General features: G+C 39.5%; 6 protein-coding genes and 1 long non-coding RNA gene across 9 annotated transcripts; 1 reads left to right on the forward strand and 6 right to left on the reverse strand.

The window, feature by feature from the left end:
- Positions 1 to 2285: 2285 nt before the first annotated feature.
- Positions 2286 to 28077, reverse strand: CIP2A (cellular inhibitor of PP2A). 2 transcript variants are annotated; one of them, XM_059465825.1, is made up of 20 exons: positions 27913 to 28077; positions 26778 to 26925; positions 24999 to 25111; positions 23032 to 23126; positions 22316 to 22412; positions 21263 to 21385; positions 20969 to 21111; positions 20183 to 20258; positions 18877 to 19104; positions 18257 to 18416; positions 17291 to 17432; positions 16407 to 16506; positions 15440 to 15558; positions 12778 to 12970; positions 10491 to 10565; positions 10297 to 10407; positions 9379 to 9575; positions 5566 to 5648; positions 4930 to 5069; positions 2286 to 3881 (listed from the first exon to the last, which is right to left on the reverse strand). In XM_059465825.1, the coding sequence occupies exons 1-20, from the start codon at positions 28075 to 28077 to the stop codon at positions 3711 to 3713; spliced, it is 2679 nt and encodes an 892-aa protein (XP_059321808.1). In that variant the 3' UTR covers positions 2286 to 3710. The 2 variants fall into 2 exon arrangements, with proteins under 2 accessions (XP_059321808.1, XP_059321809.1); XM_059465826.1 differs by lacking the exon at positions 27913 to 28077 and adding an exon at positions 23808 to 23917 and having other exon boundaries at positions 26778 to 26841.
- Positions 28078 to 30744: 2667 nt separating this feature from the next.
- SH2D1B (SH2 domain containing 1B) lies at positions 30745 to 39994 on the reverse strand. The gene is made up of 4 exons (XM_059466878.1): positions 39810 to 39994; positions 36529 to 36592; positions 34079 to 34247; positions 30745 to 30947 (listed from the first exon to the last, which is right to left on the reverse strand). Exons 1-4 carry the CDS (start codon positions 39941 to 39943, stop codon positions 30907 to 30909), a joined length of 408 nt encoding a protein of 135 aa, XP_059322861.1. The 5' UTR covers positions 39944 to 39994; the 3' UTR covers positions 30745 to 30906.
- Positions 39995 to 95417: 55423 nt separating this feature from the next.
- Positions 95418 to 109268, forward strand: LOC132069929 (T-cell receptor-associated transmembrane adapter 1). Of its 2 annotated transcripts, XM_059466433.1 has the most exons (7): positions 95462 to 95522; positions 100205 to 100231; positions 100762 to 100872; positions 103042 to 103078; positions 104429 to 104490; positions 105871 to 105929; positions 107053 to 109268. In XM_059466433.1, exons 3-7 carry the CDS (start codon positions 100770 to 100772, stop codon positions 107311 to 107313), a joined length of 522 nt encoding a protein of 173 aa, XP_059322416.1. In that variant the 5' UTR covers positions 95462 to 95522; positions 100205 to 100231; positions 100762 to 100769; the 3' UTR covers positions 107314 to 109268. The 2 variants fall into 2 exon arrangements, with proteins under 2 accessions (XP_059322414.1, XP_059322416.1); XM_059466431.1 differs by lacking the exon at positions 100205 to 100231 and having other exon boundaries at positions 95418 to 95522.
- Positions 109269 to 118920: 9652 nt separating this feature from the next.
- Positions 118921 to 134802, reverse strand: LOC132087563 (uncharacterized). Its single transcript, XM_059493920.1, has 12 exons — positions 134795 to 134802; positions 133970 to 134024; positions 131509 to 131646; positions 130898 to 130937; positions 128323 to 128381; positions 127064 to 127162; positions 126253 to 126313; positions 123797 to 125361; positions 123242 to 123305; positions 123001 to 123088; positions 122784 to 122904; positions 118921 to 120924 (listed from the first exon to the last, which is right to left on the reverse strand). The coding sequence occupies exons 1-12, from the start codon at positions 134800 to 134802 to the stop codon at positions 120898 to 120900; spliced, it is 2325 nt and encodes a 774-aa protein (XP_059349903.1). The 3' UTR covers positions 118921 to 120897.
- A 3574-nt stretch (positions 134803 to 138376) lies between these two features.
- On the reverse strand, positions 138377 to 161877 carry LOC132069972 (Holliday junction recognition protein-like). The gene is made up of 15 exons (XM_059466486.1): positions 161742 to 161877; positions 160832 to 160898; positions 158999 to 159060; positions 158035 to 158062; positions 155759 to 155805; positions 155143 to 155182; positions 152568 to 152626; positions 151313 to 151411; positions 150501 to 150561; positions 146877 to 146938; positions 143634 to 143680; positions 143016 to 143055; positions 140441 to 140499; positions 139187 to 139285; positions 138377 to 138437 (listed from the first exon to the last, which is right to left on the reverse strand). Exons 1-13 carry the CDS (start codon positions 161823 to 161825, stop codon positions 140479 to 140481), a joined length of 717 nt encoding a protein of 238 aa, XP_059322469.1. The 5' UTR covers positions 161826 to 161877; the 3' UTR covers positions 138377 to 138437; positions 139187 to 139285; positions 140441 to 140478.
- Positions 161878 to 179654: 17777 nt separating this feature from the next.
- GUCA1C (guanylate cyclase activator 1C) lies at positions 179655 to 216979 on the reverse strand. Its single transcript, XM_059466434.1, has 4 exons — positions 216776 to 216979; positions 185642 to 185791; positions 182886 to 182973; positions 179655 to 179827 (listed from the first exon to the last, which is right to left on the reverse strand). The coding sequence occupies exons 1-4, from the start codon at positions 216977 to 216979 to the stop codon at positions 179697 to 179699; spliced, it is 573 nt and encodes a 190-aa protein (XP_059322417.1). The 3' UTR covers positions 179655 to 179696.
- Positions 216980 to 238755: 21776 nt separating this feature from the next.
- LOC132070150 (uncharacterized) lies at positions 238756 to 244159 on the reverse strand. Its single transcript, XR_009417891.1, has 3 exons — positions 244054 to 244159; positions 243818 to 243959; positions 238756 to 240323 (listed from the first exon to the last, which is right to left on the reverse strand). It is a non-coding gene; the product is annotated as an uncharacterized LOC132070150 (long non-coding RNA).
- Between the last annotated feature and the right edge of the window lie 44199 nt (positions 244160 to 288358).

Genomic DNA, 288358 nt, shown 5'->3' on the forward strand with positions numbered 1-288358 from the left:
AACCTTCTGCTCAGAAGATACTGGTAGGGGAATGCAGCATGCAATGTTGTGCTTACACACTTCTCCTGGGACAGTGGGGCAAACACCACAAAAGTTTTAATAGTTAAGCACCAAGAATTTGCATATTTCCATTTCCAAAGACATCCTCTGTAACCAAGCCAAATCTAATGTTGGCAAAGTGTAAAGTGGCTGCAATTGTTTGCTCAACACCCAACACCCAAAAATAATGGGTCAGGAAGACTGACTATACACTGGGAGCAACATGTCACATAAGGGATCCCATAACTTAGTTCCCATTTTTAGACAAAAAGCTAATGGCCATAAAAAAATCCCAACCCAAACCGAACTCCACCTTCTGCACTCAGACTCCACTGAAAGCTCAATTCAAAAGTCATGTGGTCAGTCATGCAGACATAAGAGGAAACACAGAGAGGTTCAAGTGTAACGCTGAGCATGAAACCCATACAAGGACCCAGCTGGCTCCTAGTAACTGCCCTGTACAGGAATCATCCACAAGACAAAATCTTCCAGCTAACCAGCAGCTCTGCAGCCAAGAGCATGAAGCAGTCTCAGGTCAAAGAACAACGTGTCAGAAGGGACACGAGGTTGTTCCTTAGGAAAGTTTTCACGTACTGCAACAATGAGAACCTCAGGCACAGGAGATTCAAACAGAGGCTGGGCATAAAAATGAGACTTACATTACCTTGTTACATCTGCTCTGCCATGGATGCCCTCTTGGATACAGTTGAGCATAACAACCCAGACTGTCATTCAGGAGGCGGGGAAGCACTTGGCCCTTGTTGTCAGGTGGGGTCTGGGACTCCCAGGATATTTACATCAACAGCTATACAGCTTCCAGTGTGGCATCACTCAGCCTATTTACCCCTCATTTCTCTGCACTCCCAGGAAAGGATCCAATTTAGATTGGACTGGGGTAGAGAGAAAAGGATGTGTCACTGGGGACATAAAGCTAGCAGACTGTTCCCAATTTCAGCACTCTGCAGCAGGGAAATTGGTGAGGGAGATGGAAAGGAAGCATGCTTCAGTGAACAAATCTGAAGATTTCAAAAGTTACCAGATGGGAACGCATGGAGGATTTTATTTATATATAAACCAACTCTGCAAGGTTGAAAGCATTTTTTTGAGAAATAAGTACTGGCCTAAAAATACCTCATCTTTGGCTGCTAACAATAAACTCTAAGAAAAAGGAGCAGAGAACCTCTTCTTACATCTTCACAAGAATGTTGAACCAAACCTATAAAGCTGAGTGTCATAATTTCAGTGGAGTCTCTCCCATTTTTTGCCTTCACTTATTCCAGAAAACTGCACTGCTAGATAATTCTAGACATGTCAGGACATGTTTGAATCCAGAAAACTCTAACCATAGCAGAGAGCTGGCATAAATCCTGACCAGCAGCTATCACTTTCAGCACTGCTGAACCTGTAGCATAAGTGGTTTCTAAATTTCTTTATTCTGAATTTTATGTTTTGTTTACACCATCACTAAATAAATCCTACTGATCACCATGAGCACTAAGTACTTCCTAAAAAATCTGTCCAAGATCACAGCAGCTGTTCATTAGATTGCTTTTTTAAGCAGGCCTTCTTACCAGCCCTTTATATTTAGGATCACTTTCTACTTCCTACAGCAAGGTCATGCTTTCAGTTTGTAAAGCTCCGGATTCCTACTGTTTGTGCAGGATATTAACTTCATCCTGCAGTTAAGAAAACTCCAGCTGAAGTTTCACAAGGTTGGGAGGAAAAGGTTTTTTGCCTACATGACATGTAGACATGCTGGCATGTGCCAGCACAAAGACCTCAGCACAGATATTCTGGCCACACTACTACCACAAAGCTCTGCCTTGTTTGTAACAGAGATAAGTATGGGGTGAGGGTGACAATGAAAGCTGGGAATCGGTTCAGGTGAAGCTTCCCATTCCATCTTCCATGTAGGATGAGGATGATCAATTGGACTTAATTCAAAAGTAAGAGTAGCATTCTACAGACTATTTTATCCCAGAGGTGGAAAAGACTCTACTACTAATAGATCCAAACAGCACAAAGGAGGCTTCCTAATTTCAATAAAAGAGATTTAGATTTCACCGGGGAAAAGCAAATGGTAGGCACTGTCAGTTGGAATGAGTGGTGAAAGAGAGGTGAAGAGATGGAGAATAAGGGGAAAATGAAAGCCTAAAATAAACCACTAGCAGGGAAATAGAAAAAGATCAAAGGATGCAGAATCTAGACTAAAGAGGAGTACTAAAATGAAGACAACACACAATAGGTGATGAATTGAAGAGCATCAACTCCAAACCCTTTATTGTGTCATTATTCCCAGTAAGTACACCAAAAGTGAAATAGACAGCACAGAAAACACATAGTACAGAAAAATAAATATACATTTAAGGGTATTTTTAGGCATGAATGAAATAATGTACAAAGCCATACAGAATCACATGTTAAATGGAAAACTTTCTCCAGATAACGTAGAATAAAAGGCAGCTACTTTCAGATAAGAAGTACTGGAGCCCCCTATATTGAGATGTTAAGGTACTCAGAACTAAGACAGCACAAAAGTCTCTGCTTGTAGAACATGCAATTGACAACCTGACGTGACTCAGATAATTAAAAATTGACTCTTGTGGAGCTATTTTTTGTGCTGGTGCCAGCTACTCCCTGCACTAAATAAGAGAGCCTGTGGGGAAAGGGAAAAACAGTCCAATAGTGTGGTGGATAAGGCACATAACATGAATATGAAAACAGCACTGGGAACTTTATTACATAACTATTTTGATTACAGAACTGGTAATATCATGATGCCTAACAGCAAAATCCCTTACACAGGTATTTCTTTGCATGAATGAAGTATAAAAATCTCCAGGATTTTTTTTTTTTTACAGTAAAGAGTAACATATTATCTTTTTAAAATAAAATTTTAAACAGATACCAATTTATTTGGTAGTTCCATTAGCCACTATTCATTACCATTTGGAAAAACACTACCACAAAAGAACACAGAAATGCTGTCAAAATATCTTGATGTGTTTGTGCATTTATTTTCTATGCAACCCAGAGTTCAGCTATACTTGGCTTAGAATAGCATACTGAAACAATATATTTTTCCAGTGGGGAGGAAAAAAATCAATATTGATATACTCTGGATTCTGTCACATAAATGCTAAAGATTAATTTGCCATTTTCTGCAGACACGTATCTTATTGCCATCTTACTCTGGTGAGCAGCTTGATGTCTTCTCCCTCCCATTCCACCATTTGACAAAGTCAAACTGGCATTTATCAATTTAGTTATTAACATGCTTGGCATTCCCTACTAGAATTTGTTTACTCAAGCACTTTCTGGTAGAAAAGGAGGAAAAAAATCCAAACAACAAAAGCTTCCCAACATTCACTTACCCCTTCCCCATGACCAAAACATTTAAAGGGAAAGCACCAATGTCTGCAAATTTACTTTGACACTAAAAGTTTTTAACCCATTACACTGACAGTTACTTTCCAAACTGACTTTGCAAAACTCCAACAAAACCCCTTAATTCAGCAGCTCTGATAACATTTTTTTGTTGCTGACCTTTCTAGGCAATAACTGCATTATGCAAAAAGGCAACCAAACTGCATGTGCTGTGTACAAAGCTGGCAGTCTCCCCTATAATTTAGCTCACTTAAGAGAGTTTGTAAAGCACAGGAAACAGAGCCCTACAAACTGAGGTTCACTGTTTCTACACTTTGCTTGCCATCACTTAGTTTGTGAATTGCTGCAATCACGCTGGCATGTATGTCCAGTTTTTCCTTCTGCAGATTTATGAGCACTTCTTTTTCTGCCAAGCATCCTTCTAACTGGGATTTTTGGACTTCCAGAGAAGATGCCTGCAGAAACAAACAAAATATTATAGCTTCCTCTATTACCAATGGAAAAACACATAATACAGTGAAAGCTGAGTGGCCTGATGGTGAACTTAGGTAAGTATTTAAAAAGCAGTTTTAAAACGACAAGCTTGTTTCAGAAATCTCCCTCAGCTGGTGCTCATGAGTGATTACAGCTACTGCCACACTGCAAAATGTTGGATACCATGGGAAAGCACCAAATCCTTCGTTATCATCGTGCTACCATCTACATTTCATTTCAAGCACCACAACAGTAAATATTTACTGAGAACAAAAGAAATATTTGCTATATACTGGATAACATTGCCTGAAGAGATTAAGCTTTTGCTTCCAGGAAATGAAAACACAGTAAATTTGGTAGTCAGACTGCACACTTTGCATTTGCTGATCAGTTTGCATGTAAAATGAATCTCTGCTTTGTGATTTTAGAGGGAGTCTTACTTGCAGTCAAGTAAGGCTGCACTGAAGCTGGGGGGATTAGTTTTGTGGGTTTTTTTTCTTTTGTTTTTTTCTGTTAACTTTATCTTGTTGACTTGGTACAGCCAAAGTAATCTCTCTTTTGAAAAAAAGACACCCTTTCTTGGAGATAAAAATGGTTTTTTACTAGAATTTCAATGATCAAAAGAACCCCAGGTGCATTTTGGTGCATACATATGTACCTTAATTCAATGTGAGGAAGGGAGGGAGAGCAAGCTGACCTACATTTTCAGTAGTCAAAACTACTGGAGAGGAATTCATTACATTTTGTTATTTAACATTATGCCACAGGCTTGGTGGGTTTTTTTCCCTTCCCAACAACATTATGTACTCACATGCCATGCCACAAAGAGTCTCATTAGAACTTGATCCTGACTTAAAACTCAAGGGGTATGCAATTGAAGTCGAGAGAATTTGTTCTTGTCCACTACTACATCAGCTACTCTAGGGTCTTTAGGTACTTAGCTACCAAAGTACTGATTGACCAACTCTATCAATTAAACAGATACCTAAAACTCCAGTCTCAGGAATGCAGGCACAAGTAATCCCTTACCTTGACACTCAGTTCTTCCCTTGCTTGCTGTGTTTCACTTAGTTCCTTTCTAAGAATATCAATAGTTTGTTCCATATCTGTTTTTTCTTTCTGCTGAGTTTTTATTTTTTCTTCCAAAACGTTTATATTCTGTTGCAAGGCTTAAGAGAATGAACAAATTAGAAGATCAGATATCAAACTTAGAAAACAGATCCTGCATTGGACAGGGAAACAAGGGGCTTTTTTATTAATTTTTTTTTTAGACTCAACACGGCTGCTAATTGAATTGCTGAGTAGTGCCACCTACTGATGGATTTTAGAGGTTGCTTCAAGTCATTTGCAGAGAGTTAAATTAAGCTCTTCTAATTTGCATTTCATACAGAAAATAGTTTTAATGGACATGTTGCAAGAAGATCCTGAAGGGACACAGGATGCAGAGATTCAGTCAAGTCTGGGAAATCAACTTCATGCATCCTTTCTAAAAGATTACAATTTGTATTTGTTTCATTTAACTATTAAATTATGTATCTGTGCCCAACTTTTAAGGTTTACAAGTTGCGCATTAAGATACAGCAGCTCATCTAGAGCCTATAATAACAATATCTAGTTAATTCAGTTATTTCTCTAGCTTCAGTGACCTTTAGGTAGGTGACTTACTTGCTATTGTGCCATCTCTCTCCTGCAGCTGTTGCTGTAATTCATTTCTGCGATGTTCACTTTCTACTAACTGTGCAGCATTCCTAAAAGTGCAGAGAAATAAATTTTAATGATTAAAATGAGATATGCCACCATTTCCCTGTCCTAAGAAACTAAAATGATTTTTGTATTATTTCCTGTTACTGTCAAGAGCTTCATCCATCCTATGAATGTGCATGGTGTGAGCAGAGATAGATCTTATTTCCTTCCTGCCACCATAACCCAGTCACTGGCCTTCTCTGATCATGGTAGGAGCTACTGAAAAGGCTGATACTGAGACTACAAAGGCCAGAAACTGATGCCTTTGATCACAGCCACAAATAATTCAAAATACTGTGGCAGAACTAAAATTGGCATTCAATGCAAGTAAAAATTCCCTGCCATTAGTGATTAAGGATGCTGGGGTTTTAGCTCTTACTATGCTCCTGAAGAGACAATGCAATTAGTAAAACCTGTTTCAGGTATTATCCCTGTATCTACACAGAAAAAATACCATTCTGAACATCTCCTGGATTGTCATACAACACTCAAAAGTGACCATACCATAAGACAGTGACAAAGCTTTTGTACAGGCCTGCCTCAGCTCTCACTAGTTTGGGTAATCCTCCATTTCCACACTCATTTAATCCAGAGGTACTGGCATCTACCAGCAGTACAGCTCTGACAGGAGCACTTGACACTCTCTGAAGCTAATCTACCTTTTCCATTACCAGCCAGACTAATTTCTAAGGCATATTCTACTTGCCACTTGCCTTGCCTAGATGGCATCTGCTGTCACTTTTGTTCACTTGTTTATCCACTTTCTATCTACCAGTTTCTAAGCTGCAGCCTCTAGCAAGAGGGAGGAAAATATACTTCCTGTGTCTCCATTTCTGTGGCAGTTCAAGAGTATCTATATAATAAACTGCTCCTCCAGACTGGCATTAACAAGGGTCAGTTTCATCAGAGTGCCTCCTCAGTTACCCTGAGCTGTATATTGCACCATTCCATGTAAGTAGCCAAATTTGTTCAGGAGCAAACTAATGTATCAGTATGAAAATTTTCCATCTGAATCAGAACTCAAGGCAGTGATCTGGACTGCTCTCATTACTGACAAGCCAAGAGCCTGGAAGGGCGAAGTGAACTTTCCCAACAGCATTTTATTTCTCAGCTGAATACAAGGCCTGCCTATAAAAATATTTTAAATACATCTTCTGAAAATTATGTATTAAATAAAATCTGTCAAGAGCCTATATTCCCTTAGTTACACTGGTGAAAGGTACAGCAGACCTCTATCTTAAGCCATCAAAAATGAAAAATTAACATTACTCTTCAAGAAGACATAGGTAATACTAGTTTTATAGTTGAAAAAGATGTTTTATACCAGAGGCAGAATACCACCCATTGTGACTTCTAGGGTAACTTTCAAATGTGTTCATTTAGTAGGGTTGGTTGTTTTGGTTTTATTTTTTTTTCCAACTTGACAATAAGTATGAGAAAACATACAGACTAAAAGAAAATACAAGGACATTTTTGCATGATAAAAGTAAGAATTCAACAACAACCAAAATAACACCTCCATGCTCTCCCAAGGGCACCTAAGAATTGGGTCATCATCTTTCTCCTCATACTACTGCTGAAGTCTGTCAATATTCCCTCACCAACTACTCCAACCAATTAAGGAGCAAATAAAATAAACCTAAGTCATTACCTACAGATTCTCATCAAAAATAAATGTATAAACCAACCCTGAAGCATCTTTGGCTAACTTTACTTCTCAGATGTTACTTAAAGCACAGTTGAAAAACTGAGACTAAAGTGCTATTTAGTTTTACTGCTCCACTTGCTTTAAAAAGACCGAACGGATCTGCTGCTTGAATGATTCATTTAGTTTCATCATTGCTTCCACTTGTTTATTTAGTGAACTGCATGTAATCTGTAGATCTTTATATTGCCTTTCAGTTGTTTCATACTTACAAATGAAATGTAATTGCTTTTGAAGAAAGCTTTTACTTTAATAGTTTGCCAAATAAAAATATTTGATGTAATCTATGCAATCATCCCACTCAAGTGACAAGCAAGGTGTTTTTTGGAAGGGGGGTGTTCAGCTGAGTGTTTTTTGGTGACAGCCGGCTGTTAGTGTGTTAGATGTTTTGGGTTTGTTCTTTTTAAATCAACATACCTAGAATCATAGAATCATTTAGGTTAGAAAGGACCCTTTAGATCATTACTCCAGCACTGCCAAGTCCACCACTAAACCATGCCCCTAAATGCCCCATCTATATAGCTTTGATACCCCAGGGATGATGACTCAGCCACTTCCCTGGGCGGCCTGTTCCAATGCTTGACTTGGAAGAAGAAAACAGATAAACAAACAAACCAGCCAAGCATCAGAGGATCTCTCACATATCCTGAAGTATTAATGATCAGGAAGCAATCTCCTTCCAGCAGAAAACTTTTAGGAATTGACAAAACTATAAATACCTTCAGAAATTTGCAAAGAGCTAATCTATAACAGTTTGTCTATGTCAGTCATCTTTTAAGGGACCCTATGATCTTCTATAATCTTGTCTTGTGATACTAAAAACTGAACATACTGAAGACAATGCAGTGTGTAATTAATACAGGCTTATGAGGCAGATTTCATGCTCTAAGCAAACATTTTCCTACCTTCCTACTGAAAGGCAAATTCTATCCCCTGGTGTCAGTTAATTGATTGCTTTCAAGAAACAGCATATATGAAGTATGAAGGCTGTTTTACAAAGTAAGTTTTTGCTTTAGAAACACATTGTAAGGATTAGAAAGTTTTGTTCCTAGTGTGGAGAATTTAAACCTGTTAGATCCTAGACAGAGGCTGGTTTATTTCCCATGAATTAGACAATGCATGTTCACAAAGTGTGTGACTACCTACAATTCAAGCAAAAATGGAGGCACTTCCACAATGACCATACTAGACACTTATTCAAAAATCTAGTAATGAAAAAAAGTTTTACAATTGGCAGCAATATGCTTTCAAAATGGTCTAATAATGCTTGCTCCCGTTATTAAACAAGAAACTTGATCTCAGTGTTATCAGTTTCTTTGCCTTGCTGACACCTAGTGTCAGTTCATGAGTTGAGAAGTCAAAGCTCTCTTAAGCCTTTATTCTTCCAAAGCACGTTCTAATTCAAAATATTTTCTATCTTTATGTTCTTTGCATGTCTCACACATTCTTTTTAGCTTAAGATCCCAAAGAAATAATGCTTATAAGTAATTCAGGACACACAATGCGTCTCCTTCCTCCATACCTCAGTTTTACCTAATGTAAGTCAAATTTGGTAGAGATTTGACCTACAACACCAAGTCCTACATTATCCAAACACACTGATATTGGCTGTTTCTCCAGAACTCTTGCAAGAGAGAGAGAGCTTGTAAGATCAAAGAGAGATATGGAGAGCATGGTGTAATGCTAACAGGAACTAAGCATTGTTAGTTATGTGTCTTAGAGAACAATGCTCTCTTTTTATACAAAGCTTGTGCTATTTCCTGAACTGAACCTTCAGCACCTACAATTCAGTTCTCATTCTACTGAAAGCTGAATGTTAATACATTAATAAATTTAGGTATGTAAATGTAACATAAGTTTGAGTTCCTGAAAGACCTTATTGACAAGCACACAGAAGAAAAAATAATGACCTTTCCATTTAAGAACATGACACAGCATGTAATGTTGCTCTTCTAATGTGCCTAGCACAGTAAAGGACATCAGAACTCTTTTCAAATTAAATATTTGTTTAGAGATCCTACATGTCTTACCTCTGAAGGAGATCAAGAGTGGATTTTTTTAGTCTTTCATGTTCTTCAGCAACTGCCTGCAATTTCCTGTTGTGCTGAAAGAGCTGCTCAATATCAGTCTGTGCTCTTTCATATTCTACCTGTTGAGCCTTCAACAAATCGTTAAGCTCTTCATTTTTTCGTTCTGCATCCTTCAGCATTGCAGCAAGAGTTCTTGCCTTTGAGTGGAAAGACATCCCCAAATAAAAAGAAAGAAAAAGTCACATACATTAAAGGGAATTAATTCTGTTTTTCCAGTTGTATTAGGCATGTTTGAGGCCATAGATCTAACACCAAAACGTCACCATCTACATTAAGAGAATAAATTCCCTCACCTAATATTAACTACAAATTAATTGGTTCGCTAAATTCCTTTAGCTGCATTTATAGACAATCTGAGGGAAGAACAAAGTAAAAGCTGTGGATTTAGTAACCACTAGCACAATCTTTAATGTAACCTTTAAAGAATAGAAATTATTCTCATTTTTCAATGTGCAGCCCAAATACAGACCCCACAAAAGCAAGCTTGATTTGAAAGTTCATCTCTGACCAGTGAGTCAAAGGCACAAACAGGAAACAGTTTTTTACATACCAGCAAATTCGATAGAGAATTCTAGTAAGTGGGTTTATTACTTTTTAATATTGATGAATTATTACTAATGGCTAGCAAATTATATCAAGCAGAGTAGGGTGGTTTTGTTGATGTCCTGTAAGGGAAATGACATTAAAGAAAACTGTGCCAAAGAACAGGCCAGAGGAAAACAGGATTTTCATGATGAAATTTAGGACTGCCTTAACTTGCAAGCACAGCTTACAGGTAAGCAGTATAGTTTTCACATGTGATCACAGTTAAACCCAGATAATCATTACTCAGTCCCACCTTGAAGCTCCTTTACTAACCTCAGACTCAGCCTGGGTTCTCTGACACCGGTACTGAGCCATCAGCCTCTCAGCCTGAGCCAGAGCTACTGCCTTTACTTCCAGTAGATCCTGCAGCCTCATTTCTTTAGACTGCATATAAAGAGAACATTTCTCATTAACATTTTCTGAAAGCACCAACTGCAGCATCCCCATGCACATTAGGCTGTACTCACTGCTAATGCCAACAGCTTCTGCTCGTAGACATCCATTATGTCAGATATCCTCACATCAGCCAAGGGCTCCTTCATCTGTGGAAATGTTTTCCAGTCACTGATAGTGGAAATTTCAATTTACTTACACAGGTAATGTGCCACTAAAGAGCTCAGTAGTTTTGTGAACTCCCCCTGCCACTAGACTTTCTGAATTCACATTTTTGTGTCTGAGGCTATCTACTCAAATATATCCACCTCACCCTTGAGGAAAGTTTGTGAGCAATTGAACTGGTTAGGCTTAATAGGACTCATCTGCAGAACACTATCAGTCCAGAACTATAAAAAGGTAAAATCACCATTCTAAAATCATTCCCCTTGGTTCAATCTTTGCTGAAGAATTAGCAGGCCCCTCACAGGACACCTAAAATAATCTGCCCTAAGATTAACAGCACAAAATGCATATGGTTAAAACTCCTTGTTTATACTCTGCTGCTTTCTCAACATACATATTAGGAGAAAAGGCCCAGGAAAGTTTTTCTAGGATACTGGAAAGGATACTATTGAAGACCTAGAAAGCCTACTCTGTTAATCCAGTGACTTACTAGAGGAAATGCACCATAGATGGCACAACAAGAGCTAAGTGTTTATTAAAGTATATGCCTGAGTCAAGTGAAAATGCTACTTAGATTTCAGGGTATTTTCTCTTAGGCAGTGCTGCTATAACACCCGTTCTGAGCAGCTGTTCACAGATGCTGATGCACAACCAAGTGCAAACTATGCCAGCTGTTCATACATTGAACACCTAAGAAAAGCCTGCAGCATCCTGAACCACTATGTATGAATGCTTTTTGCAAATTAACAGGAGACCCTGTGCAGTTCCAGTTCTCAGCTCATTTTTCTGTCCCTAAAGTATGAAACAAGTAGTTTATTTTCCTACTTGCAAACTTAAAATATCTAAAGGAGATAGAAATGACTCCAAGAAAAGCTCTAAGAACGAAATTCCCTTTGTTCTCTCTGAACAGTGATACTATGAAAAGTGTTTTCTCAATTATGTTTTTACAAGCATTTGAGCTTCACACAATACACAGAGCTCAAGTACTGGATATTTTAGAGTGAATGTGTATATTGCTTTTGAATTACTAATTAGAAGGTCTAAGAAAAGAATAACTCAACAATTCCTAAACAACTTTCACCCTAAAAAAAATTGAAGCAGGTTTACAATCTGTCACATTACTGTGAAGCTGCTGCATTAGTGCTGTGTAGGCACCTGTGCTTGCTTTGATTTCCACTAACATGAACACAGCAATGCACCCACAGACTGTCATGCAGTCCTGAAAAGAACGATCAACGGGAGCATCCAGTGGCAGAGCAAAAAGTAAGCCAAGGAAGACTCACCTGACCCTTTTCACTGTTATTCTGGCACCTCTCTGAGATGGTAGCTCTCTGCTAGCTAATGGTACCTCTCTGAGTTTCACTTTTATCAGTTACAACAAAGAGAGAAAAGTTGCAAAGCTAAGGCTGGAGGCAATACCACTCATACAGATATCAAGCTGTTAGCAAGAAACTTTCAATTTCTTTATCCAATTTGCATACTGTTCTTTTAAGCCAAAATAGAATCAATAATCCATCTCCCAGTCTAAAGCAGCTACAAAGCAGCTAACTTGCTTTGAACAGAAAAGGGAAAGAGGAGATAGATTCAGTATCTGCCAGGATGCCCCACAAAGCAGCACATGGCACGTGGTTCCTGGTTGGGTGTTTCATTCACAATGCAAGTTGCTGCAGAGGGAAGTAAAACCTGCCTTCTGAAATAATAACAGCACCTTTCCAAGAAGGCCACAAAAGCTGAGCTGCAAATGCTGGAGTCAGCTACAGCCAACAAAAGGAGAATGTCAGTATGCTTGTTTAGGCACACGAGAGATGCACCACGCTTTTCTAAAGTAGCACAGCATCTCTATAGCAGGCTATTTCTTGGGAAGCAGAGAGAGGAGGTTCCTTGTATGTATCCCTGCAAGTCTGAGCAGTTGGACTGTACTTGGCTCCTGTCTCTGCATCTGACAGCTAAGATGACTGTGGGCACACCCTCTGGAGAGGGCCCTCAGTAAGGAGCCCTACCTTCAGGTGTAGCTCAATATAGCATCTCTGAATTCTGCTCAGGAGCTCAGTAAAAAGAGCCCACTCCAAACAGACAGGAATCTAAACCAAACTTAACTGTTCCACATAGAGTAGTCTGACACTTGGATTTTCATTTCTGTCCCTTCCAGTAAAAAAAGTGTCAAATGTTTCACAAGGGTATGTAAATTCTACTAACCTCTAGTCCAGAATGAAGTTTTTGTATTAATTCCTCAATATTTGAAGCTTTGGAGTCATTACTTGAAGGATAGGATGAAGAACACCTCACTGAAGTAGTGCCGGTCACAGGTGCCTGCATTTGGATTCTCTTTGCTCTGTGCTGCATTTCTTGCTGTCTGTAGGCATTATTTGCTACAATGCTTTCACCCAGCCTGTATAAACATGAGGCTGTTAATGACACAACCTGCTACAAATAGCATTGCAAGGACTGAAGATGAGATGTACAGCCACATTTGCATTACCACACCTCACAAAGATGTGTGTTGGGCATGTGCTCAAACTGGCCAGAGGTACAGGAAAAAGGGGGGAAAAATGTATCATGGCTAACTTTTAAAGACAAATACAGAATCTCATCAGAAAGGGTACAGTGCTCAGCTCTTTTTGAGCAACAGATCATATCTCTTATGCACCTGAGAAACAGGTTATTTCACCTGTTATTATTCAAATTAACTGGGCCACTGTTTGTATCAAAGAACATGGAGAAAGCATTAGTAAGAATTTTTATTTGGCATAAAAATAAGATTAAATCAAGAAAAGGCAGAGTGCAACCAATAAACCTCAGTTTTTCCTTGTCTGCCATCTTATTTTACAATATTATATTGCATACAACACATTTAATTTAGTAACTTTTAACCAAAATTTAAGTATGCAGATAAAAGTGCAATCTGTTTAAATTTGTACAGGGAAGAGAACTCAAAAGCTTAGAAAAAAACCACCTATATTTAGGCGTCTGTATGTAATTTGTGGCTGGTATTTTCAAGGCAGGTACCAATAACATGTTTCAAACAAGAATGATAAATCAAGAGCTGATTCTAGAGGCACCAGTTATAAATTTTTTGCTCTTGATAAATTCCTTAATTACTAAGCTATCCCAGCCACTTCACTGAAGTGCTGTCTCAATTGCTTCCTAAGCGAGCGTAGCTTATTTTTAACTTGCATTTATAGACATGTTATTTGGCTGTTCCATTGTACAATTCCAGACATATTTGATTTTATAGATCCTTCTTCTTTCAGCCAGACTATTCATTACTGGCTACTATAAAAATATTTCTTATATCCACAAACCCATATAATTATGGAATAATTAAGATTGAAAGAGACCCATCTGCACACCACCTAGTTCAACTCTCCAGCTCTTAGCAGGCTGCCCAGGTCTATGCCTTGTAATTTTGACTCTCTCAAAGGATGAAGACTCCAACTTCTTTGGGCAACATTTTTCAGTTTGACCTCACCTTTCAGTAATTTGGTCTCTTTTCTGATATTTAAAGAGATCTAAAAGGTTTTCTTATATTTCAGTTTGTGCCTACATATATCCTGTCAGTGGATACCACTGAGAAGCCTGGCTCTGTCTCTTTTGTTCCTTTCTATCAGCCATTTCAACACACTGGTAAGAAGCCTGCAAGTCTTCCCAAAAGTAAGCAAGCTCAGCTCTTGCAGTCTCACCTTGTGTAATACATGCTCATCCCTCAAACTCCTCGCTAGACTCACTCTAGGGTGTCTGTATCTCTCTTGCACTGGAGAGCCCAGGCCTAGACACAACACTACAGGTGTGGCCTCACCACAGCAGAGCAGAGGGGAATGCCCTCCTCTGCCCTGTCATCAGGACTCTTCAAGTGCACTTCAGGGCGCTACTGATCATCTTTGCTATTCTTGAAGACAGAAGTTACATTTGTTTTCTTCTAGTCTTAGGAACCTGTCCCAGTCACCATGAATTTTCCAAGGCATTCTGGAGTGGCCTTGGAATGACAACATTCCCTAAGCACTCAAGGGCACATCCTGTCAGGTCTTCTGGACTTCTGTATGCTCAGTTAGTTTAGATGTCCAATAAGCTGACCCTGTGCTGCCCAGAGTATGTCTTGCTTCCTCTAGGCTTTCCCATTGCTCTCAGGGACATTGCTGTGCCTTTGGGAATCCTTATCAGTGAAGACCAAACAAGGCATTCAGTATGTCAACTTTTTCCATGTCCTTTGTCAACAGGCCCCCTGTTTCACTCAGCAGAAAGGCATACATTTTCATGCCTGGCTTTTGCTGCTGATGTAATGGTTTTTCTTGCTACCTTGATATCTGTCAGGTTTGACGCCAGGTTGTGATACAATTTGAAATATTTTTTGTGTACTTTATTACATCTCTGGAAATAAGAACTTCACCAGATTTTCTCAATAATTTTTCCATTGTTTAAACCACCTTATTAAAATACTACCTGAACTGCCATCTGCCTGTGTCTTAGCCTAATCTGTTCTTTCATGGAAGATACTGCAAAAGGGTGAGTAAAGCTTTAGGAACTGAAGAATGACACATCTGACAGAGTTCATTAGAGAGAAATCAGACAGTCAGATGAACCCTAAGTTCCAAGCACAGATTTCAGAGATATGAGCACAGGGACAGGAGTCAATTGCTCCTCTCCTCTGCTCTCTGACATCAAATGAACACCATGAGCATTGTGATGGCTTCCTCTGGCCTCTGCAGGATCACTGTGGTCTCATAAGTGCACATAAAGCAAAAACAAGACAATTTTTCTAAAGTTTCTGTGTCTGATAAGCTGAAAATAGTACTCCAAAAAGCATGAATATCACTAAACTCAAAAATGTCAAATGTAACCAGAGTATCACAAAAATGCTTACGCTAGGGCAGGAAAATCCGGTAAGGGTGCAACCTCAAACAGTATTTTAAGCCCCACTTGGACCCGCTCTCCATGGTCTGATGTTAAAGCAAATGTCAAAGGTGTAATCAAGCGCTGATCCTAAAAATAAATTTGTTTGGTCAAAACAAGACACAGCAGACAACAACAAAAAACCCCACAAAACACAAACTACCAAAGCATCACAAGGCCCATGAACACAGAAATGCTTTATTCAAAACTTAAGTTACCTTCTTGAAGGTTGCCCTTCTAAGTTTCTGAGCCTGAAGTCCACAAAAGACATGTGATTTTAAAAGTAGTCTATACTTCTGAGTACTTGAAATCACATTTTACATTAAAGGCAACTCAACAGGTAAAGAGGCTATTTAATTCCTGCAAGTTTTCAAGTGCTTGACACTCAACATAAAAGGTCACTAGCAGAAGTTATAAGGATTAATTGTGGACTGTAAAACTCATGTTACCCATTAAATTATACAATTCCTATTCCAGAAGCAAGAAGTGTTTGACTCTCTGGACTGCTTTTCCATCTTTAAAGTAATAAATTAAGGTATCATCTGACCAGAAACTCTTTTGGCCATGCAAAGCTCCAAATTAGATGTACATATTTAATAGTAACCAAACCCAAAAGTGATTGTATCGCTGTGGTAATTGTTTTCTAGTTTGCTACCTTTAAACTGCAGTCATAATGCAGTCTCAAAAGGAGCAAGCAGCTAAAATATGATTTCATATGCATTACCAAAACAAATGATGAGAGTAAAAGTAAACTACTTTAGAAGTTATTTTAGAAGAATAGTGACACAACCTTTAGGAATTGTGCATAAGGGACTGTACTTTCCTAGAAGCTTTACCACTTCAGAGACAACCATGCAAAACATTTATAACTAAAACTACTGTAGTGCAGTGACACTTTATTTCACAGATACATTTCATAAAACATTTTAAAATCATACCTGTAACATTTTGTAGAAGCTGACCCTCATATCAGGTACATCCTGCTGCAATCTGCTCATAAGATCAAGTGTTTTCAAAATAATATCAGTAGCAAGTTTGCTTTTAAACATCCAAGTAGAAAAGCAAATTGGGTGGAAAAAAAAAAGGTGAGATATGTCAATCAGCACTGACAAATCCAGTCAGTTTAAAAAAACCCTAATAAATACCTTCACAAAGAAAATAAATATATCTAGCAAGGCAATGATGCTAGAACCAAAGAGATCATACTGAGTTCCCTGGATGTGTGCCTGAGCTTCTCCAGCATGTCAAGGACAGCAACAGTGAAGACCAAACACACCAATTCCAGTTGAAAGTGAGGAGGGTTTAATTATAGGTCCAATTATATTTCACTGGGTTTTGGCCAGTGAAACTGGCTATAAGTTATAGCTATAGCTAAGCTATAAGTTATAGCTAATTTATAGCTATATTCACTTTTAGCTATAACAACATTGAGCTGAAAGAAATGTGCATTTAATTTTCAGTGCAACAATTGAAAATTGTTGCCCCCCATAGCCAATTTTGGAACTCTGATCGCATAAAATCAAAATGAGAAATCACATGCCATGAGCAGTTCTAGTAAGCTTTCACTTGGATCAGCCTGAACTACTGCATGGGGTTTAAGGTCATCATTCCACATAAGTGGATCTCCAGCTTATGCCAAAAACATTATCTGAATAAACTGACCAGCAAGATTACTTTTTAGTCCACAAAATACCAAGTTTAATTTAATACCAATATTGATTTAAATGGTACTTTCAACTACTACATTCTTTCCATTGCAACAATATCACAACTCTCACTCTAGTCATGTCTAATTAGATTTTAGATAAATATGTGTGCTCACCACATTTTAGAGTCCACCAATTTTGTCCCAAAGCCAGTATCAATCCCACAATAAGGAAACTGGTGTTCTATCAGACATGTGCATTGGCTGGCAGTCAGCACCTTCGAGACATGCATTTTCAGTGTGTCATCTCTGCAGAGCAGTAGGCAGAGTTAAGAATAAATTCAATACACCTATGCCTAGGTATTGGCACCAAAAGGCAATATTTTATAATAAGGCTAGGGCAAAAAAGCTAGGGCATCAAAGCACAAAAGCCTCTAAAAATGCTTGTATTACCCAACAACATAAAGCAATTAATTCATGCCTATTTTTTCAGTTAATACATACACTTATTGGAAACAGAGAGTGAAGGCAAACCTTAATAACATAAAGAAGCATAGTCAACAAAAGGCAGGGACCAGTCCCTAATACAAGACTCAGTTACCTAGAAGTGAGCCAGCAGAGACTTCTCCACAGAACTCAGCTTAAATGCAGGACTACACCCTGCAGTCATGTCCCCCTTACTAAACTTACTGTGGACACTGAGGACTCAGTGAGGAGTGTAAAACTGTATAATTCCATGTTATTTTTTGTAGTTTCTCTTATCTAAGTTTGTATCATATTTGGCTGGGAGTTGCACTTGTCTTAGATAGGCAACAATACTATATGGATCAAGAAGATGGCTGCCCAAATTTCCCCACAATTTCAATGGAAAACACTCATATTTGTTTTTGATCTGCAAATGGCTTCTGTTCTGTTGAACAGCCACAACATTTTATCCTGCACCACTGTATTACAAAATAATTTCACAGCAATTAGAAAGCTACTTTAGATCTTGCAAGATGACACTCCTAAGTAAAATTAGGGCAGATATTGTCATTATAAGCTATTAAAGTGACCCAAGGTGAACATGGCTTTTAATATCTTAGAGCACATCATGGTGGAGGAATAATAAATCAGTTGCCAAGAAGCACATTAAAAGGATATTTGTGAGGACATTAATAGCCTTGACCATTCTTTCACATTTTTTCTTCACTAATAGCTCATCCACAATCTGTTCTGGCATCTGAAGATGATCAAGAAGAACAGGTAGCAAAAGATCCATAAAGTGTTCAGCTGATTTACCATTCTTATTGTTGGTAACATCCTGTAGTAAAGACATTTTATGTCAATATTGAAAAGTACAACACAAGGAAGCCAAGCTTACTCTAGCCCTTCCTGCACCAGTCTGTTCCTGCTTTCCCAGCCTCTTGCTATTTCAGGTGTAAGATGGCTGACCAGTACCATACTGGGGAGGAAGTTTACAGGGAAACATTTCTGTAAGTCCTAGAAAGGAACTCTGATAGTGTTCTACCTACCTCATGACTTCATAAACTGCCTTGCCTTCCACTTACAACACAGGCATATTTCTAAAATACTGCGTGTCTTTAAAAGAACAGTTGTTTTATGAAGTATGTTTCTTCCAACATAACTATTATACAATGAACTTTATTACAGGTATTTTTGTATGTGCTATTTTTCAAGTCAAACTATAACAGTTGCTTAAAAATAATTTAAAAATAAGAGCTACTAAGAAGCACTTTAAACTCAGTTATCAGTCTCGGTACCTCAAAAATCTCTTTGAGTAGTTGCAATGCTAGCCCTGAACAGTCTTCAGAGACTTCCAATGGTTGGTTTGACAAGTGCACCAATGCAACAGATGGTTCAAAACTCTTTGAGCTAGTCCCAAGTCTGGTGTTTGCAGAGACTGGCAAGCCAGCTGGTTCCAGTATCGCCTGCCGCAGGGTGTGACGCAGTTCTAGCACAGAGCAGAAGGCAAGCAGCAGCTCTAAGATCTGTGTGAAGTGAAGAAGAGTTCAAATACTTTTAAATCAAAAACTTATACAGAAACTGCAGCTCCCATAACACAAGTCTAAAGAGATACACAAGTTCTATGCAACTTCTTTTAGCACTTGAGTTTTTTGAGGAATAATTTCCTTTCTTTAAAGCCAAGTCAGCAGCAGAAACAGTTCACTGGACTGGTGAAGGCTTGTGACAGTATTCAGTGTATTGCATTCTTTTCTTCTGACATGACTGCTGGCTAGTGATACAGTAAAGTACAAACATGTACACACTCAGCATGAACAAAGCCATCAAAGAGAAAAACATTCTGAGACAGGAATGGATGCACATCCATTCTCTGAGCATGCACAAAGAGAAAACCACCCTGGAAAGTCCCATGTCAACATGCCTCTCTAAACTAAATAAACAGCAGCAAAACCACACAGAGAGAAATAGTAGCGTCTATTATTAACTAGGATGTGTAACACATTCATAGAAAAAAGCTCCAGATTTGTTTCACAGATATGTTTAGCCCCAACATTTTCACATTTCATATTTTAGCCTTTAGTGACAGATAGCCAATGTTTCATTTACATAAGGTGGTAGTGACACAAAGCTGAATGTAACAGTCCACTGCTTAAACAGAAGTGGCATCTGTTTGTTCAGCTAAGGCAAGAACACTTATTCCTACACATTTGGGATTAGCATCAGGGTTCCCTGATCACCAGCTGAAGTCTGAATAGTATTAATTCAAAGTTTAGAGAGCAAAGTGGGATATACTGCATTCCTGGTAGATGCCAAAATTTCTAATAGCCAAAGCACAAAAGGTGTTTATGTTGGCTTTTTGCCTCTACATCTGTTGCCTGAAAGCAGACACACAATCTGGCAAAACCCCAATATTACAAATTCAACCTGAGAGCCTTTTGAATAACTAGAAAATATAAACCTGGTGAATTCTCTAGGTCATTTAAGAGTCCTGAAGACAGTGTATTTCATGACCAACCCTTGTACACAAGGAACCTATTTATAATAACAGAAGAGAAACTAGTTTAGGAATGTAGCCTCAGCCTTTAACAGAAAAAGTATAAATACCTTAGATGATGAATCAGGATCCCTTCCATGAAGAAGATCTAATACTTGACCAAGGCAAGAGGTGAAGTGCTTGTACCTATAGCATGCATAGAGAGGAAAAAAATTATAAAACCAAAATTTCAGCACATTTAGACATTTACACCAAGTGATGAATGCAAGTGCCCTGTTCTCCTTCTTATCCCCAAACACTTCAAGTACGGTGATGGTTTTGATAATATAATTTCTATTTAAATTTTTGATAATTTAACAGCACAAGCATTAAAATATTTAAAGTTATTTATCACTAAGAATGAAAGCAAATTCCTTAAAATAAGCTATGATTTTTCAGCTATGTTTACTGCTTGATTTAGATTAATAATCAGCACCTAAATTCTGCTAGTGGAAAATTTGCAAAACTACTAGTCAAGCCCTCCACAGAACCATCTTCCCAAAAAAATTATTACTTCTTGTAACTTCAACTATATAACACTGTAAAAGACAGGATAGCTACTCATCCTGTTGTCTGACTACCAACACTGTCCAGATAAAACATTACAGAACAGAGTATTCAATGTTCCTTCAGCGACAATGAAAAAAACAGGTTTTAAGTCACAATTCTGTATCAAACTAGTAACCCAGCAACTCTTTACATTCAGATATAGCAGTTATAATTGTAATCAACTAGCAACATTCAAAAAGCATCTTGGGATTTTTTTCCCCCCTAGTGTTTGGTTTAGAATTCAAATAGCATACAGCAAAGAAACAAGTAGAGCTTAGGAAAAATACTTTCAGGAAATGGAGCCATACCTGGTAAGATAATCTGCAACTTTGGGGTTCTTCATAAGATCCATGAGTAAATCAACAGAATATTTTCTTGTTAGAGTATCTCCATTTACAACAATATTGAATATTAACTGAAATGTCTGATGGATATTTCGAGCGTGAAAGAGCTGGAAAGAAGGAGACAGTTATGTATAGGCACATACTTTGCTGGGGGTCTTGCTCATTAAAACTAGCTGGAATTAAGATTTTATTTGGGCAGTGTGACAATTGGTTTTATCTACAACTTAAGAATAGAAACAACTTCAAAGACACACTTACTTTTTCTCCTACTTCTTCATTTAGGGTAAGGCTTGATAACACCGAAAGCGCAAACACAACCATAGTCAAACTGCTGTGGGCCAAGAAACTTATTAAGGTACGATAGAAACTCTTCACATTATTCTACAGCCAAAAGGAAAAACAAAGATATTACAAACCCATCAAATTTACAGGTTTGACATATTTATACATAAGCCATATAAATAATGAATAATACAAAAAAATGTCAGTATGGTAACAGTTCTCTGGGAAAGCTATTTCATTGTTCTGCTGGCATTGATGTTAATGTTCTCCTTTCAACCTGTACAAGGAAAAATGAGAAAAAACACCCCAAAACAACAGAGAACCAACAAAGGAAGAAATTCCATCATTATTTTAAGGAAAGATGAGAAAGCAATTTTGCTAAAGCCCATAAGAGAAAATAATCACTGAAAATTGACTCCTATCCCTTCTCTGATTAATGATCCGACCTGATAATAGTTTCTCCCTTTTTTTAGCCCCGTCTCTTCCAAGGTAAACAGAACATTTGCTTTTATGTAGATTAATTTCTCTTTCTGAACTAAAAAATAAAATGTTTGCACTGATATATGAACAGAGAGGAACCAAGCAGTTCAGATATGTATATGTATTTGAGGGTTCAAGGACCCTGACATGAAGATCAGTGCTATTTTATTGATTTATCTTTTGAAGAGCAAATCTCCTTTTTGCTTATCAAAACTCCACCTATAATCTTTATGTTTTAGTGACATTTAGTTTTTCTATGGAAGAATGATCACATTTTCAATTCACTTTTCAGCTGCAGAGAACAGTTGCAAAAACCAAACACATAATACAAGCCAGGGCAACTATGCAGCAATGTACCAAAGGAAAGAGGATACCCAACTTCCTGTTCTGCTGGTTATTTCCTCCAGCATGGGAGAAACAACTGCCCTTCGGCAGAATAAGCAGAAAGTGTTAAAGTGCTGAAAGTGTTAAAGTACTAAGATACCTAGTAGAGTCAATTAACTCTTACCCTTAAGCTGGAGAATCATGACACAAAAGCAAAGCTCTTACCGAAGATTTTATCTGACTTTGAACAGACAAGTTGTGACGACAGAGGTTTGCCAGGAGTCCCAAACACGGTATTGTTAACTCATCTTCAGTGGATTGACTTAAAAGAAAAGCCGAAAAGATGTTTTCATTGAAACATCCTGAATTTAATTACAAGAAATTGTAGGGTGGGAGCTGGGAGAGCTGGATGGTTGGGGGACTTATATTTTGTTTTGTGTCTTGGCAAGAGCTTGTTTTTTAATGAGACACCATTTCACCATGCAAAGAAAAATTCAAACTGTAATCCATGCAGTGTGGACAGCTTTTAACTGAGTAGATCTGAAAAAAAACCCAAAGTATCAGAGATCACTGCTATCAGAGGTTGTTTATTACATATACTTATAAGTTTCATAGGATTTCTTACAAGAGCACTTGAATCAAATTTTTATTAATCTAACAGGTCTGCTCCTAGTGACAAGCATGAATTTCCTCCTGGCTTTTCTCTTTATTAGCTCCCTGCTCCCACAGGTGTGAAGGTGGGCTGAGGCCAATTAATATTCCATCACTCAAAGTCCCACAATCACTAGATTTGACAATCTGCAACAAGTACATGGTTTTCAAAGGAAAGTGATAACTTCAGAGCCCAGCTCACTCTGGAGACCAGGTTCTAATAGTCTTCAGAAAGTTCAGAAACTTAGCTTGCTGTTTCCCATTAGAAAAAACACTGAGTACACACTTACACATGATGCATTAGAAACAAAATTAATCCATCGATGTTGGCACTGGCACAAAAGATGGGAACGTTGTAGGTTAGTCTCTGCAGCAACTGAATACCCTGAGGAAACAGAAAGCTGTTCACATGCTTGTCCTACACCATCTCAGGAGAAATGTTACAAAAGATGAAACTGAAAGGACAAATATCAAACCAACACAATTAATTTTCAGACTCCAACATTAACATAACAATTACATAAGATGCTGCAAGCACAGTGTAATGTCCTAACATACTGATGTGCTTAGTAAAACCCCAAAAATATTATTAAGATTTTATCTTGACAGAGGAGTTACCTTTTCAGCCCATTTGATGCCTTAAGTTTTAGCTTTCATATTTTTCAGATTCAGTATTGCATTAGTATGTAACTCTGAGCCTTATACTAAATGTTAGTAAGTTCTCTTCTCAGGGTAGATAGACAAAACAATCCTTTTCCAGCTTGGGAACCAAGGACAACTGTTACCAGCTTCAGGCCCAAACAGTGAACTGAAGAGAGCAAACATGGAGGATGGGACTTCATAACCTGAAGCTGTAATTGCACAATTAACCCCAATGTGTAAACAGACCAAAACTTATAAAAGTGTGAAACCTTGTGACCATTTTGGGTCCATCTTGGTAGTCCTGACCAGGCTCTTGTACTGCCCAAGGTGTATCCTTTAAAGGCCTTTTAATAAATAACTTCTTTATTTTTTAGCTCTGTCAGCCTCTTAAGGCATCACATTCAATTCTCCACCTTTGCCTTACCAGCAAGTTCTCCATTCTGTCAGTGATAACCAGGCTTTGTCCTATTGAAAGGTCTAGAAGTCTCATCAAAATCCAAAAAAGCACTTTGCAAGCTCTTGTAGAAAGGATGCCTACAGGAAAACAGGTTTGTTCTAAAGACTGCCAGCTGATCTAAGGGTAGCAAAGTCCTTCTACAGCACTCTTCTGGCACATAACTGAAGTCAATACACTCAAACATGACAAAAATCACACCAGAGGTTAGCAGTTGAAACAAAACCTCAATATTAAGATATCTAAGAGCTTCAAGGTCTTAAGATTGGATCTATCTGGTGACTGCAAAATCTCTCCTATTGACTGGTGAGTCACTTGGATCCCTAGATCTTGTGGTACTCCCAGTGCTTTGAGAAATACACAAAACACAGGAATAGAGATCTTTACTGGATGCCTGACTTATTTTCCACACAACAAGAGCCACAGGACTACCAGTAAATTAATTTTCTGTTTTTCAGAAAGAGACAAGTGACAACAGGCAAACAGCAAGTACTTGTTGAAAGCTGAGAGGAAAACCTGTGCATATTTGAAAAAAAATAAATCAAACTTTAAGGACAGGTTAAAATTAGTGAGTTCAAACTGACAGTCAGACATTCACTTAAGCTTTGATTAGTACAGTGCCTGGCATTCACTGGCAGATAGCACTGACCAGAGAAAAGGAGGCCACATATGCTCTGCCAACCTCTCATAAAAACAAGCAGCCACAACTTTCCTTTCACTCCTTCACAGTTACCTGTCAAAGTACTGATTAGACAAAATGATCTCCAGGCTTGTTATGAAATGGCTTATGTCAGGAGAAACAGCCAAATACCTCAACTGGAAATCAATCTTCTGAGCTCTCAAGCAATGACTTCTTGAAATAATTTTTAAAAAGCAGCATTTTTTTTGGTTGGTTGTTATTTTTGCTTTGTGGGATTTCTTAGGGGCTCTTTGATTAGAGCAGGTGAGAAGCCCAGTAAGAGTAAAGAGAGTACAAAGAACTCTATAAATTGTAAAATTCCTGTCACACCCACCTCATACAGCAAATAAAGTACATAGCTAAGATCAACTTTCCCTTGACACATTATTTCCAACAGAGCTTTTGAAGGGTTATTATATGCATAAAGTATAATGTTCATTATGCAACAGTAGCCAAACATGATGAAGCAGTAGTTCCTTTACCTGTACTAAGACTGGGTCACTCAGATTAGTAGAACTTCGATGAACCACTCCTGCCAGCACGCTGGTCAGATTGTAGGTGTCCTGGAGAGCTTCTCTAGTCTCTGTGTCTGAAGCTGGAATTTGGAAATTATTAGCAAAAGAAACTGTCCTATTAGCTACCAGCTGAAGCAGAAGCCAATGTTTTTGAGCAGTTCTTCACCCATGTTTTAAAGGCAATTACAAACAAATGACAGCTCCCATGCTCTTGCCTCTCTACCTCACCTTTGGACATAGAGTTAATTATAACACTAATCCATTTCCTTAAGATGGTTGGACACTGAAAGAATAGTCTACTTCCTACCTACCAAGTTTCATTTCTGAGATCTTGAAACCTGCACTTCAAAGGCTTAGATCTTAATGAGCTCAGTTTCTTGCCTCATGCTATGGTAGAAAGGTAGACTCAAACTGATAACCTGATAGGGTTATCTAGCATTAGTTAAATAAATAAATAGAAGCCAGTTCTGCTTAGGCAATCCTCAAAGAGTTGTAGCAAAACAAGTAGAGCATTTGGAAGAGGACTTAATTCTTAAAATTTTCCAGAACCCTATAACAAATATAATTTCACAGTAATTGTTCCAAAAGGATAAAAGGAAGCTCAGAGAGGCTTAAACTCCATGAATCAGAGAAGATAAACAAGGGAGCGTCATAAAGGACTCAGATCTTGAATAACTACTCATATATGATGAGAAACTAAGCAATGATGGGATAATTTTTCCCTGTATATGTAGGTTGTGCTCTGAGCACAGAGGTCCCTGGATAATGAAGTCCCATTTCCATGAAATAGAGGGGAAAAAAAAAAAACCAAAATAAAAAAGGCATTTCAATACACAAGCAAAAGGCAGTAGAACCTCTTTGCTGTTGGGAAGCTTGATGCACATAGGCCAGGCTATTGGAGAGCCCACACTGGCAGCAAACACTCCAGTGGGAGTGGTAACCTGAGGTGATGACAGTTGAGGATTGTTGCAGACAGGTAAAAGATGTTATAAAAGAAAGGTCTTATAAAATATGGCTTAGGCCCTGCTACTCTAGCTAAAGCTAGCAGTAGCTTTTAAGTTCCCATGTGAAGAAATCCTAAGAATGAGAATTTGTTTGCATTACAACCTATTCTTAGAGAGAAAAACAAGTGGCACCTGCATAAACAATAGATTTGTCCCATGAGAATCCACCAAAGATATATGTAAACACCTGTAGATGGAGAGAGTCTTAACACCTACACACACAAGCACTTTCTAACCAATGAATTAAGGAGCAAGAAAACTACCAGCCAACCAGAGTTGAGCCCAAGGTCTGTGAAAACTGTGTAAAAATACTTATGAGAATAAATAATTGGCTTCTTCTGCATGAGGAAAGTGAGTGCCAACTGATTGTTATTACAACAGAGGATGTGACACCACTTCTTCCTATCCTTGCACACCCTAGCCACATTTCTCACTTGATTAAAAAAGTAGTCGTTTCCAGCTCCAAAAATAAAGGACAAGAGAATAATTTCTCACTCTACCCACTGGATAAATTCTCAGCATGATCATTGTCATTCAGAGGGATGACTTCAAATCATCTCACTGCAAAACTTCTTAATAGGTAGCTTAGCCAAGCACTCTACTACAATGAAAAATACTTCATCTTTCACACCTCATGCTTCTTCCAAGACATTAATCACCCACAACACAGACAGATAAGACAGCATCTGTCTTATCTTCCCTTGTCCAGACAAAAGATAAAAAGTTCAGATGCAGACCTTACCTAGCTGTGATAGCAAAGTAACCACAGACAAGACCAGAGAAGGGTTTATATTAGTGTCCTCCAGGAGCTCAACAAGGCAACTGAGACATTCACTTGGTAGAATCTGGTTTGAAGCAAAAAAACGGGTAAGCTTCAGTCCAGAGATAACCTGGAGATGAAAGGAGAAAAACCTTACTTACTCAACTGCAACAATGTAATTGACACAAAAGACGTTGCACAGCATTTTGTCCTACTTGACAAACTAAGAATGTAAGTGTCATTGTATTGGGACATTGATGTTCACGTGTGCTGGGGGGAAAAAAGAGGCAGAAATGGAAAGAAAATGGTTTTCCTTCCTTTATGCTTAGAAAGTACCAAGTTTATTTATTTTGAAAGAATAACCACGTCGCAATCAGCCTGCCTTCCAAAGGCTGGACAGGGAGCCAAAGGTGGCACTCCGCAGGGAGGATCTGCAGGGGCACTCAGGGCTGGCTTGGGAGGACTCGTGGCTGGAATGAAAAAATGGAACCTGAGCTAGCGGAACCCTTCATAAGAAGAGGCCAAAAATTATATACCTGTACACCAATACAGTCAGACACGATTTATATTTTGCATATGGGAGACACATAATGTTGCTTTTGTATATTCCCTCTGTATCTCCTTACAAGGGATACAGGGAAGAAAGCAAAGCGAGATACTAACTCTCACATAAACAATTAAAGCAATTAAAATAAAATAAATAGCAATTAAAATAAATCTGTACTTGAAAAAGTAACTTGGAGATTAATTCAAAGGCCACCACATAAGTTGTACACAAAGCTGTACCTGAAGATCAGGGAAATGAACTAGTCCACTTCCTTAGTAAAAACACGTCTAAATACGTAGCACGGAACTGGAAAATTCCAGATGCAAGACCAATTCGTCATTCACACGCTATTTTTTAAGCTGTGGAACGATTCATGCGGGCTACAATTTAAGGGATAAATAAAAAATTAAGTCCCCTGTAACCCACACTATCTGCTTGCCCTGGGTGCATATAGACTCACAATACACCTCTGTAAACACACAAACACACCATAAAACGTTATAACAACAGATACCACAGCACCCCCCACGCCCCGCTCCCTCCGCGCCCCGGCACGGGCGCCGCTCCCACCTCCAGGCTGCGCTGCAGGAGCGCGGCATTGTGCGCTGTCCTGGCGGCGCGGTACTCCGTGGCTGCGAGGAGCAGAGCCTTCATGCAGCTCGGGGGGTCCATGGCGGCCCGGCCCCTCAGACTCCCCACCCGGCCCTCACTCGCATTTCCCGCCGCCGCCGCCATCGTGACGCAGCGACCACTGAGCGCGAGCGGCCGCCGCGCGGCAGCACGGGAGACGTCGCCGCCGCCGCCATCTTGGTTAAGGGAGGCAGGGGCGGGCAGCAGCCACGGCTCGGGGCAGGTGGCGAGAGCCGGGGGAGGAGCCGCGGCATCCGGGGAATGCGGGCGCTTGGACCGGTGATAGCGGCTTTCGGGCTCACGTGCCGTCGGGGCGATCCAGAGGGATGCTTTTCCTAAGCGGAGCTCTGCGTGGTCGGGGGGAGCTGAGTCTTCCAGCCGCCCAGCCTCTGGAGGGCTGCCTCCGATTGAAGCCGCCGTCGCTTCCCACCTGACGCCCGCGACCCTGCCCTGTCTTCCTGCTGCCTTTCTAGTACCCATGATCCTTTCCTCTCCTATTCGGGAGGGCTTAAGCCTGGCCAGAAGCCAGCTTCCCCCTCCCGCGAGAGAGGCCAGGGAACCACAGGCGGGAGGGGGAAGTTTTAGCAGTGTCCTGGCGATGGTGGGGACCGAACGTGGGGCCCCGCGACCCTGCCTCTCGTCCCCCCTCACACAGCGACCCCCGCAGGCCGCTGCGGGCACAGCGCCCGCTCCCGCTCCCTGTGCTGCTACAGGAATCCTTTCCTCGTACTCCTTGCAGCTGGAGTGCCCCGGGACATCGGGATCGTGCCCTTCTTGGACCACGTTCTTTCTTCCTTACACCATGTGCTCGAAGTTCCATTGTACAAGAGGTACAAGAGGTTCCGCGCCCCACTACTCAATGCCCCGACATGGACAAACACCCACTCACCGACCCACCCTTTGGAAGTCGGCAGGTAGATGCTGCTGTGTGAAGCCTTTTGAACATATTTTCTCAACTCGTGCACTGATTATTTTCTGTCATATTAGGCCTGCACATATGTGTAGGAACGTCTGTATCGGCCTCTGTATTTTCCTATGCCGTTAATAGGACAAACATTGCCGTAAAGGACAGGGGAGCAATGTGAATGTAAGGTAAATGTCATTGTCTCATTTAACTCTTTTAAGTCCTTGATCCTTCTTGTGTCGCCTTTCACATGACTGCTGCAAGGGAACGCTGGGGAAGTGACTGGAGTGTGGGCCTGAAGTCACCCTCAGTCCTGGATTCTGCCCCAGGAGCTGCAGCCACCCGGACTGGTGGTGTAAGACTGAGTCCAAAACACCCTGACAAGCGCCACCTGAAAAGCACCACGGCCGGGCCCTTGTCCTCTGTTCAGCCATCAGAGTCACTCAGTAGGCACCATGAGGCACAGGCTGGGATTCCGTGTTGCTCAGCCTTTTCCCAAGGCTGAACATCAGTGTCACTGAGTGAGCACCTGGGGGACTGCTGAGACTGTCATTTCAGAAAAAGCACTACAGTGCTGTGCTTTGTTGAGGACTGTGCTGCTGGAGGTGGGGTGTCTCAGCACAGCAGCTCCTTAGTCTGCTACCTGTGATAACCAGCTATCAGACAGGCTGCAGGATTCTGCAAGTGAAGAGACACATTAGTTATGTGCTTCTACAGAACAAGGGCTCTGTCTATGTCCCTATTTATGTCCCATAGTACATTTTTCATGGATGACTACTTTCTTTTCAATTAATGAAGTTTTGGACATAGATTTTAGTATTTCTTGGCATTTCTGGGGTTAGTTAGTAGTCTATTTTTTTTTTCTCAACTCAATAGTAGTTGAGCCTGGAGCCAAAAACTGCAGCACTGTTAAATTCATAATTAATTCCAAAGCTCTGAAAGATCTAAAATTCTTTTGACAAATAATGGTGTGAGAGAAACATAATAGAAAAAAGATCTAACTAGTATTACCCATTAAAATACATAAATAATTTGTGCAGGGTCTTAAACATACAACAAATACAAATGTCTTCCTCACAGTCTCAAATGGTGAGCAAGTCTGTAGTAGTGGCTGGAAGGCTCAGGACATACATTCCAGTTTTGGCTGTGGCTGCTAGTTGCAGGCCACCTTCAGAACTATTTATTAACTATTTAAAATTGGGGTTAATATTAAAGCAAATTTTTGCATTAAAAACAAGTAAACAACAAAAGACATATACATAATACAGATCTAATGGAAGTAGAAAATCAAATGGAGTAAGTATTCCCATAAGTACAGAACCTATTAAAAAAAGGATGTGTTCATGCTGACATGTATGTACAACTTGTAATCCTCTTGTAATCTGCCAGAGCTGTTCCTCAACGTCAAAATATTTCAAAGCATTTTCCTCTGGTTGGTTATTTATTTTTTATAGCATGGATTTAACACAGCATTTTTGTCTTAATTTGCATTATTCAAGCTACTGACTACTAGTATTCCTTGACATTGCTGAAATACTATTCACTCCTCCAACCTCATCGGTAACATGAATTATGTGCAAAATAACAGATTTTGGGGGTTTTAAAGCATCTTAAAATGCTAATAGTTTTGTCATATATGATTTTTATCAGCACCTATCAATTCTGCCATAAATTACTGCTTTATGCCTATTCATTTAATATATTTATATTGCTGCCCTCTAGCAGAATGTTCACTCTAGCAGTCAACATCTTGGACAATTTGCAAGACACATACATGGACGCCTGCCCCCATACCTACGTGTGTGTGTTTGTGTCTGTAACAAAAATACTTCTTTTATTGCTGAGCAAACATGCATTATAGCTTGTACTGGATCTACTGGTTGAAGATACAGCTGCTCTGACAGTCTGCAAAAGGAGGAGGTAATTCCAGATGTAGAGCACAGGACACCCAGCTGGAAGATCTCAGCTGAGGCCCTGTGCCGGGGCATGTCCTGGAATGGCAGCTTCCGAAACCATCAGGTGCAGATCCTTCAGGGCAGGACATCAACATAATCAGCGCTGTCATCAGCTTCTGTGAAGTAATCAAACAAAAAAAGATGTCATTGCAAGGTGCTCTTCTGAAAGGCTGTGGGTGCAGCACAGCCTGTGCAGGGCAGGTAGCAGTAACTCAGTTTGGTTTCTCAGTGTGCTATTGCAGGGCCAACGTTTAGGCCCCCTGTCCTATGGACTGGATTCTCCAGGAAAAGGCAAAGCCTTTTCTGAGCCAGCAAGCACTGTTGTAAACAGTTGTATTCACATGATACCCCTTCTTCCTGAGAAACAGTCAAATGTCAGAAATCATCTGTTCCTGCTAAATCAAATCAGTCGCTGAGATATCTGTGACTCTCAAAATGCATCCCTTGTACTGTAAATAAATACCCAAGAGAAAAGTTCTCATCCCAACTAAAGGAGGAGAGCCTGAAAAATCCTGTTCTCTCTTACATTTTGTAAGATTGGTTACAGTTTTTGAGAAGCCAGGAAAAAGGCAGAAATTCAGTGCTTGGAACTCAAAGCTCCACTATGGAATCCTATTGCTCTTCAAACAGCTGCCCTCAGAAAAGCTGTTCCTAAGCTAGAAAACAAAGCTCAAATATCTCCAACCACCAGGATCATGTCCTCAGTGCCTTGAGGTGTTCCACTGGTTGTGCTGCAGTGCTCAGTCCCGCGTGCAGCAAAGCCAGCTGCTGGTGGCACGTGAGGGATGTGCTTGCTTTAGGGAGCACTGCTGTGCTTTGGGCAGTGCCTGTGTTTCGGAGAGCATGACATTTACATAAGCCCCTGCTGTGGACATGTAATAATGCAGCCTGAGAGGGAAGTTTGGAAGGCTGTATAAGTGAAATTTAAATCAAAATTTAATAAAAACAATTCCAAAGTAGCTTGATTATTTCTAAAAAGCCTTCATATTTATGGAAGCCTGCCTATATTTTGACATTGAAATATAAGGGTTTATTTTTCTCCCTGTGATTCCAGATGAGGACACTGTTCATCTTCAAGAAAAATTCCTATTGCAACACCAAAAATTTCTAAAAACATATCCATGTTACTGCAATATTTTCTGTCTCCCTGCAACAGCAATGATAAGAAACCATAACAACATTTTTAGAGCAAATGTGGCATATTTGCTGTGTGATACAGGTGACAAGGTAATGTTGATGACATGGGAAATGTGTCTCTGTGGCTTCCCCTCAGCAAGGTTGCTGGGGGTCAGGCCCCAAAATTGCAGCAGTGCACGCTGTGCTGGGGGAGCTTGGCCAGAGCAGTTGCACTGCCCTTATGTGTGAAACCCCAGCACAGAGGGGCTGTCTGTCAGAGTCTGAAATAGTTCATGCCTCAAACTTTGGTATAAAGTTCTGCTCATTATAACAAAAACTGTATAAAGAAGTTACAACCAAAGAAGCCTCCCTGAAGTTACCCAAACTACTGAGATTAGATAAAGGAAAACCCATTCTTCAATCACCTGAAACAAACAAGTAAACAAGGAAAAGAATGTGAGCCAAACCCAGCAGCCGTACTGAGAATCATCTCTGCCTTGCTTCAAGGTGGGGGAGGCCATAGCCGTCAGACCCCTTTTCTGGGAGGAGGTTTGTACAGATTTCTCCCCCAGCCGAGGTGGGGGGAGGAAGTTTTGGCGTGTTGTTTGCTGCTCAGGGGCAGTGAAACCATCCTCCCTTACACAAACTGGCTATGGAACCCCCAACCTTGGGAAGGCCACATCCATGGGGCATTCATGTGAGAGGCAGCTGAGAGAGTGCCTTAGTCCATCAAAGACTCCCTGAAGTGCCTCCCAGAGTCGTTCCTGAAGCCTTGCATCACAGGACTGCACGTGATGCAAAAAACCCAGAGTCTGTTGTAAGAGACAATGGCAAACTCTCCCTGCCCCAGGGAGGTGCCTGGGTTTTCCTACCTAGCCTGAGTGTATATTAAGCCACTGGATTCTGTGCATTCTGGGGAGACCTTCACCACCAAGAAGACCAGCTGAGAGGATCAAAGGAACATTGTTGGGATTCATGGAGTGGTGATATTTTCTGTCATTCTGTTTCTGCCTTCCCCACCTCTTTCTCCTTTCTCTTCTTTATACTCTCCTTTTTCTCTCTCTCCCTCTCATATTTACTATCAAATAAAACCCAAACTATTGTCACTGGCATATGGTCTCATTTGCACCTTAATTTGGGCAGAGGCATTTCTAATAACTTTAATAACTGGATCATAACACTGTCCCACACCACCATGCTGAGCTGCTGTTGGGCATGAGATGCAAATCACAGGGCAGGGTGGAGACTCCAAAGTTTTGTTTGCTTTATGATATCTGTACTTAGCAAAAGGATTTCCCTTACTCCTGTCTGGGGCTCTTGGCACACTCTGCCAGCGGTCATGGAACAGTCTCAGGGTTATTTTGCAGCCCATGGCCTGATGGATGCTGCAGCTCAGTGCTGTACAGCAGGAACATGAAGAATGGTGTGAGGGGTACTAGCAAGTTATCAACAGTATCTGCAGTCATGCTTCTCCAAACATGGGGCTGTACAACACAGTCTAAAGCTTTATGAGAACCTCTGTCTTTATTGTATCCATTAGCATAATTCTGTCAGGTAGAAGCATCATGCCCTCATCCTGCACCTGGGAGTCGTGAGCATAAATTAGCAGAAGAGCAATGAGAGGCTGAACTCTGGTTCCAAATCTGTGATCCTGAGCACAAGGCTATATGCTGATCCCTTAGTCATGTTTGAATACAAATCACAAGCTGGCTTGCTTGCCTGCCCATCTTAGAACTAACTGAGTAAGGGTTTGATATAAATATATCTTCAAACCTGGACAATGAAGGTAAATGACAGCCTCAACTCCCAAGTGCAAGGGCCTGGTATCTTGCCAGAAGCACATTGAGTAAAACTGGTTCTCAGTCTTCTCCAGCCTAAAAGCATCAACATCCATGAACGAGACAGCTGGAGGCAGCTTTTTTCATCATTGTGTATCTCTAGTGATTTTAATTTGTACATTTGTGAGGGTAAGTAACCTGTGAGCTAAGAATAACCATTTCAGTGAACATAAGAGAGAAGGGAGGATGTAAAACTTCTATCCATGCAAGACAATGTTTAGCAAGTATTCACCACAAACCTGTCAATGCTGTCATCTTTAAAAAACCCACAAAGGCAGAGCTAAGTTTCTCACCATCATAAACATTGTCCATTTCTGACTTGAACCTCTGGCTTCCTTGCAAGGCCTTCGGTTTCTTCACTGGGTAGCGGAGCTTTGTTATCAGTCCTTGATTTGGCTTTTCAAAAGCGTATATTAAGTCCTTTAATGTTTTGAAGGTCCTCTCTGGAACACCTTCAGAAGTCTGTAAGGAAAGGATAACAGAATGTGTTTGCAAGTTCCCTTCACATGGGGTTCCCTAAATTAAAAGAATGATAAGTTGTTTCTTATTTACGAAGAAGCTGTTTTGTAAACATGTTTGGTGACAGAATATTGCAGTGTCCTTAAAACACTAGGGAGACCTGTTTGGAACCATGGTTATGGCATTAAAAGTAACCTCCCTCACCATCTTTTTTTTTCCAAAAAGAACATCAGTTAAATTATTGGTGTAGATGTGTGCTGCAGCGATCCACTACAGCAGAGTGTTGAAAATTGACAGCATTACACACTGTACTCTGGTCTGAGAGCAAAAGTTAGGGATAACATATTTAGTTCTCACTTAAAATGATGCCTTTAAATAACTAGGTGACAAACAGAACTCAAACTTTTACAAAATATCAGCATTGGGAAGCCCAGATCATGTGCAAAAAACTGTTCTTTAGGTGTGGGTTCATCTGACAGGACTGAACTGCTCCTGCAGCTCAGCCCTGCGTGGATCTGTGCATGGACTTTACAGTGCTGTGTCTTCAGGGCAGTGACAGACAGTGAGCAGCCTACTAGTAGTCATTAAAAGAGAACGGGGCTTTCTCTTAATCTGTTAGCTAACAAAGAAACATGTATTTATTTTCTATAGTTTTCTGCATCCTTCATCTTTCATTCAGCCCTGGATGGACTGGGTGCCAATGCCTGTGTGTACTGGGTCTGGCTGGGATGAGTTAACTTCCTTCATAGCAGCCTACAAAGAGCTGTGCTCTGAATTTGTAACTGAAACAGTGCTGATAACACAGCCACCACGTTTTGGCTGTTGCTGAACAGTGCTTGTGCAGTACTAAGGATGTGTTTCTTGCACTTGGTTCCCCTGGGGAGTAGGCTGGGGGTGTGCAAGATGCTGGCTGTCCTATCTCACTCCATCTGACACTGTACTCAGCAATAAAAGCATAGGGAAAGGGAGGACGTTTGTGGTTATGTGTGTGCTGAGGCCTCACTTTCCAGGAGCTCACTAAATATCTGCCCCCTGATGGGAAGGAGTTGCTAAACTTCTTTGCTTTGCTTGTGTGCACAACTTTGCTTTACCTGTTTACCTATTACACTGTATTTTATCCAGGCCAGGATTTTCCTCACTATTGCTCTTTGTGTTCTCTTCCCCCAATCCTGTCCTACTAAGGAGAGAGGGAGTGAGCAGCTGTAGGGGTGCTTAGCTGGTTGGGGCCAGCCTGCTGCACTCTAGAAAGCTCATGTCTGAATCTGGCATTAAAAAAAACCCCAAACAACCTCTCTTCCACATCAATACATTATTTTAGTCAATTATCTTAGTGAGGCAAAATAACCTGATTTAAAATTTTTAAGAACTGAATTCTTCTTTCACACTATTGGCAAAAATTTATAAGGAAGAATGGGTTTGAAAAGTCTAAAAATATCTGAGTTACCTGCTGACAAGAATGACAGCATAACCCCAGTAGAGTGGATAAGGTCCAAAACAAAATATTTTTTGTCAGTAAACCATTCTTCATTATGGGAAATTTGGTCTTTCATGCAGAGGCAAAGCCACTAATAAGCCATAAATTACCAGCATATGAGAGCTTGGCGTGTTCTTTATGAAGTGATTTCCTCATACCACTTAAATGCTGCTTAATATTGGCAATCCTCTTGGCTGTGCTAGTACAAGCAGGGGAGTGAGCCAGCTTTTAAGTGTCCTTTCACATTTCCTGGGGATTTGGTTGATGCACTTGTTTTACTTGAATAAGCAGCATAATTTGTCATTGTCACTTCAGATGCCTCACAATCACACAGAATTATAGATTCTTTAAATCAAAAAGATCATTGCAATATCCCAGATCCTTATGAAATGCTGCATGCACTAGCAGTGCTTTCAAGTAGAAAAAGGTAAATAGGAACAGGAGAAAGTAAGAAACAGGAGAAAGTAAGAAAAGTTCATCAGTGCTATCAAAAAGAAATGGACAAATGAGAAAACAGCTGGTTAATAAATAATAGAGCCACTTAGATTATAACTAAATTCTACAAACACAAGAGCTACTTTTTGAGGTCATCTACAATAAGAATTGAGTAGAGAGCAAACTTGGAAATATTTTCTATAGTATTGTGTTTATGGGTTTTTTTTTAATCTATGATCATAGACTAAAATGATAATAGATTAACACTATCATAGATCATTGATCATAAATGAATCTAAGATATTTTAATATATGGGTTTTTTTAAATCTATGCTCCTTAATGCAATCTTTAGAGATGCAATGAGAGTTACTCACCTGTATTCTAAAATATCCTTGGTCTTCTCTGAAGATACGGTAAGTGTAGATGAGGCCCTCAAAGCTGTGAAAAAACATTGTGTATGTAATACATCACATTAACAAAGTGGACATATCTGTAAACAGTATTAAAGACATGAGAAGTGCAGTAAAATTGAATGAGGCAGAGACAGGAAAGCAAAAGAGAAGAGATCTTAGAGATTACAAAATGAGTGAAGGTTTAATATATTGAAATACAAGACTACTCTGACCAGGAGTTTCAAAGAATGTATGAACTAAGCCTAACACAGGCCTTTAACAATCATAATTTCATTTCACAAACAGCACTTCTTCTCATCTCTCTCTTATCTTCCTCACTTTTCTAACCTTCATTTTGTATTTCTGTCACAGGAAGGCTGTTGAATTCTTGGAGAGATGTAGGCAGAAAATGGCCTCCAGTCACTAGCACCCAGAAAATGATGGTATGGCTCCTACTTCTGAGAATAATGTTATTCCTTTGCATTTCCCAAGGTTTTAGTCATTGTTATTTTTTATAATAAGCATGTGTTTGAACACTGAGGCTACTGATGTCTTTGGATATATTTTGTCAACAGAAATAAAAGCTTTATCAGATACCACAGTAGCAGCAATTCAGGAGGTGGACTGGAGATCGTGACTGTGATCAAAAAAGGTAGCAGAATTGGAAGAAAATATACATCACAAACAAGTGAGGAGGTTGGGGAGAGGTGGGAGCAGCATCTGAAAACAAGTTTTTTTAACTTGTGTGCCAGTTCATCAGGAGGACTTCCGCTGTGGCTATGTGAAGTGAATTGTCATGAGAAGGAGAATCTTGGGGCAGAAACCTGGCTCAGGGCACTTGCACAAAAGTGAAGGGTAACTGAAAATAAACTACTTTGTTCTGCAAAAAAAGTTACTATGAACTGAAATTAGAATAAGGCTTTCAGTTATAATACGTTTAATTTAATTCAAAAAGTGGTATCACGGGGATGCATATTTTGGTTTTTGTCTTCTTGAGATACCTGTGGAAATATACATGTTCCTTGCTGAAAAGTACTTTTACAAATGTGAGTGCTTACAGAGACAGAGAAGTGACAAAAAGAAATACCAGGAACTGATCATTTTTGAAACTTGTTCCTTTCTGATCAAATATTAAAATGTTTCTGCCTGGATATTATTCAGGTACTTTAATTCTTACTAAATGAACATGAAAATACCATAAAAATGGAAAGTTCTGCCTCCTCATTAACTACTAAATGCTTACCAAGAGCAAGTAAAGGGTAAAAATAAACAAAATGTTTGGTCTGGAAGAAAGGCGAGGTGAGAGGGAAAATGGCATGTTGAACAGTAAGGAGAACAGTAGCAAAACCAGTAGGTCTGAACTGAAGTGCTGTCAGAGACCTGGGATAATTCTAGATGAAAGAGACAGTGTGCTGTGGAGGAAGAGCCATGCACCTTGCCCAGTTAGAGAGATGAATTTGAACTGGTCACACCATTCTGCCTCCCAGCTCCTCCACGGGAATGCACTCCCCCCCATATCCCAGCAGAAAAGGACAAGAAAGTTTGTTTGCTGTAGCAAGTGGATCAATGTCTCTGCCCACAGATCAGGTAATTTGAGAAGGGCTTATCAGTTTGCACATAAACCATGTTAGGTGCTAAACAAGGCGTTGAGATGCAATGCTAATTCAAAAGTTGCTTTTGAACATCACTAAGAGTTTCAGTGTTGGTTGCCCCCAGTTTTAGGGCAGTTTGCCTAGTGAGCCACTGCCAGGCAGCCCAGTTTCTGGGGCAGTTCTCAGCCAGGGCACTAATACTATTCCATGTGCTGTCTGAACACGAGCCTTGCTCTGACCTGTGCAAGCCACCATCTGTGTACTACTGCTGCCACTCTCACAGCTTAACTGTGGCATTTGTTCATGTCAGGATTATAGGCAAATCCACTAAACACTTAAGTTTTTATCAGCTTTTAACACTAAAACCCACAAAAGCAAATTGGAAGGCATGATTTTTCACGTGCCTACGCAGAATATTGTGGCAGGCAGATATGACAGGCCAAAGTGTGTCTGCAAGACATCACAAGACAAATCTGCTTTGCCCTTAAAAAAAAAAAAGATTAAAGGAAAAGCAACTGTGTTGGTGTGGCCTAACCCAGGTTCTAACATTGTCATTCTTCCTCTGTGTCAGGTTCCCCATTTGTCCCTTGTGACAAGGTATACATGTGCCTTCGCTCCCACCTCCTTGCCCTCCCCTCAGCCCCTGCATTGTCTCATTCCACACCATACTGAAAGCAGGTTCCTGTAGCTGCCTTGCTGAGGGCTCTGTTTGTCCCCAACTTGCTATTTCTCTTCAACTCGTTCTGTTATTTTGAAGATCTGCTTTCTTCTACCTGCCAACCCAGTAGTACTCCATTTCTCTCTCTCCTTTTCTCCCCTTTCCATTGATTTGTTTCACAACAAATTCATTTTTAGTGATTGATAAAAATATCTTCTCATATTTGTTCATTAATTAGATGTTAAAAGGTTTTCATGTCACATTCAAACGTATCTGCAATAAGAGTGCAAAACCTCATAGGTTCAACAAAGACCTAGATTCTAGTTTTTAAACTTTGAATGCATTATGAACAGATCAATTATATATGAAAAGAGTAAAAAGGGAAATAAAAGTGCTATTCCTAACAGAAAAAGAAAATAATAAAATTTTAATTGTAGTAATTAAAGCTTTGGACTAGAAGTAGCAGTTTTCTATGCCCATCTTGTCTGTGGATTTGTCATATAAATTCAGACAGAACTTTGTAATTTTCAGCCTCAGCCTATGTTCTTACATCAGATAAAATTCCTTTGAAACACAAGACTGAGTTTTTATCAGACAGAAAGTCTACAAAGAAGGAAGTGTTTTGTAACATGCCATGAGACTTTTCAGTGTCTCAACAGTGCTAAAATGCTGTTTACTCATCATTACAGAGGCAGTTACTTTGAGTAAGGATCTTAGCATATTTTGGCAGGCTGAGTTATTTTCTCTGGGCTGCCCTTATTGTCTGCAGAGAGAGACCAGCATCACCAGACTACAGTTCATTTATCAACTGTTACATAAAATAGCTTTTTGGAAATGCCTCCCCCTTATGTGTCACTATAAAGGAAACCTAAAACAACCAGCACTACCTGAATACACAGACATGCTCCCTTGGAGTCTGTTAATATCAGGGAAGAACTATTAATTTTAGAGAAGATGATTGTTGTCTTTGGATCCAACTGAAAGCTCATAAACATCAGTATTAGAGTACTTACAAAACACAGAGACACAAGGCTCCTTCCACACTCTCACTCTCCCGTATTAAATAGCTGCCATTCTTTTTCTTCTTGCTCAGCAACTCTTCACAGGTTCTTCTTGTTATTTTTCCATGAAAAAATGGGAATTCCATGGACCAAAGAAAACAATGTGTCCTGCCTTTCAAAGCAATTCTAGAGCAAGTCAGAAGCCTAGCATGAGAAGAAACCTTATTCCAAAGGCAGCTTCCTGTGGATGTCTGAAGTTGGAGGTGCCAAGGACACACAGGAGTTCATGTGTGTTGTTTACTGAACTGTCCCCAGTGAGGTGGGTTAGCTCTGCAGCTTGACAGCTCATGAGCTCTGTGGAGGCAGGAAAAGGTTGGTCTACACTGGTCACAGTCCACATCAAAAAGTAAGACACTTTTGTCACATTATACCAACAGATTTTTGGGTTATGTATCACACCTCTAGACTATGAAATACTAAGTTGACACTGAGGTATAGTTACATTTTTAAGTTAACTTTTATGTTTAAAGTGCCTCAAAGCCCAGCAAATAGGGTCCTATGCTTCAGGAATAATTCAGGACTGTATAGGAGGATAAAATTATGTAAAAGTACTCTTGTCTTTTTTTCAGGTGATTTTGAGAAGAGAAAATAAGTATTTGTGATATTTTAATCAGCATCAGTCATGAAGCCATAGGATGTGCCAGAAAAAATTTGGCAATTCTCTGTTCATGCAGAGGTTTAAACAAATTTCATCAAAATCAGCTGTAGAAGGACACAAGGTGTTTAATGGAGGAACAGTGTAAGATGCAGGGACTGCTGTCATCTTGATCACAGTGAAAAAAAACCTGTGAAAAAAACAAGGTAAATACTGGTGGAACACTGTAAGGAAAATCAACCATGTTTTACATGCAGCTGTTACATTAGTGTTTTTTCTCTGACAACTTTGTACACACAAAAATCTTATATTAACATTTGTGTGTTTAACTGCAAGTTGATCATGCGTCACACTAAGACCATTTCCAGATGGTATCTTAGTTATTTCAGGAATAAAGTACCTCTAAAAAGGTACTGTTTTGTCTCAAAGAAATGTAGAAACCTAAGAAAAAAAGATATCTCAAGAGAGAAACCGAGAAATGGCAAGTCCAAGGTGATGCTGTTGCTGAGGTCTGTCCTGCAGTGACCACAAGTTACTGATAAAACAAATCCTGATCACCAAGGGGACGAAGTTGTTTATGTAGTTAGATCCTCCAGTTTCAGCTGTCTGCAGACAGCTGTATTTGGAATAAGTCTTATTTTATCCTCCAATGGGATGGGGATAGTGATATTGGGAGGGAAATATCCCAGTCTTCTAAGCATCCTTAAGAACAAACATCCTTATGTGACAAAGATTCTCCTTCTTATCAAATGCATTGGTATTTTCCTCAGGTTAAAACTGTTTGTGGCCTTTTTTTCTACACATTGTATAAATAAACATTTTCCGTGAGGTATTGTGAGGTGAATGGCTTTTCCAGAAGCCCAGCTCTGCAAATGAAGAGCAGCAACTGCTCAGCACTGTCCTGCTTCAGGCAGGTACTCTGCTTGCATTGAAAGGAAGGTAGATAGGAAACAACTGCAAATTCCTCTTTCAAGAACATAATAAAGAGACGTTCTTCACAATTTTCCCTGAAGGTCTCATTACCTAGGTGTAAAAATATAAGACAGTAGTTTTGGTAGATCTTGCAGCTCTGAATGTAGAATTTACCTAAAGTGAAACAGCAACCACATGCTACCTGCTGTCAGCTTAGCAGAGTGTTTGTCTGATTTAAAAAATCCTAAGGAGGAGAAATGGGGCTGGGGTCTCCTTCCAGCAGTAGTTGCCAGCTGCTGTCCCAATCACCTTCCTCCTCAGTCAGTCTCCACAGCTCCCTGAGAGCATTCAGGCATTAACATTGTCCTTTTACCTCACCTCACCCGTCTGCAATACTCAAATGGACCTGAGAATAGGATTGAATACTTGATTTAAAAGCAGAAATCATTGAAATGCACTAGAGAAAGAGATCTGGGAGGGAAAAAGGAGAGAGACTGTAAATATGGTCTGGTCAGTCACTAAATATATGTGACTAAATATATGTCACTAAAATATATGTGTGGGTGTGGGGTTGTGTGTGTGTTTGAGGGCTAATCCAGAGCAAAACCACGCAAATATACAACAAATATAAAACAAATATACAACAAACATACAACAAATATACAACAGGACTTGCAGATCCCAGCCTGGGACACGTGTTGATGGATGCTGTGTAACAACTGGCAGGTGGGGGATTTCCTGGTCAGTCACCACAGAGCTGCACCGTGAGGCTCACCACAACTTGTACCACACAGCACTGAATCTTTACAGTGCATGTAGGGCTCACATAACAATATATTTCCATGGGCCTAATGTAACCTAATGTAAACTCTGAGCAAACATTTCCTAACACAAACATTTCCAGCTTAACAAATCTCGCAAGTATTTTTGGCTTACACAAACCTGCATACCCTGCCTCCTCAGTCAAGTCTGAAGAGTGGTAAGAAATATGACTTGATGATCTTAAGTCTGATATAATGTATGATAAGAGACTTGGGGAGCTGAAATGGCAGTGATGCCCCAAGGCAGTGGGGCTTGGGTGGCAGAGGCAATTGCACCAGGCTGAGCCTCTGGGAATCTTAGCTACACCAAACCAAGCAATAGCTCTCGGTAATCTGTGCTGAAAGTTATTTTACTCCATTCCAAAACAAAATAGGGTTTTTTTTTTTATTTCGCATCCACTTAAGGAGATTTCACAGTTCCTAGGATAGCCTCTTGCAGTGACTGTCCTTTCAGATGGCAGAGAACAGGGGGAAAACAAAGTTCTTTTTCCTGAGAGTCTGTCTCTTGGCCTGCTTCTACCATAGCATGGGAAACAAACAGAGTTTCACTTCCTAAAAATCTTCTGTATATCAAAACAAGCACATCCTTCAGTCAATCTTGCACTTTCTGAAGTTATTGCAATCACTTCTGAAGGAAGTCTTTTTCCATAAGCCGCCTTTTCTTGCGATTGTTCTCTTTACTTTTCTCTGACACCACTTTGGCTACTACTTCTATAAAATTTGATGCCTATAAGTAAGCAAGTCTTTTGATTAGAATAGCAGGATAGTTAGCCACTCTTTCCTTCACAAATAGGTGCTAGAGAAACAAGACGTGCAACATTTTGGCAGCAGTGCCAAGCCCTTGTTGACGGTTTAGGTCATTGGTTTTTTGCCATTCAGCTGCCTGGACAAATTTTCTTTTTTTTTCCTCCTGTTATTGTAAAACATAGCAAGGCTATTTCATAGTGACCCCTCATATTAACAAGCACAGTTGGAGCTCTGGTTCTGCAGTGTCTCCTGGCTGCAGCTCCAGCACAGGAAAGCTCTTGACAGTGTCTTCTGTAAGAACAGGAAATCTGGGGAGAAGCTAGGCTGCGTGGCAACAGTGAGGGTGAGACCTTCAGCGAATCATCAGGCACAGTGTGGGATATCGGGGCTAAATAAAAGCTGTGGTCAAAAGCAAAACTAGTGTGCTTAAACTGTTGTGAGTAAAGCAGGGAGCTGAAGGTCATTTGTTATCTAGCCAGAAAGAAAAAACAGCCACAACATAAGAAAACTGAAAGTAAGTTGAGTTCTAGCTAAATCTCCTGAAATATGAGCTCTTGTTGATTTGGGTCTGCAGTCCCAGTCCTGTGGCTTACTCTATGAACAGAACCAATAATGTTTTTGCAAGAAGAACTGTTACAGCAAAAAATTACATTTAATTTCAATTTACAGCTTTAGCATGATATCTACATCAGGCTGTACTTTTGCAATTTACTGTGCCTGGACACAAAGGGATTTTTTAGCAGCATCTGTTGATGGCAAGATTTACTTGATACTGAAAGAAAAATCATTATGATGTAAATTTAAGAAGAAAATTGAACTAGTGTGTCTGTTACTTAGAGATTGCTGCTACAGCTGTCTGTGGAGCCCCAAGGCATCAGAGCTCTCCCATTAGCTTTCTAACAAAATATAAACCTAGGAGGAAAAACCTGTTTTATAACTCTCTTAACATACTGCCCATTTTTTAAAATACAAGTAAAGAGAAAATGGTAGTTCAGAATGAAGGTGGTAGTCCAAAATGAACTGAGAATGATAGTTCAAACTTGTCTGTGCTAAAATTTGAATTAAAAAGTTACAGAGCCAAACAATTAAAAAAAGGTTTATAAGACACATGAATATATGTAAGTAGTGGGTTTTGGTCTTAAAAATTATCTAGAATGTTGCTTAAATGTTTACTTAAAGGATAGAGACATAAAACAATAATTTCCTTCTCACTGGCAACCACATTGTCAGGGTTCAGAGTGATCCATATAATCTCCCTGAGATTATAATAGCTGCAATGTTTGTATTTAAGTGTTATGATATGCCTCTGAGGCTCTTGTTAATAGATCCCTTGGAGTGAATTAGAGTGAAACAATACTGAATGTCCAGTTTATATATGAGGCATACTTATTTTAAAACAATTTAATTGCAGCAGAAAGAAGGAATGTAGCTGTTTATTTTCTACAAAAGTATAAAAATATACCCTGAAAATTCAGCTTCTAAGACATCATTCATTGGTCTCAAATATCACATAAATCAATTAATGAAATGCAGTAAGAAGTTAGCTCACATCATAATGCCCCCAAAGTACTGCCTTCCTGTAAAGAAATGTGCAAATAAAGCTGTAGGAAGTGACAAACCTCACTTACACATAATCACATTTCTGTACTTCCTTTACATACTCCATCACATATAACTGCACTATAAAAGTTTTAGCTTTTGTCTTAATATTTGACAAGACTCCATCCAGGGTGTTTATCTGTCCTTCACATTTAGAGTCATATTAACAGTGCCATCATTTTCACCTTGTGAATTTTCTCTTATTAGTAGCTCTTTTTACCATTACTAATATGGTAACACTTATTTCCCACCCCATCCCCCATAGCAGTGAGGCACTGAATAATGTAAAGAAAAGCAGGATGACAACACACAAACTTAAGAGGGCTCTTGCATTGTTTTCTAAACCACTGGGGTGCCAGCATTTAACTTTTATCCCACAACTACCAAACTTCCTTCACATAACCCTCTTCCTTTCCTGATGGTCTGGGCAGCACTACAGAGAGGTGGTCAGAGAACCAGGCTCTCCAAGGATGTGCAGTCCGTGCACAGGACAAAATGATGGTCCCAGCTCTCAGGAGTTTACAGGACAAGTTCACACAAGGCTTGGATTCATATCTTGGGCAAGACAGACATGAATACCCATACAGAAGCTTATGCTTGAAAGTATCAACTTTCTAAAGCTAAAGGCTAAAACACAAATAGGAGTTTAAGTCACAGACTTAAAAATATGGGGTCAAAAGAATAGGCCAGGAGAACTGATTAAAGCTGAATTTATGGAGCATGTCATAAGCAAAGAAAGCACTAAGGCTGCCTATCTGGGTTAAGCCAAAAGCCATCATCCCACTTCCAAAAACGGTTACTAGTGGGTATGTAGAAAAAGAAACAGGAAGATACACGTTTTTTGTACAAAGGTGAGTACAGTTCTTGTACATAAGAGGATAAATACTGTGAAAGGACAGCCAGGATAGGAACCTTATCTGTAAAAATCAGTAGGAAAAAACATGTCCTGCTAGACAGAAGCTGCAAAGTTCAGATGAAGTCTGAATATGGGAACCTACAGATGCCCCAGCAAAGGTGACATTCAGCTTGGTGTCCCTTTAGTTGTGCCTTGTGGTAGAAAACATAATGGAAGAATGGTTTTAGGGAAAACCGGCTTGGTAGCCCTAGATTCCAAGAGAATGCATCAATAAATTTAAAGGGTTGTGTTAGCCAGTTGTCTCAGTCAAAATCTTCTGTGATTCCTCAAAGAAAAGCCAGAAGGAAGCAAAGGGAATCCCTGAAGGAGAGTGGAAATCACAACAGAGCAGATCATAGGCTAGAAGGGAGGGAGGCAGACAAAAGGGGCACAGAATAAGCAGCAGGCCATGGGAAGCATAAGTGAGATGCTGTAAGGAGTCCTTACAGTGAGGGTCACTAAGAAGAGTGGCTGGTGTCTCACGGCCAGTTCCGCTCACCCAGCAGGTCAGGGGCTGCGGTCAGCCACACGGGAGGGAAGGGCACAGGAAAGGCAGCAAAGGAGGGAAAGGAAGGGAAATGGGGAAAAAAAAAGATTAATGAATGAAACAGAATCTGATTTTCCTAAACAATCAAAGGCTGATGAGAATAATAAAAGGGGGAAAATATCTAAAGACCATTTGGCCTACTTTTGTTTAAAGACACAGCAAGCACTGATGCTTGCTCATATGACAAGGGATTCATTAGGGCAGTATGAAGTACAGGTATCATGACTTTCATGTGAACATAGCCCATGAACTGCATTGCAGGATGGTTTTCCCACACTGCTTCAGCTTCTCTGATAAAATTAATTTTTATCTTCTCCAGCACAGTTGTATACGAGCAGGTGAATTTTTCTCTTTTTCAAGGGCAGTTTATAAAAGTGACCTGAGTACAGACCATGAGAGGATTCCCAGCTTTTCTGTGGATTTCAGAGCCCAAGAGCTTCACTTTGGCAGCTTACTATTTGCCTGCAAAGGCACCTGCCCTCTCTCCATGAGACACATTCTCCCTAACCCTTAGCTGGTTTCCTCCTAGATTTCATTATTTTGCAAATAATTAGATGAAAATTTATGAAATTAGATTGTAGTTTAGCATTTCAGCCCAAATCAGTTCTTGTAGACCCCCAAACTAGTTAGACAATCTTTGTTCTTTTTGACACAAATTAGTAGAGGCCAACATTTATCAAGGGCTTTGTGTTTTTACAGCATGCCTAGGCTAGAAGTGCTGAGCCAGGCAGGAACACGCTTTCTCTCACTTGATTAACAGGGGAAAAAGAAAGGACTTGAACAACTATAGCTGTTCAGCACAGCTATAACAGACTGTCTTGCTGATGGAATTCTCAGTTCTGTTCCATTTTGACTCCCTTTCACAGATAAAGCTTCCCACTGCTACTGTTGCTACTATCAAATTCATATTCAAACCCAAATGCTCCATCTCACAGCATGAAAGCTGAGTGCAATGATTCTCTGGCTTGGTGCCTCTGAAAATAACTCCACTGCACTGGTTTAAATAATCACGAAGGAGGAAGCAGAAATTAAAATTAACGGCACAAACACTTCAATTTTTCTTTGGAAGTCTGAGAGTTTATCAACAAAGCCTACTTAACTCCTGTAGAGGAGAGAGGGGTAAGATTTTGTGCTTACATAAAGACTATTATAATCTATTTGTATAGATATGCTCCATTAAAAAGGAGGAAAATACATCTTACTGTGCAATCATTTGTGGTTCAGCTCATCTCTGCAACCTGACACACTGGCAGTGCAAATGTGGCAAGCCTTCCCTGTTCTGTTTGTTGAGTCTGTCCTACTTGCAGCTCAACACCTCACTTCTGTGATCTAGAGAATACATCTCTTTGGATATGAATTCACAAGGACCTTATTACTCACCTGTGAAGAAAAGACTTGTCATGAGACACCACTTAACATATATGCAAAAAATTTCCAATGTTCTGCAACTGTGATTAGGACCAAAAGAGAGAAACTGCAGTGCAGAAACCCTTTACATACAAAGAGCCCTGAACGCAGCCCCTGGGGATGACTGGCATGGCTGCAGGGTGTCCCAGGTGCTCCCAAGGGACAGTGACCTGACCCAGGAGCTGCTTCCAGTCAAGGTGCACCAGGAAACTGTCAGGGATGACTGCCTGGTCCTGGCCCTGACTGTCCCCAGCCCCATGGAAAAAGCCCTGAACGTGACTGTAAAACTGTGCAAGTGGAACATCTGGATTTACAGAAAAATCAGATGTTATCCACAAGTTTCCTTGCAAAATTGGAGATTATTAGTCTTGTACTAAAAGGTGATTTTTAACAGCAGACCTTTCAGCAGACTATCAAGTAATCAAGTAATCTGTTTTCTTGCACACCCTCTGAGAGCCCTATTAGGCCCTTCCGCTCTGCAGCCCGTGCTCTTTACTACATGCTGGGCTTTTTGTTTTAGTGAGGAGTTTTTTCAGAAGTTTTACTGCTGAAAAATATGGAAGGCCTGTCATGCTGGTTTGTCACTTCATGATCCATTAAACTGCCTTCTCAAACTGAGAGCTGCTCTGTAGGTTTCCTTAACAACTTTCATAAAATAACATTTCACTCAGCTTGTTACAGACAAATATGCAATGGTTACATCTAATACTGGGCTAACAGCAGGTGGAGTAGACTTTGGCTTTAGAAAGGTACTCAGTTGTTAAATTTTAGATCCCTAAAACAAGTGAGAAATTTCTTTCATAGTGAGTGAGAAAACAGATTTCTGGATTATGTTACAGAATTTGTCCAGTTATTTGTTTTAAACTGCAATTAAATTATGTATAGAAACTAAGGAACCAACAAGGTAACTGATATAAATCAACAGAGAGATCTCACCTCTGTATTAGCATATTATATTTGGGCAATACACATCTCTCTATATCTATCTAAGGAGAGGCAGAGGGGGCTTTTGTCACAATTCTTAGAGTAACTCCATGAAGGGATAGGACCCAAAATTGAGACCAATCTCAAGAGGCTTCTGGGGGGCTCCTTGTATTGATATTTTTGGTTGGAACACGTCATTTTCCCTCCCCTTTTTACATTTCACTCAGCTGAGTTGAGAGAGAGAAAAGAAAAGGAGGGTTCATTTTGTCATCTCAGGAAAGAATAAGGCTGATGGGTACATAGTCACCCTGTGTCCAGTGGTGATTGATAACTCCCAGTACACTGCATACCTTTTGTGTTGACTTCTCCCTGGACTGAGGGCTACAGCAGGATGCTGAGGCCAGCCTCAAATTTTGAAATTTTCATTAATCAGTTCCAGCCTTGCATAAGGTTTGTCACTTCAAAAATAGATGCTCTTATATGTTAAAGAACAGGTAGAGAAGAGAGCAAGGCAGGGATTTACACACCCCGCTCACCATGGGCTGGCCTGGTTTCCTCAGAGACAGCACTGTGGTGGTGCAGGAGGAGCAGGGCTGCCCCGTGGGCCACACAGCACCTGCCGGAGCCAAAAGCAGTGGCTGGGCTCCCTTTGGCCCTGACATCCTTGGTGCCCCAACACAGTCACTCTGCCAGCTGTCTCAGGGAGGGCTGAGACACCTGCCCTGCCTAATGGTCACTGGATGCAGGTATGCACAATGGCTCTTCCTGCAGGAGGTAATCCAGGGCTGGCTGTGATAGTCATCAAGCTTCTAGCACCATTCTACCTTCATTTCTCAAAGAGAAAAAACCCTTTCATGAGATAAAAACAAAATAGAGAGATGAAGGCATGATAGCTAAACATCCTTATGTGCCCATTCCTGAAACAACAAAAAGCAGTGTCTCTTTCCCTCTGCCAGGGGAAGAGTAATTCTTCAACAAGATGTACTTTTGGGAGAAATGAAGGTCCAATAGGTCTGCCAGTGATTTTTCCTTAACCCACACAGTATGCTATTACCATCAGTCAGCTACCCAAACTCCATTTTCAGTCTGCTTAAAAGGGAAAAATGAAGATTTTAAATTTGCGTGGTATGCAAAGAAGTCATGTATTCAAGCATCTGTAGCAGGACACTCTGGGCTAGGGTACAGCAGCTCAAACTGTGCCTCATTTACAAGTTGGCAATGATGGACTGAGCGAAGAGGATTTTTGGAGCTGAAGAATGCTTGCCAAACAATCTCAGTTTAGACCCATCATGAGCAAGTGCCAGACAGATGCCTCCTGGCTGAGGCTGGCACCTCAGTACGGGTGTGCAGGCCCTGAGAGGAGTGTGAGAGCCAGAAGTGTTGAGGAGGAGAAACCCAAGAGCTGATAATATCTCTTTCAACAATAAAGCACATTTGCTGAGCAGGTGTATTGGGTCTGAGCTGGAGTTCCTTTTCCCTTAGAAGCTCTCACAGTGCTGTGCCTTGCATGGGTAGCTGGGAAGGTGTTGATAACACGCCAGTGTTTTGGGTACTGCTGAGCAGCACTGGCACAGCATCAGTGCTGCCCCTCCACATAACCCCACCCCATCAAGGGGCTGGGGTGGGCAAGATCCTGGGAGGGGACACAGCTAGGAGAGCTGACCCAAATTAACCAGAGGGATATTCCACACCACAGGGTGTCAGTTCAGACATAAAAGCTAAGAAAGGAGGAGAAACCGGGAGAGCAACTTTTGCTCTTCTGGAGCAACCACTCCACCTGCTGAAGCCCTGGTTCCTGGGAAATGGCTGAACATCTCTTGCAGATGGGAAGTAGAGAATAAACTTTTTTTTCCCCTCTCTTTGCTTATGCACTCCCATACTTTCACTTTTGCTCTAGTAAACAGCCCTATCTCAAACTATGAGTTGTTTTCCATCCTATTCCCTCTCCCCTGTCCAGCTGGGAAGGGGAGTGGTGGAGTGGCCTGATGAGCTGGCACCTGGCCAGAGTCAGCCCACCACAGCAGGCACAACACACGTACTTGTACATGATTGACAGTCAATCATTTTAAAAAGACCAGTCCAGCTTTTTCATGGGGGGGATTTCTAGCATGCCTCCCTAAGGTGTCTGAAGATCCTTCTCTTACATGGCGATGCCCCTCAAGGATACCCCTCAAGGCTGGGTGAAAATGATTCCCCATGGCCATTGGTATGGGTGAGTAACATCAATATATATTTGATAAGCTAGCTCTGATATTGATTTACTAAGAAGTACACTATATTTTTAGTCTTACTTTGTAGTAAATAATTCTGATTAAAGCCTTTTGTCTTTTGGACATTTTGTTCTTTTCCATTTTCACTTTTTCAATTTTTACCTTCTTACCTAATCATTAACAATTTTTTTTTAAATAGTTAATTTTATTAATACTGAATATCTGGTTTGCTATCCTAAATCCTGCAGGACAAACTCAGATAGAGGTTCTATTTCACCTATACATTCTTTAGGTACAAACTAATGACCATGTCTGGGGGCAGGACTGGATGCAGCTGCACCTTGACTCCTCTCTGAGAAGGAGTTTGGAAAGCATGATGATACATCCTGCACCGTGTGACTCAGCAAGAGGGTCTCCCTGATAAACTTTTCTCAAAGTTTCCATTCAGTTGTGCAACAACATCCAGTGCAAAGGCTATGGGTAGCTGTTGTCACAGCTCTGAAATGGCTTTACAGACACCAAGAAGGGTGGAATGAGGGACTGCCAGTTCTGGGGAATTGCTGGGCTTTCCAAATAACCTGCAGAGCCTCCAGGCCTCCAAATCTTCCTCTCCTTTCTCCTTCAAGGCACCAAAAATATGAAGTATAAGCACAAATTACAGCACCTCTCTGGGCCCTGGGTTTCCAAATCCCCAGAAGTGGGAATTAAATGAAATGTGCAGAAACAGGAGGCATAACCCAACTGATTTTGGACATCTGACTGAATTATACAAACTATGGCCATGAACCATGTCACCCAACTCCCAAAACTGGCTCTTTCCTCTTGGGCCATCTGAATCCCAAATTGTCTGACACAGATGCAGGAGACTGTTTACAGGGGCAGATTGCAACTTCTGCTTCAGGTCTCAGGAAAATTCGGAGTGGCTTCTTGTCATTAGAAGACATTAATTAAATCTCTTTGGTTTAATTAAAAAAAAAAAATCAGAATGTGTTGCTTTTCTCGTTTGCTTATCCCAGATTGTTTACCTTGGCATTTGTGGTAACTGGCTTTTGGCAAGTGTTTTTTTCCCCCACACATGATGGAGCAGAAAGAGGTAATGCTCTTCAGACACTCATGCCACTGTGCCTGCCTTCCTGCCTGTAGGTGTGAAGGTTGTGTTTTCACGGCCAACACTGAGCACACAGGCTTCCCAACACAGCCCTAACCAGAAAGGCTGGAAGTGCACAGTACTTCCTGTAGCAGCCTTGCCTTCCACCACAATAGAACAAGGGAAAGCATGTGTCACTGGCATTCATTCTGAAGTTCCCTCAGATTATCTCATGAGTGCCTGGTGCCTTCTGGTGTATAACACCACACCTGCACTTCAGCCAAAAATACTTCAGGGGCTCGGGTTGGTTGTCTGGTTAGTTTTGCTCAAGCCTGCCTTCACCAGGCCGCAGTCTTCTTTGCATTTTCATGTAAAAGATTGAATTTCAAAAAAAACTCCACAAAGACAAGAAGTAGGCTTGTGATCAAAACTGGATATTAATAACCACAAAGCAAGCTATTGTTTCAGTGAAAAGCAGTGTTCTCAAGACATAATGTATTAAACTTAAGTATGACAACAAAGCCTTCTCTGTTCCTTTAGTATCAGTTCTGAAAGCTGTCTGCAGTCTCTAGATGGCACTGTGACTCTTTATAATGATTAATCTAAAATGACCAACCCTTGTAAAATAGTGCATTGCCAATTGAGTAAGAAGTCGCAGCTGCCAAGTGACTATCTTCCATCCTTTAGATATCAGACATGCAATAACAGCTGGGTTTATAGTGCCTATTTACATCTTCAGTCACAGCACAAGCTTGTGCTTTATCAAGTATCTCCCTTGGTATGTTCACAGTTAATACCACACATACAGCCAGGTGTTGCTGTTTTACTCATATGCTCTTTCTTAAGTGACCTGAATTATCCAATTAAAGATTGCCTTCCCTACTATTCAGAACCTGTGTTCTGGATGTAGCTGTACCTATAGCCAGGTTGTTAGGTTGATTAGAAGCACATAACTGAAGGGTTAATCAGGTGTTCACAATTGCAGGGTATCAGTGTGATCAATCAGTGCTAGTGAATTTACTGCTAGCCATCATGTTATTAAAGGCATGGAGAAATATATTAATATATTTTAAAAGTTTCTGAGTATAAATCAACTTTCCAATCTACATTACTATTCAGAATAGCCACTTGCACAACACAAGTGTAGGTGGTGGGAGACAAACAAACCAAAAGCAGGTCCAAGATCACAGGGATCTTTTGTATTATCAGAGACTGGCATTTAGTCACCTCCTGATTATAATGATAAAAGCCTCTAACATTATTTCCTTAATGGAAAGCAGCATGATAGCTGTCATGATGAAAGATCAGGCTTAACATTTTGTATGACCATTCTGTGTATTTGGGCTGCAGTTGGATATTGTCTCTAAGAGCGCTACAGAATTAGAATGAGAGAAGAACAGAGTTTTCACAAAGAAGCTTAATCTGTTCTAACCCACTGAGAGGTCCAGTGCATTGTATAATCCTTTCTTATTTGTAATAAATACTTTAAAGTAGTGATATATATTATCATTACATGACGAACTATGCTTCAAAAGGAGATACAAATAAATGTTATAATGAAAGCACAGCAGTTGGAATCAAGTTATCAAGTGAAAATGACAGAATTCTTTGTGATCACATACCAAAAAGGCCTAAGCTGTTTTACCCTCATCTCTGGGATGCAAAGGTATGCATATTTCCTAAATTCAAGTCAAATATTTCAGATTTGTACAAAGATGATTTCAGTGCTGTAAGCACAAGGAGAAGCCTAAGCCAAGGCCACAGGGCCGAAGACAGTCAATTGGTTCAGTTTCTGCCCTACAGAGTGGGTGCAGGCTGCATTCAGACTAGATGTTAGTGATTTCTTAGCACAGCCATCAACGAGGATGGCAAGAGGACTGGGAGAAATAATGATCACCACTGAATTCTATCAAGTCAAAGACAAATCTCTCCAAATTTCTTTATAATGGCCATCAGGGACCAGAGAGCATTATGGTGTGAGGATGACCCACACAAATATTGCCAATAAATAATGCTGGCTCATAATTTTATGTCTCAGATCTCAGTGGGAAAACAAGACACAACTGTAAGATATAATTAGTAAATTCTTGAATAAATGAAGTGAGGAAACTTTAAACTTTTTAGCTTTAAGTTGGTTTTTAAGCACTACATTTAATTTTTGTAATATACTCAATGTTCCTCCAAGATTATTTGCCTGTTTTGAGCAATTTTCATAGCAACAAGGAACTTTACCAGAACAGCCAAGCAGTGCCCTGCCCTCAGAAGTGGGCTTGAGCATTCCCTGAAGCAAACTTGTGTTACCTGGTGCCAGGGCAAGATGGGAGAGGAGCAGTGGCCATTTGGGTTCCTGTTCTGCAGGATGAAAATGGTCGGGTTCCAGTCACTGCTGGTGCAGTGTGTACATCTGGCAGGCCTGGACTGTGACCCCAAACAGCCTAGTGTCAGGATCCGTCCTAGTGAAGAGATGACCCAATGGTTCATAGGAGTGATCTCAGGGTGCAAAAACCAACACGGCACAAGGGGGTTTGCAGTGATAATCAAAACAAATGCAGTTTTATTGAAATAGCCACAGCAAAAATGCGATAGAGGGACTAAGTGAGAGAAAGAGAGAGAAGAGAGTGAGAGGGGATATAGCTACCAACGCAGAGACGAAGTCCTTTGGTCCAGTCCAGTCGAGGGTCTGACTGTTACACTGGGGAGATCTCAAAGGCACAGTTCATTTGCACCCCAATTATACTCTTTTTGTTGGGGGAAGGGAGAATAAATTTCACAACCGAAACAAAGGCCTTCAGGGGGGGAGAATAGAAAGGGGGGTACCCAGAGTCCAAGCTAGGCATCAGGCAAGGACTATTGTGTTCGTGGTCCAGTGGTCACAACCTGCAGGCAAACATCTCACTTTGGTCAGCTTGCCTCCCCCACACACCTCCCCCAGGCTGGGGGTTTCAGTCCCAGTCCTTGGAAGGAGGAGAGGAGCTTTGTCACATGGGTGTTCCACATCTCAGTCCTTGATGGAGAGGCTTCTTACATCTCAGTCTGTCTGTCACAGTGGTTGTAAAACAGGTGAGGGTCTTCTGTGGGAACCCGAAACTCAGGAGAAGTCCAGCCAGGCCGAGAGGTGGGATGGCTTCCAAAGCTTATTGTTGTAGCCAGGGTGCCCCTTCTTCTCAGTGTAGCATACAGCAAACACACCTGTGAAAACAATAACACTGTCCTTTCAGGTCTCAGGGCCTTTGGCATGTGACTTTCTCCTTCAGAGCCAGAGATTCTAGATGGGGGGGGGGGTAGTCTTTTCTTCAGTGGTCTCCCAATGACAATCGTGAGGCAGATGAGGGAAAATTCGGACAGACTCTCACACCTAGAGAGGAATGTTTTACATCAACAAGTGTATTTTGTTGTTGTGGTGTAAATATGCTGCTATACAAGCAGCAGCATGGTGGAAATAGCAAGTACAACTGATTGAGTTCTGAAGATCCCAAAGCCTCTCCAGCAGCTAGGCACCATGTGCCCTTCAGCTGGCCTAGGTCTTATGGAAATGGATGGACCAAGGTAGGCATAGAAGTACAGCAATAAATCAGTTTATGCCTGCTTCTCGCCTCAGTGTCAATGAGACTGTGTTCTGACCTGTATTTAGCTAGAAATTTGAACTAAATGAGAACTTAATCTGAAGTAATCTAGTTTCTGTTTTGCAAAAGGAATACCATATTTTTACTGTCCACATCCAGAGAAGAACCAAAGTGTTCATTTTTACTTAATGGAACAGCATTTGCATTTCTTGGTCCTATGTCCCATTCCCCACTTCTTCATTCAAACACAAGAATAAAGCAACTGATGGTGCATCGTACAGTAAATGTGGCGCTTTAATAATTCTGCATCTCATTTGTCAGTTTATGCTGTGCTCCTTGGAAATCTGAAGATCTATTGATTATATTCATACCAGGAAGCTAAAACAGATGACTTGCCAATAAATTCTACCTGCTTCTGGTTCTCAATGCGATTTACTTAAAGATTTAATGCCATTTTACCATGGTGTCCTGATTCCAGAACACCAGCTCACATCTGTCTTCTTGCTACATTACAGAAAACAAAACCCAAGCTTGTTCTATGCCAAGATGAGGAGTATATTTTATCTAGGGAACAGAAGTAACATTCAAAGACAATACATAAATCTGACTTCCAAATCAGTAGAAAACATAAAAGGTCATTATGAAAGATAAAAGTTGTTTTGAGGAAGATTTGAAGGGGGGAAGCCTTATTCTTATGCATTTGTGCCATGAAGTTCCACTTTTGATTGCAACCCGCTTGTTTAAGGTGGTACAGATTTTGATTCAAAACTTCTTATTTAAAGGGTTCAGATTTATGATTCTTTCATGATTTTGACTGAAAAAACCCCAACATAAACTCTTTTGTTTCAGCTCAAAGATTTGAAAATATCTTTTTTTTCAAGGTTTAGAATTTGAATATTTCAGAAATTTGTTCTGAGAAGCAATAATGATTTAACCATTGCCCTGCTTCACAGTAAAATATATCAACTTTTAGCTGATTCTCCTACTGGAAATTCAATTTTTTTAATGCCCTGATTTGCACTGTAATTTTCTTCTTTCTTTTTCTTTGCATCTGCCTCATCACACACTCCAAGCACAGAGACAAGGAAACAGCTAAATACCTTTTTGAGAACCTTCTCTGATATCTGCCCAATGTTATGAATCAGTACTTGCACTTTGACTGTTTTGGAAAAGTTTCGTAGGCTTTCCTCCTGCAAAATGAGACTGGGAGTTTACACTGAGAGCAGCCTTTGTGTACCATTTGGGATGATGTGGATAGGGATACAGTAATCCCTCCTAGCTGACAGCAGAGCGTTGGCAATGTTTGCCCAGGCAGTCTGATTGAGCTCTCCTGTGCTTCTGAACATGGGGCCTGAGTATTTTCCTCCTTTTTCTGATTGTTCAGTTTCAAGTAATGTAGAATTGTCACAATGGAATGTTTGTTCTTAATTCAACTGTTAATATATTTCTCTAAGGGAAAAATCTGCATTTTACTCTGTTTTATCAGGACACTCTTCATAGGGTCAGGTTGTGTAAAACTTCTAGAACCAAGGCACTTATTACAAGCTTTCAGCATTTAAGCTCGGAATTTACCTGGGGTTTTCCTTGGCTTTTACTTGGATGTCATTTTTCCTTTCTTTACTTATGATATGAAGGGATTAGTTGGGTGCATGTAGTTACTGCCAGTCAACAGTTTCTCTTGTACTTCCAGCCTATTTGCTGTGCCCCAAGAGTCTCAGCAATTATTCTCTGTTCTTTTCTGTCCATGTGTCTCCTTGTTTATCTGTAAGAGGTCCTGTACAAGTACAAATCTTGAGGAATGTTATTGTATCACCAATGCCTTTTGCTGCACCTCCTTAAATTTCCTTGTTATTCAAATACTTCTGGCACATTTTGTGTCTTGTGCTTTGTTTTACATCAATCTTTTTAAATCTCTATTGCAGGTGTTCACAGAAAAAAACACTTTACTTTCTTAATATAGATTTTCCATTTATTCATTTGAGAGGAAACACAACGGAACACCCAAGCCATTAGCATAGCGATGTTCCTCACATGACGGAGTTAAAGAGGATGAGAATGTGCTTGTGCAGGTCTGGCTTTTTGAAACTGGAGCTCTGCTCTCCAGTATCACTTTAAATTGTTGTGTTAACATCTTTTTTTATTAGCTGGTTGCCAATAGTGTTTCTGTATAGCAAGTGAAGTTGAATTTGATGTCAGTTCCTCTGCGCTTTGTTATTTCAGTCGTGGATCTCAGTCTGCTGAAGGCCACTTCCAGATGACATGGGCTGACCCAGAACTCAGTGTGGCTCTGGCTTCCTGCACTGAAAATTCATGCTCCCAGCTGGCCACAAGAGCCCTGCCTACTTTCTGGTGGGGGCCAACACTAGCAGGAGCAGTAATCACATCCCAGGTAGGATATGATTACTGTGCACTCTGATATAGAAGCATAAAGTCATAAATATGTATAAAGAATGTTTATCAGTTCCTGACCTTTACTTAAAGACTTCAGGGATTTGCGAAACCGCAAGGGAATGCTGTTTTGTCAAATATTATATCCTGCTCTTAAAGAGGCAACAGTCAAAAAAAGTTTTTTCTGACTCTATACTGCTCTGTGAAATACTGCTGAAGTAGCACCAGATACTGCTTTGCTTTCTGGGCTGTTACTTCAAATCATTTAGGGAAAATATCAGCTTTGGTGGTATTAATAAATAGAGGAAAGTTCTTGTAATTGCCAAATTTGGCAATCTGTAATTTAAGCATAAGATATCCACCAATACAGACATCCAGTCATAATGTTAGTCAATGGAGAGGGAAATAAAATTTTCCTTTTATTCCACTGCAAGTCAGGAGGTAATCTGTCGTATTAAAATAATGGTGCAAACTTGCATCAGTTAAAGGACTCAACCCCTAAAACATTTGTTCTCAGTAATTTTCTGACGTTGCAAATTAATTATTATTTTACATTTAACGACTTTCATAATTTTAAGCCTATTGTAGACACCTACAATTGAGTGCCACCTATATACTAGTCAATCTCATACATTTTCTATTACTTAATTATAAATCTTTATTTCTGAATAATATTTAGTGTGGAGTCAAAGTATAGAAACTGTAGAATAGTATTGTTTCCAATTGCAGTAAGGATGAAAACCAAAGGCTCTGTTTAAATGGACTATTCAGATTGCACCATATTCTGTGTGTATTATACAGGGTGTTCAGGGGGAAAACCACAAATTTTTTTGTGCAGAGACAGCTTCAGTCTCAGGTTTCAAATCAATCTCTGTTTTGTATGAAGAATCTCTTTTGATCAATCACAGTATTTCCTTAGAGAAGTGAAAAATTATGCATCAAACTGAAGATGCTGGCCAGAAAGGCTAAAATGCTATTCTTAAACCATTTTGAGCAAATTATTCAGTGCTCGTTTTGCTTTGTAGGCACAGGATTCAACAGCATATGACTGAAAATAAGGAGCTGAAATTAGGAATCTTTCTGATTTCTCAAGCTAAGCATATTTCCCATTTTAAAGTGACTTCTTTCTATGGCTCATAATGCCTTTGACCTCTGTAGCCCTAGCCAGCATTTTAGATATGTTCTTTGTACTTAGAGTCAGACTACCTACCACACGTAACCTTGCTTGTGTAACCAAGGTCAAAATAATTCCATCTGTCAGTCTTGAATTCCATAGATGATACCACCCTTGTGCTCTGAAGCAAAGAAAAAGCTTTCAGGCAGTGCTGCTGGTTAATGAATTCAGCCTTTATGTGTGTTACACACGGGTCATCTTGCTGTAGACCATTCAGGCAAAACAGTGATTGGAAGAACAGGCACAGCATCTTCATGGAGATTTCTCTGACAAGCTTGGGGCACAAAGCCAGTGCTTTTCAAAAGATTTGTTCCTTATGTCAGTGTTTTAGCATGACACTTTCCTAACAGTCCTGTTCTGCCAGCTTCAAAAATTCATTCCCTATTGGTGTCCTAACCTTTCCCCAGTTGCCCAGAATGATTTCATAGGCTGACGATGATTATGTGCTCTAGATCAGTAAAGAAGAATTGGGGATTTCTGGTCTAATATGCTCTTCGTGTAGCCTGTCAGGCTGCCTGCTGCAGACAAAGACTGACTCCAGAAAGAAATTATAGTTCAGATAGAGCAAAACAGAGAGATGTGGCAGAACACCATTTCGGCAATCACACAATAGTTGAAGTTTTTCAAGACCTTTACACAAATTACCCTTGCTTTTTAATAGAACATGTTCAATTATGGTACACAAAAAAGACCCCCAAAAACAATAGACTGATTTTGGGGAATGTGCTAAGAGAAGGCAGGCTGTTACATGTCCAAGCATGGCTTGGAATGGTCACTTATTTTTGCTTTTGGAATGGAAGTGCCAAACCATCATCTTTCTGGCACCAGGCAGGATCAGACCTGTTTTGCTTGCCCTTCATATCTATGTATTTGTTGAAGGAAGAGCTCAGTGACAGAGATAGTGGGCAGCCCTTTGCATCAGAAGAAGTTCTCTAACAGTTTAACTCTGCATTGCACTATGTCATTCTCCTTAGCACACAGATCCTGCTCAAGCAGTTTATGTATCAGACTAATAGCTTGAGCTTGATTTGGCATAGGCAAGTGTGATAGTAAAATGTCCTCAATAAAGCAGGACCATTTGGACTCTTTATTCCCTGTTTTGGGATTCACTGTAATGGGATAACCATTACAATTGTTGCCAAAACTCAGAGGATTAAGCTTTCAAAGAGTCTGTTATAAAGCTAAGTTAGTTAAGTTAGAGTTTGGTTACAGAAGTAAAACGTTCCTCAACACTTAGAATGAAAACTTTTGACAACTCAGTCTTCAAAGCTTCTTTTCCAAGGAGGAACAAGAGGTCCAAAAGAGACAACATTAATTAATGAAACTGAAGCTTATATCTCTTACCTTTGATAAGCATGTAATTTTTTGTTACCAGTCCCCTGTAAATTCAAGCCTTTCAATTTTCAGAAGGAGCTGCTTCCAGTAAATAATCCCCCTTTGGACCATGCAGTGTTCTTACTGCAGCCCTGTTGACAGTCCCATTGCAAGGGTCTTGCTTACAGACAGCCCTTCTGGATTGCTAAATCCTGGAAGCAAATGGGGGAAGCTCTGTTGGCTGAGGCCTTGAATAAAAAAAAACACAAGCAAAGAATCAGAGCATGGCCTTTGGTTATGCTAGACCGTGAAATGTTATTCAACATGAAGGACAGATCTGCTGGGTAAGTTGTGATCAAGTCAGAGAACTTCACAAGCAACTAAAACCATGACCATTATAATACTCAGTTTTTTCCTTACCCCAAGAAACATCAATTACAGCTCACTGAAGTTTATCAGCCCAGTGCAAACGTTTTAAAAATACAGAATTTGATCAGTAATTTTCATTGCCTGCAGCTCTAACATTCAACATCAGAATAAATTGTAACTCTTGAGAGATAGATTTGCTGATGCAGCTGGCTCGTTCTATGTCTAAATGAAACATGATCTCCCTAAGGCTAAAGGTTGTTCTAACATTATTTACCTAAAGATTGTTGGTATCCATGGGCTTATTTCATTACTTATTTTGTTAAGTTTTCTCCTCTCTGCCATCTCTTCCCCGCCTCTCTAAGAATGGTTTAGCTTTACATTTACTCTGTGGTTAGCTTTATTTTCCCACTGAGAATCCCTGCATAAGCAACTGAAAAATATGTGTACTTTCTGCATAACCAACAGATTCATAGAAAAAATAGCTAAGTTACACTTTGTGTTTATATATGAGGTGTCACTTTTCCAACTTGATAGCCATATTAAACAATGTTTTCACAGTCTGCTTTTGAATCGTTGTACTTTTTGTAACTAAAACTCATTGGAAGAACTTACGTGTCCAGTGTGAAGGTATGGGACTGATATACTTGTTACAAATATATATTTTTTTCCCCTGTTGGCACTGTCTGAACTTTCATTTGATCATTATTATATTGACTCTAATAACAAAATTAGTATAATTAGTGATTTTTATATATTACTAATGGACAGGGGCAAACTTAACTTGAATTCTTTTCTTCTTAAGCATATTTAGGTGTTTTCTTCAGTGACAGGGCAGATTTTCAGGATTCTTATACCACAAACTTGTTTATTTATTAGTAGCAGTCATTAGGCTAGTTGAATGATCCTCTTCAATGTAAATCTAAACTTTGAGAACAATAGACAGACTGAAAATATTTGATTTTTCATGGAATCTATCATATAAAAATAATATTAGAGTGACACAACATTTAAAAACCAAAACCAAACCTAAAAACCAAACCCCAAACCTGACACAGTAGTTGATTAAAAATATTTACCTTATGTTTTGTCTGAAAACTCTTTCTCCCTCCACTTTTTTAAGGAAGAGAGTGATTCTAGAACAAAGGAAAGATTTTGCTATGAGTTGCATGCAAGTCAAGAATAAAAGATCTAGAAGTAGACTTCTCTGAATCAAAAAAAAAAAAAAAGACCAAATGAGTTCTTTAAGAGTTCACTGATTAGTAGAGAAATGCTAACAGAAAAATTCCATCAGGAGTAGGTGGGGGGAGGCGGTAGTAGGGACATTTGGGTAACTGTGATCATTCGCATAACTGTGATCCAGCTCTCAAGAAACTGGTCCAAATCTGATCATACATATACATTTATTTAGAATAATTTTCTGTGTTCTCAACACTAGCTGGATTTCTGTGTAGAAGTCTTTCCTTTGAAATTTATCTTATCAGCATTCAAGACTGAGGATTTAACTACTTAGTTGCATTGCTCTGTTCCGTACATTAACACTCCCCTGTCTGTTAAATAAATATTTATAGCCTTGGAGGAAGGCTCATAACTAACCATGGCTGTATGTAACTAGTTACTTTGATGGTTTCTGAAGAGTAAAGCAGTGCTTGACAGTGACACATCAGTGTTTTTCTCTGGCAAGTTCTGTTACTTTATTTGCAGTAAACAGGTTCTTGGCAGCTGAGAATTGCTCTGAATATGATCCAGTTGAGTGCTCAAATGCATCCTTACCTTTAGCTACGCAAATATCCCTGCTGAGTTCAATAGGTGCATATGAGACAAAATGTATGCTACTCAGTGCTTTGGTGAATCATGACCAGAATGCACAAAACCTGCAGGATTGTATCACACAGGGCTTATTTTCATTGTCCTTGATACTCACATTGGTATTTATGTGGATATCACTTTAAATGCTAATACAGGCTGGAAAGCATAACAACTTGGTACAAAAGTAAGCAATTTAAAATTTCAGAGTGTATACTGTGTGTTTGACACTAGGAATCATACCTAGACAGAGTGGGATTTTACAGTTTAGAACAAGAATCCCAGACCGAAAATTACTTTTAAATGCAGAAGGATACTCTTCTTTCCAATTGGAACCTGTTTTGTTCTTCTTTTGGTGATCTTTACAGAACTAGCATAGTTAGAGAACTTTTTTACTTGACAAGAAAAAAAAAGGCGCCATTTGTTTGATAAGAACATCTATTACAGGCCTTACACGGTTATAGAACTTTGACAGAAATAATTTTGCTATTGAGTTAAAAATATAGACTTTTTTTCTGCTGGTGCTCACAACTTTAAACCCATGAAGAACTCCATAGTGGATAGGAACCTGCTAAAATAGTGACAAAAATAGCCAGTGACTCAAACTGTAAAGGATTTTAGGCTTTTGTCACATGAAAAACACATAGGGCTAAAAGCAAACCTGGACATGGCCATGTTCATGCATCCCCTTTTCCATAGCTGGAACAAGCACATTCCCCACAAACAGCCTATCTCTCGCTCCATGAGATTCAATAAATAGCAAGTCAATCCCCATGGCTACAATGTAGGATGGGCCTTAATCTGAAGTACTTTTTATAGCTCTGCTTAGGAGACAAAAACACAATTACAGCTACTTCACTGATGTGAAATGCTTTCACATGGGCAACAATTTGCAGATCCATTTCTATTGGCACAAGTGGGCGCCAGGATATACTTTTGCATTCAATTGTAGGATAACAACAGCCTTCAGAAATTCAGCGAAATTAAAGGAGATATTTGTTTGGTTCAGGCTGTCCCTCAATTTTCCAATACCTTTTTGATCCTTTACATGCTCTGAGGACCTCTACTGCTTATACATTACCTTTCATTTTCTCTTCTGGGTTTTCACAGGAGTGCAGTAGAGAAATTTATCTGTTGGGGCAGGCAGGAAGAGGCTGAGCAAGATTTAGGCAGGAAAGACTAGAGGTGAAATTAGAGGAGGGATAAATCAGACTCCTCTTCCCTGCAGCTTTCACAGAGCTACTCCAAACCCTTCAAACAGCCCAGTCTACCTATATATAGAACTTCCTTTCAGCTACAGGTAGCATAACTAAAAAATCTGAAATCATCTCCCATTTTATCATCTATTCAGAGGTTCTGCTGTATGAGGTGCAGCAGGGTGGAACTTTGGTGTTTGTAAGCACCTGGAGTGAGCAGAGAACTATTCTGCATTTCAGGTTCTATCTCTAAAACATGGATGCCAGGTCTTCTCTGTACCATAAGAACATGATCCCTGTCCATGCACTTTCACACCCAGATACTGCAATGAAAACAGATCAAAGATAGACCTTGTTACGTGTAAAACTACAGTATTTGGGAGAGTAACCTGCTCCCTTCATGGACTGCAAGCTCTCCTTTTTACTCCATCTGAATAGCAGCTGCTGGCATGTCCCTGAACCATCTCCATCAATGTGGAAAACACCGAGGCTCCTCCTGAGCAGCTCAGCTGCACACAGGCAGTGCTCTGAGTCCATACCAGATTGCTCCTTCCTCTCCTTGAATTGGTGAAACGTGGGATGTATTAGTCTTCAACTGACTGTGTCTCACTTGCTCCTACCTCCTCCGCCCCCCCAAATTGTCTTTCTACTTAATATGCATACGAAATTACAGTGAATTGATTTCATCTGAATTTGAAATAATCTCTACATTAACTCTGCTTTCTTAAAATCCTTCATTTTCAACTACACCTTTTATGACCAAGTCTGCAGACTCTGGGGTTTTTTCTTTTCTAAAAGAAAGACTGGTATATCTAGCCTTTATCTTTGTAAAAACAGTTGCAAAATGATACATTTATATTCTGAGGATGAGGCACATTTAAACTTCCAGAACTCCTGTGCACCTGTATTCATCCCAATTATGCAAAAAGCCCATGTTCTGAACCAGACATTTAGTTTTGTAATAGAAATCTCTAATTTGCAACACTTCCATAGTTTCACATGCCAAAACAAGACTTCTTCTTGTCTTTGGAGTCCATTTAATCAGCTTGGCTTTTGGTCTGTCTCCCTATGAAGTTGAGTGCAAGAGTGCTTCTTCCAGGTCACAGCTCGTGGTTCTGCTTAGTGAACCTCCAGCTATTTCAAAAAGCCTTAATAACTGGTGAGAATTTTGATCATTTTCATACATATTTTATAGACTGTTGAACTGCTACCCCTTTCCATCTGCTATTTATTTCCTCTAGTTCAGGTGAGCATTGTTATTCCATGTAGGACTAATGCAGTGCGATGGAGGAATCCAAACAACAGAAATAATCAAAGTAAATAGTTTACTTATTACCAGTGGGATGCAGATTCCTTCTCACCGTCTGGGAAAATAAATAGTGGCTTTTTTTTCCTCCTGGATGTTTGTAAGAGAAAATGCGCAGTTTTATGGGCCAAAGAAAATGTTAATCAGCCCTTGAAGCCTCAAATATTGGCTGCCTACAGACACCGCACTTCAGTAATTAAAAACTTAGTTTATCAGCTCAAAAGGAGAAGTAGCATCACAAGCAACTTCTGCTGTGTAACTGCATACTGTATCCCTGCTGCTATGACAGGCCATGTTTTTTTCTGGGAAGCCATTTTAGAGCTGAAGCAAATAAAAGTAGTTTACCTCTGTTTGAAATCTTTGTCTCAAATATTTTTAAAATTTCATTTACACCACATTTTTTTTTTTTGTTGGTGGTTGTGGTTTTTTTCCCCTAACACCAAGAATAAAACACATTCTGATTTAAACATGAGAGTCCAGGAGCTGGGTGGGACTCTTGGTCTAGATCAGGAGCTCCTATACTTCAAGCCCATTCAGCAAAGAGATTTCTATAAGCTTCAAATACTCACCAAGGGTATTGTTTCTAGGCCATCAATTCAGTTCTATCATCACATCTAAAATTAAAGTTACAAACTGTTTTCCAAATGTCATGTGTGTGAGTTTTTAATTTATGCTGAATGCTTGACTCTATTTCACCAGCTTGTTTTTCAGAAAAAGAAACAGAAGCAGAACATTCTGCAACACTCCTCATTCATCTACAAAGTCATTTGCAGACATCCTTAATAAAGGAGCATGGAAATTAAAACCAATTAATAGCAAAATAATTGAAAAGTCATTAAAGTGATCTTTACAGCCTTATAAATGAAAGGTAATTATGAAATGAAAGTATGACAACTGTAATTAAATATAATATGATAAAAGTTTATGTTTGTTATTCCATGGTGCTTTCAGACTAATTACTACGCCGAATTTGGGAGACTTGTACTGGTTAAAAAGAGAAAAGGAAATAAATAATGTTTCCCTCATAGAAAATATACCTGTCTTGACTAAAAAAGCAAGAGTTTACTCTAGAACCTCAGTTCTCATGAGTTGGCTGAAGTGCTCTGTGGAAACCCAGGGCACCAGGAATATTTCTCTTCCTGCTCTGGGGTGTCCTGACCCCCAGGGGAGCCCTGACTTTGACCCTCATTCATGGAGACAGTTTCCCAGACTTCAGGATAGACTGGAATCCACAAAAGTGTGCAATAGATCATAGAGAGTAGTGTAGGTGTATCACTTGGTGAAAAATTTAGGTTTTGGGATTTTTAATATGTTGTGGATGGAAGCAAGATGGAGGGCATAGGGTGTCATCCTGGGTTTCTTCTTCATGCTTCTTCTTTCTTCTTCATGGGTTTGGGTGGCATTTTGTAATCAGGCAGAAAAGTCCCCATTGCAGCTCTTTGGGCTCAGTTATTGGGTTAAAAGGGGAAATAATCTAGGTGTCAGTTCTTAATTGGATAGTTTAGTCTTAAAAGACTTTGTAACAAGAGATTGTTATCTATTTTGTGCCTTCTAATGAAAAGCTGCTGAACTCACAATAGTGAGACTGTTTTTGTGATAAGAAATAACAAACACTTGAGTCCAAACATGAACTACTGTCTCAAGTGCCTTCAATCCAGACCCAGAGAAACCAACAACTGGGCCCCCACAGTACTTTGCCTGCTTCTGCTTACATGCCTCTTGCACAAGAATGTGGTGATTGTTCTGGCTATGGGCGTTAAAAGAATAAATTGAATTTTATCTGTTCTGCAGAAGTATTAATATGTTCTTTGTTCTGTTCTACATGTAGCCAGCTGCTTCCCACTTAGGTCCTAACCTAAAAAACCACTTTTCACTCATTGTAGTGATTATTACACATAAATTTGAAAAATAACTTACACTGCTTTCCTTAGTTGTGTGTCCTCCCAAGATCCACGAATTAGTCACCTCTCCACCTCTCACACAGTTCTGTAGGATCTCACCTTTTGGTGAAGAAATCTCTAGCTTTCTATTTTTATTTTTTTTTCTAATTTTCTAAAATACATGCAGAAAAAGGTAGTTTTCTTGAATCAAAAGTGTGCTGACTGCTGTGGGTATTTGGCTGCTGTAAAGTATTTCACAGTTCATGTAGCACAAATGCTGCCTGGTACTTAGAAGTATCCTTTGCAGCTCCACATTAAACTAAGCACAGCCTTAACTTGCTTTGAAATATTTCACTTTGAAATCTCTAAGCCCTTGAATAGCTTGGAAAAATGCAATAGCTCTCTCATCCTCTGAAGAAGCCAAGAACCAGTCAAAGGACTTTCCCACAAAGATGGTCTGGCTTGGAGTTAGGTTTCTCCAGTGCTTTGACACTTGTTAAAATCTGAGCAGGTTTCATAGTTTCATTATCTCAGTGTAATGTGCACATGCATAAATCCCTCTCTATGGCACCTGGCTCCACAGAAAGGCAGATCACACAAACCTCCTTCAGCGGATGATGGATAGAACAGGACTATGGGTGTTCAGATCTGGTGCCTAATCAAAGCTAGACCATTTTTGGATGTGAGAGGTTTAGTTTATGAAGGTTCATCTAAAAAACTCTTTTTACAGAATAAATTGCATGAATTACAAAAAGAACAGGATTTTCCCCCAAACCTGCACACAAACTAGTGATGTTAAACTAGTTGTTGTAGGACAGCTGTTGAGTTCTCCCCTCTCCAAGGCTGTGTAGTTGACAACCGCTGTACAATATTAACAGTGCTGCTTCCACAATCTTAACAGTGGTTTTAGGCTTAGAATAGAGGCTGGTTTTAAGTACAGTAATGTTAATAAGCAATTTCACCAGCACATAAATGATTCTTTAAGCTACCAGGAAGACCTAGGAAAAATTTTGAAACATTAACTGAAGAACTAGAGAAGGAGCAGATCAACACATACAAATCTTTTAAGGTTGATTTCCTGCACAGCCTATGTTAAATATGGCACATCAGCACTACTTGCTTTTATATTCAAGTCTCCATGGGATGCTGCATTTGAAGTCTACTGGAACAGGAAGCTCCTAAACAACGCCCAGATGAAACTAACCCTGTATTCTGAGCACACACAGGCTGAAATGAAAGACATCATCTCTGAACATGATGGGGCAAACAAGTTTGAAGGCAGTCTTCTGAGTGGCAAGTGAAGACTCTCCAGCAAAGAAAAGAGAAAAACTTCCACAACGATCTGGCATGCAGTGAAAGAACGTTAATTTCACAATGATCTTAAAGCCTCAAATCTACAATAGCAGTCATGGACACTGAAAGCCTGTGCTCATCCACAGGCTGAGACCCAGTGAGACCATGAACAATTCCCAAGTTTCCTTACAGTCCTATATAACACTCCTCTTTTGGCATGGAGGCATGCTCTAGTCATGGGCTTGGAGCAAGTAGGAGACCTAATATCCATCCTATGCTATTAGAAATCCTGGTGGTAGCAAGGTGGTGGACAAATCATGTATTTCACACATCAGTTCACTCAAAGTGACTTCTCGTTTATCAAAGTTTCTAAAGTTTACAACTTGGAATGAAATCCTATATTCATTGCCGCACTCACGCCATGCAATCAGCAAACAGTGAGGGCATATATATGGATTTTGGTTTAGAGCTTGCCAAGGTATCAGTTTCTGCCAATGTCTTCCCTCTTTACTAATACTCAACTTTAACAAAGTGATCTGAAGCAAAAAGGATTTCTAAAGAAAAGGTGTGTACGTATGCTGTTTAGACACATCTATTTTTTTTAATCATTCCTGTCACAGGTGTGTATTTTCAACTCCTTTCTAATCTGTAGACCTGGTTATAACAATGAAATATTTTCATCTGTCCTTCCCTTTTCTCTCTAGTTCCTAAATTGGGGCTCTGCTTGTAGCTGGGACTGATATTTTGGCCTAATTTTAAGAAAATGTGCAAAAAGTTACCAGGACTGGATTCAGTCTTAAAGTTGTGCCACTTTCTGTTAGGAGTAAAAGACATCGCAAGCTTCTTCTGGGACATCAGATGCAATTTCTTGTCTGCATTGCAGTTGTGTCAACTTGTGCATCTGGCATAGTCACACTCATGGGTAATTGTTTTGCTTCATTCGTATATGTCCTAAGTGGGGTGGAAAAAAACCAACCACCTCATCCAAAGCCTTAATTCACCTTAAAAAGGGACTCTATTAAGAAATTGTTTTATACAGTTTATTCATACTGCCACAGTGGAATAAGGATGTAGGAGGTCCACAGTTACATCTGACTTTTCAAAAGTAAAACGTCACAAATTAACTAAATTTTGAAAAATCTGTATTGGTACAGATGTGATTTACAAATGTAGGTTCACTGGCTTGGGGTTAGATACCTGTGAAGCTTTCTACAGTTTGCATCTGAAAGGAACATTGTATGGGCTCAACCCCTTCCTTTGTTAGGGAGTGAGTAAACCACCTATGCTGGAGAACTGGAGACAGGAAAAACTCAGCAGAGAGAACACAGTTCCGGAACTGAAACCGGAACTCTATTTCTGCATTGTCTCCTTGAGTGCAAGTCGTTCCTCTCTTCCCTGCCTTAGTTTCCTCTGTGGAGTGAGAAGCAGAAGTGACAGCTATGTAAATACTTTGCACTTCATGAATGGAGAGGCATCAAATTAAAAAGCCAAACCTGCAGCAATTACCAGAGCATTCTGCTGCAAGGAGTATCTGAAGGAACAGGGACACCAGGCAGCAGCAGCACGTCACTGCCTCCTCATTCCTGACACATTGAAAAGCAAAGGTAGGCACTCAGATGATCATATTCCTTGAGAGCGTTTTCAAATTACAGAGCTCTCATAAATACTTCTTTTCATTTAGCTAAAAAAAGAAATATCTTCAAGCTACTGAAAGAAACAATTCATGAAAAATGTCATGCAAGATGATACCCAGATCAAAAAGTCTCCAGTGAAATGAATATCTCCCCAAGTCTTAACTAGACACACTTGAGTGACAGCCATTATGCACAAGACCAGGGGCTGAATACTCTCATAGTCTTGTCACGTTCCCAGTGCTTTTTATCTTACAGGTTTTTTTCCTCATACTTTCAAGCAGTTCAAAATCATTTATTTGGCATTTTTTATTGTAACAGCTGCTTATTCCTGGTGTTATCTAATAGGATTAGGGGGATGCAGAAGGCGGGAATGTGCTGGCTCTGTAATACTTTGGGAGATTAAATGTTTCCTTTGTAACATTTTAAAGTTTTGTTTCATTTTGTGCCAATTTACAATGGAATGATTTTCCCCTCTCCCCTCCTTCCCCACTTCCTCCTCGGTTTGAAGAGTGGTGTGTCACCTTGAAAAACCGCATGTGGAATCAAGATGAGAGAGGTGGGAAAGAAAAGCCTTCAGTAGCAGATCTGTAGTCCTGTGAGAATCAAAACTGTAATTTTGAAAAGCACAGGATTAACTATAATCTGAGATTTCAGGAGAGAAGTAATGAAACTGCATGCTCTTCTACATTCTTGTTAAAAGTAGTTTTCTCCTTAGAAAGAGAGCGACATAAAATATCACATAAAATAGGTAGGATTTATCATTGCATCTCAGAAGCAATTTCAAAAGGAACCTGATACATTTGCTAGAATTCTGCCGTTTATATAGATACTTCCCTTTTTTTCTATAAATAAGTATTTTTTAACAAGTGGAGTGGTGAGTGCCCAGTAGTTAATTAGAAGTATACAGCACAGAGGCCACGGATGTGTCTCCACAGCCTTCTATAGAAATTAAGATATATTACCTAAAAATCCGATTGCAGCCTTGCTGATTTTCCTGTCTCTGAATGCAATATGAACAATGGCAGATATAAGATATTGTTCTAGGTAAGGACTAATAATGCTGCAATGGGCACCTCTGGAAGCCTTTGTCCCTTCCATGAGCAGAGCATTTGGCAAGGAAGAAAGATCAGGGAGTGGAATATTTAAAGAAACAAAAAGGCAAGAGCAGTTAGAATGCCTTCACAAGAGGCATTGTTTACTTTAATTTTGTCTCAGCTGCTTTCAGATGCAAGGCAGTGTACATTAAGTGAGGAAAGTGGCCAGGCTGCAGTTGGCTTTCACCCTGACTAGCAACTTAAACAGCCTTGGCCTCCCATGCATGAGTCTCTCTTGTCACATCTGACTGCTCACACATGACACAAGTCAGGGCTAGCAGGAAGCAACCTTATTCCCATGCTGCAGACACATGCCAAGAGCTCTAAAGGAAATAAAACGAGATCTCTAGGGCTTGGTAAGAGGAGTTACAGATCCAGGTTGTGGTCAAGGAGGCTTAACTCTTTACTCTCTAAGTCACTCACTGTTAATTTACACATGGATTGTAAGAGAAAGTTATATGAGTTGCTTTACCTTTAAGCTTTAAATTTATCCTTAGACTTTCCTGAATCCTGTCTCTTTCACCCTTCTTTCCTACCCTGCTCTCTCTGCCATTTCACCTTTCCTACCAAATCTGCATTCTGCAGGATTTTAACTCCTACTTTTCCCTGTGATTTTGATCTGCACATGGGGAAAGTTAATGTTCAAAACCAGCAACTAGTAATATGTTAAAGCTGCTAAAATGAGCTTGAATTGTGCAAGTAGACAGGTAAGAAATCTGCCTTGTATCTGTTTACTCCTTCCACAGCAGATTGGTCAGTTTGCTATAGGTAGGAAGATGTTCAGCATAATTCTAAAGCCCAGATTTCCATCCATCCTCCTCCACTAATCTTCATGAGCATCTGGCTTGAAGGAGCCATTATATCCCAAATTCATCTTGCTCAACCTCTCTATTATGCCCTTTTATTAACATCTGTGATGTGACTGAAGCATTCAGGGTTTCTTTTGTAACCTGTACCATACCTAGCTACAGACATTGATGATAAATGAAGCACCAGGTTCTATGTGAAACATTATTACACAATACATCAGTTTTATGCCAGAGTTACTGATGTTTTCATGGTCTCTCTATTCAGAAAAATGGGCCTGTACTCACAAGGGCTTCATAATTTGAATAGCAAGCATCTTTTAGATTGACAAAGTAATTTATAAAACCTGCATTGTGACTCAAGGCTAGTTATGTAAATCAGTTTTCCTGAAGTGAGAGTTGCTGTTGCTTCCCATTGATGAGTGTGGTCTGCAAGATCTCTGGAGAAACTCCTAATCCTTACCAGTATCCTGAAAATAACATTATGCTAATGAAGGCCATTTTTCACTTGTAATCCTACCCAATTAAATTTGAGCAATGGCTTTTTGCATATGGACATATGTAACTTGATTTCCTCAGCAATTACTTTTGCATGCTATAATCAGTGTAAGATCCCACAACTTCCAAGGCACAACACCTGCAACAGCTGCTCTGAGTCATGACAAAATGCGTGTGTCCTACTTTGTCCCAATGTAATCTGAAAAATAAAGGTTGAGATAAAGCAAAGAGTCTTCAACAAAGTATTTCTGAACCCTCTTGAGAAACCCGAGTTCAGCTGATAGACCCTTTGTTAAGCTGAAGAAAATAAGTCAAATAAAACTGAGTAACCGCTGATTTTTTTTTCTACCCCCTAAAATATGTTTTTAAATAGCTCTTAAATGTATCTCCCAGGTGTAAATCAAGGAAAATTTGATTTAATGCACAGAGATGACCAGTTGCCAGCAAAGCCAAATTTCATTAATTACTTCAAACTCATCATTGCTCCAATTCTTCCTACAGGTTCCTTCTTTTGTTGCTGTATTTGTCACATTTCCTGTCCCGTTGCTTTGCCAAAATCCTGATAATCTGAACCAAGAGACACCCCAGCAATGTTACGGCAGGACATGGTATTGTGCTCTCACTTGCTGGCCTTGTTACCCAAGTGCAAAGCAAGTACACTATTAAAGTTTGGTCTTAAAACTTCAGTGTGACAAAGCTGCTCTGCAGCATTTCTTTAATCTGAAAACAGGGAAACTGGAAGACAGTCCTAGCAGTTTATCATTATAAACCACACAACCCTAAACTGGTAACAATACATTGTCTCAAGTTTCTCCGTGGCTCAGGTTTCTTCTGTTATTTTGATATTCGACTAAGATGTGAAACAGTATTTCAAGACAGTGTTGGAAAAATGGTTGAAAAGTTCTAAATTCATCTCAAATCCTAAAATATCCAAGTGGGAATGTATTCTATTGACTGCTGATGCTGGAAATAAGGGAACAAATTCCCTTTTCGTGTGAGGCTAAGCAGAATGGATCTGAATCACCTTTTCCTTCCTGCCACTGAAGCAGTGAGGGTCTTACCAGAAACTACAAAACTCAACTCGCTTCCCTCTGAGCCTGTTGCAGTCTCTGGTTTATTCATGGGAGGCAGGAATTTTTCATATTTTAAGATTTTACTGTGTTTCCATGAAACACTCTGTTTTGATCTCCTTTTATATTCAAAAGGAAGAAAGATGAGCTTTCAAAAGGCTTACTTTATCAGAAGATATTATCTAAGAAAAGCAGCTGTAAGATTTAAATAACTTCAAGTGGCCATTTAGAGATCTGCAAAGAATTCAGTCTTTTCATATTATTTAACTACTGTAGGACGCATTTAAACAGTCATGAGAGACTAGAAAATGTATTTCTAAATTAATGAGAAAGTTATTAGGAAAATATCTAGTAGGTTGATGGAGATAGCCTACTAGATTTATTTTCGTGCTTCAGGTTGAGCTAATTAGCACTTTCTAATGCAACACTATTTCACAGCATTTGCATTCTAAGTGCTGGAGAGGGAACAACGACTCAGATGAACAGATTTGGAAATGAGTGTATTGAAACTTTAGGAAATGTTTAAACATGAGGGGAATAAGAAGTATCATTTATAGGCTAGGTAGCTATGCTGCTGAAGAAGACAAAGGTAAGTAAAAGGTACTTCAGCTTAGTGCTTTCCTAAAAGAAGATCACTTGAAAATGGATTAATAGATATTGCCTATGATCTGCACGAGGCCCAAATCTTTATTTAGTATCAGGCCAGAAGACAAAGAACTTACCTGTTATCACTTCATTTTTAGTTCTACCTACTATGTATCTGACACTCTGCAACGATAGATAAATAAAGTTCCTCCTCTAGGATCCTTTCTGCACTCAAAGAAAGGAGCCTACTGGGCAGAAAAGGCAATAAATTGTAACAATGACAATATCTTACATAAATATTCTAGCAGTTATGCCTGTAAACTGCTGAATTATTCTGGGAGCCTGACAGTGAGAACATATACACATATACATGTAAGCATATATCCAAAGATACATTAGTCCAGAACACTAAGTACAAAGTAGTTACATGGGTAGTTTGTGCAATATTTGGAATATACAAAAGATTTGTCCTTTATTCCTATTTTCATGTTTTGTAGTAATTTTTGGTGAGCGATGTAATACTGATAGTTACATCTAATTTTTGAGACAGCATTAGTCTTTCTGGCATCCCAGGAATTTTAACATCTTTGCCTAAAATATACACATAATAACTTAATTGCAAGAAAATCTAACTCCAGTCTTTTAATATGTACATTTACCAATGCAACTATAAAGTAATGCATGAAATACCTGCAGATTTCCTTCATGTTCTTTCCAGCTTTGAGGGAAATAATCTGCCAGATGACATTTACAGCCACCAAAAGATTCTTTATTATATATGAATATGAAGAAGACTGAGTACCAAGAGTGAAAAATAAATGACCCTGAACTAAAAAAAAAATTATTATTGTCTCCTCCTATTCTTCCTGCAGCTTGTCAGAAAAGTTAAAGGCACAGTCCATTTTCTTTGAAAAACACTGGCTTAGCACAGCATGCAAGTAGCATAAGCCTTGCTTGTTTTTTTTCTTGAGAGCTTTAACATTGAATTTTCTGTAGCAACTTGCAAGCCAGTCTCAGAGCCAACAGAGTATTTCAGCTGCCTGGAATAAAAGCAAATGCCAAGTCTTATGAATGTAAAGGGCCTTTATTTCAAAAGTTGATTAGAAGTTCCTTAGAAGTTTTTTGTATATTTCATGGGGTTTATTCTTTGGCTTGAAGAAAAAATAAATTGTCTTTCCCTGTAAGTGCTTTAATGCAAATTATCTTAACAAGCCACCAATAATTCTTCTTTCCAATCAAAATAATGAAATCCTAAGATGAGCACCTCAAGCAAATATTGTTTGCATGCTGTACTGACCACCCAGCTGATCCAATGGGCACTTCTCACAGCAGTATATTTTTTAGACTTACCATTCATGTCAAGTACTAGTTGGCTGCTGGCTTTCAGTATGCCTTCATTCATTGACACTGTAGATTAGATGCTGGGTTTTTTCATTGGACTTTAAAGAATATTTACTGACCTCTATGAAAGTGTCGGTGCTCTTAGGGACAGCTAAAAACCCAAGAAAGTTGCTCAGTGGTCATGGACCAACCCCAAACTTACTCTCAGATTGTGTGGTACTTAGTTACCAGATGTGGCTAAACCATGACAATATTGGTATGCAGGAATTACTGAACACCACCAATCACCGCTTTTCCCTCCCCCTTCTGCTAAGATAATGTGTTGGTTTTCACTAGCACCAGAAATGGCTACCAGCTCGGGTAATTCCTGTTAGTTTTATATCAGCCAGCATTTGAAAAAGCAGTCAAGAATCTGCATATTTAGCTGACCTGTGGAGTCTTGCCACAGACTTTACTCCACGTGACTGTTTTTCAAGCAGGTTTGCTCTTGGATGGCCTCAGCCTCTTGACCAGAAGCCGTGACAGCCTCCACATAGTGCACAGCATCCAGCAGGAAAACAGCTAAGAGACCAAGAGACAGTTCCTATGGACCTCTAGGTAAAACAGCCTTGTGTTGCTGGCATGAACAAAGTGCTGGAAAGAAAGATCTGCATTTCACTGCACTGTGTTTTGTGTGTGTAAAACAGTGGAGGACGTAGCCCAGATGCCCCATCCCTGTAAGTGCCCGCAGCCATGTGGGACGAGGCTCTGAGCAATCTGGTCCAGTTGAAGATGTCCCTGATTACTGCAAGGGGGTTGGATTAGCTGACCGTTAAACACAATTCTTTCCAACCCAAATGACTCTATAATTCTACAATTCAGGGCAGGAAGATTTAAAAAAAAATCCAGGTGCCACAAAAATGTAAGTAAATATGAAGAAAATATTAATGTTGCTTTTCAGTCCAAGAAAGCTTCCCCAAAACATTAATAACTTTTAGTCCATAACACACAAAAACTTTGAAGTAAAATTATTTTGCACCAAAATTGAAAATGTAGGCAAGAATATTGAAATGGGACTTTTCCTTTTGGAGACAGATGATCATGAAAACCAAATATTTTTCACAATCCTTTTCAATATATGGCATTCTCCAATTTGCAGTAGTTTTGCCAGAAGTGAAAAAAAAAGAAACCCCAAACCCATAGACATACCTGTCTGGCTTCTAAGCTAATTTTTGTTTTAAGGAAGGTTTTTAAGCTACTTGTGTGTTGAAGTAGCTTCCAAAAACTAGATGTTCAAAAAAGTAAGGATTTGTGCATACTGAGTAGCAGTCCAGGTTTTCAATTATTCTTTGAACAGCCTTGCATGAAGAGGAATAAAAGAAAACACAGGAGGAAACTGGTTGTGTTACCTACTTATATTCCCAGTTACAAGACAGCTATTTCTTGCAAAGCAAAAAGGGAGCAGAGTAGATAAACCATTACCTTCTGTCACAGAAATTCCAAACTTTGTCACTACTTGAGGAATGGATTTGTGCAAACCCTAGGATTTAGGTGGGCTTTTAGTATTCATGGGATTTGTATGCATCCCCCATCCCATTTGTATGTATCTGTGGGCTTCAGCAAACTCTAGCAGCAAGCCCAAGGGTTTTCCAAATGCAGCAGCATTTCAGGTTCACTTAGCAATAAAAGCAAGTTTGCTCTTTGTGCTCCCTCTTACAGCAGCACAGTAACGAGGCAAGTGCTAGAGCCAAGAAGAGCAGAGCTGGAATGGAGCTACAAAGAACATACAGAACTATTTTAAGAATATTTAAGTCCTGTGTTACCAGTACTGACCAAATTATGAGCTATCATAATGGCTGAGTTCTTCTTAATATATACTACCTGCCCTGAATTCAATATTTAGTATTTTCCATCCCACCATTCCTGAATTCAAAACAGCTCACTGCGGGGGCAAATTGTTTGCTCTGCTATACCCTCCTCTAGCCATTTGGGGTAACCTGTCACCAGACCTCCTAGAGCCTGCTCTCTTTACCACAAGCCAGTTTACTCCTTCATTACAAACATTGAAAATAAAAGTGTGGGTGAAGCAGGATTTGCTTATTCTCAGAATCCAAGTAGTGAAGGACTTGTGATTTGGATCCATGTTTTAGCCTAGAATTGCCATTATAACCCTCCTCTGTATAGTTGTTGCTGGCATTTGCTCCATCAGTTAGTTTATGAACCCACCAAGCAACATCCAACATCTTTTGTGTAGCTGCTGCTAAATGAGTTTGATCTGGATTTACTTAGAGCTCTTTCTTCCTGACCTTCAGAAGGGAGCTGATTTCTCACTATCTTCCTTGACCTAAATTACTCAGGAATTAAAAGGAGAAACACTAAGGTCCAGGACACCGGCTCAGAGATATTAATATGGAGCCTGGAACCCTGCTGCCAAGACCCTCCCAAGGAAATTAATTTTCCAGGACACCACGTCTTCAGCCACACACTGCTTTCACTATCAAAAGGACAGCTCACCTACTACTACAAGAAGTCTGCACAGCATAGTCATCTACCCTTTGATTTGTGCATGAAAATTAAATATAGGCTTTAGCTCCACTTACTTCTTATGTAGCTGAAATAGGGGATAGGAGTAGGGGACGGAATTAAGATCTAAAGAGGGTTTAGTGAATTGTACTGGATTGAATTGCAAAGGTTCAAGTGGGCTTATCAGCCAGTCAGGCAAGGGATCTGAGGAAAGGATAATTCACTGTGCAGCAGTGGTGCTAACAAGGGCTGCCTATCATGAAAGGTCAGTAACCTTTTGTCATACCTTTGTCATTCATCTTCTAAACCACTGTCTAATTCCTCTAATTTGCCTAGTTGTGTTCAGCAATCCCTTTGTGCTTTCTGAGACAGTTCTTGCCCACAGAGAGCCCCAGAGTTTTTCTCTGGGAACTAAATGCTGCACACGTTACTTAATGTCCCCTTAAAGGCATTTTCCATTAGGGGGGCCTCAGGCTTGTTGAGATTTATTAGCATGCAGAGGTGGGCAGCATCTTGAGCAGTGGAGAGGCAGCAGACACCAGCTGACTGAAGTCCTCAGCAAGTCACTTCACATCTCATAGGTACTAACCACCTACTCTACATGCTTGCTGCAGTAAGGGATGGAAATGTTCCAGCCCATGAGGATCAGGATTCAACCTATCTAAAGCATCAACAGAAAATTTTCCCTTTCTTCCTCCACTCACCTTCCTTTCCTTATGAATTCACCACAGTTCTCCCTTCCTACATCTCTTCATGTCTCATTTCAACAGTGATAAAAAACCTTTATTGCCTTTTGCTTTAGGATCTTCTTTTTCAATAAAAGTGTGCCCTTTCATTCACATGTCTTCAGTTCTATTATTTGTTTGGCTGTATCTCTTTTGTTGTCCTAATTACTGCTCCTTGCCACATAATTTTCCACTTCCCTTACATATATGCATTACTTTTGTTTCATAGCTTTCTGTCTCTGCAGTCTTTATTCCATTTAGTGCTCTCATTTTCTTCTGTAGACCCACACAAAGTTGTTTTGATAATAAGCTCAGAAGAACATGTTACACTGTGGTGACACTTTAGTCTGACTAGTCATAGCTACAATACACTTTGTCCTTTGAAGGAGTCCAAGGTTTCAAATAGTTTTGACCCCAAAGGGAACAAAAAGTCAGCCATTTAAAATGACTTTCTGAAAACTACATACTATATATCCACAATTTTTAAGGGAAGAAATATATGGTGACCTGGTTTGAATCAGGAGATTCAAGAAGGTATTCAAGAAATACTTGCTCAAGCAAGTACAAAATGAAACATCATAACAATTTTAATGAAAATTTTAGATCTAATTTAAGGTGACATTTTGGAGGAAAACTCATACAGTGAATGTTACCACCTCCAATCGTGAGCTTTCTAGATGAGCTACTCAAACAGAAAAAGGTGCATATGGCCATTTTTATAGTCATTGGGTAAATTTAAATTGGCTAATTGTTGAAAGAGAAGGGAGACAACCCATCTTTGTTGATCAGCATCGAACTCCAGATTTATTGATCCAAAAGGCACGTTTTTATAACCGTGTTAATTAAGATCATACATATTGAAAAACTCGAGCTCACGATAGGCTACAGAGCAAACTCTAACCCCTCCCTTTGTTTTCAATACCTGTGGTTTGTTTATTGAAACCAAGATTTGTGTTCTCACCCTGATATGAAGGGTTCTCAAAACCTCCATGTCTGTTCCCAAAGCAGCCAAGGACAGAATGTTTACCTGTTATGAGAAGAATGTCTGAGAATCCTGCTGTTTATAAAAATGTGCCTGAGAACCTAGTTATTTACAGAAACAGGCTTGGGAACTGCTGCTTTACAGCTGCCTTTTACTTTTCCATCAGCTGTATATTTTCATGGCCTCTTTCTTTAAGCCATGTCTGAGCAAAATTCTCCAACAGCTAATGTCGAGTTTGACGCCACAAGAGAATGGCTTTATCTCGGGTACACACATCTGTGAAGGTCATTGATGCTAGACATGAGATGCAAATGGCACCACAGACTCACCTCCAGCAGAGCCCTGCTGTGTCCCCTGCACACCCGTGCTTCCACGTGCCCTGGGCTGGGCTCACCAGGGCTGTGCCACCTCAGGCCCCATGGGAAGGCCACGCTGTCCCCACAGAGCACACACAAGGCAAAATCAGGGCTGTGTCCCCACAGTGGCTCAGGAGGAGGTGGCAGTGTTGAATGCTCAGTGGTTTATATGGGCTAAGTAAGGTGCCAGTGCTGAAGCAAGCCCTGGGCAGGCACTGGGGACCTGCCCCCACGCTGCCAGTGATCAGCCATTAGATCAGTTATGAACTCCAGATGCAGGATTTCATCTCTGACTTGCCTCCTTGGGCACCCACTGCTCTGCCTCCTACCTTTGTGCCTGAATAGAGAGGGCAGCAAGTCTTCCACAAACTTAATGTGTTCATGTGCAACTGGGAATTCCTTGAGATAGGGCTTTTTTTATCTAGACGTCTTTGTCTCTAGATACAAAGGAAAATATCCACCCAAGCGTTAGAATTACTATTAAAAAAATAAGCAACATCAAAACCTAGACAATACATAAGGTCTCACTATCCTACTTGTTCCCCAAACTTCCCAGGAGTAGACTACAACAAAAGAAAAGTAATTCCTAGAAAAAGTTTAAGTTTTAAGACAAAATTTTAAGTTTTGCAAGCCATTGGAATGGAAAAAATGAGAAATACACAGCTAGAACCCTTTTGTATTTCTGTTTAGCCTTACTTTGTTGGAGTGTTAAGTCTTACAGGCAAAAATCTTTCCCTGTAGTTTAAGACCAAACCCTTGAATTTTACAGAAGAGAAGTGTCATGAAGTAGATTATTTCACTGCTGTTCCTGAAACATCATCTTTGCTGCAAGATCTGCCTGAGCTTCAAACCTGAAGAAAGAGATACACCGTAAAAAAGCCTACAAAAAATGTGCCTTTTTATTTTACTTACACACATGTTTTAGGATAATGAAACAGTTTTAAAAATTGAACTATATTATTAATTTTTTCTAGTCAATATGCAAAGATTCAAGAGCTGCACTATTCATTGTAAAAAAACTTATAGATCACAAAATCTTCTATCTAATCTGGAGATCAGTTTCTGGTCTTACACATATTTTGTTGTGAAATATTAAATTCTTTTAGCTGTGGAAATTGCCACCAATTGTCCATGTGGTTTTCTTAACTAGAAAAATCAGTTACTAACATCAAATTATTTAGTGCAGAAAAAAGAAGCAACAAAGTCTTCTTTCAGTTCACTTGCTGAGTGAACAAGAATCTACAATGAAGTCTTACAATAAAATAAGAAAGTGGCCTAAATTAAGCATAGAGAAAATGATGCTTTTTTCCTGGCAGGTTTTGCCTGATAACTGCGACAAACTTAGAAAGTTTTCAGACTGGTGTATCTCCACACTTCCCCACGCTTGTATGAAAAACAGAGGGTATGTGATAGTCAAAACCAGGTATAAATAAATAATTATATAAGAGCTGTTTCATCGTAAGTTATTCAGTATTTTTGAACATATTTCCCTTCACAATGAAATAAAAAGAGCTAGTACTTTCCTCAGCTTGGTGCATTTTCATGGTAGATGAAGGTATTTAGGCCCTAGTCCCTCACTGATGCATGACTGCTGGGCACATTACATGAGAGGAGTCTCCTTTTCCCCTGTGCCCTGATCCCAAAGACCTTGCTGTCCCTCTGCAGCTGTCACCTCTGTACTTCGTTGTTTTCTACTACACACAGTTACCAGGCCTATGGTACTTATGTGTACTAGAGGGTTTTGGAGAGGATAGTGGAGATTATTGGCACTCAAAAAACTGCCATAAAAACATTGGGATAGTATTCTTGTCCAAACATTTAGAACCTGGTGCGCCACAAGCAACAATTTCTGCTGCCTATTCTGTAGGGAAGCTCTGCTTGGGTGTCCTGTGCTCCCTCTCCTGGATTGCCTTAGGCACTACTGTTTGCAAACAAGCATTAGCTGGCGTTTTCTTGTTCAGAAAGAGACCACCAAATGCTCTCCGTGGCAATGAAAGAAATAATTTGCTATGACACATCTCAAGGCTGTATTCAAAGTGTCACATTTAAAGATGTGTAAGGTGCCAGAAGTGTCATTTGGTATAAGCCTATGATGCATAAAAGTCTTACATATTTCTTTTTGCTCATTTTTGTTAATATCTTGGAGCAATGTAAGGCAGTAGCTTGATCCAAGTATTACATTTCTCTGATGTTAGGAAGAATGTGTTCAGAAGAGTTGAATGGTTCAGTAGCTTACTTGTCCTTTTCCCTCCTAGGAAATGATATGCTACTATGGTTCCAGATATGTTTTTTTATTCAGTTCAGAGGTAATGGACACAAGCAGGTAAAAAGATCCTTTCCCCTCTCTGTAATCATCTGCACTAAACTAAACACACAAAATTGTTCAGCTTCTGGAAAACAAGGTAAGAAAAAATCAGCCGATTAATGTATGAAAAAAAAAAAAAAAAACCCAAACTAAAACCAGCTCCAAGCTGGTAGCTTGGAAGATCTGAAGATCACTTTTGTGGTTTTTTCACCAAACAGAATAACTAGTTCTAAGATTCTGTCTCCCTTGTTAATATTCTGACTTTATTAAATCTGTTGATATCTACTAGATTTTACAAAACTTAGAAATGCAGAATGCTCAGAATCTTCAAATTTCTAACTGCAACAGTTTCTGGATCTATAATTTTAGAACTTACTGATGGCTGGGAAGGGGTGGCCCAAGACATGAGCTGTACCCTAGACCCCAGTGAATAAGCTGTGTACTTGCAAATGTACTGTTCCAGTAGGAAATGATGCTATAATTTCTATGAAATGGATGTAGATGAGGGAGAAAAAGGACAAACAGAGCAAAAATTAGTTAAGTGCTAATACAAAGCCTCTTTGCATCTTGACCTGATGTTTACTAGTTAAGTGCTAATACAAAGCTAATACAAATGAGGGCATCACTTAGAAATTGAATATGATCATATGAAAACATATTTTTCTATCAGTGACCTCTGGAACATCTCAGCACTAAGTGGTGCTGGTGTACAACAAAAGAGGGAGCCTTGTGCTTCTGTAATAAAGGAAGTAAAGCCATGCTCCCTCTTCATATATCATCAAGCAGTAACAGGATGGAAAGGTTACAACATCTGAGACACAGATATCTGTGCAGGTCTAATAGTTCCTGCAAGAGCTCCCTTAAGGCAGACTTTAATTAACTAACTTGAGATTCTGAATGGTGCAACTTCATGCCCAATCTAACACTGAAAAAGAGGCCCTGATGATGGAGCACTAGTCAGTGATGAGGAAACAAGATTGAGTATAGAGTTAGCCCTCCCTAGCAGAGAGGGGCAGGTCAGGCTGACTGAGATCCAGAGGAACAAAAAGTGCATTTCATTTTAAGATGGTTTCTCAGGTGAACACAGCACGGTCTGCCTAGGAGCTGACAGCAACAGGACCTTCATAATGCACTCCCATGCACAACAAACCATGACAGTGTCAAGTGCATACAGGTTGTGGAATGTTCCAAGCATGGACACATAAAGCTCTCAGGTGAGGTTGTCACAAATCATTCAGCTCTCAGCTAGGAAGCTGAGGGGAGTTGGCACTGGAAAGAGACAATCTGTGGCAGCTCAACATGCTTTTCTAAGCTGGTACTGAAAGCAACTGCCATGACAATAAGGATTAGGCAGGCAGCTGATATATTTGGCATGCATATCTATGCATATTAAGGGTGCTAACGAGGCCCCTTCTTTGCCGGGACTGCTGAGGTTCAGAACAGACCATGTACAAATACACCCTCTTCTCTATCAGCACCATTAGGAAGGGGAATTAATAGTTAAAATATCTTGCTAGTGACAATCAAAATCCACATTAAGGTCTGCATTCAGAAAGCCACCAACAATTTCTCTGAGGAGAAGGAAAAGAAAAAAAATGGCTTTGTATACAAATGGTTCATTTTCTTCTGCATCAGTAGATGGTGCTCTTCATATTCTCTCAGAGGTTATTTCTAAGCACAGTGCTTTTATGCCTGCGGTTGAAATCTCTAAGTGCTTTTTCCACACACCCTTCTTCATCTCCTTAAATTGCCAGATCTTCTTCCCTCTAAGGTGGCTGACAATAATCATATTAGTGCTCAATGGGTTCAGTCAGGAACTTTAGGATTATCTGTCATGGTAAATAACCAAAGGAGGGAACATGTGGGATTTCTGTGCCTTTCTGGAAGGCTACCATTTGGTAAATACTAATGTGATCCTTCTTTTGTAAGTGCTTCTGAAGGCACCTCGCCATGCTTCTGTCCATGGCTGTCCTGAACAGCAGAGTTACACCACCTCTCACAAGTGCTTGTGGGTGCACAGTGTTTACAGCCAGCATATAAATTTAACACATTGGAGGCACATGAAAACCACCCTGCACACTTCTGTAACACCACTTACTCCTATCAGGCTTCTCAGAATCATAAACACTGCAAACAGTCACATTCAGATAAAATTTCCAAGTGCAGAATGAGAGAGGACACATCCTAAGAAAGCAGCACAAACACCATCCCATTTTCTGATACCCAAAACAGAGACCTGCATGATCTATCCAGCAGCAAAACCAGCTGTCCTCATCTCCACAGGCAGGCACAAATGCCCTTTCCATACTCTGGAAATGGAATATCTGGGCATTTGTTCCACTGTATTCACTGTAACTCAGGCAGGTGATGGAATATCATGTGGGCTGTAAATGGGCTCAGAGGCATGACGAAAGAGAATCAATTTCTGGAATAGGAAGAAAATAGCTCCATATATACATACACACAAATCAAGGAAGATGGCACACTTGCATGAAAGTGCTATAAATGATGCACTCTGAAAAAGAACTCTGTTGTTTCTCAGTTACCTTTAAAGTCTATAGGCTTCTATTCTCTCTTCATGACTTCCTTCTGAGTCTGGCTCTAGAAATTGCTCCAAAGACAATGTGTTGTATGAAATGATGTAAAATTATTAAGAGTTTGGAAAATGCAGCTAGTCCACAATAACAGTGGTAAGACCACATACCACAAAAAGTGGCACTGACACCACTGAGGTAGGAATACACTGCCGTACTTGTCCATGAGTTTTCCCACCAGAAGGGAAATAAACTAATAAACAATATGAGCCAAAATTTAACCTCCACCCAAAAAAAAAGTCCAAATCTGAGGGGGGTATCTGTAACCTGTACTGCTGCCCTAATTCCATAGCACACCTGGTCAGGAGGTGTTATTCCTCAGAGGCCTGAGGTTGAGTCTTTAAATCTCTGACACTGAAGGTGACCCACAGCAATTAACTTCTCCTCAGCTGCTCCCTTTTTAAACCCAGAAAAGCCCCTGGGATTATTTGTTTGTTTTGTTTTGTTTGGTTTCTTTTTTTGGTTGTTGGTTTTTGTTTGTTTGTTTGTTATTCTCTTTTGCCTTTGTTTAGAACCTGCTCTGTGTCCTTGGCAGAGTAGGTGAGGGGAAGAAGGATGCAGTGGCAAGATTCAACACTCCCTCAGACTTTTTTCACATAAATGGATAAGGTTGGTATCTCCATTACCTATTGCCCCGGACCTGGCACAGTGCTTATGTAAGGGGGTCAGTTTTGCTCTTGCAGCAGGGCTCCCAAAGATTTCCAGGAGGGTGCTGTCCAAGAGCTCCACCACAGAGCTTAGCACCACCATCTGAGGCTCAATACCTCTGGCTACTTTAATGAAGTGTGGCTCACATCATGGGGCCTTTGTTATCTATCCTTTGTTGAAATCATTAGTCCTGCTCTATGTTTTCCACCCACATATTTTTCTTTATTTTTTACCTCTTCCTCATCTTGAATCTTGCCCTTCTTTTCCCTGCAGTATTGCCCAGTTGTTCTTTCCAGTAAGACTCGTGATGCAATTCAACCTTTGATGTAACAGTCATTGTTAAACTCAAGTATCCATAACCTGAGGAGCAAAGGAATTCAGCTTCCAAATGAGCTGCTGAAAAGCATGCACAGAGACTTTGGAACTTGCTGTCTCAGTCTGCTTTTCATTATTTCTTTCTGTGCTAGAATATTTTCCTTGAGAAAGTGCTGAATATGGCATGAAGATAAATACAGCTTTGGCACTCAGTGTACTCTGCTTTTTCATTTGTTATTTTAATGAAGCAACACAAACTCCAGTATTTTTTTTCCCAACAGAAGCAATGTATCTGATAGCCCAAAAAATACTTTTCTGCACCTTAAACACCTCTCTCAGAAATGCCACCCTGCTGTGGTAAACTGAATTATGTATCTTGACCTGATGTTTACTGAACATATAAATTGGTTTGTTTTCGCTCCATGCTCTGCGCTCTCTAGATAAGACACACTTTGAACAGAGAAGGGAAGAGGAAATGGTAACAAAGAGTATGAGAATTTACTGGCACTGGGAAGATTCTAGCTCCTACTGAGGGCATGGGACAGGTTCTAAAAGCTAGAAAGATGAGTACAGAGCTGAGAAAGGACCTGAAAGAAAGGAGCTTGACAAGTTCTCCAAATTAAAACAGATGTCTGCTGGTAGGATCTGATGATCTGGCTGCTCAGCTTATCATCATAAAGTCTTTGCACAGGACAGATGGATGTATTTACCATTTAAAAATCCTCTAATTAAATCTTAGTTAGGGTTAAACCAGCAGAAAAGTCATTATGCTTGCCAGAAATCACAGGCATTGGGTATAAAGCAACACAGGTATTGATTCCACTCCAGGATAACAAACATCTTCATCTGAGCTGCAGTAAGGCAGCTGCCAATTAATTGGCAGCCTCAGTGTGCTGGTGAGGGAAGGGAAGGATATAGCTGATCTGTACTAACAAATTAACCCTGAAGTGAGATAGGATCTCTTTGACCACTCAAGAAACTAGTTGGCTCTAAGAAATGCCAGTTTCACAGGTGATCCCTCACAATCTGGTCAGCATTCTCTAAGTCTAAAACATTTGCTCGCAGTCCCCTCTGCCTTCTATTAGGAGACATCAGCAATAGGCTGCGAAAGGCTCATGCATGCTGCCAAGTCTCTGTTCTTTTCCCTGTTAAGGTTGTCAGGTCTCTCATCTGAGGTAAGACAAGCTCAGACAACCCAATTGTCTCTCATCACATGCTTCACTGTCATCAGAGCTTTCCTTTGGAAATCAGTGCAAAGGAATTGCACTCCAGCTCTGCTCTACAGCTAGGGAAGCAAGTCATGTCAGGAAAGACAGTGCTCAAAATGTGCCCTTCCCATGGCAAACTGCCAGCTGTTCAGCCCAGGGGGAGTCCCTCATCCACCGCAGGACCGGGATGCTCAAAGCAGCAGGTGTCCCAGCAGAAAAGCAGAGACATAAAAGAATGGTACTCTAAGTACTGTCAGCCACACGTTAGCGAGATGCCTGATAGTGCTCTGCTCCCTCTTTTGCCTCTCCAAAACTGAAATTTAACCATTTAAATCATCTATATGACATCTTTAAAAACACTAGCATCAAAGTGAGAAGTACAGGTAGTATTTCATAATTACTTTGTCAGGCTCTCTACAGCCACAGGGAAACATTGCTGAGTTGATACAATAAGTCATGTTATAAAACACAAGTCTGTTAGGAAGCATAGGAACTGCCTCACTCCAGGAATTTAGAAGTACTAGCACAATGCCCTTCCTGAAAAACTGCACACATTTGATAAATGCATTAAATCTTCAGATTTCTCTAGTGCTAAATTAGACATGAATTAATGCTCTCAGCAAATCATTGGAGACCTGAACTTGCAACTACAGTGATGCTCAAAGGAAATGCAGAGCCAAGACTCTGCATATATACCATAGATCAGTTTGCAAAGAGAAAAAAGTTACTCCAGTGTGTGAAGGAAACTGTAATTACCTGCACTCAGCAGAAGCCAATCTGCATTCCTCACTGGGTATTACCCTTCCATCATGGCTGTGAACAACCTCACAGAGCTGCTGCTGGGTGAGGTGTGCATTCTAATTCAAGGTTGGGTGAATGATCATGCTCTGTATGGTGCACAGCATTTATTGGTTTCACTTTATGAAGAGTTTTGATACGTTTCAAAGACAGACAGTCCTGTAATAATACCAGCTTTTTAAAAGCACCTCAGTACAGATTCTTTTTGGTATGGCTTGTCTCTGGATTTCATTGCCTAAAATAAGCAGGCACATTAAAATACAGAACTCCATTATAGAATAGCAGGGAAGATAATTAGCTTCAAGTCACAGCATTAGCCTAAGAATCATGCACCCAATTATACATTTAACCAGTGACAGAGAAAACTTACTGAAGTCTCAGAGCTTTTTCCTCCCAGTTGAAAATAAGGGAAGCTATCAACAGTTTCTTTAAAAGAACCTCCTTAGCCTCCAGTTATAGAGAAAGAAGCTCTGGGTTTTGATGCTAAAACTGCATGTTTGTTCCGCAGTTTTATCAGTGCAAACTTTTGATGTATACTGGAAGTTTACAATGGTTAAAAGAAAACCAGTCATGTACATATGGAGAAGAATCCAGCTTTTCTTTTCATGCCACAGTTTTGCTATTGGTACTGAGCTGAGCACAACTCCAGCAAAACTAGTGCAAAGCACATTAGAACCTGACATCTCTGTGTGATCCAGTGACCCTCTGTGGACTGTCTGTGCCATGATGTGAAGTCATGATGTGCACGGTTTCAAACACAGAATAAAAGCATTCAGTAGGAGAAAGCTACAAACCAGAATAGTCAGCCTTTACCACTTTTTTTTCTCCCCAAGTAGCTGAAAAACCCAGCCTGTGACTGTTCATCTAAAATGTATGACTGTTTTCAAAACTGACAGAAAATAATTTACACTCCTCTCAATTTTAGTATGGTGCTCTAACTCCTAAAATTTTTTCACTTGAAGTAAAGGGCAGAGCAATGTTTGAAACCGATGCTTTATCCAGATTGCTTGAGTCACAGCAAAGATGAAGAGTTTTAAGCATGGATTTATTTATGTACAGAGAAGAAAATAAAGCTCAGTGCACAAAGATCAAATACTGACACTAACACTATTCTCTTGCTTGTTTCCCTTTGCTTTCAAGCTTCAGGCATGCTGGTACTTTTTTTGTTCCCTCACTGAGGTGTGGGTACAGCATTTTATCCAACTCTTTTTTCCTCTTTATCCCCCTACAGTACTTAAAACCATGCTACCTCTTTATTAGGGAGGTGTAGGAAAGGTTGGAAAATGGCTTGATCTACCTGTCTCCTCTGCTTGAAGGGATTGTCATCAAGTTCCTGAGCTCTACAGAGAAGAACCTTCCTTTCCAGCAGCTGAAGAGCATGGCCTAAGGAGTATTTTATGAACTACATAGCTATGGCACACTTTCTGATAAATGGCAGCCTGTTTTCAAGATGGAAATGCCATCTATTTCTGTAGTGCTAACACAGAGAGACAGCACTGCTGGCTGCTTTGAAGTCATTCAACTCCCATCTCAGCCACAATGTCTTTGCTCCCCCTGACCGTACCTGACATGAACAACTGAACCTACACACACAAGTACATCAGTGGTGATGTACCAGGATGAATGTCTTATTTTATGCATCAGTTACCTCAGTATCTGAACAGAAATCTCTAAATAGCAACCAAATCACACAATTGGCTATCACCTTTAAATATTAAGTAATTTTGTTCTTAAGAGAAAATCCAGTCATGCAAATCTTTCATCACCCTGGATAGTGCTACAAATTAAACACAGACTAAGCAATCCAGCAAGAATTTGTTGGTGCCAACAACAGCACACAGAGCAACTCTTTCCTAGTCATGAACTATGGAAGGTGGGAGCTGCACACATGCAATAAAGAAGACAGAAAATACTCCTGAGGAGTACATTTGATAAAAGTGAAAAACACCTTTCTTAACCAAACTCAAAATAAGAGTTATGAAGTGTAGGAGTGACGGGGGTCACGCACGGTAGGGACGGACGGAGACGAGATCTCTTTGAAGCCAAGTCGTATAACTTGCAGTTTATTGCAAAGGGCGTGGGTGAAGGGCCCTGCTGGGAGCTGCCAGCCACAGCTCAGAGCAGGCCCGAGAGAAGAGAGGGGTAGAGAGGATAAGAAGTAAGAACGTAAAAGCATAAGAGGGTAAATGGAAAGTAAGTAGATGAGTGAGTGAGAAAGTAAGAAGAAGAAGAAGAAGAAGAAGTGCAGAAGAGAGCGTGAAAAGAGAGCGAAGTTCCCGTTACAATACAATAAATCATCTTCAGTGTTGAATATTCAGATTCTCATCAACCAATCTACTACAGCATGCATATCCTATAAGATTTCCATACAACCTATAAGAATCACTACATTATCATACTGTGTTACATTTTAAACCCTAAATCTTACTCTTTGGGCCCTATCTGCCAAGCTGCAGGGCCTGCTCTGACCCTTGGACCTGCCTGCTTGCAGAGGGAATTGTTTCATCAAGAGGGGATTACCTTTGGCTGGCCACACCATTGTTTTCCCATTGTTCAGTAAGTAAGGGATCTCAAAACTTGCTTTCATTTCAATCTCACTTATAGTTTCTATATTCTTAAAATCTTTTGCCAGGCAATCATATTTATAAGGCTTTCCTGTTCCATCCTCATCAACAATGAAGGACAGAACATGAATAAAAATAACTTTAGTAGCCTAGATTATTAACAAAAAAAAATTGAAGTCACGTGATTATTTTGCTAGTTCAAGGTAGCCACAACAGAGCTTGCTTAGAGCCTATCAGTGTTTTGGCAATGCCAGACTTTTGAAAGAGTCAAACCCAGAAGCTTATTAACCCAGAAGCTTAGTGAAATGAACCATGACATTTCTCTTGGGAAAATTCTCTTTGGAAAATTTTGTCATAGAATCATGGAATGGTTTGGTTTGGAAGGAACATTAAAGATCATCTAGTTCCAAACTGAAGTCCTCCCTTTGCAGCTGTAGCATTTGTGCATGACAGAGTAAGGTCACTCACAATACCTAAAGGGGTCCATGACTGCATTTTTCATCTCTCACACAGAGACAGAAGCTCTACCTATGCCCTGCCTCCTGCACACAGACACTTTAGTCCAAGACTCTCATGCTCAAAGAAAATTCCTGGAACAATACCTGCTCTGGCTTTTGAGAAACGCCAAAATGTACATGCCAATGTAGGACAGTCACTTCCTAGACTTTCAACATTTTGTGGGACAAGACAACCATTTTCCGTGCACCTGTGTTCTTATTTTCTGTAAATGCTAACAAGCATCTGACAGTTTAAACTACAAGAGAAGCAGCACACGCTTTGCTGTGCCCAAATGTGCTGCTCAACAGGAAATAGTAAGAGAACAATATTTTAACAGCCGTGAATGTGGCAAGATGAGCACTTTGATCTGCTTACCAGAAACTTCTTTAAATAGAGATGCAATTACAACACTGTTAAGCTGAAAGGTTGAGTAGTTAGGTAATTCACTTCAAATTCATTACTCAAATGCATCACTGACCACTTTTTAAGGCTTAGTTTAGCTTCACTGTTTTTATTTCAAATCTTTCTCTTAACCTACACACACATTCATTAGATCTAAGCAGTCATTAAGCTGCACTGCAGAGATACCTTGGCTTACTGGTAAATATCTGTGATCCCAGATTAAGTTGAGGCAGACTCATACATTTTTCCATTTCCTTGTCACTGTTTCTGACTTGTCAGACATGTGCATGATCTGCACTTCCACTTCAGTGGCTCTCCTAACCCCTGTGTCATGAGGGAAATAGTGTCCCTCTGGATAAAATTCAGGAAGTATTTCAGAGAAATGTAGTTCAAGTGCTTTCACCTGCAATGCCTTGGTAAAGTGAGGTGGGAGCATTCACATATACACCAGAGTCTGACTTCTAACAAGAGCCCTCAACAAAACAGCCTAGACTAGGTCTCAATCGGATTTTAAAGAGCTCAGTGTTTTTCTTGTGCTCAGAAGAACAGGCCAACATGAACCATGCTGTGATACAGGCTCCAAAAAGTGGTGGAAGAGACAGTATTCAAATGCAGAGACAGCATTCTGAGTTACAGGAACCCATTACCTGCAATACCAGTCACTCAGTAGAGCACAGGACTTGATTTGCCCAAAGTAAGGGCTATTTTCATTCAGAATTGTGGCTGGGAACACTTCACTCAAGGTACAACAAGTTTAACCCATTGGAAAGAGAGGACAAGCTTCTGACATTCTCTTAGCCATGATGAGAAAGTCCACTATGAAGGCTAAGCTGGTTAAGGACACAGTGCAGAGCAGGAGTCAGCTCAATCACTTCAGCAATGAGGACACATGAGGAGCCAGTTTCTCAGTTCAGGCCATAGCGAGGGATCCAGACTGTTCAGGGTGACTCTCCACGAGGCTTCAGGCCACATGTACAGTCTGAGTTTTCTACACTGGGTCCAGCAGAGCCGCATGCACATGCCTGTGGTAGTCACAAGGAACTTTTAGAAGAACAAGCTCAGTATTATAGAGTTGCTATCTTGCTCACAAATTCTTCTTGCACTTTGGTCAAAGTTTATACAGTTGTAAGCTTGCTGCCAAGCACAGAGTGGAGCCTGCTGGCTTCACAAGGATGTCTCACATGAGAAATAGATGCAAGGCCAGGCCTTTAGCTGCCTGGGGGAAAGTATTTGGCCACACTCTTGTATAAGTGTGTCAAGAGGGAACTAAAAAAAGCCCCTAAAACCAGGTGAATGGATGATAGCACTTTAATAGGAAATTCATTCTTCTTGTGGCTATTGAAAGAAAAATCACTAGCGATTACAGCTCTCTCAGGATATCGTGTCTATCTGAACAGAGAATAAAATCTAGTGAAGTCAAGGGAAAAGCCACACTTTATCTCTGCAGGCTTTGAATGAAGTGGCATCTGTTCTATTTTCTCTCTGCTTTCTCACAGGGATTGCTCTGCTATCTCAAAATGTGCAGCACAGAAAACCCCACCCAAAGCTGCACAAGTATGCAGTGTTAGATTTCAATGGAAATTTTTCAGCGCAGAGTTATCAAGATAAGAAATTTTCTCTTTATAGTCCTTGATAATAAGGTTTTGTAGCATTCAGAAAAAAACCACCCAGTGGTTTCCACACAGGAAACCCATGATACTGCTTTTAATAGGAGCCACAATTTCAGGGGCAGTTAATGAGTTAGCATTCTGCTTAACACTGGTTTTAAGTAAAGCGGTGATTAAAGACAGGCTTGTCTACAATGCACAAAGGACCGTGATTAGCTTTTATAATTTTATCATTAAGTACAAAATTCACTGTGAGGGATAGAAGAGCTCTCTGCAGCATTTGAAGCACACTTGTAAGGCCTGACTCTTTCTGGCAGCTATTTTAAACCAACCTCTCTCCTGTAGCACAGTTGCTCATTTGTGCTCACATTTGTGCTCATTAAGCACCAGGTCTGCACACGACATTGAAGCAGAATCACATGCTCAGCTTAAAAGAACAGTTCTATTTCTCCAAAATGTTCATGAGACTAGAACCAGAGCAGACTGCACTTCAGCATAAACCCAATTTAAAACATTTGTGCTGTAGTTACTTTGCCCAGAAAATTCTGAAATTTTATTATTAAAAATAGATTTCCATTTCAAACAGAAATATAACTTACATCTTGGAGGAATACCTATTCTTTTCAAGACTGCTACTACAAAGAGTGTCTCTTACATTCTTTGCAAGGGGATTTCCACTACAACACTTAGCATAGAAAATGACATGATTTCTGAAAGAAAGGTTGCAATTTGAGTAGTAATAGATAAAGTAGGCATTTGAGGCCTGATGGTGTTGTCAGTTGTGCAACTTATTTCACCTTCAGGAAGCCAGAATAAACATGCGTTCTGCAGTTTTAGGAAAGCACAACTTACTGGGAACTTCCAAACATTACAAAATGTACTTTTGTACTGTTTGTTTGACTCCATTTCAGCACAGGCTCACTCCTTCATGTACATCTGTGCACATCAATACGTAATCGTGCTCCGTTTACCTTCTCCAAGAACTTCAGCAGCAATAGCTATTCCCAGCCAAGGCAGATGTCCACTTGAGACAGACTCTTTTGTTGAGACACCAGCATCATATGTTTTAACAAAGATCACATAAGTAATTAAGCAGGCAGAGACACTTTCCCAGAATATGCACCCAGGAATTTACGTTTCCAGCTTGGAGACTTACAACAGAGGAGGAAATGCCTTTGTATGCAATAGATGGGGATGAAGTAGCATTGCCTTATGTCCTCTCTTTCTAAATATAGTCATGATTTGTCCTTGTCTCTATTGTCCTGAATAACAGCACTTTAAGCAGACTACTGGCTCTTTTAAGTTTTTTAACGTAGCGCTGATACAAAGGACAGGGAAAAAACCCCCCTCATGTTCCCACTGGATTTTACTGCCTGAAGCGAATATTTTCTTGCTGTCTAACAGAGCCTTCTGTCTCTTGCAGGTTGCCCAAAATAGCATACCAAGTTCACATTTATTCCAAAAGGCTTTTGTTTTGCAGCCATTCGAAGCTGATACAGTGCAGCAATGATTTGCTCTTGGAGAGCAGATTTATTAACACACCAACAGGACTACAGACTCAGAAATCCCCTGCTGCATTCTCAGTGCTCACCTTTCCGTTATGCTCCTAATTATCTCCAAAGGAGTTTATTTCTTGTAAGCTTCTTGTTCAGGATGATAAGCATTTTATTTGGAATCCTCTGCAGATTTCAGATTTACTCTACGTGCTCCTACCTGAGAAATGAAGCAACTGCCTTTGTTTGATGTACATCTTCCACCCTCTCCAGTTCCTCTCTCAGTTCAGTATTCTTTGATAAGAATTGCCACCATTTTGAGTATTTTCAGATTAATTCCTCCTGCTCTATTCACTTCATTATGATAAAACTCTGAGTAGTTAAGAGTCACCCTTAGACTTGAATGGGATATATTATATTAATCAAGACTAATCTGTTCCTTCATCTTCAAATAAGATGCTAATCCAGTAAATTATTTCTTCAGCATTGATCCAAGGGAGTTAACACAAAAATCATAGTCCAAAGTAATAGCATCCCAAGTAAACACAGATTGTAGAGGACATTTTCTCACATTAGAGAAAGAACAGAGCTTTACATTGCTCCTTAGACTGCACTGAGAGCTATTTCAGTTTATGCATTCCAAAAAGACAAATACAGTCATGTGATTCACATTCTTTTCATAAGAACCCCTCCTACTTCTACATCATACTTTGTAGGAAATCAAACTGTTTGCTCTGAAAAAAAAACCCCAAAACCCAAACTACACCTAAAACATCAGAAGCTACCAGAAGGCTTCTAGGACAGCGCTCAGCATGCAAGTCTCCTCTGGAAGAAGCTACTCTGATTCTGAGAATAAAATGGCTTCTCTACCTAAACACAGACACGTTTCATTAAATTCTAAAGACAAATATACACAGTAAGCCACATATTGGTTTATCCTTTCTTTCTACAACTGTACTGGACTGTGGCCCAAGATTCAAAAACTCCAAAGAATGGAGGAATGACATTATTCTAACCTGACTTTCAAGAGCTGGCAGTGTTATAATTCCTTCATCATGCCTGTAAATCCTATTGTTGCTAAACTGTAAGCTCTCAGCAATGATTTTCTGCCTTGGTTTAGAAACTTCAGGAGAGAAAGAACCACTAGGTAAACTCCTAGGTAAAATAGTTCTGTAATTTACTTTAAGAAGAATCTAAATACTTTTGTCGAATTCAATATAATATTAAACCCAAGAAGACTTAGAGTGTGAATATGAATATTACAATAGTAGGTTTGTATCATATAAATGAAACTTATAGTCCTGTACATGTTCTTCTGAGGCAAGACAGGTGGACAATAAATACAAGGGTACACATAAATACTTTAATTCTCTCTTGGAGGCAAACACTGAAGGAGAATGTGTGTCTGCTTGTAAAAGCTGAACCACACTTCCTGTTTGTAAGAAAGAAGGTGAAAAAAAAAAAGACTGGAGGGATTTGAGATTAACAGCAACTCTAAAGACAGGTTCATGCTGCCAGGCTCGAAACAAGAGTATCCAACTTCTGCCAACATAACTTGATTTCCTGTTGGATAAAGGAGAGGGGAATATTCCTAGAAGCAACAGGATCAGGTAATCCTTATCTTTTAAACTTGTAAGCATTGGAGCAGAAGAGCCATGCTATGTAGATTCGCAGTCTTCTAAAAGGTGGCTCAGGGTGCTAAACCTTCATTAATTAAGGCATTGATTTTATTCTGAAAATACTGTGCTGTGGGCCTTCTTATTTTACAGTGTGCTGTTTCCCTTCTCAAGCATGAAGCTGATATCTTACAAAGCAATTAGTTGTGCGCTAATTGATTGCAGTTTAAGGAATCTTTTTCAGAGAATTAATCCTGTATTAAATGCTCACACAGGTGGAAGCATTTTTAATGCTAATTTAACATTCATCAGTCTCTTAATGAGTTTCTTTTTCCAAGGGCCATTAGGACAAAATATTACTTATATCGATGTTTAATTGGAAGGGGGGAGGAAAGACAGTTTTATGTAATCGTTAACAAAATTGTAGACAAAAACTAGAGGAAAGAAAGGAAAGAAACCATTCTGTTCTCCAGATCGTCACCATAAATCTGGTAGCAATTAATCTGCCTCTGTGGATAACACATTGATACCACAGATGGCATGTCCAGCTAGATGGTATCTATGTTCCGCACCTCACCTTCTTTTCAGTACAAAAACCTGGTAGAAGTAGCGTATCTCCCTGTCATCCCTTGTGATGGATTCCCTAAACAAAATATATTAGAGCAAGGAGGAACAAAACATAGCACTTTTGCTACCTAATCTTATGTTGTTAATAGGACAAATATCCAACACAAATTGTTTAATCTGACTCCACTTCCTACAGGTAAGTGAGTACAGGATTATATCCATTTCTTTGAGTTGCAATAAAAGGAAGAGCAGAAATTCACCCAGGAAAAATTAGAATGTTTTGGAGGCTTTTGGTTTTTTGGTTGGGTTTTATTTTTGCTTCTTTTCCCTCACAGCGTTCCAGTGACAATATAATGAACCCTGTAAAGAGAAAATTTAAGAACAAATTACCAAAACTATTTATTCCTATGTTTCTGTTGGTGGAGAAAGTTGTCAATAGACTTTCAAGAGAAAAAGCACAATTAACTATGTATTTAGAAGGTCTTTTGTTTGTCTATATTTTGTGGTGTGAATTTAGTATATTCAGTTTAAAACACTGGAAAATATACTAAGAGGTGGTGAGTAACTCATCCCTGAAGTCAGAAAAGTGAAAACATTATCCAAATGAAGTAACTTACCTAAGACACAGACATTCTACTTGGATGCTACTCCAAGTTTAACCAGGTTTTCAAAGATAAATAGAAGAACAGTGGCATAAGAATATGTCATTAATACTAGAGAGAGTCTGATATTAATCAAAATAATGTCATCTTTATAATTATTAAATATAATATTTCTCCACTCACACATCCCAAAGTCTACTAACAATATTACAAATATTGTCCCTCTCATGAAACCTTGGGTATGTAATGAACATCTTCCTTTCACAGAGGAGCACGTTACTTTAAAAGACTTCAATATTATTTCTTGTAACAAACTACCACCTCCCTGAAGTTTTCCTATCACAGATAGACTGTCACAGAAAACCCTGATGGAATTTGAGCTTTCAGAATCATAGTGTCCTATTCCCAAGAAGCCTAATTATTCCATATGAATTTTTTCAAAAGATACAAAACGTTCTTTTTTTTTAAATATTCAATTTGATGGCTTGAATGAGAATGCCCCTGAATACAGTGTCATGGGTTCTTTGGACTAATTATATGTTACATAAAAAAAGATTATTATAGTTTTGCTCCATTTGAGAATAGATGACTTGTATGAGAATTAAAATTAGAGAATAGAATAAAAGACAACATTTCAAAATGGAATATAATTAGTCTAATAGACTTGCTGTTTATTTCTCAGTCACCATCTACAGTCTCCTTATTTTTGTTTTTAGCACAATCTGTTAACTCTGAGAGGCTGCATCTACTATTGTACATTTAGGGAGTGCAGTTATCTGTGGAGAAAAATTGTTCTTCACGCAGTTGGTCAGCTTTCCTTCTAATGCTGCTGTTGTCAAAGTAGTTAATATTGAAATCATGCAGTTATAAATGTAAGCAGCATATCAGAAAGACCTATAAGAAAAAGAAGACATAGGAAAGATCTGGGAGTTGCATATCTGCAAAGCTAGGATATAAAATTGGATTTTCTCGTATTTTAAATCTGGGTATATTATTAGCTTGAAACTAATGTTAGAATGGAGTGGAGCTCTCAGAAGAGTGCCAGTACATCTCCGATCAAGGTGTTTACTATGGTTTTGTGGGCTAAGTAAAAACTGCTGTTGTTTCTCCCATATAATAGTGTTGTCTGACAAACAAATAGCTAGTATTGCAAAAACAAACAAAAAAAAAATACTGAAGTCACACATATGTTTGTATACATTCTGCTGAAACACAAGCAGATGTTTAAGTTAGTGTTATGGAAAATAAATTTTAAAATAAACTAAGTAGTGTTCATCCAGGAAGAAATTTAAGTGTTCTTTTCTTAATCTACCCACACCCAAGAAATTTCCTAAATCATGCTTAAAACTATAGATTGTGAGATTTGAAACATTGTTATGTTTTAAGAGAAATCCAAGTTTCATATATTTTTTTTCCTAAAATGTTTTTTTAAATTCTTGAGAAGTAGGATGGCTCAAATACTATAGAATTTAAACTTGAAAACTAAAAAGAAAATAATTTTATCCATCCTTTACTATTTTCCAGATAATAATTTCAATTTAAATCAAAAACAGAAACAGGAAAATAATACTTGCCAACAAAAAAGTGGGCCAGTTAAGGACTGGAAATAGTCAAACTGAAACTAAGAGTTTTCCTTCTACTCTGGAAACACCAGGCAAAAATTGGATTCCTGAATCAGAGAGATAAATGACAACATTCTACAAGAAGAAAAAGGAACAATGTTAGATCATGACTGTGCTTTCGGTACCTGCTCACTCTTTTTGCTCTGATGAACCTCAGTGTTGTGGCTTGTGGAATGGGCTGCCCAGGGAGCTGGTGAGTCCCTGTCTCTGAGGTGCTTCAGGAAAGAATGACCGTGGTGGCACTGAGTGCCATGGTGCAGTCGGCAAGGTGTGGTTTAGTCACAGGCTGGACTCGATGATCTCAGAGGACTTTTCCAATATGGTTGATTCTGTGATTCTATCACATTTACATGTGCTTCCCTTCTCATAGGCCACAATACTGCTTCTGCTCCCTGGGAAAAGTGTTTGTAGGAAAAGAAATATGAAATGAACATGAGAAGAATGGAAACCAATCACATCAGAAAAGAAAAAAGACAGGAGAAGAATGAGAGGATTCTGATTATTTAGGTACAACAGTGAAACTTGAAATTTCTTGTCCTGGACAGACTTCTCGTTTTGGACAGGTTGCATGGGATGCAATATTAAGTGACTAATTGCACAGTAACCAGGTTCCAAAGACTGATGATTCTTGATGCATCCTGATAATATCTTCTCAGTGTATGATCTCCCATTCTTTTAATTCCTTCCCTGAAAAACTGGAATGATGTATAGCTGCTCCATGGGGATGTTGTCTCTCCTCATAAATGTCTGTATCTCATTGCATAAAAGTGCCTTTCAACATAAAAAGGAGTATTGCAGTGCAAAAGTACTCTCAAACACCTTTGGGAGAACTCAAGTAGTAGAAAGGAAGGGAAAGAGGATGTTTAGTTTAAAAAGAAGAATAAATGGTCACTGAAAGTACCATGTGAAAAATAAGATAAAAGTCTGTCAGAAAATTACAGCTTATTTGCTTTGTGTTGTTCCTTTTAAAAGAGTGTTCTGATCAAGAAGGAGACCTGCATCCCAGAAGCCTAGGTAATTTGTGATTTTTTTACCACCAGGGCTTATCTTCTCTTGTTTTGTCTTATAAGAACACCTGGGGGTTGGAGTACAACAAAACAAAAAGAGCTTTGGCAACACCAGCGCAATGAGGGGGCAAAACCCGTAAGAAGGTTTTGAGCTGGGGCCCAGTCAGGCAAGGAACAAAGCTCTGCTTTCTCAGCAAATGCATTGCCACCCTCCCCTGGCCAGCAACATGGAAAAGTGCATTCCTGTACTCCTTTAACTCGGCTTTACTTAGGAAACAAACAAAATGTGGGCTTCCTGAGGGAATCCAGGTATGTCAAAAAACAACAAAGTGCTCTAAGGATCAGTATTGTCCAATCCAGCCCCTTGACTGCTCTGCTCCAGCTATGCATTTCTTTTTATGCACTATTAGAGGCCATTAGTTTTGGGCACCAGGCTTTATTTCAAACCCTCCAAATCTCAGAGAACATGAAATACGCCTCTGGGGAAAGTTAAGAATAAAGCTGCAAGCTCCTTTCACTCATTTATTTGGCTCAGTGTTTCCTCTGTCACAGAAGGCTTTCGCAGGCCATTTGCAGCAACCCTGATAATTTTGGCCATGAGACAGCCACAAATAGGCTGGTTTGTGATGGAAAATTTGTATTAGCTAGGTTAATGAAATAATTAATTAAATGAAAAAACAGATTTTGCGCAGGGGGGTTCTTTCCTGTCTTTCGTATTGGAAGGAGTGGCAGGTTTAGAGCAAAAGAAGACTTTGTTCAGATAAGTAGACCCACCTTTTACCAAGTGATTTTCCAGGAGCTGTTTGAACTTTTCCTTGGGGCTTCACTGGTTCCCAGCTGATGCTTATCCTTTACCATCCCCTTCTCTGGTTTCTCAGGCAAGAAAATAAGAACAAATAAAACAAGTAAGTGGTTTTAATAGCTGGAAAACAATGCAAGAAAACATAACCAAATTTTCACTTTTTTCAGGGATTGTTAAAATGTTACAGTCTTAGCTATTATTCTGAGACACATCCAGCAAATTTGTTTTGGCTAAATTCAGAACTTTCATGAACTCTAGAATTTAGCTAAGAATTTACTTAATTTACTACAAATACTAATTTAAAGACAACTGCAAAAATAATTTCAAAGCTGTCCAGTAAAATTACATTCTTCTTTATTAATTTCGGATTTTTACTGCATCTTACAGGCAAACCAATAGCTTAAATCTTTGGCTGAATTCCTGTGAAACAGTATTTCTGCTAACAGTTTATTAAAGTTGCTTTCTTAATATTTAGCATCTGATTTTGATATTAATTATTTAGCTTGTATAGCAATAGCCGTCACAGAGTAAACAACAAAATAGCAGCTTTGATTACAGAAACCAAAAACTAGCCAAGTACAAAGAGAATACAGTAATATTGTTAGACAACACATATAGTAAATTTTCTTTCAGTTACAGGAATGGACTGCCATTTTTCTGTCTGGGGAGTTTTGGCCTTTCTGAGTTTGTCTCTGCTTGTTTCAGTGACACTGAATATTGTACACTGTATGAAAAAGAAGCAAGGTAAGTAATGTCTCTTTGTAAGAAATCAAATTTCAATGTTTAAAGCCATCCCTGCTCAGAGCTATCAAGTTGACAAATTGATTCTTCTGAATCCTAAAGTATATTTTGGCAAGAATGATTTTACTAGAGAAGATTTATCTTTTGAAAATTTTTAAGAGAGTCAGGTATGATTACAGAACTGCCCAATCCACTGCTAAAAACAAGTACCCAAATCCATTCTCTGAAGGTAAATCAAAACAGGAAGAATTTAGTTCTGACTAAATTTTTATTTTTAAAATCTATTTTTAATACCTGCAGTTTCCTTTCCTAGGAAGTATACTTTTCTTATAACTGATTATTATGTATATTTCCATTTAAAAATTATTTTAAGTAGATGCACTGATAGAAAATACATTTGAGAAAATTTTCTCCTCCCCAAATTCCGGAATGCTCATTTGAATTTCAGATTTCATACAGATTCTATGCCTTATCAGTGTATTCTCTGATCTCGGCCGGTTGTCTCTGCCTGGTTAGGCGTGGAATGGCCTTGGGACAGCCCGCGATCCAAAGGACGAGAGCACTCTTCAGATTTTTCAGTCTTCAATATTGTTTATTAATTCTTATCTACAAAGTCGTCTCCCAGCCTGACAGAGGTCTGCCCAGCAAGACAGCCATGGGCACACTGACCTCCCACTGGGCGGTTGTCTATTTTTATACTAAAAACTAGGTATAAGATATTTACCTTTACCTTCCAATACCTTTTACCCTTATTGACAAGTGCAGATTTAACGTGAACCAATCCCAAAGTGCCACTATCACCATCAAAGATGGATGACAAGAAGAAGAGGAGAAGGACAGGGCATGCCCTAATTCCTCCATCTTGTCTCCTAAAAACCCCCCTGTACCAAAATCCCAAAACCTGTGTTTTCACCCTGTGAATAATCAATTCCTTCACCACTTATCCCCAAGTGATCCTCTTGTCCTCATACAGGTGGCACGTCCTGTGCAGGGTCAAAATCCAACCACCAAGCACTTCTGGCAACATTCCAGGATTTCTGAGCCCCCCCCAAGTGTTACCTTGGCAACTCTGGACATCAGGAGTGATGTGCTGAGTTCCCACAGAGTATTTTGGAAAAACATTCTAATTGCTTTTCATAATAGGATTCTAATGTGTTTCTTAAACCAGTGTGTCTCTCATATGGCTGCACTCATACTCTGGTTTTGGTTGAAATTAACTTTTACTTTTTGACAGATTGTGCCAGCGCAGCCTGTCTTGTGCATGTGATTCTATGTTTAGGAAGTTGTACAATTCTCACCATTCCCTTTACACAGGGAAAACTGCCCCTGTGCTGTACATGTAGGGGTGGGCAGGCAAACACTGGTGACTTCAACAAGGCTAAATACACCTGTGTATATAATCCACATAAACAGAGGGCCTGTGCCTATAAACTGAGCTCACCAAGTATTAGAGAGTCAGATATTCATTCACAGGATATTAAGAGAGTTGCTGGAGTCTTTTGGGATGGGTGTCAGTTGAGCTTTTTGTTTGTGTTTTAGGGCTACTAGGCAGATGTCTCTAAGAGGAAGAATCACAATCATTTACAAAACTAACCTGACCAAGACTGAGGTCAGAGTAGCTGATGCTGCAATAGTCATTGAGCTGGAGCTTACTGTGGTAAATTCTGGAGTCCTGGAGCAGAGTTAGAAAGTCAGGCATTCCTGAATTATTCATCAGGCTCTAGCATGAAATCTCTTTGTAGCCATTGCCTCTCTGCTTCAGTTTCTTCATCTGTGTGGATCACAGGATCTCTTTTTCAGCCATACCAGAACTAGTGAAATAAATAAACCCATCATTTTGTAATATTAACACGATTCAAGAAAATCTGTGAGAAAAAAATGAGGGCGAAGGAGAATGTGGAGGAAATAAAGAATTAATCACATGTTTTACAATATGTTTTTTGGGTACTGTAAACTAATGTAGACTTTGTAGAGACAGTACAGGGCCATAATACAAATGTTTTTTGTATTTGACAAAATATTTGAGAAAAGTAGAGGGACAAATGAAGATCCTGAGAGACAAAGATTTCAACTGTATTCTCTAAAACAAAACCAAAACCATGCCTGTGAGACTGAAGTGTTCTAAAATTATGTTTCATTTTCTCTCTTTTTTTTTTTTTTTTTTAAATCCAGCTAAAATGTATAAAGACTATGAAGAGAACGATCCAAGGTAAGTTGTATTAAAAAGTTTTTTTTCTGGCAAGGGTAAAATATGCAATAAATAATGACAGATGGCTTTGGAGGGATGTCATAGAGGAAAATTCAATATGTCATGCAGTCTGCCTGGAAATGTTGGTAGTGGAAAAAAAATTTTCAAAAAACCTAGGGAAAAAATATTCACATCTGAGATACATCCTCCAGTCATTTTATCAACAATGAAATAATTGCATGCTAATACTATTTTATCTGAAAGTGCAAGGTATTGAGATAAACCACCTTTACCTATCACTTATAGTCAATAATTCCATAATAATTTAAAAGAACTCTCAGCTCTCACAAAACAGTTACAAAATATAGTCTGATAGTTAATACTTGTGGAGTGATAATTTACATGTATTTACATTTTGTAACCATATTTTACACATAGCATCCAAAAGCAATAAAAAAGTATGTTTACAGCTGTAGGATATCTCATGATCTGTTGCACAAATCTGTTTCAAGTCTCTCTCTCTTACGCCACACAGAAGAAAACCCCAAACCAAGCCCAACTTTAGAAAACAGAGACGCATAGAGTCTCATCGCAACCCAAATATAAAAGGCCCTTGAAATAAAAATACAAAAGCCTGCACCTGTTACCCAAACCCAATTCTCATTTGCAAATTTTCTTGAAATTAGAAAATCTCTATTTGTCTTTTACTGCCTGTTCAGATGAAAAATACCACTGAATGTGGTGTTAGAGGACTTCACCCCCTTGATGAGATGAAATATAGGGGTGCAGTAGGAAGATTACAAAGTGCTTCCCACTAACAATTCCCATTTTACAAATCCACTTAAAAACATTTTCAAGTAACACAAAAACATTTTCAATGAAACATAACACGCAATTAAAAATGCAAAGCTGATGGTCTTCTCCGCTTGTGTTGACCGAAGTATTTTTGATTAATCAAGAGGGGACCTTTTAAGAACATCGTCCCAAAAGACACATAGGGTGCTTTAGTTTGTATTGCAGAGTGGTCTCAGAGGACATGAATTGGGTTCCTTTCAGTGATCATCAATATTTCTTACCCTACCTCAAACTGTAGCATAATAGTCTTGAGATTAGCTTTGTGCTTAATGAAGTTACAGGGAAGGAGAGTTCAGTTCTGGGCTAGGTAACAAACCTCTCCTGAGAATACCCATACTGCCATTTCTGCCCCCTCTGATATTTTGATTTTGTTTATAAGATAACAAACAATCTGCTATATATAGATATACACACGCAATCTGCATATGTGTATAAAACACTTACTAAAATATAGTATTGGGGTGCTAAATAAAGCATATTCTGTGAATTAAAAGTATTTTTTCATTCCCCTTGTAGCTATGATGGCTATCACACAGAAGATTATCCAGTTTATGGCAATCTCAATCAAGATATTTTAGGTAAGCTTCATTTTTGGAACACGTGTCTATTCAGTGGCTATAAAAATGTATGATTAAAAATGACTGACATATTTTGCATTTCTCAAATGGCAAACTTGAGAATCTACATATTTTCAACTATTGATATAACTGAAATTATTAAAAGATACTTGGGACAGAAATGCAAACCTTCATACTGCACTGCTATTTATAACAACAGATCTCATGCTGAATTTGATTTTTAACAGTCCATATGTTCCTATTCAACCAAGTATCTCAAAATAAAGAGCTTGTCTAAATGTAAAGCTACACTAACAGAAACAGCAGCTTGATCCATGCCTATTAAAGCAATCTGAATCACAAATTACTCACGGTCCAAGGTCAGTGTTCCCACAAAAGGAGGCAGAAACAAGCACATCCCAGCTCTCTGCTGTGGCTATCCACAAATCACCAGCGACACTGACAAATGTGCTGAAGCCCAGCAGCTGAATGGTGGGCAGACAGCTTGGCTCTGCTCTACTGTACTCAAGTTAACAATCCTTGGCAGAGACACATTAAAGGCTGTAACATCATGTAACTGCAGCGAGAGCTGGATGTGCAGAGGGTTTCAAAGCCCTTATAGAGTTAAAGCAATATTTAAGTAACGAGAATACTTTTTCTGCAAGCCTTAACTGGAGCTAAGCAAAACTAAAGCACTTCAACTGCAGGGGAAAAAAAAGCCCAAACAAACTTTTTCATACTGCAGCAACTTTTTCATACACAGTTTGCATAAATTGAATCAAGTCAATGCTCAAATGCAGTGACATTGTAAAAGTCTGCAAACTGTAAGGAAGTAATCTGTTTTACTGGTGGCTAAAATGAGATATAACATGAGAAAATAACTAGAACTGAATTTACAGAAAACTGAAGTAGACTCAGGAACAAAATTTAATCACCAGCTGCTGCAACTCACAACTTCTTTCTCAGTCAAAGAAAAGGCTGCCTGTGCTAAAAAATTAATCAGTATGTGGCTACGTCTTAATTGCAAGAAGTCCTCCTACCACTCTAAAATGACACTCATATAAGTAAATAATGAGAAACCTCTCCTTCATATGAACACAATTATTTCCATTTTCACAGTATGTGTCTGAATTTCTTAGCTATTTACCTCTCTGTAATTAGAAGGAGAGAACTATGTGTGATTTCAAAACAAACACAAACATCCTACCAAAGCAAACTGGGGGGAGTTTAAAGCATTAATTTAATTTAATGTTCGAGCACATTAATTTAATTTAATGTTAGAGCACATTAATTTAATTTAATGTTAGAGCATTCTCTAACAGATGAAATCTGTTTGTCTGATCATTTAAAACTCAGTAGCATGTCTTAATAAAAAGATTTTTCTACTTTGATAAATTACAGAAGAATGTTGTTACGAGCAGATGAAGTCCCAGCCTCAAAGACCAGTTAACCAGCTACAGGTATCTTTAATTTTAGTTATAGATTTCTGAATTAGAGTAATATGGTCTGTCTCAGAGTTCCTTTATTTATCCTATAAGAGTATATAACAAAAATCTTCACACTCTCACAAAAATTACCATGTATTAGTATCTCAGTTCATCAAAGTATTTCAGTACAAACTTGACCCTCCATTCAATCTGAGTCATTAATAAGGAAGCATAATTATATATGGTTCAGATCCATGCAATACAGCATAATAAAGCTCAGCCACAGGCATGAAGATCACATGGAATTAAATTTGCATCCATGGCTAACGTAAAGAATTAATTTTATTTGGTTTAGTTATCAACCAAGTGAAAACACAGGCTGCATCACATGATACTCATGAGTTTGACTGGGTCTCTCCTGTCCAAAATCTATATGCCTTAACCGGGGAAAGATTATTTGCTATTGATTTGTACTTTGTTGAGATACCTGTATGCCTAAAAGCACGAAAGCTTCAAATGAAATTTGCCTGTGATTGAAGCATTCCTAGCATCAATTTCCTGAGTTGATTGCCACATATATCATAGGGATGGATTTTCAGACTCTCACAGGGTATTTCCAGCAGGTAAAGAAAAACTTTTTAAATCTAGACATTCCAATGTCAACAGTCATTGATGGTCTGGCTTGAAAAAGCACAAAAATCAGAGGAAAGACACAAAAAGCACACATTTTGCACTGGAAATGAGATCATATATATAGACAAGAATCATCCATCTTTGAATTTCTGCACAAACAAAGCCTGTTCATAACAGGATTCCAACTAAAAAATAAAAAAGTGAGAAGAAAACCAGATCAAATAATGTCTTGCATCCCAAAGAATCTGGATTTATTACATGAGCTTCCCTCTTTTCCACAGAGACTCTTTCTAGTGATACCTTGATGAATTTTTCCATATTGCCACTATCAGTCATTTACCATTAGCTTATATTGATCTGTTTTCCATTCTCCCACAGTTTAATAATTTGTACTTTTAATGAGCTGTTTTACAGCTAGTTTAGACAAATTACAAGCAGGATTATGATTAGAGCATAGACATATTTGAAGACTTAGACTTCAAAACAAGGATAACTACTGAACGTAAAGTGAATTTTCTTTCAGGTGGAGTCAGCCAGTCAGATGTGTTATGCCTCACTTGATCACAGTGTCAAGGGAAAATGCAGAAAACCAAGGAGAAAGAAAGATCCTTCATTAGAGGAAGATGAAGGAGAAAGATCATCTAACCCCATGGTGGCTTCCAAAGTTAGCATTTACCTCAACAGTGAGCAGCTGGCTGCCGAAAACACGGAGAAAGAAGAAGCCATTCACGATGATCCCGTCAGATTAATGGGTTTGATTCATAATACAAAAGGGGAGAACTGAATATGTAATGAACCAAATATGTAACCATAAACTGAGATTTGCTTTTTCATTCTGGAGGACCAGAAAAAATATTCCAGAAAGACGACATACTAAACAGTGGTATGAAATGGGCAAGTTAAGTGTTCCAAACTGTCTGCCAAACATATTTATAGACTAAGCAAGACATAGGTCCAGACTGCCACTCAGATGAATCTGCCCTTCTGAAGACAGTTTGAAAGAGTTGCAGAAGCTGGTAGCTCAGCATTCACATGGTAGTGATTCCAGTAAGAATTGATCCTGTTTTAAACATCATCAGCTTTCAAGCAGTCCTAAAAGACCCCCTTGTTGTCTATACAGCTCTAGCAGAGTACATCTATTCCATATTAACTTCAATACTTTTGAAATGAGATTGTGTTTCGTACATGCACACTTGGTGATTAGTTGTTTTACCAAATAAGAACTAATCTGCTGTTTCACGGTGTGAACTTGCTGACTGTGACTGGTCTATGGCAATGACTGGAGAATAATTTAACAGCTGATTTAAAGTAGTAATTGTACATTTCATGAGATTTAGCAGTATCTTTGTGTATCTTTAGTTTCCTCTAACAATCCTAGAATACATCTCAAATCTCAACTCCTCTACTAGTGTAATATTGTATTCAGCTGTATTCAAGCGTCCACAAAGATTATCACACCACCTGTAACAATAAAAACAGGAAGGATTTCTTCCAATACCCATGTTATGTTTGCATTCCTATTAGGTTTTCCATTGCCATCCTTAACTATTTTACAAAAACAACAAGAGCTTTTTATTTCCCCAAACCCTTCACTTACTGCATGCACATTTATTTGAAGACTAAACTCTTTAAATGGTAATTTTTATAGAGTGGGTATCTGTTTAATATTATATTTTATATTCTGGGAGTCATTAAGTAGTTGGAGCAGGAAACAATAAAGCAAATTGATGTAATGTGTGTGCCTCTAGGTGTCAGACACTTCTGCCTTCTCAAAAAACCAGGATATTTGAGCCTTTAAAATCCACAGATCAGTGCCAAGGAGCTTAAAACTCAGAAGAGCACAGAGCCCTAAAACTGCGTCAGGTCCTGAGAGGTAAACCTGGAAACAAAAGGCCCATAGTACAGAGAGCAAACACCTTCTAACAGTAGAAATGGACGGAAACATCAAGGGATGAGATAAATTTATGAAAAAAAAACCAACAAAACCAACAAACAAAAAACAAACAAAACCCAACAAAAAGAAACAATGGTTAAATTCAATCTGTCATTTCAATTTAATGGAAATGAGGTACCCATTTCTCTCATTGAGTGTACATGTAACACAGGGTTCACTTCACGGGATTTAACTACATTTAGTTTCCTTTCTATTCTCGGTCTTCATTGTTTAGCCCAGCTATATGTTTACACTAATTTTCATCAGCTGCTTTCCCTTGCAACATAGTTTGTTCAAAGAGCATTTTTGTAAATATTCTTCATATATATCTATACACACTTCCTTTCCACATTTAATCAGTGCCACCAATAAATTATGTATTGTGGCTCTCAGGATGATCTTTAACAGCCTATCAACTATTTCCAAGGCATTTGTAATGCTGCCACATTCAAATTTAGCTTTATTCTTTTGGCGCTTTACCCTCCCTCTGCTTAAATAAGAAATCAAACAACCCAATTTTTTTTTAAACAAGTTTTGGGTAAGTTTTCAAATGACTACTGAATCCTTACATAATAAAGCATGTTCAATATTGTTCCATCTTCAAGACATTAGAGAAAGACCTACATAAACTATCATATTGTCCTAGGTTGACTATATGATGCTTTTATCTCCAATCATCTTGTTCTGTTTATGCTGAATAATAAGTTTTGCACCTTTAAGATGTGTTCCAGAGAGTGAAGGGGGCAGAGAAGGAGGGCGCAGTTTGCTTTCAGACCCTGCACTCACTCCTCCACATTCCTGCTCCTGGACCGTGTTGTCTGCGGATGGACAGACAGTGGGACAGAGCTCTTCTTTGCTTTTAGTTAGTTTAGCTAGCTGAGGCAAAGAAGTTCCCTGGACTGTGGGCTTTTCCTTTTTCCCTTTTCTTTGGACCTGTTCAAACCTGCTCTGGACTGAACACCCAGGGGAGCACCGGCAGCTGCACCTGTGGCCCACCGGGCCGGGCCTGGCCTGCGACATTTCCAGCACTGAGGGACTGACCAGAGACTGAGTGAGCTGAGCTGCTGCCTGGGGAGGGGACTTTCTGAGTTTGTCATCTCTTTTGGAGCAGCAAGAGGTTTTATTGTTTAATATTGTTTAGGTTTTAGTGTTTAATAAACAGATTTTTCCACTTTTCTCCAAGGAGGTATTTTCTCACGGATGGGTTGCGGGGAGGGGCCGATTGAATCTGCTTTCCTAGATGGGGCCCTTTGAGGTTCTCTCCAAAATTTGCCCTGAATCAGGACAAATACATCTATTGGCGCCCAATGCGTGGCTTGAGAAAGTGGAAAAAAACTCTATCGATTGCATGTTGGTTGTGCTTGCTCTGTAGTGAGTTAAAGCAGTCAGTAGCCATTTTGTTTGAATTCGTAATGTCTCTTGGGGTGGAGGCCTTCATGTGGTTCTGGTCTAGAAAGGGTTTTTTTGAGGTTTCAATACCTTTCTGATCACTAGGATTATTGTACCTAACATGTAATCTTTACAGTAGAGGGGCACGGATTGGAATAGCTGTTGTGCTGGCCTTGGTGATAATGATTTATAGGGCATTTACAAAGATACTGGAGTCTGTTTATGATATTTATGGTTTATGGTTTCTTTGTCCTACCCTGCATCCCAGTTCCAGTAGTATGTTTTGGGAATTTATTAGTAATTTCACCCAGTTTGTTAGAGGAAGAGCAGGAATGAGGCTTTCCAGCTTTTCCTTTCCATCTTCTCCTTCAAATTTGTTATGTCACTTTTTGAGAATGTTCAGTTTCCCCTGAATGCTAAAGAGACCGTCTTTCTGGTATTTAATCTGGTAAGCTTCCTCTATATGGTCTGCAGCTTCTCTAGAATGAGGGCTGAGATGTCCAGAGGAGCCAATGAGACCCCTGACTCAGAAGCAGACACAGGTGTGGAAAATCCTGAGTGGTGTGGAGAATGGGAAAATATAGGCCAAACCCTGAAGGAATTTTCTGATCCTGTAAACAGGGATTTTCCATGTGAACAAATCCAGACCCCTGCTGAGGTGGGGAAAAGTGCCATGATGACTAAAGAAAGAAGGCTCATTGCAATAAGTTGGGCCCTGGCCTATGCTTATTGCACTCTGTTAGATACTGTAGGGCAGCAGACAGGGACAGGGGGGCAGGGAGATAAAGCAGCAGCTACCGCAATCACTCAGGCTTCAGCCAACACCCCAGGCTCGAAGCCAGCAGATAAACCAGATAGTGAGCCTAAGCCACTGGCAGTTGCTGCAGGAAAAAAGCACACAAGCAAAACCAATCAGCCAGTGACCGATGATGATGATCCAGGGGAAGGATCTTCAACACCAACTGACACAAAAGCCAAAGTTATCCCAACTGACACAGCATTAGAAGCCACTATTGAGTCTTATTCCCTGAAGGACCTTCGTGGCCTAAGAAAGGATTACACTCAAAGACCCAATGGATCTCTAATTAGGTGGTTAGTCCATCTCTGGGATGCTGCAGGCATTCTGGACAGTACTGAAGCGAGGCATTTGGGATCCCTGTCACAGGATCCTGTCATTAACCAAGTAATGATGAGGGGGGCTAATCCACACAGCCTCTGGGCATGGGTCCTGGGAAGAGTAGCACAAAGGTACCTGTGTGCAGAAAATCTCTGTATGCAGCAAACCCAGTGGAAGACCATAGAACAAGGGATTCAACGCTTGAGGGAAATGGCAGTGGCAGAGATTGTCTTCTCAGATGACATAAACACTGTAAATCCAGACTTGGTACCATGCACATCTGTGATGTGGAGAAAACTTGTACAACTTGGGCCACAAGAATACGCTTCTGCTTTAGAATAATGAAGCGGGATGATGGTGAAGAGACTGTGCTGGATATTGCAAAGAAGCTCGAGCATATGTAGATGCTGTGCATGGCCCAACACATGCCAGAATCGCAGCAGTGGAAACACGTCTGCAGAAATTAGACCAGATGGAGGAGAATCACAAGAAATTGAGGGAGGAGATTAAAGAGGACTTTCTCCAAATCTCGGCAGTACAGATCAGAGGTTCTGGTACTCAATGGAGACGTTCCCCAGATGAGAAGGTACACCCCACGAGCTGAGCTGTGGTTGTTCCTGCGTGATTGCAGAGAAAACACAAGGAGATGGGATGGAAAACCTACTGCTGCTCTGGCACAATGGGTGCGTGAACTGAAGACTCAGAGAGGAAGTTCCAAAAGGGAAGCAGCTCCAGTGGCCAGTAACGAACTGTCACATATGATGATAATGACAATATTTTCGATCCCCTGGAAGGAACCTCCAAGGCATATGCCCAGGCAAAGAAGGATAACCAGGCTTAGAGGGGCCCTGCCTCTAGCCAGGTAGAGGCTAGGGAAAACGGTGTTTTTTGGACTGTGTGGATTCGTTGGCCTGGCACATCTGAACCACAAGAATATAAAGCTTTGGTTGATACTGGTGCACAATGCACATTAATCCCACTGAGACACGTGGGGACAGAGTCTGTTTCTATTGATGGTGTGACAGTGGGATCACAGGATTTCACTTTGGTGGAAGCTGATGTGAGCCTGACTGGAAATGAGTGGAAGAAACACTCTATTGTGACTGGCCCAGAGGCACCATGCGTTTTAGGCATAGACTTCCTCCGAAGTGAGTATTTCAAAGACCCAAAGGGACTCAGATGGGCATTTGGAATAGCTGCTGTACAGACAGAGGATGTCAAGCAATTGAATATCTTGCCTGGAATGTCAGAAAACCCATCTGCAGTAGGACTTCTGAAGGTGGAAGAGCAATGAGTGCCGACTGCCACTTCAACAGTGCACCGCCGACAGTACCGAACAAATCGAGATGCTGTGATTCCCATCCACAAAATGATCCATGAGATGGAGAGCCAAGGGGTGGTCAGCAAAACCCACTCACCCTTCAACAGCCCCACTTGGCCTGTGTGTAAATCTGAAGGACAATGGAGATTGACTGTGGACTATCGTGGCTTGAATGAAGTGACTCCACCGCTGAGCGCTGCTGTGCTGGACATGCTGGAACTCCAGTACGAGCTTGAGTCCAAGGCAGCAAGGTGGTATGCCACTATAGACATTGCCAATGAGTTTTTCTCCATTCCTCTGGCAGCAGAATGCAGGCCTCAGTTGGCTTTCACCTGGAGGGGAGTGCAGTACACCTGGAACCGACTGCCCCAGGGGTGGAGCACAGCCCCACCATCTGCCATGGACTGATCCAGGCTGCACTGGAAAAGGGTGAGGCTCCAGATTATCTGCAATATATTGATGACATCATTGTGTGTGGGAAGATGGCAGCAGAAGTGTTTGAGAAAGGAGAGAGGATCATCCAGATTCTCCTGAAAACCGGCTTTCCCATCAAGAAGAGCAAAGTCAAGGGACCTGCTCAAGAGATCCAGTTTCTGGGAGTGAAGTGGCAAGATGGACGGCGTCAGATTCCCACCGATGTCATCAACAAGATCACAGCAATGTCTCCACCATCCAGCAAGAAGGAAACACAAGCTTTCCTAGGTGCCATAGGTTTTTTGGAGGATGCATATTCCTGAGTACAGTCAGATTGTGAGCCCTCTTTACCTGGTCACCTGTAAGAAGAATGAGTTCCACTGGGCCTTTGCACAGATCAAGCAGGAGATTGCTCATGCAGTAGCCCTCGGCCCAGTCAGGACAGGACCAGAGGTGAAGAACGTGCTCTACTCTGCAGCTGGGAACAGTGGCTTGTCCTGGAGCCTTTGGCAGAAGGTGCCTGGGGAGATTCAGGGTCAACCACTGGGATTTTGGAGTCGAAGGTACAGAGGGTCTGAAGCCAACTACACTCCAACAGAGAAGGAAATTTTAGCAGCCTATGAAGGAATCCAAGCCAGCTCACAGGTAATAGGCACTGAAGTGTTATAGGTAAAAGTTAAGTTTAATAAGGGTATAGTTCAATTATATTGTATTAATTATGTTATATTACTTGTATTATGCTAAAAGGGGGGGGCTTATTAGAATGTGCTAAGAGAAGGGTCCGGGGTTTGGTGGAACAGTGGTCTGGCGGGGCAAGGCGAGGTCGAAGATGGGTTGGATGGAAGATCTGACCAATCAATCATTCGAAGCCCTGCAGAAATGATTGGTCCAGAATGAATGGCGTTAAAGACTAATGAGAAGCCTGGAAATGGACCAATTGTCATGCAGATCCTGGACTCAAAATGGACCAATCCTGGACTCAAAAGGGGCTATAAATGGGGAGGAGTTTGGTTGGGTCAGGGTTCTTCTTTTTGGATACTTGTTTTTTCTGGGGAGAACCCAGTGCACTTGGGGTTAGTGCACTGTTTTGTTTTTGGCTCGTGGTGTGGGTGCCTGGGCCTATCCTGGGTACTCCATTCCTTGTAGCTATTTTGATAAACGAGAACCTCTTTCTCTGGAGAAAGTTTGGCCTCGTTCATATTCATAACAGAAGCACAACACCTCCTGGCACCCTGACTACCAGTGCTGGGGTGGATGTTCAAAGGCAAGGTTCCTTCCACTCACCATGCCACCAGTGCTACATGGAGCAAATGGAGCAAGTGGATTGCTCTAATCACATGGCGTGCCCATATTGGACACCTGAATCACCCTGGGATTCTGGAAACAATTAAAACTGGCCCGAAGGTGAAAATTTTGGTCTCACTGATGAAGAGGAACAAGAAGTGACACGTGCTGAAGAAGCTCCACCATACAACTAACTGCCAGCAGAAGACACACGCTACGCTCTTTTTACTGATGGTTCTTGCCACATTGTGAGAATGAAACAAAAGTGGAAAGCAGCCATATGGAGCCCCACATGACAGGTTGCAGAGACCACTGAAGGAAAAGGTGGATCAAGCCAACTTGCTGAACTCAAAGCCGTTCAACTGGCCCTGGACATTGCTGAGAGAGAGAAGTGGCCAAAGCTCTACCTTTATATTGATTCTTGGATGGTAGCCAATGCTCTGTGGGGATGGCTGGAGAGGTGGAAAGAGTCTAACTGGCAGCGTAGAGGAAAACCAAACTTGGCTGCTGATGAGTGGAAAGATATTGCTACCAGGGTAGGGAGGGTACCTGTGAAGGTCTGCCATGTAGATGCTCATGTCCCCAAGAGTAGAGCTAATGAGGAACACTGAAATAATGAGGTAGACCAAGCTGCAAAGATAGGGGTGTCCAAGATAGACCTAGATTAGGAACACAAGGGAGAGATATCCCTAGCTCGATGGGCCCATGATGCCTCAGGCCATCAGGGCAGGGATGGCACCTATAAGTGGGCATGAGACCGAGGGGTGGATCTAACCATGGACAGTATTTCTCAGGTTATCCATGACTGTGAAACGTGTGCTGCCATCAAGCAGGCCAAGCGAGTGAAGCCCCTGTGGTACGGTGGGCGGTGGTCCAAGTACAAGTATGGGGAGGCCTGGCAGATTGACTCCATCACACCGCCCCAGATACGCCAGGGCAAACGCTACATGCTGACCATGGTGGAAGCCACCACTGGATGGTTGGAAACCTACCCTGTGTCTCATGCCACGGCCCGTAACACCATCCTGGGTCTTGAAAACCAAGTCCTGTGGACACATGGTACCCCTGAGAGGACTGAGACCCATTTCAAGAACAGCCTTATCAACACTTGGGCTAGGGAACATGGCATTGAGTGGGTGTACCATATCTCCTACCACGCACCAGCTGCAGGCAAAGTGGAGAGGTACAATGGACTGCTAAAAACCATCTTGAAAGCATTAGGTGGGGGATCTTTCAAAAACTGGGAGCAGCATCTGGCAAGAGCCACATGGTTAGTTAACACCCGAGGCTCTACTAACTGAGTGGGCCCTGCCCAATCTGAGCCTTTGCAGAGAGTAGATAGAGACAAAGTCTCAGTGGTACATGTCAGAGGTTTGTTAGGGAAGACAGTTTGGATTAATTCTGCCTTGAATACAGACAAACCCATTTGTGGGGTTGTTTTTGCTCAGGGACCAGGTTGCACATGGTGGATAACGCAAAAAGATGGAAGAACACGATGTGTACCTAAGGAAGATCTGGTTGTTGGGTGAGATGTATAAGTTTTTTTTTTTTTTCCTTTACTACCGTTGTCTAAATAGCTGTATATTGGATGTATGTGTTTGTAGAGTTAGAATATATATTAGTTTTTAGTAGTAAGCGGACGATAAGGGGTGGAATGTCCTAGGTTGACATATGATGCTTTTATCTCCAATCATCTTGTTCTGTTTATGCTGAATAATAAGTTTTGCACCTTTAAGATGTGTTCCAGAGAGTGAAGGGGGCAGAGAAGGAGCGTGCAGTTTGCTTTCAGACCCTGAACTCACTCCTCCACATTCCTGCTCCTGGACTGTGTTGTCTGCAGGTGGACAGACAGTGGGACAGAGATCTTTGCCTTTAGTTAGTTTAGCTAGCTGAGGCAGAGAAGTTCCCTGGACTGTGGGCTTTTCCTTTTTCCCTTTTCTTTGGAGCTGTTCAAACCTGCTCTGGACTGAACACCCAGGAGAGCACCGGCAGCTGCACCTGTGGCCCACCGGGCCGGGCCTGGCCTGCGACATTTCCAGCACTGAGGGACTGACCAGAGACTGAGTGAGCTGAGCTGCTGCCTGGGGAGGGGACTTTCTGAGTTTGTCATCTCTTTTGGAGCAGCAAGGGGGTTTATTGATTAATATTGTTCAGGTTTTATTGTTTAGTAAACAGCTTTTTCCACTTTTCTCCAAGGAGGTATTTTCTCCCGGACTGGTTTGGGGGAGGGGCCAATTGAATCTGCTTTCCTAGAGGAGCCCCTTTGGGGTTCTCTCCAAAATTTACTGTGAACCAGTTAAATTCTTTACATATAGAGCAAGTTACAACCAATTAAAACATAAGAACAGGGGCTAGGTTCTAGGTTTACACTGTCTCAGTAACCTTTTCTGTTTTTCCACTGTTCCTTAAAAAAAAATTTATAGCAAAGAGAAGCAGTGTAAAGCTTTTTTTTATTAACGGTAAGCTTAGCATTCAAGTACCAGTTCAATGGAACAGTGAAGAATGAGTAAAAAAGAGGAAATATGGTGGAAAAAGCAATACTGTTTGGAAGGTTAGAAGAATGGAACTCAAAACACAAGAGATCAGGTAGCACCATTGACATCTTTATAAGTTGAGGCAGATGTATTCCAGCAGCAATTATAGGATTTGATATATCACTGCAGATGTACCTGGCTAAACATACCTGGTCCAGCAGTTAGCATCGTTAGGAGAAACAACAGACTTCTGCTTGTATCATACTTCTAAGAGTCTGCTGGCTCACGTGGTGTAGGAGGATGAACTCTAAAACTAGCACCCAAAACATGGCATTAGTAGAATCTTATCTTCTAACACTTAAAAGGTTTTCCAAGAATGACCTCTTTAAATTATTTCAAAGTAATCTTCACAAAGACAATTTTGCTATGTTGAATCAAACCAACTTACTTTCCCTTACCTGTCTGAGCTGCATTGAAGTTGCTATTTAGAAGTCATACCTAGATTCAGAACAGGTCCAAACCACAAATCCAGTTGACTTCAAAATTACTTTAGAACAGAAAACAATAAATTAATTATGCAATTTCTCAATAGTAGTGTATCAAGAAATACTGGGAAATAATTACCTCAACAAATCTAAGAGGAAGATAGCTCATAAAATATATTCCCTACAGTGAATCCATGTCTGGAAAAGGAAGAAAAAAGAACCCCAAGAGCATTTCTAGAAGACAATATTTTGCTACTGTCATGGAAAGACATGCAATATCCAAATTATGAAGGGTGGAATGTGTGTGCAGAAGTTCGTATTGCAGAGAAAACTTCACTAGAGCTGGCTTCTTGTCCTAAGAACAATACTTAAGATAACAAAATTCTGGTTGTAAGAGCTAAAATAAAACCCTCCTGTGTGTCTGGAAATAAAGTAAAGCCAAAGAAAACAAATTTCTTCCTTTTCTGAAGCTCAGAAAGCTAGGGGCAGTGCTGATAAAACAGCAAGTACCTGATCTGACACCACTAACACAATCCCCTTGCCAAGAAAGGACACAGCAGTGAAAGTCTGTGGGACCCTCATACCTCATTCTCATGGATTTCCTCATGCAGATATACAAACTCCTCCTGAGAATTCACATATGTGAAATGAAATGTTGAAGGCAGGTATTTGTTCAGAACAGTTTTTTATTTAGAATATATACTGTGTGTCATGGTTTGACCCAGAAACAGGATTTCTGGGATGCTGTAGATAGGGCCAATGAGTGCTCAGATTTGAATATTGCCATCTGGCCCAACCACTGGGCATTGGATCCACCTCTGAGAACACAGGGTAAAAGCAGGGCTCTCCCCCTGGCAGTTTCTCTTTGGATTTCTGGCGGGAAGGAGTTGGGTCTCTCCCCGGGCCCAGTTGCTGGCTGGGCGGGGGGAGGGGAAAAGCCATGCAGCCCGGCCCGGGAGAGGTAGGCATGGCCCCCACAAGGGTGGAAGGAAGAAGAAATGCTGGGAAGCAATGTGCAGCCTGTTCCCCCCCCTTGGAGACAGACAGAGAGAGAGAGTGCAGCCTGTGTTTGTGGCCGTTACCTTGAAATTTAGTAAACAATGTGCTGGCAGCAGGCAGCCCGGCTGAGGAGATGGGGGGGGGGGGGGGGTGCAGCCAGGAGTCCAGCCGCTTGGAGGAGTTTTTAACCCTTCTTGGACAATGAAAACTTCACAGAACATTAACCCTTCCTAGACAAGTGATGAAGGTCTGGACCAGAGAGAGAGAGAGTGAGAGATGTTGGAAGAATGGAGTGGCATTTTATGCTGGACTCTTTTGTGTAGCCATGGACAGAGCCATGTTTCCCTGTGATACAGAGACTGAGTCCAGGGGGAGAAATGTCCCAGAGCCAAAGAAGATGCAGCGTGGGTACCCCTCGGCCCCAGGGGGTATATAAAATATGGGGGGGACAGATGTCCCAAAGGTGACAAGGTGAGATACAGTGCTTTTCTGGAACTGGAAAAAGCATCCTTAAAAAAGACAACCCTGGAAGCAGCCCTGATTCTTGTTCGGTGGTGAGAGCACAGAACAAAGACAGAAAAGACCACCACAACACACAGGACTCCCTCTCCTCTTGAGGAACTGAAAGTTGAGCATTCTAAAGGGGTGGTACTGGACCCAGAACTGGTGGTTTTGGAAGACGTATTGTATTGGGAATTTAGTGGGGAGGAGGAGGAGAGTGTTTTTGTGAGGTTTTCATTTTCTTGTGTTTTCTTTTCTTTTGTGTGTAGTTTAGTAATTGTTTTTGTAGTTTAGTTAATAAATTTTTCTTTTTTTCAAGTGGGAGCCTGCTTTGTTTATTCCTGGTCAAAATCTCACAGAAGACACCAGAGAAAGTGTATTTTCATGGGGGCATTTGGCCTTGTGCCAGTGTCAAAACTTTGACACTGTGTCATGTACAATTTTGTCAAAACACAAATGCAATTATCAAACCTATTAAACAGTATAAAATTTTATTGAACAATGAACTCTGGAAAATTTTAACATTAACATTGCATAGCAGACTCAAGTCATAGTATATAGCAATGACTTTTGGGTCTGTACTTATGCATTCAAAAAGAATGGATAGGCAGCCATTTAGGTTATTCCTTATTATTAATACAGTAAGAATCACAGCTTATCAGCAAATAAAAAGAATACAGATCACACTGTTGTTACAAATCCCGTCAAATATAAACCTATTAAACAGTATAAAATTTTATTGAACAATGAACTCTGGAAAATTTTAACATTAACATTGCATAGCAGACTCAAGTCATAGTATATAGCAATGACTTTTGGGTCTGTACTTATGCATTCAAAAAGAATGGATAGGCAGCCATTTAGGTTATTCCTTATTATTAATACAGTAAGAATCACAGCTTATCAGCAAATAAAAAGAATACAGATCACACTGTTGTTACAAATCCCGTCAAATATAAACCTATTAAACAGTATAAAATTTTATTGAACAATGAACTCTGGAAAATTTTAACATTAACATTGCATAGCAGACTCAAGTCATAGTATATAGTAATGACTTTTGGGTCTGTACTTATGCATTCAAAAAGAATGGATAGGCAGCCATTTAGGTTATTCCTTATTATTAATACAGTAAGAATCACAGCTTATCAGCAAATAAAAAGAATACAGATCACACTGTTGTTACAAATCCCGTCAAATATAAACCTATTAAACAGTATAAAATTTTATTGAACAATGAACTCTGGAAAATTTTAACATTAACATTGCATAGCAGACTCAAGTCATAGTATATAGCAATGACTTTTGGGTCTGTACTTATGCATTCAAAAAGAATGGATAGGCAGCCATTTAGGTTATTCCTTATTATTAATACAGTAAGAATCACAGCTTATCAGCAAATAAAAAGAATACAGATCACACTGTTGTTACAAATCCCGTCAAATATAAACCTATTAAACAGTATAAAATTTTATTGAACAATGAACTCTGGAAAATTTTAACATTAACATTGCATAGCAGACTCAAGTCATAGTATATAGCAATGATTTTTGGGTCTGTACTTATGCATTCAAAAAGAATGAATAGGCAGCCATTTAGGTCATTCCTTATTATTAATACAGTGAGAATCAAAGCTTATCAGCAAATAAAAAGAATACCGATCACACTGTTGTTACAAATACCGTCAAATATAAACCTATTAAACAGTATAAAATTTTATTGAACAATGAACTCTGGAAAATTTTAACATTAACATTGCATAGCAGACTCAAGTCATAGTATATAGCAATGATTTTTGGGTCTGTACTTATGCATTCAAAAAGAATGAATAGGCAGCCATTTAGGTCATTCCTTATTATTAATACAGTGAGAATCAAAGCTTATCAGCAAATAAAAAGAATACCGATCACACTGTTGTTACAAATCCTGTCAAATATAAACCTATTAAACAGTATAAAATTTTATTGAACAATGAACTCTGGAAAATTTTAACATTAACATTGCATAGCAGACTCAAGTCATAGTATATAGCCATGATTTTTGGGTCTGTACTTATGCATTCAAAAAGAATGAATAGGCAGCCATTTAGGTTATTCCTTACTATTAATACAGTAAGAATCAAAGCTTATCAGCAAATAAAAAGAATACAGATCACACTGTTATTACAAATACCATCAAATATAAAAATCCAACTTAGCCATCAATTGAGTACGAAGTGCCCTGTTAAAAGGGACGAACCTTTTCCCAAAGATTTGAACTACAATGAAGTATAAATCAGAACTATTTGTGTATTGCTTACATATAATTATACATCCTTGATTCTTGGAAGAAACAACACTGAATAAAACCCAACCTATATAAAACTTTTTTAACTGTAACTGTGCGTTAATGCTTCTTGGTGAGCTTTAACCAGAGAGTCATCCAAGGCATTCCTACAACTGGTCTTTCCCATCAGTGTAGCTTAGTTTCCTGTATACTCTAAGGAAAAAAAAACCAAAACCCTTGTTTAGATGACAGAGTAAATTACACAAAAATACTGTACATTTGCTGAAACTCCAGTGAATAGGATGAAATTGAAACAAATTGTCAATGCAAGGTATCTGAACATCTTGACTGTCAAGAGCAGCAGGGCTCCTTGTCTGCTTTCCTATGTGCTTTCACATGGAGAGAAAGCTTTTCATGCTATGTCATTTTAATCCCTCAGTAGTGCTACTAGATCAATCTAAGTTATGTATATCTATTAAACTTTGAGATGTAATCTTGGAATGTATTCAGAACTAGATAAAAGGTAAAGATATAAGTGAGAACACCTTGCATATTACTTAAGAAATTGCATAGATTTTCTCTCCTATTTTGAACTAATTTTGTTTACATCTGACAATTAAGTATAGCAGTAAAGCTGTAGGACAGCGTTCACACAGAGCTGTTATGAACATTTATGTTATGTTATTAGTTATGAACATTTCCTTTTCAGAAATCTCTTTCATAATCATCTTCTAGATAAAGGCAATCTGGGTCCAGATAGAAAAACATTATTCTTTTTCTTTTCACAACCATTCATTAGAAAATAGAGCATTTTTCCACATGGCTTAGGGATTGAATGTCTCAGGGATCTGAAGCCATTAAAAAGCTTCACTGCTGGGAACCATAGAAAGCTAAAAATACCACACTACAGGCCTCAGGAAGCTTTCCAGCTCACAGTCTGTTTTGGCTACAAATCAACAAACATGTCTTTGTGTAATTAAAGAAGAAAGAAATAGATTTTATTCCAGATGACTTGGAAAAAAACTCTGAAATCTTGATTCCTCTACTTATAGGCATTAAATAAAGAAAACCCATTTCATTTAAAACAGTAACTAATCTAACAGAAATGGCTGTTTTGTATGGGGAGACAGGATAATGTAGTGAGGAAAAACAAAAGGGAATCAAAGAACTGAGAAGATATTTGCTCAGTTAAGTGGGCATACTTAACATCACAGAAACATCCTTGCATACTCATCAGCTTGTCTCCAATCTTTCATTATATACTAAATAATCAAAATGTAATCTTTATCAATATTGTATGTATTTGTAAGCCTCTAAATTTAAATTCCATCTTTGCTTAAACTGAAACTTGATTTCTTTACATCATTAAACTTCCTTTCTGGGTAAATTCTCCATACAAGTAATTTAAAAAATGCTTTCAGCCTTCCTTTGACCTTCCAATTCAAACATGGTCAGTTAATGCTGATACCAGCCATATGATGATCTCAAGCATAGTGAAAATATTTCTTGACTGAGCTTGGGAAGCCAGCATAATGTCTGGTGAAAAATTACACTTATGGCAAAAAAGCATGTAAAAAATGTTTTGGTAAATAAAATCAGGAATTTTTTAGAAAGCTTTTAATGATTTAAAAATTTTTGGAATGTTAAAATGTTTGTAATTAAAAATTGAAGAGATCGGAAGCTTGATACTCCTTTAAAAGTTACTTATTTTCTATGAAAACCAGACATTTTAGGCCAGTATTCAGGGAACTGTAAAGTGTCCTGCTTCCAGAGATCTAAGTACACTGCCAGTAGCGATAATAGCAGGAGGAGAGGATCTCTGATATGTTCCAAACAGAGCCACCACTTGTTCACACAGAACCAAAATGCAGCTAATGATGCCCATCTGCACAGAGGCCAGCTTTGGCAAGTTCTTTTAAATAATAATATGCTGCACTTCTCTCTGAGAGGACTTGTCAGCTTAAACACAGAGCCACAATCAAAACAATTCTGCAGCATATCTAAAACAATAAATGCCTCTATAATGAACACCAGATAGGAATTACAGTAGGTATTCAGTCAGGTCATCTTACTGTCTTGTGCTCAGCAGCTCTCCTTGCTGGAGTCCGGCTAGTTTTGACCACAGACACTTGCCTCTCAGTGTTCAAGTCTGCAGCTGTGATTAGCTTGGGCTCTCCCACACTCATTTTCATTCTACAAAATTATGCATGTCACCTCCATATCTTTAATGCAGGCGTAGAGGAGTAAGAATTCATTTTGAAATCTCTTTTAAAAAGAGGCTATTATTACCTTGGGTGATGCTTGATCACACTTCTGAGAGAGCTGCAATTCTCCATTGCTCCAGGCCAACCAGAGTGTGCACCTGCAGTCCCAGATTCTGGTATGAAAAGGGCGGGAACAATGCTGAGTAGCATGAACATTACAGAATGTTGTTTAAATATTAGCCTATTTAAACGTTGGAAGTACTTCAATGGGCAAATTTCCTTAAGAAAATACTCTTGCATAAATTAATAAAGGGTCTGAAACTAACCTTGCAGGGAAGTGCCAGAGATACCAAGAAAACTTTGTTGTGAAGAATCATGAGGTCCAGAGCCCTGAAAATAAAGCAGCAACATATAACATTCATTAAAAGATATACTGTTTCACAGCTTGCCTCAGAAGAAATTACTGTGAATTGAAAAGAAGCGTCTGATTTAAATCAAAAAGTTTAATGATTCCTGTGAAACCCTATAAAGATTGTTTTACCTTGTCCATCTATAAAATTAATGTCATTATTTCAAAAGGATAACTCCATAACTAAGTCAATATTTGAGACCATTTTTTCCAGTGACATTGTCTATTAAAATGGAGTAAAAACTTTCATTTATACCATTTCAAATTTATTAAATATGGAGAGCTTCATCACATGGATCCAGAAGATCTGACATCCCCAAGCCCCCACAGCTGTAAACGATCCCTACTGACCAAAAAGCACTGTAAGTATGCTACCCATAGTTAAAACAGCTTGCAGCTCTAATCCATTCTTAAGCCCTTCTCCAAGTACCTAAAGGTGCACGGTTTTTTTTCCCCCAAGCTCCTTAAATACCTGACAATGAAAGTTGCGATCAGCAAAAAAGCTGGGCTTGCTACAGTTGTATGTGCTCAAAAAATCCATGCCACTTCTCTGAAGATTACCCTCTTTACTGTGGGAAATCTCCTGACATTTGCTTGAAGAAAAACAATATTCCGGTATAAATTTCAGTCGCTTTCCTGGTGAACAAAGAGGATGGTTTTGAAAATTTCCTGCTCTTTTAGCACTGGAAATTGCAGAATAAGTTCTAACAGGAGAATTAACAAGAGCATTTACAGTTTCAGGCATCTGTATTTCTTCATATTTCCTGAAATTTGAAGCTCTCTGAAGCCCAGGAAATTTTGGAACAGACTTCCCACACAGTTTCTCGAATTCTGTATCACGCTGTTTAAGGGACCTCTCAGAATCACTTAGATTACTCTTCACTAATGTTCCTTTCTCTTCATGGCTCTGTGAGTTTAAAAGAGGTCTTGTCAATGTCAAAGGCTTGAAGTATTCCCCAGAAATCACTCTGTAGTAGAGTTCGTCAAATGCAGCATCTATTTCTTCGTCCCTCTTTAAAGAATTCTGCTTCCAGGAGGAAAATGACTCTTTGTGCTGGGAAGAAGTTATTTTTTGAGGCCATATGAACATAGTATTTGTTGATCTTGCAGGAGAAAAATTTATGGTAGACATAGAATTGTCTCTATTGCCATAGGAACTGCAAGCAGATGAACACAACTCCGAGGTACCAACACAAAAGTCCGCTTTCTGAGTCTTACTCTCTTTTACAAGATGAAACGCTCTTGAATCTGAACTGGCAGCAGATGTTATAAAACTGGGTTCTGAGAAAAGTTTGTAAGTAAATTTTTCACCTTCTATGTATTCTGAATTCTTTGGTGAGGCAATAGTCTGTAATTTATCTTCAACTAGAAATGTCTCTCCCATTCTATCCATAACATCAGGAAAAGCAGTATGTTTGAAGACTTCTTGACTTTTTCCAGATGCCAAATGTTGTTCTAAACTTGAGTCAGAGTAGTGCATTTTGGTTTCATTTGTATCAGCACAAGCATAAGACACCAGAGCAGATGAATTACTAACGGGACAACTGTCAGAACAGAATTCTCTGCTCTCATTTCCGAAAGTTGGATTTTGGTTGTCTTCACTTCTACAGCTACACATGCTGTGGAATGCCTTCTTTGGTTTCCGTTTACAAGATCCGGACTCTCTCTTTTTGTCTACAGTAACATTGAGCTTTGGTCTTCTAGAATGCCGTCTCTTGGACCTTAAGTGTCCAAACATGTACTTCAACACTTTTCTCTGAGAATGCTTTGTCATAAGCTCTGTAAATATTGCTACCATTGCTGGATATAAGCCTGAAAGATCTGTACTGCTCAAGGAGCATCCCTCATCTGCAGACTGGCATCCTCCAAGGATACTATCACATGAAGTCATGTTCAGTTCTGGACAAGGTCGATGCCTGGGTGAGGCTACTGTATTTGATGGAAGGGGAACAGCAGAATGTTGTAACTGTGGATATTTGGATGAAGAACATTCATTTGAAAACTCTAGCTTCTTTCTGCAAACACCAGCTCGATTGCCTATTTCATAAAAACCAAAAGCCAAACAAAAAAACTACAGTGAGTCAAAAAAAACAAAACCAAAAAATCCAAACTTATTAAAGTACTTACAATAATATATTGTATAACTTCAAATAAACTGCATATGATTCAGATAAAGTTACTGATTATTAAAAAAAACAACCTAATACACTTCTAATCATATGGACTTCACATACTAAAGGGGAAAGAAGTTACATGTTGGAAAACAGCATTATTCAAATAGCATAATATGCAGATATTCACTGCAGAAGAAGACTTCTTTGCAATTTTGTGAAACCTGGTCAGAAGTAAAAGCCTTATCCAAAAGGTTTTGTTACTTATTTGCTGTGCTCCTTGAAAGCTTTGTACATGGCTGGTAAAAGTGCAGCCTTTATTTTCTTAAATCATGATGAAAATATTGCTTTCAGTAGTTGTTAAGCCTAAAATATTTATACTAAAACTCATAGGATTGCAACAAGACTCAGAAGCTTCTGACCAAAGTTCACTGACAAGGTACCACCTTGACTACCAACTGCCAGCAGACCCCAAGCCACAGTATTACATTCCTTGAGGTTAAAATAGGCACAACTAAAAACCACTGCCTACAGTGAGCTAAATGTAGCTGAATTTAAAACTATGCATATTAGTTCCTGAGGCTGCATGAGAAAAGTTGGATTTATACAAACAATGTATTTGCTTTCTGTTTTCAAAATAGATTTTGCCATGAGAAAAATCATGACTGCCTTTCCCTTAAAATCCAGCCTATTGAAATTTTAGGCTGGATAAATAATGCCTTTGTTTAGAAGAAATTAAATATTTCTCCTAATGAATTTCAATAAAACCATTTTTAAACAAATAAATTTGACCAACAGACAAAAGACTTAATTGTACCACGCAGTTCTTGCCCTGGCAAAGTTGAATGACGACTTTTTGACGAACTTGGAGTTGTTATCTGAAAAACATAAAAAGAAAAAAACAATCTAACATTCTGAGCTTTTTGCATGTTAAACATATCATCAAAACCTTACTTGTGACTTCCTTGCCTCTTGCTGTTCTGGGTCATGTACAGTTATGGCCTTTTAAGGGCTCAGCCAAGTTCAGACAAAATGGAAAACATCTAGTCTAAGGCTTCAGTAGGAAGCTTTAGGAGTTACTACTTTATTCTTGGAAAGCTATTCATCATTTTTTCAACTTATAGATTACATGTCATGTACTAATCCCTACCCCAAATATAAGAATTTATCCATGGATATATATCTACACACACACACTTGAGTAATCTACACACCTCTGGCAGCTCCAGCAGAAAAGAGAAGCTCTATCCTGACACTTCACCTCTGACCTTCCTTGCTCCCCAAATCAACACAAAGCTAATTCTTTTTCTCTGAGCCTCTACAAAGCTCAGATTTACACTTTTAAGAAAACTGACAGCTCAAAGATCAACCTGCACATCAGGGCTCCAAGAATAACATATAAAAGTAAAAAAAAAAGGGAAAATACATTTCAAATAATTTATTCTGTTCCTTACATTTCATAGCTCTCAAAACCCCCAGATCCTACAATATCTACACAGACATCAAGCAGAAGAACAATGGGAGAAGCACAGAGAAGTTGTGTCAGAATGCATTTAACTGCTGCCCAGGTAAAGAGCTTTTATTTTATTCTAACTAGCCAATAACTTAGAATAGGAGAAATATCTTACCGTTATCCATTTGGGAATATTTCTCTCATCACCTTGTAATATCACATCCACTGGAACTCTTTTTTTCTTCAGGATTTGTCCATCATCTACATTCCGATTCTTAGAGGAAAACAAAATTATTAAAACACATAAAACTTATTAGCACAGGCAACTCCAAACTGATTATTCTGATTTACTGCAAACTAGTGTTCTTCAGATCAGAATATATGCAACCTGCATAAAGTTACTTTTAATGTACACATTTTAAGCAAAAATCTGCCTCCCCACATGCCCCCCGGCAAAAAAAAAAAACCTATAATTCCATAGAAGGAACAATCTGTGAAGATATATAAAAAGGGATAATGAATAAGAATATTCAGGGAACAGCAAACACTGCCTTAAAGATCCTCGGATAAAAACCAACAAACAACCCAGACAAATAAAGAAAGGAGAAAGAAAGAAAGAAAGAAAAATGGCTACAAAACTCTGACAATGACACCTGCAAATCTCTACTTGTATTCCCAACATCCTGTGGGAAGCCATATACAAATTAAGGCCTATTCTGCAACAACCTGCAATGTAGAACCTCAGAGAATTTTGTAATAAAAGGCAATTCATTAGTCAAACTGTCACTTTCTGAAGCAGATTCAATTAGCTGTTGTCAGAGAGTGGACACCAGCACAGTGCTAGACAAGTGAGGAAAGTAAATCCCATTTTTGGCAACGCTATTGAAGTAGCAAACACCAGGATTAAAATGGCTTCACAAACACAAAGTGCATGTTGTATTTTTCCTCAACACTGTAAATAGTCTGGCTAGTGCTGACCATGGTCTAGTTTGGGAAGCAACAGCAGAAGATTCCAGCCTGCTTTTGTTATGGCAGCCATTATTGCTCATTTACCATTTCCTTCAAACCATGTAACCTACTTATGCTAGACCCCCAGCTGAATGACCATTCTTTTTATAAGCGCTCTCACCTTAAGATCCATCTGGTTTCTCTTTTTCCTTAGCTAGAAAAGCCTTGCTCAGGGCTGCCTGCTGATGCAGTACACTGTAGGCCTTTCTCTGGCCCACTGGTATTAGCAAGACAATAACATCACTTGTCATTGGTCTCTGTGACACTATTGATTGAACCCCTCACCTGCCAAAAATGTGCATTAAAATGCAGACAATATCAAGTCTTCCGCTGACTGCATCAGCTCATCAGGCAGGTGTAAACAACTCAAATAGTTAACAGCTTCTATTGAATCACTACATTCTATTGGACACCCAAAAGTTTTACCTTGAGATGAATTCCTTCAAGTTTTCTTCCTACGGAGGCTACATCACCACCTTCTTCACCTGCAATTTGAAGGTAAATATTAACTCAAATATAGCTGAACTCAAAACAGAAATGTTTTTAAATACACATTGTGCAAGTTATTGGCTACACTGTTTTCATTCTAGAAAACAGTTTTCTGCCCTAGAACTTTAAACTGCATTGCATTTCCATTCCAATTCCAACTGGAAAGCATGGTTTGTGGCTCCATAAATGACTGCAGCAGAGCAAAGAAGGGTTAAGAAACTTTGTTTGCCATCAGTTCTTTACAATTTATATTAAATACTTCAGGGAGTGAAACATTTTTAAAGCTTTTTCTTTTGTGGCTCTCTAAGATTCATTAATCATTAATCAACCATCCCCACTACATTCCTAAATATGCCAACTGGATTTTCTCTCACGCTTCCCCTTAGTAGCTTCCTGTTGCCAAGACCACCTCAGGACTCACAAAGTGAGAAATAAGACTTGAGAATACGAAAAAGCAAGACAGACTCTGGTCACTCAGTTTTAGGTATTCTATTCTGTGGGTGGTTTGGTCAATGACATGCAACAAAATATTGTTTTCCTCGATGTAGGCAGACCTTCCAATTCATCATTAGCAAAATCAGTCGTCCATGAGCATCAAATACATGACTGCATTTTCAGCCCTGCTTTCTGAACTGCCCTGCACTCACCAGAGGGAAGGAAAAAGGAGAGGGGAATAACCCTGGCAATCGTGAGTGAAAGAAGTCTTGGTTACGGTACTACCACATCACTGCCTCGTCATACTACTCTTAAATTGCTATTTCTCTTTCTGCCATACAATCTTCTTCCTCCAGCACAACTGGGCACAAACCTGTCAGATTGCTTCCTAAATCTTCATCCACATGAACAGACTGCACTGCTACAGAAATGGGCGCTTCTTGGGATAAGGGGAACAACTCCTGTCTCACAGAATGGTTGACCCCATCACATCCATTTTAAATTATTAACAAATAGCTTGCATCAGAGCATGAGTTGATTTGTATACAAGTGGAAAATTCTTCTACGTGTGAGTCCTCCAAAATCTAATTTTAGCATATCCTCAATGTGCTGGCAATCATACTTTCAAATCACAGGATCTTCAGTAATTAGCAGTGGGCCATGGCACAGAATGGAAAACTAAAAGTATTCTCTCCAGGGAATCCAAAAGTGGTCTTCAAGGCCAAAAGGGAAATTCACTAACACCTTTGCACCTCAAAGGCAGAACAGAGAGGAAGAAAGACAACTTCCACCTTCCTCTCTCAAAACTATGACCTTTATTACAGAAAGCTATTTCACAGGAGGTGCATCCAAAACACTACCATTCTCTATCCCTTTCTCCAAATTAATTCAGTCCTCTGTGATAGCATCCTGCTGGATACAAGAAATTGTTAGATTTACTCTGCCAAGCTACTTCCTGAGAAAGCAAGAAATGGTAATCCTAATAACTTTCCCTATTAAGGACAGACTTGCTGGCCCAGGTGAGAGCTGCTCCACTTGACTTTTACCTGCTGTAGACAAGCTTTGCACACTTTCAACACAAAAATAGTGTTTAGTACCTGGAAGAAACTCTGCCTTCCCTGACTAGTGTGAAGTATTCTACATGAATACTAAAAATGGAGAACACCTGCCAAAACTAAAACTTCAGTCAAAACAGCTAAGGACTGATTTCTTCCCTTAAGTTAGTGAGCCCTATTGGTAAGCTTTGATGCATCAAAAAGCCACCAAAACCCAACCAAGAAAAAAGCGCCCTGAAAACACCCACCCTAACTTCCAACAGCCAAAACACCACAGTGCACTCAGTTTTTCATGGGAAGAATCTAGAGTCTACATCTTACAGGATTTGGAGATAGCTGGAACTCACAGCGGTTTCCAGAAATCCTCACCAGACGCTTCGCAGACCATTCGTAAGAGGAGGAGGAGGAGAAACTCATAATCATTTTATTGGATGCTGCTATGAAAACACCAGAGTCTGAAGCACTTCACTCATTTATCCCACGAGTGCAAAATGCAAAGGAACTTACAGAAGCCAAGCTACAGGTGTCTCTGAAGTCTTTTTCCCAATTTTCATTGAGCAGGCCGAGAAATTGGCGTGCTTTCTAAATTGGCAGAAATTACTTCATCATTCAAATGCTTATTTGAAGCTATCCTCACAAATGACAGTAGGAAACATTTCCCTCAACAGGGAAGAAATGGCCAGCCTTAGAGGCAGCTATGTGGATGAGCAAGCTAACTGAATAGCAGCATAGGGAAACCCCAAGCTAACCATACTCTGGTACAACTTCCCTTTCAGCCATTAACTGCTGGCTACTGCCCAGCCATAGCTGAATCTAAGAAAAATACTCCAAGTCTTCATTTGCTCTAGAATCAAACTGTTGAATAATACCAGGTATAAATATTTTTAAAAAGTCAAAGGCAGCTCCCACTAATTAATGCAATCCAATAATTACTTGGGAATACAAGGTCAAAACCTCACTATCTTCCATTTTCTCAACAAAGTTCAATAAAGGGTAGATAAGCAGTACATGAAAGAACCCACCTGTATCAGATGCATCTGCACCAGAGTTCTCAGAAGATTCCTTAAAAGCACATGAAAGGAATTTTAATACCTGGTAAACTATATTCATTAGCCCATAGAATTTTCTGCTTTCACTACTTGCTCAGTTTTTGGGGGGCGGTGGGAGTAAAACCAATGCAGCTGTATTCCACAAATTGTGATCAAATCACACCATCTTTATTAACAAGTCTATACACAAACTTACTTTGAGTCAAAAGAAGCTATTCTCTACCACGCAGATTGTACAAATAGTCATTTAAAAAGTTAGACCCACATATTGCCTAACTAAAAAGGCACTTGATGGTGAAGAGCCCAGATCCAATGGCTCTCTCCTCCTTCAATAAAACCCTAATAAAACAGCTGAAAACCAGTACAGATATCGTGGCACAGGACCACCTGCTCATAAATGATTTCTTAGCTTTTGACTCCACAAATACATTTTCCCAAAGAGGCCAACACAGGACAGCTGGGGTTGGAAGGGACCTTAAAAATCATCTAGAACCAACCCCCTCTGTGATGGCCAGATTGCTCAAAGGCTCACCCAGCCTGGCCTGCAACACTCCATCACAACAGATGCAATGCAGCACCCATACCTGGCGTGCTGGTGAGTTCTCATCTTCAAGATCATGGCTCTGCTTCTCTGATATTTTGTAGCATGAATGGGAGAGGAAAATAAAAACTCCATTACTTTCATAACACTCACCCTCTCTTCCTATTTCTGTTTTCAATTTCTTTTATTTTTCCCTCTATTTACATCCTATCACCAGTGGCTCTAATAATTGGCTTCTTTTTCTAAATCCCTCTGGCCAATCACACTGTAATGAAACACAAACCAAAGTACTCCAGCACACTTTTTGTCACTATTGAACAGTGCAGAAAACCTCTTTTGTGTGCTTCATGTTCAAGGCACTTGTGCATATCTTCTAGCATGGTGTGTGCTACTTTTACAGCAGAGTGCAATATCCTTGGTTGGCTCAAGCAGCTTTCAAAATTGTCTCTTCAGCATTTGATTATTGCAAAGTAAGTCTATTACTCTGAACTTCTTTGCATGAAATTGAAGAAATTTCACTTCTAGCCCTAATTTGTCAGACACTTTTCACAGTGGTCAACCCTACCTGCTATCATCTGAGAGTTAATTAACTCCTTCTACTGTTAATTAATTAAATAAAGTATACAACCAATAATGTGCACAGGACAAGTCCTGTATACAAACTGCCATGTTTCCCCCAAGTTTGGATGCAGACCACTGATAATTATTCAAAGCACAATTTTCCAACCAGTGGCTATAAAACCACTCTCTCATCAAATCCAACAAGCACGTAACTAGAAGGCTCTGGCTTAAGGTTGTAACCTTCTCTGGAAATTAATCTTCATGATTTTTGCAAAACACTACTATAACACCTCCTCAACAACATATTCTTTTAGAAGCCAGAGTGCCTCTTCCAAACACATCTGGATTGGGAACAGATGGCATTACAAGAATAAAGTGGTGTCCAGTTGAATTCCCTTACTGAGCAAAGTCTATGAAGCACCACAAAGGCCATTTTGTTCCCAAAAACTCTCAAGGAAAAAAAGGCAATTTATGTAGCTGATATATGACCAAAATATCACTTCTCTGGGAGGCTGGAATTTATTCTACCTGCTCTTCCTTAACTGAGAGCTGCCATAGATGGAAAAAAAAAAAGTCCACCACTCAAAGGACTGTCACATTTGAATCAGTAAAGCTTGATGAAGGTGCTGGACATGCCACCCAAATAGGAAAACTTAAACCTAGCAAAATGCAGAATTGTGAGTTGGAAAAAAACAACACGAGGTATATTCTAAGGGGAGGGGTCCATTGATAGGTATTTGTTTAATGTTCAGACTTCATAGCACAAACCTTTATGTATCCTAATTTAAAACACTTAGGTCTACTTAAGAGTAAGTGAGTAAATAAAATCTGTACATTAGCATTACATCCATAGTCAGACATATCTGTTTTTTTTAGCTGGGGGTTTAAGGTGTATGGGCTGCTCTGATTTTTGGGTTCTTTTAAGGCTAACAGCAACCAAAACCAGAAAGCTCCTATGTTTTCATGTGTCTTTGTGTTTCAATTAAACAAAGCCAGAGCAATGTATGGTTTTCTTAAGCTGGAAAAAATCTGCAATGTTCTATTTTTTATGGAATATATAAATGTACAACGGAAAATACAAATCTACTCAAGCTTACGTTGTTCATAAGAAAGTTGCTCATCCAACTTTAATATTTAGTCAGAAATTTCTTTCCTAGGATGACTTGAAATAAAGTAATACTTTTCTCAAGTAACATCAGAAGCTGCAAAAACACATATTACCCATTTTTCTGCCTTTCTAGGTCATCTGAAATGGAGTACACTACATTTAAAATTAAAAAGATCAAGACTTTCTAGCATTTAAGACAACCATGCAAACTCCTTTCTGTAAGAGCTTCTAGGATATTCAGACCATGAAGTAGATTTGTAAAGATTAGCAAAATATTTATTCTAAGTAACTTTAAATACAGTATCTTTGAAAAAAACCCTAACTTTCTTTCCATGTCTTATCAGAGACTATAGCCACATTTTTGAATGACTTTGCCTCATTAGCCAAATGGAACAAGAAGTAAAGGTCAGGACCATCTGAAACTTTTTGTACCAGACCCTTACTTTCCATCTCTACATTGGCATTTTTTAGGCTGATTCAAAGCCTGTATCTGACCACTGTATGGACAAGGTTTTTGGCAGTGCTGTGGAGGAAGACTGGTGCTAGGCAGCGCTTTGTCCTCTTGTGCTCCAAATAAAACTTCTTGAGATGAATGACATAAAATATTAAGACATTTTGCAATTGATTTTTTTTGAAAAGAAACACTACCTGTTCTCCTTGGCTTATGACTAATACGCTGCAATAGAAAAAAAAGTCAGAATAATCAAAGAATAGCAAAATAATTTTATCCATTTTATTTATTTACTTTGCTATAGCCCACAACTACAAATCCACTCCATTTTCTCAGGTTCCCCTGGCCTAACCAGAAAAGCCACAAGTATCTCGTAAAACTTACCTGATCATTCACTTCTTCCCTTCCTGCTGCCACTAAAGTCACTGCAAGAACGTACCTGCGCCCACAGAAGAGGCTAAGACACAGAATTTCCCTCACAGTCTTTTATGGATTTGGCTGGGAAACCTGGGCGCCAATGCTTAGGGGACTGTGCACAAGGCATTACCAGGAGTGCAAAGGGAACCCTAAATACAGCCTCCTCTTGGTCTCCATTAATCCACTCATGCTGCCTCAGACTGAACTGCATTCCTCATCATGCCCTCACTGGGTGGGGCTCAGAACAGAAAGCTGCTGTGTTACTGCCAAGGCACGCCATACAGGCCATGGGTTTACCTGACACACTGACCGGTGAGACTGCAAAGATTCTTTAATTAATTGGCATTATTTCACAGGGGAAAAAATACAGAAACCAAAGATGAAACCAGAAACCCCTGCTGAATCAAAGAACAAAGATAAATTGATTCAATGCATTAACTGCACGGAATGCATTCTGAGGAGTTCCAAAAATACACATTCCCAACAGACAGCAATTGAAAGAAAAAATTTCTCCAGGTTTACAAGTGGTGCTAACCACTGATAAATAGTCATCTATTTAGCCAGATGCATCGGAAACACCTAAACTATCCTAAAACTCGACTGTAAAGCAGATGATGACCTCCTCAATACCTCTGAAAATATTCTATAGCATGGCAAGATTAGAAGATAATCCTATCTATCTATCTACCCATCCACAAAGAAATACTGCTGCATTTTGGCTGCATGGTAGGACTGTACTATTAAATACCGTAAATGCTTTCTTCCAGGTTTTAGCGTCTTTCCTTGACATACGGTCCCATCGTTTAGGTCCTAGAAAAAAACAAAAAGTAAAAATAATACCACTTATCATAATACCATCTATACTGAATATCACTCTAACAAACATTTAGGAACGACATATTACAGAATAACAAAACATTAGCAAATCTGAACTGTCTGCCACCACATTTGCTGAAGTAAAAATTTAAAGGGAAACAAACCAGGAGAATATGGCAATTCAAGCCGAGAAGTCAGGCAAGACAAAAAAGAGCAGCACACGCTGAGTCCAACAAGACTGAGCTAAAATCCAAAGAGCATTACAGCCCCATATTCAAGCAAGAGGAGAAAAGAGGCAAAAGATTTTAGGTTCTAGATTTTAGTCGATGAATGCAGACTCCATGGTATCTGAGGTTAGTCAGGGCCATAACTAAGGCTCTACGGGACCGAGATCCATACTCCTTCCTTTTTGAACAGAGATCACTAACCCAAAAGCACAACCAATCCTTTACCAATGCAAAGCTGTCTATTACAGTACTCTTGAATGCTTCCTTCCTCTCCCATTGGATAATGTGTATGACATGCAAGCCTGCCAGTCTGTAAAAACCTTTGGTGCAGAAGTGGTAGTTCCCCGATCTCTCCAGGAAGTTATAAAAACTGAGACGGCAATTCATGAACGTGGTAGTTCTTATAGGGCTTCATTTTAGGGGAAGAGGAAGAAGGCCAGTCATGGAAGTGATTTTCTGGGAAGAGCTGCTGAAAGCTTCTCCTGGGCCTGGCAAAACTAATTGCCGGCTGGCTCTGAGAAGAGGCACGCCGCTAAGCCAGTTAGAGAAGCTGGTAACGCCTCTATGCCAATGTATTTAAGCAGCAGAAACACCGCGAGAAACCCTCTATCTCTGCGCTCCCCGAGGAGTGGCGCCGCTCCCTTTCCTTTCCTGGTGGAGCCTGCAGGGCCGTGCTGCGGGCCCGTCCGGCACGGCGAGGAACCACGCGGCCGACACCAGCGCCGGCAGCGGCCACGTGGCCGGGAACACGCGGCTGGAATTGGCGACCAGGGCGCTGCTGTCTTGGCAGGGCTCGCAAGGAACTCGGTTCCCTTGGCCGCTCCTGGGCGGCCGTGCTGCAGACAGACGGGCCAGGGCGGCGGCGGCTTTTCCTTCGCGCCGCCCACGTGAAGAGAAGGCGCGAAATGGAGCCGGCGGCGACCTCGCCCTCACAGCGAGCAATTCTCTCGCGCAGAGCCCGGACGGGATCCGCCTTTCAACACTGCAGAACTCTGCAAAATCTTCTCGACTGATAGCACTTGAGAACACACGAACCTACAAACACCAACTCTCTCCCAAATCCAAAAAAAACGAAGGGTGAAGACATCTGGGGAACACAACAGTGACACTAAAGCCGGTGCAAAGAAGGGATGGGGACAAGAAGAGCCCCAGGCCTCAGAGCTGAAATTCTTCTACAAGCTGTGGTGAAGATTAGAATACTACAAATTCTTTCTCTGTAATTAACGAAGTAGCTAGAAGGATGGACAATGCTCCCGAATCCCATGAAAAAGAAGCGCTCAGGGCTATAATGTGGACATGCTGAGAAGATGTGATCTGTGAGAGGCCTGAGCAGAGACAGAGAGGTAGAACAACCCTTGCTTTCAGAGACAGAGGAAGAGGACACTTGCTTTGATACTACAACAGCTCATCCTTAAAAATTGCAGTCCATGAACTAATGGCCCAGGGGCAAAAGGCAGTTGTGAGAAGACCACTCTGCCCATTGACACATGTCAAAGCACGTTTCAGGTGTGACTGCAACCTGTAAAAATTCACACCACATTAAAAAGTTCACAGAAAATTTCCTCCCATAGAAAGGACCCCATGGCATAGCAAGAGACTCCTCTCCCTAAGTGAACTGAAACAGAAGTTTTACAAGCCACACACTCACCAAAACCCCCATACTTTTGTCTTCCTATGCGCTCAGTGAGAAATAAAAAAAGGCAGGGGATGGTTTGGGGGGGGGGGGGGGGGGGGGGGTAAAAGTACTCTAAAGGTTTTAATTCTCATTATCATCTTTTTGATTGTGTAAATAAAATTTCCTTCATACCTTTTAAAGTGTTTTTCTCCAATTCCTTATCTCACCCCACAAGCTTTTTAATTCTTCTTTCCTCCTCCTATGCTCAACCATAGCAGAGCAGAAAGAATGATTTTCTTTGGTAGATGCTGCACTGGCTTTTAGCCAGCACCAAGCCCTGACGTATCATAATCTTCATTTCAGTGATAATAAAACCTGCCAGAAACATTTAATTTCCCAGAAAAGCCACCAAGATACTAACTCACAAGTCCCACTCAAACCCATATTTATACAGAATCTATTTGAAAACAATAGCATGTTTCCCCTCAATAAGCTTTCCATAAGCATTATGGCCCTATAATGCATCAACCATCACAATGAAAAACTGGATAAATATTGTCATGGGCCCACATGGTTTGGATTCATGTTAGCCACATGGGAACATGCAATGAAAAGTTAAGCAAACTGTCTACCTACTACGCCCTGGTGCTTGGCATAGCAGTAATTAATCAGAGCAGTATTCAGAATACTAAGTGGACACAAAAAGACACAATCCATTCAAGGCCACCAATCCCTTTGCTTCCTCTCAGTCTTCTCCATTTTGATTCTACCTACAAGTCACCCATACATTATCCATTTTTTTACCCTGAAACTTGCTAATAACCATTGTCTTGTCTAAAATTGGGCATGCAATAAACTAAAAGTGCACAAGGAGTAAACAACTGGTGTTATACTGTACATATGAAACAACACACCTTTGTGAAGCTTAGTAAAATACAGAATCCGTCGCACTTAAATATTCTGCAGCTGCCAACACTTGCATGGCTTAGTAAGTCTGCACATACAGTATGCAAACATTGTAGCTTTAAGGAGTTCTTACTGTCAGGTGTATGGTAGGAGGAGGAGGAGAAGCTCATAATCGTTTTATTGGATGCTGCTATGAAAATACCAGAGTCTGAAGCACTTCACTCATTTATCCCACGAGTGCAAAAGGCAAAGGAACTTACAGAAGCCAAGCTACAGGTGCCTCTGAAATATTCTTCTAGCTATCATTGAGCAGGCCGAGAAAAATGGCGTGCTTTTTCAATTGGCAGACATTATTTCATCAGGCAAATGCTTATTTGCAGCCATCCACACAAATCAAAGTAGGAAACATTTCCATCAACAGGGAAGAAATTGCCAGCCTTAGAGGCAGCTAAGTAGATGAGCAAGCTAATTGAATACCACAATATATAAACCCCAAGCTAATCATATACTTTACTTCAACTCCTTTCAGCCATTAATGCTGAGTACTTCCAAGCTAGAGCTTAGACCAAGAAAAACACTGGAAGTTTTCATTTGCTCAAGAATCAAAATTGCTGAATGTTGAATACCAGCAGAAAATACTACAAAAAGCCAGTCAAAATCTTTGGCCAGTAATTAAAGCAACCAAGTAATTCTAGGGAAATACAAAGGCAAAACCTCCCCAAAAATGAAACACTTTTCCTAAACAATATTAATGAATCCAAATTTTTTAAAGAAATACATTTGACCAACAGACAAAAGACTTAATTGTACCACGCAGTTCTTGCCCTGGCAAAGTTGAATGACGACTTTTTGACGAACTTGGAGTTGTTATCTGAAAAACATAAAAAGAAAAAAACAATCTAACATTCTGAGCTTTTTGCATGTTAAACATATCATCAAGACCTTACTTGTGACTTCCTTGCCTCTTGCTGTTCTGGGTCATGTACAGTTATGGCCTTTTAAGGGCTCAGCCAAGTTCAGACAAAATGGAAAACATCTAGTCTAAGGCTTCAGTAGGAAGCTTTAGGAGTTACTACTTTATTCTTGGAAAGCTATTCATCATTTTTTCAACTTATAGATTACATGTCATGTACTAATCCCTACCCCAAATATAAGAATTTATCCATGGATATATATCTACACACACACACTTGAGTAATCTACACACCTCTGGCAGCTCCAGCAGAAAAGAGAAGCTCTATCCTGACACTTCACCTCTGACCTTCCTTGCTCCCCAAATCAACACAAAGCTAATTCTTTTTCTTTGAGCCTCTACAAAGCTCAGATTTACACTTTTAAGAAAACTGACAGCTCAAAGATCAACCTGCACATCAGGGCTCCAAGAATAACATATAAAAGTAAAAAAAAAAGGGAAAATATATTTCAAATAATTTATTCTGTTCCTTACATTTCATAGCTCTCAAAACCCCCAGATCCTACAATATCTACACAGACATCAAGCAGAAGAACAATGGGAGAAGCACAGACAAGTTGTGTCAGAATGCATTTAACTGCTGCCCAGGTAAAGAGCTTTTATTTTATTCTAACTAGCCAATACTTAGAATAGGAGAAATATCTTACCGTTATCCATTTGGGAATATTTCTCTCATCACCTTGTAATATCACATCCACTGGAACTCTTTTTTTCTTCAGGATTTGTCCATCATCTACATTCCGATTCTTAGAGGAAAACAAAATTATTAAAACACATAAAACTTATTAGCACAGGCAACTCCAAACTGATTATTCTGATTTACTGCAAACTAGTGTTCTTCAGATCAGAATATATGCAACCTGCATAAAGTTACTTTTAATGTACACATTTTAAGCAAAAATCTGCCTACCCACATGCTCGCAAGCAAAAAAAAAACCCTATAATTCCATAGAAGGAACAATCTGTGAAGATATATAAAAAAGGATAATAAACAAGAATATTCAGGGAACAGCAAACACTGCCTTAAAGATCCTCGGATAAAAACCAACAAAAATCCCAAAAAAATAAAGAAAGGAGAAAGAAAGAAAGAAAAATGGCTACAAAACTCTGACAAGGACACCTGCAAATCTCTACTTGTATTCCCAACATCCTGTGGGAAGCCATATACAAATTAAGGCCTATTCTGCAACAACCTTCAATGTAGAACCTCAGAGAATTTTGTAATAAAAGGCAATTCATTAGTCAAACTGTCACTTTCTGAAGCAGATTCAATTAGCTGTTGTCAGAGAGTGGACACCAGCACAGTGCTAGACAAGTGAGGAAAGTAAATCCCATTTTTGGCAACGCTATTGAAGTAGCAAACACCAGGATTAAAATGGCTTCACAAACACAAAGTGCATGTTGTATTTTTCCTCAACACTGTAAATAGTCTGGCTAGTGCTGACCATGGTCTAGTTTGGGAAGCAACAGCAGAAGATTCCAGCCTGCTTTTGTTATGGCAGCCATTATTGCTCATTTACCATTTCCTTCAAACCATGTAACCTACTTATGCTAGACCCCCAGCTGAATGACCATTCTTTTTATAAGCGCTCTCACCTTAAGATCCATCTGGTTTCTCTTTTTCCTTAGCTAGAAAAGCCTTGCTCAGGGCTGCCTGCTGATGCAGTACACTGTAGGCCTTTCTCTGGCCCACTGGTATTAGCAAGACAATAACATCACTTGTCATTGGTCTCTGTGACACTATTGATTGAACCCCTCACCTGCCAAAAATGTGCATTAAAATGCAGACAATATCAAGTCTTCCGCTGACTGCATCAGCTCATTAGGCAGGTGTAAACAACTCAAATAGTTAACAGCTTCTATTGAATCACTACATTCTATTGGACACCCAAAAGTTTTACCTTGAGATGAATTCCTTCAAGTTTTCTTCCTACGGAGGCTACATCACCACCTTCTTCACCTGCAATTTGAAGGTAAATATTAACTCAAATATAGCTGAACTCAAAACAGAAATGTTTTTAAATACACATTGTGCAAGTTATTGGCCACACTTTTTTCATTCTAGAAAACAGTTTTCTGCCCTAGAACTTTAAACTGCATTGCATTTCCATTCCAATTCCAACTGGAAAGCATGGTTTGTGGCTCCATAAATGACTGCAGCAGAGCAAAGAAGGGTTAAGAAACTTTGTTTGCCATCAGTTCTTTACGATTTATATTAAATACTTCAGGGAGTGAAACATTTTCAAAGCTTTTTCTTTTGTGGCTCTCTAAGATTCATTAATCATTAATCAACCATCCCCACTACATTCCTAAATATGCCAACTGGATTTTCTCTCACGCTTCCCCTTAGTAGCTTCCTGTTGCCAAGACCACCTCAGGACTCACAAAGTGAGAAATAAGACTTGAGAATACGAAAAAGCAAGACAGACTCTGGTCACTCAGTTTTAGGTATTCTATTCTGTGGGTGGTTTGGTCAATGACATGCAACAAAATATTGTTTTCCTCGATGTAGGCAGACCTTCCAATTCATCATTAGCAAAATCAGTCGTCCATGAGCATCAAATACATGACTGCATTTTCAGCCCTGCTTTCTGAACTGCCCTGCACTCACCAGAGGGAAGGAAAAAGGAGAGGGGAATAACCCTGGCAATCGTGAGTGAAAGAAGTCTTGGTTACGGTACTACCACATCACTGCCTCGTCATACTACTCTTAAATTGCTATTTCTCTTTCTGCCATACAATCTTCTTCCTCCAGCACAACTGGGCACAAACCTGTCAGATTGCTTCCTAAATCTTCATCCACATGAACAGACTGCACTGCTACAGAAATGGGCGCTTCTTGGGATAAGGGGAACAACTCCTGTCTCACAGAATGGTTGACCCCATCACATCCATTTTAAATTATTAACAAATAGCTTGCATCAGAGCATGAGTTGATTTGTATACAAGTGGAAAATTCTTCTACGTGTGAGTCCTCCAAAATCTAATTTTAGCATATCCTCAATGTGCTGGCAATCATACTTTCAAATCACAGGATCTTCAGTAATTAGCAGTGGGCCATGGCACAGAATGGAAAACTAAAAGTATTCTCTCCAGGGAATCCAAAAGTGGTCTTCAAGGCCAAAAGGGAAATTCACTAACACCTTTGCACCTCAAAGGCAGAACAGAGAGGAAGAAAGACAACTTCCACCTTCCTCTCTCAAAACTATGACCTTTATTACAGAAAGCTATTTCACAGGAGGTGCATCCAAAACACTACCATTCTCTATCCCTTTCTCCAAATTAATTCAGTCCTCTGTGATAGCATCCTGCTGGATACAAGAAATTGTTAGATTTACTCTGCCAAGCTACTTCCTGAGAAAGCAAGAAATGGTAATCCTAATAACTTTCCCTATTAAGGACAGACTTGCTGGCCCAGGTGAGAGCTGCTCCACTTGACTTTTACCTGCTGTAGACAAGCTTTGCACACTTTCAACACAAAAATAGTGTTTAGTACCTGGAAGAAACTCTGCCTTCCCTGACTAGTGTGAAGTATTCTACATGAATACTAAAAATGGAGAACACCTGCCAAAACTAAAACTTCAGTCAAAACAGCTAAGGACTGATTTCTTCCCTTAAGTTAGTGAGCCCTATTGGTAAGCTTTGATGCATCAAAAAGCCACCAAAACCCAACCAAGAAAAAAGCGCCCTGAAAACACCCACCCTAACTTCCAACAGCCAAAACACCACAGTGCACTCAGTTTTTCATGGGAAGAATCTAGAGTCTACATCTTACAGGATTTGGAGATAGCTGGAACTCACAGCGGTTTCCAGAAATCCTCACCAGACGCTTCGCAGACCATTCGTAAGAGGAGGAGGAGGAGAAACTCATAATCATTTTATTGGATGCTGCTATGAAAACACCAGAGTCTGAAGCACTTCACTCATTTATCCCACGAGTGCAAAATGCAAAGGAACTTACAGAAGCCAAGCTACAGGTGTCTCTGAAGTCTTTTTCCCAATTTTCATTGAGCAGGCCGAGAAATTGGCGTGCTTTCTAAATTGGCAGAAATTACTTCATCATTCAAATGCTTATTTGAAGCTATCCTCACAAATGACAGTAGGAAACATTTCCCTCAACAGGGAAGAAATGGCCAGCCTTAGAGGCAGCTATGTGGATGAGCAAGCTAACTGAATAGCAGCATAGGGAAACCCCAAGCTAACCATACTCTGGTACAACTTCCCTTTCAGCCATTAACTGCTGGCTACTGCCCAGCCATAGCTGAATCTAAGAAAAATACTCCAAGTCTTCATTTGCTCTAGAATCAAACTGTTGAATAATACCAGGTATAAATATTTTTAAAAAGTCAAAGGCAGCTCCCACTAATTAATGCAATCCAATAATTACTTGGGAATACAAGGTCAAAACCTCACTATCTTCCATTTTCTCAACAAAGTTCAATAAAGGGTAGATAAGCAGTACATGAAAGAACCCACCTGTATCAGATGCATCTGCACCAGAGTTCTCAGAAGATTCCTTAAAAGCACATGAAAGGAATTTTAATACCTGGTAGCTTAAACTGTATTCATTAGCCCATAGAATTTTCTGCTTTCACTACTTGCTCAGTTTTTGGGGGGCGGTGGGAGTAAAACCAATGCAGCTGTATTCCACAAATTGTGATCAAATCACACCATCTTTATTAACAAGTCTATACACAAACTTACTTTGAGTCAAAAGAAGCTATTCTCTACCACGCAGATTGTACAAATAGTCATTTAAAAAGTTAGACCCACATATTGCCTAACTAAAAAGGCACTTGATGGTGAAGAGCCCAGATCCAATGGCTCTCTCTCCTCCTTCAAAAAAACCCTAATAAAACAGCTGAAAACCAGTACAGATATCGTGGCACAGGACCACCTGCTCATAAATGATTTCTTAGCTTTTGACTCCACAAATACATTTTCCCAAAGAGGCCAACACAGGACAGCTGGGGTTGGAAGGGACCTTAAAAATCATCTAGAACCAACCCCCTCTGTGATGGCCAGATTGCTCAAAGGCTCACCCAGCCTGGCCTGCAACACTCCATCACAACAGATGCAATGCAGCACCCATACCTGGCGTGCTGGTGAGTTCTCATCTTCAAGATCATGGCTCTGCTTCTCTGATATTTTGTAGCATGAATGGGAGAGGAAAATAAAAACTCCATTACTTTCATAACACTCACCCTCTCTTCCTATTTCTGTTTTCAATTTCTTTTATTTTTCCCTCTATTTACATCCTATCGCCAGTGGCTCTAATAATTGGTTTCTTTCTCTAAATCCCTCTGGCCAATCACACTGTAATGAAACACAAACCAAAGTACTCCAGCACACTTTTTGTCACTATTGAACAGTGCAGAAAACCTCTTTTGTGTGCTTCATGTTCAAGGCACTTGTGCATATCTTCTAGCATGGTGTGTGCTACTTTTACAGCAGAGTGCAATATCCTTGGTTGGCTCAAGCAGCTTTCAAAATTGTCTCTTCAGCATTTGATTATTGCAAAGTAAGTCTATTACTCTGAACTTCTTTGCATGAAATTGAAGAAATTTCACTTCTAGCCCTAATTTGTCAGACACTTTTCACAGTGGTCAACCCTACCTGCTATCATCTGAGAGTTAATTAACTCCTTCTACTGTTAATTAATTAAATAAAGTATACAACCAATAATGTGCACAGGACAAGTCCTGTATACAAACTGCCATGTTTCCCCCAAGTTTGGATGCAGACCACTGATAATTATTCAAAGCACAATTTTCCAACCAGTGGCTATAAAACCACTCTCTCATCAAATCCAACAAGCACGTAACTAGAAGGCTCTGGCTTAAGGTTGTAACCTTCTCTGGAAATTAATCTTCATGATTTTTGCAAAACACTACTGTAACACCTCCTCAACAACATATTCTTTTAGAAGCCAGAGTGCCTCTTCCAAACACATCTGGATTGGGAACAGATGGCATTAGAAGAATAAAGTGGTGTCCAGTTGAATTCCCTTACTGAGCAAGGTCTAAGAAGCACCACAAAGGCCATTTTGTTCCCAAAAACTCTCAAGGAAAAAAAGGCAATTTATGTAGCTGATATATGACCAAAATATCACTTCTCTGGGAGGCTGGAATTTATTCTACCTGCTCTTCCTTAACTGAGAGCTGCCATAGATGGAAAAAAAAAAAAAGTCCACCACTCAAAGGACTGTCACATTTGAATCAGTAAAGCTTGATGAAGGTGCTGGACATGCCACCCAAACAGGAAAACTTAAACCTAGCAAAATGCAGAATTGTGAGTTGGAAAAAAACAACACGAGGTATATTCTAAGGGGAGGGGTCCATTGATAGGTATTTGATTAATGTTCAGACTTCATAGCACAAACCTTTATGTATCCTAATTTAAAACACTTAGGTCTACTTAAGAGTAAGTGAGTAAATAAAATCTGTACATTAGCATTACATCCATAGTCAGACATATCTGTTTTTTTTAGCTGGGGGTTTAAGGTGTATGGGCTGCTCTGATTTTTGGGTTCTTTTAAGGCTAACAGCAACCAAAACCAGAAAGCTCCAATGTTTTCATGTGTCTTTGTGTTTCAATTAAACAAAGCCAGAGCAATGTATGGTTTTCTTAAGCTGGAAAAAATCTGCAATGTTCTATTTTTTATGGAATATATAAATATACAACGGAAAATACAAATCTACTCAAGCTTACTTTGTTCATAAGAAAGTTGCTCATCCAACTTTAATATTTAGTCAGAAATTTCTTTCCTAGGATGACTTGAAATAAAGTAATACTTTTCTCAATTAACATCAGAAGCTGCAAAAACACATATTACCCATTTTTCTGCCTTTCTAGGTCATCTGAAATGGAGTACACTACATTTAAAATTAAAAAGATCAAGATTTCTAGCATTTAAGACAACCATGCAAACTCCTTTCTGTAAGAGCTTCTAGGATATTCAGACCATGAAGTAGATTTGTAAAGATTAGCAAAATATTTATTCTAAGTAACTTTAAATACAGTATCTTTGAAAAAAACCCTAACTTTCTTTCCATGTCTTATCAGAGACTATAGCCACATTTTTGAATGACTTTGCCTCATTAGCCAAATGGAACAAGAAGTAAAGGTCAGGACCATCTGAAACTTTTTGTACCAGACCCTTACTTTCCATCTCTACATTGGCATTTTTTAGGCTGATTCAAAGCCTGTATCTGACCACTGTATGGACAAGGTTTTTGGCAGTGCTGTGGAGGAAGACTGGTGCTAGGCAGCGCTTTGTCCTCTTGTGCTCCAAATAAAACTTCTTGAGATGAATGACATAAAATATTAAGACATTTTGCAATTGATTTTTTTTGAAAAGAAACACTACCTGTTCTCCTTGGCTTATGACTAATACGCTGCAATAGAAAAAAAAGTCAGAATAATCAAAGAATAGCAAAATAATTTTATCCATTTTATTTATTTACTTTGCTATAGCCCACAACTACAAATCCACTCCATTTTCTCAGGTTCCCCTGGCCTAACCAGAAAAGCCACAAGTATCTCGTAAAACTTACCTGATCATTCACTTCTTCCCTTCCTGCTGCCACTAAAGTCACTGCAAGAACGTACCTGCGCCCACAGAAGAGGCTAAGACACAGAATTTCCCTCACAGTCTTTTATGGATTTGGCTGGGAAACCTGGGCGCCAATGCTTAGGGGACTGTGCACAAGGCATTACCAGGAGTGCAAAGGGAACCCTAAATACAGCCTCCTCTTGGTCTCCATTAATCCACTCATGCTGCCTCAGACTGAACTGCATTCCTCATCATGCCCTCACTGGGTGGGGCTCAGAACAGAAAGCTGCTGTGTTACTGCCAAGGCACGCCATACAGGCCATGGGTTTACCTGACACACTGACCGGTGAGACTGCAAAGATTCTTTAATTAATTGGCATTATTTCACAGGGGAAAAAATACAGAAACCAAAGATGAAACCAGAAACCCCTGCTGAATCAAAGAACAAAGATAAATTGATTCAATGCATTAACTGCACGGAATGCATTCTGAGGAGTTCCAAAAATACACATTCCCAACAGACAGCAATTGAAAGAAAAAATTTCTCCAGGTTTACAAGTGGTGCTAACCACTGATAAATAGTCATCTATTTAGCCAGATGCATCGGAAACACCTAAACTATCCTAAAACTCGACTGTAAAGCAGATGATGACCTCCTCAATACCTCTGAAAATATTCTATAGCATGGCAAGATTAGAAGATAATCCTATCTATCTATCTACCCATCCACAAAGAAATACTGCTGCATTTTGGCTGCATGGTAGGACTGTACTATTAAATACCGTAAATGCTTTCTTCCAGGTTTTAGCGTCTTTCCTTGACATACGGTCCCATCGTTTAGGTCCTAGAAAAAAACAAAAAGTAAAAATAATACCACTTATCATAATACCATCTATACTGAATATCACTCTAACAAACATTTAGGAACGACATATTACAGAATAACAAAACATTAGCAAATCTGAACTGTCTGCCACCACATTTGCTGAAGTAAAAATTTAAAGGGAAACAAACCAGGAGAATATGGCAATTCAAGCCGAGAAGTCAGGCAAGACAAAAAAGAGCAGCACACGCTGAGTCCAACAAGACTGAGCTAAAATCCAAAGAGCATTACAGCCCCATATTCAAGCAAGAGGAGAAAAGAGGCAAAAGATTTTAGGTTCTAGATTTTAGTCGATGAATGCAGACTCCATGGTATCTGAGGTTAGTCAGGGCCATAACTAAGGCTCTACGGGACCGAGATCCATACTCCTTCCTTTTTGAACAGAGATCGCTAACCCAAAAGCACAACCAATCCTTTACCAATGCAAAGCTGTCTATTACAGTACTCTTGAATGCTTCCTTCCTCTCCCATTGGATAATGTGTATGACATGCAAGCCTGCCAGTCTGTAAAAACCTTTGGTGCAGAAGTGGTAGTTCCCCGATCTCTCCAGGAAGTTATAAAAACTGAGACGGCAATTCATGAACGTGGTAGTTCTTATAGGGCTTCATTTTAGGGGAAGAGGAAGAAGGCCAGTCATGGAAGTGATTTTCTGGGAAGAGCTGCTGAAAGCTTCTCCTGGCCCTGGCAAAACTAATTGCTGGCTGGCTCTGAGAAGAGGCACGCCGCTAAGCCAGTTAGAGAAGCTGGTAACGCCTCTATGCCAATGTATTTAAGCAGCAGAAACACCGCGAGAAGCCCTCTATCTCTGCGCTCCCCGAGGAGTGGCGCCGCTCCCTTTCCTTTCCTGGTGGAGCCTGCAGGGCCGCGCTGCGGGCCCGTCCGGCACGGCGAGGAACCACGCGGCCGACACCAGCGCCGGCAGCGGCCACGTGGCCGGGAACGCGCGGCTGGAATTGGCGACCAGGGCGCTGCTGTCTTGGCAGGGCTCGCAAGGAACTCGGTTCCCTTGGCCGCTCCTGGGCGGCCGTGCTGCAGACAGACGGGCCAGGGCGGCGGCGGCTTTTCCTTCGCGCCGCCCACGTGAAGAGAAGGCGCGAAATGGAGCCGGCGGCGACCTCGCCCTCACAGCGAGCAATTCTCTCGCGCAGAGCCCGGACGGGATCCGCCTTTCAACACTGCAGAACTCTGCAAAATCTTCTCGACTGATAGCACTTGAGAACACACGAACCTACAAACACCAACTCTCTCCCAAATCCAAAAAAAACGAAGGGTGAAGACATCTGGGGAACACAACAGTGACACTAAAGCCGGTGCAAAGAAGGGATGGGGACAAGAAGAGCCCCAGGCCTCAGAGCTGAAATTCTTCTACAAGCTGTGGTGAAGATTAGAATACTACAAATTCTTTCTCTGTAATTAACGAAGTAGCTAGAAGGATGGACAATGCTCCCGAATCCCATGAAAAAGAAGCGCTCAGGGCTAGAATGTGGACCTGCTGAGAAGCTGTGATCTGTGAGAGGCCTGAGCAGAGACAGAGAGGTAGAACAACCCTTGCTTTCAGAGACAGAGGAAGAGGACACTTGCTTTGATACTACAACAGCTCATCCTTAAAAATTGCAGTCCATGAACTAATGGCCCAGGGGCAAAAGGCAGTTGTGAGAAGACCACTCTGCCCATTGACACATGTCAAAGCACGTTTCAGGTGTGACTGCAACCTGTAAAAATTCACACCACATTAAAAAGTTCACAGAAAATTTCCTCCCATAGAAAGGACCCCATGGCATAGCAAGAGACTCCTCTCCCTAAGTGAACTGAAACAGAAGTTTTACAAGCCACACACTCACCAAAACCCCCATACTTTTGTCTTCCTATGCGCTCAGTGAGAAATAAAAAAAGGCAGGGGATGGTTTGGGGGGGGGGGGGGGGGGGGGTAAAAGTACTCTAAAGGTTTTAATTCTCATTATCATCTTTTTGATTGTGTAAATAAAATTTCCTTCATACCTTTTAAAGTGTTTTTCTCCAATTCCTTATCTCACCCCACAAGCTTTTTAATTCTTCTTTCCTCCTCCTATGCTCAACCATAGCAGAGCAGAAAGAATGATTTTCTTTGGTAGATGCTGCACTGGCTTTTAGCCAGCACCAAGCCCTGACGTATCATAATCTTCATTTCAGTGATAATAAAACCTGCCAGAAACATTTAATTTCCCAGAAAAGCCACCAAGATACTAACTCACAAGTCCCACTCAAACCCATATTTATACAGAATCTATTTGAAAACAATAGCATGTTTCCCCTCAATAAGCTTTCCATAAGCATTATGGCCCTATAATGCATCAACCATCACAATGAAAAACTGGATAAATATTGTCATGGGCCCACATGGTTTGGATTCATGTTAGCCACATGGGAACATGCAATGAAAAGTTAAGCAAACTGTCTACCTACTACGCCCTGGTGCTTGGCATAGCAGTAATTAATCAGAGCAGTATTCAGAATACTAAGTGGACACAAAAAGACACAATCCATTCAAGGCCACCAATCCCTTTGCTTCCTCTCAGTCTTCTCCATTTTGATTCTACCTACAAGTCACCCATACATTATCCATTTTTTTACCCTGAAACTTGCTAATAACCATTGTCTTGTCTAAAATTGGGCATGCAATAAACTAAAAGTGCACAAGGAGTAAACAACTGGTGTTATACTGTACATATGAAACAACACACCTTTGTGAAGCTTAGTAAAATACAGAATCCGTCGCACTTAAATATTCTGCAGCTGCCAACACTTGCATGGCTTAGTAAGTCTGCACATACAGTATGCAAACATTGTAGCTTTAAGGAGTTCTTACTGTCAGGTGTATGGTAGGAGGAGGAGGAGAAGCTCATAATCGTTTTATTGGATGCTGCTATGAAAATACCAGAGTCTGAAGCACTTCACTCATTTATCCCACGAGTGCAAAAGGCAAAGGAACTTACAGAAGCCAAGCTACAGGTGCCTCTGAAATATTCTTCTAGCTATCATTGAGCAGGCCGAGAAAAATGGCGTGCTTTTTCAATTGGCAGACATTATTTCATCAGGCAAATGCTTATTTGCAGCCATCCACACAAATCAAAGTAGGAAACATTTCCATCAACAGGGAAGAAATTGCCAGCCTTAGAGGCAGCTAAGTAGATGAGCAAGCTAATTGAATACCACAATATATAAACCCCAAGCTAATCATATACTTTACTTCAACTCCTTTCAGCCATTAATGCTGAGTACTTCCAAGCTAGAGCTTAGACCAAGAAAAACACTGGAAGTTTTCATTTGCTCAAGAATCAAAATTGCTGAATGTTGAATACCAGCAGAAAATACTACAAAAAGCCAGTCAAAATCTTTGGCCAGTAATTAAAGCAACCAAGTAATTCTAGGGAAATACAAAGGCAAAACCTCCCCAAAAATGAAACACTTTTCCTAAACAATATTAATGAATCCAAATTTTTTAAAGAAATACATTTGACCAACAGACAAAAGACTTAATTTTACCAAGTAGTTCTTGCCCTGGCAAAGTTGAACGACGACTTTTTGACGAACTTGGAGTTGTTATCTGAAAAACATAAAAAGAAAAAAACAATCTAACATTCTGAGCTTTTTGCATGCTAAACATATCATCAAGACCTTACTTGTGACTTCCTTGCCTCTTGCTGTTCTGGGTCATGTACAGTTATGGCCTTTTAAGGGCTCAGCCAAGTTCAGACAAAATGGAAAACATCTAGTCTAAGGCTTCAGTAGGAAGCTTTAGGAGTTACTACTTTATTCTTGGAAAGCTATTCATCATTTTTTCAACTTATAGATTACATGTCATGTACTAATCCCTACCCCAAATATAAGAATTTATCCATGGATATATATCTACACACACACACTTGAGTAATCTACACACCTCTGGCAGCTCCAGCAGAAAAGAGAAGCTCTATCCTGACACTTCACCTCTGACCTTCCTTGCTCCCCAAATCAACACAAAGCTAATTCTTTTTCTTTGAGCCTCTACAAAGCTCAGATTTACACTTTTAAGAAAACTGACAGCTCAAAGATCAACCTGCACATCAGGGCTCCAAGAATAACATATAAAAGTAAAAAAAAAAAGGGAAAATACATTTCAAATAATTTATTCTGTTCCTTACATTTCATAGCTCTCAAAACCCCCAGATCCTACAATATCTACACAGACATCAAGCAGAAGAACAATGGGAGAAGCACAGACAAGTTGTGTCAGAATGCATTTAACTGCTGCCCAGGTAAAGAGCTTTTATTTTATTCTAACTAGCCAATAACTTAGAATAGGAGAAATATCTTACCGTTATCCATTTGGGAATATTTCTCTCATCACCTTGTAATATCACATCCACTGGAACTCTTTTTTTCTTCAGGATTTGTCCATCATCTACATTCCGATTCTTAGAGGAAAACAAAATTATTAAAACACATAAAACTTATTAGCACAGGCAACTCCAAACTGATTATTCTGATTTACTGCAAACTAGTGTTCTTCAGATCAGAATATATGCAACCTGCATAAAGTTATTTTTAATGTACACATTTTAAGCAAAAATCTGCCTCCCCACATGCCCCCCAGCCAAAAAAAAACCCCTATAATTCCATAGAAGGAACAATCTGTGAAGATATATAAAAAAGGATAATAAACAAGAATATTCAGGGAACAGCAAACACTGCCTTAAAGATCCTCGGATAAAAACCAACAAAAATCCCAAAAAAATAAAGAAAGGAGAAAGAAAGAAAGAAAAATGGCTACAAAACTCTGACAAGGACACCTGCAAATCTCTACTTGTATTCCCAACATCCTGTGGGAAGCCATATACAAATTAAGGCCTATTCTGCAACGACCCTCAATGTAGAACCTCAGAGAATTTTGTAATAAAAGGCAATTCATTAGTCAAACTGTCACTTTCTGAAGCAGATTCAATTAGCTGTTGTCAGAGAGTGGACACCAGCACAGTGCTAGACAAGTGAGGAAAGTAAATCCCATTTTTGGCAATGCTATTGAAGTAGCAAACACCAGGATTAAAATGGCTTCACAAACACAAAGTGCATGTTGTATTTTTCCTCAACACTGTAAATAGTCTGGCTAGTGCTGACCATGGTCTAGTTTGGGAAGCAACAGCAGAAGATTCCAGCCTGCTTTTGTTATGGCAGCCATTATTGCTCATTTACCATTTCCTTCAAACCATGTAACCTACTTATGCTAGACCCCCAGCTGAATGACCATTCTTTTTATAAGCGCTCTCACCTTAAGACCCATCTGGTTTCTCTTTTTCCTTAGCTAGAAAAGCCTTGCTCAGGGCTGCCTGCTGATGCAGTACACTGTAGGCCTTTCTCTGGCCCACTGGTATTAGCAAGACAATAACATCACTTGTCATTGGTCTCTGTGACACTATTGATTGAACCCCTCACCTGCCAAAAATGTGCATTAAAATGCAGACAATATCAAGTCTTCCGCTGACTGCATCAGCTCATCAGGCAGGTGTAAACAACTCAAATAGTTAACAGCTTCTATTGAATCACTACATTCTATTGGACACCCAAAAGTTTTACCTTGAGATGAATTCCTTCAAATTTTCTTCCTACGGAGGCTACATCACCACCTTCTTCACCTGCAATTTGAAGGTAAATATTAACTCAAATATAGCTGAACTCAAAACAGAAATGTTTTTAAATACACATTGTGCAAGTTATTGGCTACACTGTTTTCATTCTAGAAAACAGTTTTCTGCCCTAGAACTTTAAACTGCATTGCATTTCCATTCCAATTCCAACTGGAAAGCATGGTTTGTGGCTCCATAAATGACTGCAGCAGAGCAAAGAAGGGTTAAGAAACTTTGTTTGCCATCAGTTCTTTACGATTTATATTAAATACTTCAGGGAGTGAAACATTTTCAAAGCTTTTTCTTTTGTGGCTCTCTAAGATTCATTAATCATTAATCAACCATCCCCACTACATTCCTAAATATGCCAACTGGATTTTCTCTCACGCTTCCCCTTAGTAGCTTCCTGTTGCCAAGACCACCTCAGGACTCACAAAGTGAGAAATAAGACTTGAGAATACGAAAAAGCAAGACAGACTCTGGTCACTCAGTTTTAGGTATTCTATTCTGTGGGTGGTTTGGTCAATGACATGCAACAAAATATTGTTTTCCTCGATGTAGGCAGACCTTCCAATTCATCATTAGCAAAATTAGTCGTCCATGAGCATCAAATACATGACTGCATTTTCAGCCCTGCTTTCTGAACTGCCCTGCACTCACCAGAGGGAAGGAAAAAGGAGAGGGGAATAACCCTGGCAATCGTGAGTGAAAGAAGTCTTGGTTACGGTACTACCACATCACTGCCTCGTCATACTACTCTTAAATTGCTATTTCTCTTTCTGCCATACAATCTTCTTCCTCCAGCACAACTGGGCACAAACCTGTCAGATTGCTTCCTAAATCTTCATCCACATGAACAGACTGCACTGCTACAGAAATGGGCGCTTCTTGGGATAAGGGGAACAACTCCTGTCTCACAGAATGGTTGACCCCATCACATCCATTTTAAATTATTAACAAATAGCTTGCATCAGAGCATGAGTTGATTTGTATACAAGTGGAAAATTCTTCTACGTGTGAGTCCTCCAAAATCTAATTTTAGCATATCCTCAATGTGCTGGCAATCATACTTTCAAATCACAGGATCTTCAGTAATTAGCAGTGGGCCATGGCACAGAATGGAAAACTAAAAGTATTCTCTCCAGGGAATCCAAAAGTGGTCTTCAAGGCCAAAAGGGAAATTCACTAACACCTTTGCACCTCAAAGGCAGAACAGAGAGGAAGAAAGACAACTTCCACCTTCCTCTCTCAAAACTATGACCTTTATTACAGAAAGCTATTTCACAGGAGGTGCATCCAAAACACTACCATTCTCTATCCCTTTCTCCAAATTAATTCAGTCCTCTGTGATAGCATCCTGCTGGATACAAGAAATTGTTAGATTTACTCTGCCAAGCTACTTCCTGAGAAAGCAAGAAATGGTAATCCTAATAACTTTCCCTATTAAGGACAGACTTGCTGGCCCAGGTGAGAGCTGCTCCACTTGACTTTTACCTGCTGTAGACAAGCTTTGCACACTTTCAACACAAAAATAGTGTTTAGTACCTGGAAGAAACTCTGCCTTCCCTGACTAGTGTGAAGTATTCTACATGAATACTAAAAATGGAGAACACCTGCCAAAACTAAAACTTCAGTCAAAACAGCTAAGGACTGATTTCTTCCCTTAAGTTAGTGAGCCCTATTGGTAAGCTTTGATGCATCAAAAAGCCACCAAAACCCAACCAAGAAAAAAGCGCCCTGAAAACACCCACCCTAACTTCCAACAGCCAAAACACCACAGTGCACTCAGTTTTTCATGGGAAGAATCTAGAGTCTACATCTTACAGGATTTGGAGATAGCTGGAACTCACAGCGGTTTCCAGAAATCCTCACCAGACGCTTCGCAGACCATTCGTAAGAGGAGGAGGAGGAGAAACTCATAATCATTTTATTGGATGCTGCTATGAAAACACCAGAGTCTGAAGCACTTCACTCATTTATCCCACGAGTGCAAAATGCAAAGGAACTTACAGAAGCCAAGCTACAGGTGTCTCTGAAGTCTTTTTCCCAATTTTCATTGAGCAGGCCGAGAAATTGGCGTGCTTTCTAAATTGGCAGAAATTACTTCATCATTCAAATGCTTATTTGAAGCTATCCTCACAAATGACAGTAGGAAACATTTCCCTCAACAGGGAAGAAATGGCCAGCCTTAGAGGCAGCTATGTGGATGAGCAAGCTAACTGAATAGCAGCATAGGGAAACCCCAAGCTAACCATACTCTGGTACAACTTCCCTTTCAGCCATTAACTGCTGGCTACTGCCCAGCCATAGCTGAATCTAAGAAAAATACTCCAAGTCTTCATTTGCTCTAGAATCAAACTGTTGAATAATACCAGGTATAAATATTTTTAAAAAGTCAAAGGCAGCTCCCACTAATTAATGCAATCCAATAATTACTTGGGAATACAAGGTCAAAACCTCACTATCTTCCATTTTCTCAACAAAGTTCAATAAAGGGTAGATAAGCAGTACATGAAAGAACCCACCTGTATCAGATGCATCTGCACCAGAGTTCTCAGAAGATTCCTTAAAAGCACATGAAAGGAATTTTAATACCTGGTAGCTTAAACTGTATTCATTAGCCCATAGAATTTTCTGCTTTCACTACTTGCTCAGTTTTTGGGGGGCGGTGGGAGTAAAACCAATGCAGCTGTATTCCACAAATTGTGATCAAATCACACCATCTTTATTAACAAGTCTATACACAAACTTACTTTGAGTCAAAAGAAGCTATTCTAGACCACACGGATTGTACAAATAGTCATTTAAAAAGTTAGACCCACATATTGCCTAACTAAAAAGGCTTGATGGTGAAGAGCCCAGATCCAATGGCTCTCTCTCCTCCTTCAATAAAACCCTAATAAAACAGCTGAAAACCAGTACAGATATCGTGGCACAGGACCACCTGCTCATAAATGATTTCTTAGCTTTTGACTCCACAAATACATTTTCCCAAAGAGGCCAACACAGGACAGCTGGGGTTGGAAGGGACCTTAAAAATCATCTAGAACCAACCCCCTCTGTGATGGCCAGATTGCTCAAAGGCTCACCCAGCCTGGCCTGCAACACTCCATCACAACAGATGCAATGCAGCACCCATACCTGGCGTGCTGGTGAGTTCTCATCTTCAAGATCATGGCTCTGCTTCTCTGATATTTTGTAGCATGAATGGGAGAGGAAAATAAAAACTCCATTACTTTCATAACACTCACCCTCTCTTCCTATTTCTGTTTTCAATTTCTTTTATTTTTCCCTCTATTTACATCCTATCGCCAGTGGCTCTAATAATTGGTTTCTTTCTCTAAATCCCTCTGGCCAATCACACTGTAATGAAACACAAACCAAAGTACTCCAGCACACTTTTTGTCACTATTGAACAGTGCAGAAAACCTCTTTTGTGTGCTTCATGTTCAAGGCACTTGTGCATATCTTCTAGCATGGTGTGTGCTACTTTTACAGCAGAGTGCAATATCCTTGGTTGGCTCAAGCAGCTTTCAAAATTGTCTCTTCAGCATTTGATTATTGCAAAGTAAGTCTATTACTCTGAACTTCTTTGCATGAAATTGAAGAAATTTCACTTCTAGCCCTAATTTGTCAGACACTTTTCACAGTGGTCAACCCTACCTGCTATCATCTGAGAGTTAATTAACTCCTTCTACTGTTAATTAATTAAATAAAGTATACAACCAATAATGTGCACAGGACAAGTCCTGTATACAAACTGCCATGTTTCCCCCAAGTTTGGATGCAGACCACTGATAATTATTCAAAGCACAATTTTCCAACCAGTGGCTATAAAACCACTCTCTCATCAAATCCAACAAGCACGTAACTAGAAGGCTCTGGCTTAAGGTTGTAACCTTCTCTGGAAATTAATCTTCATGATTTTTGCAAAACACTACTGTAACACCTCCTCAACAACATATTCTTTTAGAAGCCAGAGTGCCTCTTCCAAACACAATTGGATTGGGAACAGATGGCATTAGAAGAATAAAGTGGTGTCCAGTTGAATTCCCTCACTGAGCAAGGTCTAAGAAGCACCACAAAGCCCATTTTGTTCCCAAAAAACTCTCAAGGAAAAAAAGGCAATTTATGTAGCTGATATATGACCAAAATATCACTTCTCTGGGAGGCTGGAATTTATTCTACCTGCTCTTCCTTAACTGAGAGCTGCCATAGATGGAAAAAAAAACAAGTCCACCACTCAAAGGACTGTCACATTTGAATCAGTAAAGCTTGATGAAGGTGCTGGACATGCCACCCAAACAGGAAAACTTAAACCTAGCAAAATGCAGAATTGTGAGTTGGAAAAAAACAACACGAGGTATATTCTAAGGGGAGGGGTCCATTGATAGGTATTTGATTAATGTTCAGACTTCATAGCACAAACCTTTATGTATCCTAATTTAAAACACTTAGGTCTACTTAAGAGTAAGTGAGTAAATAAAATCTGTACATTAGCATTACATCCATAGTCAGACATATCTGTTTTTTTTAGCTGGGGGTTTAAGGTGTATGGGCTGCTCTGATTTTTGGGTTCTTTTAAGGCTAACAGCAACCAAAACCAGAAAGCTCCTATGTTTTCATGTGTCTTTGTGTTTCAATTAAACAAAGCCAGAGCAATGTATGGTTTTCTTAAGCTGGAAAAAATCTGCAATGTTCTATTTTTTATGGAATATATAAATGTACAACGGAAAATACAAATCTACTCAAGCTAACGTTGTTCATAAGAAAGTTGCTCATCCAACTTTAATATTTAGTCAGAAATTTCTTTCCTAGGATGACTTGAAATAAAGTAATACTTTTCTCAAGTAACATCAGAAGCTGCAAAAACACATATTACCCATTTTTCTGCCTTTCTAGGTCATCTGAAATGGAGTACACTACATTTAAAATTAAAAAGATCAAGATTTTCTAGCATTTAAGACAACCATGCAAACTCCTTTCTGTAAGAGCTTCTAGGATATTCAGACCATGAAGCAGATTTGTAAAGATTAGCAAAATATTTATTCTAAGTAACTTTAAATACAGTATCTTTGAAAAAAACCCTAACTTTCTTTCCATGTCTTATCAGAGACTATAGCCACATTTTTGAATGACTTTGCCTCATTAGCCAAATGGAACAAGAAGTAAAGGTCAGGACCATCTGAAACTTTTTGTACCAGACCCTTACTTTCCATCTCTACATTGGCATTTTTTAGGCTGATTCAAAGCCTGTATCTGACCACTGTATGGACAAGGTTTTTGGCAGTGCTGTGGAGGAAGACTGGTGCTAGGCAGCGCTTTGTCCTCTTGTGCTCCAAATAAAACTTCTTGAGATGAATGACATAAAATATTAAGACATTTTGCAATTGATTTTTTTTGAAAAGAAACACTACCTGTTCTCCTTGGCTTTCGACTAATACGCTGCAATAGAAAAAAAAGTCAGAATAATCAAAGAATTGCAAAATAATTTTATCCATTGTATTTATTTACTTTGCTATAGCCCACAACTACAAATCCACTCCATTTTCTCAGGTTCCCCCGGCCTAACCAGAAAAGCCACAAGTATCTCGTAAAACTTACCTGATCATTCACTTCTTCCCTTCCTGCTGCCACTAAAGTCACTGCAAGAACGTACCTGCGCCCACAGAAGAGGCTAAGACACAGAATTTCCCTCACAGTCTTTTATGGATTTGGCTGGGAAACCTGGGCGCCAATGCTTAGGGGACTGTGCACAAGGCATTACCAGGAGTGCAAAGGGAACCCTAAATACAGCCTCCTCTTGGTCTCCATTAATCCACTCATGCTGCCTCAGACTGAACTGCATTCCTCATCATGCCCTCACTGGGTGGGGCTCAGAACAGAAAGCTGCTGTGTTACTGCCAAGGCACGCCATACAGGCCATGGGTTTACCTGACACACTGACCGGTGAGACTGCAAAGATTCTTTAATTAATTGGCATTATTTCACAGGGGAAAAAATACAGAAACCAAAGATGAAACCAGAAACCCCTGCTGAATCAAAGAACAAAGATAAATTGATTCAATGCATTAACTGCACGGAATGCATTCTGAGGAATTCCAAAAATACCCAGTCCCAACAGACAGCAATTGAAAGAAAAAATTTCTCCAGGTTTACAAGTGGTGCTAACCACTGATAAATAGTCATCTATTTAGCCAGATGCATCAGAAACACCTAAACTATCCTAAAACTCGACTGTAAAGCAGATGATGACCTCCTCAATACCTCTGAAAATATTCTATAGCATGGCAAGATTAGAATGTAATCCTATCTATCTACCCATCCACAAAGAAATACTGCTGCATTTTGGCTGCATGGTAGGACTGTACTATTAAATACCGTAAATGCTTTCTTCCAGGTTTTAGCGTCTTTCCTTGACATACGGTCCCATCGTTTAGGTCCTAGAAAAAAACAAAAAGTAAAAATATTACCACTTACCATAATACCATCTATACTGAATATCACTCTAACAAACATTTAGGAACGACATCTTACAGAATAACAAAACATTAGCAAATCTGAACTGTCTGCCACCACATTTGCTGAAATAAAAATTTAAAGGGAAACAAACCAGGAGAATATGGCAATTCAAGCTGAGAAGTCAGGCAAGACAAAAAAGAGCAGCACATGCTGAGTCCAACAAGACTGAGCTAAAATCCAAAGAGCATTACAGCCCCATATTCAAGCAAGAGGAGAAAAGAGGCAAAAGATTTTAGCTTCTAGATTTTAGTCGATAAATGCAGACTCCATGGTATCTGAGGTTAGTCAGGGCCATAACTAAGGCTCTACGGGACCGAGATCCATACTCCTTCCTTTTTGAACAGAGATCGCTAACCCAAAAGCACAACCAATCCTTTACCAATGCAAAGCTGTCTATTACAGTACTCTTGAATGCTTCCTTCCTCTCCCATTGGATAATGTGTATGACATGCAAGCCTGCCAGTCTGTAAAAACCTTTGGTGCACAAGTGGTAATTCCCCGATCTCTCCAGGAAGTTATAAAAACTGAGACGGCAATTCATGAACGTGGTAGTTCTTATAGGGCTTCATTTTAGGGGAAGAGGAAGAAGGCCAGTCATGGAAGTGATTTTCTGGGAAGAGCTGCTGAAAGCTTCTCCTGGGCCTGGCAAAACTAATTGCCGGCTGGCTCTGAGAAGAGGCACGCCGCTAAGCCAGTTAGAGAAGCTGGTAACGCCTCTATGCCAATGTATTTAAGCAGCAGAAACACCGCGAGAAACCTCTCTCTATCTATCTCTGCGCTCCCCGAGGAGTGGCGCCGCTCCCTTTCCTTTCCTGGTGGAGCCTGCAGGGCCGCGCTGCGGGCCCGTCCGGCACGGCGAGGAACCACGCGGCCGACACCAGCGCCGGCAGCGGCCACGTGGCCGGGAACACGCGGCTGGAATTGGCGACCAGGGCGCTGCTGTCTTGGCAGGGCTCGCAAGGAACTCGGTTCCCCTGGCCGCTCCTGGGCGGCCGTGCTGCAGACAGACGGGCCAGGGCGGCGGCGGCTTTTCCTTCGCGCCGCCCACGTGAAGAGAAGGCGCGAAATGGAGCCGGCGGCGACCTCGCCCTCACAGCGAGCAATTCTCTCGCGCAGAGCCCGGACGGGATCCGCCTTTCAACACTGCATAATGTGGATCAACTATTACAATGAAAAACTGGATATATACTGTCTTGGGTCCACACAGTTTAGGTTTATGCTGAGAGGAATAGTGGATGTGTCTTTACGAACAAACCTGGGTCTGTTGGTAGATAAAATTTAAAAACAGTGTCTACCTACTCCACCCTGATGTTTGGCACAGCAGTAATTTATCAGAGCATTATTCAGAATACTAAGTTTAGATGAAAATACATAATCCATTCATGCATATCATCTCCTGCTAATGTCTGCATTCCTTTTCTTCCTTCAATTAATCCAAACATTACCGATTTATACCATGAACTCTGCTAATAACCATTGTCTTATCTAGAATGGAGCACATGATAGACTAAAAATGCAAATTGGAGTAAAGTCTTGGTACTATACCAAAGTCTACATACGATTTATTGTATCTTAGTGAAAAAAAAAGTCAGTATCCGTCACACTGTAATATTCTGCAGCTACCAACACTTACATGCTTTACTCAGTCTACACATACAGTATGTAAACCTTGTAGTTTTAAAGAGTTCTTACCCTGATGTGTATCGTACGTCAAAGAGTCGATGGAAATCAATACGTCATCCCTGAAGGGATGACTATACTAAAGAAAAAGAACGATTAAATATTAGAACAAACTTTCAAAGTAATACCTTTAATGTATGTTTTATATATTGTTATGAGAACAATTTTTTGTTTTACCCAAACATGAAGTTATCATTACGGTGTTTTATTGGCTAAAGCTGTAAGTCAGCAATCTGGAAATATTAACTCCTAGAGGAAACTGATGTACTTTAAGCATATGTGCAAGCCATTCGACTAAGGCATAAGCCCTGCCAAAACAGGGCTCCACAGAGTTTTAAAATGCAGTTAAGTCGCTCTCTGACAGTTTCACCCAAATTTCTGTTGTAGAAACTAAAAGCAGCCCGCAGATAAGACCAACAGCTCATGACATGTAGAAATATCCGATATGGCACTAGCCGAGAAAATCCATGTAGAGGCAGATTTAGCCCGGCGGCGGCACAAAACATCTCCCGAACGGGAAAGGGCGCATCCCGGGATAAACGGGGATGCACGGAGGAGGACCATGCGCACACCTTAAACACAGAACGGCTCCCAAGGGAGAGGGAGTCACTGAGTTCCCCACTTTCTGTAGTTTCATTGGAAACCCCCCGTCTAACGCAAGCTAGCCGGGGTTACGGACACTGTGAAGTCAGCTCGCACTTGTGACTAAGTCGCGTTTCCAGCACGGGCAGTCCCAGCACGGGCAGTCCCAGATGTCCGTTTTGTGGCTATATCCCGCGACCTGGCTCTTGCCAGCCCTCTCCTGCCAAGGCACAGGAGTGCGCGGCCCAGCACAGACGGCACGGCTGCTCTCAGTCCCCGCTTCCCCGCCCGCCCCAGGACGGCGCCCGGAACCCGCGGCCACCCCGGTGCCATAGCTCACCTCTTCGAAGATGCGGGTCATGGATGCCATGAAACGGGCGCTGCTGCGCCGCAGCCCCTCCTGCATCGTGGGATCAAACTCCATAACGAAAAGCCGTTTGCACCGCCGGCCACCTTCCACTCTGTACACCGCAGCCGGCCCCTCCCGCCGCAATTCAAACCGCCACCCTTTCGCCGCGTCCGATTGGTTGTTGCTAAAATCAGTTCTGGCGCCGTAGCCAATAAGAATCCGCGGTGGGCGGGCTTTATAGTCTGATTGGTTACTGGCGCTGCTGAGTGCCCCCATCACCTCGCCTCCAAGCCCTGGCTTTGGGCGCCAAGTCCGGCGCGACGCGGGGCGTTGTTCTGCCTCTCAATGTCGCTGGCCGCGGGCTGCCATTGGCTGCGGCGCACGGCCCGCCTCCCGCCGGCAGGACGTGCCGCCGCAGGGCAAGGCGGCGCCTCGGGGTGTTCCCCGGCCTGGGCAGCTCCAGACAGAAATGTACACAATGTTGTGTCTCTGTCGGATTCGGCACAGACGGACAGAGGAGTCAGGGCTCGGGAATTCGGCGTTCAGTGGCCGGCGGTCACGCCCTCCCCAGTCGCTCTCTTGGTCCCCAGAGGCTTCAGGCCTTTGGGAGAAGGCCAAAGCGTTACCTGCCTACTGGCACTTGTATTTTGGATACCATTCTGTTCCTTCCCAATATTCTTCAAGTAACCATTGGTTTTCTATAAATAAAGATTTTTTTTTTTAAAGTAAAATACCCTCAAGCACATCAATTTTCCTGCACCTTCCCATTAAAAAAACATTTTCCATTTTGGTAAAGACGTGCCTTTTTCATAATCCCTTACTGTTTAAAGCTGATCTGTATTTACTCACTTCTTACAAAGTTGTGTTAAGTTTTATTTTTTTAAACGGTAGGACTTCATAAAAATACATCTTTGATCCACATTTAAGCATTCTTACTAGTATGATTGTGAAGTTTTCACAGCTGACAAGATCTGTACTAAGGTCTTACTTAACCCTCTTTCTGGCCAGTCTTACCCTTTTTCTGGTTCTTCATTAAGGCCTTATAATTTTTCAGGGTATGATTTTCTGCCAGCACTGCATTGAAATACTGCTCTCAGTGGATAAATCACGTGTGTGTTGAGCGGGCCTGCCAGGAGAGTACTGAAGTGTTGATTTCAGCATGCAGGAAAAGATGAGTGTGGTAATTCCAAGGTGACACAACAGGTCCCACTCCTACATTTTTCACTGTGTTTCCACCAGGATGACTGCAGGACAAATCATCTTTAAAAACCCAGAATCTCACTGAGGAGCACCTAATTCTATGTTCTTTTATTTTCTTGATACATACCCAGGAGTAGATTTGCAGAAGCTCTCAATACTTTGTCTTTACATTTGCTTTGATGGAAGCTGTGCATTGAATATATCAAAGCTTATATATACTTCCTAAGATTTAAAAATAGGGGGGAGAAATTGTAACTACCCTAAATAAATTAGAATCTCTGTATTGCAGATTGACAAAATTGATGAGCACTCAGTAGTTTGAAGCAAGTGCCTATAATCTTTCCTTTCCCATTGGTAAAATATAGTACTAATTTCACTCCCTTGAATAGATGAAATATAACTTCTGTGATACTTCCAACATGATAAAATATCAGGTTAGTTTGGAATAGTAGTAGAAATTTTATTAGTAGACAAGTAAATCTATACATACTCAGGGCCAGCTTTACATGATATGCAGAGAATGAGATCTGGAGCCCCACATTTAGAGAAGGATAAAAGGAAATAACAGGTAACACACTATTCAATACTTACAGCTTTCAAAGTGCTAATCATATGGAAAAAAAATGCATCATGAAGTCACTTGTGGGGAAAAAGAAGCATCACACTATCTCTGTCTTTTCACCAGCAGGTTTAGGGTTGCCATGGCCTTCATGCTGGTGTTCTGTGGTTACCTTGTAGTGCTTGGATGACTTAAAGTTGAAGTGCACTGCACACAGAGGATGAGATTAATTACTTTCCTCTGACATTTCCTAGCTTAGGACTCACTGACTTCACAGCCTAAATAATAGATGTAGCACCTGACTAATTTAATATTTGAGGTAATCGTCAACCTAGAAAAACAAGGGTGTGATCCAGTTATTTCAATTTTATCCAGAAGTTACTTTTGTCTACTTTGAATTCATGGTACACTTCAGCACAGTGACAGGAGCACTCAAGTGCAAAAAATTCCTTCTATCACCCATATGAGAAAATGAGATTGACATTCAGCAGCTGTGCATGGAAACTGTCCTAAGCCAGCAGCAACTGGTATATTTGATAAGGTGTAACCAAAAATTTTTAAACTGCATGACCTTAAGAACCACAAAGTCAACAAAGATAAGCTAATGCTTGGGTGAATTTATGTTGACTGCAAAGCAAGACTGTGGATCAAACTGTTGACAAACTAAAGAAAGCGGCACAATGTTCACTGTTTACATAGTAATAAGTAAACAGTGAATATTGTGCCATTTTTTGCTAGAAAACAGAATGTATTAATATGATACAGAAACAGACATTTCAAGAAGAAAACTTCTTTGGTGCCTTTGTAACATCAGAACCTCATCCTCTATTCTGTTCAAGCTCTACATGTTGTGCCTTTCTGTTGAGTAGATCTGTTCAGAAATATATGACAGAAGATTTAACTTCAACTATCCTTTGATTAGTTTGACTTGTAGAAGAATAATTTGTGGTTCTGAGTTGTGTGTCATTGTTGACCATATGGTTTACCATATGCTGTGTGTTACTGTTTTATTCATGATGTTTATTCATATTTGGAGAGGCCTGTGTCCTCCCCAGCTCATCATTTAGTCCAGCCTCAAGCTGTATTTTATCCTTTTAATCCATTTATCACTTTTTTTTAAAAATAAGCCAAAACATCTGCATTGAGTGATCATTTTTACTATTCTGCTCTGAACTCTTTCCAGTCAGTCAGTATCCTTACTACTTACGCATCTGGAATAACAAATAATTTCCTGAAAGCAACTTCTGAAGAACTATATAAAAGGCAATTTATGCACCTATTTTCTGTAAATGTCGATCTTCAGATACAGCCAAAACATCACATTGACTATTGAAATGACAAACTCCTCTCTCTTCAGTATATTTCTTTGGGATTGCATGCTGCTCTCTCTCTTTGTACAAGGGAATAAGAAAGCATAAAATAACTGCTCTTTTCCAGAAAACCTTGCACGGCTCAGCTTGTGTCAAGTCAGTGAATATAATTACAAATTCAGAGACTGTGAAAAAAAACACTGTGGAGAGCGGAGGGGGGAGTAGTTGTAGGTGTGCAGGAGAGCTGTGGAGAAGGGAAGTGAGCATCCCAGGAAAACTCCACAGTAAAAGAGTCAGCACAGGCCAGGTTCTGCAGCAGGCACTTTGAATCATTCCCTTCGCAAAGGAGCCTTGCCTTCCCAGCTCTCTGAGAGGTGGGAGGTAAAGCGCTATTTTGTGCCTCCTCACTTACAACTCCACCCAAAGTCATAAATTAGTTTCTTCACATAAGGCAGTGCCTGCATGAGTGTCTGTTACACAGAGATGTTTCCAAACCGTATGATAATTAAACACATCCAAGCACTCCATAACTCTGCTTATATAAAGCATGAAAGAAAAGAAAATAAAAGAAAAGAAAACAAAAAAAAAAAAAAAACCAAAAAAAAAAAACCAGCCACACTTGGCCATCAGGAAGGCATCAAAAGATCTTGCTTGCCAAGTCAAAAATGTCACTGAGCTTCCAAACATAGTCCTGGGATTAATAACATTATTTCTATAATTTCCCTATTTCTGAAAATTGTGTGCAGTCCTGCTGGAAGCACATTTGGAGCAGGCTCTAAGGCTGTGCTTACTGGATCCCTTGTTTTCTGAAGGCTTTGTACTGCCCCCAGTGGTCAAGAGCATGTGTAATTTTGTTTGGGAGTAATTTTATTAGGTCCAGTCTAATCATTCCTCTGCCAGAATGGGACTTCACTATTTTCATTTTTTGGTTCTGATCTACTGGATCTGGCTGGGATGAAGCTAGCTCTTCATAGCAGCCCTTTGGTGCTAAGTCTTGGGTTTGTGGCTAAAGAAGGTGATGCTGGTAAGACAGCTATTGCTGACCAGTGATTGCAAACACAAGGCTTTTGCTTTTTTCCCCACTGTGCTGCTCCTCGCCCACTCCAGCGAGTATGAGTAGGTTGGACCTATGCAAGAAGTCAGAAGGAGACCAAATAAGACATCTAAACCTGAATTGAGCAGAGAGATGTTCCATGTTGTACAACCTTATGCTCAGCAATAAAACCTGGGGGTAGAGGAAGAAGATGAGAGGTTTTTGGTGGTTTTTTTTTGTTTTGTTTTTTGGGTGGTTTTTTTGTTTGTTTTTTGTTTTTTGTTTTTTTTTTCAGGTTGGCCATTACTTGGAGACTCCTCTTATGGGAAATAATGAGTCATTGGTTTTGCATCACTTAGTTCTCATAGGACTCTTTTGCATCACTAAGTCCTCACTTAGTTCTCAAAGAGGGATGCTTTCCCCCTTCTGTCACTTACTCAGGTGTCTTTACCTTGATTTCTCTGTTTTCTTACATTTTCTCTTCCCGTTTTCTCCTCTGTCCTGGGATGCATGTGGATGCTTGGCTTCTGCAGGATTCAACCTACAGCAGGTTATTTTTACTGTGTAATCTGGTTATTTCTGAAGCCTTTTGATCACTGAAATATGTTTGACTGCCAGCTCATTTATAAAGACAGGTCCCAAGTTCAACAACTCTGTCTGTGGATAGAGGAATAAGCAATTATTAGGACAACAATCACCAAGAAATGGTCAATCCTTTTTCCATCACATGTGGGAATACAGAAGAGAGAACAAAAGTAATCATTTAATCATTTAACTCAGGGTACAAAGCACAGAAATCTGATCTAATAGAATTGTATTACCATTTGTTATAAATGATCAAATCGTAAGCCAAAATTATCAAAAATTTAGCAAAGATTTATTAATTTGTCTGCGAGACCGAAGTTTGGTCTTCGAAACCACCACAGCCAAAGAGACAGCGTCGAGCCCGGGATCGGCGCCGGGTGAACACGGATCTGACCTCGAGTGTCAGAGTCTCCCCCGTTCACGCTCACGGCTCCACGCAGTGAGGTTTTATGCAGTTTATTCTGCCCGAGGCAAAGATGACCGAATTTTCTTCTTGTCTCTTCACATGCATCGCTGTTGCTTTCCATGTGCAGAGGTGGACAAAAGCCTCGTCCAGGTGCGCCATTGGTGTCAATTGACTCTGGAGAAGCCGTGTGTTCAGATGTATCAGGGTGGCACTGTTGGTTATCTCGACAGATGCAATCGGCAGGGCGATAATCGCTTTTGGGTCCCCGATAACTCGGGAAACTAGGGATCATTGACCAGGAAGCTTCTATTCTTATGTTAAAAGTATTGATATTTATCTTAACACGCGTCTGGGAGCTAGTTGTATCTGAATAAGACAGCTGCTCCTGGCCAGGGTAGTCAAAAAGACATGGTTTGGATTTTACAATACTTTAAACCATACATTAATAGCATGAATTATCACTACCATATACTACACATTGAAGCAAAGGATGAAAATTTCCTTGAAAAGGAATGAGTGATTCTTGTCCCTTTTACTACTCACCACTGTTCTCAGTTTTCAGCATCTGTTGAAACTGTCTGGATTGACTTTTGCTCCAAACTCTTCACTCTCTCAGGCATTTTGTAGAAGTAGCTCTCTAGCTCCTGCTTGGGTTGGCAAAGAACTGAGTGTCACCAATGTGCTGAACAAATGCCACAACTCAACAGTCACATCATGCTTTTCTTGCATAGGTATCAAACTAGTTCACAAAACATGGCAAAAATTATTAACCTTGCCTTGCTAGAAAGAAAACCCGAGGCACAGAGTGAGGTGATTTGCCCAGGGTTGTGCACATGCTGTTGGCACATCAGTGAACAGGCTGTAAGTGCACCCTAAATTCTGGTCTAGCATCCCCCTTTTTGACAGTATTAACATTTAACTAATCATAGCCAATTCCCCTAGGTGCTCCCACACACTTCAGTTTGGAAGGGTCAGGATCTCCCCCCTGGATACTGGTCCTCCCGAGGCATGCACAGCTACTTGTGGTGTCCCTTTCAATCTGCCTTTGAAGGAAAGGAAGCAACTGCTGCGTGTGACCCCATTCATTCCTGCCAGCTTGCACAAGTGGATGATTGCAGTTGGGTACATTGAAGGTAATATAAAAGCACATTCATGTTGGGATTTTAGCTGACTAGAGATTGGAAAAGTACAAGGCTGTGGCTAATTCTAAGTCTTGCACTTGCAAGATAGTGTGTCCTTGGGCTTAGCTGTAGTATGATAACAAATAGGGAGACATGAGAAAAGAGAGATGTAACCCCTAGGAAATGGAGAAGAGCTGATGTTGTGGTGTGGCCAATGGACGGTGCAAATTACAGAATAATCATGAGCTTATTACTTGCTGTATAAGTGTCTGATGCTCTCTTCAATAAACGGAACTTGCTGATGTCTCATATTGAGCCCCGAGTTTTCCCTGCACCTGACAAATGGCTCATCCCCGACAAACGGCTCATTCTGCAACACATTCATCTGTAACAGAGACCACTAAAAGATGTGCTGTAATCATCACTGCTACCTAACCTCCTGCATGAGCCGATTAAATTGTTTTAAAATATTTGAACACGGTACTCATTGTGATCAATGTCATTCTGTTGCTCAGATCAATGGGAATGAATAATAAAACCCCATTTACTGAACAACAAATATTGGCTGTGTTTCCAGAACAGGCTAAGGGCTTATTGAAAAGAATATTGATTGTGCCAAGAAAACATTGAGCAGTTATAAAAGTTTAATCGTATTCTTGTTGAAGCATGCATTCAGTGCCAGGAACTAAAATTCTCCCATCTCCTGAGGATGGAAGATACATTTCCATAATGTTCTGTAAGCTTCCAATGCTTAGCATCTGTACTGAATGGTGGAATTACTCGTTGCAAGTGATTTAGCTGAGATTTATACACTGCTTTCTGCACCAAGTGTACAAGCTGTGAATGTTTCTCATTTGCAATTGTCTAACAATGGCTGGGAAAGCCAGTGTTAGCCCACAAGATACTTTTGAAGTGATCAGAATAAATATTTGGTCTTCATGATTGAACAACATATGCCTGGTTGTTTTGTGGAGAAAAGAAAAAGTACTCCACAACTTTGTGAAAGTTGTAAAGCCAGTACGTTTATTACAGTGCTGGATGCATGCGGAGATTGCTGTCCTCAAAAAAGGCATGCGTCCCTCTGGGAACTCCTGGTCCCTTTTTATCTCCCTCTCAAATACATATGCATACAGTTTCACCATAGGTTCATATATATTCATTTTTACGAATTTCCCATGACATTTGCCCCTAGTTCTTCTTTATCAGAAAGAATTCCTAGGTCAAGCTGACTTTCTTTTAACAGCAGTTTCTGTCTCTCTTTATCTCTCCCTGTCTCCCCTGTCTCTCCCCGCCCTTATCTTTGTCCTCCATTGATGCAATTTTCCCTTTAGCCTCAGCCTTGCAGCTTAAAGATGTACCTTTCTCCAAAATCAAAATGGATTTCTACTCTGGGGGATTTTTACTCTGTCTCATTGTCCCTCAAATCATATGAAACTCCAATGATTCCTCAGCTAGAAAAGATTGGTTTCATTATAAGGATGTGTCTATGTCTTAATTAGAAAGCTGCTCATAAACATTTACAGTTGGCTGAGCGAACTACTGTGTTCAGGGAGTGAACAGTCATGTTCAGAATGGCACAAGTGCTGTGGTAGTGTCTGATTATAGAGGCTCTATGGGGTTAAAGAGCAGAAGTGTTTGCCAGGAGAAGACAGGAAATTGTCTTTCTGGGCTCTGGTTGTGAAGACTTAGACTTTTCTAAGCTAAGCTCACTGCTGTGGAGAACAAAAACAAAATAAGAGCTATGTCTGAGCTACTATTTCCCTTCCCCTTTCAAGAAGCAATCCTCAGCTTCTCTTACATCTGTGGCAGTCTTTATGGAATTCAGTTGTTGCTGGATCTGTCCTGCAAAGGGAGATGTGAATGTAGCCAGGGCAGAGGTATCTCAGTGGTTTCCAAATAACCGAGACTGAAGCATTAACAAGGATAGTAGGGTTACACAGGGCATGGGCACCTTCTCTACACACCAGGAAGTCCTCAAACATGCTGCACTGTTCTCAGGTATTTTTGTATAGCAGGATAAGTCAGAGTTACGTGGTCTGTACACCTATGGGTTGTAAAATTGACTTATATCCTACTGAAAAAAGGGTGTGCTGTGAAGCCTTCCCCCCTTTGCCAAGCTTGTAGGAATTTATGGCTAAAGGGTCGGTGGGCATCAAGATGTGTCCTGATTGTCTTGGTTCTCTGACTCCTGATGACTGTGAACTGCAAAATGAGAAGTTAAACATGTCATAGACTTCAGATTTCTTTGTCTGGCCTGTCACTTCTGAGATGCAAAGGACAGTTGCATAGGTGCCTGGAGTTCTGAATTTCTCTCCTTTCTCTTTCTGCCCCCACCCTTCAGTTGCCTTCTGTGAGATCTCTTCAAGGAAGTGGAAGGAAATGTCATACAGGAAGAATACTTTAAAATTAAGATAGTGTCTATGTGAAGGTGGCTGAAAAATTGGAGTGTAAAAAAACCATAAGGGATAAAAGACCTGGAAGCAAGTGCTAGGTAGCAAATAAAAATGTGTGATGCATTGTTTGGGGTAGCTTGGGTGCAGGTAGATAGAATTAGGAGCAAGGTCAAGAGGAACAGGGAAAGCCTTGAAAATCTTGAACCATCAACAGATGCACACAGTGTGGATGAATGTAGGCTCTTTTCTCAAGGCAAGAAGAAGGAATAGCATCTTCCTACTTGAGAAAAAAAAAAACAAACAATGAGCAACACAAAACCAACAACAAGATGTAAACTAATTCTTATGGTTTATTGGGAAGGAAATAGTCAAAGTAGTAAGTCCAGAGCACAGGGTTCTGCAGAGCTGTGGTGTCCTGAGGCACCTTGCCTACATTCACTTATCTAATCCTGCATCTCACACTTATGGATTCATAGTACAGCTCCCCTAGCTCCAGCTGTACACCCTCTACACAAGCCAGTACAGGTTCCTAATAGAACCTGTGCTTGGAAATGCCCATTTGAGGACATGTTTCCAGTCTACACTGTTACACCGTGGTCCTTCCCATCATGCAGCCCCCCTAGTGCCTACTGTGTAACTCTGAGCTGCGTGTCTGTTTATCCTGCTGCTTTAACAAGATGCTAGTGAAGGCTTTGTACCCTTTGCTTGTGTGTTTAAAGGATTACATGGATTACCACTGTGTGGAGAAACAACAGCCAATCAGGAATAATTTACAGATATATAGTGGGATTATTTATAGAGGGGAAGTTAGAACTGGATTTATACAGTTCACTGTATCTGGTCCCCAGATTATTGTGGAGGTTGTAGTGCTACTGAGTCTCAACAAAATCTCCTTTAAGAAAAATTTTGCTTATTTGGGCTCCTCCATCTCTGCGCTCTGTTCAGTATCACAGATATGATATGTGAAGACAGACTTGTAGCCAAATACTAATCCCACAAACTTCACAGAAATTAACTAACACCATCTGTGGCAGTTTTTATTGCAAATTACCACAACATGTGAAATGTTTCTCAGTGATTAGTAGAGCCTTGTCACGGGAGTAGTGTCACAAGGCCTCCTTGCACCATGGCTCTCATTTCCAGATGTCTCCGTTTGAGATATATAGGAAAGGATGCTTGATTATATCTCTTCAGTAAAAAGGAAGATTCTTCTTCTCAGTGTGCCTTGAATGTTAATGCAAAGCAGAAATGAAAGAAATTAAACCAAGCAGCATGAGTAGCACATATGTAAGTAAAAAGTTTTCTCTATCACAAAGCTACTCCCCAGATGCCAAAAAGCCATTTTTATCTGTCCTCTCTTGCTTGTTCTCAGGGTTTGTTTCCCTCTCCCTTGATCTTGCAGTAGTTCTTTGGACAAGTAGAAGAAAGCAGAAAGGATTTGCAGCAGGAAAAACCCCACCTCAGCAACAAGCAGACCAAAACAGAGAACAGGAAAAAAGATACAATCAGTGAGTTCAGAGGAGAGTCACCAAGATCATTAAAGGGATGGATCCTGTCTTCCAGGGGAAAGGCTGAGGGAATTGGGATTGTTCAGCCTAGAGAAGAGAAGGCTTTGAGATGACTTAATTGCAGCCTTCTGCTACCCGAAGGGTGCCTACGAGAAAGATCGAGGGAGATTTTTCACAAGGGCAGGTAGTGACAGCACAAGGGGGAACAGCTTCACACTGAAAGAGGGCAGGTTTAGATTGGATATTAGGAAGAAATTCTTTTCTGTGAGGGTGGTGAGACTCTGGAATGTCCAGAGAAGCTGTGAACATCCTGTCCCTGGAAGTTTTCAAGGCCAGGTTGGGTGGGGCTATGTACAACCTGGTCTGGTGGGAGGCATCCCTGCACATGGTGAGGGGCTGTAAGCAGATGATCTTTGAGGTCCCTTCCAATACAAGCCATTCCATGATTGTGTGATTCTGTGATTTGTTGGAATGTTGCCCCCCTAAGTTTTATACCTGCGGGAAGGTAATTTCTTGCAGCTCCATCCTCCTTTTGTCTGTTTTAAGACCATTGATTAGCACTTCCCTTTAGTCCTGACAACTGGTTCTTGCCTATTGTGCACATCTGCTTTCTCTCCAAGGGTGTGGCAGCATTTGGCGCTTGTCTAAAGAGGAGGCTGTGAAGGGGACAGCAGAACACATCGTGAATCTGACTGGGAACAAATGTGCTTTCTACAACAATCAAAACCACCAGAAAATAGCAAATTAAGATTTATAATTGTGTTCTCCAGAGGCATTTACTAACCCTGGCAGACAGAACACGTTTCTGGGAGCTACCCTTTTTGGGGAGCAAGACTGCATTTATTTTGCTTGTCTTTTCTTTATAATTAAGCTTCTTAAGATGGTGGGTCTCATGTGCTGACCTACCACTACAAGAACTTCCTCTTTCCACTGATGATCTAAGAAAAAGCGGTTCCTAATTTGTGTACTTGGCAATCTCACCATCTTAAATAATGAAAAAAATGGACTGATTGTTAAAAATCATGTTGGATTTTTTTGTGTATTTTTGTGTATTTTTTCATGACTTAGAAAATGACTAAATTATTATATTTTTTCCTAGAATCTGATTGCTAACTGACATGGCCATTAGAGGCTGAGCTGGTGAACAGCATATGAAAGGGAAGACTGACCTAATTAGAAAAAAAATGAGGACAAGGGAAAAAAGTTTCTCTTTTGATATGAGCACCCTTAGTATAATAAGAACAATAAAAACATATTTAATTGCAATGTTCAACTATTCCTTTTGTTAGCAGCTTTTTAATAGTATTCTGTATTTTAAATTGGAGGGGTTTGAAATCTTCCATGATAGAAGCAATTTGTCAAATATTTGTAATTTAAATAAAAAATAGAAGAAAAGGTGCAAACTCTTCCAATATTGTCCAGAACCCGTAAAGCTAAGTGCTGGGGGTATGCTGCAAGTGTAAAAGGAAAAAAGAAAATAACCCACATACTTTTTATTGCTTTGGGAACAAAGATGGAAGGGGCATGTAAATGGATGGTAAGATGAAAAGCCGTCCCTGAAGCCTGATGGGAGTTTAGTGTCTTTTGATACCCTCAAAACTGTCATCCCTTTTAATGAATATGTCATTGGCCTTTAAAAGGAAAATTACCATGATTTTAATACATCACCTGTTTTAAAAAATGTTTTCAAAATACTTCTTTCATTCCTTCCCTACATCCTTCACCAGTAACCCACTGAAATACATAAAAGGTTAATAAAAGTTTAATGAGTGCTACACAAAAGGTTAATAAGAGTCTGAATAAATCAAGGATTTGATATATTTAGATGTTAGTGAAAAAATTCTGTTCTGGTTTGCAATCAATGGCATCATTGACTTATATGGGACCACAAATGGACTACAATTTCATATTCATTTATCATTCTGAGTGTACTTTTGAGTTTTTTTTTTAATTTGAGTGAAATTTAAGACATCTGTAATATCTATGTATATGCAAGTGACTAGATGGTTCATGGGATAGGAGATCTAAAATACTACCATTTTTCTTTATGTCAGTTGCTTACACTCAGCTACCAAATGCTATTCAGAAGGAACTTGTGAGGAAGAATTTACTGTGTTTCCTAAATAAACAGCAGTTTTCCACACCATGGAAAACTCTCCATGCCAACATATCAGTTGCTACCTTACTAACTTGCACAGCTAATGAAAGTAATCTAGAGTGAAACAATGAAAGTGCCTTTATTTTATTGAGCTGTTGAACATTCTCAGTGAATAAACAGAAGACATTTTGAGTGGTCAGTTCCCTTGGTACTGGAGAAATCAGGTGCAGTACCAGTGCAGAAGAAACTGCTGGGCAGATTATCACTATTTCAGATTCTCTATTTGTAACAGTGCTAATCTGATTTTTTTCTGAATGCTAGAAAATTTCAATAGACTATTTATGTTTGTACCTTTGCACAGGAGATGATAAAGAGATGACAGGCTAACATGTCTCATCTCTTTTGAGCTTTACCTTCAGTGCATTGTTGGAAAAGATTTTGGTTCTATTAGGGCAGCAAGGAAAGCCAAATTTCAGACAGACCCCTCAGATTAAGTACCATATATTTCTCTTTTTGTTGTGCACTTGTTGTCAGGTATTGTCTGAGGTACAGAACATGAATGTGCCCCTCCATAGACTCAGTCTCTTCTTCCTTTTCCTCTTTTCCCTACTCTGACATTTAGACTTACCTTTAGAATATGTCCTTAGGGACAGAGGTTGTCACATCATGATATTCCTTTGGTGAGGCCTGATCTTTGCTACCTCCTTTCCCTTTTAAGGTTTCTTCCCCTTTCTTTTCCTTTATGATTTTTGGTTGTTCTATGACTCCACCCAGTCCTCTCTCCCAGCGTCTCCGGTACTCTGCACAGGACATGAGTTTCTGTAAACAGTGAAGCTTGAAATGTGACAAAAAATTCAGGCCTTAATTTCAAACTGGAGCCAGATGGTTCTTTGGAACTCAAAAGTTATTGTTTCAATACAGTGTTGCTTTTAAGCACAGTAAAAACTGCCTAGCAAGGTGTCTTGAATTGTCTTGCAGGTTGTTGACTACCTGTCCTTGGAGGTGTCCAAGATCAGGCTGGATGAGGCTCTGAGTAAACTGGTCCAGTGGAAGGTTCCCTGCCTATGGCAGGGGATTTGGAACTAGGTGATCTTTAATGTTCCTTTCAACCCAAACACTTCTATGATTCTACTGCAGAGGAGGTGGAAACAAAAATTAAGCAGTGATACAGCAACACTTTAGAGTAACTAAGTTACCTTTAATGGCAGACTCTTCTGTCACATGGCTGCTGTAAGGCAAAAATCAGTGCGGGCCTAAGCAGGAGATGTCACTTTTCAGGTCCATCCAAGTATGAAGTCCAGCTCCTGACCCTGCACAGCACCACCCCCAGGAGTCACACCCTGTGCCTGAGAGCATTGTCCAAATGCTTCTTGAGCCCTGGCAGCCTTGGGGCTGTGACCACTGCCCTGGGGAGCCTGTTCCAGTGACCAGTCACCCTCTGGGTGAAGAACCTTTTCTCTCATGCAGGGCTTCTAAGCAAAAGCCCTTGCGGGCTCAAGCACTGTCACAGACATCCTTTGTGAAAAATCCTTTCTTTAGCATTTTTCCCCATTCTGGGAAGCTGAGGTCCTAGAGAAAGAATGTAAACACTGGTTATCTGCTGCTGTGGAATGCAACAGGTGCAGCTGTGATTGGCCCATGTTGCATGTTTACAATTAAGGGCCAATCAAAGACAAGCTCTCTCTGGGACAGAATCAGAGAGAGCTCATTTGTTTATTCATTCTTTTTCTATTCTTAGCTTAGCAGCTTCTGAGACTTTTCTTTCTATTCCTTTTAGTATAGTCTTCATGTAACTTATATCCTAAAATAATAAATCAAGCCTTCTGATCATGGAGTCAACATTCTCGTCTCTCTCTTCACCCTGAAAGACCCATGCAAGCCTGGCAACACAAGGACCCTCAGGATCATCAGGGCAGCAATGCCCTGACCCACAGAAGTGTTTGCTAAGGTGTGTGTATAACATGCACTAACACTGGGCTTTCTTTTTCCTTTTCTGCTGTCCATTCAACCAGCAATTCAATCAGGCATTCTGATGGTCAGGTCAATTTACAGTATACCTTTGTGACTACAAATTGCCTCCAAAATGATTGCAGCTTCATGTTGTTTCAGGACAATATTTTGGGAGGAGGGGTCACACTTGACAGGTTTTCCATGTGTTACCTGATTTTACTGATACACTTGATGGGCAACTGACAAGTTTAGATAGAAGTTATGGCCATAATGCATTTATCTCAAACAGCTGCTTGAGATTGAATTGTGTTTAACTTGTCCAAAGAAATGTATGTTAATCAACTTAGAAAAAAAATTTGTGTAGAATCTTATGTATAGTTGCCAACATGTGGAGTTAATGTAGACAAATAATTTTTGAAATGATGCGACACAGTGTTTACATTAAAATACACCTAGACTTGCATCTTAATTACACAGGTTTCTGCTAAATGATTTCAAATTAGTGTAGGAAATGAGCATTTCAGCTACACCTTCCTAATTTAATCTAGAAAAATATGACCAAGAATTTCCTTACATACATTGTTTTATAATGCAAACAGAACTCTCCCAGAATTGGTAATTCACTTCATATAATTACAGTTGTGCAGAAAAATTAGGCAAATTTAACTGGAAATACTCTTTAAAAAATTCACTTATAAAAAAAGAGTCAGTGTATATAGATTATGTGAAAAATGCGTATTTTATGATTGGCTTTTTGCAAATATTAAAATGAATATGTGTTGTGTTAGAAAGTAATGCTGTATTCTCTTAAGTAGTGTGGTAAATATAGTTTTAGGTTATAACAAAATGTTAAAATAGAAATTATACTATGTAGGATACTTTTTTTGTAAAGAAAGGACTCACACTGAGACAGCAGTCACAGGACACCTAAATCTTTCAGAGAGAGAGAATTTGTTGCTCCATTATCAGGAGAAAATAACTTTCTCCAGCCTCGCACAGTCAGGACGACGCCATTAGGATTCAGAGGAAGAAGCTGATGATGACCAGAGAGAATCCTGTGTTTGAATGGAATTTATGCATCATCTGTGAGATGTATGGATACGCAACAGGCTGTTGTTTTTTAAGGGTTAATCCTTTGTTAACGGGTGTCCTTTTTTGGGCTTGTGCTGCCCAGAAAAAGGTACCCTGAGTCCATAACTCTTTGTTTTTATTGTCTCATATTGTCCTAATTCAAATTGCCCAAATTATTATTACTCTAATTGTATTACTATTTTGATAACCATTTTATTACTGTTAAAGTTTTAAAATTTTAAAACCAAGTGATTAGCGTTTTTCACAGTAGCTATTTTGGCAAGTCTATCACTTCATTAGTTTAAAACAAAAAAAATCTCAAATACAGCTGTTTCCATACGCCCAAGCTTCTTAGATCGTACCACTTATTTTAAATATTGTAAAGCCAATTCTGAAAGACCCTCATAGGTTTTAAATACAAAAGCATCAGACTAAAAACAGTGATTTTCTGAAGTCTGGATATGAGAAAGCTGACAGTGACACATGTATGTGTAAAAGACGAATAAATACAAAAACGTAAAATTCAAAACACCAGCAATCTCATAAATTTTTTTTTTTATTAAGGATGTAAAAGATTCAAATGTCAGATATATAATGTCGGAATTGTTTGTAATGTCAAGTGTTTCATGTTGCATATTCTTTCTATATTCCATTGATCAACCAGAACCTGGGATAATAACTGTAGATGATGGAGTAGTACATTTCATGTGCAACTGGACATGGATTTGAAGTGAATTTTGAAGAAAAACTCTTTCATATTGAAGTCTTAATAACTGTTTTGTTCAACTTGCACCAATCCTTCCACAAATTATTTTGCTTAATTCTGATGTTTTTAACAGTAATTAATATTAGTGTAATTCCTGCAGGGCATTGTCACTCAAGGAGAACTTAGTCCTATGATATAATATAGTAATTTGATAAAACTTGTTACAGACTTGAGAACCAGACAGAACCAGAAAGAGCTATAGTTTTCCCTTTGCACACATTTCATGCCATTCCATTACAGTTCATAGAATTAGTCTTGTTATTTACAAAGTAAGGTTGTGCTTTGAGCCTGCTTTCCGAAAAAAATGAAGAATATGTGATCATGCCACCTGCAGACGCCTTCCCTGCAATCCTGGCTACCACCTTCAGAGACAATTGCAAGCCAGTTTGACAGGAGGTAGAAATCTCAGAAAGACTCCATTGCTAAAAGCTTTCACCGAGGTATTTGGAAGGGCAAAGATACCTAAATTAGTCAGGGAAAGGCTGTCTGTTTTGCAGAAGTACAAGTGACCCTATATCTCTTACCTTTTGTTTCATACAGCCCTGGCAAAGAGCCCAGTAAAAACAATTTTTTTGCAAAGGGAGGACATAAAATCAAAGGACACAAATCTCTGGGAGTGCTTACAAAATGATTTGAGTTTTGCTACTCTTTGAACTTCTAATTTTGCTTTACAAAGACAACAAAATTTAATTCCAACATTTTTATAAAAGGTTAATTTAAAAGAACAGTGGCTGAGTCCTGGAAAAGACATCAAAATACCACATTATTTTAATTAACAAATGTAATAAAATCAAGAGTAGTAGAGAGCATGTTAAGGAGGATACACATCTTGGGAATATTAAGCTAGCTGAAGTGTTTACCAGAGAACTTAATCCAATTGTGAGTACTGATTAGAGCAAATGTTAGGTTAATACAAAGCAGGCTTTGTTCTTAATTAATCTGGATAGAACACAGTCCTACCTAAAAGTTTGTGCCCACACTTTAGATAGTAGGTTAAAGAACACATTATTAAAAGAAAAAAATTATTAACTTTGTGTCTCTTAGAAAAGATGCAGTTTACATAATTTCCATTATTTTATCGATTAGTCTGAACAGAAGAGATCGTGCTGTTTTCAGTTCGGATAGTGGTAATTTTCTTCATAGTTCCTGGTAGGAGACAGTGTTTTGGATTTGTGACCAAAACTATATTGATAACACAAAGATGTTTTCATTACTGCTGAGAAGCACTTGCAGAGTGACAAGTCCTTTTCTGCCTCTGAGTGGGCTGTGGGGGTGCCAAGGAGCTGCGAGGGGACACAGCCAGGACCCAAACGGCCACAGGGATGTCCCACACTGTGTGGAGTCATGTTCTGCATGTAAAGCTGGGTGAGAAGAAGGAAGGGAGAGGATGTTCAAAGTGACAGCATTTGTCTTCTCAAGTCACCCTTATGCTTGATGGATCCGTGCTTTCCATGGAGATGTTTGAACATCTTCCTGCCTGCGGGAAATGCTGAATGAATTCCTTGCTTTGCTTTGCCTGCTCGTATTTCCTTTCCATTTTAAACTGTCTTTATCTCAGCCCACAAGTTATCTCACTTCTGCTCTTCCATCCCACTAGAGTGGAGTGAGTGAGCAGCTAGCCAGCCAGGTTTTGACCACAACATGTTCATAGAGATCTATATCACAGAGAATTTTACTGCATCAAATATCTTTTCTATTATATTCAGGCATAAGTTGTTGGGGTTTTTTCAGTTTTTTTTTTTTTTTTCCTGTGGCTGCCACAGTCATTAGCAAGGGAAAGAATAAAGAAAATAAAATGAGATATAGAAAGACTGAAAATTGTTGCTCCTGGAGAAGGCTGCTCAGTATTGCCTGGGCAGGCTTTGACAACATCAGCCTCTCTTAATATAGCAAATATCATCTTCCTTGAAATTATGAGACAGAGACCACCTCCATGACTGGATCCTTCAGACGCTGTTTCTCCTGCCGTTCTGTATGACTTTGAGTACGTTGGAAAGGTCAAAACTTTTCGTAATTAATTCCATTAGGTCCTCGTCTTTTTCCACACCATTGATAAACTCTTCTAAAGTCAGTTCCCCTAAAAGAAAGTCAGATAGTCTTTAGAAGCTGAGAAACCCAGCAATCTCTCTAGTGAACAAAAGACCATTCACGCCCGATTGAATCCCTTATGAAAGCTGCTGATAGGCAAATGCAGGTAGAGTATTTGCTAATGATTTCTCACTTTGCATCAGTCAGATCCTCACTGACTTGTTTTTCTGTTAAAACAGGTCAAACATAGCTTTCACTGAAGTCTGAAATAATTGTAAGTGCACATAAATGTGTGTAAAGGAGCTCTAATGAAGCCTGTATCAGGGCTGAATTTGGATGTACTGGCCACTTCTCACTGAGCTAACTGGAATTTATATTAGAGCTGATTTTAAAAGAGATTAGGGTGTGATTTGCTAAGGATTAGTGGTCATAGTCCCCGTGTTGACTACTAGGATTATTTAGAACCATTGTCAGATGTAGGGAAAAAAAATCAGCAAAGTGGTTTGATATATAAATTCTTTCAAGGAACTGAAATGGCCATTTAGAGTGTGATTTTTTTGGGGGTCATGTCAAAATCAGCTAATAACTTCGAAGCTTCAAGACAACAATAAAATCTCTTTTATTGAAGAGTAGGGATATTGTTTAATATTCCTCCTCTTTTCCTGCTCTTTTCCCTGTCAACAACAGTTCTAGGCATGTGTCTATTTGCATAGTACACAGACATGTCCATAGTTCTCTGTCTAGGGGTTATTCCAGTGATACTGTTTTACCTTAAGAGGAGAAATAAATCTTGGTTTAACAAGAAGAGCCAGATTGTTTCCTCTGAGAATGGTTTAAAGTTTCTTGTTAAATTCACAACAATGAATGATTTCTCTGTAAAATTAGAAATGACAAGGGCCAGGCGAAGAGGAAAATAGCTGGATGAGTTAAGGCCCCAGGGAGCAGCAGTTTCAGTCATGTGTATGTCTGGTGAATGCTTAGTGTGCTGACTTTTGGCTGTTTTCAGGTTTAAGAAGTCTCTGTAGGTTTGGGGGGTTTTTTTGTTTGTTTTTTTTGTTGTTTGTTTGGTTTGGTTTTTTGTTTGTTTTGTTTTGTTTTTTGTGGGTTTGGGTTTTGCTTGTTTGTTTGGTTTTTTATGTCTTTTTTTTTGTCCATGGCATCCTTGGAAACATCATCTGACATGAGATGATGTTTAAAAAATTTCACATTTTCACATTTAAAAAATGTGAAAAACACTTTCGAGCAATAGTGAGTAAAGTTTGCTTTCTGTTTAGTCACATATGTCCTTGCTACACTGGTGAAAGGCTCATATAAAGAGGAAAGTCCTCATTTGACAGAAGTCCTGGTTGTTAGGCTTCAATGAAAGTACTAAGACCCTCTCCAAGAGCTGGCATGCAGAGCCCTGAGGAAGTTTGTTCTTCTTTTTTCAACCACAGCCTATATAATCATTCCACAAGCAGACTCAGAACAAGCCATCTCTGTGCACTTGCATGCATCATCCTGCTTTGTCACTAATCCACTCGCTTCCTCTGAACTCTCCTCCTATCCCAGATGCTCCTCTTAGTTCCCCTCTCTTCACTCTGTATTGCCTTTGACTCAGGTCTTTGGGTGCATGGGGTTCCTGGACTCATCATGGGGACATGCTGCCCCATTTTTCTGCTTATTCAGGTCAGTTTGTCTTGGATTCCCTCCTCCTGATCCCAAGCTGTGCATTTTGATGTGCCAATAGCAGGCATACAGACTGCACTGCAGTTGCCAGATGAGGTTACACTGGCAGGCCCAGACTCACTTCTGCTGTGATGGGCCTCAGATTTCTGTGAGATAATGAAAATAAATTGCAAAACCAACAGGAGATGGGTTTTAAGATTTGTTCCTTACAACCCATGGGATTATTTATTGTATATTAATGTAAGGAAGGACTTTGCAATTTATTTGTCTATTTGCACTTTTTTTTAAATAAGCTACAGGAAGTAGCATAGTTGAAGCTAAATTTGGTAAAACTTGGTCTATTCTTCAGGTGGACCTAGTCCTGTTGCTTTCCAGCAATTTAAAAACTAAGAAACTATGGAAAACTGTTTGAAATGGAACCACTATGAAGATAATCCTCAGTATGTTATGGATTTTCCTTGCTAAAATGGATGACACTAATGATGGTCTAGCTCAGATACAACTACTACTTGCCAGTAAACTTATGATCGAAGCAGTGAATAATCATAGAATTTGGGTTAGATTTTGACTGTGTTATTTTCACTCCTTTCATAATTTGTCTTCACCAAAGAGTGGGCCAAGGAGGTGAGTCAAAAAAATCCTCCACTAAGGCATCCTCCACATGCATCACAAGACCACTGTTTATACTCTGATTATGTATTTCAAACAACTCTTTAAAAATTAGTAACTTCAATACACTAAGTAAGACCATAAAAATGCCCCTCTCTGCCAAACTGCCCAAAATTCCTGTCTGTGACCTGACTTTGCTCTTTTTAGCTTTCCTAATGTTCCAAATTTACCAATGATTGCACCAATTGCTGTAAAACATAGTTGCCAGTGGAAGGATTATCTTCATGATTAGAAGTATGAGGGAGGACATTCATTTGTAATAAATTTTCAATTAGAAACAACTCTGAAGAAGTGAAATGAAATCATAGTTTCCAAATGCAAGACCAATTGGCTTAATTTAGTATCTTGAGAAAAAACCAGGAGCATGTATCTTAGCATGCATTGACAGTCAGCCTTCAAGGAACATCCAATATGCTCACCAGTCTTTAGAACATGCTAGAACATGTAAAACTATTCATCCTATTTGTTTTTTTTTAAAGAATTTAAAATAGATTATGCCAACACAAATATATTACTCCCCCACTGCCAATCACATTTTCATTTTGCTATGCAACCTGAGAACCGGCGTTTTGGATGAACAGTGCAGGAGCTGTTTTTACTACATGTAATTCCTTTCTCAGTTGACTTCACTGTGAAACTGAAGTAAAATAAGGGCAAAGAAGAGCAGATTCAGGCTTTCAGTTATCTAAACCAGTCATCCTTCAGCTGCATGTTCAAATCCCTTCTTGCAGAAGAGTCCCTGCCAATGCCAACAAAACCTAGATTCTTACCGTCATTGTTCACATCTATCTTCTGAAATATCATGTTTGTGAACTCTTCAGCACTCATGTTGGTGTAGCCATTAATAGCCTGGATTGCCTGAGGGCAGAAACACAGAAAGTTCTTTCAGAGTTTTTCCCATCAAGTTGTGAAACAATACACTGTCAGAAGCAGTACTTGAAGTGCAACTCTTTAGTTCACAAACCCTTTCAAAAATCACTAAATAAATAGTTACTTCAAGTGAATCGTCAGTAATAAGGACTGGAAATTTAATTAACATAACACAGTCTAGAGATTACACACTGATTTGCATATTTCTGAAGGTCTGAAGAACCCTGTGGCACCTCTGCTCGGTAATTCACTTTCAATTCTACATCAGCATTTTTATCTGGCCCTAGAGAGTTCCATGCCTTCAGAGAGTGCCCTTTGGTCTGTGTGATTTAAATGCAGTATTGTTTTCCCCATCTGAAAGCACATGCAGAGAAAGCCTAAGTAATTTTTCTATTAAGACGTGTTTAATTTAGTAATCACAAATAAAGTCAGACCGGCCATCCTGAAGTTGGCAGTTAACTTGTCCTCCAGAGAAATTAAGAAAACCAAAAGAAACCCCTCTACTTTTTTTACTTTAGTTTGTTTGTTTGGTGGGTTTTTTTGTTTTGTTTTGGTTTGGTTTTTTTGGGTTTTTTTTGTGGCAAAAAGACTCAATATTTGGAGTAAAGGTATAAATGTATGTTTTTGCAAAATTGTGTCCCATTGACTGGGAAAATATGTGCATATATATAAACATGCATATACATTATATAATGGGTACACTATAGAATTTTTTTTTCTGCACTTGAATTATCTTGAGGTGAACTGTGTTGTGTAAGATAAGTCACTGTATATGCCACTTGCTTCTTTTGGTGTCTCTTTCCAAGTATATTAGACCTCATATTTTAAAACAATCTATTAATCTATTCACTGATCTAGAATTCTTGACCAAATAAAATCATTAAAATGCCCCCTCCAAATGTCCCAACTTCCTGTTTGTTTCAAAAAGCAGCAATAATTTTACATACATAGTTACATAAACTTGTTTCTATTACTAATTCGTACTTTAGGTACTTTTGGTGTTTTGTATGTCTGACCCGCAGTCTTAAGTAGAAAGTTATATCCCTTTCACAGTTAAGTTTATTGCAGTGCCAAGAGTAAAGCAGTGGTTCCTGAAGTGTTTTTGTCACTGACTACCACAGAAGCCCCTTAAATAGTAAATACTGGGCACTGAAGGGGTGCATGGTTATCTGGAAGGAGTTTGGTAGTGGTATGTTGGTCCATAGTTTGCATAGCTGTAGAGAGAGATTTCATTTTAATAGCACTTCTGTATTTCTAAATTAATGTCTCAGATATTACACATCTCTTTGGACAAGCCCTTGTTTACTGATGCTTATTATAAGCTGGTCACCCCTTAATGGCTGTGAGCCTGTTTGTTCTTTTTTTCTTTTTGGGCCCTCCATTTTTAATCTAGTCTGGGTCAATGATTTAAGCAGGTTTAAGTTAAAGTTCTTATACTGCAAAAGAGATGGAAACACACAAAAGTATAAACTGGTTTTAAAATCAGGTAAGTTAAAAAAAATATTCTTTACATTGGAAGGATTTTAATTTTAATTCTCACTTTGGATAAAGCCCCAGACAAAACACTGTTGGCACACTGGCTGTGGGTGAAAATTATTGGAGAATATTTGTGAAAGAAAGATTTCATTAGTCTCAAAGGAGAAATCTGGAAGATTCAGCCTCTACTTCTATCTTTAGAAAGCTGCCCTTTAGGTGATCAGCTTTATTTGTTTGACCTGGTAGCTCCATCTGGCTCCAGCTCCTTTCAGTTTTGGCAGCAGCTATTTAAAGTCTCTAACAGCGACTGGCTTGGCACCAGCAGTAACGCAGAATCCAGGAAAAGTACATTCCTTGTTTGTTATGGCATTAAAACTCTATTTAGCTTCGATGCTCCCTGCAGCAAAACTTTGATCTGTAGTGAGTCCTGTACATTTAGGGCACAGTATTGAGCCATATATATTTGTAAGGAGCCTTAACATACCTTTTGGATGACAGCAGCTAATGAAGAGGATAATGTTATTTCATTAGAGCAAGTTGAAAACTATGAAGATAATTTTAAAGAAAGAATTGTACTTCTTTGGTTTTATGGGTTTGAAGTGGACCCATTTTCTGGAAAATTTTGGAAGTATTTTTATCCAAATATCACTGCGCGATTTAATAGTAAAATTATATTTCCATTATTTAGTTTTGAAATGGAGGTAATGGTGTTTGTAGTAAACAAATCTAAAAGCCTTTCAAAAAATTAAAATATAGTAATGTTTTATTGACATCTTTTTTTTTCTTTTCTTGCTGCAAGATCAGTTTGAGAAGCCAGTTTTCCACAATAGACTGGCACATATACTTGTAACCATCTGTTTTCTTCATTATGCTGCTACTGTCTTGCCCTGCCTTATAGTACACTTTATCACAGTAATGTCTCTACTGTTTCTACAACATTTCACTTTCAGTAAGTACTTTATCTGTAGAACTATGGTTTAAAGTAAAAAGCTACTTAGATGTGTTCAATAAGGAAGAAACTAATGTTAGGAGTGTCACTAGTAGCCACTGTTAATTCTGGTTTTACAACCATAAAACATTAGATAAAGTACTGACAATCCATTTACAGCACATGATGAACCATTGTTTCAGGGCAACACACTGTATCAAATGCTCTTGCTATTGGTCATAACTCACTTACCCTGAATATGCTTAATAGCTCTTTTTTGTCAATGCATCCATTTCCATCAGCATCATATAGCTTGAAATACCATTTCAATTTTTGGTCAATTTTCCCTCGTATAACCAAATTTATTGCAGCTATGAACTCCAAGAAGTCTATAAATCCGTCCTAAGAGAGAGAGGGAGAGAAAAAACCACATCTATTTAATAACACTGGTTTTCTGTTCTTTCTGGCAATTGTACAGGAACAGATCATCAAAGTCCCTACATATTGATTTATGAAGCATCTTAATATAGAAATTTTCTGTGGTATCAGAAAAGGATAAAAGGATGCGCTCAACTGGAAGAGCTATAGGAAGAGGTATTATAGGAAGGACAGTTTTGTTCTCCCCTGAAATCCGGGTGTTGTGGAGGTGAGGGGCAAATCTCTTCTGAGCAATTGTTATTGACAGTTTGAGCAATTGTTATTGACAGTTTTTAAAAGGAAAAGAAACAGTTTTGTGACAATCTGACATGTGGAAAAGACGAGTTTGGGATATCTGGTTTGGTACTAATGAGATATCTGGAGTGGAGTTGTTTACATCTATACTGCAGAACTATGTATGATTTCCAGTGCTGTTCCAGGTGCTGTTCATCTCAGGGATCACGTAATAAGTGTTTTAAAATTGTAACCAATACTCTGGGATGAACCCTAAGTACTGTGGTTTATCCAAATAAAAATCAAGTCACTCTGATAAATATTTTACAAAGCCTTCAAGGCATAAACCAAACTCTAAATATTGAGGATTGGGGATATTCATAGGGAGACAGCATTTCAGATTGACTTCAGAATCATTTTCTAACTGCTTTGCTCAAGCTTCTGATAGAAGCCTGTCAAGGACAGGCCTCCATAGTCAGGTTCTTCTGTTTCTGTGGACACAGAATGTGTCTAGATGTGGTTAGGATGGAAGAAGCAGTCGCTGAATTTGGATCCTACTTGCTCCAACTGTTTCTCATGTGCATACAAAAAGAATTAACAACTGGTAAATTTAGTCTTGTGATCAAAATCCAATTGGTCAGAATCCAATTGCTCAGAAAACCTTGGAAAGACTTGTCAGTTTCAGATGGCCTTTGAGTGAAAAGAGAAGGTTGGATGAGTATTCAGTAGGTTTAGGATGTTACTTAGTTTTATTGCCATATATCAACAGACATCTTGCCAGTTGAGGTTTACAGGCATTAATCAGTCCGGCATTAATCAGTCCCTCAATATTGTACTGCAGGAAAAGAAAATTGGTAAGGATGCACTGCAACTCATTGCCAAAATCAGAACCCTAAAGTAATTTAGGTTGGAGAAGACCCTCAAGGTCACTAGGTCCAACAGTTAATGCACAGCTACCGAGTACATCACATACTGTGTCCCTAAGTGCCACACCTTACATGTCTTTTGAAGACCTCCTATCAGTATATTTTTGTGACAAAGAACTGAACATGTGAGCGTGCAAAGAATGACAGCAAACAGGAATTTATAAGGGCTAGAATATACTAAAATTGAGAGCTCTTCTGATCAACCTTCCATTGAAAACAAACCAAAATGCCTAAACCATTGAGAGGAATGGCAGATTTGTCTTTACAAACAAGCTGTGGGTCTGCTGGTAGGTAAAACTAGCACTGGGAGGTAAAAGAAACAGTGGGAAGGATTCCACTGATTGAAGAATGAAAAAAGATATTTTCTTTTACAAACAAACTTTAGGGTTGCTGATAAATTAAACTGGACATTGAAAGATGAAAGAAACAATGGGGAAGAAAAACCCCTAAATTCCATAAGAATTAAAAATTAAAAGGGAGGGTTATACATTAGAGAGAAATCTTTGGTATCAGGTGTTTTGGGAAATCTGAGCCTCTCAAGTACCTCAGCCAATGGGAAAGAGAAAAGAGAAATGTGGCTGGATATTAGGATAAAAAGCGAGGCTACATCCTTCAAAAATTTGAGAGACCCCAGGGGAATGCCCCATGGCCTCTCCCTTTATTTGAATAAAGTAAAAGGATTCCTCTGTTTCCTTTTTGGACATAAACCTCTGATGTTTGTGGATTAATTTTCCTAACAGCATCCCCACACATCTACACAATTGATTGTGGAAGTGAATGTAAGTTCTCAAAGATTGGATACATTTTTTGAAATAGGAGTCCATCCTCTTTTTTTTTTCTTTTCTTCATTCTCCTCTTAGATTCCTCACATTTGTGCCCTCATGAAACTGATAAGGGTCAGAGCTCCTGGGAGACCCTTGTAGTGTTTGTTTCGATTTCTGTGCAAGGCTGATCAGCAAAGTGGCACCTAAGAGATAAATTCAATGTATTCAAACACACTGGACTCAGCCTTCATGCAGAAATGGTGAGTGCATAAGCCGTGCAGACTGACCATTGCCTCACAGACCCTCTGCAGGATCTCTAGTAGTTGCTTGTTTTACTGTAATTCCAATCACAAGCAAATGCAGCAAAGACACCATTCAACCACTGTTTAAGATGAAATAAAATTTGACAGTAACTACATATAATTTTCAAACAAAATTAGGCCCAGTGTTAAAAGCAGATGCTTAACCAAGAATGTCACATCATGCACTACAAACTTAATCTTCTTTTTGGCACACTGGCTTTAATTTCTATTTTGCAAGTATTATTTCAAGAAGGATTTCATAAAGTATTTTACTGGAGGTCAAAATGTATTTTGCTGATTGCATTTCCATAATCTGATTTGATATATCTATAAGAATGTGGCTAAATGCATTTTACGTTGCTGCTTTTTTATTGCATTTCATACTGCTTATTGCAACTACAGATTCATTTAAGGATTGCTGGATATCCATGAGCCGATTAATTTTCTTCTTACTCCCTTACATTTCACTTGGGATTTTGGAAAATATAATTTTGTTTGCTTTCTTTCTGCATCTTGGTGTCACTATTGTTGCTCTGACAAAACATCAGGAATCTGGACAGTGTAATAACCAGTCTAATGTGTTTGGGTATGTAATTCTGATCTGGTAGATTATATGGCCTGTCCCAAATAGGAAGGGACTGGAGGCCAGGATGAAAAAACTCCCACCTCTGAAAAACACCTGGGAGAAACTGTAGTTGTCAGGAAAGCCCTTGCCACTTTCTGCAGTCATGGGAACACTACTGGTGACATGGTAGCGAGCAGCCCTTTTCTATTTCTCAGGAATAAAAATAATGAGAAGATTTAGACATGTTTGTCTACTTGATGTGGAACCAGAAGCATTTCATAAAAGCATTTATGAGAAATGTAATGTTTTCCTTTATACACCAAAAAACATACATTGTAGGTATAAAAGAAAACATTTATGGGATAAAGAAGGCTACAGTGATCTTGTTGCACATATATACAGAACTTTCTGAGATAAAGAGAAATATTGCACTTTTTACTGTAGCATCTCAAAATACTACATTAAACAGTGAAAAACATCATAACAGTAACCTAAGAAGATCATTCTGTGGTTCTGTGAGTACAACAAATAATGCAATAAATGCGTTATGATGTTATTAAAAGAATACTGCTGCGCTGATTTACCCATCTGCTGTTCTATAATCAATCTCAATACAAGTATCTAGGTAGGTCCTTATGTGTCTCTGGGCTCTGTAAAATACCTCTCTGCAGCATGCACAGCAATGTATCTGTTGCCTGTTAGGAAGTCATTAATTTACAAACAAACAGCTACTGTAAGAATAATAAAATAAAATTTTAAATAATGCCCAACATCATAATAAGCAGAGCTGATTACCAGTGGTGGAAGTTACAAATTATTTACTTGTGGTGTTTAACTCTGTAATTGTCAAATATTTGTAATGTTTTTTATTAAATTGAATTAATGCTGGTGAAACCTGCTTATTCATCAGGTTAGGATACAAGACAAATTTGGGTGTGTGAAGGTTTCTTTTCCATGTCTGCATGGTGCTGGCTCTGCCTTCCTTGCCTGCAGCACATTGCCAGGGGCACCTGTAGGGATGGTGCAGTCCTGCACCCTCCCCTGCCCAAATGAACAAATGAACAGGAAGGGGCACGTGGAGTCATTTTACCCTTTTTACCCATTTTTTACCCATTTTACCCTTCTGCGTGTGGCGTGAAATAGAGGAACAGAACTCTCCTCATGTAGTTCTGAGGAGTGGGATGGAGACATACTAAAAGAATGGGTTCAGAATTCTTTTACATGCCTCAAAGTCTCCAGTATTTCTATACATAGTAGGCTTAATAAATATGTAGACCTATTTTTAGTCTTTTAGCAGTTTGACTGGCTGAACTAGAAGTTTAAGGACACTTTCGGGTCATGCATGTGTTTGTGCCCTTTGATACTGTGCTTTTGTAACTTGTTTTGCTTTTGCTGATGAGTGACTTTTTAAGCCTCTTGCAACAGATTGATTCACACAACAAAGAGAGAAAGAGGCTCCAAAAAAGCAAGTAGAATGTATGAAATTGGTCCTCAGGGCACTATCATTTGTGAGTGCCTAAGGCCCAGAGCCCATTTCAGTTTTTCATTAGCTACTGGATCTCCTGAGGAAAAAGGAATTTAATTTCGTCCTTTTATGAGAGATTTTTGCTTCAGGCTGTCAGTTGAACCTTTACTGGAGGCTGCTCACCATTATTTGGTGAGGACACAGATGTGTGTCCCCGGGGGCAAAGCTGGGCAGGGCGGGACTGCCACATTATACAAGGGACATTAATACTCCAGCCCTGGAGCTGTAGGAGGGCATTATTGGCTTCCAGAACAGCACTGCTAATCTTCACAGATCCCTAAAAAACTCTTAGGACTCCAAACTGTAGTAGAGATTAAAAATAATTGACTTGTCAGCTATGAATACACAGCTGACCTGAAACAGCACGGTTATCCAGGGCTGGGCCAGAGTGATCTGGACGTGGTGTTTTGGCTGCCTGGCTCTTCCCTGAGAGTGATTTTCTAGCGGTGACAGGGATCCCCTACAGGGATAGTCAGCCATCTCATACCTCATGCTGTGGCCAGGCTTGTGGAAAGGGACAATTTCTGTCCCTGAAAACCATATGGTGAGTGAGCTTATCATTTTACTTGAACCACCGTGGGCTCCACCAAGAGTTTATACACCATAAGCAGTGACTTGTTTCCAAAATTTGTTCCTTAAAAATCTCTAAACTCAATCTGACAGCAGGAGAATAGCTCAAATGGTTTATCAGGATTAATAAGTGTGCAAACATAAATGGTGCAGGTATTTCAAACCTAGGGCTTAGGTCATTAAGCCACCTTCTTTCCCAACCGCCTGTCTTTTAGAATAGTCCTTAAACCTCTTAAGGGAGAGGGAGGAGGCATGGGTCAAACAGCTCAGAATAACTGTGAAATTTATAGCTAATCCAATGTGCTTCTTTCTTTCTTTCTGGGTCCAATTACAAATGTAGCACTGCTTTCTCTGACCTCAGAAACCTAAAGGAGGATTCATTTCACTCCATTTCTTCTTCCCCCGTTTCATGAAATCACAGAATTACAGAATCGTGTTGGTTGGAAAAGACCACAAAGACCATTGAGTCCAACCATCCTCAGTTTGTTTTTGCTTCTGAGTACTTTCATCAGTTCCTCAGAGGTTGCAGCTGCAATTATTGAAGAAATAAAAAGCTACTTGTAACTCTGTTACTTTGATACTTCCCTAGGATCTGATATTGCAGTTTGGGCTTGGCCAGACTCACAAGTTTTGTAAGTAAACAGAGCTGGCATTTGTCATGGGATGGGGGAGACCTCAGCAAGCAAACATTATTAAATAAGGATGAAGAACAAAGCAGGGAATTAGGAGCTGCAGATTGTTAAGCGGTTTTGTAATCAGTGCATTCTCATGATTATGTAAAGGGATGAGGATGTATTGACCAGGCCATTATACAAGGTTCTGCTTTGCCCAGATGAAGAGCACCTCCAAGGTTTGGGGACTTAAAAATTACCAGGACATTTGCATTGGAGGAATTGGAAATACAGAGCCAGCTATATGTCCTGGCTCTCAGAATTGCAGGCTACCCTGGTAAAGCCTGGTGAAATCCAAAATGTTAAGATGACAAACAATTGCATTTCTTTAAAATTAACAACTACCCCCTAACTCCTTGCCATCACAAACAATTTTCTTTTAAGATTACTGGAGAAGACAAGGAAGTCACCAGGCTGGGGCCTCTGCCCAGGAAGGCTATACTGTAAAGACCTAGCCCTCTGCCATTCTCTCCTGGATGCTGGGGTTTAGCTCTCTGCACTCCTAATTTTGAGCCTTTGCCTGTGCTTTTAGGAACATCTTTTCCAAATTAAAGCAGTAGGCAAGACAGGAAAAAAACTGAAAAATGCAGCTGTGACATCTTAATACATTTTCCAGGAAATTCCTTGCTGATAATCCTAGCAGATCTTTCCTGTTTGACAAATTCAAAAACCTCCAGAAAAAGTTGTCTTGGTTTGAAAGAAAGATGTCTCCCAAGGAAAGTGGGAGGAAATATGATGCCCTTCCCTCCTAATTATTATTACTTTGAAATTAAGGAGCTTTCAGGCAGAGGTGTGGGAAAAGGAATAACAGTTCTTTACTAGTGTGTATAACAAGGCAAACAACAACAAACAGAGCCAGAATCGCAGGCGCAGCCATCTCTCGGCCCCAGGCACTTTCCCCTTCGGTGTAGTGATGCCCACAGCCGGCAGGGGCGCTGCTGGCTCCCAGCTGGGCAGGGCAGGTGCAATGATTCCCCCACAGTTGCAGGGGGCGCTGTGGCGCCAGCACAGTCACATCTTCCTCACGTGGTCTAAAATTAGACCATAACTCAAAACTCATAATGTTAAATCCTACAGTCAAGAATTCAACTGTACTTGCATTAAGCAAGTGATGATTTTATGATAATTAAGGCTTTTAGTTGGTAATGACAAATTATTACAGCAGAAGTTTGTATTATCACAGCAGTGCTGGCTTCAGACCCTCTGTACCTTCGACTCCAAAATCCCAGTGGGCTGAATCTCCCCAGGCACCTTCTGCCAAAGGCTCCAGGACAAGCCACTGTTCCCAGCTGCAGAGTAGAGCACGTTCTTCACCTCTGGTCTCATCCTGACTGGGCCAAGGGCTACCGCATGAGCGATCTCCTGCTTGATCTGGGCAAAAGCCTGTTGCTGCTTGGGGCCCCAGTGGAAAGTGTTCTTCTTGAGGGTGACCAGGTAGAGAGGGCCCACGATCTGACTGTACTCAGGAATGTGCATTCTTCAAAAGCCTATGGCGCCTAGGCAAGCTTGTATTTCCTTTTTGGTGGTCGGCAGAGACATTGGGGTGATCTTATTGATGATATTGGTGAGAATCTGATGCCATCCAGTTCGCCACTTCACTCCCAGAAACTGGATCTCTTGAGCAGGTCACTTAACTTTATTCTTTTTGGTGGCAAAGCTGGCTTCTAGCAGAATCTGGATGATCCTTTCTCCTTTCTCAAGTACGTCCACTGCCGTGTTCCCCCACACAATGATGTCATTGATGTATTGCAGATGTACAAGAGCCTAAGCCTTTTCCAGTGTGCTCTGGATCAGTCCATGGCAGAAGGTAGGACTGTGTTTCTACCCCTAGGGCAGTCGGTTCCAGGTGTACTGCACTCCCCTCCAGGTGAAAGCCAACTGAGGCCTGCATTCTGTTGTCAGAGGAATGGAGAAAAACGTGTCATCAATGTCTATAGTGGCGTACCACTTCGCTGCCTTGGACTCCAGCTCATACTGGAGTACCAGCATGCACAGCAGCACTCAGCGGTGGAGGCACTTCATTAAAGCCACGATAGTCCACAGTCAATCTCCATTCTCTGTCAGACTTGTGCACAGGCCAAGTGGGGCTGTTGAAGGGTGAGTGGGTTTTGCTAACCACCCCTTGGCTCTCCAGCTCACGGATCATTTTGTGGATGGGAATCACAGCATCTCAATTCATCTGGTACTGACAGCAGTGTGCACTGTCAAGGTGGCAGCTGGTACTAATTTTTCCTCCACCTTCAGAAGTCCATCTGCAGGAGGATTCTCTGATAGTCCAGGCAAAGTGTTCAACTGCTTAATGTTCTCTGCCTCTACAGCAGCTATGCCAAAAGCCCATCTGAGTCCCTTTGGGTCTCTGTAATAGCCATTCTGGAGGAAGTCTATGCCCAGAATACACGGGGCCTCTGGGCCAGTCACAATAGGATGTTTCTTCCACTCTTTCCCAGTCAGGTTCACCTTGGCTTCCAACAGGATCAATTGCTGTGATCCCCCCGTCACCCCGGCAATGGAAACAGGTTCTGCCCCCACATGTCCCGATGGTATCAGGGTACAGTGCACACCACTATCAACTAAGGCATTGTAGTTTTGTGGTTCTGATGTGCCAGACCATCAGATCCACACCATCCAGAGGATCCAGTTTTCCCATGCTGCTCCCTGGATAGAGGCAGGGCCCCTCTTACCCTGGTTATTATTTTCTTCCTGGGCATACATGATAGAGGTACTTCCAAGGGGATCCAACAGATCATCCTCCCTTCCCTTATACCTGGAAGCTTGGTCACGGGAGACTGAGGCTGCCTTCACTTTAGTAGAACTCTGTCAGTAAGTGTTTTTCCTCTTCGAATTCACGCACCCCTGCTGCCAGGACAGAAGTGGGTTTCCCATCCCACCTTCCCACGTCTTCCCCGTGGTCACACAGGAAGAACCACAGCTCAGCTCATTGGGAGTACTCCCTCTCGCTAGCTGGGGCACATCAGGCTCTGATATTGGGGACTGTGACTCGCACTGGTACCACGCTGTTCTTCCTCACCTCCCTAATGCCTTTAGGGTCCGAAATCAAAGCAGAGACATGAGCCTGCATTGGGCCATTGACCATACTCTCTAACACCTGAGCCTGTTGGCAGTGGAACCCACTGCCTCTTGGTTGTCCATGGCATTAATTGTTGCAATGAAGATGCTGTGTTGAGATGGGCCTAGCTCTTCCAGGGCCCACGACATTTGCCTTGTGCACCTGACCTTGCCATGCTGTCCATCCCTTCCATGAATTCCTCCACCTTGGCCATTTCTCCTGTCTCTCTGTTAACAGCAGACCTTTCATTAGGGGTAGAAATGAGCCAAGACACAGACTCTCATTTAACAGTGTGAAAAGGGTCCCAGTTTATTCTTCTTTACTGCTTAGCCATCCTGACTCTGACTACAGCAAGTTCCTGCTGTTGGCTTTTCTGGCTGACTGCGGGCTATATCCTGCTGGAACATGACTGCAAGTGTTTCCTTGCTACCTCTGACTACAGGCTTTTACCTAGCTCAGTTATGACTGCAGGCTGCAGCTCTATGAGACCCAGACTAAACTCATAGCAAATATTTTGCAGTAGCAACTCTCTTCCCTATTTCATTCTTCATTGTGTCTCTCTGGATCATTACTACTTCTTCAGAGCACCTCTACCTTCTCAAGGTCTTCTTCCTCTATACTTCGACCTAATCAGAGGAGCCCACCCCTTTTATCACACTTTATTAGTCACAGCTGTGACTGTTCTTCTTCTTTTGGTAATTAGTACAATTGTGAGTTATCAGGGGCAAGGTCACTTGTAATTCCTTCTTCTACACCTACAAGGTACCAGTCGTTAGTCTGTCTCTTACCAACAGATGGGACAAAATTCCATAAGAGAAAGAAACAAAAGGAAAAATCCTAACCCCCAACAAAAGTACATTGAAGACATACATGTTTTCTAGTGGCAAAGATGTTCTATTAGGCAGATTTGGGTGATTCTATATAATGCTCTGTGAATCTCAAGGGATGTATGAAAGCTCCTAAAAGTTACATGCATATACTATCATTGTCTAAACTATTTGTATTATAATAGTAGACTGTTACTATAATAACTGGTTTATTCTTAATTAATGTATAAATAAATAGAAAAAAAAGACAATTATGCCTTAAAAGAAATCTTAAAATTTCTCTGAATAATAGAAGCACTTTCCTGAACAGTTTCCCATTAAAATTAATTTCCCTTTTATCTTCATAATAATTTCTAAAGTAATGCTTAAAAATAATTATGATTAATTGTCCAAAATCAATCTCCATTGCCTATTCACATAACATGACAAAATTACAGTGTTACCTGATGATGGCATGCTCCAAATGCTTCTTAAACTCAATGACAGCTGCAGAATACATGCTAATTTGTTTTCACTTAAATGAATATTTCAAAAAAACCCCTAACCTAATCCAAACCAGTTACAAATCAAGGCTGTATGATGCAAGGAAAAGTCAATGGACTATTAATCTGTAACACTTACCTACTTGAATATTTTAAAATTTAGATTTTAAAGAGAAACATTTATTGGAAACTCAGATTACTCTTTTGGAAATGGAAAAAAACCCCAATAAACCAAGAACAGAACAAAGAAGGCCACTGAATTCTGCAGTGCTGTAGAGAGATCGGAGACAGGCATTTGTTTAATGTCCCATGTAAAAAATTGGTCTCCCATGCTGGATGGTGCTGTGTCACTACTGGGGAGTTACCTCTGGTCTAAAACTTTTAGCTCATAACTTAAAACTCATGATGTTAAATCCTTCAGTCAAGAACTCAACTGTACTTGCATTAAGTAAATGATGATTTAATGATGTAGACTTTTAGCTGGTAATGACAAATTATTCTAGCATAAGTTTGTACTATCACAGCAGTGTGCCCCGCGACAAACCAATAGAAAACAAACTTAAGATTATGAAATTGCACCAATAACTGTGTGAAGTATTTATAATATTACAGAATGCTTTTTTTGGGAACCAATATATAAAATTGAATGTAAAAATTTTGGGAGACAGTTTAGAAGGAGAATACAGGCATTCTTTAGTATAGTCTGTAAATAAATAAAGTAGTATTTGGAAATTGGTGAAATATTCATAGAACGTGGAATTTTTTTATCAGGGCACTGCACCTTTCAAAGGCACTTAAGCTTACTGAGAAAAAATTAGGTAACTATAATGCTTTGAACACAGCAAAGCATAATTTAACTTCCTAATTTTCAGTGATCAAGCTAGTTACTTTACATTTGAGATAATTTTATGCAACATTACTCCAAATTAAGGAAAAGCAAATGATTTGGCTTAGTTGCTTTTGTTGGATTGTGTCTGAAACTAATGGGAAGAGGATTTTTACATGTCACCTTCAAGAAGTCCAAATATATGAGGAAGTAAAAGCTGTAGATTTTTGTTACTTCTGACAGAAGAATTCTTTCTGTCTAAGACATACCTAGAGTCTTATTTTCTTCTAGCCCTTGGTTTAGCAGCTGATTAAGTTTTTCACATACAGGCTTTTATTGCTGACTACAATGTGATAGCAATGACTGTCATAAAAGAAAAATATGCTTTCTAGGGTTTTCTTGTTGTGGAAACATTTATGACAGTGACATGATCTTCAAAATCAGAAAAAGCAAGAATTAGACTTCTCTGGGCAAAGTGGAAGTGCTGGGCCAATACAAGAACCATGGAAAAGGAATAACATAAAGCACCCTGCCTCAATATAATATCAGTTTATATGGTTATTGGCCCCATAGTGTCATGCAGGTGTTTCTGCTGCAACTTTGTTGATTTACCTAAGCTGGTTGGTTAGAGTAGGATAAGAAAAGGGTCCAAGGAGTAATTTCAGGCTGAAAACATCCCTAAAGATATGTGTGTTGCTGAACTTATGTTTGCTCAATTATTCAGAGACTCATGACACAAAAGAGGAAAGTAGTTCAGGAAAGTTTAGGAAAATGTTTCTTTGATTATCATCCTTACTTTCTGTTAACTATTGCGGCCAATTTTGTTGTGTCAGTTCTGGTAATGCCTGCGAACATGTAAGGATGTAGCAAAGGGGCTAAGATATGACAGTTCATATCACAGCTGCCATTCCACAACAGCCATTGCTGTTCTGAGCACACAGCAGAGCAAGACAGTCTGGGAAGGGAAGCCCAACTGAAAATTGTATTTTCCAGGAAAGGACAGTTAGCAAAGTTATCCTGAGCCATTGTAGTTAATCCCACAAGAAGTGGAAATGCTTAATATTTAGGTTCCTGGTAGTTTTTGAAGCACTGCTCTCTAGCACCCACATTTTTAATCCTTTAAGAGCTCTTCATACTTTCTGTGATCATGTGGAAAGCAGCTGACACATCATGCTCGGTAACAATTGCTCAGTTTGGCCCTGCAGTCTTAAACAAAATATTATCTTCACTAGAATCTCTAGACTAGCTGCTTCATAGAGAGGAAAATAACATTCTTCTCTCTCTCACAATTCTCAAGGTGGAAAAAGTGGAAGGAAAAAAACAGCTGGAAGTCAAATGAAGACTAAATTACAATAAGCAGCAAAAGACCCCTGAAAATTATGACACCTTTCTGTGGACATTTGTATGCTTTTCATGGAATATGAGGTGCAACCACTGCTTTAATAGAGAATTTCATGGCCAAATGACTCTCATTTCCTTCTATTACAATACTAAAGATGTTGTACTTCGCTAACCACATTCATGTCCCTATAACCAAAGGAAGATAACATCTATTTATATCCAGAACACAAAATCAGATGCTGAAAAGTCTACATGATAATTTGAATTATAAAGACACATCAGGACAGTGGGGAAGGAGCTAGGATGAGAAAAAAAGGAAAGGTGGTGTGCCTCCCAACACTTCTTAGCTTTGTTCAAAGTATAAGAAGTGAAGGGAAACAGGTATGATTCAGGAAAAAAAAAAGGAGAAAAGGAAAAAAAGGATTTAACTTGAGATTTAGTTTACATTGCTATGTAGTCATCCCTACACACAACCAAGTTCTATTGAAGTAAGATATTTTTGCATTTCTTATTATCTGTTCTACATCAAACATCCTTCTTCTCTGTATTTTAAATGGATTCACTTTAAAATATTTTTTTATAATTCTAATCTGCATAATGATGTCAGATGAACTCTATCAGAGAACTACTTTACATTTTAAATGAAAAACACAAAGTAGAAAAATGATTAAGGATTGACATCAGCTGGTGGTTCCTTATCTAAAGATTTCTAAAACTGCTGTGGAGTGTCCGTTTTTGTCCATATACCAACTTTATCTCTGCATAAGAAGTAGCAGAAAATAGTGTTCTCTGACGTGGTCTGTCCAATGCTTTATAAAGTTTAACAGAAAGTCCTTGAACTTGTATAATTTTACCTTAGTGCCACATATCTATTAATCTTCTTTACTCATCACAGTAATTCTACCTTTTAAAATCCAATTTTCTTACAAAGCAACATACACTTATTCCTGTAGCTAGTTTCAATAATGCCAAAAGAAGCAGTAAGAGAACTACAACAGCAGCATCCCATTTTCAGTCCATTGCTTCACTTGTCAAATGGCTATGCAAATTTTGTCCTTCAGAGGTCATAAGAACTCAATCAATCAATCAATCAATCAATCAATCAATCACCAGTGTTCAATTTTTATTTTTAGCAGTGGCAAAACCTATCTGCAAGCTAATGGGAAATGAATGGCAGTGATCTGGGTTTCTGATTTAAAGAAAGAAGATATTTCAGAATAAGTGTTGCATAGTAGCAGTGCTGACTGTAGAATTTGTCCTTATTTCTGCCTAAGAGCAAATAACACTTGCAATGTATTATGGATACACCACACATTATTTTTCTATATGTTTTCTCCTTTAACATCAGTGAAACATCATTTTGATGGATATAATAGCACTGAAATATATTCTCACTGAAAACCAAATATACATCAGTATACTTGGCAACTACTGAGATATTTTAGGTGAACATTACTGTTTCCTCTCTAAAATTCATCATTATGATTCATGAACTAGGACTGCCAGTTATGAGTGGACAGACACACAAGGGAAGGAAAAAAAGTAGGAAGAATTAAATGTGTTTGTATGTGCTTGCAGATTTATCCTTTTTGTATTACAAATAGCTTAAGGGCAAAGAAGACTGAGATAATTTTTCTCTAAGAAGGGACTCTTCACATCTAAGAAAGGAAATACTTAAAAAAATTAATTTGGTTGCACTTGTATTTTAATAAACAAATTATTTTTTAAAGTTTTCATTGGAAAGCGGTGGCAAAAGATAAACCTAACGCTTATTATCCTGCCAATGTCATTATATAAATAATGCTTACAAGTATTAATGTATGAGTCATCAAACAAAATGTTTGCTGAAATGCTACCATCTGCACTCCTTGTGAGAATCTCAAGGAAAGTGAATTTTGCAATTACAGTTCTGGATGTTCAGCACCTTTATTTTTCAATGCTGTTAAGAATGATGAAGAACAGCTTTCAAACTTCATTAGCATATTTATTTGTTTGCTTGTTTGTATATGTAATTATAAGCAGAGCATTCCACAAAGGGTGATGAAGGCCAGAAAAAACTGTCACATGATATTCCCCGCCTAAAAATCTATAGATATATTTTTTAAAAAATTAAAAAGATACGTGTGTTCCTGGTGCATAGGGTCATTTATTTCTGAAACCACTGGTGGTCTGCACAAGAGACACACTAGTGCTTATTTAATATGTTCTTGAGAAGAAAGGTTTTCAGACACAGCCTTTGCCACTAACCTCGCACAGGGAGAGGCCCCGCCTGGAAATGGCCTTTAGGCATTGAGCAGGGGCACTCTGGTGAGCCAGAGTCACAAAGACAGTGCTGATAGCTGTACCTGCACCTCACGCATGTACCTGCATCTCACAGGTGTACCTGCATCTCATGGGTGTGCCTGTACCTCACAGGTGTGCCTGTACCTCACAGATTTACCTGTACCTCATGGGTGTGCCTGCACCTCACAGGTGTGCCTGTACCTCACAGATTTACCTGTACCTCATGGGTGTACTTGCATCACACAGGTGTACCTGTACCTCATGGGTGTGCCTGTACCTCACAGGTGTGCCTGTACCTCACAGATTTACCTGTGCCTCATGGGTGTGCCTGTACCTCACAGGTATGCCTGAATCTCACAGGTGTGCCTGTACCTCACAGGTGTGCCTGAATCTCACAAGTGTGCCTGCACCTCACAGGTGTGCCTGTACTGGGTGTGCCTGTACCTCACAGGTGTACCTGAATCTCACAGGTGTGCCTGTACCTCACAGGTGTACCTGTACCTCATGGATGTACTTGCATCTCACAGGTGTGCCTGTACCTCACAGGTGTGCCTGTAGCTCACAGGTGCACCTGTACACAAATTAGCAGGGGATATAACTGAGCCCAAGAAGCCAAACAGCCACAGCACCATTGCCTCATTGGCATGAAATGATTTGCCTGCTGCTGAGACCAGAGGAGACCACAATCTTCCACGTGGCATTAAATTACTCTGTGAAGATGTCCCCTTCCCTGTCATTTGTCCACTGGCCATTAATTTCTGTGAGTGAGGAGCTGAGCTACTTTTTTATCTCTAACCTAGAGAAAAGCAGAGAATTATAAGATTTGGCTTGCAACTATTCCTGTTGGTATTTATATGGATGACTTGAATGTAATGAGTTTTGAATGGGCTTTCAATCTATCATAAATTGTCAAAAAAATCTTACCATGCTGCTGTTATTCCTTTTAAACTATTTTGAGTTTACTGGAAATGTAGGGTTTTTGCTGGAAATCCTAAGAGAGTGAAGTGTGTCTGTAACAGGCTTCAGCTGGAAGCAGCAAAGCTGATGAGAAGGTGAAATTCACTACTGTAGCTACATCCTACAGTATGCCACACCTTACATGCTAGCAGTTTTAAACTGGCACACATGAAACACAGAGGAGAAAATCTATGCACCTTTCAAGAGTGTTTTTTACCACCTTGATCTATGTTAAATACCTTCAGACATGGATATCCTCAGATTAACTCGAGGCATTAGGCTGCTATAATTGGAATTGTAGATTAATCACAGGACTAACTCTTTAGCAGAGCTTTCTGAGCAGATTCCTATTTTGAGAAAACGGAAGCCTACATGTGAAAAATACATTTTATGCTGAGAAGACTGCAGTAAATGACTCAAGTTTTCCATATTGGGTTTCTCTATATTTAGATCAACTGTAAACTAGTCCCTAAACTATATGATTTTTATAATCTTCAGCAATAGAAGTCATAACAATTTTAAACTGTAAAAGTCCACTATTAAACCATGGTTAGAGCAGGAAAAAAATCAGGTCATATATCTATAAAAAGTCTATAAAAGCTGGGAGAAGCATGGGAGGAGGTTCAAGTTTGCCAACCACCTATTTATAACAGCCCTTTTGTATGAAGAATACTTTTAAGACAAAGGACATAATTTCTATCAAGAAGTTTTGTATACTCCGCCAGTCACTGGGAAAGTGACCCCTTGATTAGGAAGCAAAAACCAGAAAAGAATGTTATTGGGATGTTAGGAGACACAAGACAGATTATGGATTTTGGACCTGGTTAACACAAGAGATTTGATAACAGGGTGCTTTGGCAAAAGCAAAAAGAACTTTGAAAATTAGACCTAGATCGCAAGAAGATTCAATCTGACAGGTTTACCAGAGAAAGAAAATCTCATTAAACTCTAAAGCAAGAGATGTTGTTATATGCATACATTTGTGTAATGTGATTTTAACTCAATCACTGTAGTACACATTTCTAGTCTCCCTGAAATGGTATATAAGCTTTTGTATCCCACAATAAAATCGAACTCTGATCACAGTCAGAATTCTGGTCACCAAGTCAGTCTCCCCGTCTCTCTCCATCACTGACAGAATGTGGCAGAAAAGGAAGGAAAATTTTGATCTTAACACCACAGAAGCCGTTAAAGTACCGAAGGAACTGAATGCAGGCAAAAATGACCAAATTATTTCTGAATTTGTGCATCATGCACTTACATCCAATAACTTCTGTGTCTTGAAGATGAATGATTCTCATCTGTTTAATATAGCACAGTGCCTAAATGTTCTGACATAATGTCACAGACCCCTTATTTTTGTACAATAATAGCTGCCATTTCAGAGCCCACATTGTGATACCCCCAGTCAGCCACCCATTGACCGCTCTTCACGCATCTATACTTAACTAAAAACTTTTCAGGATGAAATCCTACATTTTTGCCAAAAATCCTGGGGCAGAGAAAAATCTGTAGAAAGCTCATAGGACAAAAAGCAAGTATACGGAATAAAGAGATCCTCTTATTTTACCTCATCAACAACATACAACATTCCTTTCTTCCTGCCCTAAGAAGCTGGCCGTTGCCACATTTTTCTCAGCTTGATCACATAAAAAACCTCACGGCTGTGTATTTGAAAAGCATTTGATCGATGCTTCTTGTTTCTAAAAGTATTCCTTAAACCTAGTGGTGATTCATCACGGTAATAAATAACAAATTTATGAAAACAGAGTGCTTTTAATAATGCTAGAAAAAGAAAAGTAATACAATCATTATACTGAATAGAAATTAAAATACAGCAAATCTGTAAAGCTCTGTAAAAAATTGCCATGAGCACAGGATATAAATCTTGCATCTTAAATTGCTCCTTTTCATTTTTTTCTGAATAAAAATATCTGTTGATCTCAAATATGCCAGTTTTAGTTTCGTTTGCCTGACATCCTTCCCTAGCAAGGTGGATCCTCTCAATATCTAACATACCTTTACAAATACTCACGGGCTATAGATCAGCATAGATTTCTGAGCTTTGTTGCACTTTAGCTTGATTCCCAGCTGCTTTACTGTTTAATACCTATTTCTCTACTCTGTTTTCTGGGGGTTTATTTCCTCATTTTTCTTTTTGCTTGGAGACTGATCTACAGGTTGGGATGTCCTTGCTCTACAACTCCACATTATGTGGAAAGCTGAAATTTTTAGTAAAACTAGTTATGAAACACCTGAAAAGAAAGAATATCTGTAGGGACTGGTAGAGGTGCTACGCTAAGACACCATCTGGACACACATGACCTTCTCTGGTGAAGGGACTGCATTCCAACCTACCCCATTTGTGTAATCAAACAGGACACCCCTCAGTGGTCTGGTATATGTGACCCCAAGAATTACAAAATACAGACAAGGGAGAAGACAGCAGGGGGGAATGCTTTCTCCTGTGATGACTATACAGCCATACCCCACAGTCCCCCAGGGATGTGCTCCTGAAGGGTGTGATGGTCAGCAACAGGATGGGTGATGAACTAGTTTTCCTGCGAGACTGAATTCCTGGTCATTACTCTGGTCATTACCCCATTCTTTAGCCCATATTGATCATGGCACATCTGAGGAAGACAAGGATGAAGACAAAAGTTCAGAAAGCTGTAGCAAGAAAGTTGGCAGTAAAAGAGGGAGTTCAGTGACACAGATGAGGCAGCTGAGATCTTTCAGGACAGTGATCCTGCCGTGCTCAAAATGCAGTGTGTTCTCCAGCTGTCAGTCCTGGTGCAGTTTTCATGCCTTTGTTTTTGACACCATACATACCTCCTGTCTACATTTAAAATGCGTGTTACGTCCCCCCAAGCATCTGTCCTCCCTCTACTTCTCATAAAAGCAGTTGTTTTAGTGTCTGGCAGTTTATTTAACAACTTTGTGTACAAAGGATGACAGCCTGTGCAAGAGTGACACAACTGTGTAACACCAAACAGAGTAGCAGCAATTAGCAGATTATTCCTATTTTAGGTGTCTTTGGCCACTGCGACAGCAAAGGGTGAGCAAGTGCTCTTTCTCTAACCTGCTTTGATTCCACTCTCCTCACTTTTACATTAATCTAGACATCTCAACAAATATGAAGGTTTCACAGTACTGCAGAGCATGTGCCCCAGGCCACTCAGCATCACAATGAGTGGAGGGCTCAAGGTGGCCAGCTCCAGGACCTTACAAACATGAGGCAATGCTCAAGACAGACCCAGAAAGGGGTGCTACACAGAAGTACCAGATGACCGTGTCTTCAGCCTTGTCCGTACTACTAAGGAAAATTTACCTTGTCTGTCTGGGAGCCAGCTACATTGCATAGAGCTGATTGCAATCATAAGAAGTTATTGCAGCAGAAAAGAGGGTAAATTAGCAGTATAGCCTGGAGAAACTTCTGAACCTCTTCAGAACCTCTTGTAGTCACAAGACCAAACATTGAGTGTGAACTCCTCATCTGAGTTGTTTTCACCTCTGCCACACATTCAATATAGTACTCTGAGAAAATCCATTTAAATCTATTTATATACACTGCACTTCAGTTATGTGCAGACCATATTTCTCCCTTGTCTAACATTGTTGTAAGAACTTATTAACTTTGAGCACATCAGTGTTTTCATATGCTTATATACAAGCACAGGATAAGCAATAAATACAAAAATAATTTGTATTTGTAATTTCCAGTGATCTGGAAATTACCTCTCTTTTTAAGAATGGTTTCCTGAAATTTTTTAAGCGTCCCCAGAAAGTACTAACGAAGTCCTAATCCAAACCCTCAAAGCACAGTCTCGCTTTTTCTCTTCTAGTGCACCTTAATGGCAAACCTGTCCACAAGAGCAGTTTTGGGAGGATAGCACAAAAAAGAGCCTGCAGACTACAACTCACAAACAAAGCAATAGTATGAGATTAAAAAAAAAAAAAAACCCAAAAAAACAAAAAGAAAAGAAGGTTTACCTGGTTCAGATCAAAGATATCAAACACTCGTTTAATGTATAGGTCTCCCTGTGGATCCAGCCCTTGAAGATCCAAAAGTTTCTTGAATTCATGCAGACTAAGCAGCCCAGATGGACATTCTCTCATAAATTTGCTGTAATAATGGTGCATCTGTGCAGGGGGATCTGGTACAGATTCTTGGGCGCCCATGTTGTTACACAGGGAGTATCCCTTTTTGTCTGTTCACATTTGTATCTCCCAGGTTCAAAGTCTTGCTCATGACCACAGCTCAGGTTAATATGGCTTTTAAATGGCTACGTTAAACATCTTACAGCATAAGTTTCTATTTTTATGTAGTGCCTATCTCCACTCATGAGATTACCTTTAATGCCCAAGTCTAAAATAGATGGGATTTCAAATTGTGGCAAAGAGTACCATGGTCAAATTATAGTTCACCATGCTTCCACTGACTACAAACATGCCTGTTATTAAAAAAATAAAGAGGATATTATAAAAGTGATTGATTTTGAATTATGTGCAAACCATTAACAACACAAGAGTCTAATTCTGGAATAGTTGTAAGGAATATCTGTAATTTTAGCTGCAAATAAGGATGGAAAAGTTGAGAGTGCAAACAGCAATACCTGTAATTACATCCTCTTTGCTGTAAGTGGATTAAGCCTTTCTAAAAATTGAGCCCTTTGGATTCCTCCTTGATGTACCTTTTATCATAAATATGCTGTGTGGGATCTTGTATTTGTGTGCAAATCATATCCTATTTCTTCCCTCTCAGCATGGGTTTCCAGACATGGTTTTGGTCAGCAGCCTTGTAACAGAATTTGAGTGGAAGAGGAATGTTTTTCAGTATCTTCCTTAACAGGAATCAACTTAGTCTGGTAAGAAAATTAATAATAGGTTTGCTCTTGCTCAGTGCTGTAGTCCTGCTTTTCATTTTACAGCTTTAAGGAGCTGAATTCCTTCTTCCTCCATAGGCTCAGGGAAGGGGTTAGGTATCAGTAATACTTCTGTACTGATTAGCTTTTACACAAGGAGATGAGCAGCTCAGGGGTGTTACTATAGGACAAAGAAATGAGGAGTATAAATAACGATGTAAATATATAGGATGTTAGTGATACAGAAACAAGACACTGCCACTCATCCTTTTCATTTATAATCAGGGGAGTTTAAGAGCACAGTCCACAGTGAGGTGGTGAATGCCCATGAAAAAGGGCAACCATCCTCCAGTCGGAATTCAGTCAGAGAACAATCAATATTACAGGATCAGGTCAGTTTTTGAGAAGGACTCCCACACTCCTAATGGTCTGTGCTTCAGCTCTCTCCACAAGGACATCAACAAGTTTATTATCATATACTTCAAAATATGGCATTTGAGTGAGAAACCTTGGACACTTCTCAGGCGCCAATGAACCTCTGAAGACCAAACAGAAAGATACAGACATTGCTATCACTTTAGCCCAAACTGGTTCAATAGGCAAAGAACATAGAGCAAAGTGGATAGTCAGTGTGTTGCCTTTCCTGCAGAGACCACATCCCAGCCCCGGACCTGCTGTGTGATCCCAGTGAGTAAGAGAGAATGGGAATACACATCCTGGGTAGGCATTTCATCTGCAGGTGTGTGCTGGATACAACACTGAGAGTGAATGAAGGGGATGCAAGGACAAGGGAGGTGAAAGGAAAGCAGACCAACCTCTTGGGGATGGACAGTCTGATGACAATTCTGAACTTTCTTCTTCAGCCATCCTGCCCTGCTCTTAAAGAAATGACCAGTGATTGTGTCAAACAGCAAAGACAGGTATTGTGTGTTAACCTCAAGTGGCAACTGAGTACTGTAGGAAGCTGTGCTCTCACTCTCACCCCACCCTGCCCCTGGTGGGATGGAGAGAAGAGTAGGAAAAAACCTGGTAGAACTAGTAAGTTTAGATAGGAATAGTTTATTAATTGAAATAAAATAATATAGTAACTAATAATAATAATAATAATGCAGGAGAGGAATAAAACCCAAGACAAACCAGTGGTGTACACTACATTACTCACCAACCTCTAAGAGATGCCCAGTCCATCCCTGAGCAGCAATTGGCCCTTCCCAGCTCCCCTTGGTTTATATATTTAGCATGACATTCCATGGTATGGAGTATCACCCAAACTTTGGCCAGTTTGGGTCAGCTGTCTTGGCTGTGATCCCTCCCAGCTTCTTATGCACCTCCTCAATGGCAGAGCATGAGACACTGAAAAGTCCTTGACTTAGGATAAACACTACACAACAACAACCAAAGCATCAGTGTGTTATCAATATTACTCCTACTAAATCAAAAATACAGTATTGTACCAGATACTAGGAAGAAAATTAACTCTATCCCAGATGAAACCAAGACAACAGAGTGTCAGGAACAAGACAAGCAGGCTGAAAATAAGAAGTATCCATCAATAAGTCACCCAGTGCTAGTCATCCTTCCTCTTTTTCCTCTTTCTCCTGGGCAATAACAGTTCCCTTCCATATCTTCACATGATCTTGTACAGACGCTGGTCACTGGATTTCATTCTAGGCACAGGAAACTTGGGAGTTGCTCACACATACTGATCCCTCTACCCTTCCTCCTCTCTTCTCCTCCTGAAAAAATCATACATTACTTCTGTTTGTTGCTTCCAAATAGCAAGTCTTGGGGAAGTGTGCCCACAGTGATTGAGGCACATGAGAAACTGCTGCACTGCCTTAAAGAAAGGCCTTAGAAGTCCAACTTTGTGTTAGTCTGGCAAAAGACTTACAAGAGAATGCTAAGTCAAGGTTGGAATGCTTTTAAAATAATACCTTTTTACAGAATCCCTTTAGCTTAATAGGAATAACTAAAACACATGTAAAGACAGCAAAAATGCCTGGGTAAAAAATAATCTGATTTACAGTTCAGTCTCACAGCATCCCTCACCTCTAGCAGGGGACTAGAACGGTATAATTTGGTAGATATAACATTTGACATAAAAAGAAAGGTGAGTTTTATGGGGCACAAAAAGATGAAAATTTATAACCCTCTGCATAGTCTGACGGCACTTAATGAGCTACAGACAAAGCATGTGCTGAGACAGTAGAAATTCTATAGAAATCATCTGTTCCAGAAGCCAAGGGCATTGGAGCATTTCTATTTATAAATAAAAATAGAAAACTGATAACAATGTGGAGCCAAACAGAATAAATTAATATAGCAAAGACATATCAAGGAATGCTGAAACAATGGGTGTAGAGACTACTTTGTGTATAGAAAACACAGTGAAACAATTCCTGATGAGCTGTCTGTACCAAACAAAGCTGATTCTTAAAGGTGAAGATCAAATTACAGAATCTATTGAGATGCCTAGAACCTTTCTGAAACCTGCACAATATCCTGGGAATAAAAAAAACATATAAACAGACAAAAGTGGGACTACACACTTACACTGAAAATGCTAGTTCCATAATAAAGATTTTTGGTTCAAGGACAATCAATGCAACAACATGGGCACACAGAAAATGCACAATGGAGGTAAAGCAAAACTGTCTCTGTAGGGAACCATGAGAAAAAAAGATCAGATTCCTTAGTTCTGCTCTGAAAATGGTTTACAAGTTCTTAGTTTTAGAAGGGATCATGTAATTTAGATTTCTTTACAAGTGAGAAAAGGCAGTTTTTTGACAAAGGTTGAAAATAAGAGGTTGAGCCTTTAAAAATAAAAACCCACATCACAATGAGAGAAATGGCAGATTTGTCTTTACAAATAAGCTGTGGGTCTGCTGGTAGGTAAAACTAGCACTGGGAGATAAAAGAAACAGTAGGAAGGATTCCACTGATTGATGAATGGAAAAAGATACTTGCTTTTACAAATAAACTTTAGGGTTGCTGATAAATTAAATTGGACATTGAAAGATGAAAGAAACAATGGGGAAACCCCCTAAATTCCATAAGAATTAAAAATTAAAAGGGAGGGTTATACGTTAGAGAGAAATCTTCGGTATCAGGTCTTTTGGGAAGTCTGAGCCTCTCAAGTACTTCAGCCAATGGGAAAGAGAAAAGGGAAATGTGGCTGAGAAATTAGCATAAAAAGTGAGGCTGCATCCTTCAAAAATTTGAGAGACCCCAGGGAATGCCCCATGACTTCTGCCTTTATTTGAATAAAGTAAAAGGACTCCTCTGTCTCCTTTTTGGACACAAGCCTCTGATGTTTGTGGATTAATTTTTCCTACCAACAACAAAACAAGACTTCCCATCAGGGTGATCAAGAACTAACTTGAAATATAAAAAAAGCAGAAAACTAAAATAATAAAGATGACCTTCTCTTTCTCTTGGGTATTGTGAAAACAGCGATACCTTGGCAGTAGGCAGGTTTTCTTCCCCCTATCCTGCCATGTCCCTCTAGTACCTTCCAGCTCCCCATAGGCATGTGTCCACTCATCATCTGTAGCCAACTTCAGAGTCCCTTTATGTCTCTTAAGGTAGATGCAACCAACCTGCCAGCTCAAGCAGATCTTGTTGAGGTGTTTTCAGAGACTACCTAGACAGCCCAAATGGACAAGACATAAAATTTTGGAAGAGAAGGCTATCCTCCCAGAAGAGCTGAAATGACCTATCCTAGTCAGAAAATTTACCTCTGAAGGCTTTCACTGTCAAGGGTTTTTTCTTTTTTCATTGTTTGCTTTTTTTGATTTTTAAGACCCAAACTATTAGGACCCAGCCATCACCATCTTCTCCCTATGGAGAAGAAACTCTACAGTTTTCTTACAATTTGAATCAGTGTTTAGCTTCTAAAAGCTTCTTCTGTGTTTCTTGTATGCATGATACAAGGAGGATGACCAAGCTGACCTTTTTTATCTTCATCAGAATGTAGCTTGCTTTTAAGGGCTGTACTTCTCTCCTTTATAAACCAGAAAGATTTTGCCCCAATGAGACAAATTTCTAGTAGGACACAACCCCCTAGCCTGAGGTAAGAGGACTCACAAATTCTTACAGACTTGAGAGTGGGGATGGGGAAAAGAGAGGTCATTGCTGCTTTCTGTGGCGTTTAAACCCTGGCACCATTGTGGGACACACAATTGCTGAATTATTCTCTCATTGAGAACACTGGTCATGCACTGGCCCAACTTTGCTAGTTCATAGCCACATTACTTGTATGCTTCCTACCATAGTTGCACAAACAATTAACTCCTTGAGTTTTTGTATAGCTTTAAAACTGATAAAGAAGGCAGTGACCATTAAAGCAATACATCTGTAAGAGCCTATTAGATCTGATTTCTTTTTGTAGTACTGCTTCATTATTGCTGACATGGAGATTAGGATTATAGCTCAGTGAAACATATCTTGATGATGAGAAAGTCAACTGTGCTTATCTTAGTTGTGCAGAGCCCAGTCTAAGAGGGTTTTTTTGGTCATTAAACCAGTTACAGACATAATTTTGTGGGTGTTGTTAGCCACACATGCTACAGTGTGCCTGTACCTATAAATAACCAGCCAACCGAATATAATGAAATAACAAGTCTTACTCTTTCCACAGAAGCATTTGTAGTGCCGTTGCTTTAGTTTCAATGATTATGGGAAGTGCTCTGAGATCCCAATTTTACATTTTCCATTTTTTAGTTCATAAGTTACAATGAAGACCCACTGCTGAAGCTGTTATTTTCATCAAAGTTTCTAGCTGCCGAAGAGGTGCATCCTCCTTTGTCAGGAGAATAAGTCAGGAACACTTTCTTTTAATAGCTATTGTGAATTCATTGGTTTTCCTAAACTCACTTGTAAAGAATTCTTTCCAGGGATCTACAAGTGGGTCTAACAATGCCTGCTATTGCTAACCTGCTGCTTTTCATTGGTCTTATAAGAAATTAAGCGAAGAGTCCTCACATCCAGGGAAAATCTGAGAGGCCAATGAAATGTCCTGGCTCCAACTGGGACAACTAAGAAGAAAAAAATCATGGAACTTTTCCATGCTGATGAAATAGACGGGAGATCTCCAGAAATCTTCATGTTAATGGTAATAGATCCAAACACACTCTCACCCTCAACAATGTTTTGATGCCACAGGCTGTTGTTGTGAAGGCTTTCAACTTAGACAAATTGGATTTTTCCAGTTAATAATGCTACATATAGATCCTTAAACAACTCTAAATCCTGGTTTCCTGTTTTCCTCTGCCTACACAGCATGGCTATATGCAAGAAATTTGAATTTTATATTTAAATTTTTTCTTTATAGCAATAGAATCCCCTGAGTTAAGCATTTTGGAAAAAGGAAAGCCAAGCCAACAGAGTCATCAGCAAACATCTAATTCAAAGACGAGGCTGTATTCCCTAATTAGGGGCCGTTGTTTTGACTGGGGACGTTTTCCTTCCTGCTGCCTGAAGCTTCTTCCCGGAGTGAGCAGATGCTGAGCCACTGGCATCTCCTAGTGGCCCGGGCTCGCAAGACAAGCGCTCGTGTTCTTGCTGAAGAGCGCCCTGGCATTTCTGGGCTCAGTAATCCCTGTTCCAGCGCTTTTCTAGGACACCGGAGAGGCTCTGTGGAGAGACACCTCCAGGGGCTGGAGCCTGAGGCTGCCACTGCCAGCCCTCTCTCACTGCAGGGAGCTAACAACCACATTTATTCCTGCGTGTTGTTTCCGTCCAGCTATCAGCCTCCTTCTGATGGAGAATGAATCTCTGGTTAAGATTTTAGCAATCTTTTCAACACTTTTTCTCCCTAGCTGGCATTTCAGTTCCACAAGGGTTTCAATTAATGTACAAAGAAGGGGTGAGGCACTATTTCCTCCTTCCACTCCCTGAACATTTATTCCCAATCTCTTTATACTTGCGCCTTGATTTTGTAAATTTTACTTTTTTTTACATTTCACTTGTTTCTTCCCTCCCCTCAAAAGCTGTTATCTACTTATTCCTGTTTATTCCTGGGTTTTTTTTGACTGCACTTATAAATTCTTTCCATTTATCTTCTTGAAGTAAAAAAATCTTTCTGATCTACGCAAAAATTGGAGTCTGCCTTCCTTCCACCACCTAGCTTTAAAAGCTGTTTTTTATAAGAGGTGAATAGGGAAGTAAAACAGCTGCATAAGTCTTTTACAAGCTTTCCAAATAAGAATAAAAATGTAATGATAAAATAAAGAAGAAAACCAGAAAAAGTTCATTGTAACTGTCTGAAAATGCAGCTCTGAACAGAATTTACTTTAGAAATAGTAGGAAAAATAATTTTGAAAAAGGAGCGTGAAGACAAAAATATTCACACAACCTACCAGTAGTGAAAGGGGAAAACCTGAGGGTTTTAAGGCTCTTATCCATCCCCACCTACAAGGAAACAAACTCGTTTAGGAGATTTTTTAAGAGCTTGTCAATAGGTGAGTCCTTATCTTTGTCTGGAGTGACCTTGGCATGTTCTCAGGTGCTTCTGCAGGGACTCTCTTGAAGACAAAACATTTATGCTTATGTTGTATAAGAGCTTGTGTCAGGTTTGCAGTCTTGGTACTCTTGCTAGATTTGAAATAGACAATACACCATCATTAGCATCGGGAAAAAATGTTCAGATCTCACAGAAATGTCTCACAGAAAACATCAGGTTATTTAAATACAAACATAGGTGAAGCTCACATGATAGTACCTGAAGAAAGGGTATAAATCAAAGCTAGTGAAATTTGGGAAGGGAACTTATTACAGAAAACAGATTCTTCATGGCTGTCCAATTAAAAGTACATGCTTTGATTTAACATCCCATCTAAACCAAGCATGGTATAAGTAGTTTTCCTAATATAATCCTAAGGTTAAAAACAACTAGCAACATGTCTTTATGTATATAATTCTGAAACAGCAAGGGCATGGAGAGACACTAAAAAGTAATCATATTACTTCATTTGTATAATCCACTTAACACACATGTTCTGTTCACAGGCTTAGTGATGGGTTTTCAGTTAATTAAGTGATAGAAATTTGAATATTTAAAGCATAGCACTTTTGTTATCATAGAAACTGGAAGCTGACAGAGTCATCTTCAGCAATTTCAGGTTCAGGGAGAAGCTTGCCTGCGCATAAGTTTGTTGTTTGCTTGGAATCTCACTTCCTCAAATCTAAATGCATGCATGCTGCAAGAAATTTCATCTCAAATTCTTTTCCTCATCCACTAATGTCACAGATCTGACAGTGATTTTTACCACCATGGCAGCAGAGAAAAATTGATCCTTGATGAGAGAAAATTAATACGCAGAATTCAGGGCAGAGTGTGTTTGTTTGGAGGGGACAGGGTGAAGAAAGCAAAAGAAAACTAATGGTGCAATTTTCAATGTCAAAATAAAATGGCATTATGGCTTTTTACATCTGTACGTGTTATGCCACTTCGGAACCTTGATTTACATGTAGGATTTTTTAATAAAGTAATTAAAAAAATAATCTGTTAAGCAAGACTTAGTTCCCACTGACTCAGGTAAGTTGTTTTCCCCTTGATGTATGAGGCAGGGCAGAGAGACTTGGTTCATCTAACTTGGAAAGAGCTGAGTCATCTTGAAGATTCTTTGTCTGTGCTAAGCATGGAAAGGAGTCTTGAGCTGGACTTCTGCATTAAGACCAGAATCCAGAAGACAAATTCTTTCCATTGTACTCTGCCTGAGCCATGCTCTCTTTAGAAATGTTGATGCAGTCGGAATGACCAAAAATACTGAGGATACTGTTACTGAGAAAGCCATGCCAACCCTTGGAACTCACACATGCATTTCTCTGGGCAAGCTGGTATGAGCAGAGCTCATTCTGCTTGTTATGTGAAGCAGTCCCCTAAGGCAGCCTGAAGCCCCACAGAATGACTTCACAGAAAACATAAATTCCAGCAGATAAATATACACATCATGTCTAACTAAACAGATGCAGTGTAAATGCCAAAGAAGAAACTCATGAAATCCTGGCACGTTGTTTGAGAGATCCTGGTTCTCGTTTGCCACACGGTTTTCAATGAGGCTTTCACAAGACTGTATTCAAGGCAAGAGAAGAATAAAACTGAGCTACAGCTTTTCTAGATACTATGTGTTGTATCTGAATAATGTAGGTATACTCTTGCCATTTAATAAAAAATAGACCTTTTAATTAGTATTTAAAGGAAGAACATAAAACATTCTAATAAAATATTCTGGTTTACTTGATTCATTTTCCTAAGTGTTTAAGCCTTTCCAACTACTAAATTATACAAATAGATTGGGCAGGGATTAAAACTTGCCAGACGTTTTTCTGGGAATGGAAGCCCCATTCTTCATCTTATTTCCATCTCCAAATGGATATAGACTGTACAATCTTATTTAACTGACAATTCTAAATGTGCCATTCCTGTTCTGTCTTCTAAATAACTTTGTCTGGTCCTATTGCTGCAGCTGAGCAACAGCTCAATTAAGAAAGCACACAATAAAATCTATTCCTCAGATCAGTAGTAGCTAGTAGAGGACTGTTACAGCATCTTGCAGAACAGGAAATGAACATCAGATATTTAGTGGGAGCACATTATTAAATAATGAGGTTTTAAGCCTAGCAAAAGGAGTTTTACAGCGGATTTTATGAAGCCCTAAAGGCCAAATCATTGTTAAATTTCATTAAAATGGGGGGAAGAGTTCCAAACTGATAAAAAATGGAAGCATCTTTTTCTGTCTAACATGGTATATTAATTAAAAAAAACCCTTCTGGGAATAGCAAAACAAAAGACTTGACCCATACAAACTATGTTTTTTGTCTCCTAAAACACCAAACGCTGGTACCCCAGGTCCATCCTGTATTTTCTCTAGGCAAAAGAAAACAAGTGCCTGATCATTTTGTCAGCCAACTGTTGCCTTAAACAATGAATAAAAGTTTAATTCTGCACGAATGAGGCATTCATTCTGGGTGTGTCCCTGCTACCCAGCTGCCAAATTTTATGAAAACATTAGGAAATGATTAACTGAAATGCCTACTCTTTGAAATTTGCTGGAAATATACCAATTGATTAAAAAATTCTGGGGATATCAGAGAAAGGGATGAGAGATTGATTGGTAGCAGGAGTCTAACTAATCTGTATATAACCTGAGAAGTTTAAGGCATACATCTTAATATTCCTCAGATGACTTGAGCAAACTGCTCCATGGGTAATAAGCTAGTTGTAGTGGGAGAAAGGCATGTGGGAACTTCTAAAATACCAACACCACCAAAAAGATGTTCCCCCATAAAATAAAACGCCAAAATCCCCAACACCCAAAGTTCCCCACACTTTTCAAGATCACTGAAGTGTCAAGGGGTTTTTGCAGTGCAAAAATGCTTAAACATTAATGCTTAAACAAACTGGAAATGCTCAAACAACCTAAACTGGAAAAGCTCTTAGGTGAGCTCAGACACCGTCCATGTGTGCTGTCCAGGAACGTTAGCATTCATAAAGCTTTTCTGGAAAACTTAATGCATCAAAATTTTATTTTTTTTAATTCAAAAGGGCACAGCAAATTAACAATTTCTGCCAGTCAGGAAAACTGGAAGTTTGCTCATCATCTGTAATTAGCACATTTATTGAGGTAGGTGATACTACTTAATCAAATTTCAGTATGTTTAACCATCTGGTAATTGGCAGTGGGAAGACCCTTCATTTTATAGGAAGAGTCCTTGAGGATTATGGAAGAAAGAATTACATAATTCCAAAAAAGCAAGCTGAATTGCGAGTGGAGATGTGTATGGACACACAAGAAAACCGTGTAATAGAGGCACTGTTGCATGTAAAAACACACGAGGTACCTTATACTCTCAGCATTTTCTGAAACAAGTATAATTAATGACGTAATTCTGTATCTCTGAACTCATTGAGATAAAAAATGTGGGTAGAGAACATTAATGCTTTATTTTTTTTTAATATTTTTTTTATACCAAGATGGGGCGGTATGTTCTATTAGCTGAAAGCTTAGTTTGTATTATTGACAATTCAGCCTAAACCTAATTTCTGTGACTCCTTCAGGGATTACAGATGACTCTTCACTCCTTTTGTCACATTTGGTAGAAAGTGTTACTGTGGCTTAAGGGGAAAATAACTCTGGGTGAGTCTCGTGGCCAGGAGGAACCTGTATGAAGGCTGCCATGGAATAACATAAGACAGCAATGCATCTGACAGCTGCTGGACAGATCCTTAGCAGGACCTACGATGTCAAGCATTAAAACTGGGATGATGGATCAAAACTAAACAGATGTGCCTTTGGAAAAGGGGGATTGACTGATACCGAATTAGGCCACAGAAGGTGTTCAGAATGAATCCCGCGACAGAAGGAATCTTGTTGTGTCTGTGTTGCATAAACTGAAAACATTAATACCTATGGATCCAGCTGAACACTCACTGCCTTAGAAAGATTTTTCAAGCAGCTATATAAATAAAAAATTCAATTATTAATGCACACTGAAAATAACGATAAAAATCTGGTTTTCAAAGATGAGAAACCATTAGCATGTATTAGAATGACTGTATGAAACTTTCAAATTAGCTAAATGTACTGGGAACAAAGCATTCAACATTGTCTGCCAGCCATTCTTGGTTGTCTGCTTGGAGTTTTCTATCGAATTGCTTCTATTACCTATGAGCAGGGAGTGTGCAGCTCCCTGAGACACGTCTCTGAGTGCATCAAATGATACAGCCACAATAAAGCCCAGAAGTCAAGAATGAATTCTTACCTTATTCATGTCAAATGTGTGAAATACTTGTTCAACATAGTTGTTAGCTTCAGGAGTAAGTCCATGTAGATCTAGGACATGTTTAAATTCATGCAGGCAAAGCTGTCCAGATGGGCATTCCTTCATAAACTTTGTGTACCAGTGATGAATTTCCATAGCATTAATGTCATCTGCTGATCCAGCAGCACCCATTGCATCAAACATACCAGGTAATCTTTTTCAGTATTAATTCATCCAAATGTTGATTCTTCCTTCCCAACAATGATCATTCAAACACCAACTCTGCCTTTGAGAGCTACTTTAAACCTCTTACAGATCACTACCAAGATAGACTAAGTAAATATAGCACCCTAGAAAGATTACTGGCACCCGGTTTTAGTACCCTGTGGTTTTAGCAGCTAATTAGAGTCTTTGTGCACAGTCAGTCTGCAGAGCCTCAGATGAACTGATTATACCAGTTCTCATCTTGTACTGGCATCTGTGGTGCTAAAGGTGTTTATACTGGATGAATATTGAAAAAGCAACATGCAGGAACTTTGAGGGTAGTTTCTAAACCTTCATTTTTACAATTTATAAAGTTTTAACAAAAACTTAGAACCATTTTAATACTTGTATGCATTTTGTGCAGCTGCCTTGGAGCTTGTATACATTTTGTGCAGCTGACTTTTCATTTTTATTATTTCTGTACATATGGTGATCCAAATCTTACCTTACAGGTCAAAACTGCAACACAATTTGACTTGGATAACCTGAAAAAACTGAAAGTAGCTGTACACTAAGCACAAAAAACTTGTTGTCTTTAGACAGGAGTTTTACTAGCAGCTGAGTCTCCTGTAAGCCAATGTTGTCTTGAAAATTGCTTCCCCACTGCCATTGCTCTTTCAGTCCCATCCTTTCCCTTCCCTTAGGCCAGCACAAGAGTTTGTGGTTGCACTTGGGGACAAGTCTTAGAACAGATCCATGGAAAAGCTTGCAATAAGATTGAATACCAATAAATATAGTTAGCTTTAGAAAACATTCCCTACATTTTTGCATTGCCTGGTGTCACAATAGTGGGTTTTACAAGAGAACAGAAAAAGTGAAGGTGGAAAAGGGTGGCCAGCAGTATGGGGGGTGCAGGACTGCTGCTTCTGCTGCTTCAAAATTGTTTGTGGAAACCTGTAGTGTCATAACGGCTGTGCTGTATTGCAGTACATAGCAATGTACAGGTTTACAGCATTTAAGCCCTACAGCAGATACTATGGCATACAGTAGTTTTAAACTAAACTGGTGGAATGTAAAAATACAGCTGTTACACCTAAGGCTGCTGCCCAGGTGGTGGCCTCACCAGTGGCCCTGCAGTGATGTCTCACCTGAGCACTGAGCACACTCGAGCAGCTTTGCTCTGGAGAGCAGGGCACAGTCCCATGGCCCTCAAGCGCTGTGCAGCTGCATGAGATCAATCTTCCTCTGGCCAAGGCTCCTGCCTGCTCAGCTGCAAAAGCAGCGTCACCAGTCAGGAGAGACAAATTTGGTCTCAAGACAGCGAAGGAGCAGAATGCTACTGCTGGACATATCCTGAGTGCTGGTTTTCAGGTGCCAGGAGTGATGAGCATTGTGGGGGTGCCTCCATGGGGTGTGCACTGGTGGCAGAGCCAGCTGGGCAGGCTGCCTCTGATACATAAGGAACTGGGCCACGGCATGCAGGTTCGTGTGGTCTTCCAGTATTTTTAGGCAAATAAAGAGCTGTGATGTTCTACTCATGTAAGATCAGAACTGCAAAATATTTTTCAGAAACAGGTACCAGCCTTCAGTGTAAAAGGGCAACAAGCTGGGCTGTTGCTGGAACAGACTTTCAGCACAAATTTGCTCCTACGTTGCATAAGCCAGAGTCTGCAGCTAGTCAGGGCAATGCTGCTGAGGAGGGAGAAAAAAGTGCACATGGATGCCTGGAAGACTTCAACAGAGACATATACTGTAGTTATTATTAAAATGTGATTTTTTTCCTAATCTCTGCTCATTCCTTGCATCACTTTTAATAGTCTCCCCAGAGCAAAAATAGCTGCCCACTAACATCCTGTCAGTTATAAGATCAAGACCTTCAATACTGAGAAGCAGCAGGGATTTTCTTTATGAAATACTGAATAAAACCGGAATCTGAAACACGTGAAGTGGTATTTAGAAATATGTCACTTCAAAATATCCCTAGCAGGCAAAGAATGCCGTATTATAACAATAATCTAAATTAATAATCTAAATATTAATACTTTATAATCTAAATAACAAAGAACAGCAAGTAAAACAAAGGTAGCTTAAAATAGCAATCTTCAGTCTTTTATTGTTTTTCATAAAATTTAAATTTTCAATAGTTAGGAACTGGAAATGCCAAAACAGAATTTTCCAAGTATATATCTACCAAATTTCTTGTTCAATGAAAAAGGAAGTTTTAAAACACTCAAATGTTACTCAATATTCTTTTGCCCTGCTCCCCTGCCCTCCCAAAATAACAGCAGTGTTCAAAGGAAAAAAAAAATCAAAGCTTTGAACCACAGGTTTCAGAAGCCATAGACAATTATTTTGTACATATTCATTTTCAAACTTTCTTCTGAAAAAAGCAACAGCATAAATGGGAATATTAAAAAATAAGCTACCTCAGTCCTTGAAAATGTGCAAAAAATATTTCCTTCAGATGGCATGGAAGACTCTCTGAACTCTGTTGTTATTAACCTTCTGGATGACAAGGTAAAAATGTCAGAAAAATCTACATTTTATTTAAAAAACTCTTTATGATAATCATCAAGATATATTAAATTATCTATTTGATGAATCTGAAAAAACCCATAAAATTTTAATGTGGAATGTTTGAAAAAATAAGCATATGAACAAGTGTTACATGCTTATCAGCAAAGCTCATTATTTAAAATAATTAAAAGAAAACATGAGAAGACTTCAAGAAGCAGTGCAATGAACCAGACTAAAATGGAAACATGGAAGCCAGAATTAGGTGCAAGTAGGAGAAGAAGCTGCTTTTCAAGGAGTTCTTGGCCATGTTCCTGCTAGAATAGCTTTACTGAGGGATTATAGTGATGAAGTGCACACAGATTAGAAGGGCTATGCTGGCAACACTGTTCTTTTTAGCCATTTAATATCCTCACTTTCACTCTGAGGAAAAGTTACTTCTCTATTTAAAGCCCAATTTTCTCAGACCTATTGCATGTCCACATCCATGTTAGCTGGGGAGTACATTTTTTCATGTGTACTATCCTCCAACAAAAGCCCAGAAGTGGAACGAGGGAGAATGTAGAGGTAGGGAATCTCTTTGTAGATCTGCAAGCAATGCAATACAAAAGGGAGGAAAAGCAGATGGAAAAGAAAAGCAACACCTATCAAAGGGCTGAATGCAAGGCACTTCAAGAAAGAATGAAAAAAAAAAATATATTAAATTCTGACAGAAATGTGAGGCCTGAAAAGAAAAAACTGAACTTATGATTACAGTAAAAAACAAAATTTAGTTCCAATTACTTAAATCCAGTATTAATGGTTACACACATGGAAAACCATTGCCTATTGAGCAGCGTCTCTTTCAAATAGGCATGTGCTCATTTGCCTCTGAATATGATTGTCAAGAACCACCTGGAAATGTCACCTGGAACCTCCTAGCCCTGTTCCAGACGGCACTTAGACCTTCATATGTGATGATGGGGACTCAAGGCTACTAACACAGGTTGTGAAGTAAAAAGCCTTAAGGGTGTGATAGGCTGTATCTAGGAAATTTCAAGTTTCTATGAACGATGCTATAAAATATAGGGAAAAGTTAAATGAAGCATTTGACACTTAAGAATTGCAGATGATGAGAACAACAATATCAGTACACAGAAATCCAGGTCTATTATAGGGAGAAGCTTCAAGAGACTAAACTCTGACCCCAGCTTTTCCCCAAAGCAAAATTCACACTAAGTCTCTCTCATTGCTATATATTAGCACCATCAGTCTCTGCAAGCCACAGGAATAAAACATTTGGACTTAAAGATATATAGGAAGGATACATATGTAGGAAGACAGCACCATTTAAAAGTTTTATCTGATCCCCTTACTACAGTGACAGGCAATGATCTCATCTGTAGACATAAAACCCACAGGTCCCTGAAATGAAAATCTTATTTTCCTTTAACCTCAAGGCAGCCTTTCTGGAATTCTTTCAAACATTCCTGCAAAACAATTTGAGAAAGAATTCTATTTCTTAAAAAAAAAAAAAAAGAAAAAAAAAAGAAAGAAGAATGTTAGTGCAATTATAATTTAGAACTGATTAGCACAAGGTGGTATGGGGGCTAAAAGGAAATGCAAGTTTAAAAAACCCAGCTAATTTCAGGCAGGAAAAGCCCATTTAACTCATTTGTTGAATCTCTTCATTGAATGAGTGGCCATAGGCTGCTGGAAGCAGAGAGGGTGACTGAGGGTGCCTTTCCCCTTGGCATGTCTCCGGGCTTTTGCCAGAGACAGGAGAGCAGACACAGGAGAGCTGACCTGAGTATCTTAGACCTGTCTAGGGAAGTGTGGCTATTTTTGTACCAGACATGACCCAGAGAGTGTTTAATTGGCTTACCTTTATCCAGCTGGTGGTCAGACTGACTGACTGACTAAAGATCAATCATTTTGGAAAAATTATGGTGTTCTGAAATATGTCTTAGATGGGTATCTGGGTACAATCCAGGCAAACCTGCATTGTACCCAGGTTTATTTGTAAATAAACAGGTTTATTTGCAAATTGCATATTTACCATAAAAGCATTAATGTAAATTATATTTTCTCTACAGCTTCTCTTTGCATCTTCCTATAATTTTTTCACACAGGTTTAATGCTTCTTTATTAGGACATTTTCTGATTTAATTTGCTTGTAAGCTTCATAGTGTGCTTGTATGTGAAAATACACAAGTCTGAATACACAATAATAAAGCTGTATGCCTTGTTACTGTTTCAGGTCCTGTATGTATTTTCTTACATGACAAAACTACTTATGCAGAAATCTGTCTGCTATCAAAGTCATGAAGCATAAAGGGACAGCAAGGTTCTACAGATATCAACTAGTAAGAGAACAAATTGTTGTGATAGCCTACTCTGAGATGACTAGATGGCAATTAAACTTTAATTCTTCCTCTTCTCTTTTTATAATTAATAATAATTTCTTGTGGTTCTCAAACTTCATCAGATGCCTTTTAAAATTGGTTTTGTAAGTTGGTTCTGAATTATTGTTAAGGTTACTTAAGTAATATTCTAATGCTACTAAAGCCCTTTACAAAGTATTAAGGTGACAGCATAATCTTTCTGAGACTCTTACACAACACACACCACTCTGTATTAAAAAAAAAAAAGAAAAAAAAAAAAGGCAACCATCCCCTTTCCTCTACCTAAGTAGAAAAAAAGAGATAGGATACAAAAACTTTTCTTCTTCAGAAGGAAATAAATATCTTAAAATTCACCAAAAGGAATTAATTAAACAATTTAACAAATAGTATTTGGTAAGTGATTATATAAACTCAATTTGAAGAACATATATAACATGCCTGTACCACCTTTAAATGAATTCTGACATTTAATACATTACAATTTGACTTAATAGCAATTTGCGTATAATCTGTCAGTCCCTCCCTGGGATAGAGTCTGGGATTATCTAAGTGGCAAAATTAGTGCAAGGTGAAGAGGCAGAGGAATTCATGGCACACAAAGCACCAGATTCTCTCATAAACCTCATGGACTCAGTGGGAAACACGAGCATGTTCAAATCCAGTGCAGCAGGAGATGCCTCCCTATGAAAAACCCAGAGATGGATATCTGTGTGCATCTGTCCTTATAATCAAACATGCTACTAACTCTGGAAGTCCAGAATCAGCCACATTTTGCTTCTTTTGTTAAATAACAAGAAATATTTGAAAATTAGATGTAATTTAATGTAATTTACCCTGTGAAGGGACCTCAGTAATTCTGCCATCTTTCCCCTCAGACTATTAAGTTTTCCTTGAAAAGCTATGTTGGCAGTTCACAGCTTTGCTGCAGTTTGCAAGCAGAGTCTGCTTTGTGGATGTGGTGATGGATAGAATTTTTCTCTTTCATTTTTAAACAGTATGAGATCTTTTAAATCTAAACAGAGCATTTTGTTTTATATCTGGAATATAGGCAACCCAAAAGTCCCTTTAAAATATATGTCTAGTGAGAACTACTGAGAACTCCTATAAATATTCTTCAGCATGTAGAGAATGACAAGCAGGTAACTCAGCATGGTTAACAATCCCCAACAGAGCACATGCAAGGAGTGGCCTGTAAGGTCCTTCCGTGGTTCATGCCTGCTCAGCAGCAACTGATGTAGAATGGACTTGTGTGATTCCAGTAACTTATTTTGCACCATACCCAAAACATTTTGCCAGTCATGATGCCAATTTTTTACATTAGTGAGTTCAGACTGAAAGAACCTGGTAACTTTTGTTAGTCCTGTATTTTTCTGTCAGAAGGACCCCGAAGAGTTGAGAGCGAAGTATAATAATGGGATAGGACAAAAAGAACAAAAAGGAAAATAATATATTTTTATCTTACTATTAGCATTTGATATTACATCCTGAGAGGAAATGCACAAAAAATAAAATCAGCATGGAATTGAATTTAAAAAAAGAGATGCATGAAGGTCTGTCAATCTTTTATAGCTTATGTTCCTCAAGAGGAATTTCACCACTACTGTGCTATGCAGCTCTGACTGTGCTCTAAAGTTGTCTCATGCTGCCACAGCAATCTCAAGGTAGTTCCTGGCTGCTGCAATTCTTGACAAGCTTTAAGATATGAAAAAATACCAGCAGGCAAAACATTTATTCGAGTGTTCTTTTAACTGAGTATTGACAAAGAGTATTGCTTTGTGTTTTAGTCTGAGAAACTGATAAAAACACACATTAGAGAATTTTCACTGAGAAGCTGGGCTCCATGAGTAAGAAGGCACAACTCCAGTGTATTCAGAGGACTGCATGTGCCTAATGTGCTTAATCAGCACGTGCAATTAAAATAAAGGCAAGGAAATCTGTTAGCATTTAGAACACAAAGATCATTGTTTCCAGACATTTTTGCTGATCTATTACAGACTTATTTTTTTCATTTTTAAAGTGTTTTTATCATCATGGAACAGGTAATAATATCAGCATTCACTATTAAGAGCAAATCACTTGAACTCTAAGCTGTGAAAAATTTGGCTCAAACTTGCAATCACAATTTGAAAAGAAACTAAGGGGCGGGGAGAAAACCAGATTGGGGTTCTGAAGCTGTCTGAAAGTTTAATTTCATGGAAAGAAATGTACTTTTTAACTTAAGAAGTGGGCATTTCATATTCTGTTTATGAAACTAGGTAGGTTCCCCTCAACTGTTAAACTAAGACCCTTTAACAGACCCTTTAATAGACCCTTTAATAGACCCTTTAGTTTTTCTTCTATCACAGTTCTTAAAAACCACCATGTTGATATGATTTGTCTAAAACAGAAGATACACCTCTTAGAGCAATTCCTCTCAGTGTGAAGAGTTACTGAAAATTAGTCCTTGCTTTGCATTAATGAGTTTGAAACCAATTTTCCAGGCTGTTAGCAAAGAAATTAATGTATTCACCCTCCCCCCAAATAAGAAAAAAAGAATCACAAAAACCAGTTAAGTGAAATAAATTCTGTCTTCATTACTCTTTTGCTAGTTTTGACTGCCAAAGTATTTTGCAACAATAACTGAAAGCTAAAGCCATGCTCAGGTTTTCTGAATTAGGCTTGACCTGTTTGTCTACTTCACATAATTCAAGAAACCTCCCTGAAGTATTAAACATAGTTTTGTTAATAAATTCAAGACTACAAATAAAATCATGCTCTTTTTCTTGGAAAGAGCATCCACAAAGCATTGTAACATCCATTCAGTAGCATGTCTCTAAAGAATTTTTTTTTACCTGGACATAGCATGATTTTAATTGTTTGGGAGGAACCTTATTTAGAAAGAAAAATAATTAGCATTTACATTCACAAGGTATTATGTATGTATAAAAGGAATAAAAAAAATTTGTAAAGAAGAAACAACTGAACTAATAGAGGGAGAACAGTAATTAGATTCAGGAGGGTTTAGAAACCCTAGCTGAGCAAATTAACTCTTTATCATCAGCAGGTGAATAACGATAGTTGATTTGTCCTCTTATGCCTTAAAGATGACCTTGGAGAAGTTAAAAATAGTGAGTCTGCAGTACTGGAATAAAGGTCTCTGAAAAAAAATTCCTGGGTCCTTGATGGGGAAGCAGTTCAAACTTTGCATGCAAATATCTGATCTTTACTTTTCACCTTAAAGGTATTTGAAAGCTTTTAATTCTAAATTGAATTAGCAGTTTGCAGAAGTTGCAGGAAAGCGATTTATTAATGGGAACAGAGTGAGCTGCAGCTTCTCTGAATGGTGTTGCAGTGCTGTCTTCTGAGTTCATTGTCCATCTGCACAGTTGAATAAACAACTGGGTGGCAATTTGTCCACAGAGGCAAAACATGACAACTAAGCACATGTAACTTGGAGTGGTAAAAATAATCCAGCTGAGTAGCTGTACTTAGCCAGAGTGACTCCTCAAGTGCAACAATTTCTGCTGTGATTGTGGTGGGCTGTCTGTGGCCAGATGACAGATGCCACCCAACTGCTCTCACTCCACCTACTCAGCAGGACAAGGGAGAAAAGAAAATGAAAAAGCTCAAGGGTCAAGTTAAAGAGAGGGAGTTTGCTTACCAATTACTCTCATGAGGAAAACAGACCTGACTTGGAGAAAATTAATTTAGTTTCTGCTCCATTAAAATAAAGTACCAAACAGAGAAAGAAAGACAAAACTAAACCTTCCCCAAAGTCCCTCTTTTTGACATGCTCAACTTCACTCTCTCATTCCTGACGCCTCTACTCCCTCCTTCCAAGTAGTGCAGGGAATGGGGACTGTGGTAAGTCCATAACAGCTCCTCTTTGCCTTTCCTTCCTCTGCATTCTTTTCCTTTCCTGCAGGGTGGCTCCTTCCCACGGGCTACAGCTCTTCAGGATCAACCTGTTCCAGCATGGGTTTTCCATGGACCATGGCTCCTTCAGGGCATGTCCACCTGCCACCATGCGGTTCTTTCCATGGGCTGCAGTGTGGATGCCTGCAGGAAGAATCTCTGCTTGGACCCCTAGAACATCTCCTCTTCTGACTTTGGTGTGTGCAGGACTGTTTTTCACACCCTCCCCTCTCTCCTCACTCCCTGTGCAGCATTTGGCCCTTTCTCACATGGCACTGCCATTGTGGCTGCAGGGTTCAGCTGTGCCTTGTGGTCAGCCCGCAAGGAATGAGCTGCAACAGGCTATGCTCAGCAAGGGGCATCCCCAGCCCTCCTCACCAAGGCCACTCTGCAGGCCCCCAGCACCCTGTACATTGCCTCAGCCACAATGTCAGTGCAGCTGAGGATGGGGACAAAAACAGACCCTGTCTGCATGGAAAGACAGAAGAAACCACTCGCTTCCCTTACAGAACTCTCTGGAAAAATTGTGACAATGCCACAGTCAGGGTCACCATGGTTTCCCATGAAAGAGGAGCTCTGCATTCTCAGTGAATACAATCAAGTAGCTGTTGGTTCCCAGACTGTAAACATATATGTAAGATCCTCTCCAGGTGTACAGGAAAACTGTTCTGTTAACAGTTCTCTCTCTCTCTATGTTTGGAAAAAACCAGCAGCAGATCTCTGAAAAGTTCAATGACAATAAAAGCAAATACACATCAGTGATGACAATTTCCAAAGCACCAAGGCCAGGAAAGCCATGTCATGGTCACTCAGTCAGAGCATCTTACCAAGAACTTTATAATGCAGCTATGCTCTCATACAGTGGAGGGAAACAAACTGTGCAACAAATGAAACCAATGCTTTTAATTCCACAAGGCTTTAACTTCTTTTAACTTGGTCAGGGCTTTTATGGAGAAAGATTAAAATCATGCATACAAAGTGCTTACAAGACTTCAGTGCACACCATTTCACCAGAAGATGTAGCAGAAAATGTTCTTAATGGGCAGTTTCTAATTTAGTACACTTTTAAGTAGCTGAAAACTTCTCAATTTTATGATAATTAATTCTGGGTTTTTTTCAACCAGCTGTATAAAGTGAAACCAAACCATCTGGGCACTATAGTGTATAATTTGCTGTGATTAAAATTAAAGAAATGGACAGCAGGCCAACTCTTTTTGCTATGCCATGTGTCTTCACACTGGATCTGTACTATCCGACACCATCAATGTGTCTTCCATACAGTGCCGGTAGTGCAAAAAGCTTTTTTACTTTAATTTTACTTCAATGATGGAAAGAGCCCCTGTTTTAAAAAACAATCCCTTTATTTCAGATAAGAAGCTGCAGCACAGAAAGAGATTTGAGCTGCAGTAACACCGTGCTGGTGCCAGAGTGTGTGCAGATCTGACATGTGACTTAGTCACTTGTCATCTTGGGGACGAGGTCCCCTCCCACAGCTCTGTCTCCATCTTTGGAAGGGGTGCTGAAGAGCTGCCTTCTGCTGCAGGGCTGCTCCCTCTGGACATTTTAGGGTGTATTTATGCAAGGCTCTGCTTGCAGAGTAGTTGTGAATTCAGCAAGGAGAGCAGGAGTAACAGCAGAGAAAAGGGGTGAAGGAGGAACTTCCTTCAGACAGAATACTCATGTTGGCTAATCTGCATTGCCTAATAACTCTGATTGAATTACTGAATGCCTTAAGAGGGATGCAAAGCAGTCGATGTCATTTCAATAAATGAAGTACAACCAAAATGACAGATAGAGGCTAAACACACCTAGATACCGTACTGCAAGCTTGTGTGAGACCTTGCCTTACACACTGAATTATTATGCCACTGCACTCCGAGAGCAGGGGAAATCAGCTTCGTGCAAACTTAGTGTTACCTGCAACGAGTCTGACACTGGTAGCCCTTCAGATGCCTTTGCTTCTGGCCTAAAGGTTGTTGTTTCTTCCCACAGAATTGTGTTGAAAGGCTTGGTTTAGTACATTTTCTCCTATTGGCAGAAAAGTCACCTTAGGGAACCACTGCTGTTTCTGGCAATTTTATTGGGCATCTTCTCAGTTTCAGGCACGTAATAATGATAAGGCTGCTGTATCATGCTTGTAACACACATTTGAAGAATCTGCTTAATACATGACAGAGAATCTGACAGTTCAATTGCAGCGTGCGTTCACTTTTCTATAAACTGCATTTACTGAATAACAAAACAAAACACAGCAGTTTTTCCTCTGTCAAAATTGCTAAGATGTTTTTGAGTGACTTCAACATTTTTTCTAATTAAGAAACTGTTTTTCTTCCTCAGAAAATAACTTAAGAGTCATTATATTAACAATCTTAATGAAATAGCTGGCCACAGCAGCTATATTCACTGGAACAGAAATGTGACTATTTTACTGATTACTACATTTAAAACTTTTTCATGTCTCCACTTTTTTATTTCACAAGCTGATAATCTTTAAATAAGAAATTAGTATACTGCTCCTTTTTTTCAAAGAGTAAATGGGCTGAATATATCTAAAACTCTTACTGCTTCTGTCCTCAGAACCTAACTTAACACTTGGCTTTTTACTACAGACCAGACCGTCTTATGAGACAAATCTGCCAAGCGAGTCAATTTGGTATTTATGCCTATGTAAAACATGTAGTGCATCACAAGCCAAATTAAAAATGCAGTAAAAACTGAAAGAGAGTGACAAAGACAATTTAAATAGCACTGCTGCCACAATGCACCCATTTTAAATTGTAAGTGCAATGTTTCAAAGCTATACTATCAAATCCTCATTCCTCCACCAAATCTGGTAGAAATGCAACATATGCCAAAAACTTACATATTAAATTTACACAATTTCCCGAGCGCTGAGTTCAGCACTAAACCAAATATTTCCTCCCTCATCCAAGGACAAACTACTTGTAGCTTATTCAACTCACTGTCCAGAAGAAGGAACAGTCTTTCGTCCCTTCAACACCAGTCCTGAACTGAATACCCACAGGAGGGATGACTATTACTGGCTTCACAGACATACGTAAGAGGCAGTAAGAGATGAAAATCCTCACTTCACCCTGCTAAATCCACCATTACACTATAGAGATAGTGACAGGAGAAGTGCCAAATACCTGCCACTTTCATCCTGCTGAAGCACTGAAACAGGGATTAGAGTTATATAATGTTGTAAAATAGGAATTCAGCGTGCGAAGGGAGGAATCTTTCAGCTCCCTTCCTTATTAAAATCACTGCTCACACGGATGAACAGCACTGCTCCTTTAGAAACAAACAACAGCCAAGCCCTCAAAACTAACTCTGACCCAAGCATAGCATTACAAAATCAGAGAGTGATCACTGAGTGCCTGAGAATTTCTGGTTAGAGTAAAATTGGAGGGCACATGTCCTAGACCGGTAGAAACTTGGTCAGAGGTTTAGTATGTTCTGGGTATTTTTCACAGTGCTCAAATTTGCCCACAAGGCCCTCAAACAGACTGGAAAATTATTGAAAACAATCTGTACACAGGGTGAGCACAACAGGATTTCTAAAACATTTGCATAGGCAAGCAAGCTTGTCTTGGATGAGAGACTGGCGTTCCCAGTGTCCTCCTAGACATGCACAAGGAGGACCCCAACATCCCATGAATGCTGTCATGGCACCAGCTTCTGTATGGCGCAGACTTCCTCAGTACACTAAATAAGCAAAGAGAAGAAGAACTTGAAGTTAGATGCAGCAGTTCGGTTTTAGAGAATCACCCAGGCTAGCCGGCCAGCAACCGCTGGCAGCACTAGCCCGATAGCCGGGCTTCGGGGCAGCGCCTCAGGCGAACACCCAGCGCTATGGCGGATGCAGATGAGGCCCAAAGCAGGCCGCAGAAGACAGGAATATAAGAGCACTCTCCCTTTGGGGCAAGTCCAGGCCCCGGCCGCTGAACCAATCGCTCCAAGCTCCAGAAAGAAGCTTCTGGAGAAAAAGGCAGTGGCAGGGAGTGACTGGCAGGGCACCGGGGCGGGGTAGAAGGAGGGATACACTGGGGTACCGGGGAAATCGGGGAGGGGTTTAAAATGGATACAATGGTTGTGATAACAACTGGGGTGACTGGCAGTAACTGGGAGGGGAGGGAGAACCAGGGCAGAACCATTTTAACACAGAGGGGGAACGGAACAAACCAACACAACACAACAGTTAGAGGTTCTCTTCCTCAGCAGCTCTTATGGCTTAGCTGTTGACACGCTACAGCTACCACAGTTGGTGTCAAATAAAACTTGAAATCAGGGAGACCATGCTGTCCTTATTTTTGAGTCAGGGCTCTGGATTTGGGTGAAACCTCCATTGGGCTGAGAATACTCTTCCCAGGGCTCTGTGTTGGGGAACTCTGGTTTTCTCCGACCCTGCAGCACAATCCTAAAGCACGCTTGGTCCAGAAAGCAGGGAGCAAGGGAAGACTATCCCAGCCACTTCAGCCAGGCAGAACAAAATTAGGCATAACAACCAAGTGAAAGTAAAGAGCTGACAGAAAACTTGCTAAGTTCAAGTAGGTTTGAGCCATTCCAAACGATGGTGGTACTAATACTTCTCTGGAAGACAAAGGGTTGGAAGAGTTTGGAAGAAGTGGGGTGAAAATAGCTCAGGTATTAAATGTTTGCTTGTGTTTTGGGAACAAGAGTATATATTCCTTGGAAAAGCATGGAATCCTTGACAGCCTAGCTGTGCAGGGTAGAGTGTAAAACACACAGTGCAAGCTGGATAAATGTAGATTAAATAGTTTGTTTTGCTCAAAGGAGTTCAGTATCAGTCAGGGATGAGCAGAAGTCATCCTTCAACGTATTCTTTCATCCAGCAGGAGATAGGTGCTTTTCTAGCATGGAGACAAGTGAATTAGAGTTGTAAATTTTACTAAAGGGCAAATAAGAAGTGGAGTGAAACTTTAGAAATGAATTAACTTAAACATGCAAAATCAAACAATTAACAAAATTCATCATTGCCTATTCATGAATAGGCACTTTGCACAAAAATAAAGTTAAACAGACAAAAACTTTTAAAAAACACCTAGTGTTCTGTATTTTGGATTTTTAAAAAGTGCTGGATATTTTATACTAAAACATCTAGTATTTCAGTACCACCCTAATATTCTGACTGTTGCCATCTTCAGAAATATTACATTATTTGAGAAATAAGCTTAATTGAAAATGTTGGTGGGCTTCCTTTCACTGATCTTTAAAAGAAGTGCATGAAAAAATTCAAAGCAACAATTCCCAGTTTTGATATGTACTGTAAAGTGAAGAAATTGATGCTGCACACTGCAGCAGTTCAAAATACCATAAAGATAAATAATTGAGGTACTACAGGAAAATTATTTGTCCAGATACTACCTCATTGTGATATAATACTATTTTAGTACCTACATTAGTGTTACTGAAGTGCCTTTTCCATTTATCTTACCTCTGCACAGCCACAGTCTGCATGTCTTTACACTCAGATGATGGATTTTCAAAAAAGTACAAGATAGTTGGCTGAATGCTACATTGCATTTAACAACTGTGACAAGAGTAGGGTCAGACATCTAACAGTCTGGCCTAGGGAGACTTATTATAGGAAATTTATGAGAGCAGATGTTGCTCCAAGCCTTGAAAGACTGTGTGTTGCGTTTGTTACACTGGAGTTAAGCAGCTACATCTTCTTGCAGCTGCATAAAGTAGCAATTATATTGTTCTAACTATGTGCTAAAAATGTACCACTGAAACTAAGCATGATTAAGGGATCTGAGGCCTTGGACAAGTCCTAGATTTTAATACACTAGGTGCATAGCAGGATCTTAGAAATAACCTTTTTTTTTTTTTTTTTTTGCAAAAAAAGTTTAGAAAATAGGTGTTTAATCACTGCTTTTAAACTCTTCTTTCTGAAAATAGTTGAGGCTGTTTTCCATCAACAATGTCAGATTTATTGTCTTAACCTAATACTTATAAAATAAATTACCAGCAAATGAAGAAGAATAAGAATAAACAAGAATTCTATAGATATGATTTATATCAAAAGACATTTATTTACAGAAAAAATGTGGCTTGTAGAATTATTATTAGTTTTTCAAAATTGACTGCACTTGTGATTTAAATTTTTAAAAGAATAAAATAATCATTTCAGTGGGTACAGAAGGCAAAGTCCCATGCATAAGACTCAATTAAAATAACACTCAAATCTAGGAAAAGCCTCATTCCAAAATAAGTCTTCAGACTCCTCTTGAAGCAAGTTTATAAAATGACATGTACATTAAATTCATGTTTTCTTTGTGTAAACCTACCTTACTTTTTGATTAAAAACAAGGTGGTAGCTAACAAAAGTCAGATGCTACTGGTTCATCAAGTGCAACTGCATTCTACTTCACCTTTGCTTCCATTTTCATCAGAAGCAGGTCCACTGATGTTAATGGGTTTAAAATGGTGGAGCTGAGCTATAAATACTTGTGTATTCATTATTTCCCATTTCAATCAGTACCATTTCAAACATCAGCTCGTTGTTATCATAAATCAGACTATGACACTGTCTTTATCTTGAACCACAAATTTTTCTCACTTTTTCTCTTCCTAGTCTCTCCTCGAGCTCCTGGAGGATGGACATGGTGAGGATATGAGAGACAGGCAGGTGGATACCCAGTTACTGGCCACAATATAGAACAAAGAAATACATATATATAAGTACACACAAAGCATTTTACTAGATCTGGTGAAAAAGATTAAACATTTTGCAAGTGCTTTGACTGACTTATCTTAAATATATCTGTCTGCTGATGGTTACTAAATAACATCATAAGCAGATATAGAGACGTCTAAGAGATGTGGTTGAACTAATGAGGGTGTTCACAGCTGCTGTGGAAATCTGACAGAAGCAGCTTGAACCTCCCAGTGCCAGGTCAGTCTCTTTGCTCATTCTGCCCTTGGACATGCAAAGTCCAAAAGGAAGAAGTAGAAACATGACTGGTTTTGCAGGGAAAGCAGTCAGTGGAGTGCAGGCTGTCTATTGGAGACAGAAACTGAAAACCCTGTTTGATCTGAGATACCTATGGCGTGCAATTTCCCAACATTTCTGTAGAGCGCAGAACTGCTTCAACTGCCCTGTTTAATTCCCTACCCAAAAGTGAGTGGGTAATTTCACACTTGCTCTTGGATATTAGGTTTATTATACAAAACTTTATTTTAGAGAACCGTTAGAAATTTCAGAAGAAAAGGGATTTGTAACAGGGCTAGTAGCAGGCCTTTATTATGAAGGTGATAGGAGTTACCATCTGAGAACAGCAGATTCTTTTTCTCAGCGTAATTGGCATTGATTATTTTCTGTCCATGTGCACTGCTGCTTATCAGTAGAGATGCCCCAGAAAGTTGGTTTTATGTGGTGTCTTTGTACAGTACTGAAACTTCTTTTGCCCTAAGAGAAAGTTGATTATCAACACAATGAAATCAGACTGGTTACAAAAGTTAATCATGGAGCTAGATGTCCGGTGTAGAAGTCAAGGAAAGTCAAGAATTATTAGTTCACAAAACAAGACAGGCAAACTTCTAGCTTAAAGAAAAAAACAAAACAAAACAAACGAACAAACAAAAACCCCCACCAAACAAACAAACCAAAAAAAAACCCCAAAAACCCAACCAAAAAAACACTCCGCCCCCCACCAAAAAACCCCAAACACAACAACAGAGAACCAAATCCAACACCAAAACTCACCTCAAATCCCCCAGAATTAAAGAAAAGAAAACTGGGAGCTCCTGAAGAGCAGGGTGCTGTCAGGGGATGAAAAGGGCCCAGCATGAGGAAGAGCAATTACTGCTCTTGTTTCTCTCTGGTGGCCACAGTGAGTTTTCAATCCAGTTTTGAGAAGGCTTAGCTGTGCCACTGAGTGTGTTGATGCAGCTACTGCCAACCAGGCCCAACAGATGATTAAAGGGATGAGGAAAGGAAGCAATGTCATGCTTTCCAAGGAAGGAAAGGATCAGGACAGATGTAACTTACTCCAATTCTTAACAACACATTCCTACAAATAGAAAGCAGTGCTGAAGCTATTACTGTCACCACTCAGGCATGCTGAGAAGTGTTAAAAGTAATAAGTTACCTATCTGAACACATAAAAATGAGGTAAAGCATGGTATAATGATTATCAGGCATTTCAGCTAGTTCTGAAACAGGAATAAAACATATTCTGCAAACTATCCATCAAAGGTATCCTACATTATTCAATGTGACAGATTAAATGGCTGATCTCAGCGCATGTGAAATTGCCAGATATCCACGAACTTAAGAAAACCCAGGCCAGTTTTCACAAAGAGTCTGGGCTTAATAGTAGTAAAAATTACTACCTTATTTTATTATGCCAAAATGCCAGAGTTTGCGTGGCTTAAAACATAAAAATGAGAGAAAGACTCTGTACAGAGAACCAGGCAAGGAATGGCAGATGACAGTGCAAGAGGTGTAACAAACTGAGGCAGTGATAAAGGGCTAAAAGAAACTCCCATGGCATCACAAAATATAAGCACTGTGGGGATGGCATACCTGGGGAGAATGATGCAGTAATTTTGAGAAGTTAATGTTTAAAGCATAGCCATTTGGGGTGAGTTTATAGCTATTCATCATTTATAGGACAACCAGAATAGTATTGAAGCAGGAATTAAAGACAGATTAGGATTGAATGATGCAGGGTGGGTAAAACTTGTGTTATGGTGAATGCTTGCTCAATTAAAAAAACCAATTAGTCTAATACAAAAAAGTGTCCTCAAGATGTCTTTGTGCTCTCCACAGCACCAAGTGCTGTATATAGACTCCACTTTTGTTTCCACATCGGGAGAAGAGGCCATCTATTGCAGAAAGGATACAGCTGGTGGGAAATTTAATTGGTAACATTTGGTATGATCTGCAAGAATTGGGCCAGATGATACTAATTTATGCTGCAATTCTATCATGCATGCTCCCTCTTAAAAATGAGTTTGTTTGCATACAGTCAAGTATTCAATTGAAGGAAAAACATAGAACAAAATGTAAATAAAAGTAACACAACAATGGTTCATCTTGACCAAAAGGACTGCAACCTAAACAGCTTCCTGTGATATCACCCCAAAACGGATTAATTCCAAGGTCTGATAATAGGTATAACACAGCCTTGGAGCCTTGCTCAGTGCCAAACTTTGTATCCCTTATGAGAAACAGTTGTGTGCTATAAGCACTCAGAGCTTTACTGACATTTAGCTTAATAGATTTATTTTGCTTTCAATCAACTCAGGAATGTTCTGCTCTTAAATTAACTGCTAATTCCTAATGCAAACCTGCTATCCATATATACTGCTATTACTCCTAGATTTGCAAGTTCTTCTTTTTCTCTACCAAAATTGCTGGAAATTGGTGCAGATTTCTTTTGTTCAATTAAAAAATTACATTAGGGTTTTTTTATACTCCTTGTGCTCTAAAAATCCCAATGCTACAACAAATCAATGAATATAACCTGCTAATACCATCTAAGCTTCACCTGATTTAACTTCTTATGCTTTGCCCTCTTGATTCTGGAAAATTCAATTCTAAGTATTTTCAAAAAATTACTTTTGTGGTATTTCTTCATAATTTTGGATATTGGCCTTTGGCTACCAAAATTTCCATTTCTGAAAGTTAATATGTATTAAATATACATATTAATACATATGTTATTAATACATATGTTAATATGTATTAAATGTCTTTCGCTCTCATATACTATATCAATACTTTTTTCTTTTTTTTTTTTACCTTTTTTTTTTTTAATTTGGAAAGGAGGGTAAAGAGAGAGATGAAAAGATAAACCTGCTATTTAAAGGGTTTTACATTTTTCTAAGTTGTTTATATTTGTGTAACTACTCGTAAGAAAATATTAATTGAAGTTATATATCAGATTTGTCAGTTGACTTTCACTGCATCACCAACCTTATGTTTTCAAGAACAAGTCAGCACTTTAAGACAGATGATCCACAAGTAATTAAGGCAAATGATATCCCAAGCTAGGGATTTAGAGTGCTCGGTCACCATATTAAGAGTATTATGGCTTTAAGACATTGAAAGTCCATCCATGTTACTTTTCCTGCCACAGCACAGCCTTTTGTCATGGTTTACAAGAACCATGATAAATTAATATTTTTGCACAAATGCTTTCAACCTGCAGTGGTAGTACAGCACAATAAAACACCAGTTTAAAAGATGTTTCTTTAAGCAGCAGGAGGTTTAGCATCAACCCTGTGTTCAATTTTGTAGCAATTTGTTACCACAGAACTGCTCTGGCATTTTAAAGAAATTCCTCACACAGATAATTTCTGGACCACTGTTTTTCACATCAATTTTAGCTGCATCCGTGGTTCACAAAATGGGTGATTTCCTTGAGATTGGGAAGAGGTACCTGCAAAATTTCATAGCAGCTAAGCTAGGCTGGAGGTATTTTTACCTTAAAAACATGCATGTTGAATGCCTTCACAATCTGAAATCAATCTCTGAGATATCTCCTTCTCCGTGTCACATTGCAGAATAAGTTTCCTTTTGAAAAAGCTCTGAAATTGTTAGAAGACATTCCACATGTGACTTGCACTTCTCTGCCTGGGGTGCATGGAGGAGATCTTAAATCACATTTCTGAAAAATGAATGAACATAACTCCATGCTAAAAAATCCCAGTTCACAGTTCTGGTTTAAGGGGATAGCTTTCAGGAGAGAGGCATCTCTTTAAAGCACCATTTTCAGGAGCAACATCCTGCTTGCAGTTTTTGTAGAAAAATGTGAGTGAAACTGGATGCTTTCACTGATTAACTGCTATAGGAAAAAAATAGTTTTCTATTAACAGCTTATTGGCTGGCAAGTCATATCATTTTCCTAGCACTTGGGTTAATGATAGGTTAATCTTGTTAAGACAAATCTGACACACCTCTTTTTCAGGAAATCAGAAAACCTAATCAGTTCACATGTGGCCACAAAATGCCTCTCTACTACTTGCTGCTCATATGACCAGGCATTATTTTATCAGGTTAAACCAATATTTCATGTAATCTTCAGCTGGAGTCAACAATGAGGAAAAGCAAACAAACAAACAAACCAGAATGCAAACAGTCATGCTCATACTCAATAAAGTTACACTGAAAGGAGGAAGAATGGGCTGGGAGGGGATAAATTTTTGCGTGATCAATGTGCATCCTAAAGCATGAAGACTGACAGCACCAAGACATTTTTATCCCAGCCAGTTTAACTAAAAGCATTACTCATGCTGTTCCTTATAATTTAGATTTGTATTAACATACAGCTTTATTTACTACTCTCTGACATTCTATTTGTTCTAGCACAACACGGAAATGTGGGGCAAGGTGAATTATAGAAGCTGTAACACCACATTTTTTTCCAATTGTATATACATTACCATTCTTATCCCTTTCCTTCAAGAATGAAATCTGTAGTAAGAGAGGCCTGGTCTCTATTCAAGGCAAAGATATTTTCTTAGTTCACACATATACCCTTCCCCTGTCTTTAATCTTTCAAGATGTGTGTGTGGGTGGAGTTTTCAGCCATGTGAAATAAAAGTGGTTCTATCTTTTTGATGCTTGAGGGAATGTGAGAACAATCTAATTGAAGAAAAGTTAATTTTTTGTTCTGAATAAAAAAAGGTAACAAAGTACAATGAGTAACAATCTCTAAAATGGAGCTATTCTAATATAAAATAGCTATAAAATTAGTTAAAAACTAATTAGTTAAAATTAGTTAAAAACAAATAGAATCAAACCTTCCCATAAACAATGTAACTGGTACCCTTGTCAAAAGCATGACCTGCAGAGGTTACTGACAAATCTAAGAAGCTTTAATCCTGAGTTGATCCAATCATTGTAATAAAATTACCATTACAGAAGATGAGCTCCATCATCATTTGTGAACTAAAAGATGAGTGGAAATATTTGTGGTTTAGCAAATGAATGCCCTTTTCCAAAGCACTTGCTAACACACCAAACATGTATTTCTGAATTTGGAATTTCACACAGCCTCTGTCAATGGGAGAAAAAAAAAAAAAATCCATATCTTGCTCTGAACTACCAACAGGTTTCAAAATGAAGATGTTAAAACATATAGCCAGTATCTATAATTACAAGAAAACTTTTCACTGAGAAATGAGATACGGTAAAATTTAATCACCATGTTTACAATTTTAAGATCAGTATACAGGGTAAAGGTCCTAGGAGAGAAAATTTTAAATAGACACCCAATTCTGTATGCTTGAGCATTAACATATTACCATGTTAATGCTTACCTGAACAACCACTATGATAAAAACAGCTAGAGCTAACCTTACGTTTGTGTTTAGACGTGCAGCAAATGTGAAACAATAGAAAGTTACATGAAAATAGGCATGTAACAACAGCAAAAGCAGCACACACCTATTTCTGGGGGACTTGGAGATTGTTCCAGGGAAGTTAGTATCCATTGAAGTGCTAAGGAATGTCATAATTTATGCATTAAAACCTAACCAAACCAGCTCAACATTAAATGTATTAATTCTTCCTATAAAGTCAAATACCACTTAACGAGTACAGAAGTTCCTGCAACTGTGCCATAGGCTGCCCTTTGTTTGATCTGATTGTTTGGTCTTCCCTATGTGGTATTTAACAGAACAGATTTTTTTTTAAATTTTTATTTTTATTTGACTGTGCTTTCTCTTCCATGTGCCTCTGTCTGTCAAATGATAAAAGGAAAAACTTGTGTTTCAGTGACACTCTAGCCTGTGCACACAAATGATCCCTTGGGAAAAATCAGTGGTTCTTTAATTATTAAAACTACCTCAGAATTTGAAATGAGGTTTCTCATGTTCTTGGAAAAGAAAGCACAAAAGCAATTACTGTACACACTCCAAAAGCATTTTCAACCCAGGGTTTGTTTTAGTTGTTTTTATTTTATTTTAAAAGAATCCTTAAAAAAATACTGAGAAAAATTCCTTCTTCAAGAAACTCACTGTTCAATGAAACTAAAACAGGCAAGAACCAGTACGTGGGGCCATCTTACATCATCCCTGCTTTGTGACAAATGCCTTTTGGAGGCTTGTCTTGCTGTGATCTCCCGGTGTTTAGTGCACAGAGCTTTAGTGACTGCTACCACGGTGGCCCAGCAGCTCAAGAGCTGCACAAACCCAGCTCAGCAGAGCCCAGGAGGCAGCCCTGGGGGGACACCTGTGTGGCTCTCACCTGCACACCTCTCTCACAAGGTGTGTGCCAGCCACCAAGCAGGGCTCACAAACAAAGAACAAATATTTTCCTTCAAGGTAGGTCTGGCAAATCACTTTTGACAGTATTTGCACAATCTTCAGTGTTTCTGAAAGCACATTTGAACCCGCTTGGTTACAAAAGAAACACTTTGCAGAGCTAAAGGTAAGGTGGAGAATGAGAGACTGCAATACTGCATCTCAGGAGTGTGGGATGATCCTCATGGTTCCAGAAGGAAAGACAATATGCTTATCATCCAGGTGATCTCGTTTTCTTTGAAGATGCAAAGTCTTTATCCTGACTACTGCACCTTTTAGAACCCACTTTTTGCACGTGGCCCTTTTCCCCCTACAATTCTCTGGGCAGAGAAATGACAGAACAGATCCCTCAAGTAAAATTAGTTTTGTGCCTGCTTTTGTGAGCATTCACATGCCCCTCAGAGAAGGGAAGAGGCCAGCTATGCTGAGACCTCCACCACTGCTGCTTGGTTAGACTGCTTAAGAATTATCCTTGTTTGATTTTACAGACTAATTCGTGAATAAGTGTAAAATTTGACCTTTTCTAGTTCCCTGCTAACACTAAATTGGTTTCCAATGAGGTACACTATCCCTGTGAGACACAGCATGACTTTTCTGGGGACAAGTTTCTATTTTGCACTATGTTAAGCCAAAAGCTGACTGTGTTCATGGAGTATTTTCATTTTTATTCTAGCACTGTTTCATAAGTACTTGTTAGAAAGCATGAAACCAAACAAAGAAACACATTTGTTCCTGGAGCTCTGCTGCCTGCAGAACGAAGAGCAAGCTGTTTGTGGTCCTAATGAAAAGCCCGCTAGGAAAAAGGTGCGTGAAATTTTGGCACTTCATTAGATATGCCTGTCATTAAATGGTAAAGGCTTACTGAATGACTGTTCAAAAGGTTAGCTACTGACATTTTAAGTTAATGCTCAGATTCAGCATGCCCCCTGATGTAGCAGCACAAAGAAACAACTACAGAAATAAGCTGCAAAGCCCCCTTTCCAAATGCATAACTACCCTTACAAGCAGGTGGAAAAAAAAGGTCACTTCAGCTGTGAACACCTAAGGAGGTCTCAGAGATCATTCAGCCTGCTCTGGTAATATCAAATCACCTCTCCCTACTCTATGCAGGGCAAACACACAAACTGCAGGTGTACAATTTCCTGGGTGTTACCACCTGAACTGTGTATTTTCTGTTTTTAGGAAACTTACAAAATGAAAATATGAAATGTCCCTTCATTTTTTCTTCTTAAAGGTCTTGAGGTGAGGTGTTAAGTAGATTCTCCAGAAGACTGCAGGATGAACAGAATGAAAATTTATCAAATAAAACTACTTTGAAAAACAGGAATAGAAATATGTTTTAATATGAGCAGTTTGCATGCTAAATTTTCATAGATCATGGTAGTTTAACACTAAATTATATCTCACTTTGGGATTCCTAAGAGCTATTTTGCATACATTTTCAACACATAAAAACCACGTTATGTGCAGAAATTTTTTCCATAATATTCTTTGCACAAAGAATACTGGCTTTGTAAGAGTGGTCACTCAGCATAAAATTATATTTGGAGTTTCTTGATGGAATAAATGCATATATAAATTTTGTACGTGTGAGGCCAAAATCCTACAGGTAAATTTGTGATCTGGTTCAGCCCAAGGGCCCTTCTCACCATCTAGTCTGCTCCCAGAAATGCTAAAAAAAATTCTAAAAGGAGAAGAGGAACAAGGCAAGCCATATGTAATACTGCTGGAACAGCTTTCAGCTACTTTCAGCTGAAATTTTTTACATAAAATTTCTGTTCCTTTTTTAGAAAATAGCTAAACTATGTTTATACATAAAAACCCCACCAATTCTCAAATATATGAATGCATTTATACTTCCTTTCTGGGAAAAAAATTAGTACCACTTAAAGCACCTGTAACAATGCCTATTTTTTATTTTCTTTTGTCTTTCCTAAAAATAAAGGTTAGCATTGCCTTTTGGAAAGTATATATTATGCATTACTTTTCTGCATTGTGCTATCACTACATTTTTGGAATTAATTTACTATTCTTTGGTAAGTGACCTAATTTCAAGAAGCATGCAATAAAGAGCTTAACCCCTCTTCATTTGGAAATCCTCAAAAGATTTTGTAGTTTGAGAGAGAATTTGGAAAAAGGAACTCTGGTGAAAGCAATGGTGTTTTACTTGAAAAGACTATGGTATAAAGAGGTAGTATAAAGCCACCTTGATAAAATGCACACATTTGTCAAAATTCCTTTGGATCCATGCACAACTGAAGTGGTATTCGTTTGTACAGTGAAAAAAACATTTATCTTAACTGCAAGGTATTACCACTAAGATAAAGGCAAATTCAGAGGATGGAGTTATATTTAGATTTTTCAAGAGCAATTGGCAAGGGATTTCAATCAAAGAAGGTACAATAGAATATGGAATAAAAAAGCTGTCCTAAAGGAATAAAAGAAAACCTTCATAGCAGGAAGCTTTCAGTTCAGCAGAGGTGGCTCCAATGCCTCTACCCTTTCTACCCTCTGGAGAGGGAGTTCTGGGAGCTAGAGACTGCCCTCAGACTGAAAAGCCAATAGTTTATATAGTTTAGATAAATGTGAGATGTTCTAAGGGAAAAAAAAGTCAGTAAGGCAGTAACACAAGTGAATCAAATTGAATTTTAAAGTAAAGTTTCAGCATTTCTGTGGTAGCTAATGCATGGTGACTCATGAAACCTTTATTTGCCTCATTTATGGACCATCAGTGCATTCCTATATTCTACATTCTCTAAACTCTTAAGTTTACCAAATCCTTGTCTCATAATTCTTCTGGGAGAGAAAACAACTTGGCATAAATGAATCAGGATTAACTAAGAACTGAAAACATTGAGCTAAATAGAACATAGAGATTATACTACCAGGAAATTCAATACCAAGATATAGAAGATATGCACAACAAAAGCAAAGATACTCAATGCTGGAATAGAGAAGCTTCAGGAAAAAAAAAAAAGAAAACTAGATGAAGACAAGAGTAATCCCATTGGTTAACTTGGTGAGAAGCAACATTCCTAAAGGAAATTTTAGGGAAATAATGCTAAGAAGACATGTGCATTTGGCCAACTAAAGGAGAAATTCTGAAATCATTTTACTTGTAACTTAATTTATTGGTAATTTCTGATCTCTGTATCAACTATATAGGAAGATGTAATTTGTTCTAGAGAAGAAAGAAATATAAGTAGGAACTGTGGTGTTTGATAATGAGGAACTTGTTTGTAAATCCCTTAAGTAGAGCAGAAAAATTATGAAATATACAGATGAGCTGAAGGAATAAAAGAGAAGAGTATGACCATCCTTGCAAAGAGCAACATGAGAGTTGGAGTCAATGTGCTTTCCTGTAGCTGGAGTGATTTCAGCTTTTCTATTAAAAACAGATTCGAAGATAATCCACACAACTACTGACCATCCTTATGTGAGCATGTTTCTGGCTGGCAACTTTTGCAAGACTTGAGATGTGACCAAGCATCTGATTCTTATATAAACTGTGGTCAGAAATCCTTAATCAACCAAACAGATATTGCCCAGAGTGCAGTGGTGAAATCCTAAACAGAACTAACTTCCCTGAACGAAGTGACTTTAATGGAAAATCTGATGAAGCAACAGCAACTGCATATCTAATCCATAAGGAAAATTTCAACTGTTAAGACAGCAATTAGACATCAAATATATTTAAGGAAAGTCTTATGATCTCTTTTTCTCTCAAGAAAAGACAGATTCAGAAATCAGGATTAAAAGAATGCTATTATGCATCACAAAATGATAATTTGACCAAGCAGTAATTTTCTGTTCCCTAAATATGGCAGAAACAAGCAGATGTCCTAGCTCACACTATCAGTAGTTTGTTTCTGAGAACAAGAACATTGTCATCTGAAGAAGCACTAAACTGTACGGTTTTGTGACACAAATTCCTGTGAATAGCAAACATTTGCCCCTTGATCTAATGCAACAGTTCTTAATGCAAGATTTCTCCTTGGAAACCATATGCTGGGCTTAGGTTCAACATCCTAAATGACATACTTGAGTTTGAGCTACTTTTGACCACTCCTTCCAGGGACTAAGGAAAACAATTCCTTAACAGCATTTAGGAGACAACTTGGCTGTAAACTACTAATATATCCTCTTCCTTAAACAACCTGAATTCCTTAAACGTTGTGCTACTTTAAAGCAAACACTGATTTCTGTATTTCAGGTTTAGGAAAAAGAAGATCTATATCCTTCAAACTTGTCAACATCTGTTTCATTCCCAGCAAACTTGGTGTTTGGCAATAATGTATAATTATTTCACAAGTTATAAGCATCTGCACTGTAGTTAGATAAGAGGTTACAGGAGCTGATTGCAGACTCCTAATGCCCATGTGAAAAACCCTGAGTTAAGGCAAACTTAAAAAAATTAATATATTAAATGTAGCATCATTGTTTTAATGTTTGTACAGTGAGAACATTTTTTGTGGAAAACAGATGGATTTAGAGATTTTTTGCATTTTTTTTTTTACAAAACATGTGTTCAAACAAATAATCTTTAACTAGATGATGGCACCCCATAGCTGCCATAGGACAAGTACCTGTGGCCCGCAATCTCTTTAACCACTCTGTTTTTTAGTCTTTTCTTCCCAGGAGATAGGGAGGGAAGGGAGCCCAGAAAACAAACAAAAAATATCCACTGCTCAGTTCTCAAATCCAGACTGAGTTCAGCAGAACTTTTCAAAGACAAAAGCTGGATAATCTTCAAGTAACAGCTCACCTGTGACTGCAGATTTTCCAGTTGCTTTTGACGTCTCTCAATTGATTCTTTTAAGATGCCTTTTTTTTTGGTCATTTGTCAAATGTAGTAGTTTCTTCAAAGTCCTGAGAGGAAACAGGGTAAGCACCCTGGTCTGTCACACCTACAGGAGAGAGCCAATCAATACATGAGAAAGAAGCAGCAAGAGAAGAGTATCATGTGCTATCAACATCTTGCAACACCTGGCAAGAAGTTACCTTTAATGATTTAAACCACAGCACTGTTCTCACACCGTGTTCTCCAGAGTGACTGGAAGAAAGGCTTTGTTTTGTACAATAGATCCTTCTCTGAATGCACTTTGTATCATTCCTGTTAACATCAAATGATAAAATAGGCATTTTTAATTTTAGCTGTCAGCTCTAGGAAACATACACTTCTCAGATGCATGCACAGTACCACTGCTTACTGTATCTGCAAGAAAGGCTAGGTGTTAATTGCAATGCAGGCAGGTAAAAGCCACTTTTTTTGTAAAGATAGTGCTAAAATTATACAACCAGAATAGAGTACTGATGTGAAGAGACTGGCTGAGCATCACAGAGACAACAGCTTTCTCTTGTCACTTAGCTTCTTTTAGTAGAGCTACCAGAAGCAAGGTTTCCTTTGAAATTTTGTTTGCAAAGTTAATTTTCAGACTAGAACTACACCATACATTCAGGTCTCCAACATGACCTGGTTTTCAGTCACATATCCATTTATCCTCACCAGGATGAGGCCCTGAGATCTGAAACTATGAACATGAGAGAAAAAACTGGGTGACTCAAATGGTTAAGGTCACTGTTAGGCTGGATCCAACAGGAACCATAAATACTTGTTATATATTTGCAGAGATGGAACAGAACCACTCCCAATTATTAGGTCATGAGAATGAACTTATCTGAGGGAATTTGCCATCAGCTGTTCCTAGTCAAAAGATGCTATGTATTTTATTCCCAATAGCTACATTTAGACATGTATATGCAATAACAGAGCAACTCATAAACACAAAAGGCCATTCAACATTTAGTTTCTACACATACTTTACTGAATCTAATTTATTATTGCGGCAATATGGAAGGTAGATAGTAGAGAAACAACAACATCAAAAGGACTCAAGTGATGAATTGAAAGATTAGTTTCCTCCAAAACCATGGGGATTTTTTGCACAAGTCCTTAGAACCTCTACCTTCTACACTAAAGGAGTATGTTTGAACTCTCCATGGAAGGCACAAATCAGGAGAGAACCAGAGAGAGAAAATTAAAGCAGTTACAAATTGTTGCAATGGTGTAAAGCCGTTGTAAATTATTGTAATACAAAATAATCTAATGTCTAACCGTGTGCCCCATTTTTTCCTTTCTTCTGAATAATATGCTTAACTGCATTCTTCACGACTAACCATTTATTGGCCCTTGTATTAATTTAACACATCAAGATGAATGTAAGCAAACAGCTCTTCTTAAAAACAAAAGCAAACCTTCAGTGTAGCCCATCACAGAGGAGCCTGCTTTTCATATTCCCTGACCTACTGCCACATCCCAGAATGGGTAACACTCGGGGTAGATGAAGTGCCGTGACTTGAAGGGTGAGAGATGATGGCCCATCCTGGAGTAGGAATGACTGAAACGTGCTGTCAGCTTCTCATTAAAAAGTCAGGAACTAGGACCATAAACCCTTCAAGGAGAGAAAATATGGCACCATAGAAATGACATGACGCATAAAAAACCAACTGAAGTAGTTCCAAAGTGTTTCCAAGAGTAATATCCCAAACGGGAATCACAATACTAATGAAGACGACATATGTGGGGGAAGGGGACAAAGATTATGAGATTGGGACACCCTGGGACGAAGCAGTCAATCATATGTAACTGACACCCTCTGTTCCAGAAAGTTCCCTGTTCCCCACCTTTCCATTGGCTCTCTCCCTAAAGAACACCCTCTCCCTGTTTCCTTATTGGGTTCGGGGCTCCGCACCCCGGCTTCGGTACCTTTCAGCTGCGGTGTGCCCCGCTCTCCTTTCCCGCCTGCGCCCTCAGACTCCCCGACATGAAGCGTGTTGGAACAACGCGGGAGTCTCCGCGCCCTGCCTTGTACCCGGTCGCGCCGACATTTCGTCATCCGGGGCCGTGTGTGATGGCGGCGGGACGCGCCGAGGAGGGGTCCGCCCGTACCCCCCCAGGTTCGGGGCTCCCGGCAGCAGCCAGGACCCCGAAAACCCGCAGACATACATGATTTTGTAGCTGGTGCAGGGTAGCCCTGGTACCCAGCACATAGTGTATTGCCGTGCTAGCAGCAGTATTGAGTTTGCAAGGCCTCAGGACAGCAGCTTTCCAAGTTTACTTTGTCTAAGCCTTACTTGAGCTGCCTGCAATTTCTCAGCTTAACTAGAATAGAAATTTTTGAAACCATGTGGTTATGCTTAATTTCCTTTATCTTTTCTTACCTTTTTATGGTCCAATAGTTTTATCCAGATACTGTCTGTAAAAGACATGGCATGAGAGCACCTTGGAAAGTGGAGCACAGGAGATGGTGTAGAGAAGTGCATGCGTGGGATGGACAGAGGCGGGTTGGTTTCGCACCTGCACTATCTACAAGTCACCAATGGTCAGCTGGAGAAATGCAGACTGGGAGCTAAGCAACACCTGCAGAGGTACAAAGAGAATGGAGAAAAAACTTGCAGTTTGTGTGAAATAGACCGTGGAAGGGAAATGCAGCGGCACCATGAACTCAGTAAAGAGCAAGCAGGGTGCATGACACGTTAGAACGCAGAAATATTACTCAAAAGACTCCCAACATGAGACAGGAGGAATGAAAAAGATCATACTCTTCATGGCCAAATATCTGAGCTGCATGATCCCCTCTTATTTCTGAAAGCTTCGTCACCTAAGGGGCACAGGAAGGCTGTGCATAATACCAGAAGTAGCAGATACTAAGAAGCATGAAATATAGCAGCTCTGTGGTAGTATACTTTTACTTTCAAAGTACTTATTTTTTCCATGATGACTTCAGTGGGCTAATAAACACTATTTACTTATATAGTTTATTTTCCCATTTGGATTTAATTTAAATTCTTGGCATTACACATAGCATGCTTTTTCTTCTGCCCTTAATAAAAATTTGAGCATAATGATATGTAGGTATGATTTTGCTTACAGAGGCCATTGTATGTATAATTAATATGTGTTATTCAAAATAATAATAATTTTTTTCTATCACCCACCCAAATTTAAAGCCAAAATTGCTCAACCATGTGATTTATTTTTCCTGGTAGAATTTTTTAAGGTTCATTGGTATCTAGCAGTAGTTTAAATGCTTACATTCTTTTTGTTCTTACTTGGTCAAAACTGAATTAAATCTGTTGTTGTATAGAGTGGTTTTGCGTGATTTAAATAGTAATAAAGAAAGAAAAATATTTTCTAAATGTTGCTTCCTATGTGAGAGAAATCAATATTTTTCTAATTAGCAGTCCAACATCTTAAAGCTATTTGAGAAATGCCGTACCAGTAAGTCTGCTGTCATATTGCAATTCACACTGCTGGCTTTCATTTCCACTCCGCTGAATTCCCACACTCTCAGTGTCACAGAAGTCACAGAAATGCACAAAGGATTGTGCTACTGTTGTGGAAGCAGCAGCTTGATGGCTTCAGCTCCAGCTAACTTCCTGTTCCACTGGTTTTGCTTCAGAAGGTGATCAATTGCATTTGAATTCAAGTACCCTGGCAAAATCAGACAGATACTAAATTTTAGGACTTGTAGTTCATTATTCAAGTCATTGTGTTTTTCTGAATCTGAAAATGAGGACTTTGCATGCTAGTTTGAGATTGAGCAGTGTGAGGTTCTGATCTAAGGCAAATTTTGGTGAGTCCTGTTCATTTAATGTTTATCAATAGCTTTTCTGTGTTACAACAGAGACTTTCTGCTACTGACACAGGCTGAGCATTTAAGTGCAAGTACAAGTCAAATATTCAGTTCTTCTGCAACAATTTTTCAATCTTTGGTGTATGAAAATACATGTATTTCACGGACAAAGAACATAATTTTATGTTTTTGACTCTACACTGAACAGAGGAACGTATATAATATAGAGACATTTAAAATTTCATATGCTGTCGCAGACATCTTTTGTGAAAAATCCTTTCTTGGGATTTTTCTCTCTTCTAAGAAGCTGTGGCCTCAGCAACAAGATGTAAACAATGGTTATCTGCTGCTGTGGAATGCAAAAGGGGTACCTGTGATTGGCGCATCTTGGATGTTTACAATTAATGGCCAATCAAGGACTGAGCTCTCTCGGACAGAGTTGGAGAGAGCTCCTTTGTTATCATTCTTCTCTATTCTATTCTTAGCTAGCCATCTGAGAACTTTTCCTTCTATTTCTTTTTAGTATAGTTATAATGTTATATATATATCATAAAATAATAAATCAAGCCTTCTGATCATGGAATCAACATTCTCATCTCTCTCTCATCCTGAAAACCCCTGTGACCACGGTCACAATACACCATCTTTGTCTTTTTCCTTCTTAACTGTAAAGACCATTTAAATGTCATGTTCTTCACTCTTACTTTTATTACAGTAGTCTTCTTCATGAGAACAAACAAGAAAATACTGTATTTCAGAAGCATTGAGGGGAAAGAATACCCACCCTATTACAGAAGGTTCTCCTTGAAGACACCTCTTATTAAACTTTTGACTTGAAACATTTGTCTCCTCACTTTTTCAGAATGATTTGTGCTGTACTTGTTTAACCGTGTTATGATAAACTGAGACATAGGAATAGTTCTCTATTATAAAGTTAGTAGGTCAAGCTGACTATCTGTAAAATAAACACTTCCATGGGAAGGCTGGAAGCTGTGAGAAAAGAAATTAAACCTGAACTAAGCTGGCAAGGCCTCTGCTCACAGTGTGTTGCTGATATGAAGAGCCCTGCCTTGCATGCCTCTGGTACACAAGGAAAAGTGAGACGACTTTAAAGGGAGCACACTTCTGTAAGATGATTCTCGTAAGAAGAGTTTAGAATGAGGATTAATGTTAGATTTAGATGGGTAGACTTAGATTAAAAATTTTGCCTCCATTCTTTTCTTGAAGTAAAGAGTCCTGGTATACAGTGATGCTCTGAACTGCTGCAGTCCTTTGTGTATCTTCAGAAGTGACCAAACAAAAACTGACAAAAATGAAATCAGCAAATCAGCCTTTACAAAATATTAACACAATTTTTAGGCGGAAATGAAAAAATGAAAGAAGAGGACATTAGGAAATAAAACATATGTGGAAGAATCAAATGAGAGAACGGCAGTCTATTCTTGAGGTGCTGGAAAGAGCAGAAGCAAGGTGCTTTATTTTTATGACTTTTTAGGGGTTCTACCTAAAGAAATTCTAACTCTGTTTCACTTTTTATAGTTCCAATTACATTGGCTCACCACTATGAGCAACAATGGGGACTTCTGCTGCCTGGCTTCATTAATATTGAGTTGCCTCTGAGGCTTTCACAGACCATTTGTCGCTTAAAAACTAAACATGTTCCAGAATGAAGCTACCCTCTTTGCATTCAAAAAAACCCCAAACCAAACCCAAAAACCTGCCAGTTATCCTCTGCATGAGCAACATGTCTGAGTAGTTTTCAGAGTTTGTGGTTGAAGAATGTACATATTTTATCCAAATTTTATCCATATCAAGAAGCACGCCTGGACAAGTGGCTAACTGAAGCAAGTAGCTGCCAGGACACAGGCCTGTGTGACATTGTGCTGCCCTGCAAGAGCTTTCTTCCAGAGGCCAAAGAGGCATCTTTTTTTTCAATTAACTACCTACTTAAGGGTTGCAGCAAGATTGATTATCTCATTTCTGCTAAGTCCTCTGAAAGTCCTTAAATGCACAGGAAGTGTCACTTCATCATCAGACTCCACTAGGTAAGTTGTGATCTCCTGCATATCTATAATTTGAAGACATGCTTTAAGTGCCTAGTGCAAAATAGAAGTGGAGATGTATAGATAGTAGAGCACTTTCCAGAGGTGTGTTGTTATTTCTTTTCAGAATGAAAGACATTCCCACCTGTCTAAACCCCAAGACACAAATGTAAGCAAAAGAAGATTCTTTAGCATTAATTTGTAAAATACATTTCCTAAAAAATCTCCAATGCCATGGGAGCTTTCAAACTACATTTTAACTAAATAATTTTTCTTGAAGCTAAATATATTCCAGTCTCCTATGATGAAAAACAGAGGCAGACCAGGCAAGGTTTCTGAATGCAGATGCATTTAAATTCTGGGAAAACTTTACTGAGGCACTCAAAACAAATTTTTGAGGAGTTCTCATCAATTTAATGGGCGTGTCAGTATAAAAACAATTAATAATAATGGAGTACTAAATTATGTAAATGCTTAATATATTTAATTTTAGGGCTTAAAACCTACATATTTTAACTCCAGAATATTTATAAACCTATCCATGGGCACTTAGGTTTGGACAATAAATTGTTTAGAATCTCAAGGTCACAGGAAACAATGGGAGATTTACTGTAAAAAAATACAGAGCCGAGTAAACTTCCAGAAAGTATTTCTCATCCTTTCATTGTCTCCAACAGAATGTGTCTCAGAAGAATGAGACAATTTTGTTTTGGTGAAGCATGTGGAGCACACAGTACAGGAAGTGTTGATAAGTGTACATGGCATACACAAGTATAATTTGTTTTCTTACTCTAGGTTTGAGGTTCATTGAGAACTGCTGAAAATTCTGCCCTGGTCCCACGTGAATAGACTGGCCCTGGTCTCAGGTGAATAGACTTGAGTGCCAAGTTACCTGGGTGTCCAGACAGTTCTGCCAGTTTGTATTCTGCACAAAAAGTCCACAGCTTTGCTGCATAGCATGATAGATAAAGACAGGCACAAAAAATTAATGACAGCACACCCTGTGTGACTGTTTGCCCTGCAGTTACCACCCTTGCTCCTTGTGACAGCAGAACTGGTAGTTAGTTCATGGCCCCAGTTCAGCCCCTCTCCTCTTAAAATATCCTTGGGTGCTGCACATCTAACCAGGTTAGCTATGGGCCCCTGTGCATCTTTTGAAGCAGGGACTTCTGCTTGATTTTATCCTTTACCAAAGCCCAATTGCGTTTCAGGTGATTCATACAACTCAGTAACTGTCACCAGTATTCTAAATCTCATAAGCAGTAAGCAAACAAGCCATAATGCTGCACCCAGAGGTATTGGCAGCCTCAAAAGACAAGTAGCAATTCTCCTCCCCACATGACTGTCCCTGCGATCCCAGCATGTGCTCAGCTGATGTCTGGGCTCTCAGACACAGGTCAGAGCTGTGGGGAAGTCACCAGAAGTGGGTTCTGATGCACTAGGATGAAGTAAGCAGGTATCCCACTTGAGCTTTTATGATTTATACACTGGAGTACTGGAAATATTTCATTCCTTCACCCCGTTTTTTCCCAGCTGCTGTTGAGGCCGTGGCAATGACTTTTTTTTTTTCTTCTTCTTTTTTTGTTTTTTCCCTCCAGAGTCAAACAAACAGATGAAAATGGACAAGAGGAAAAAGGTAGTCAGCCAGAGAAACAGACTGGGGCTGTGTTTAGTTAGTGGAATCAGAAATAGGGAGACTTAAGCCTATTAGTATATTTTTAGAGACTACTTGTGTAATAATAGCAGTTGAGATCTTTTATCTACACAAATCTGTGAAACAACCACATCAGTGATACTTCAGGAAGGAACTGGGCGAAAAGCTTTTTATAGAGGTTTTGGGGAGTTCTGTCACCTCTGATCTATTAGATACTACTTTTAAGTATTGCAACAACACCTCTGTGCCCAAGGTGGAAGAGGGAGGGAAAAGGGAAACCTAAGCTGAAATAGAAAACAGCAACTCTTCCAAGGAAGCCAAAAGCTCCTCCCCAAAAGAACGCTCTTGATGGTACGGAAGGATGAGGAAAATAGATTTCTTAAGAAGTAGAGCTGGGTGATGAAAAAGGCCCAAACTATGAGAAAAATATTATCTGAAACAGAACAAATTTTCTTTTTAAGAGTAACAAACTCATGCTTTTATTGAAAAAAATCACAACTTTAAAACCAGCTTATTATATGAGTCACCAGTATAGACATGAGGACTTAAGACCCTAAACAAAACATAGTAGCATGTTTTATTTATAAGAAAGCTGTACTAAGATTGTTCATTGCTTTTGCTCCTGAATTGTTATGAGAAAGCTCAGGATTTAAATCATACTGCATAAATTTGTAATACACACTGGAATTAAGAAATACTACAAAAGCCAGATTGCCACCTTTAAAACATGGCTTTTGCTCGGACAGACCAAGGGTTTTGGATAATTTACAAGCATACATAGGCAGATTTTATTTAAAATTTACATATTTCTCTATTTGCTTTTCCTTTTTCTTTCTTTGCTATTGTAACAGAAATGGCTTGATTTCACTGATACCAAAGCATCATATGGACAGGGAGGATGTGCTTTCTCTCATTCTTGCCTTTACTTTCTCCTGTCTTGATTGAGGGTACAAGTGGGCTGCCCTTTAGGGTGACTCAGCTTCAACATCACCTGGCAGCCAGCTGCCCATTTTGGTTTGTACTTGCTTATCCTGGTCCTTCTGTTTCTTAAATTAAAGACAGCTTAGGTCAAAAATAAACTGGCTGACCAGACAATGACCCTTCTTAGATCCCAGTTTAGCTTTTGAATTGCTAATATCCTTCTACACCAAATATGCCTCTTATGAGGTGTTTGGGCATTTACTGGTCTTTGCTCCTACATATATTCCCAGACAAGGTGACAGCTGCACAGCAAGTACACCAGTTATCTGTTTACTACTTATGCTCAGCATGCAAAAATTATCCAGAAATTGCCATGGGTACTATTTTTGACTTAGACCCTCTCCCTGTGTTTCCCTTCTACTTTACCAAGTATATTTAATGAATTAGCAATGACATCCAGAGAGAAAAAACCAAACAACATGAAACACAAGAACCTAAGAAACCCTGCTGATCTGGGCCAGTGGTCAGACTTGTTTGTGGCTGTGCCCTCCCAGTGTTCCATCTGCACGCACTGCGAGGATGACTCTGAGGGGCTTCATTGCCAGTAAAAGTTTGTGTATCAGGAGTTGCTCACAGTACATCCAAAAGCACACCCACCGTATTTATTACAGGAGCTCCAAACCCAAGGAAAACCAGCTGGAACTCAAAGCACTCAGAGCAGTGATTGAAACAAAAACATGAAAATGTATAGCAGATGACAGAAAGGAAGAGCTTTTGGAGCCTGAGGAAGTAACAAAGACATTTCCTGTGGTTTTACCCAGCAAAAACCCCGACTTGAAACAGCATAATCAGGAGCAATAACTTTGTAGGCAGGATGACTTGGAAGAAAGCAAGAACCAGTTAGTTCTTTTTTAGCTCTCCTACAAATGATTTTATCCTGGCATAAGTTTAGTTATCCCAAATTTCAGATATTACAAATGTTGGTAAATGTCTTATCACCAAATAAAAATTGCTGTTTCCTGGAAAGCACATGTAAGTTTTTAAGCAAGGTCTAATGATTAAAAAACTCTCAAATATAAACCTTGCTAAGATTGTGGTTTATTTTTGGGTTGTAATTTTTCATGCATTCTGATCCCACTGATGTTGTTACAATTTAAATATCTGCCCAAACTATTTTCTACATTTATTCCATATATTTGATAGCACTTATTTGACTTACATAATTTTCTAGATTGTGAAAAATGAACAGGCTGTTACTTATAATTTTTAAAAATGCTTTACATATTTCCTGTTTAATAGCAATTGCCAAGCTGTGTTTGGAAAGAATTTGTTCATTGACATTGAGTAGCTGTCATTGTGTGAGAGAAAATAATAACAAAAGCAAGAAATTACTAATTACTAATTAAAATTAGTAATCTACCCTTATTACTAAAATTACTAATCTACCCTTTCTGATAGCAAGAAAAAACAGAGGCTTCTGAATACTGGTAACTGATACAGAGAATATGAATCACCATAGAATTCCCACTGCAATCTTGATGAAAAATCCAAGCACTGGGCTGAAAGGGAAGATAAATAGAGTTTTCACAGATAAATGAGATAGCTTTGGATTTCAGTTGTTCCTGCAGAGAACACAAAGGCACAGCTCTACTGAGGAGGAGATAAAAGGGCTCAGCGTACCTACAGAATACTGGTGTCCTCATGTGGTATTCCCAAGGATATCCGAGATCTACTCTGAAGATGACCTGGCTGAGAAAGACAATCCAGGCTTTCTATTTCCTTCATGCTTTCCAAAAGAATACACTAAATGAACAAAAATATTCCTAACATTAGGAATTACGAGCCAAGCTCATAATCATAAAAATAATTTTTTTAACAGGATGTTGTGGAGAACAAAGTACAGGCTCCACCCAGAAACCAGTACAGGGATATACCAGTACTGGAATCAGCAGAATATTCCTCTCCAAACCCCCAGCTTTATAAACTACCAGCACCTTGCCTGTCCTGAGTGGCTTAGCTGCACTTGGGGGCTCCAGAACCCACTTTGACATAGTTTTAAATTAATCTCTCAGAGACAGAATAACAAATTGAACCAGAATGTGAGACTTTACCTTCTTTATGCATTACAGTTATCCCAGAACATTTTTTCTCTGTCCCTTTGATGGAAGAGCCAATCTTTTCATATTTTGCATTCTGTCCTTGTTTCTCTTCAAGTTCCTGATACATTCAGTGTTTTCCTGTACAGATACTAGCTGAGCAGGCTATTTTGTCAGGGGAAGAAGGAGGAAAATAAATCTAATTTTGCATCGAGTAAAACAGAGCAAGTTACATTCTCCTGTGAAAGAGAATATGCAGTCTGGATCACATGTTGGTTACAAAGCTACCCCTTATTCAGAAAGCTGACTTGGTTCTTCCTAATGTTTGTACACTGGAAACTGAATCAAAATAAGTTTAAAAGGCTGCCAAGCCTTTGCTTCCACCTTTTCATAGAGATGGAGCTGAAAGTAACAGCAGCAGGATACATTGACATTGGTCTCTTGAAGGAATTTTCTCTCCACAAAGAAAAACAAGAAAAAGCAAAAACAGTCCTTTGAGATGAGAAGATGAGAAAAAAAATTGAAAAAATAAAGCCAATGGCTTTGACAAGAAAATACAAAATAAACTGTAAAGCACAGGTAGAAAAGGCAGAGTCCTTTCAAATATTGAAAAGTGTGAATGCTGTGAGAAAATAATTTAGAAAGTAATTTATTTCCTTCGTTAGCAATTGTTTACCTACCTGCATCTACTGCTGGTCCTCCTTTTCCATGTTTTATTAATTCACCAAAGTTTTATATGTTTGCAGAGGAAAAGTCTTGCTGTTATCATCTCTAGAGAAACTACAGAGTGTACATATAGAGACAGGAGACTGTAGAAAGAAGTAAATGGAAAAAAACATTTATTTGTTTTCTCCCACAATACAATTGATTTAAATATAAGGAAGTATAAGAAATTCAGTACATGTAAACTTAGGGAATTATAATCAGTCCAGTTGATTAAGATCTTGCTTTGGAGGATTGACAGAATTTGATCCCAAAGCTACTAAATACTTGCAGCTTGGTAACAGTAAAACGTAATTAACAGAAAACTGCTCTGTTGATCTTCTCTGTCATTTAAGTCTTCCAGAGGGATAATGTCAAGAACCTTTCCTTCAGCTTGTTCTTGATATGGTTTGGAACAATTAAATTAAAAACAAACACAGTGTTTTTCCAAAAGCCTGCCATTGTTGATTTTCCAGAGGAATATCCTAGGTCCTTTAAGCCAGGTGTTGCTGCAGTGTATTAGAAATGAAAGGCAGAAGTGCAGGATGTGTATAAGCAATATTTAATACGCTACAGTGCCTCACTGGGTTTGTGCAAAAGAGCTGCTTCCCAAAGCTTTAATTGGCACTTAGCTTCTTTTACAGCCTGTTTGCGCAGACAGCCGGCACCTCATAGTCAGTTAAAGTGTAGCTGCGAGTATTATAAAGCACATCTTTACAGGAAATAGGAACATTCATTTGATAATTGGCATGAAAACTTGGCCATATTAGATTTAAAAGTCATTAGTTTCGCATCTGTGAGATGCTGAGTGCTTGTGCTTGTTCACGTCCAGGCATGCAAGCCACCACGAGCGTGGCTGAACTGCCTGGAGGTGCCCGGTCCTTGCGAGCTGCCTGGGGCTGTGTGGCTGCAGCCACTGCAGATGGCAGAGTGGCACTGCCACCCCTGCCAGCCCCAGCCATACGGACAAATCCAACAACAGTTGGCCAGATGTTTCTGAGCAGTGTGTTTCCCCACTCACATTTCAGGATATCTCACAACAACCCCAGTCTGAGTGAGAAAAGTGCAGTTCGCTTGCAGACCTAGAGCAGGAGGAGTAGCAAATAATGCAACCTACAACAATCAGAAAACACTTTTTCAGTAAACCCAAAGTATTCCTTAGGAGCATGCTGACTGATGAATGTTTTTTACACAAGCAAGAGGGGAAGTGCAGGGGAATGGGATGGCGGACTTGGGTATGTACCAATGGCTGCCTCCCAGAGAAGGGATTTCATGACTTTGTTTTGGTTCCTTGAGAATTACTGTTTCCCAATTCTTTCTTCTAAGAATTCAATTATTTTCTATAATTATGAAGTTATAACATGTTTTTTATTTGTAATTTACACATGTGCATATGTATGTATATATAGATACACATTTCAAAGAAAGGTACTTTTGGGTTTTGTTATGTTTTTGTTTTGTTGGGGTTTTTTGTTTGTGTGTTTGGTTTTTTTTTAAAGATGAGAAAAGTGATGGGGAAAGAGGAAAGAAAATAAATGTGCTTCTGTAGAAAAAGCAGTTTTTCATTGCAGCTATTAAAATTCAGGTCTATTGCCATGGAGAAATCAGTTGATGAAAGTGAAAAGTTTGCTTCTTGTTTTTTAACAGAAAAAATACAGAAGAACTCTATGCATTCACAAACTGATATATTGTGTAAATCTTAATTTTCCTGTTTGTGCTTTACACTGAAACTTTCTCCTGTTCTTTTGCACTTACCAGTTCCAAGAACAATCACTGCAGTCTCACTTGAGAAGCAAGATTCTTCTCTAAAAGAAGGTATCCCTAAACAGAGATCACTTATCACTGTTGATGCTGTTTTTAAACAGTGTGGAAGTATAGAGATCTATGAATGAAGTGTGAAGATTGTCAAGAAAATGTTACTGAGTTTTAATGTTAGGTAAGCTTAGCTCACCTTTGTAAACCACAAGCACGTACTAAATAGCAATGTGGGAGTGCACACAATGCAACAAAACAGTGCCAGCAGGTTGATACTGCATATCAATCTTCAGCTACATTTCTGCATTTTAACTTCATTTACTGCAGCCTTTTTATTTATCATTGAGGTGAAGGGATACGTGTTATGAAGGAGTACAGCAAATCTTTAAATCTTTTTTCTTCAAAGGGTGGATTTTACAGGCCCCTCAAGATACTTGCAAGCACACACAATGTTTCTTAATACATTAAGGCCTGTGTAATGGTTTATCACAGTTCTGACCAATTTACCTTCTGACAAAGCAATAACACATGATGGCTCTACAATGCACAGCACCTGCTAGCTATAATGTTAAGCAAGTTCTTCAAAATGTGGTCTGCCACCCAGCTCCAATGTAAAATCCACAAGTTTTTTCTCATCTCTGTGGTACTATTTTCACAGGGATTTTCAAAAGTATTTGTGTATGATGAATTGCATAGGACTGTGGCAAAGGAATCGTAATTTCTGCATTCACACTATCCAGCACATGTACCAATAAATACTGTAAACTGATACACCAGGGCTGCAAGCTTCTCTGTGGTTCATACAAATGGATTTGCTAACTCAACCTGACAACTCAGCTGATCAGACAAATAAAGTGTCTTGGATAACACCAGTGTCAATAATTACATTTTCTAAGTGGGACAGTATATTTCAAGTTGAAAATGAATTTATAATTGCTGTTATAGATCATGAAAAATCTTGTACAAGGGCTAACAAGAAAAAGCAGGTATTTTATGAAAGATTGGTTCTTTTCTAGTCCTTGTCTATAGTAGAGGTTTGTAGGGCATGCACACCTTAATCAAGATATATGGCAATGTACAAACTGCTGAGCTCTGCTGGGCATATAAACCCTGGAGTTGGCAACACAGGCTAGCCAAGAGAGACACTAAATCTGCAAATGAATCCTCCTTTCTCCATCCCTCTGACCCCCTTGAATTCCTCCTGCCCCTGGGAAGTGCAGTGTGCCCAGGAGGTAGGACAAGGATGAAAGGCCAGGGCTGGAGACATTGGCTGCAGCAGCCCCTCCGTACATCAAGGGATGGAGAGTCCATGGGTGAGGCAGTGAAGTGGCAGAAAATCTCATGGACCTTAGAAAACCCTAGAAAAAGAAAATGTAGAGAAAAATGGTAGGAACTGCTGGGTTATACGGTGCACTGAGAAAAAATGTGAACAGCCAGCCCCCATCAGAGACGCTCTTAGGTCTCAAAGGAGAGAAGCCAAAATCTGTAATGTTTCTGATGCCTGCTTGAAATATTGAGCTGCAACCAAAGAGAACTAGAAAGCACTCAAAGTGCTCAAGGGAGAATACTAAGATGAAAGAAGATACCATTAAGATAATTTTGCATACAGGAGATCTGCAGAAGACAGCTCTTCTTCTAAAAGGAAATAGCAATTTTGTGATCTTTAAAATTAATTTGGATACTCTCATTGCTTTTGCAGAAAGCTTTCCAGAGAAAATTGAAATGGAAAAGGGTTTTTAGAATTAAGAATTACTTGAGATGATGTGACAATGTTCAAATGATGCTGTAACATTTGAAGAGTGAATTAGTCTCATTACCAGGCTCTTCTTTTTTTCACTAGCACTGAATTTTTAAGAGCAATTTTGCAAAAATTATCAGAAATGTCCATTTATACAATGGTGTCTTATTATTTAAAGAGCTTTCATTGGCAATATAAAGAGTAAACTGCTTGAGAACGTGAAAACTAACAATTGTCAGTGGATTTGACATGATTCTAAAATTGAAAAAAAATAAATGAGAGGATTTCATGAATTCTCAACTGCTCCAAAGAGTCTGTTTCAACCCAGCAACTGGAAAAATAAGAAAAATGTACTTTGCTAGAGATTATTTTCCCCCAAAACCCAAAATACCAAAATTGAGCCTAGACACGTTTTGTGTTCTTTTGAACAGTAGAAAACAGCCATCAAAGAGCTGATGACTGCATGTTAGAAACAGAGACTGATTGCTTTTCCCAACTAGCAGAATGAGCACAGAACTTGAATTTCCTTTTTATGTGCAGTTTAAATATGATGCAAAATGCCAACCTGAATTAAAGGGATAAATATGTGCAGTGCTGGGAGGCCGATGCTGTGCTCAGTGCACCAGCAATGGCACATGTTGGCCAAGGGAGAATCTGGACGTGTTACAGCTCCACCTGCTGAAGCAATAAGAAATGATTGGGAGGGGTGTTCTTGGTCAGTGTAGTGAACTGGAGCAACTGAGGGTCTGTGTAGACCCTGGAACAGATTTGCCACAGGCGTCCTGATCTGCACTTGTGCTCCTGCTCAAGATCAGGTAGTATCAGATGCATACTAAAGTCATGGAAGTCAATCAACGTACCCTGTTTGAAGCAGCAGCTTGTTTTTGAAACTCCCAGGAATTTTGAAGAGTTCCTTTCTGCCTTTTCTTATAGTGACTGACGAGCACAAAAGTCAAGGTTTGTCACTTCAGAAGGATGCTGCTACTCTAGTGTTTTTGATGAAGCAACAGATATTGTGTTTATTCAAGGACCATGAAATGAACAAGCATTTGCTCACCCTTTTGGTGTACTTCTTTTGTGGATGACAAAAACTAAAGAAAAGATTGGCCAATGTGAAGTTCATTTTGAGCTGGAGGAATAGCAGGGGAAATTAAAAGAAAACTTTGAAAAAAATACAATCTGTAGCTGTGCTTTTAGCAAAAGATTAATATCTTTAATCTAAGAACAGTAAGCATGAGTCAAATATGCAATTTCAATGAATGCTGGTTTTAGATATCTATTATCTATCTAAATATCTATCTGTGCCTTATGGGAACACAGAGTAGCTCAGAGCCAGAAATTCTGGTTATTGTTCAGGTAAGTTCAGATAAGTATTTCCTACACCTTAAGACCACGTTGACAGGGGAGAAATAAGTGAAAAATGTTGCAGCAAAAGTTCTTAATCAATGACTAGTGTTTAGCATTTACTAAGAAAAGCACAAAGGAATGTGGCAGCACAGCACAACAGGAGTATGAATAGCACAAATTTTTCATGCTACCTGAAAGATTCTTATAGTTAGTCAGAATGACTCTCTCTGAGTCTGAAAGTAGGCAGAACATAATATTGGACCTGAAGCAATGAAGTGTTCAAGAATATGTCAGATATAAAATGTGAATTATGAGGCATTTATTTAGTCCAGAGGGTTCCCAGAGACCAAACACCCACAGAGCACTGGCAACAGAACAGCTCAAAATATGCAGAACCTGGAATGTCAAAACAAAATGATATTTTTTTTAAGAAAAGAACCTTTGTGGCACATAAACCAAACAAGAAATGACACTGATAATAACTGGAAATTGAACATATGCCTAATGTTTTCATGCTGTAATTAAACAACTTAAGTTATGCTAAAAAGAAAACATTTACATCAGTGGGTAGGGAATGTGGATTCAGACTCCTTGAAAGGTAGACACAATTGTGAGTATCTTGGTCCTGCATATAGAGTGTTTTGCTTGCCACTTGTCTGCGTGAAGGAATTTTCTTAACAAACACAGTCTGAAGTGCAGACTTGGATCCCAAACCAGCAGGAACATCAGGTGTGGGAAGAACATAGCTCAAAGGATGCCAATTGTGAAAGAGCCAAGAATGGATGAAGATGGCAATTTCTATGGATGCAAAGAAACAAGACTTAAAAATTGGATATTTATAGCATGCACCACCTCTTTTTCATCTTTGATTCTTATGGAATCAGTGAATGAAGAAAAAGAGATATAAAAGCCAGGAACTCAAACCTGAGTGTTTGAGTTGTTGAACAGTAGTGACAGCATTCAGCACAGACTCTTCTGAGTTCACACTTTTTGTGCAGGAGCTGAAGAACGTGGAAAGCAGATAGAATTTAGCTGACGGGAACAACTAACCTGACTCTTTGTGACATTTCCACTACTGAGCAAGCTACAAAAACAATTTACAATTTAAAGGCAATCAAGAATCAGTTGGATTGATATTTTTTGCTTCTCCTCACTAAATAAAAGGGTTTTGAAATAGCACACATTGCTAGAGGAAAAAAAAAGAGCGGGTAAAGACGAACTGAACAAAGCTCTAAACTCTTGGGTGAAGGAAGTAATATATAGAGTTGATTAGACCTAATTTCATTCTAATATCCCTTTCTTAATCTGTAACAAATGTAAGAATGTAGCAGCACATTATAAGATCTGAAGAGATTCTGATTTCATAGTAAAATGAAGCAAAAAAGGGGAAAATTAAATATGATACATAAAAAAAGAGAACTGGCAATAGGTACTTAAAATAGAACAAATCATAGAAAAGTCAATTAAATATGACTGAGAACCAAGATAATGGGCTTAATATTCAAAAAGTGATTGAACAAAGAAGGAACATGCAAATTAAATTATTACCACGCTAAAAACTGATACAACTCCAAAAATTATGGGAAAAGTGAATATTGTCACTATTCCACATATTTAGAACAGAAGAATTGCAATTTTTGTAGTTTATTTTCAGCAGGAATGAGTTTTTGGTCCCTAAAAAAGTATTTTAATATTTTCCTAGCATTACTTTGCTAGCATCTGCAGCAAGGGTGGCCCTGGATGGTTATTGTTCCAGGAGAGTCAGATCACAATGTGGCCTGAGCTGCAGTGGCATTGCAGCAGGGGCTCCAGCCTGCTGAAGAATTACAAGTGACTTTCAGAGGTCATCTAGAAGACATCAGCTAACTTGCTTTATGCTGAAGAAACTGAAAGGCTCCTGCAATCCTTTCTGATCCAGAGTGCTTTCCAATTCAAAGCAGGAAACCTGCAGCGACTCATTTTTTGACAATACTTAGCAGGCAGCCACCTTGACACTTTAAGCAATGAAAAGCAACTCCTCAGGGCAGGAGCTAAAGATTTCACTATGTTAATACCACAACTCTTGAACATACACTTTCTTCAAGCCAGAAGTCTTTATTGTACCACTTTATCCCAATAAGTTTTTGCTCAGCATTTTCCAAAATGTCACCTACGCTTTGATATCGCTCCCCAGACCAAGTGTACTTTTCAAGTTTTATGTGTGCTGCTTTCTACTGGGCTCAGCAGTTGACTTTAGATATCTATTTTCAGCTTAAATGTTTACAAAATTCACACAAATACTTGGATAAGTTCTGAATTTACTCAAAAAACAGTGAATTCAGTTTTTTACAACTCTGATTGGAAAACTGCCTAGCAGAAACAATTACTTTATTATTCTTAAGCAGTTATTATAAATAAGCACTTATCACAATTGGAAAAAGAAGTAGGAGAAATGCTAACACTGCTAGATAGAACCCAAATATTTAAATTTATATACCTCAAGCAAAAGAATTCCTTAAAAGAGCCCTTAGTCAAGCTCAGTGGGGATACAAAAATAAAGGCACAGAGCAAGAATTACTTGTGACAGTAAATCCACTGGGAAAACATGAGACAAGAAAGAGGAAAGCCACGAGTTTGTGATCCAGTTTCAGAAGTTTGAGCTGGAAAGGCAGGTTTTGTGATTGAAATCTAGGTTTAAGGACAGGCAAGGTCATAATTAAAAAAAACCCCTCAGAGTCTTGGTCTTTTCTGATTTATATTGCTGGACTCATTGGGCTTGCTGAGTTTATAAAACACCGACTACAAGGAATTTTATGAGAAGTGCACCTGTTTGAAAATAGGTGTGAATCATTTATGAAATCCAGCTGTGTATATGACAGGTACAATCTGCACCTCACCCCGCAGCCAGCAGGCAGATTACAAGCAGCAGGCAGGGAAAGAGCACTGGCCAAACACCATTAACTTGAAAAGACAGAAATAAGGTCAAGGTTAAACACTGAAAAATTTACTCCTGGACTCCGCAGCTACAAAGGATGCAAGAAAATGTGCATCTAAACAGCAGTAAACTTAATCCTGATAAAAATCTGACAACCAGATCAAGATAAAAATCAGGGCTGTTCATACATCACACAGGGAACAGCACGCCAACGCTTGTAATTTATCACAAACAAAGAGGACTGGAAGCAAGTCTTCCTAAAGACTTAAAGCTCTTACAGAAGCTGTGCCACCAGTGTTTATGTGTTAGACCTGAATATATCTGACATAGGCTGAACACCCAGAAAACCCAGGACCACACTGTGCCATTTGTGTGGGGTGTGAAATTCCAATATCTTCTTTTGGCTGAGCTGCATTTCACACAAATGAGAAGCTTTAGCAGAGCCCTTTTACTCAGACCTCCACAACAAGACTCAGCAACATTTACATGTGTACCTGTGGTACAGACTGGTAGGGCCAATGATCGGTCTTTCCATTAAGGGCCTTTATTAACAACTTAGCTGCTAAATAATGGATTGCTTCAGCTTGTACACTTAGTCAGAATCTCTGTGCTGACATCTGAGAGAGCTGGATCAGGTCCCAGCAGAAGTGGGAGTCTGTCCACCAATTAGGTATAGAAAGATTTATTTCAGGAGCAGTTCTATGTAAATGATGTGTTAAAAGATCAAGGATCCCTTTTAAAAGACCTGCATAAGTGACCTATATTCTTATGTGGCAACTTTAATACACTTTGGAGACAAGGAAAAAAAAAGAAGACCGTATTAAGGTGATATTTTGGACCATGTTTGCTGCCTTAGGCGGCAGTGACTGCCAAGGGTTTTTTTTTGTCACAGATGGTCGTGCTTAAACAGACTTGCCTGCCAGTGTGATTTGAACTTTACTTAAATTATAAGTAACCCCACAATCTAAGTCAATTCCCACCATGACAAAAAAGGTTATTTAAACTTTCAAATGCATTGGTTTGAAAATTAAAATACCCAAGAGTGCAACAATAATGCAAATCTGCTCACCTGAGCCTAGAGAAAAAAAAGAAGGCAAGTGATTTGCAACTGCCTTCTCAGCTTGAAGGAATGTGCTCATCTGTGGGTCAAAACACAATAATAACTACCTAGTCTTCCAGTGATTGCCATCCTGGAAGGATGACATGCTTTAACATGTAAATAAGTTTATTTGGAAATCTCAAAGTGAAAACTCTATTATATAGTGAATATGAAGTGCATAATAAGCAAAGACAGCACAATCATCACAGAATTATTAGACTGAAGTGTCCTAGGTGACCTCCACAAGTTTTGTGTAAATTTAGAGGATTTTGTAAATTTTCCTCGCAGTTAGTTTCTCAGATCCTTGCAAGGAAGCTTCAATTGAGCATTTTCTCTAGAGTTGAATCTAACAGAAGTAAACAGTCACTATGCTTGATTAGAAACAAGACCTATAATGGACTACTGGGGCTATGTTGCATGAAAATTTACCATTTGGAGGGATTTAATGATAGATAGATAGATAGATAGATAGATAGATAGATCGGTCCAAGGCATGGCTGTCTAGCAGAGAATCAGCGGGAGCTGCTGTCAGTGTGAAAAGAGTTGCAGTGAAAAACAAGTTGGAAAGAAGCATGGGTTGCTGGGAGAGAGAGGGTCAGACTTGTTCCTCTGCCCTCTTATGTTGCTTTGTTCGCCATTGCCTGGTCGCAGTTCTTGGACAGCTACGAAGGACAAGGTTGTGCTTGCTGCCCACTGAGTGTGGCTTCAGGGAGCTCCTCACCCATTTCAGGGTGCTCTGCTCCAGGACCAAAGAAAGATCAAGCCCCCTCTTCTTCCTGTCTTTGTGCTCACTGCTGCTCCCTGTTGAAACGTGCAACAAAGCATGGGAGATTAGCGTGGACACTGTGCACAGGGAGCGCCAGCAGCTGCCACAGATTTCCCTCAGATTTGTCTTTTACAGCCTCAATTCTTTTTACTTTTTCACAGCTGCTTTTGGTCACCAGGTACGGCCTTTCTGTTTAGTCTATTTCTTCTCCCTCTCAGCTCAAGGTATCTAAGAAATTCTTTCTAAGAATTGAGAGTCAGGATTTATTGACATGTCTGACATGCTCTCTAAACAAAAAAAAATCTCAGCATTTTGGAACTTTCCTCTAAAGCATCACTGGAGGATGGTGCTTTAAAAAACTATTTGAAACTACCCTTATGGACCGGAAGACACAAAAGTACCACCAAAATAAATACAAAGATTGATCACTAATTAAAGCATTCCCTATTTCCAGTGTGGCTTCCTCCTTTTTAAGAGTTGAGCTTACCTTTTTCATCCTCTAGGTAGTTCTTGTCAAAATATCTTGGCTAACATAGGCAGTAGATTTACTTATTTATTTATTTATTTTTAATGTTTTCTCTACTGTTCATCCAACCTTGCTGAAAAATGCCTGAGTATTGCCATAATACTGTCCCATTTATTTTCCACAACAAAACCTTGTTACTGTCTCCATACTTAATTTCATTTTCACAACCAGGTCTCCATATTCCTTTTTGTTTAAAAAGTAGCACCATTTCCATGTTATTTTTCACCTTCAGAGGTGTTATTAGCTTGCTGTAATAACAGACCATGCTCCTGCCGAGTCTGCTGAAGAAATGATCCCAGTAGCCCAATGAAGCCATGCCAACTGCCCAGCAGCTCAGCATTCAAATTTTTTCTGTATATAGCTGGGCTCTCCATTGCCCCAAAGTTTAAGACATTGAGAAAATTAAAGGTCTTAGAGAAATATATTCATTTTTCAAATGCACACATAGAAGGCTATTATTTTCTAAGGTCTGCTTCAGTTCAGACAAAACCATGGAAGAAAAGCTCATAGTTCCAGGTCACAGTCCTGCTAGGAAAGTCACCAGTGATGTAAATACATGTTTACTGCTGCAGAAGTAAAGTTGGGGAGGAGGAAGCACACTAATCTCTCTTTCCAGATCTTGCCTCTTTTAGATGCCTGGAACACCATAACTAGGCTAATACCCTGTGCTGATTCAGGCAAAGGCAATAAGAGAAGATATTGAGAAAAATCATGGAGAACTTCTAAGTGTTTGTAAAATCAGAACTGTAAAGGTGAGGGGGAAAACCCCAAGAATTTCTGTCACTTGTGTAAGGCGCAAGCTGAAACAAATGTTCTTGCGTCCTATGTAAAGACATTAAAAAAACACAGTACCAAAGGCAAGCGAAGGGCAAAAAACCCCCTCAATGTCTACATAGCATCTACATGAATTCTTCTGAAAATGTAGTAGATCTGGCTGACTTCTGTTGTATTAGCCTGAGCCACTTAGCATGGCTTTTGCTGGATGTATTTTAACAATGGTAAACCTGGCCAGAGAAAATTAAGGAACTGAACACGATAAAAAGTGGTGACTACATGGAATCATAAATGATACTTCATTGTTACTGCACATTAAAAGGTCTGCGCATAAATGATATTTTTAGATCATGATAAGCTATCACCATTAAAATGGGAGCTTGTGTTCTTTTTGTGCCACAGAAGGCACCAAATCATTCCATCAATTCAGCCTCAGTATTTTAAAAGTTATTTAAAAGTGAGTGGAATCTCCACACAATGAACTAACATAGTCTCTGATTGGTTCTTTGGCACTTAGTCACTCTAAAAGTATTAGGACAACTACCTAAAATAATTAAAAGTATACCCCATGCACTAGTTTTCCACGAATAGAAAATAAACATTCTTACTCTTGAATGTTTAATTTCTTTGAGAAATCACTACTGAAAGAATTGTTCTCAAGATATTTAGCCTCACAAATGAGGCTAAATAAGAAAGGATGAGAAGAATGGCATTTGTAATGAGTTTTTGCTCAGGAAAATAAAAACACAGAGAAATCTGCTAATAGTTTTCATTTCAAGACGTGATTAATAGTTCTGAAATATATGCTGCTGACTACTGTTTCTGTGGAGATCTTTTCAAGGACTACCCCTGAAAAAGGTAGCAAAATTACCTGATAACCCAGATATCAACTGATGGATATCAGCTACAAAACCACAGCAGAATGCCTGAACTACTTTGTTGTTCTAACCTTGCAGCCTAAAGAGCTAGGTTCAGATCTGTTCTCTACCGTACACCCATTGAATGACTGCAAATAAAAAATCAAGTGCATGACTAGAAATCACTTCAAAGCACTGTCCTTCTCACAGGGGTGCTGTCTTGGAAGCTTCTTCTAAAATTTTTGATACACTCTAGCTGCTATTTGGCCTTCACTGCCAAATTCTCAAAATCTGTAAAACATTAACTAAGATAAGGATATCTGGAATGCTTGAAGCTGCTGCACTACTTCATTACCTCAAGGAGAAATGACTAAACAGCTGAGAGAGACAATTTGCTTTTTCAACAAAAGGAACCTTTTTCCCTTACCAGAAAAAAAAAAAAAAAAATCCCAAACCAAGCCAAAATTGGAACAACAGAAACAAAAACAAAACAAAACCAACGAAGACAACTACAGCACACTTCCAGGAACAGATTAGCCCCAAATGGAACACGTACAATATTCCTTATCTTTTTTGACTCTCAGTCCTGTCATCATGAACCGTTATTAGAATTTTATGGAACAACCCAGATCACACTTGCTGCTATCCACAGTCCTTTCTCGAAAGAGTTTATCAAGACCCTTGTTATGGAGTTATATATTTGAAGTGGGAAAGTTACCAAAGGCAACACAAAACACATATAAAGCACATCTGAATTTAGATCCATGCATTGTGTATTGCAACATGTGACATGAAGCAGGACAGAGAAAAAACAGCTAATAAGAAATTGTTCTTCAGTCACAGTTTCTTACCCTTGGTAACTCTTTTACAGAAATATGATGCTTATTTTAGGGTTTCTGTCTTATAATTTTTCCCCTAACACACCTGAAATGTTTCTGAGGTTTTTTTTTTTTTTATAGCATAAAGATGCTTGCCCTTATTGTCGTGCTGGTATCACATCTCTCCTCAGCAGATGCAAATCTGCATTTACAGATAGAGAGTACTTGCTGAAAATTTCTTGGGTTTTTTACTTCAGCTTTGCCTGTATGAGAAAATATCCAACAGCTGTTGTTGGTGGCCACTACTTACTCACAGGCATTTAAACATACCAGCTTATGAACTGCAAGGATGTTGAGTCTCATCTATGGAGAGATTGAATTATTTTTCAGACTTCTGCTCCCCAGGAATTTTTCACAGGAACACAGACCCACTCTCTCTTGTCTTTGCTAGAAATATAAATAAATTCTTGTGAAAGTATAAGACTTCATACTACTCTATGCACTACTACCTTTCTTTCTCTTTTCTGGTGCACAAAGGTCAGACACAGCCCATTATATCCATTTGATTTTCCCTCCTCAAACAGCAGACAGTAAGCCAGCATTTGAGCAAGAAGGGTCATTAGTGAGAGCACTTTTCAAAACAATATAAATGTTCATATTGATTTAGAAACATCACTCACTTAAATACCCTTGAGTTTGATCAGACTGAAGAGACAGTTAACTGAAAGCTTTACCCAAACTGCTTATGTGGCAAATAAGGAAAAGCAATTTGCCTCATTAAGATCTGCTTTCTGAGAAAACAGTTAAGGGTAGTGTTTATGTCATTGTCTCTTCTCTTTCAGAGAATAATGTTCATGTGCAATAAAATTAAGAAAGAACTGATTACTCTCAAAAGCTTGTTATCAAGATGCTACTCTATTTTAAAAAATGTGGAAATACATTTGATGCACTTTGATGGGTCAAGATTAAATTTGCAGTACCAGTGCTGTTGTGCTCCTTGTATGTTTCTGGAGAAGGGAGCAACCATTTCAATCCCAGGCTGCCCTGCAGAATTTGTGAAGGAAGTTGTCTGTTTTTCTTACCTAGATCAGTTAGAAGCTCCATCCACACAAAGCAAGAATATGAATAACAGTTGACATCATTATTCTGAACACCTATAAGACAATGGGAAGCAGAATGATTAGAAAAAATACATTTCTGAGAGATTCCTTAGAGATAACCAGAAAATAAGTACTCCAGAGTACTCATCTGCATTATTAGCCACAACTAATCTAAGCACTGAGTTAGCTAACTCATTAGTTTTTGACTACTCACAGTCATATACTAAATTCTGCCTGATATTTGGAATTTGTCACTAAATGAACAATGTTTTAAGATCGGAGACAATTGTAGCTAATAATCTTGGAGTATCGGGTCCATTTAGATAGCTTTCCAGCATAAATGAAATAATTTGCTTTGTCTGAAATGCAAACAGCCTTTTATTTACTGAGTTGTGCCTATAAGGCATTCATCAGATAATACCTGAAATTTTACTTGTAATACAGAATTTCAAGAATGTAATTTTCTTCATGCTCATGAAGCTTCAAAACAAAGCAGTTATCAGAACTCAAGTTCTGAGCAGTTATCAGAACTCAAGTTCTGATATATTATTATCTGCTGAGTTTGGTGGGAATCTAACAAATTTTCCTCCTGCTCAACAGTGCAGCCAACATTTGCACCCTTCCACCTGTCCCAAGTCACCAACAGAAGCCAGAGAACAATTTCAGAGACAAGAGGCCAAGTTGCAATGGCTGGATCCACCCTCTAATCATATAAAACCATAAATATTCTATTATATTCATAATATATGATATGATATGATATGATATGATATGATATGATATGATATGATATGATATGATATAGTATAATATAATATAATATAATATAATATGATATAATATAATATTTGCATTATATTTGACACAATGCTCTGGATACTTCAGGAGCATGAGTATATTGATTTTCCATCTTCAGAAGAGATAAGTTACTTTTTCCTATCCCATCCTCTAATGACATATTTTAACAGATCTCCCTTGTGTCTCACCACCATCAAGAGCATTCCCATTTCTAGCATAAGGAGAACACTGTTAACAGCAAGTATCTTATACTTGAGATCAGAGAGCTGAGTGGCCTCACGGAGACCAGCCTGATTTGCTGTCCCGTGGTAAGGGGAACACGAACATGCAGATTCAGGAGCTCTGGGACGTACTGGTGCCTACTGAAAATAGCAAAGAGCTCTGTTTCGTAGGAAAATCCACATACTTGATGTTTTTTAAAGGCTTAAATACAAAGCTCTGGCTTGCAGAAATACCTGGCAACACCATGTTAGGAACAACTTATTTTCAGCCTGTGTCAAATTTAAAGATACCAGGAGATAGATTTTGCATTATTTACTTGACAGTGGTAGAGATATCAATTAAAAAAGACACTTTTTTATTACAACACTATTTGGCTACTAGAAAAAGGGCAAATCTCTTTAAAAGAGACATACAAATAAAGACACAGCAAGAGAAATCCAGAGAACACTTTTGAGACAGCTAAGAACTCCCTACTACAACAGCGCATAGCTTTTTCCCCAGAGGAGCAACCGGTGAATGAGAGCACTGTCATACCAGAACACTTTAATGGTGTTCACACGTGAGACTGCAAAACACAATGGCAAAATTAGGCATAAAATTTTACCACAGAGCATTCAAACCAATGAAAGTTACCACCATGACAGCCATTTGTTATAAAGAACTTTAGGAAGCTGTGTGGGACCATTTAGAAAACTATAATGTGCGGTGATGGCGAGTTTGTCTGGACTCTTTTCTTGCAGAGAGATGGTGTTGATGGCAGTTTCCTTTAAAGTGTTGGATTTAGATAATATATAACCTTGTCCAGATAACTGATCTTCAGTGGTTCCATTTTACCTGGTTTAAGCAAAATACAAGGACTGGAGTTCAGGTGCCAGCCACAACTCAGTAACAATTAAGCACATGAGTTAATGCTCAAATCATGTTTCAATAAAGTTCCACATATTTTTCAGAAAGTAAATGAGAATCCCTTGCAAGCTTCTTCCCTCACTAACTTCAAAGCAAAAGGTCATATACATTCATTTATACCACAATTTTTTTAATGCTCCAATTGCACTGCTGCAGGTCAGCTTTCCAGGGCAATAGCTGTACAGCATGAGAGAATTGGTGAATTCAGAGCAAAGAGTGCTCTCAAGTGCTCTTTTGATTTTTCACTATGGCTACATTTCTAAGAGAGCATGTGAGTCCCAAACTTAATTCTTACATACCTAGGGGTTTTGGCTAGATTTTCACTTTACTTCTTCTTCCAGAGGACTGCAACATGCAGAGATAAACCAAAAGGACCACACAGCAAGGGCTGCAGCAACCAAGTAATGAAATACGGGTTCTGGAGAGAGGGCAATGCAGCAGTCAGGGGGGACTCTCTGCCCCCTTATACAATTTAGCTGCTGAACAACAAAGGAAGAAGAATCATAGGAAAGATATTTAGCTAGAAAATTATTCTGACTTGCAAATAGGATCAATATCCTGTTTTTATCAAATTAACAAAAACTATTGAATATTTTCCTTATAGCATGCTTTTATGGTTTTTTATCTCCTAATCAGAGGATTAAGATTTAATATACTATTTTGCACCTCTGACCACTTCCCGACATGTGGTGGTGCTACTGTTTAAAGCAAGTCAGAGAGGCTTCTCTAAAGATCAATCAGACATTCCTTTAAAAAAATGCACAGTCATCTTAGAAACAACAAAAAGCAACCCCCCCAGTTTCATATTGATTTTTTTTTCTTCTAATAAAAATAATGTACACATATTCATTGATCTAGAAATATTTTTCCTTTTATAATGAATGAGTCTATGTGTATGGTATTCCAAAGCTTTAAAGAAATTTACCTCTGCAGCAGAAAGAAATTTACCTATGCGGCTCAGGACTCATGTAACTACTTTACTTGAGGTCACATCATAACTATTGCTTTTAGCTGACCTCTACACATTGGGAAAAAACCCAAACCATTCAGGAAATTTACAGTATTTTGGTTGAAATTTTTCCCTTTCACCCACAGAGGACAGCTGATAAAATGTTCTGATGTGCTATTTAGGTCTGTTTTTTGCTGTTTACTAATGTTGTGTTTTACATATGGGTGTATTTCATTTTGTTGCAAGCTGTGCAGAAAGGAAACTTTCCATGGTGTCCCTTTCAAACCTGGTGAGAGCTACGCAAACGCTGGCCTCCATTCAAGACCACATCTGATGCTCCTGACAGCATGTCGAGAAAATGACACACATGGTGGAAGAAGGCAGGAGCACCAATGAAGGCTAGCTTCTGAGACATCACAAAACTATAAAAAACCTTGTTTTATAAGTCTCCTGTGTAGCAATAATAGCAACAGTAATAGTAGTTTTAGCAATAGCAAAAGTAATAGCAACAAAAATTATGGTTGGATCTTTATTGTCAGAAACAGGTGCTGTGATCAATCAGATCAGCTCAACTCCAGTTTGTAGCAAAGTAACTGGCAGAACATGTTTGAGACTGCTCAGCTCTGTGGAGCTGACATTACTTTCTACCGGTGACAAAGATTAGAAAGGTCAGTGGAAAACAGTTCACCTAGAAAGAGTACTTTCCCAGGTTCATTAATGTCCATACTAACAAGAAATAAGCTTTGCACACAAATGGAAAACATACAGTTTTGCTTGCCTTCTATTTGAAGCACAAAACAGCTTAGAGGAAAAAAAAGGGCAAAAAAGGTTCCTACCAGGCAAGATCCATATGACTGTGGGATAGTTTTCAAAGGGAAATGAAAATGTCATCACCTGACATTTCTAAAGCTGAGCTTTCAACTCCTGAGACAGAGTGCCTGCAGGAGTGTTAAACAGAAGATCTGGTCACAGACCAGTACATTCTCCATATGTTTCCCAGGGGCAATTAGTGTCACTTCCCCTATGAAGGGGCTCACTGTGCTTACCAGTGAATATGTCAAATCTGGTCACTCTGAAAATAAACACTACAAAGACAGTGACAGGACCTTTAGATTGAAAAGTGAATCCTTCTAACTTATACATTCTCAAAAAAAATTTAGTTGAGTATTCCTTTCAAAGAAAGTTCTCTGAATTCCCCTGTGACATCCCCAGAGAAGAGAACCAGAACATATTTAACAAAAGCCTGTCTCAGGGAAACTTTTGGGCTGCCTAATTTATCCCCTCCTTTCTTGTTGCACAGCTGGATTCTCGATGCAGGGGCAGAAGGTTTCCTGCAAATACACAAGCACCATGCCTTAGAGGCTTCCCCTGAGGAATCTGAAGGCATTAACTCAACACTGAGGTGCCCCAGCCAGCAGCATGTCAGGAATTGCCCCTTCCTCACCACAGCCCCCAGAGTGCCTGAGGATCACACCAGGCTGCCTGGGGGAGCTGTTAGCCTGTGCTGCTACATGGCTTCAAAGATCTTAAAATTCTCAGCAATCCACAGAACTATTTAAAATTATTTTTGTTTCAAAATCCCTCTACGACTTACAAAAAACATCACCTCTGAGGAGCTGGATAGATGTCATCCCTAACAGTGTGTGTTAGCAAGGGGAGTTGGAGCTGAAGCCCTTTCCCACACAGGAGTAATCAGAACAAACCCTTTCCCCTTTCATTCCCTTCTCTTGAGATGCAAACAGTGGAGGAAAGAGAACTATTTCCTCCTTTCAATCCTGATACTGATGATTAAGTCTCTCCCCTTTGAGGAGGAGGGAAGCAAGAGTGAAGACAGGTTGGGCTTCCTTCCAAGTGCATCATCCTGGGCCTCTCTTCAGTAAATGGATGGCATTGCTTATACAAGCAGAGACTGGCCCAGCTTTAGCAGGAGGGAGCAGCTGGGATGCACATGGATATCTAACACATCAAACCACCCTGCATCATGGCACTGTCAGCACCTGGTGGCCACTGACCAAGGCCAGCAGTGCCAGAAAGCTCTGTGGCTGGCTCTTCCAGGCGGGGAGGGATTCCCAAATAAAAATCCTTGTCTAAAGAAAAAAGCATAAAAAATGCAGAACAAAAAGGCAAAAAAGCTTTAGCTTTTGTTTTAACAAGTCATCTGCAGAAATGGAATAAAGCTGCTCCAAGGAATAAATGTAATTTAAACTTTAAAGCCATTACTACGCATCTGTGGGAAGCTCAGGGATGCTGAAGCTCAGGAGCAAGTGGGTCTGACCAAGAACTGTGAGTACTGTGTGTCCTTCACATGATTTGTAGAAGTAAGTTGTTGTTCAGGCAGCAGTTTGCTAGGATTTTTTTTTAACTCTGAGTAGCAAGGTCTTAATGCAATATCTGTTTACTACAATTCCCCAAGGGACAAGATGTTTCTTGGCTTTTATCCAAACCATTTAGTTCACATATATACATTAGAAAAAGCTGTCACATCAGCAGCTAAGGTTGATATCAAGAGAGACAATGAGAGGATTAAGAGGTGGGAAGCTTTAGAAGGCAAGCTACTGAATATTTCATGAGAAATGAAGGAGAGAACACCACTAATGCAATGGGAAGTTCAGAAAACTTAAACATCTTAGGGACACTTAAAATAAAATAGCCCTTAGGCCTTCCAGATGTTGCTATGCAGCTTTTAGGATCCTGATATTTCAATCTGATTTTCATGCCATGGTGAGTGCTTCAGTAAATGTGCATCAGAGACATCGAACACTTGCCAAGGAAATTTGCAGAGATGTGTGTACAGCATCACCGGAATGATGTGACATTTGAGGGTGCCTTTGAGGGCTGATACTTTATTGATAATTTTTATTGACACCTGAATGCTGCTGATGTGGGTGGAGTTTCACATTTCCAGCTGTGAGAGTCTGGTCAGATCCAAAGAGAAGAGATTGCACAAAGATGTATTCATCACAGTTACTTTTTCCTATCCCATCCTCTAATGACATATTTTAACAGATCTTCTCCCTTATGTCTCACCACCATCAAGAGCATGTAGTCGGGGGGAAAAAGTGGACAGTAGAAGAATTTTACAAGGCATTACATGTATTTCTTAGGAATGGGACAAGGCAGAGGTAAGCCCAGGTGTTTTCTGTAGGCTTGTCAGTGACAAGAGGCAAGGCACAGCAGGAAACACTTTTCAGTTGCTTCATTTGGTAGTCTCACTTCTGATCTTCAAGATACAGCCTGACAACACGCAACTTGAAGAACACTAGCTTTTTACAAAGCAGAGAGATATTTAGGTATAACTTTATTTATATTATCCTTTATTTCTCAAGTACATCTCAAATGAACTCTGTTTTCCTCCCCTGCCTCCAGAATACCAGGAAGGCATTAAGAAGCTTGGACCATTTTTTCAATCTTTGAGCTCATCAAGCACACTGATGAATTAACACCTTGTCAAAACACTATTTCTGTTTACCATGTTTTCATGGCACATTTACTTAATGACTTTCTGGAAATGCTCAGTTATAAGAAATTTCCCTCCCACATCTTGTTTAAATACAGATCCTCTACTGTGAAAGTTAAATAATACTCAGTACTTTCTTTTATCTTGACATGATATTTCAGTCTTTCATCCATGCACTTTAAAAGTGCTTGAAATATAAAGAGTAAATTTCTAGATCTTATGACTTAAAAAATAGTGGTTTACTTCTTGAAGAAGTTTTGTTTTCTATTAAAAAGAAAATCGGCATAATTAATCTGGGAATTACCTTTGTTGTTTTTAAACTTACATTAAAAAGTATTTAAAAATTACTACTTCCCCCTGTACTGCTAGCGAGCTATTGTGCTCTCATGCCATGAAGTAACTTCAGCAAGTAACTTGCACATTGTGGAATTTCTCATGTATTCTTAGTAGTTATGTTAAAGAATTAATCTATCATAATAACAAAATGGAAAACAATAAACTGGCACACACAATAAAGGAGTTTTAGAGGTATATGCTGTTTGGTCATTGGAGACAAGAAACATGTTGGACAGAGATGCTCCTTTGAGGAACTGTGCTAAAAGGGCAAGTCAACATGAATCAGCAACTAAATATGGTGTCTATTGCATGTGAGTTGAAATGAATGGTGGCCACTTTTTATTGAAACAATTGCAAGAGATTATAGATTAACCTTGATTTCTGTGTTCCTGTTTGTTGTGTATGTGTAGGAAATTAAGATATGAGGCTCAGAGACTGCATCTCCACCATGCCAAAGTAGATTATACCTTCCCAGATTTAGTGCTGATAATTACTGTAGTTTTGATCAATCAAACAAATCATAATAAAGTTGCAACAGTTACTTTTCCTATAAAATGCAGAGAATGTCTTTGGCATTTTCTTGAGATTGAGTAGCCACAGACATCAGTCATTGCTGAAATAGCAAAGGAAACACAATCATGGAGGATGTAACCCAATAAAATACTTTTTCTCATTAAAAAACAATGAAAAAAACCCCAAACCTGAAATGCAAAACATTTGAATTGTATTACTTCATTGGCATCATTATTAATTCCTGTGCCAGTTTGGTAAGGCATTTTGAAAAAGCTTTTACCAACCAGCTGACAGTTGATATTTTCCTCACTACAATGGTCACTTCAGAACCCACAAATATGAAAAATATATCCTTAAAAACATAATAATGGCTAATTATTGAACATATCTGCAGTCACTATGGAAGTAATGAGTAGAGCTAAAATAAATCAATTTGAATGTTTTTAAGAATTAGAATTAATTAGCAGTACTAAGTAACTGTGCCATGTTAATAGACAGGAGCAATATCCTCAGTTTTAGATATACTGAGTCAGGTAAGAGCTGCTTTTTGTGGTGATTCCAACACACAATTCAAAGGGTTCTGTTAGGAATTTCAAAGCAGCAAAATGCAGACCAAGGCATCTAATCCTCTCAAACGATATTTTAACTTTTTTTTAATATTGCACTCTGTACATCCATTAAACCCTTCAAAATGGTGCTGCAATTACCAGGGCTGTTCTCTACTGAGTTGTAAGGCTAATATATATATTTTTATCTAGTACAGCACCTCCTTCCTTTTGTGACAGTGTGACAGAATGATCTATGAAGAGCTGGAGCTACGAGACTCGTGTTACTGTAATTAGTGAGATCTAACCACGTTTCATACCTGTGTAGCTCCATTCTTAGGGCATCTATCCATGTTTTACCAGCATAGTGAGATTTAAAGCCAAGTCTTATCTTCCAAGTGCACGGAAGGATCAGTTCATCCACCTTCAGCAACAGTAGGTGACAGAGGGATCGAAGCCAGATTAACAGATCGACTTCACAGTACAAGGATTTACCTTGACTGTGTTAAATACACCCGTGGCATAAGTCACACCAATGGCAGTTAATTCTTACTGTAGTTTGTGACAGAGCTAAAATGCTCCTTATATTGCTCTAGCTATAGAATTTTTCTTATTTCTTATTGGGACACTAATTTTCCCAGTTGTATGACAGGACTGTGAGAATGCAGGCTATGGCTTGATGCTCAGTCCTATATATCAAAGTCACTTCTTCTGGCTGCATGTTATTCAGCTTTTAAGAGGTAATAAAAATTGACTCTATGACAAACTAAAACATTTGTTTGTTTATAGCTGTTAGAAATTGTGGCACTACGTAAGTAAAAAGGGGGTGGCAGCACAAGACACTCCCAACAGCTTTATTGTTTTAGCTGAGAAATGGTATTCACATGCTCTGCCTCCAAGGGATCGTGTTAGAGGGAGCAGATTCATCAGGTCCTGCCCTGCCTAGATCATCTTGACTTCATAAACACCATCTCAAATCTGTTCAGGGTAAGCTATATATTTATTTCCAGAAGAGGAGAGGGGCTTGTAAAATTCTGCATTTAAAATTGTTTCAAGTTGGAGCTACCACAGTTCCTACATCACTGCTGGCAGAAAGACAAGAAAAACATACAGAAGATTCTGGATGTAGCTTTAAGCTACATCAAGAGGATCATGGGGTGTGTGTTTTGTTTTTGCAAACCTGAATTTTTCCATTGTGGATCAGGAGTGATGGATTAGAATGGCTCCAAGAGCTGTCAGCTAATATCTACACTGCAGCATGATCAGACAGTAGCAACCTCTCTGGAATGCTGTGACAATTTCTGGCTGCTGCCATGAGAACCACAGGTCATGCTTCCATGAGAGGTTTTAAAGTAGAAACCTAAAGTTTAAATAGGAAAAGGCACCCAGAGTGCATAATCTTCTGCAGAATAGGAAGAAAGCATTCAGCTAATAAAGCACTGACAGCTTCTTGGAGATTTTGCACACTGCACTACTTTCTTGGGCACTCTGATGCCACTGTATTTTCTTGTTAGATTGGAACAGCTGCATTCAGGTGAACAAGGCCAGTGTCTCAGTTATCAATGAGGGTGACTAAGCAGGTCACTCAGTTACACCTTGGGACCTGTACTTGAGTTCAATGGTTAAAAAAAAAAAATCTAGGCAATCCATATACTTGTTGCTCCTCTAATTTTACTCTGCATTGAAGACACCCATTATCCCATGAAAATAAGGCACTCAACACATACCAAATCAGTCATATTGTAAAGCATAATGAAGTTGCTGAAATTCTAGTAAAACACTGTTTGTACCATAGGAAATGTTCCGCAAAGAATATTAGAAGTTTGGTCATCGCAATCTCAGCAACAGTGCCTCTTCGGCATTACAGTCGGGTATGAAGGTCATGACTTTGAAAGCAGATGACCATTTAAAGCAGTGATTAGCTTTCTAGTCCACTTATCTGGATGCTGGCATCCTTTCTTAAGCTTTGCACCAATTAGAGGAGGGAAACCACCATCAGTAGTTGTGCGTCCTGGTGACTCAACACGTTAAGAAAAGGACTACGAGATTTGAGCCAGTGGGTGATACTTGTAGGGGGCTTGAAGTGCCTGTGGTAATGGAAAGAGCAAGGCTCCAAACTATTTTCTACACCCAGAAAGCCAGAGGGAGTGCAGACCAGTGTGGGAATTCTGCCTCGGACATGGCCATGCTGTGCAAATACTGGGGCACAATCTGCTCCTGGAACTGGAAAACTGAGGAGTACATGCCATTGGAACGTAGGAGTTTTGCAGAGTGCTGTTCTGGGAAGACAAGTCAAGATAAAGCATTCATGCCTTCTCCCACCATGAAAAGAGAGTTACTTGAGCCTCTCATAAGAGGAACATAAGTGCTCAAGCACAAGAGCAGTAGGACTGGTGGAGCTGTAGCTGTTTGGAAGAAAAAACTGAACTAAAGCCCACATCCAAGTCAGAAGGTGTAAAGTACACAGTCCTGCTGTACTAAATACCTTACCTTGTGCCAGTAGGCTTTCTTCAAAATATGACAAATATTTGAAGTAGTGGTTAACAAAAGATCAATTAACTTGTTCACTATTAGACCTCTCTTTGGGTCTTAGTTCAATTCCACTGCACACAGATTTATACAAACTGCCTTTATAGCATCACCTTGGAAAAATAGGAAATAATGAATTTCTTCAAGGGGGGAATATTTTCTAAAGATAAGTTGGTTAGCAGTGATGAATCAGAGAGGCATCCTCTCCTGCACTACTTGCCATGGCCAGAACCAGTGTGCTGCCCCAAGTTCCTGTGCAGATACATGCCTTCAGAGCCAGGCTGATTGCAGGTGTCTTTCCAGACTTGCACTTCTCAGAGCCTCTAGGACAGAATATAGAAAACATTCACTGGAATCAGTGACTGACCCAAAATACTGAAAGTCATGGGGTACATTTTCAAAACTCCTGCCAAGGATCATTTTTTCTACCGAACTGCAGCAGCACCCACACTGAAAACAGGTCAAACTGTAGCCTTCCTGCCTTTCCACCAAGCAAGAAATAGGATGTAGAATTAAGCCAGGCTTTCCCACAAGACAAAAGTAACAGAAGAAATGTTGCTCAAATAATGATCAGAGGCAGGGTTCAGTGGTGCAACTTGTTCAGCTATGGATATTAGAAGTGGTTACAAAACTAAGGTGTTGAGAATCAGTCAAGAAACACTAAACACTAAGCTACTGCCTCTAATTTCAAGTCCTGAGCTTCAATATAGTGGTTGTACAGGTCATGGGGTACTGGTCACAACAACAATGGTCATTATTTTCTTTTCCCTCTCCCTAGTCCTTTTTCTTGAGAGAGGTTTTCCTATGTTTCATGTTCCTTTAAATATTACATAGCACCTTTTTCCTCTGTACTGTGAAAAGATATTACAGCAACACAACAGTATTTTCAGATGCACAAAACCTGAAGTTAAACACTGGTGTTGGCATATTTACTTAAATCAAAGATGTCTTAGAGATGAACAAAGAGAACTGGTAAATGTTACACAATCTAAAACAAATGAGGAATTTCATATTAAATACATCAGAAGATTATATTTTTCAGCAGTTATGTAGAGGTTTACAAAATCTCATAGATTAGCATTATACTTAGCTGGTGAAAGTGAACCAAAAGAATTAAGCTTCCTAGGCAGATGAGGAGCTGGTGCCAAAGAAGAGAAAGAATATGGATTTTCCAGCTCAAGTTGTTTAGCTTTTTGTTCCCAACCCAACTAAGATTTCCTACCTGCTTTCTCATTCCCAGTAACTTTCTATGTTATCTGCTTTCAATCAAATTGAAGCAACAAATAATCTTAGCGATATTCAGCTACCATCTCAAATATTTTACTACCACTCCACCTGTGAAAAAGAAATAAGTAGTGAAGGAGTTGGAGACCTCATTGTATAGCCAGTCACCATCAACTTCCTCAGGATGTTTTTAAGATGAGTCCAACCTCTTTAAATCCTTTTCTTGCTAAAATGGTTTCATTTATAATCAGCTAAGGTTTGGGGTTTTGCTCTTTTTCCTTAAAGAAAAATAATTAATAGTATTACAGGAAGAACACAGATAGTTCCTCTGAAACGGTGATTTACTGTCTAAGGTAATGAAATGTAGAAGGAAAAATGGTCTGATCTGGAGTTCTGCTGTTTGAAGTCCACCTTACTCCCTCTTGGTAAGTCTGGTAGCATTGTATATTCCCTAAAATGTCACTTCAGATAATCCTGCTTTCACTCACCTATAACTCGTTTGAACTTTTATAATTTGATCGGAGATTTTAATTTTTTTTTTTTTTTTTTTTACTATGTAAGCTATCTGCATCGAGCTGAAATTTTTGGAACCACTTTAGCCAGTATCTTGATAATTTCTGCAAATGAGATAAGGATGTGTGTTGTGAAGTTTAATTTGCACTGAATATTCTGATGACAACTCCTTTAACTAAGCTTTCTGTGTTTCAAAGGAGGGAATAGAAGTCTGACAGGAGAGGGAGGACATCATAAGAGAATGATACAATGATTGATTCCTCCAAATGAAAATTTGAGCCTTGGGGCCAAGTTACAAATCTTCCAAAAAATTACAGCCTGCATAGCTGTTAGTGATTAACAGCTGAAATTTTACATTCAATGAAAAAAATCATGCTTTTCATGGGTTTTTAGTGATATCCAGATTGCCTATATATTGCCCTTAAAGAACTGCTAAGAACTCATCTGTCTTCTGGAAATTTTTGTATGTGAGCCAGTAGGGCGCATGCAAGCCCCAAACTACGTATACATTACAGGGCTTCAGGAAAAACACTGGCTGTTGTGAGCAGAAGTGAGACTTGGCTACAGCATGATTGGGGTAGGAGGTAGGGAGGGAGTGAACGTCAGAGCTGAACACCCCTTGTGGATATGGGAAACAGGACACCAAAGGAAGGAGGAAAGGAAAATCACACTGGAAAGCCACTCTCCTCATAAGAGATCTATAAATTCTTCAATCTAAAGATGTTGGGTTTTACAGGCATACTGTCTTTTTTATGTGAAGTTGCAAAACACACAACAAGAAGGAAGATGTGTCTCAGGGGAAGAACGCAGAGCTGGGCAGCCTACACAAGACAGAGTGGGCCAAGAGCAAGGCCTGAAAGAGTCGAAAAGCAAACATGGCAGGATAGAAGATGAAACAAAGGAAAACTAGGAGTGTTCAGGTGTCATGGATCTCTATGTGCTAGGGGACATGCTACCTGTAATTTAGCTGCTTCCCAGATCTTCTGTCAAAGCCAAATCTGGCTGACCACTGTTCCATTCTACAGCAGAGAAAGCCTTATGCTCTGAACTCAGAGCCAAATCCAGGCATTGCAATGTCCCCATCATGTTTTGTGACCCTACCAGAAGATATTCTGTGCCTCTCGGGGACGACTTTTCCTATAATAGACTCAAGGCTTCATCAGTAAAGGATAGAGACAAGTCATATTCTCCAGGTTTTATTTGGAAATCATGGGAGCAAGGCTGTTTTTAGGTTCTGAGAGCCTGGACTTGGGTTACTCAGAATCAGTTGGGATTTATGGCCTCTTACTGTTTTCCACTTTTTCGACTCCTACTCCTGAGAAACTTTCTCATCTTCTCCTCTTACTTCCTAAGATGAAATAGGAGGAGGTGACTTGGGTCTTTGTTGCCAGTCAAGCATGCCTCCCTGTGATCTGTTGCTGGCTGCTCTTTTCACCTGTGTTATTATCTAACATTTAATATAGCAGCTCAGAGGTGGGGAAATTGGTGATGATAAGTTTGAATAATTAATATTTGTTGTTAATACGGCACCAAAATGCAGAACACCTGCCTCCATATTTAATTTGCTATCAGGGGTGGATGGATTAATTTTCTTTTTTTTTAGAACAATACTAAAATAATACAAAATTTGTGACATGACCTACTGCAAAGTTAGGGATTACATTGTTAGACCTGCCGTTCAATATTGTTATAGGTGGGTAATGAGATGATTGGCTCTCCCAATTAAAAGATAACTATTGTGTGAATATTAAGAGAGGCTTTAGTGAGGTAGTTATGTTGTTGTAGTTTAGATGTCCTCTGTTCTCCCCACAGTTCCCTTTCCCCCCTGTATTGTTGCCATCAGACAGCCAGGGCTGTCCAGGACAGGTACAAAGAAGCTGCACAGGTGTCCCTGGCATGGGGCAGTGGGGAATGGAAAAGCTCAGGGGTTGCTCAGAGGGTGCAGCCTGGAAACACCTGACCTCCAATCGAGTTACAAGAAAGCAATCTCCACTGATAAATGTCAAAGAAGAGCTCAGTGACAGACTTTGGGAGGGGCCAGGGCTGGCTGGTGCAAACCCAGGGGTATAACAGACTGAGCATCCATCCCAAAGATGAACTGGTTATGTGTTACGTATGAGGGCAGTTCCCAGCACTGCAACTTTTTCCTTATGTAGTCCTTTGTATTTTTGTTAAGGTTTAATAAACCTTTTTAAATTTTCAAAGTGAGCAGTTGTCTCTCACAATAGTGTGCCCTCCTACCCACCTGTGTGCAATAAAAAACTGTTAGGCTTTGTAACTACATAACTCGATTATTACAGTGACCTGAGTGGGTCGCTGCTGGTGAGAGAAGGACGAGAATCTTGTTTCTAGATCAGAAGGCTGGATTTATTGATATATGATATATAATACATTATGACTATGCTAAAAAGAATAAAAAGAGAAGTTTGCAGAGCTGCTGCTACCTAGGAATAGAAAGAAAGAATCTATAACAAAGTTGTGTCCAAGGATTCTGTCCCTAGCTTGTTCCTTGTGATTGGCCCTTAATTATAAACATGGGAACATGAACCAATCACCAATCAAAATAGGTGCCCCTGTTGCATTCCACAGCAGCTGATAATAATTGTTTATGTTCTCTTCTGAGGCCTCTGCCTTCCAGAAGACACAGAAATCTGAAAGAAAGGATTTCTGTGAAAAAATGTCTGCGACACTCGATATTCTTTTGCTTCCCAGCAAACGTTTACTCCCTGCACTCTCTAGACTGGATAGTGGAAATGAGGATGAAGCACTTCTGCCCATCAGCAGGAAGCCTGGTCCCTGACCTGTAACGTCAGCACAGTCTGATTACCTGACGTGAAGACCTCGGAGTACACGCCAGCCTGTGCTGATGGACTGCAGATCTAAGCATGCCAACGTGTGACGGAGCTCAGCTTTGCTCTGCTCTCATATCGTCGCTGTAGGTGAGCTTACAAAGATAAACTGCTCTGCAGTACAACGGCTGCTGCCAGCGGGTGAGTTGTATATAAGAGGCAACAGCTAGCTGGATGGGTGGGAAAGGTAAGGCAGCATGAACTCATAGTGTCCCACATTACAGAGTCCTTACACCAGCAGGAGGCAACAAGACACGCTGGGACTTCTGCCTGGCTTAGGTCAGAAACCAAATTTCTTCCCTCCTCCCCTGCTCAGTGCTTTTTTTAGTCAATTTTATTATAGCTTTATTTCCTTAACCCAAGCAGTATGCATCTGAAATAAATGGCATACTCTGCCACTGCTCTCAGAGCAGGTAGACTCTAACACCATCTGTATTCAAGCCAGACTATAAACTGCCTGTGACTATCACCAGGATGAGGGGGAAAAGTCATGCAAAAGACTGATTGACTGAAGTTTACCTGTTAAATGCTCATAGAACGAGCCTGATGTGCTATTTTGCATCATAAAACTTACAAAGAAGTAAATCCATCCATACAATAATGAGCCATTATGGCTCATTAGAGACTCAGCTTGCAAAGTCCAAAGTGTACAAACGGGCATATAGGACAAATCTGAACTAAGCATTGTACCCTGCCCTCTGCCTGAACCAACCCCTTACACGTATCTGGTAAATGATTTATAAACCTAAAGATAGCAAAGTATAAAACTGTATCACTCTCTTCACTTTACAAACGAAACCCTTTCTGAGTAATTTGCCATGGCTCGGAAAATGTTTCAAATTTTGGTGCCTGCTCTGCTGTTTACAGGTACGTGCTTGGCATCCTATCTCATGTCATTCTCTTCATGCTTGTTAAATAGTCAGCTGGCAAAAAATCCTATGTTACCACCAGAACAGCACCAATGGAAGAGAATTAACTGGAAATCACTGCAGCAGGGACATACAGGACAGTGAGTGCCACAAGAGAGAGTACTGCAAGATTGCATGGAACATTCTGTGAAATATAGTTTGATTCTGCTCCTCGTGACTACTTTTGAGCTTTTTACTGCTCATGTATAAGTAAGAAGGATGCATTTCTGACTGAAAGGCATTCTTACAGGATGATTTCCTGAACTGTTAAAATTGTAAAAAGAGCTTGATGCTGTTTCTACAAAATCTTCTTTAAATATTATTCTTATCTCAACATTTATTGTTTGTAGGAAACAATTTCACATGCCTTTATAAGGACCCAAAATAATCTATTTCACAAGTGATTTCTGGAATACCTGGCTTGAATTTCTTAAGGAGACTGATTGTTTTAAAGCACTTGAGCTGCCTGGATGCTGATCCTTCACAGCACTGTGTAACCAGAGCATCTACAATCAAGACTCAACCTGTAAAACTTGGACCAGAGGGAAAATGGGTGGGGCAGGGCTACCACATGCCCTTCCCAAAGCAGCACACGCTGGTACAGTCAATGATCAGTGATGCATGTGCTGCAGGATTAATTTGTTTCTCACAAAATTAGAACTAACCAGGCAGGCAGTAAGTGACAGCTGACTTCCCAAGTGATTGCCTGCATCTTGACAAGATGGTCTATCCACATGCATGCGTTAAAAGCATTTCTTAGATTCGAGTGCTCCAATGCACATGCGGTAAATACATGATGTAAGTAGCTAAGGCAGAATGAGGGAGACAATGATTAATTGTGGATTACTGAAAAATGTTTTGTAAATTGGGACCACAGTCAGGTATAATCTCTCATGGTTTGAATTCACTTCCATGCCATATGAACCTGAGTTTTGGCTGCAGTGAGGCTCTGTAGGGAAATAAGGAGATGGAAAGGGACTTTGTCTCTTCGGCAAGTTTGAGCTCACCTATAAACCTTTTCCCCATATTTGTCCTTCCTGATCTGCAGTTGAACTGGTACAATTCCTGAGTACTTGCCTATCTTCTTGAACTTCACCTCCTTTCCATTGAAGGCCATTTATAGCACAAATAGTGTCACCAAGGCCAAGCTGGGAGTGCAGCAGCTTGCAGCCACTCCTTTTGGAAGACTTTACTTTCCTCTCTTTTATGTCTCTTGTCTTGTTTACCCTCTTTTCCAGGTTTCTATTCTTCAAAATACATGCAGAACTACTTATTACTAGTTTTAATGAGCTGTTAAAAATTTAATCACAATCAGTTCAGTTTTTCATTAATTGTAAATCCTTTCAGCAACAGTTAAAGTGGTGGTGAAGTAAAATAGAGACTATAAGACTCTTGTGAGAATCTTATTTTTCTTCATGCCATCGATTCAGCTGCTATAAATCACTCCTCATAGTAAAGCATGGTCACAGCACTTGGAATAGGCTCTCTGGACCTTTTACTTTAGCTTCTGGAGAGCAGCTGCAAGGGATGAGTGTAGTAGTGTGATGTCTTGGCACTGAGATAACTGCTGAAGTTTCTCAGGTGTCTGATGGGGGTGTTTTGCCACAAATGGATGTAGAAAGGAAATCTCAACAGGACCCACTGAGTGGACCAATGGACTGGTGCTTTTTCTAATACTTTGCTGCAGTGGAAGTAGCTCCTTCCCTAGGATTATCTAGGATTTTTGCCAAATTGTCTTGCTATTTACCCATGCTGGAAACTTTCCTGACCCCTGGCATCATCGCACATATTGAATATGTTCAATAGCTAATTCTGCATTAAGTGTCTGTAACTTCTCTCTGCCTTTGCTGATGAGGGAATGAGGCTGATGCTATAGCTCTAAGGATTGCTAATGAACCAGAGAGCTCTTTGTGTTCTTGAAATTAAGAATTGTCAAAGAATAAAATCTATTTTACTTGAAGCTTGAAATAGAAACAGATAAGGCCAAAATTTCAAAGACTGGATGATATACAAAGAGTTGAAGCACTTAATCAGTTACTTTAACTCTTGCTGTCAACAGGTATTAGCAAATCTGACTAATTTAATTCTATTCTAAGGCTTGTTACCATCCAAACACTCCAGGATACAAAGCCTATGTACATGTGGGAGGATGGATTGTAGGAGAATAGAGACAGTGCTGAAGGCAATCTCATCACTGAGGAGTTGCAGCTGTACCAATTTCTAAAGAGTAGGAACAGGCCTGCCCTTAATAGGTCACAGCTATGTCCAATAAGGATGGGTGTTATAAAAAAGCGAGTTAGGAGCTTGTTGGCTCTGCTGTGCGGAGTAGTACGGGTAAGGCAGTCGTGCAAGGGACAGGAAGGAGTCAGCTGGCTGTGCAGGAGGAAGAGTAAAGGAGTCAGTGTTGTGAGGAGCTGCCCATGGGAACTCAAAGAGAGAAGGTCTGAAAGTTTTGTAGTAAGATGATAAACCGATGGTGACAGTCAGATTGGTTCCAAGCACTGACGCCAACAATTGGTGGCCCATATGGGGATGAGTCCTGACACATACACACAAACATTTTAAAAAATAATTTGAAAAGCAATGTGCAGGTGTTAGACATTAATACAATTGTGCTTTTCAACTGAAAAAAAAAGGTGATATCTGGGCCAGAGTTGACCTGCAGAATCCACAAGTCTATCTTTGCTGCAATCCAGCTGCTCTTTGCAGTGTACTGACAGATGTCTTGATTTCTATGGAATGATTTCCATAGAACATAATCTAGAGAAATACTTGAGTGAGTAGAGAAGCAGCTGCTGCCACATTCTTTTCAGCTGTTGCACTGTGATATTCTGAGTCCTCAGACTGAGTTCTATGGTCTGACTTTGTGAACTTAGATTTAGAAAGTCAGATAGCTGGAACATGGTGGGGAGGTGGTCCGTTCTGGCTCATTCTAGTCTTAGGAAACACAGCTGAGCTGCAGACTTGATTTACTTTTCAAAGTTCCTAACACGTCAGCACCTGCCACCTCAGCAAGGTTGAAGTTTAGCTCTGTCCAAGTTTAGCCTCTGTCCAAGCTCTGTCCTAAAGAGCTGATAAGACTTGGCAGCCTTACCTCCATGAACTGAGATTTTGACCAAAGTCACCATAGCCAATAATAAGAAGAGTTATTAGACCTAAAGGAAAGGAGCCAGGGCAATTACCAAATTTTGACATTTAAATTACATTGATATTAACTTAAGCAATATGTTTTCAAGTTGTCAGAAACTTGCAAGTCCTCAGAAACTAGGAAGAAACAGTAGCGTGCACAGAGAGTGTTTGAAATGCTGCTAAATAATTGTCAGGTTTTTTTATAAATATCACAACAAATCAGACATAAAGCACTTTTCCCTGTGGTAGATGCACACCAGGGGTAAATTTTGATCCTAAGCCTAGAGATTGCTCCTTACCACCTATAAAATAGCGCTGATGTGGATAAAACAGACAGGCTTTGGGGTAGATGAAGAAGAAGTATATCCTGTACTAAGGCAAGCTTGAAGATTTGTCTTCCTATCATTAAACTCTGCCATTAGATGTGCAAATTGAGGCCTGCCTGTTCTCCCCAGACTACTAAGTATACAATGGCTCTTGCTACTTAACTTCTACAAAAGAAAATGTATATCAATTAAAAAGGTCCCTTAGCAGGCAAATGTGTCAAAACTTAATCCCATACTCATCCTTTTGATTGTGTGATGAAGTGGATCACTGCAAATTCAGCTGACAGAAAAAGATGTCTTCCTGGGAAGATTTTGTGGCTGCACCCAGCTGAGTATGTTGCTGTCTAGAAATCTATC

Source organism: Ammospiza nelsoni, chromosome 2, assembly GCF_027579445.1.
Source record: "Ammospiza nelsoni isolate bAmmNel1 chromosome 2, bAmmNel1.pri, whole genome shotgun sequence".
NCBI classification, from domain to species: Eukaryota; Metazoa; Chordata; class Aves; order Passeriformes; family Passerellidae; genus Ammospiza; species Ammospiza nelsoni.

What these genes read in the sequence shown, in the direction of transcription:
- CIP2A (XM_059465825.1), bottom strand. Translation starts at nt 28,077, where the DNA reads ATGGCGGCGGCGGCGGGAAATGCGAGTGAGGGCCGGGTGGGGAGTCTG. An exon ending in TTGGTGGACTCTAAAATGTG is followed by an intron (nt 16,507 to 17,290) that starts GTGAGCACACAT and finishes GATGTTTAAAAG; the next exon opens with CAAACTTGCTACTGATATTA. An exon ending in CCGGATTTTCCTGCCCTAGC is followed by an intron (nt 12,971 to 15,439) that starts GTAAGCATTTTT and finishes ATGTTTATACAG; the next exon opens with GCTGGGTGAAAGCATTGTAG.
- LOC132087563 (XM_059493920.1), bottom strand. An exon ending in TGCAGATGCATCTGATACAG is followed by an intron (nt 128,382 to 130,897) that starts GTGGGTTCTTTC and finishes TTCAAATTGCAG; the next exon opens with GTGAAGAAGGTGGTGATGTA. An exon ending in TTGAAGGAATTCATCTCAAG is followed by an intron (nt 127,163 to 128,322) that starts GTAAAACTTTTG and finishes TTTTCCTCTAAG; the next exon opens with AATCGGAATGTAGATGATGG.
- LOC132069972 (XM_059466486.1), bottom strand. Translation starts at nt 161,825, where the DNA reads ATGGAGTTTGATCCCACGATGCAGGAGGGGCTGCGGCGCAGCAGCGCC. An exon ending in TCGAAAGCCAAGGAGAACAG is followed by an intron (nt 155,806 to 158,034) that starts GTAGTGTTTCTT and finishes ACAAAATATCAG; the next exon opens with AGAAGCAGAGCCATGATCTT. An exon ending in TGCAGATGCATCTGATACAG is followed by an intron (nt 152,627 to 155,142) that starts GTGGGTTCTTTC and finishes TTCAAATTGCAG; the next exon opens with GTGAAGAAGGTGGTGATGTA.
- SH2D1B (XM_059466878.1), bottom strand. Translation starts at nt 39,943, where the DNA reads ATGGAATTCCCATTTTTTCATGGAAAAATAACAAGAAGAACCTGTGAA. An exon ending in GCCTTGTGTCTCTGTGTTTT is followed by an intron (nt 36,593 to 39,809) that starts GTAAGTACTCTA and finishes GTTTTTTCACAG; the next exon opens with CTTTGAGGGCCTCATCTACA. An exon ending in AATGGACAATGTTTATGATG is followed by an intron (nt 30,948 to 34,078) that starts GTGAGAAACTTA and finishes ATTACTTCACAG; the next exon opens with AAGCTGATGACAGCGCTGAT.
- GUCA1C (XM_059466434.1), bottom strand. Translation starts at nt 216,979, where the DNA reads ATGTTTGATGCAATGGGTGCTGCTGGATCAGCAGATGACATTAATGCT. An exon ending in ACACATTTGACATGAATAAG is followed by an intron (nt 185,792 to 216,775) that starts GTAAGAATTCAT and finishes TCTCTCTCTTAG; the next exon opens with GACGGATTTATAGACTTCTT. An exon ending in AGCTATTAAGCATATTCAGG is followed by an intron (nt 182,974 to 185,641) that starts GTAAGTGAGTTA and finishes TTCTGCCCTCAG; the next exon opens with GCAATCCAGGCTATTAATGG.
- LOC132069929 (XM_059466431.1), top strand. Translation starts at nt 100,770, where the DNA reads ATGGACTGCCATTTTTCTGTCTGGGGAGTTTTGGCCTTTCTGAGTTTG. An exon ending in CTGTATGAAAAAGAAGCAAG is followed by an intron (nt 100,873 to 103,041) that starts GTAAGTAATGTC and finishes TTTTAAATCCAG; the next exon opens with CTAAAATGTATAAAGACTAT. An exon ending in GACCAGTTAACCAGCTACAG is followed by an intron (nt 105,930 to 107,052) that starts GTATCTTTAATT and finishes ATTTTCTTTCAG; the next exon opens with GTGGAGTCAGCCAGTCAGAT.